At 46.3% G+C, this 233,231-nt stretch overlaps 6 protein-coding genes and 1 non-coding gene across 18 annotated transcripts; 5 read left to right on the forward strand and 2 right to left on the reverse strand.

Moving 5' to 3' along the window:
* Window positions 1-339: 339 nt before the first annotated feature.
* Window positions 340-17,737, reverse strand: LOC144125156 (uncharacterized). 3 transcript variants are annotated; one of them, XM_077658282.1, is made up of 9 exons: window positions 17,416-17,737; window positions 17,220-17,326; window positions 17,032-17,138; window positions 16,348-16,557; window positions 15,321-15,391; window positions 12,172-12,390; window positions 6,040-6,308; window positions 1,556-1,802; window positions 340-1,001 (listed from the first exon to the last, which is right to left on the reverse strand). In XM_077658282.1, the coding sequence occupies exons 1-9, from the start codon at window positions 17,515-17,517 to the stop codon at window positions 840-842; spliced, it is 1,494 nt and encodes a 497-aa protein (XP_077514408.1). In that variant the 5' UTR covers window positions 17,518-17,737; the 3' UTR covers window positions 340-839. The 3 variants fall into 3 exon arrangements, with proteins under 3 accessions (XP_077514408.1, XP_077514409.1, XP_077514407.1); XM_077658283.1 differs by having other exon boundaries at window positions 702-1,001; window positions 12,172-12,398; window positions 15,320-15,391; window positions 17,416-17,680; XM_077658281.1 differs by having other exon boundaries at window positions 702-1,001; window positions 1,556-1,799; window positions 12,172-12,398; window positions 15,320-15,391; window positions 17,416-17,640.
* A 91-nt stretch (window positions 17,738-17,828) lies between these two features.
* Rab6 (RAS oncogene family member Rab6) lies at window positions 17,829-45,171 on the forward strand. 2 transcript variants are annotated; one of them, XM_077658289.1, is made up of 8 exons: window positions 17,829-18,043; window positions 20,125-20,183; window positions 25,301-25,354; window positions 26,460-26,565; window positions 28,151-28,262; window positions 30,069-30,162; window positions 33,009-33,072; window positions 43,255-45,171. In XM_077658289.1, the coding sequence occupies exons 1-8, from the start codon at window positions 17,974-17,976 to the stop codon at window positions 43,320-43,322; spliced, it is 627 nt and encodes a 208-aa protein (XP_077514415.1). In that variant the 5' UTR covers window positions 17,829-17,973; the 3' UTR covers window positions 43,323-45,171. The 2 variants fall into 2 exon arrangements, with proteins under 2 accessions (XP_077514415.1, XP_077514414.1); XM_077658288.1 differs by lacking the exon at window positions 43,255-45,171 and adding an exon at window positions 39,821-40,676.
* Window positions 45,172-49,900: 4,729 nt separating this feature from the next.
* Mpi (mannose phosphate isomerase) lies at window positions 49,901-69,250 on the reverse strand. Its single transcript, XM_077658284.1, has 8 exons — window positions 69,096-69,250; window positions 65,139-65,272; window positions 62,107-62,298; window positions 61,059-61,200; window positions 58,987-59,142; window positions 55,291-55,461; window positions 50,986-51,188; window positions 49,901-50,493 (listed from the first exon to the last, which is right to left on the reverse strand). The coding sequence occupies exons 1-8, from the start codon at window positions 69,103-69,105 to the stop codon at window positions 50,302-50,304; spliced, it is 1,200 nt and encodes a 399-aa protein (XP_077514410.1). The 5' UTR covers window positions 69,106-69,250; the 3' UTR covers window positions 49,901-50,301.
* TRNAC-ACA (transfer RNA cysteine (anticodon ACA)) lies at window positions 67,336-67,407 on the forward strand. The gene has a single exon. It is a non-coding gene; the product is annotated as a tRNA-Cys (tRNA).
* Window positions 69,251-69,432: 182 nt separating the features above from the next.
* On the forward strand, window positions 69,433-105,301 carry LOC144125158 (P2R1A-PPP2R2A-interacting phosphatase regulator 1). 6 transcript variants are annotated; one of them, XR_013313341.1, is made up of 11 exons: window positions 69,433-69,580; window positions 72,129-72,285; window positions 73,824-73,905; window positions 74,869-74,957; window positions 75,665-75,716; window positions 76,946-77,062; window positions 77,334-77,425; window positions 79,882-79,937; window positions 90,006-90,111; window positions 92,929-94,665; window positions 97,579-103,678. XR_013313341.1 is itself a non-coding variant. In XM_077658286.1 (10 exons), the coding sequence occupies exons 2-10, from the start codon at window positions 72,185-72,187 to the stop codon at window positions 93,131-93,133; spliced, it is 900 nt and encodes a 299-aa protein (XP_077514412.1). In that variant the 5' UTR covers window positions 69,746-69,766; window positions 72,129-72,184; the 3' UTR covers window positions 93,134-93,268. The 6 variants fall into 6 exon arrangements, 3 of the variants coding, with proteins under 3 accessions (XP_077514412.1, XP_077514411.1, XP_077514413.1); XR_013313343.1 differs by having other exon boundaries at window positions 69,450-69,580; window positions 79,885-79,937; XR_013313342.1 differs by lacking the exon at window positions 69,433-69,580 and adding an exon at window positions 69,851-69,966 and having other exon boundaries at window positions 97,579-105,301.
* A 2,102-nt stretch (window positions 105,302-107,403) lies between these two features.
* LOC144125160 (uncharacterized) lies at window positions 107,404-200,731 on the forward strand. 3 transcript variants are annotated; one of them, XM_077658290.1, is made up of 14 exons: window positions 107,404-107,690; window positions 171,198-171,428; window positions 172,951-173,144; window positions 178,344-178,485; window positions 180,185-180,278; window positions 181,272-181,391; window positions 182,618-182,674; window positions 183,694-183,828; window positions 185,484-186,954; window positions 190,978-191,209; window positions 192,302-192,685; window positions 194,538-194,814; window positions 196,647-196,850; window positions 197,932-200,731. In XM_077658290.1, the coding sequence occupies exons 2-14, from the start codon at window positions 171,298-171,300 to the stop codon at window positions 198,217-198,219; spliced, it is 3,729 nt and encodes a 1,242-aa protein (XP_077514416.1). In that variant the 5' UTR covers window positions 107,404-107,690; window positions 171,198-171,297; the 3' UTR covers window positions 198,220-200,731. The 3 variants fall into 3 exon arrangements, with proteins under 3 accessions (XP_077514416.1, XP_077514418.1, XP_077514417.1); XM_077658291.1 differs by lacking the exon at window positions 107,404-107,690 and adding an exon at window positions 160,710-160,845; XM_077658292.1 differs by lacking the exon at window positions 192,302-192,685 and having other exon boundaries at window positions 107,554-107,690.
* A 4,808-nt stretch (window positions 200,732-205,539) lies between these two features.
* Window positions 205,540-223,425, forward strand: LOC144125174 (uncharacterized). Of its 2 annotated transcripts, XR_013313344.1 has the most exons (6): window positions 205,616-205,877; window positions 207,608-207,675; window positions 213,665-213,780; window positions 216,278-216,364; window positions 220,752-220,844; window positions 223,263-223,397. XR_013313344.1 is itself a non-coding variant. In XM_077658328.1 (5 exons), the coding sequence occupies exons 1-5, from the start codon at window positions 205,694-205,696 to the stop codon at window positions 223,290-223,292; spliced, it is 462 nt and encodes a 153-aa protein (XP_077514454.1). In that variant the 5' UTR covers window positions 205,540-205,693; the 3' UTR covers window positions 223,293-223,425. The 2 variants fall into 2 exon arrangements, 1 of the variants encoding a protein (XP_077514454.1); XM_077658328.1 differs by lacking the exon at window positions 213,665-213,780 and having other exon boundaries at window positions 205,540-205,877; window positions 223,263-223,425.
* The last annotated feature ends 9,806 nt before the right edge of the window (window positions 223,426-233,231 follow it).

The following is a 233,231-nucleotide window of genomic DNA, read 5'->3' on the forward strand; positions in this document are numbered from 1 at the left end:
CGAAGGCAAGACCGTCACAGGCAGTCATGCACCACATTGCAGGGAGTGTCAGCTGCGCTATTGAAAGTGCAAACTGACTTTGGCAGCAGTTTTTGGTGAAAACCTAATGAGCATACAGGCATATGTGGATACAAAAAAAAAAACTGCTGCTTACTCGGGAAAAATTCATTGAAGTGAAACCTCGCTCTGAAAATTGTTTGTTGTAGGAGGGAAAAATTGCACTGCCTTGTATGGTTTGCTGACGGGAAATCGGAAACACTTCCATGTGGAGGGAATTTCACTCTAGCAGCATTCATTGTTACGGGGTTTGACTGTACCTTAAATGAAGGCACAAAGTTGTCAACATAATAAACAGTATCTCATCTTTTTATTTCTGTTCAGAGCAAAGTAAGCAAATGAAAGTGAGCAGTGAATGATGTAAAATTTCAGAGCAGTCTAAAAGCTTACTCATTCTGCATATATGTCTACAAAAACAAACTAGCATTTCTATGTCCCTGCAGCATTTCTGTATCATACACCATCACTACACTGAGCATTCATAGGCAGGCCATGTTCCCTTTCATTCAATGGCTGCCGCGCAAGCCAACTTGTCACTCCAAAAACCACAATCTAACCTATCATCTTTTTTTTTTGCTTTTTTGCATGATCTCATTTGTGCATCAGCTCCACTGAATATGTCGCTTCCAAGCACACGCACAGCAAACTGGCCAAAACACATCACCCGATCCACATTTATTTACAAGAGACAAGAAGAGTGGGTCATGCGTGGACAAAATGCAGGGGTTCCTCTCCCTTATCTTCATAGAAACATGCTGGTGGCGGTGAAAAGTATGTGTGCGTTAATTGCTGTCCTGACCAGCACTGGCTGTTGTCCGAGAGGAAGGCTTGGTGCTGGTTTTCAAAGATTTCGTGCTGGCCACCGATGTGTCCTCCTGAGCTGATGCGGGCTTCTGTGATAACCTACGCATTCCAGGCCGATAGATCTCAATAGAGGGCCGGTCCTGAAAATTAAAAATAAGGTTATGTACACACTGAATGCTTACAGCTTAGCGAATACAATGCAGCAGAGCACATTTCTCCTAGAGAAAATGGCAACTCTACAATCTAAAAAGGAGAATGCTGCTTTGGCATTACATCAACACATCTATCCTCCACACAGGGCAATCATAGCAATGGTACTCTTACGTCAGCACCTTGTGTCAATTGGGTTGCGCTGCTAACTTCCCCAGACCCTGACAAGAAAGAAATCTCCATACAGTGCAGCTCATATTGGGCCTCGTCACTGGTTAAGTGAGTATGTGAAGTTCTTTCTTGCCATTGCATTTTGTTCATTTCATTTATTTTATCATTACGAAGAGCAATGCCACGCAGACATCATGCCTTCCCAAAATTTGACTCCCCCAACTCCTCCTCCTCCATGCCACCCAACTATTAATGTCCTGGTGCCATCCTCGTTGCACAACAATTTCAAAAACCGGTCTCCACCCGGCTCCTTTCCAGCACACTACCTCAAAGTTGAAATACAGGACGAAAACAGAAGAGGGAAAGGACTTGCCTTATTACGTATCCTCCTTTCTGCTCGAGGGTCCTTCTGTCGGGACTGCGAGGACTCCTCAGGTGCGGGTGGTCGCTCGCGGTCCTTCTCAGAAATGGTGCCTTTTCCCTCGGCAGGAGTGCTCGTGGATGCAGCGCCTCGAGTGCTCTCGACAGCTGGCCGCTCATCATCTGCTGCAGGGGCCGTAGACGCCTTGGAGGCGCTTGTCTCCTGGCCACCTCTTCCATCAGAACTCGATGAGCCTCTTCTAGGCAAAAGGCATGGCACACGCAGCTCTCAGTTACAGCACATGCAAGGAACACTCAATCTGTTCCACAAGGCACCTTCAAAATGCACTCCTGGGCAGCACTACAATTCATGCTTTAAATGTACATGAATTGGATAAGTAATCAGATGGAGCAACAGTAACAGGGCAGCACTGGAGCCTGTATAGAATGAAATACAGTCAACTCTTGACCATTCAAACAGGAACAAATATTTGTTCAAATTACATAGAGCTAGACTTAAGCGCAGCATTTTTAATGCACTTGATATTGTTTGAACCAGAGTGTCAGTGCAAATAAACCAGTGAATTAAATGTTTGGTTCTGGCTTGTTGATTACTGTACGCACGCATGCACGCACGCACGCACGCGCGCGCGCACACACAGAACCAGAGTGTCAGTGCAAATAAACCAGTGAATTAAATGTTTGGTTCTGGCTTGTTGATTACTGTACGCGCGCGCGCGCACACACACACACACACGCATGCACGCACACACACACACACACAAAGGAAGCCAACACTCACTGAAACCAAGGTGCATAGAGGAATGTTTCTTTTTTTATTTATTTGTAGTGCTGATTAGTTAAAGAATAATACTACGATTAATCTGTCGCTTAAGGAAAACTACTTACAAAGCAGCAGAAAAAACAACCATGCCGCTGGTGAGATCCGAACCCACGACCTCCGAATATCGCGTCCCGTACTCTACCAACTGAGCTACGGCGACGGCTGTCCAATCTGCTGCTTGGTTTCGGTTGCTGCTATGCACCTTGGTTTCGGTGATTGTTGGCTTCCTTCATACATTTGTCAAATGAGCCCCTCATTTCCCTTACGTTGTCTGCTAATATATATATTATATGAGTTGAAGTTTTCAATGCAGGGTTTAACTGGCTGACTTCTTACCTGGCTCCTTAGCTTGCTTATCTTTGTTTCCAGCCCTTCGTATTTAAGTTGTATTATGTATTTTCTTTGATGAGTCCCCCCTATGTAATGCCCGCATGGGTCCTTAGGGTATTGAAATAAATAAATAAATAAATAAATAAATAAATAAATAAATAAATAAATAAATAAATAAATGCACTCGTAGGTGAATGCGTTCGGTACACTGGGAGGATGACACTTTGCATCCTTCGCATTTTCTTCTTTTTTGTCCTTTTCTTGATTTTGTTTCCACCTGTCACATGGAGTGGACACTGTAGCATATGTGTGACTCTCTTCTCGAAGTAAACTGTTGATAGTTTCGATACATTTGAAATCAAAATGACATTACAGCTTTAGTCATATGGCAATTAATCATGTGACAAATTTTTCCGCTTGACAGGGGGCTATTGCAGTTGCTTAGAGTTCAGTGGGTACTGCAGCTCACTTTAGTGCCTTATTCGCCAACTCCCCTCTTCTGCAGATTTCTTCAATTCTGAGGGATTGATCATCAACTGTGCGCATAGCTGCTCATATGACGCACCATGTTAAGCACTATTTTCTCATACGCTACATCATTTAGCGCAAGAGATCACATATCGCTGTTTGAGTAAAAACGGTCACAAACAGGAAAAGGACGTTTCTGGACATGTTAATTAAAATGGCAAGGCAAAATGTCATGGGGAACAGCTGGCACAGCTACCCCTCAACATTATAATTTCGATTACGAGTCTATTCAGAGAGAGTGGGGGAAGAGACGATCACTGTATGCCGAAGGCAGTAGCACATTATCAAGCCGTTGACGCATGTGTACGATCCATATGGCGCTGTCAAAAAAGCAGCAGGCGCCGCCAAGAAATGGAGTAGGCACCGCATCTCACATCAAGCTGTGCCTCCCTCCCCATGACTTCTCGAGAGGGCTTGAACCATCTCGAACCATAGGTCCGCACGTGCCTCTTTGCCAAGGTCGCGTGGAGGGGAACTGGGCCACAAGCTGAGACACGCTAGTGGAAGCCCGAGCTTTCAATTGTGTTCCAGAACAATCTCTTCCCCCCCCCCCCTTTTTTGCTGTTGGTTGCCACCGCGTGACCTGCCTTCATGCTGCCGCTTTCCTCTTCACACTCTCTTTGCTACCGCCATCTTTCGTCCTCCTTTGTGCTCTACGTTTGCTGTCTTTTATCCTCTAATGCGCTCCTTTGCTCAGTTACACTGAGGCCGGCGCTGAGGTGTGCCGCTCAACGCAGGAACAGGTGCCTAAGGGCTGCGCGCTAAGAGCACACGACGGGTTTCAATGAAATGGCACCAATGAGGCCTTTCAAAGTTAAATTACCTGGAGGTTAAAGCGCCCATGAAACAATATTTACTGAGGTTAAGAAAAGCGTAAGACTGATAGTCATAGGTATTCAGTTACTTGTCACTCCACCGCAATAATTCCTGTGCAAGCTTCATTAAAGCCCAAGCTATAGACAATTAAAAATGACACTCCTCTTTTCCCTCTCTATTCACACACTGGAATGCCAAAAAAAGAAAACAGCTTGGGACTGCACCTCACACATGAATCTGTCACACACTGATGCTCGGTTTGCCTACTTCTGGTGGGCCTCCAACGATGGCAGTGTGATACGCTCTAGGCAGCTCACCCACATACATCTCTAGGAATAACATTCCCAAGTTTGACCCTTCACTAGACGGTGGCTTTGCACACAGCCAACAACACAGCGTTCATCTCAAGGAACTGCAAAAGGCATAGCGAAAGGCTCCGAAACGACCTACAGAAAGATGTGGCAGCGGAAAATCGGAGAACCATGTGTATGAATGAACTAAACTCGCACGTGCCCAAGTCACTTGCGGGGCTTGCGCAGCTACATGAGCAGACGACTTTTGTGGCTACTGGAAGTGTGCCCCTATCGCATCCTGGCTATTAAGGCTGCAGCGAATGGCAGGGTGTGGTGGTCTGTCGCTCACCATGACATCATCGGTACTCATGAAAATACTCTACTTTAGAAAACAGTTCCAAAAACCATCACTACCCGGTGACAATTCAGCCCGTCAATTCTAAAAATCATGTTTTTAAAACTGACAATAAACTGCCAGCTCCATTCTAAGCACTCATACTTAGTGTGAATGCCGAAATCATTTCTTCTAGCACTTAATACATTTACCAGCAATCTTCAAAACCATATCATAATCCCTTTAAACAATCAGCACTCTGCAAAGAGGGAAGAAACAGAACATGAGACAGGCAGGTTAGTTAGATGCAGGAGACCAATGTCGCAATGGACATAAAAAGAATGAGTGTGCAATCCTATACACTGTTGAAGAAGACCCTAATACAGATGTACAGCTCCTTGAGACAATGATTTGTGCGTGTGTGTGTGTGTGTGGGGTGGCATGATGAATTTATCACCTCACTCCGCAGCACTGAGAAAACGACAGCCACAATAACAACAGTGGCAAATGTTCCATCCAATGAGCAATGCAAAAAAAACGGCGTCGGGATATTTCATCAAAGAATTTAAAATGAAGGAAAAATGTGTCATTGAATGCACTTGAGCATTTTGCTAGTATTTACGCGGCCCAAGGTATAAAGACAAGCTGCCAAATTTCAAATTTTTCTCTTTCTTGCCACAAAAACACTGCACACTAACACACATGGTGGTGTGCTAATTCAGAGTATACTATATGTCTGCTGATGCTAGCTAATGCAGCCAGCTCAGCTCATATTTTGACCACTAATCATAACAGGAGCTGACCTTAAGAGTACCACACAATTCAGAAAGGAGGTATGTACCAGGGCGGCTAATTCTTCTTTATGCCAGCAGAAAAATGGTAAAAACTGCACATCTGCAGACAAATTTTAACATGGAAAAAACAGGCTGAAACACGCATCGATGGGGCCAGACTCTAAAGTGGAAGAGTGCGGCTGCAGCACTAATACACGATGAAGCTTCTGACAGTGTTGCAACACATGGTGATTGCACCGCCTTCCTGATCAGGACTAGTGCTACACTATGTCGCCAATTGCTCTGCTGGTGTATAAAGGTGAAGCACCTCCTACCACTTTCAGAGAAGCTTAAGGCATCACTGTTCAATCGCAGGAAGTGGAATGTGCCATTAAGCAACACAGTCCACATTGTGCTCCCCAAGGATCCACGGTCTAAGAGGCACGTGGTACTTTTGTAAAGCTACTTTTGAAATTTGGAGAGAACACCAGCCTTCCCTCTTCCGCTGGTGGCGCTATGGTCTGTAACGCTCTGCCAGTGGCTCAAACACTGGAACATGCATTCAGATTGGCAACCCACCTGTGGGTGGTGGGTGCAGGCTGCTCGCTCTTGTGCTTGCTGTACTCTTTGGTCGTCGGCTGGTAATCCTTGGGAGACCTCTGCTGTGCCTTGGGACGATCCCAGTCCTTACGTGCACTGCTGCCACCCCCGCCACCCACAGAACTGCGCACCGGGGTTTTGGAATGACTCGCAGTGCTGTTCGACTTGGAGACGACGCCTCCTCCACCGACGTCCTTTGGGGCTGGTGCAGAAGGGGGGTCATGCTCTCGAACGGGGTTCCTCAGTACCTGAATGGTGTCATGCAAATGGCACACATACATTACAAAACCTTTCAACAAGTATTGCAAAAAAAAAGCATCTGCACCTGCCTTTCCATTCTTCACGAACTGAATAGTTTTTGTTTCTAGTACTGGGAATTCACCCAACATCACAAAAAAGGCCTTGCTTCTGAGGTTTCATACAATGGCTGATCTACTAATGTAAAGTCTCCTGTAGACAAGACAACTGAAATGAAACCCCCCACTCCAAGTATAGCAGAAAAATTCATGATCACACTAACAGACGTAATCGAATGTGCAAATGACAGCCTGTAGGACAGAAGAGATGAGTAAAAGTGAAGGAAAAAGATTTTTAAAACTATGCCTTGAGCCACACAATCAAGGCTGATAATCAGATGAAGCAAGATTCTAACAGACAAGTAAAGATCCCGCTGCACTTCCCCAAGTTGCATTGCGTTACGCAACAAAATGGCAAGAGCTTAAGGAAGTTCATTCATGAGCCAGGAGAGCAGCTGCAGCTTAAGGAGACAGGACAGTACACTGGGCAATAAGGGCACCCACTCAGTCCATCGAAATAAGTGAGCAGGCCACAGTGAGTGTGCATCCGCATAAGCAGTGTTCCAGGAATACATAAAAATATAGCAGCATGTTAAGCATCTACAATTTACACTTTGGCTCTCACTGGAAGCAGCGAAAGGCCCCGAATAAGCTTAACTATTCAGGACCAATAAACAAAGACCGATATGTCATTACAAAAGCATCCTTAAAGATGCCCCAAACGCCTTTTTATCCAGGGGTGCGAGATGAACGGGGGGGAAAAAAAAGCAGAGGCTCAAGGTGGGGGGGCTACAATAGCTATATATACCGCACGTTTAATTTCTCCATCCTTGTTCAGTACATAGCAGAAATTCTTTTTGAGACGATATCACTCATATTGAGCACTACCTATTTGAAAGCTTTAACTTTTCCCATGTCTGAAAAAGGGGTGTTTCAGGACGCCTTAAATTAAATAACATATCTTTTGTTTCACAAGGTCCCCATAAATGTCTGTACCTGTAATGGACACAACCAAATGAAGTGTTTTCTTTTATGAGACACAAAGGACATACAGAGCTACAAATATAAGACTCTGCCTTGCAAAGAACTGCTTCAGTTAAAAATCATGATTGCACACACACACATCAGACAAACAAAATATCCCTGATTCCCACACGGAAGTGGTGGAAACATTCCAACAAAAATATTTAGAGAGTCAATGTACTCCTCCACTAGGAAAGCCCTGACGCACCAAGGTTCAGCTGTATGGCTGCTTAGGAACGTTTAGGCTCGCCTCAGAACTGTTAAAAGATATGTGTTATGGTGTTCATTGCAAACCACAAACTCAATAAACAGAGCACCAGAAAAATTAGAGACGCTGAACAGTATGCTTTGATGTGTACCAGCATTTCAGAGGTGTAATGCAGAACTAAGCCAAAGAAAGTTCCTAGCTGTTTATTCTGTATAAGTTGCTATGAGTGTCTAATATACAATAATAACAAGGTTTGGTTCAAAAAGAACATAAAATCACCAAAACCCGGCTCATGCCACGCGGTACAACATTTATGCTCGACATCCTACTACACATCCTGTTTGGTTTCCAGCAAACATAAAGAACCACTTTGGGCCTTTTCTAGAGTTCGTGAAGAACTTCTTCGGGCAACAGTACAAGCATAAAGAGTGAACACGGCTGAATATGAAAAGCACTGCAGCGCTCTAAAGAGGGAGGCTCCTTAGCTGCCAACGGGCAGCTCCGACTGTCGGTCCCAAACTCACCGCACGCTTCTTCTCAGGATGCTGTTTCTTTGGCATTTGATTCCCTCGGGTAGCTCTGCCCACCACTCCGAGGGCAGCCAGAGCACGTTCGCTCTTTGAGGAGCGCATCGCTCCTCGAACTTTTGAGGGACTCACTGCACTTCGCCGAGGTTTCTGCTCAAGCCGCTTGCAGACGAAAAGAGATGTGCTCATGCTGAGAAAGACGGCCAGTGTTTCTGTGACACGTTACATGCTCCGGTTGGACGTTACGAAACACTTCGTGTTTTCAAAAACTCCGCTGCGGCTGCTCCTGTCCTTCTGTAACCTAACCAAGTACTGCAATGTGGTTCGTTCCATTTTTTTTTCTGAAATATTAGACAGTGGCTGACACAAAGGATATTCTTGCTTTGACATGCGAGACCTACACTGAGCCTGAAACTAAGCATGAATGCTCCTCGTTTGCTACAAGCCCTTTTTTTGCAAATATGTGTCATGAGTCATGCACGATAGCGTTGGTGCCAGTTCAGCGTCACACTGTACAACATGCTTAAATCATGCAGTGAATCCACTGAGTACATGCGGCAGGTCAAGGAGTATCATGAAAAGTAAACTTTGAAATATGCATCCAGTACTCTTTTCGCTCAGGCCAAGTAGCAACCGAACAATCCAAGTAGCGGGCAAAGCATCACAAGCTGAATAAAAATCATATTCCAAACATTCCCTCAGCAGCTCACCTTTGTGACAGTGATATGGTATGCATGCATGCAAGCAATAATGTAATCCTCTGCGATCATGCAACTATAATAATGGCATGCAAAACGTTTCTTGCATGCGACTTCTGGCTACAAATAGCAGCCTGCGTAAGATTCTTACTTTAAGTCAGCTTTAAAAAGAGTAAAAATGGACGGCTTCACAGTAGCTCAACTGGAATAACCAAGAGCAGCTTTTTAAAAGAATCTCTAAGCTATAAAATATTTGAACTACTTGAAGTGTTTAGCTAGTGCAGGAAGAATTTTGCAAACAAAAACCAAAAATCAAGAATTGTTATTATTATTACTTACATAAATGAGCCACACCAATCTTAACTGAACAAAAATAAATAGCAATAGCTGAACTTGAATTGAAGCTATGAACTAGAAATTTCTTCCACATGCAAGTGCAAAAGGTGCTCACTCCTCCCGCTCTGTAGGTAGCAGCTGTCTGCTACCAACCAATGTACAGCAAAAAGCAATACAGCCACAGCAGAGGTAATAAGCTGCCGGCATTCGTTAAGTGCCACTTGCATGACACTCGACAAGCGCCGTGACATTTGGAGGCACCCTGGAGAGAGGCTACTGTGGAAAATGAGCTCCCGTGCCAGCACTACCGAGCTTCTAAGCTTCTGTCCTGTCAGCAAAGCCATTTTCAGAGCCATTCAGTGCCAAAGCCCATTCATCACTGGCCTTGTGCTTCTGCAACCTTCACCATGCTTTACAAGAAGAGATGCGATCACATGATAGACTGCAACCATACATCACAAAAGCAGTGCAAACAAAACTTCAGAGATTGCCGCTGACAGTTTGTACCGTTATGCAACACTGTTCCTTGAGCTAACAAAACATTTTCAGGGAACCACTCCGCCTTCTAGCGACACGCATGCGACAAGCAATAGCAGACATATAATGCGTTGAGAACAAACTTTTCCTTGTTTGTGCACAAATGAACAGCTCCATAGCTGTCGTTTGCAAATGAACTCCAAGACTTCACACCCTCCTACAGGAGCAAGAAGTGACTGCCATCATAACTCCCCACTTTCACTCCTGAAGAGTGTTTGAACCCGCGTACATCACATAAACACATGGGGTGCATTCTCAAGAGTGTTCACTCCTTAGCCAACCTCAACAGCCTTCCTGCCGATCAGCACGTGACTGCAGGAGTTTTGTGGTATGATACCCATCTGCCCCGACGGAGCCACCTGTGAAACTGTCTCTGCAAAACTGCACCAAGAGGGTGAGGAGAACTCTAAATTTTCCAACTAAACAAAAAGCCTCTCAGGAACACTGCTTCTTCACTTTTAAAAGCAGTCAGTAACAAGAGATGACAGCCAGTAAGCTAAAAATTTGTTGACCGTCAGTTGAAAATTGTCTTGATGAACACCTCAACCCTGCAGTGAGGGAAGAAATGAAGGGCAGAGTGAAAGAAGGAAGACATCAAAAGGAATAGTGGAGGGCACCAGAATAATTCTCGACCACCTGGAGCCCTTTAGCATGCCCTGACATCACATAGCACATGGCTGTCTTTCGCATTTCGCCTCCTTTGAAATGCGGAAGCTGTGGCCCTCATTTCCCACCATGTGAAGACGTCAAGCAGCCCCACTGAGCCGCTGTGGGTAGTTGCCACAGAAGCAGGCAGTGCTGACTGGCTTAGACAAAAGAGAGTGTAGTAGACGAGAATCCATTTACCACAGCTGATGATGTTAAGATCTGGTGTACGTGCAGTGGCAGCGTACAGATCAGATACTAGATAACATCTGTGCTGCAATGATTTTTCACACTTCTTTGGCTTCTGGTGCTTGGTGAGTCAGACCTGGTGGGTGACGATGGTCATCACCTGCCAAATGCTAGTCAGCAGTTGTGAAAAGGCTGAATAAATGCTGCTTTCCAAGACACCGCAGCTGCATGTCTGTATTGTTTTCCTCTGTATGAATGCAACATGTGGCGATGATGTCTACAAATTTAAAACAATAGTACAAAAGCATAAAGTTGGTGAAAGAAGCCCCTGTGAAAGGAGATGCTGACTGATGACTCCTTGAATCATGGCTGTACAACATGACAGAACTTATCCGCAACATTTTCTCCTATGTGCTGCAGGCCTTTACATTACTGAAAAATTTCTGCAGATGTTACATATCCCACTCACTAAATATGCACAAGAATGATGCCTACCTGTGCATGGTGTCCGAATATGCATGAGCTGTGTTTACACCCAATTAAGAAGAAAACACAAAACAGCGCTGTGATGCTAGCCACTGAGCGCAGAAAAAAAATGCCCATGTGGCATGCATGCAACCACTCAGTGTAGTCGTTCTGACCTTGAAAGTTGCCCCACGCAAGCCAAACAGCATGCGTATCGGGCTGTCTACTTCTCTTGGCAAAAGAAGGTCTACATGGAGAATCACATAAAGAATGCACTGCGCAGAGCAGCAGCAGCCTTCCTCTTAGTGCAGAAGATAGGACTGTCAGCTTCGTCTTAGAAGCTGATTCCAGATCCATGTAAATTTTCAGTACAGTCTTTGAACCTTTTCTCTCCCCACACAGTGAGGCGTCCACTGATAATGCAACAGTCACCGCGCCTTCCCTTTCTTCAGAGCCCATTCCCCTTTCTCTTGCATTACATTGGGAACGAAATAGCAGAATGGGGATAGCCGAACAAGAGGTGAAGCCTGCCCAGTATCTTCAAGTTCCTCAATTACACGCAAGAAGCTGGTAAGAAAACTTCTCACAAGTTTAATGGAGAATCAAGTTGGCATAAGCAGAGCAACACAAGAAGCAGGACAGAAAGCAGAATCTGCACTGAATAGCACTTGACTTCCCAACAGTGAACAGGCTTCCCAGCCACAGGCTAGAATGGAGGAGAAAAGGGAATTCCCAGCCTGGGACAGCAAGAAGTCCATAAAGACACACAAGCCAGGACGCCAACGTGCGTCACGCTGCTGGAGATGGCATATTTTCATTGGTCCACGTTCTCTGTAAACAGACCGTGGACATAAATGGTAACATGGATTACCAACAAAGAGTCCACAATCTGGGTTATGCTCATCATATCAGGCCACAAGCTCTGTGAAGTTTCCCACACAGTTGTTGCTCTAAAATGAGGATGACTCAGTCAATATAGCAGGCACTTGCCCCGTGATGGGCCCAGAGCAAAAAAGATGCAGTAGTCTCTGCAAGCTGCTCTGAGAGGCCCTTTCTCCATGTCTCGAGTTTTCAGATCTAACATCTTAATGTTTCAATGTTTTGTCAAGGTGTTCTAATCCACAGCTGTGTATGAATCGCCAACAGCTCGCTGCCCCGTGACAATCAAATTCAGTCAACTTCCTCACCTTGACCACCTGCTGTTGCCTAGTGGCTGCCGGCTCCACCTCGTCAGACTGGAGAAGGTCATCCTCGTAGCGGCCCGAGGATCCTATCTCACGGTGCACGCTCGGCTCCTTAGAAGCACGGTCGCGATCCACCTTGCGCCGCCTTTTTTCCTCATCTCGCAGGCGCTTCTTCTCCACCTCCCGTCGCTTGCGCTCCTCCCTCCGCTCCTCACGCAGTTTCTGCGCCGCCGTCAGGGACACAAGGCCACAACGCAGGTGCAGTTGAAAGCAACCATCCTTCACTCGCATCCAGACTCTGTTTAATCGGCATCACCCATCCCTTCTTTCTCTTTAAGGTAAAGCTTTCCCATGAGACGTCACCACATAGGTTGCTGGGCAACCAGCCGTACAGAGAAGCTGCAGTATGACACATCACCCCCTATTCTCTTCCATTCCTTGGACTGATTGGTGCATTCCTCCTTAATTAAGCTATCTATTGTTTAGTTATATTGAATTTATTGGCTCATTAGCAACTACACCTACTGTGTGCCAAACGCATGGCTGAATGAGAACCTTTTTTGTTTTAAAAGCTACAACTTGGTCAGCGTTTTAGAAATGGTGTAGCCTATTTAAAACACTCGCATCTCTCAAGAACAAGGAAATGAGAAATGCTTTCAAAAGTGCTTCTTAGAACAAAGCTGGGGTGAAAAAGAATGTTTTCACCATAAACACTTTTTCCAATGTAGTTCAAGTTTTCTCGTGAAGATAAGCATAAGCTATTTGGACAGGCATCTTCCCCCTCACTGCTTTGAAAGAGGTCTGATATTGTGATTCCAAGGGATATCCCTTTAATGACACAGTGTACTGAAGAGTGCCTTACTTCAGCAAATAGGCATGCGCTGAAATCAACCCATTTCTGCACATATTCCATTGAATAAGGGGGTCCTGTGCATTTCAACAAGCGTGATGAATTTTGACTGCAAGCTTGAAAAGTAACACAGCAATGCTTTCCACGGCTTTTCAAATGAGCCGCGTTAGCAAGGGGTTCATCATATTCTCAACAAAAGCTCAGGAACGCTCATATTTTTTTAACTTGGAAATAGTGAATTGTTCAACTCTTTCGAAAAGAAGCTCGCACATGAATGCTGCATGTTTTGTCAAAGCAGACAACATCTACACCATGCAAAATACCAATATCTGCATGCACCACCGACTGGCAAAATTTCTTCCTTGGCATCGAGGGCCCTTTGCTTGAGATTTAATGGTGCATTGTATAATTCGCATAAAGAATTGGCTGTACATATCTATCCTGAACTGCAAGCAAAGATGGTGATGCATGTCTTTTCACTGACAGAACATTCCATAAGCTTTAGACTGCACAAAAAGGATGCACAGCAGACTTTCCAGATGTCTTTCTTCTTTTGTTCAATGTATGAGTACACCTCAAGCAAAACAGCTGCAAATATGACATTTACAAACAAAGAACATCGCCAGAAGATGCTGATTGGATGTACAAATGTGTAACAATATTGCACAGACAAATAATATATGCTAAAATTACAGACAGGGGAGTCTAATGTACATGAAATGGCTTAGGAAAATAGAAAAGGCACAATTTCTTCAACAAGAAGGCAACATGCACAAGAGTCACCATTTGTTCCCTCTTAACGTCAGCGACCGGTATATAGAGTTCCACACTTGCAGTTCGCCATGCCATTGCAGCAGTGAGGACGAGATTGAATGATTAGTTGGTGCCAAAAGTAATTCTAGAAAGTGAAATTCGTGGCGCTCACTGTACTTGAAATATGTCATGTGGCCACAATCACTATTCTCAATATCATAACATTTTATTTTTCTGAAAATTTTGGAATCAGAACTGCATTATGAGTTTGATCAAAACTTGGTTTTGGCTAGATGGTCCTTAACAAGATACAGATGAAACCAGCGGAACAATACAAAGGCAGGTGCTGACTACAGACTCCTTATTATTCTGTAAACCAGCACAATACACTATAATAGCAACAATACTGGACCATGTGATCATCAGACGGCCAAAAGACACAGTCTAAGGAAAACACTTCAGTTGCTCGTAGACGAAAACTAAACAATAAAAAAATATTCAGGAAAATGACACTGCAGCATGTGCAAATAGACTGGCCATCAAGACAAGGCAAAAGCTGAATTTACTACATTCACAACTGGATTGTGAACTCGATAGAAATTTAATGAAACAAAAGCAAAGCAGTGGGTCAGAAAGATTGATATCTGGCCTGCTAATCTCCACTGGGAAAGGGGGGGAGGAGAAGAGGGTGGCGATGTGGTGAGAAGAGAGATGAGAGTACGCGCATGCACATTTGTAGGCATCACAACCGCGACTCGAGGCCCGTGTCACTAAAAAAAAATGTGAAAACACCATTACTGCCTGGGCTGCTTGCCAACTCTGAGGCCAAGGACCTAGCAGTAAGCCCTCCAATAGTGGCCTGTTTAGACGTCTAAACGCTTCAAGGAAGCAGCCAACATTAGTCTTTGGTGCGTATATACTGGACAAACCACTAGTACATGCTTGAACTCAAGACCCGAAGGAAACCACAGTGAACACAAAGAAAGTAACAAGGTGATTAGTCTTTCATGTCACTTTTCTTTGTATTTTCTGTGGTTACAATTGGGTTTTGAGTTCTAGACACAGTTGTAAATTAAGCACATTTAGCTTTTGTCTTGTCTTGATAGCAAGTCTGTTTGTATATGCTGCAATGTCCATTTCCTGAATTTTATTTTATTGTTGGATTTTTAGCCTAGTAGCAACTGAAGTTTTAAAAGAACCTGCATTTGGGCTAGCTGGTGCATAGTGGTTGAGACAGGAAACAACAGCACCAACAAAGATGAACAAAACAGAAGAATGTCCTGCATCATTCTTCTGTTGTGTTTGTCTTTGCTGGCACTATTGTTTCCTGTCTCAAGCAACTCAAGTGTTTTCTTAACACTGTGTCAATTGGCTGCCCCATAATCACGTGGTCCAGTGTTGTTCATATATATTGTGCTGGTTTGCAGAATAAAATGTTGGTAGCCAATGACAGGCCCATCTTGCATGTGCTTTTCATGTCCTCGTTTTCTTGTGCTGGTCTTGTATGACATGCGCCAAGAAGGGCACAGATCTCAAGGTTGAGACCTACCAGCTTTTCCAGCTTCCTCTGCTGCAGGTATTCGATGAGTGGAGTCACCACTTTGAGGCAGCCATTGTTTGCTACAAGAAAAGAAATCAAGCACATTACCTACATTTATCGCATTGAATTTGACTGCCAAGCAAAACTTCCTCACTAACTACACAGTGAAATTAAGAGCCAGTGCAAAGCCCAGTAGCGATCTTGTCTGACATACCTCCTGCACTCATTTTTTGTCATTTCAGCTTAACAAAAATTTATGTTCATTTCATTCACCTATGCCAGAAGCTATGCTGCAGCCTCCAAGATTCAGGATAAATTATAGATGATGCCTCTCCAGGCAGCAGAAGGCAAGAACATTGCCGGCACAGGCTACCTGGACGATTCACATCAGTCTCTCTTTTAGTTTATGAGGGCTTCAGGATTTGAAGAAGCACCAAGGACAACTCCAGCAAATTTTAGTTTTTAGAGAAATTCAATTCTATGGCTACTATTATGCCTTTTGACATTCACTTAGTAGCAAGAATGTATTCATTTCTGCAAAATTTGGAGCCGAAAATGAAATTTTTCCAACCACTCGATTCAAATTCGCGGCAAAGATCATGGCGTCGAGAGTGTGAGGAACTACGTGGCTGCTGGCTGGAAGCGGATAGCACTGTGGTCTAGCCTGAAAGTTATGCAAGAAAATAAGTACTAACATCATTGCAGTTCGGTTGTGAAAACGGCTTCTAGCAGTAATACCTGCATTCATATATCTGGCCTTTTTGAGCTCATAAAGCTCTGTTTTCAGTGAAAGTGGCCTCCTTGTCAGTAGAATGCAGCAATCAATCCACAGAGGCTAACTTGTCCACAGTGTCCCTTTCAAAGTCACACATAGAACTCATAGCTGTTTTCTGGGTACTAGAAGGCATGCTATGTTCACTAATCCATGGATGAATCGCAGGTAATGAACGTATTCAGTTTCAGTTTCCAAGCCATGCATTTGCAACCAAAAGGATGCGTGATGAGGCCACCCCATTATGACCTCCAATGTCAATACCTTTCATTTCCTTTTCCCTGGCTTCAATTTCCTCAATGTAGGTGTCGATTGAAGGCAGCGTCACTTCCTCTGGCTGCTCTAGGCTTTCCAAGAATTTTAAATATTCTGGGTCTTGCTCTATTGTGCCACATTTTGGATCTTTCTTGCGAGTCCTCCGTTTTGGTATCTTTTGAAAGGGTGCATATTCCACGATGGCCGAGTATTCATTTCCTGGTCAAGACAAATATACAGAGGAATCAAACACAAAGTCAACACATCAGACAGACGAAACATCCCGGCATTACAAGTTTTCCGAATAAATTGTATCCGTTGCACAACGTAAGCTGCTCAGTGCACCAAGTTGGAACAAGAAGAAAAGTCTTCCTGAAGAGCTCCGTTCTACACTGGGGTAATTCCCCCGCCGCGCACATATGGAGCGCATTAATTGCGCTAGGTGCAGGCAATAAAAATTGAATTAGCACACGCGCGCTCCGTATACGGGCACTTTAGGGCCGCAATCACCATTCGCCTCACGTTCAGCACAAGTGATTACGGCGTGTTTACAAACACGGAAGCCTGACTCGAGCGCCAGACACGCTGGGGTCACGTACTCGTCACGGTCGCTTCGTCATATGCGCGCTTGTCTGCAACTCGCAAACGTGTAAACACAGATCGACACAACGATTTAATTGCGATAGGTCTTGCCTTTCTCGTCGATGAAAACGTAATCGTCGAACTTTTCCTTGAAGATGAAAATCTCGTCCTGGTTGACGAAGTTGATGTAGGCCCTTGAGAATGCATGTGGCCCGCGGCTTGAAGAGAGATACCGGTGTTAGATTAGCTCGTGCGACGCCCAGGGGTGTTCTGGTCGTAACAAATCATTTAACACTCACCTCTTGTCTCCTTTGACGAAGTACATGTAATCGCTCTCAGGGACAGGCGATATTTGCTCTAAAAACTGTTCTTCAGTCATCGTCGGCGGCAGCCTTCGGATCACGACCTGGAAAGACGGCGGGTGACAGCAAAGCAATGGCAGTTAGGTCTTCAGCCAACGCGGCACAGATCAGAACACTAAAAGGCTCACTTCACCTTGGTCAGAAAAGATTTATCCTTCTTCTCCTTGGACTTGGACGCCTCGCTTGAGCTGCGACTTCGAGGCGAGCAGTCATCTTTTGCCTTCTCCTGCGTCATTTGGGTTGCCGGGCTCTCCTCGTAGCAAACACGGACACTTTCTCGGCGTACGCAGTACTGACGTTTCGTCCCTTGAGACTCATTCAAATTCGCTAGCCTCTGCACAGATTGTGGCAGTCGCGCGTTGCGAACGGTGCACACGCGTCGCGTTTGGGCGTTTGGGATTCAGCAGCCTGCCGTACGCGGGCGTCGCGTTTCACGATACTGTTGGTGCAGCCGCCTCAGTTTCTCTACAGATGGCGGCACCAGTCGCATTGATCTGCGTGCGAGGGTAGGTGTTGAGAAAACCTCGATCGCAGACACCCTGCAAAGAAGAGGCAAAAAAGTTGCGCAGCGTCTGCCACAGAATCTGGTATTCGACGTGCTAAAATATCGGTGCGGGGGGGGGCTCGTGTCCCCAGGATACTTTCTGCGTGCGTCGCCGGTGTGTTTTTTTGTTGAAACAAAGGAGTCGTCATGTCCAGTTCGGGTGATTTCGGGAACCCTCTCCGGAAGTTCAAGCTTGTGTTCCTCGGAGAACAGAGCGGTGAGTCGGACTTGTCTCTGCCCCTTCCACGTAGGCCGGTCTGTCGTGGTGCGGGCGTGCCGCGCGGCTCAGTACAATCATCGTTTAATTGCGCATTCCGCAGGCGCCGGGTCTGATCTCACTTTTTTTTAAGACGGCGATGCTAGCCCTTTCTGCGAGCTTACTAGCCGAAGTGGCGAATGATACTTGGCCTGAGCTGCGCGGTTTCGTTCCTTGGCGAAGGACAGGGTCCCGAAGCTGCAGGTGCTAGGCCTACTGTCAGTTTGCGGCCTCTCCTCGCTAGTGCTCCCAAAGTTTTCTCATTTTGGCCTCGGCTCATGAAATTGGCATTTCCATAGATCCTTTCACATAGTACCACATACGAAGTGTGCGCTGAGAGCGCGGGCAAGGCGTCACGAATGCCGTACGTGTGTTCGGCGAGAATGGTACGCATTGTCCACGCCTCCGCGCGCCCCTGGTTCCCGAGGTTTTTACCGATCGGTCGTCTAACTTGCATGGGAAATTCGATGAACTGTATGACGCCGCTTTTCGCGTGAACTAACTCGTCTGTTAGGGACGCTGTCGCGTGTCCGGAATGCGGTCAGTATGAACATTTTCGATCGCGCTTTTGTTTTGTTTTCTCCCCGAAAGCGGCGCCTGCCGAACAGGTGCGACCGGACTTCATCGAACGTTATCGTAAAAAACTGTTGCTTTGCGCCCAGCCTTACTTATAAAACAACAGTTCGCGTTTTTTGGGGTATACTGAAAGGGTGTAAAAGCGAGTGGGTGCGGTGCAGCGGTTGTAATAGTAACGTGTTGTGAAACAGGCGACGATAGATTTTACTTTCGTCCTGTCTGTAGACGGCACAGTCGGCCGCGGCGCAGCCGGTTGGCCGCCGGAAAAAAAAAAAAAAACGCGTGGGGGTAAGTGACCTCGACAGCGGACTGAGCTAAATAAGAATAAAACTCGCATGCGAGAAAGGTACGGACGAAAACGACTAACCCAGTTTTTTTTTTTCTATCGTGTTCGTGAATGAATGGAGCAACGAGGTCCGTTATGCGCTGCTGTGCGTCGAGCCGGTTTAGAAGCCCGGTTAATGCGCTGTCAGCTGGTTACATTGCCAATAGAAGTGGCCGCCGCTAACGCGGAAGTTGTTGGCTTGGCGGACGTTGCGCTCGTCACCTTAAACATAAGGTTTCACTTTCAGTGTTCCGGTTAGCGGCGTACCTACACTGCACTCCGGGAGGAGGTCTCAGCTTGTTTTTTTTTTTTCCCCTGGTAGGTTTCAGAACACGGAAAATGAGTCTGGCTGCGCATTTTTTGTTACCCCTACCTCTCGATAAATTCATCGATGGGCTTCTTGACGGCAGCTATCTTGAGCTGCCATGAGACCTTGTAGGCGTGTCACCTGTGTGCGTCTGCACGTTTCATCTTGGTTTCATCTTAAGAGCGTAAAATGGCATAACTAACGCTGAATGAAGTATTTCGCTTATTTTTACTGTATTGAGAAGCTACTCTGCTTTTTAACGGATTCTTAAATATTTTTACCAAGATTTTACTGCACGGTTTTAGTCTTACAGTGCTTTATCATGCTTCTGTGCCATATTCAGCCGGGTAAAGTGAAGGCAATTCAATGTTGTCCATGAAAGGACAAAAAACATGCCTGAGCTCATCAGTAATGCTTAGCTTACCCGTGACCTAATGGAAAGTCATCTTGGCATGTCCTTTTTTTTCTCTCCTGTTATATGCCCGAACCTTTTCATGATGCTTATAGGTCAAGGTTATCTGTTTTATGGCACTTATCTCAATGAATGGCCTGCAGAAGGCTGCAATAGCACTGATATCATATAAGAAGCCAGAAAAGTGGAGCTGTGGCACACATGTGCTCATGCATAAATTTTTATCTACAGTGCTTCAGTTTATCAGCACATTGTAGAAACATTAAAGAGTTCTTGGGGTTGGGGGGAAGTAACAAGCAAAAACGTTTATGGCAAGTTGTCACACAGAACTTGTGTGTCGTGCTGGTGTGCGGGCTTCTAAACTATTTCTGGTGCCGTAAATCCCCTTGTAGTCATTTGTAGAGGTCTTGTCTTTGTTTCAGTTGGGAAAACTTCACTCATCACACGTTTCATGTATGACAGCTTTGATAACACATACCAGGTATGTGCCTTCTTGTTCTCATTGTTTTTCGTTGTGTGTGCATATGTCTCATGCGTCCTCAACACACCTGTAGTGCCAATTTACATTCCATGCAACAGTCGCATCTAATGGGAACTGCACCCACTTGGTGCCTCTTATAGCCCATGTGCAGGCTTGGGATGTCAAACCCCACACACCAGACCTGTGATGTCGGTGGTTTTTGTTGTTGCTCTCATGGACAAATATCACAGACTCACACACCTGGGTGAGGCTGAAGCTGAGCTCCACCCAAAGTAAAATCTTGGCAACCTTTTATGAATGGCAGCTTCTAACAGCTCTTAATCCTACTCAACCCAATGTAGACGCCTAGGTCAGTTTGCATTTCCTGAAAATGTTTGTCTATCCCACTTTTTGCAACCACTCCAAGCGTCTCTCGTGGGCGAAAGGGGCTATTAGAAATTGCAGCGTGTGCCCTGTAAGGTACACCTGCAGTAGAAAGTTAATGGAGTACAATATTAGAGGAAAAAAACTTAATTTCATCATCATGTTTGCACACAACCAGGATTATATATATGCAGCCTAAGTCTGAAAGTGCGAACTACTGTGCGCCATTAAATCTCAAGTACTATTGCACTCAATAGAAGCTACAACACAGCAACTGTGGCTGCAGGTCATTTCTTGAAACATCGCCAGTCCAGTGTTGCTGTAAATTTCTGCATACCCTTAGATGTAAAGACAATGTACACTCAGTGTTTGTGCAACTTGGGTGCTCTGTAAAAGGGCACATTATTTTACAAAAAATTCGAATCCTCAGCAGGTTCACTTCGTACGTGTTGCTAGTCATACTGAGCTCGATAATACCTTCCTTGGAAAGCCTTGGATTCAAAGAAATTGAATTTCTTCGCTGAACTCTGTTGCCATAAGCTTTTGATAGCGGCTGTACATGGTGGGGCTTTGTAATTGTCGTAAAGGGCCAAGATTTAGCAACTGCAGCATGCTCACATTTAGCTCCTTAAGGGCTCATTGAAAAAAAAAAAAAAGGTACCAAAATGGTTTATTGTTTTTATGACGTGGAATGCTTCAATTACATGTTTAAAACACAAAAGTATCTATGAAAACATTTTACGTTTTCTTAGCCGTTATGTATTGTCCACTCTTGGAATTTCAAAAAGAAAAACTTGCTTTCGAATAGCAATGCACAAAATGCACTATTCGTCCATTGATTCACTCCAAAATACTGGAGAACACCAACGGTGTGATAGTACTCAAAACACTGCACTCCTCACAAGGCCATCTCGCACAATCTACACCATACCCTCATTCCCTTGCTGATTTTCTCTATGTTGCTGTCTCCATTCAAATCTCGTTACTATAGTCTTGACTTCAAGAATAAAACTTGGAAGTCGACATCCTCATCACTTGTGCTATCATCATCGGACAGATAACGCTCGTGGGAAAATCTCGTGCTCACAGAATGAACCTCAACACACAAAGAACGTCTTCTGCCATCTACTGTCAAAACTCTGATTCAATAAAAGCGTGGATGAAAAAACGGGTGCTGCCATCTATGCTTTAAAATGCCATTTGACGAGCACAGCTCATTAGAAGCCATTTAGGGAGCAGCGAAACATCGATCACAAAGTGCGCACGTCTACTGTGAAAAAGTGGCGATCTCTTGTGGCAAGCTAAGTTCATCATGAACCCTTAAGGGGTTAGAGAGAATATTAGGGCCTGGAGTCTTTTCTTAATTTTGAGAAACAGTTGTATTCACGCGCTTTCCATTTATTAAACGAATAGCAGTATGCACAAAGTGCATTGTTGAAATTCCATTCATGTAAAAATATTTTGAGCTTGAGGTGCTCATATAAATGCTGGCACATAGGGCTGTCACCGAAGCTTGTTCACTCATTGACCATTTTTCGCATGTACAATAAACCTTGAGAGGCTTTCGACATGCAGATCTCCCTTCTAACTCATGCATATTTGGTTAATTACACAGCTGCAGCGATAGTTTTTTTTTCTCCAAGGGAACAGTATGTGTAGTCTAGATTGAATAAAAGTGCTGCATATTGTTCATTCGAACAGATGCTGGAAAAAACTATGAAGCACAGTGGTGGGGCATGGCAACGAAAGTAGCTGGCTGCAGACTGCTGCTCGCAGTGACAGGCGGCAGCACATTGATAGGGTGACAAGCAGGCTCAGTCGACATCGCTTGTAGGCGTTGATGTGCCGTCTATTCTGCTATGTTAATTTATTGATATAGTCTTGTCTCATTGTAAGCAGATGGATGAGGAAGGGCTTCCAACCTTGCTCGAGGCAGCAGAGAGCGACACTCTGTTGTAGCCACCGCTTAAGAACCCTCAAAATCTTTTTTTTGTTTATGTAGTTCAAAACTCTTTCCACGCTTAGAAACCTACCTTTGCCGCTTTGTACAGTTTATTGAAAGTATCTTATGCATTGATTTGAAATGAATGTAAGGTATATTGGATAGATTACTTTGCACTCTTTCTGTTTATTGAACATACAGATGTGTGGAAGCTGAGCATGTCATTCCCATGAGCTCGAGCATATTTCGTATGTAGTGTCGGTGTCTCAAAATGCACTATTCTGTCATCAGTGAGTGGCTTCTGCAGCAAAATTTTATAGTGAGATGCACGGATCTAGGTCACTGAAAAAGCACTTCACAACTCCATTCCTATCCACCTGCTCATAATTATGTGACCTACTGGCAGTTTTATTGGCTGGTCTTATTGGTTCTTAAGTTTTTCAGGGTACAGTTAAACTGAGCATGCAAAGCGCAGGCACCTTGCAGGTGTAACACTGGTACTGACCTGAGCAACCCTGTTAGCAGCACGGGCGTTTCTTTGGGTGTGGTAGCCCCATCCAAGTCGGGCATCACCACCAACTCATACCCATTGTTGAATGTAATTTCCCAAGTTTTTCTTCTCCGCTCATCACAGTCCAGAACCAAAAAGACATCCACTTTGCATTGCATTTGTAGGTTTTTCTTTTAGAGTTTGGAGCCAGAGCCAGTGAATGAAAGAGAGTACTTGTGATAGCCTTGCGAGATGCTACACCAGTTGGTTTGCAGAACAGTTGCTGGCATCCAACAATAGCTTTCACGCTAGGGAAGGTGTGAGTAGGTAGCTCATTAGCAGGTGTAAAGATAAACCCGGTTCAGTTGACATTCTAAGTGCTATACAGCCAGATCTATTTGAGCCACTTTTCTTCAGGCATCTCATCAGTCGTACTGTTGCTTGAAAATTAGATACTTATTGGTTGCGATCAAAACCTACTGAAATATCAAGGACATGCTACCAATATCTAAACTGCCCAAGGCAAAGAACTGAAGTGTCTTTCACCTTGCTGCTTCCTTCGCTATGCTGGATAACGCAGCAACAGCCCTGGTATTTTGCTTTCTTGAACTTGAGTCTGCATGGTGGTCACAACTAACTCTGCTGATTTTTGAGTTTTCATCACTATGGTTACAGAGCTACACCTTTAGGCTGAAGGATACGTGTTGCATTGCACTTTTTTACTGATCTCTGGCATTATATACCTTTTACATGCACTTATTCTTCTCTTAGCAGTGAATTTTCTGGGAATTCATTAACTCTTGGGAAAGTGGGACTTCATTTGAACCGTAAACTCAACCATGTTTGCATTTAGAGCTTTAGTACTTTGGGATTGCGCCGATAGAAACATCTATTCAGGCCTTCTGGTCCAGAAAAGGCTGTCCAGATAATTACCGATGCACACTTCATTGCCATAATGTGCTTTCAAGCATTGCGTACAACTCACCTTCTGTGGCCATTCTCACTGATCTCCCCGTGAAAGCACTACTGCAAATATTGCCTCCCACTAGCCTGTGGTGAAGGCACCTAGTGAACGAAAGACGCTTGTAATTGTAGCATCTTTGCCATCATCAATTGTGCTGGATAAGCCAAATGAAGGCTACAAAAAGACCTATTGGCCTTTCACTTCAGGTTGTGCAGCATGTTGCTGTCCCAGAAACGTTTGCACCAATGGCCACCAAAGTGTAATTTAGCAAAAGGAATTACCCCCGCATTGTTGCAGAGCGAGATATATCCTAAAATCTTGGTTAGCTTGTTTGGAAACCAAAAGTGGCTGGTTTATCTTTGACTTGAAAGTGCTATTAAACTGCTCAACTGCTTTGCAGAAGTAGTCATGAAATTGTGCCTGCTTTCTTTTTTTGCGTTGCGTGTAGCAATGTACAGTTTTGGTCAAAAAGTTTTAAGGCCAAAGGCTTTCGCTTCAGCCGCATGGACCATGAGGGTATCTGAAATAAATAAATAAACAGTGCCATTACGGCACTATTAAAGACTGAATGACCTTGAAATGCTAGCAGAAGGTTTCTTGCGGTAGAGAAGCTTCCTGCTTGACCTGTGTTTTGAATGATCCGCTACAAGGAGCATTCTAGGAACGTTCATTTCGCTGCAGCTGAACTCTGTGGCCTTAAGACTTTTCACCAAGACTGTACTTGATTATGGCTGTTCAAATGCTGTTCAAGCACTTGTTTTTTGCAGACATCGTTTAGGTCTACTCGCACGCTGCAAATACCAAATATGTATTATCATGAACCTTTATCATGTTGATCTTCAGTTTTTGGCTTAATAATTGCCAATGCTTTCTGTAATTTTCACTGTTTATATATTGCAGAGTTTTGGTCTAGTACGGTTATTTTCCTGTATTATTAAGGTATAGTAAACATAACAGGGAGTGGTTTTGCTACAACACTTTCTGCAAGCTATTCCAGTTGAACTATGCAGGACATAAAAGGCAATGCTTTTGCACACGAAAAACAAACATGATTCTGTTAAACGTCGGGAGCTTTTCATTGTTACATTGTTTTCAACGAATGTTGCATCACTCAGCTTATTATGCGATAGCTTTTAGAGCACAATATTCCTTGTCATTACATTTGTAATAAGGCAATTGTGACAAAATGCAATTGTATTCTGATCCTGTCATGTCAGAAATTTCTTGACTAGTTTTGAATCTCCAGTCACTATCAGCAGTATCTTTAAAGATCAGTGCCTTTTAATCATTGCATTTCATTTTGTTTTTATTTTCTTGGTGTCTAAATGTTCACTCTACTCTTCTCTTTATTACAACAGGCCACGATAGGCATAGACTTCTTGTCAAAGACGATGTACCTAGAAGACCGCACTGTAAGTGAAACATTATTGTGTGCCAACTTTTTTTTCTTTTTTGTGAAAGAATTTTCACTTTCTTACATGAAGAAATTTCATCTAAATGCCTTGCTGAATTCTTAATTTGCCTGTTCATGAGTGTCATGACAATGTGGCATGTTTAAGTCATTTGGTTTTTATTTGTTGCATTGGCTGATGCTGACAAATCTAACATTTATTGAATGTTTTGATATTGCCTGTATGTATTATATTTTTTTCTAGTTCATTTACTTGCGTGGCTTGCTTGTGGAAGATGAATACATAGGAGTTATTACAGACCTGTATAAAATCCTCTCCTCCTACACACTTAAAGACTATCCATAATGATATTACCGTTGTATTAATTAATTGTTCTTGGAAACGTTTTGCTTTATGAACGATGTATTTGTCGTCTCACAACACAAAAATATATGATTTTGCTGAGTCCCAACTCTTGGGACAAGCGGCAATGAGAGCGCCAACGTCTATGCTGTGCAAACTCGGAAGAAGGAAATAAGTACTACACAGGTTGCATGAAGTTAATGCATTGTAGGCTGAGAGATGAATGAAATAATAAAGTAAATAATAAGCTACACCTGGTAAAGCCCATCACGGGAGAACAGATGTCATGTGCACACCAGGAATGTTTCATTGAAGTTATTTATCTCGCCTTCGCATTGGATACACCCTACATGTAGTTTTATTCTCACAAATCCAGAGAAATCTGCAGGTGAGCTGGGTAGTGAAGCAGTCACCATAAACCGCATTTTAGTCACACACAAAAGTCAAGAAACGAAGGGAAAAAATTTTTTGTATGATTTTGTTACGAACACATTCTTTTCCACCCAAACTTGCTCCAAGGAGGTAATTCACTAGTCAGTTTCCTGTTTTCAGTTTTCTAAAAGAAGCAGAGATCTTAAGCAAGTTATTATAACGACTTTTCTTTCTTACTCACCAGGCAAATACATTAAACCTTGCATTTGGCACATTATGGCCTTCGTTACTCATATGACATAAAACGCAACACATACTGAGCAGTTTTGATGTGAATCGTGGCCCAACCCATCCCCTAACAAACTTTTTCAACCCTTTCTCCATCTTGCAGGTTCGTCTACAGCTGTGGGACACAGCAGGTCAAGAACGATTTAGGAGCCTCATTCCAAGTTACATCAGGGATTCTACAGTCGCTGTAGTGGTTTATGACATAACCAGTGAGTTTTCCTGATGCTTTGCTCATGCAGTTCATTCATCGGGCATTCTTTTCAGCTGAGAGCCCCTTTAATATATGACCTGTGTGTGTTTTGATAACAGAAAAAAAGAACGAACGAGGGTCGGGGATGGGGGAGCTTCAATCTACTATCCAACATTTTTGACAAAGGACTTGTCTTCATCATTGTCAATGACAGATTGTTGAAACTTGGGCTAGTGGACAAGGGCTCCCCCCGATCCTCGTTTATGTCGTTCTGTGCTGTCAAGAGTCCCATCTTCCTGCTTAGCACTATACTTTACGTGTAGCCAGCTAATCACCGGCCGTTGGAGCAATATTCGCTTTAAATATGCATCAATCGATGACGCCGCATGCTTGGCTGCTGGTTTGGTTGTAGCTTTCACTCCAGATAACACATGTTGCCCACTAGTTCTGAAAAATATATGCCGGGGAAAAATAAAATTCTTTTTTCGCCACTTCTTTTGAATACAGCTGTGGCGTCTTGGGAAAGTTGAAGTTTCACAGGCACCGAAATTCATGCACTGCTTTTTGGAAGGGAGGAGGCTGTGGACTGTAAGGACACTAAACTATTAGATGACGTTGAAATGGACTGAAAGATGCTATACTTTTAGCCGACATTAAAAGCAGGGAGCGTGACTTGATTCACAAGGTGAGGATTAGGACTTGGGCTCAGAGCGTGGCACATGAGACACAGCTTGAGCGCCGGTTTGGAAACTTGAAGCTCGCAAGGAAATATTCTTCAATATTATGTATATGGCTGTTTTCTGCAGCTACATACTGCACCAGAAAGAGTCTGAAAAAGAGCGTGCACGCCAACACGGAAGTTTATCTCGTCGAGAAGATTGTTGATGAGGCTATGTTCCCCACTTGAAGAGAATGGAAGACCAGCTGTAGCTCCATCCCAAGTGTGTCTGAAAACATGTTAATGGCACCATTTTGCTCTCCTAATACCTTAGTATGAAGGCATATGAGAAACCATTAAAACCTGGGGCAAAATCAATGAAAGCAGAGAGGAGTGCGACCAATGCTACTTCACATTTCACACCTGACTTATCAGGAACAAGAAAATTTGTATTTTCTCTAGACTTGAGATCGCCTTACGGGCCAATTAAAATAAAAGTTACTCGCGTTCAGCATTTTCAGCACGAGTTATTGCTGATTCTTTTCAGCAACCCGTGTCATGCTGTGCCCTCGAGGAGAAATTGGTGGAGATGAATGGGTTAATTTGCTGAGAAGAAATTAAGATTCTTTGCTATTTACTTGTCTCTTGTGTTGCAACCAGGATCCAAGGTTTGATGAGCAAGAAATTCACAGTGTTTTCGAAACGTGTTATGTAGTCGGCTATGCTGCAATACATTCATACAAAATGCATGCTCTAAATGTGGCCATGCTGTACTGGTGGCCATACTGTACCTGACAGAGAATTGATGTGCAGCTTCAGGTCAGTCTTGTTAGTCAATAATGAAAAATACTTTTATATGCTGTGTGGCGGCAGCAGATATCACCCACTTGCGGCCTGTTAGAAGAAACTTGTGTATTGACATTTGATTTTGTCTGCGGCATTTCAGATGCAAACTCATTCCATCAAACATCCAAGTGGATAGATGATGTACGGACGGAGCGGGGAAATGATGTCATTATCATGCTTGTTGGAAACAAGACTGACCTCTCTGACAAGAGGTGTGTATGTTTGGATCATCTCCTTGCACGCATTTGGAGGGGAAAGCGAACAGATATAAAAGGAGGGTTGAAGCAAATTTTTAACGATGCACATAAACCTTGCCAGTATTTAAGTCTTGTGTTTACGGGCCACAGAAAGTCATTCGCATGTAATAGGGAACCCACAGTTTTGCTCCAGAATCGTTTGTCATTTCCTGTGCTTGTTTTAAATCTCTGCCCTCCTTTACAGTTCATGATGAGAAAATGGTAGTGATTAGTTGGAGTGTTCATGTTTCGCAAATAGCGTGGCCAGTGGGAACATTGCAGCAGAAAAAGCAAACAAGATGAGTCTCATGCTTCAACAGGCTGTGGTTGGTTTATGCTCACCGGCAGAAAAAAAAAAAGGAAGGAAAGTGCATAGCACAAGTTTCTGGGTGGAGTACCACAAACATAATTTGGAGCTGGTGTGGACGTGTAGTTTGTAGTGGATTCATAACAGGCGAGGAAAAGACTTGGAGTCGTTGAAAAGCCATTTTGTTCTGTTGGTATCTCGGCTTATGCAAATTGCCGTCTAAATTTGGCCGCCATGGTGGCTCAGTGGTTACGGCGTTCAGCTGCTGACCCGAAAAACACGGGTTCAGTCCTGGCTGCGGTGGTCGAATTTCAATGGAAGCGAAATTCTAGAGGCCTGTGTAGTATGCAATGTCAGTGCACATTAAAGAACCCCAAGTGGGCAAAATTTTCTGAGCCCTTCACTGCAGTATCCCTCACAGCCTGAGTTGCTTTGGGAAGTTAAACCCCCATAAGCCAAACCAAACCTTCTAAATTTCTTGCAGCTGGAGATTGCATTAGTAGTGTCCCTTCATAGCCAGCTTTGCAGCTTTGAGAAAAGTCTCCTTGGGATTCCCATAAACTTGAGTTAGCATAACCTAAGAGAATGAAGCCTGAGTTAATAAAGGATGTCTCAAGATACTTTGATGGGGGCAATTTACAGCAATGCCTAAAACGAGAGCTGTTGTTGGTTGCGTTAAACGCTGTTGTTTTTAAGTAAAGATTGGTGGGTGTGTGTGTGCCGAGTTGATGATGGGTGTGTGTGTGCCGAGTTGACACAATTGATTCTGTTTCAGTCACAAGCTTTTTATGTTCTTTTCATTTTTCATTGGCCTCGGTGCTCAAGTGATGCCGCCGCTTATGTTTGCACTTAGCTGGCTTAAGCAATGCCATGCCCCTACTATCATTGGGTGCATGGCACAACACCAGTTATGTGATGGATTGAAAAATTTTAAAAATACAAGATTTTAAGAAAGTTGTTCTATTATCCCAGCATTTCTTGTGCTGTGTTCTCTGCAGTACTGGTCCTGCTTGAGATCAGAATGCATAGCTTTTATTCAAATGATGCTAACATTTACTAGTACTTGTGTATTATTGTAATAAGCCTGTTTTACAAGACCCATATGCTTTTCTGCTTGTATTATTGCCGCTAATGGGAAAGATGCCCATTTCTAAGGTTTCTCACATACTTGCCTTGTCATAATCCCTTCAGGTTTCTTGGCACCATTCTGTGGAGTTTGAGGTGTCAAAAGCAAGATGCAGGCTGTTGCAGCGGCCAGCAAAGAACATTATTTGTGTGCTGGCTAGAAATGTTTTAACAAATTCACAATTACTAACCGGATTAGTCTTTTCCCTTTTTTTTTATATTGAATGTAATCTCAATTCACCTGCTATTTAGCAAGCGTAGATGTTTCTTTTAGACGATAGACATGCATGAATGCCCTTTGTGTTGTAGCTGTTCTGTGGATTGATTGGACCAATGCTCTGTGCTTGCAGGCAAGTGACAACAGAGGAGGGTGAGCGGAAGGCAAAAGAGCTCAATGTTATGTTTATAGAGACCAGTGCAAAGTCCGGCTACAATGTCAAACAGGTGGGCTTGTTTTATGTGTAATCAGTGCTTAGCTGTTCAGATTTTATGTGGTGGGGAGGCCATCGCATATCATTTCACAGTCACAGTAATGTGGTAACAGCCCTTTATTTTTTTCAATATTTGTTGCAATAACTCTGATAACCTCGTGTTGGTCATTGTATATTATTGCTCATAATATGTCTACAATTACTGTGTTGTTACCATGTCTTTCTTTTTTAGCTCCGTATGACTAATACCCCTGTCACACTAGTGCCTTAAAGACATTTTTTTTTTTTGGTTAAGAGATGCATTATGCGGAGCTGCATAATGTGTTTAGCACCTTCTTAGTGTTTATTTTGTGGTTATGGTGTTCGGCTGCTGACCCAAAAGATGGAGGCAGGTCCTATCCTGGCTGCAACAGTCGCATGTCACTGGAGGTGAAACGTTGGAGGCGCATGTACTGTGCGATGTTTAGTGCAGGTTAGGGAACTCCAGTTGGTCGAAATTATCCGGAGCCCTCTGCTACAGCATCCCCGATAACCTCAGCTGCTTTGGAATGTTAAACCCTATAAAACTAAGCACCTTTTTAGCCAAGGGCCTGGGAAGGGAAGGTAGCTGATCTCTGAAGCCTAAAAGAGAGAAGCCTTCAAGAAGCTACAATCATAGTACCATTTAGCTTGAAAAACTAAAAGTAAGCAACATAAAATCTAAGCAGCTGACAATGTTTATGAATATTTCATTGTAAAAGCTCATTAATTCAAAAATTTGGGGAATTCTAACTGCCAGTGCAGTTACGGCCAACGTTCATGTAAGTTCATGGTGTGAGATGCTGATTAATTAGAGTGCTACTGTGGATCTCACACTGTTTAATTCGAATGTGCTCCCGAAGTGAGGCTGTTACCAAGTTTGACTGGCACAGCAAGTGATCCTCAAAATAACGGTACTCAAGCTTGAATGCATTCTGTAGTCACCGATGCACCTGTGTGATGCGAGTGCAACGGCAGGCGTGGCAATGAAGGGATGGCTCCGTCTCTGAGAAATAGTGTGACTGCTTAGTTTCGCTTTCGCTTTTCTGAGCTTCGTGTCAGACCGCAGCGATGGCGGCGATTGGCCACACATCAGAAAACTGGCTGATCCCAGCCTGACTGCCGTTTCGAATGCTGATTGACACGTCGCTGGTGGTTTCTTCCTTTTTTTTCTCTTTTGCTGTTCTGCGTTTCTCTTGCTTCCATCTGTGTGGCTCTACCATTCTTCTATTGCGGTGGAACTGTGTGCTCGTGGGCTCGTTAGGTACTGTTCGCTGTTTATGTGGTGAAGCCTTCTCAGGCACGACGCTGGCTCCAGCGCTATCGAGTTGCACTGTGAAAGATGCCATGAGGGTCCCTACCATTTTTTAGTAAATTTGCTTTAAGACTTCCGGCAGTGTGCTCGCAATAAAGCATTGGCAGAACTGTGAAAAATAGTCATTTTCGCACAGTTCTAACCTCAAATTCAGGCGACCATTCAGTCATTCACCAAATAAATGTACTGTGATGCTAGCAGTTGCTGCGAGTTTTTTCAGCTTGATTTAATAATTGTAACTTTATTTGGTGAAAGACTGGGCAATGGCCGCCTCGGGAACAGCATGGCAGTGACTATTTCTCATGTATCCATCAATGTTTTATTGCGTGCATACTGTCAGGACCATTGAACCAGAACTGCTCCAAGCTCGTAAGGGTCTCCCGCAACCTTCACAGTGCAATGCGGTGGAGCTTCACCGCTACCGTATCACACCCATCATAAGCGGCACCGTCGCATGCGAAGAGGCTCCACTGCGCAAACAGCTAACAGCACGTGATGAGTGCGCAGTTTCACCTAACCAGAAGAACGGAACCATTCAGATGGTGCAAAGCTCAGAAAGGCAAAAGCCGAAACTAAGCAGTTGGACTGTTCTCCGAGACGGGAGGCCATCCGTTCGGCATCATGCCTGCGGAAGTACACGTGCACCTCAGAGGTGCATGAACGACTCTGCAGCATGAAATTTGGGTTTTCAGTAGCGCTGGTTCGACAATCTCTTGCCGGACCGATCACACCTGTACGCAGCCTCCTTTCGAGAGCCCGTTCGAATTAATGGTGCGAGACTCGTAGTGTCCGAATTAGCGACCGGTTTTGTTTTTTTGATTCAGTGAAGGTCTTTGCTGAAAAGGCCTATAAGAAGTGCTGTGTGACAGGTGCATTGTGTTTTAAAGTTGGCTCCATATTGCAGTGCAAATTTTGCACTAGGAAGTTGTTTTTCAGCTTTGTTTTGAACACTGTGGAGCAAGTCCAATGACAGTGCTTTCTTGGCTGGGAATTTTACCGCAGTTATTTATCAGAACTGCTTGGGACTTGCTCACTTTGTGTTGCTATCTCACTCTGTTTTGTAATTCTTTGTGACTAGTTGGGGTACTGCGCACTAAAGCTTGACTGCATTAGATTCAATTTTGCAGTGCTAAACTTGTTCACCTTAGTTCACAGCAGACTTTGTCAAGCTTTTTGGCAGGCTTTTCCCTTCAGTAAAGCTGTGACTTTCATTTGCCCTTCCTTTTTAATTACCGCTCCTCCAACCTGGTGTGACCTCGAGGTCAGTTGCTTTGCACTTGCTAGCTCACATTCGTGTCTGTGGCAGGCAAAAAGCAGTTCACCACAATGTCATGACAATAGTGATGCTATTGTTTGGAGGGTCTGTTTTGAGGACCATTTGTTGCTTCATTCTTAAGTTGGGTCTGACTCTACAAATGTGGCATTGCTGTGATTTTCTGTGATTAGCACAGTTCACTGTGTAACAAAATACACTGGGTGCCGTGGTCTCTAAATTAGTCTGGTTGTGTCCCACGTATGTCACACAGCTCTTCAGACGTGTGGCTGCTGCTCTACCTGGAATGGAAAACACGGAACGAACGAAAGAAGACAGTATCCTTTTGAAGTGTTCTTTCTTTCCTATCTTTCCTTTTTCTTTCATCTTTGTTTTCGATGGGTGCCGTGCACTGGTGCTTGTAGTGCACTTTTCATTTCTCCCTCTGCTGTGTGACCCTTCTTGGCCTCCTGTTTACTACAGGGTAGGAGAACACTGGGGAAGAATTTCATTGTTTCTGCTGCTTTGTTTGCAGTTCGAACCTCTCCCGGGATGCTTGCCGATGTTTTGGTTTATCAAAAGCTTGTCATCGTGCCTGCATTTTTCTTTTTGCATCTTTTTTTTTTTTTTGTAGTGATAGCTACATTACGGTAGCATTTCGAGCCTTCAGCGTGGTTGGTCACGTGATGCGGAGCAGCTGCCGGCGGCGCTGCGCTGTGGCTGATCACGTGGTTGGTCACATGACCAAGTTTCACTCAGCCAGCTGTGGCCATCGCGTCACTGCAGGTTTAACCAGAGCTAAACCACCGCCAATTTTTTTCTTTTAAGCTTGCCTTTTGGTCCACGTATTGTTAAGCATAGTATTTCTTTTGGTGACGCTGGCGACCTCTGTGTGTTACTTATTGTCAGGGGGTGCCGCTGTTGTTAAGTGGGTGGCCACATTTCAAAGCCACAGTGCGGCCAGCATAGTGTCACATTTCCACTTGTGACAGCTCTTCAGCATTGAGAAGCAGCATGGTGTTTTGACAGTTCCGAGCTCAGTGTCATACGTGGTAAAGAAAGTTCAGCGTGCAACTGTTTTGGCTAATACTAAGTCCTGAAATAGTGTGTTCAAAGGCTCACCATGGTTCATTGTGTGTTGGTTGGCAAGCTTTGCATCCCTTATTTCGTGTGACTACAAGTTAAATTCCTTGTTCTGATTCTACAGTCATTTCCTATGTCTTGGTGAGGCTATTTCTGCAGCGTCTTGATTAGGCCGCAACCATGGTAGATAAAAGGAGCATTGTTGGTGAGTAGAGTTGTTTGATGCCTACTGATGTTCTTCAGGGACTGCTTGCAAAGAAAAGGGCACAGGTGATAGTAGATGGCGTTTATTGTTTCTGTGGCTCCAACGACAGCATTATTCGCTCCCGCATTTTTCAGTGTTGCATTTTTGTGACAAACGAAAACAGGTCCCCCATAGTGTTCATTTACATGACTGAGAAGTCCGTATTATATGACACACACAATACACATCCCACCTTCAGGAAGTCACCAGCAACCAGCTACAGACATGGAAAGTTACATGTAAGATGCTGCCACGTTATGGGGCTTCCCTCGTCATCTTTTACGTGATCTGTTTTAAAAATGTTCAGGGACATGGGTTTCATGAGGGGGAGTGTGGGTGGGTGGGGGGGGTTATCAACTGGTGAGCTCTTGCTAAAGTGGCTTCGCAAGAGTGGGGCTCAGTGTAGCAGACGCGGCAGGTCACTTAGTTCTCCTTTCGTTCAAGTGTTTTGATACTGCAGAGGCAGGTACATGCATGAGCCACACACTCTCCTTTTCAACGTCGGCAGGCTTGCAGACCTCTGGGAAGAGTACATAGCTAAACTGCCTGCCCACATCTGCTTTGCGAAATTTAGGGCTCGCAAAATATTTTCAAACTGCGACTTCAGCCAAATTTGCGAAATATTGAGCTTGCGAAAAGTACTAACCACTTATATACTATCCTTGTGTGTCGTCTTGTGGCATAGGTGGGCATGGTACAGTTATTACAATCGATGTCTTCTCTTGTGGGGCTCATTGTATACATATTCACTGCACTACTGTGAGCTCTAATACTTCTCAGTTATGTCTGGCTTGTGAGATTTGTTTCAGATTTTGCTTACAAGTTACACACAACAGCCTTTCTCATTTTTTTTTTTCATTAGGACAAAATAAAGCAATAGAAATTTTCATCTTGTGCTTTTAGCCATATGCATGCCCTTTGTTCAGTTATTATCATAACGGAAATATGGCATCCTTCCAATGAGTGCTGACTTGCATAATGTCAAGCGGAGTGCACATTTATTTCCGTTCGCATTGAAGTGGCATTGGGTGTTGTAAGTCTGATGTGTTTGTGGTCTTGTGCTTTATTTGTCATTCTGCATTTTTTATAAACGGGATATCTTGGGTGGGTATCGAGCTCAATATGAAAACAAACTTTTCTTATGGGTACAGTAAAACCTCAATAATTCACCATAATCGGATAATTTGTAGAATTTTTATGGTCAGGTAACCACACAGCCAAGCTGGCAGCTCACATCAGCTCACCTAAATCGAAGGTCTAAGGTGCTCTGCAGTAACGCCCGGGTTTCCGCGAAACTGGAAACGCTCCGAATTCGACTGATGACACAGAATCACTCCACTTATAATCAGTGTGCGAGCCTGCATTGATCAGAGCACATAGTTCACGCAAACAGTGGAAACACTTCACATAGCACACGGCACGGTGACATCACGGCAGCCAAAGTGGCCTCCTGCAGTTCACAGGTGCGAAATGCCAACATCTTCGGCAGTGTCAAGCAAAGTCTGTCTGCGCTGGTGCCGACATAGTGCTCAATCCCCGTTTCATGCATACTGCACTAAACTCTTCAAGTGTACTATGCCTGCCCAGATTGATTTGATATATTGCACACTCTCACCCACAAAAGCCCACCTTACGTGGGCTGACTGGCTTCGAATGAAAGGTACTACTGTATTTGAATGGTAAAAATAATTGAAAATGTCGATATTCGCACACCCCTACTCAACAAGTACACAGCTTTACATGTAACATTAGGGAAAAAATAAAACGATGGAAAGACTAAGTTGCTAATGTGGCCACCACTTCAGTTTGCTTCACTTGGTTGCAGAACAAAACAAAGTTTAAAAACATGGATATTAGAAGCATAAGAGTCTGCTTTTTTAATGCTGTTTTATTCTGCACTAAAAATACATTAGCTAGTCCAACTGCAAAGTTTGAATCGGCTGGTTGTCTTACTCCCTAAGAAATCAAAAGAACTAGAAAGCAAGTTAGTAAAGGATTGTTTGATTGTGTGGATTGTGTGCCATGCAGAGCTATACTCGGTTTCATACATAGCAGGCAACGCTGTGGAGGCTGCAAAAGTAGTCCATCCGCACAACCATATTACTCAGTCACGTATCATTCGTTCTTCTTAAAACTCCAGTGAGTGTTTGGACGAAAACATAGAATAGTATAAAACGATGTGGTAGCATTGAAGGCACGGTCGAAGCTGTGAGGCGCTCAGTGTTTGGACTCTCTTGGTATAATTTTCACTTAGTGTGAACTACTTTTTGGGCGCGGATTGAATAGGAGCGATTACCCCTAGCAACTGCATATCGTACAGCCACATGTTATTCTTGCTTCGCGAAGTCTTGATAAGTCGCAGGGCGAAAATGTGTCGGGAGGTAAAACAAAGTTCATGAGGTGCCAGTCACGACACTTCAGTTTTGTCGCTACGAAATATACTTGTGTTCGCTTTGGTTATATTGGGAACTATTTTTCGGGTGCGGACTTAGCCTGTGCGAACAGCACACTAGCTTTGGCAGCGTTGCCTGCTATGTATGAAATGGGGTATAGTGGTTATTTTGTATTGCAAGCAGCAGGATGTAGTCATAATAATAATAATGGTAATATGGCTAGCAGCAAGTGTATAGTTTTTGTGACCCCACATGATTGTGTAATGTTTTTGCAGCAAAGGCATCATGTTTAGGGCATGTACTTAGGGTGTCTCCATACGGTGTATTCTCTGCACATGATCATTTTTCATTGTAATTGCTGGAGGCCAAACTCTACTGCAGCCTTTTGACTTTTTATCATACACACGCGTTTGTCTAGAAGCTTGGTGCTCTTTCCTGGAAATATTGCAGTGATGGTGTATGATGTATGCACTGAATGCCTGCCAGGCGTTCAGTTTACCTTCGTTTTTCGCCCTGAATGGCAATTGAGCATTGTCGAATGGCAGCACCAGCTGTCGTCGAGCCCCCAATAGCAGTTCACTTTGACAGTGATTTGCAGTCATAGCTGAGTGAATCAGCCGGTAAAATGGCAGTGCATTGATCAGTGCAAAATTCAGTGCATTGATCTTATTTACTGTAGAGCTACCCTTAGCAACAGTTAATGTCCTGTCTTTCACTTGCATGAAACAGTATACTGAGGGAAAAAAATACCTCACAAGTTTAAAGGAGATATTGCAGAAAAACAAGAAAAGGAAATGGGGTAGACAAGAAAATGGACAGTACAAACACTTACCAACACAACTGGGGTTTAATTGTAATGCAATACAATTACCTGAATTGGTGAAATGAGGTAATTATTATTTGCGGTAGCTAGGTTTCAGTACCCTATTGTGTTTCTCCGTGAAAGCAGACTCACTTATACGTTCTGTTGTGTGGTTTAATCTGAAATTTAGCTTCATTCACGGCCTCTTCATTTGTAATAAACATCGGTCAAATGCAAGCTTCTGTTTGTTTTTCGTTTTTGTTGTTGTTGATGCCTGGTTGGTGGTTATTGCCTGAAGGAAAAGCTGTAGATGCTAAGGCATGCCTTGAGATGAGCACATCGTGCCTCTCAGAATAAATAAGAGATATGGGTGCTGGGAAACACATCCTTCCGAATCCGTGGCATGAGTAAACATGCGTCATTTAGCTTCCTATCTTGGTGCTGTATTAACAGTGCTTTGCTATATAGTAATTGAGCTTATCCACCTTTTGTGTAATGTAAAAGGCTAACCCCAGTGATCTTGATATGGCCCAAGCCTTCTTAAAGGGGTCCTAAGCCACTGTTCATGGAAAAGTTTCGTCCTATGTCGGTGTTCTAAGGCAGTCTTCAAAGAACATATTGAGAGAAACTTTATGATAACAATTTTGAGCAGCTTGGCTTGGCATGCAGTGCACTGTGCCACATTCCTCTCAATGCTTGCTCTAACTGTGCTGCACCTAGCCTCTCTGCAGGTCCTTGGGGGTGCTCGAGCCCAAGTGCAAGTTCTGTGTCACGACAGCATTTCCTTCTTTTGTTGCCACCACCAACTTTCCACTCCAAACTGTGACAGTTTCGTGTGCTTCTGTGTCTGCCAGCATTCAGTCTTCCATGAAATATGCCGTGCAACCAATGCAGTATGGTCGCTCACTGCTTATTTTATTGTGTTCTTAATGATAGCATCATCAGCAGTTGAGTAAATGTATGGTGCTGCCAGAGAGGAGGGTACATGCAGTCTTGCTTTGGAATCGTTTGGGCTTCTCTGCAACACGCGAAGCGATAGTACCATTTGCCCGAGGTGGCCACAACCAGTGTGCTCTCAGCACTGCATTTTGTCGTTTAAAGGGGCACTTTATAGATTACTGCTTTCACTGAAAATGGAGCTTAGCTAGAAAAGGGGAAAAATGGAATAAAAGTATCGCTGCCACCGTTGGCAGTTTTCACAATGGTAATTGTTTTTTAGTGCACTGATCTCTGAGACTGGATTATGTCGCCATTCACTCGCACTGGTAATCATGGAGTCCTTTTCAGTATTGACATCTCAAAGTTTGAATGTGGTGGGCGGGGGTAAAATGTTCCAGTTTTAAATCCAATTTTTTCTGCTGTTTTTGCTGCCAAACACATCAGGTAGCCGCAAAGAGCCGAATGATTTTCGCTGAGAACAAAAATTGGATGGAGCTGACCTCAGCGCGACGTTAATTTATAATGATGCCTTTACTTGAGTAGTAGTTTAGATTTTTTTTTTTTGCCTTTGTCTTTTGCGTTGTTGTGGTGTCGGAATGTAAGCTAGGACAGAGCAGTGTATTGCACGGTGTGCATGTTTCGTCATTGTCTCAGTGTTGCACTAGCGTGCCCCTAGCTCAGTAACACCCATCCTCATCTCGAAATGCGGGCACTTTTCCCTGCACGTGCACAGGGCCTAGGGAATGGTAGGCCGCAGTAAGTTACGAATGCAAACTTCCTTGCAGCATAGGCATGTGCAGCCCATAATTTAATGGCGCATTTGGCAGTCATTTGTTTTATGAGCACATTGCGCATCTCAATTCCAGGTTGCAAGAAAAAAACAAACTAAATGTTGTTTCTGTCACTGCTTCTGAGTTTTTTTCAGTTGACGCTGCTTACACACATAGAGGCAGGTTGTAGGCACTGATGAATTTCATCACCAACCTAGCACTTTGCAATTTTCGCTGCTTATTCAAGGTCTGTCAGTGTGAAGTTATCTGGCTGTCTTCTGGTACTGTGGCACATTTTTTTGTGGCTACCTGGTAGATGGCTCAGTGTTCTTCTATGCTGTCCTTTTCTTTCTTTTTTCCTTCCTTCTTGCACAGAGTGTCTGAATGCTGTGTAGCATGCATGCCTTTTCCTTGTTTTTCCTTTATGGCCTGTTCTCATGTCTGCCCTTTCCTGGTTTTTGCCTCTGCGACTACTTCTAGGGGTGTGCGATAGTTAGCCATGTAGCTATGCTATCCAACTTTCACTGAATGACTGTGCTATGCATAGCTACCAGTAGCTCATTACACTGCTACCTGCCGCTTATGCAGGCAGGTCAGCTTGCAGTAAATCCAGTTGCACTGAAGCAACAATTATCAATTGGCAAATTGAGTCGCGGCATAAACATTGGCGTCATTCCTGAATCGCACATCCCTGGATGTAATGGCAACCCTGTCTGCATGCAGCATGATATGCATCTTTCTGTGTTTTTTTGCTCTTTTTTATTCTTTATTTGCTTATTTTGGTTGTCAAGTTTGTTTTCGTTGGTCTCCTTGACTCAAAGCCCCTCTCCCTTGCGTCCCCTTCACCACTGCCAGTTGTGGACGTCGATCTCAAAGACGGCCCCACGGAAACGCCACGACCTGAAGGCGGTTGCGCCTGCTAGGGCTGTGCAGCAATGGAGAGAAAGAAAGAGGAAAAAGAGAGAAAAAGGAAAAAAGCGAAGGCGGCCACATCACCACACCTGCTGCTCTGCTGCGCCGCACCTACCTACCCGTCCACCGTCAGCACCACAGCTTAACACGTGCATTTGTACATGCGTACACAACACATACATGACACACACACAGTTTATCTCAGGCGCACACACACACAAGGCCAGAGGCACATGCGTACAATCGACGTCCGACCTATGGGATTGTTACGTGATGCCACGCTCACGGAACGAAGGGACAACAGAAACGCCAGAAACAAAAAGCAGGGCATACAAGTGCCACGGCCACTGCCACTGCATCGAATCGCATTGTGCGTTCTTTCTTCTTTTTCTCGCCCCTGCCGTGTCGGCAAGTTGACTGTAACTTGTGCTCTCGGATGTTTGTGGTGATCCACTGTAAGTCTAAAGTGTTGAGCGCTGTCCGCAAACTAGAAAGGCCAGCATTTGTTGTAGAAAGGTGGGCTGCTGCGAGGCGGGGGCTGCTTTGTAATTGTTAGCTGGTTGGGCGTGCTTCTTTTTCTAAAATCTGTTGACTCCTTTATTTAATAAGCCTTTCTTGGCTTTGCTGAAGCAAGAGCAGCCGTCCTTCTTTGTATCTGATTTTTTTTTTTCATTCTAACAGACATTTGCGCCCTTGGGATGCATTGGTCTCTGCAAGTTTGTCTTCATTGATCTGCGTTGTCTTGTCATTCTGTGTTCTTCTTTGTTCTTCTTTTGTAGAATATAAACCTTTTTTTGTACTTTTTGTGGCACTGTTGTTTGTGCAGTCCTTCTCTCACTTGAATTGTTTTGTGAAACTTGGCCATTCCTTTTACTTTCTTTTTTATATATATGGAAAGTCTAGTAAGTTTTTGATACAGAATTCAGAACATAATGTTTTTTTTGTAACTTGTAGGCTTTAAACAATGTTGATAACATGATTTGGGGCACCTAGGACATATTCAGGTCTGAATACATTAAAGGAGTATAGACACCTAATTTTGTTTGCATGTTCTCTTCTCTATAATGATGCGGAACACACTACTACGCATGAATCACCATGTGATATTCGCCTGCAACCGCTAAATAATTTATAATCGAATTTTTTCTGTTGTGCTGTTTCGGTTTCAACAGCCGAACGGTGGCTGTGACGTCAAAGAGTACTTCTGTGTCACGTGAGGCATAGAAAAACGTCCATATAATCGCTGCTTCATCTATATAATTTAGTGCAGTGTTGAAGCCAGCCTTCCTCAAGAGCTGAAATCACAATGAATGAGGAAGCAGCGATTATATTGCAGTTTTTTCATGTCTCGCGTGACCTGTAAGTACACATTGACGTCACAGTCCTCATTCGGCTGTTGAAACCGAAACAGCACGAGAAAGAAATGCGATTATAAATTATTTAGCGATCCTAGAAGAGTACCAGGTGGAATTCCATTTATAATAATGCCTTACGCATCATTACAAACAAAAAAACTCACCTAAATTTAGGTGTCTATACTCTTTTAAGCAAAGTAAGGCATATTTGTCTGTAGTATAGCACCTGAGGCTGACGATATCACATCAAGCTAATGGTGTGTATCTTTCCACGTTTATGGACCACTTGTCACACATCACGCCTTTTTCTGTTTGCTAGTCGTTTTAACAGTTTAATGCTGAAGAAATAACTCCACTAAAAGAAGATAAGGCAACTATAGGTAACGTTCACAAGAGCATGCCATTTCGCTCAACCAGGAGCATCTCGGATGCTCTCTTTAAAGCTCATTCCGCACTGGTTCCTGGCTTCTCCTCGTGGAAATTTTTTCTCTGCCTTTTCTAGTGCATGTAATTTTTTGCCATTCTGCAGCATGTTGAAGCGAGGCAAAGATTGAATTTTTTCTTGGTTTCATTTTAATAAAATCTGTAGCTTTGCAAAGTCAAGTTTGGCTTGCTTGCTGCATGGCTGCGTGAACATTGTAGGAGTAGGCAAGTTATCTTTTTTCTTTCTTTAGGACTGGCATGGCAGGACCAACGTGCATACTGCTTGCCACTGCATCTACTGAATACTTCTAAAACTACTTGCATGGCTTTATGTCTGGCAGTTGAGAGAACTTTGAGGTCAAAGTTAGAGAGAGTATCGACACCAAATTTTTTTTGCGTGCCCGTTTTCTTTTTACAAATGATGCATTACACATTAATATACATGGGTCACCTCATGGTATTCCCCTCTGAATGCTTATTTATAATTGAATTTCTTCTTTGTGCCGTTTCGATTTCGACAACCGAACAATTGCTGTGATGTGTAAGGTGTGTTTAGGCTGTGTGAAGCATGAAAAAAAATTGCAATATAATCACTGATACTAGTAATTCACTACAAACTTAAGACAGCATGCTTCAAAAGCTAGAACGACAACAAAAGATGTATCGGTAGTTATATTGCACGCTTCCTTCATGCCTCGCATGACTTATACACGCTTTATGTGTGAGACATCATTCGGTTGGTGAAACCAAAACAGCACGAGAGGAAATTCGATAATAAATTATGTACCAATCATAGGCAAATACCACTTGGGAATTCATGTATTCTGATGTCCTATACGTCATTACAGAGAAGAAAACATGCAACTAAAATCTATTGCTAATAGTCCTTTAAAGGCTGTCACAGGGTGCTCAAATGGCCAGTCTGTAGAAGCACTTTACTTGCTTCAAGGCAATATAGTGAGGGCTAGTCGTACATAGTGTGCGCATTTAGTGTGCATTTAAATCTGCTCCAGTCTTGACTGGAGTGAACAGGAAAGCAGTTGCTTCTCTTAGTGGTATGTTGCAACCTTGTGCTACCAGACGGCACATTGCAGGAGAACTAGCGGAAGCACTGTCACCTTATTAAGGACTGTACACAGTGGCCTGATCTTCCTGCCTGGTGCTCGGTATTGGAACATGGTTTGGCAGGTACACTTTTAAGTATGTGACAGGTTTTTGCATTGTGCCTTAATTTGTTGGGCAAGGCAGGTATATTTAAAAGCAAACCTGCTGGTCTCTGTCAAAAGCTAGCTGAGGGCATTTGCTTGCACATTGATGGTTAATTATGCGATGTTTACAAGGAGGCCACACTACCTCATTCCAAGGCTCTTGTTGCCTCGCACATGTGCTTGGTACTGCACTGTGTTTTAGTTTGGCAATTGAAGTAAGCAGGGGAGCATTGTTACAGTGTGGTCGACCAGTGTTAATCGGAAGAACAATGCTGACAGCATACTCTTGCCACTTCCCTTTCGCATGCAGAAAAATGCAGGGAGTGCATGCATGTGGTATGTGTGCGTGTGTGATAGTAGCCTTGACTCGCCATCCCTTCACCACCACCAGCTGTTCCACTGAAGCCCCAGGAACCACCAAAGGTGATGAAGGATGAAGAAGGCAGCTGCATCTGCTAGAGAAACTAGGCGCCAACTCAAGCTGCTGCGACTGTTGCTTTTTCACGCCCCCGTCGCTCCCACTGCTGCAGTTGCTGCTGCTGGCGTTGCCGCTTTTGCTGCACACGCGGACAGCTTTATTCCTTAGAAAACCAAGACTGCAGCAGACTGCACGACATGAGAGAAAAGAGCTGTTAAGAGAAGTGGAATGGGTGCTGAGCTGCTGTTGGCTTGTGAAGTTTGCAGACCAAGCAGTTGAAGATGGGGTGCGAGCTTGTGCTCCTGTCAGTGAAAGGCTTTCTTTTTTTTTTTTACCTTGTTAAACAAAGTGCTGAGCAGTGTTAGCCACTGTCTTCGTGGTTCATGTGTGTTTGGCAGTGTCTTCATGCTTCAGCTATTCACCTATTTTGCAGCACCATTGTAAAGGTAGTCCAAGGAGAGCATCCTTACATTTAGACCTGCACAAGTCTACATTGTTCGTACATCAGTGTGTGTGCGGAAAAGAGTCGCATTATATAAGCTGCAAATCATTGTGGGAAACCAAAGCAAATTGCAGATCGTGCAGCAAGGCATAAAGTGAGATGAAAATGGGGGAAAAAGTATGGAAGAAGCATCTGGCCAGAATAGGTTACATTCTTGGAGGTCAAATGGTTTGTGCGTTTACCACCTCAGCCGTTGAAGCTTAATGTGCACAGTGGCAGCGGCGGTTGAACCACTTGGACATACTTCTCGTCTTTCAACCATTGCTTTTGTCTGTTTGTAATTTGGAGGAGGAGGCTTGTTTCTGAGTGCATTTAACGGTCCTGCCCACAGGTGTGGTTCCATGGATGACTAACTCACTTCACGGGTGTCTGTCTTGCAACACTACACTTCGGTACTCCTAGGCGAACACCAGCTTGTGGCTGGTTTTTTACATTGTCTGTGAAATCCTGCCACCCTGTGTACATTCCTCGCAATAAGTTTTTCTCCCTTCCCTTTTTGAACGGATACGATAGGTAACTGTGGTGCGCATCTGCTATCTTCAAAAGGCTGCAGCGGTTATGCCCAGCCTCTATTGTGAACAATGCAAGCCCTAGCTCTGCGCAGGACTGGGACTCCTTTCTAGTCTGAGGTTTTTATCGAGTCTGAAAGATTGCATGTTTATAAACACGATGTGAGAGTGTACGAGAGATGGTCAACAATCAGTGTGATGCAGCCAGTGCTGCTGCTACAGGCAGAGCTTTTTTTTTTTCTAGAGAATTCCGTTGCTTATTCACTTCTTTGTAGCTGTCCTTATTGGAAGCAACCACAGCTTGTAGTGCTTTTGATCACATTACAAGGGAGCAACTGCAACGTGGGACACTACCATTGCTGTTCGCATGTCCGAAGACGACACCAGCTAGGGAATTTCAAGCTTTTGGTAGGATCCATGAACCCAAAGACAGTTCGAGCAGCAAGTCGCGTTTGAAGACATGAATTTGTACAAGGCAACAGCTGTTTGCTGGGACAGCCTTTATTTCATGAAACAGATTTAGCCCCAGTTTCGTAGATGGTGCTGCTTCTAACAAAGGTTTTCTTTATACTCAGTGGCCAGTGCAGGGGCCCGTTTTAGTCGCCCATATGTTTGCTTTCTGCAAGGGTTTATTTGTAGAGCATAATATTTATTCAAATATTCTCTTTATTGCTATTTTTTGTTCTGTGCATACTACTTGGAATGCTAAGCACGTCCGAGAACAAAACTCATTTCACTGTGAGGTGATGCAGCTTTGCGCACATGCAAAAAAAAAAGGGCTGCAAATGGTGCGAGGCTACTTACAGTGGTTCTGGTGAACCCTGCCCGACAAGAAAAGTTTTTTCCAATAAAGTTGGCCACAGAGGCTTTGCAGAGCAACTTGTTCAGATTTCAATGAACAGAACACTATTGCATCTCCAAGCATACCTGAGGCACTAAGGTGAGTTCACACCTAGCTAAATGGCTTTCTCCAGTGGTCAACAAGAGCGTGTCATCATGTACATCGAATGCTTGATCAGTGCAGGTAAAAGATATTTGTGCCACCATGCCTTAGTGGCACCGCACTTGTTGAAGTACTTTGAACACTGCAGTTCGAATTGATAGTAAACAGGCAAGACTCCAACCTGAGCCCTCATTGACAGTCGCCTGTGCCAGCATCCAACACACAACTCACCCCATTTCCTGCATGTGTACTAACAGGCTTGTGTCGATCTTTGACCTGTTCAAACCGTCATGGGTAAGTTTGCCCAGTACAACGCTGAAACATCATGCATACTACTTGGAATGCTAAGCACGTCCGAGAACAAAATTCTCTTCACTGTGAGGTGATGCAGATTTGTGCACATTCAAAAAAAGAGGCTGCAAATGGTGCGAGGCTACTTGCAACGGTTCTGTAAGTAGCCTGTTCAAGCTTTCATGGGTAAGTCTGCCCAGTACAACATTGAAATCGCATGCGAACCTTAATACAGTAAAAGGTCGTTAATCCGATCTCCGTAAATTGCAAATTGCCAGCTCAGTCGCGATCAACTCTGACCAGCGCAGCACGAAGTCTTCGAAATTTCCTCACTGAAAACGCGAGTTCCATGCTGCAGAGTTGCTCGCGCACCTCCCGACTCTCGCGACGGCAGGCGTGACACGTGAATATATGGACGGGCGACCCAGTCTCCAAGGGCAGTCAAACCACATAGTTTCGGTTTCGCTTTACTGAGCTTCGCACTTGGGACCATAACCTAGCTGAGCAGCATTTCAGACGCTGATTAGCGCGTCGCTAGTGTTTACAACCCCATCCCCCACTTTATTTTCCTTCTGTTGCCATTTTCCAGTGCGCCGAAACTGCGCGCTCATCGTGTGCCGTTGCACAGAGGAAGGAAAACTCTACTCGGAAGAGGCCCTCGGTATCCGAGCTGCACGCCAAGAAGTGTGCCTGAATTCACGTGCTTTTCCAAGGGCTGCTGGGAGTCCTTGGCCGCCGGCACAGCCAATTAATGCTAGGCGCAGCGTCGTTTGCATGCTGCATCGTCTGCTGCACATGCGCCAGCGCGCTGAGACGGTGGCCAAGTAGGGGAGGCAGGGCTTCATAAAATGTGATGTAAGCGCCTCTCCTTGGTTCTTTCCCTCCTCCATGCGCGGTTGTTTGTGCGGTGAAGCTTCCTCACACGCGACATTGCCGCTCATGATGGATGGGGTGTGACGCCCTCGGTGGAATTCCACCTCGTTGCACCCGTTAAAATTGAGGGAGGCCCTTGCGATATTGGAGCATGCAGTTCTGCTTCGATGGTCCCGTAGTAGGCACACAAATAATGCATTCATATAAATGTGAAAAACGGACTCAAAATCAGGCAGCCATTTATCGCCCAGTCTTTCATGAAATATATTTACCCGATTCAAGCAGCTCGAGTTTTAATGCGGAAGCATCTCTTGACTCATGAGTGGCGTTACCGAAAGCTGTGGACAGGCACTCTGGACGGAAGTTGTGGACAGAGCGTGTCCGCGCGAACTGAATAAAAATAATGGTCTAGTGAACGCACAGATGTCTCAGAAACGTATCTTCGAGATATGTACTGAGGCGTACATGAGTAATTATGAGCATCTAAATTACAGATGTAGGTATACTGTAAATTTCCACCGTGCTTGGAGTGCAGTCGTAGAGCCATCATGCAGCACCCACTGAAACCTCCCCTCGCAAGCAGACAATGCACGCCTGTAATTTTTTGGGGGGCCATATTCGACAGTCCAAGCTTTTGGATAATTCAAATATTTTTTCTGGTCTCTTGAAGTTCGAATTAAGAGACATTTACTGTACTAAATGTTGGCATCAGCTATAAGTTTTGCAGACAAATTTTTGAAGTGTACAACTAAATAAAACCCACTCCATTTGCTAATAGCTTAGTTGGCAATGTGTGCGTGGTGAATTTGGATGCATCCTCACAACCTGGCTTGTTATAGAAAGGTGACCAAAAGAAGTAGGCAGCAGTTGCAAAAGAAAATGGTGCTTGTAGAAGTTCACATTGATCCTGGGAATGCAGACAGACACCAAATCTGATCATTCTTGACTTGCTGTACTTGAGAGCCTAATTTAGAAAGTGCTGTTCTGCTATTATGTTCAGGTGCACACAAATATGTTAGCCACGCTCGGTGTAAGGATATTGGATTTGCATACTTCCAGTGCAGGTCATTTTAATGGCCTTTTATTATTTTCATTCCATATAATGAAAGGCTATTCCCCATTTAAGAACAACTTGTTCATGCCAGAGTATGTGGTCAAGCCGAAGCTCGCCAAATTCTGATCCATATAGCTGTGTTAAATGTAGCAAGCTTCCTAGCACATATCCATGTGCTACTCTGAGAATGTAGCTACTCGCTCTGTATGGTTTGATAGAGCGTGCATGACAGGTTGGCTCACCTGCGCATTAAACTTTATTTACCTAGCATGGTACCTGCACTTGTCCCTTTAAAAAGCAGCCCACGCCACGTAAGTTTAAAAGTGTTCAGCACTTCTGGCTGCAAGAGATAGCTTCCAGCAGATATTAGTCGCGTCTGAAAATATATCCCAATGAGAGCTGGTGCTCAACGAGTAGCGACTGTGGCACAAAAATCTGCGCAAAGGATGGGGCAGAGACGACAAAACGAATCGTTCAAAGCCTCGTGATGAATTAAGTCCTCTGAAGGCAAATTCTCTGCCTTTCACTGTGCACAAATTCGTCTTTGTTTCTGCTCCGTCTTTTGTCCTGCTTTGGGGGTGCAGTTGTTACATGTCATGTCGTGCCAATTCACTCGATTCACCGCATTAGCTAGGTACAGTTTAGGGTCAGCTGCTTCTAATGTGCAGGAGAAGCCTTGGACAAAATCTTAACAGTTTATTGCATTTCCAAAAGCGACAAACGGGCACAAAAGGGAGCATAGGGGCAAGTGCGCCAAAATAGTCTCCAGTTGCAGTACCAGTTTGCAAGTTTTCAGTTATGCATATGCTTTCCCAGTTGCTTTGGGCAGTGATCTGTCAAAAGCCTCATCTCATCAGAGTCATGCACTTCTCACGTGGCTTGCATGCTTACCTCACCATTGAATTTCAGTTCAAGGAATGCATAGTGATAAAACTGTCAAACTGTCTATTTGGGCAGCTACCGGACATGAATTATATTTCACTGCTAAAGAGAGCACAAGGTCAAACATGAAAACCAGAGTTAACATCATGGGCAGCTTTGCATTCAAAGCTGACTTTAGGCATGCATAAATAGCAGGCACAGTGGTGCTTAACACCAATATAATGTCTGACAAAATAGGCTCAAGAAAACTGTTAAGAGACTGCCTGAAAGGTCACAAAGCTGACACGTGGCTTGGCTAAGTTTACCATAGGCAAAAACTACATTTGGAAGGTAAAGCATCGGAAAGCGGTTTCCAAGCTCATCAGTATGAAAAGCTATTCGGATCAACTGTCGTAAGTCCGAAGTTGAGCATGATGAAGTTTTGAGCTACATCAAGCATTAGCTGTGTATCACACCCAGTGATTTCCCTACACAACCCCTCGTTTTCATTAAGGCATCCCTTTAATTCGTAACAATTTTTTTTACACATGATGAAGAATTTTTGTCATCTTTGTCATGAATGTTAGAATCACAAACACTGCTAGTCATACGTGACACATCAACAACACAGATAAAAAATTCAAAATGACTAGAAGTTCTCTACCCACAACAGGTCCCCCCACCCCCCCTGAAATTGAGGCCCACCCCCTAATTCGAATTCATGGGGAAATCCCTGATCACACCTTTACACCCTGGAACCAACAGCATCACACAATGTATGAAGTAACACAACAGAAGCTATTTTGTGTTTCAAAACAACCAAGTCTATTACATAAACTTGTTTACTGCTTAGTAAGAAAAAAATATTTTAGAACAGTCAGTAATCACTTACAATGACACTGATTCCAATCCACACAAATTCCACCTATGATATTTAATTAAGCGTAGCATTCAACTTGCCAAACATCTACAAATATGCAAACATTCAAACCTACAGAGTATAGTAGTATGTTCACATCTGATTGCATCGTACTCAGCTAAGGGATGCCAATGACTGCCAAGGCAAGGTCAGTATGAGAGGGCAGACAAAAAAATGCTATTCAAACAAAAAATGATAATAAAAAGGGCATCAGTGAAGAGATGTAAGAAGTGAAAAAAAAAACTCACAGGATGGTTATGACTAAGTAACGCAAGATTCAGCGATAGCTGTTTAGGCGTTTCGTCACGTGACTATTGCACCAGTGGTCACGTGATGCGCCCCTGCACTGGCAGGTGGCTGTTCCAAACAGAGCGACCCGTAGGCTAATGCAACCTAGGCTGACTGGCGCAACCAGTGTGCACCGGTTATGCCGACAGCGACGACGGCGGCCACGAGAAAGCCAGGGACGGGCGCCTGGCAGCTATCACTGTAAAATGGGTGGAAAGGGGGGGCATGGAATAGCTGAAGATAAGTTGCCGGTGAGCAATGTGCTGAAATAAATAGGCCAATGGATACCTTCAAGCTAAATGGCATGCAAGAGCCTGCAACAGCATTTTGCGAAAATGGGGCATCTAAAGAGACACAGTGATGTCCTTTTAGAGGCACATAAGATCAAGACTGCTTTTATTGAGAATTGAAAAAACCTGTCTCAGTAGACAGCATCTAAAGTGAGCATCAAAAAATATCTTGTAACAGTACCGCATGATGTAATTTCAGTTTGAAGGAAGCTGTCAAGCCAAAAGGCCCACACCTGCCTGAAGCTCCCCAGCATGAGTTGGCAGTGCCATTCAACCAATCCTCATTGGCTGCAAACCCTCCACAATATGTCTTACATGATTTGCAAGTTGCTGACACTAGATCCCCACATTCTGTTCAGACTACCACTGCTTTACAGTACATTTAAGTAATTACCATAAAAAAGTTTATGCTCCTTGAAGCAGGATTCGCTGTTCATGAAGACACGAAAGGAAGCCTTCAAAAATTCTTCATTAGTAGTCGATTGCGAGGTCAGACGGGGCTGAATGCCTGGTAGATACACATTGTGCTGGTTGCAGAAATGTTGTGGCCCCTTTCTGCAGCCAGGAACAGGATGCTGCCCTTGTGCACTGGGAGACTGCCGATCTTGCCCTCGCCTTCTATCACCAACAGAATGCTTGCTGAGCCAATGCTCTTGAGCGAGAAGCTGCTGTTGCGCAGGACCTGTGAAGCATGAACAATAGACGCAATACCTTTTGTTTTGCTTGAATTTCCAAAGCAATGATGTATTTCAATGCAAAAGTAGTGAATGGGAACAGCAAAGAACATGGCTATCATTACAAGAGTGAAGAATTCTTGATGCCAGTCATTCAAAGCATACTGCCTGCAAACTGCAATTCCAAATGAACACTACGAATTTCTTTGAATGCAGCCTACTTTCCAAGGCTTTCAATGATTCTTTTCTTTCGTCATAGCACCTCTCTGCACTAACTACAACAGAGAACTTAAGTTATAAAACACTTCCGAGTTCTTCAGAAGGAATCCAGATGTCGAAATGCAATTGCCTCGAAATTTTATCTCCCCTGCTTTAGAAAGGTGCCTTGCGGTTCCAAACTAGGCACAAGCTAAACCAGTGGAACTGAGCTGAACAGACACTTCAACTACATACGTAGGACCAAAAATGCAGTGCTTTATGCACAAAACTGATCCACTTGCCTTGATCATTTTGACGGCAAAGTCCGAGATGGGAGGCGAGAAGCAGCAAGTTTCCAGGTCGGTAGACACAGCAGGGAACCGCACCTCGCTCAAAGGCACCGAGATGTAGCTCAGCATGGAGCACAACGTCCCGACGTCTTTGTGCTTAGGCGTGAGGCCCGCCCGCACCACATTGTCCGAGCACGCCATGCATTCCACACAGTCTGCATATGTGACAAGGAGTGATGGAAGGCCTGAGACAAACTCATTAAATATGCCCTGAAGCACTTATCAAACGAAGTGTGCACCAGTACTCACCCACTCCTCCTCGCTGCCAATCCTTAGATAATGAGCTAATGAACACCTGAGCCAGATACATTTGGTGCTTGATAACTTGAACTCAAAAGAAGCCGAAAATTTGCTCAAGTTATGCAGAGTTCAATAAATCAAAGGGAGCTTTTAATGCACCTGATGCTGATGGAACCAAAGCGTCAGTTTGATTAAACTGATTGTATCAAGTTGTAACCAAGAGGACTCCACAGTATAAATTCCCTAGGCACAGAAACATGGCACCATCCGTGCGGCGTTATAGTGCGGAAGAGTGTTATTCGTTGGATGATGACAGTGCAAGTGAACAGGATGTCGACTTCAAGTTTCATTCTTCAAGTGAAGAAGATAGTGACGAGACTTGGAGAAAGACAGCAAGGCAAGAAATTCCTCAAGAAAATAAGGATCTGGTCTAGGTGGCGTGAGAAGGCCTTTTGCGCAGTGCCGTGTTCTGAGCACTACCACGCCATTGGTACAGTCCAAAACAGTCAAGAAAAAAGCGGCTATTCCCCATCAAAGGACCCCCTTCTAGTGGTGTCGGCTGATTCTCATGAACCTGCTAGCATGACTAGGCAAGGAGTGGCAGATGAAAGGGGATGATCCCCTCCCTGTACCGTCACAGCATTTCTTGCATTGTCAAGCTACTCTGGCTACCAGGTTTATGAGAATCGGCTGACGACATTAGCTGGAAGAGGGTCGTTTGGCAGAGAATAGCCACTTTTCTTCACTTGTATCCACCTATAGTCTCCGGTACTTTGGAGGGAATTAATAGACAAATAGCGCATTTTGTGTATTGCTATTCAAAGTAAACCCTTTGTTCCTGAAGTTCCAAGTGTGGACAATGGACAATACATAACAGCTAATAAAAGTTATTCTCTGCCATAAAATGTTCTCACAGATATTTTAGTGCTTTAAGCATGTTATTGAAACATTTCACATCATGAAAAAAAAAGCCATTTTGGTACCCTTCTTTTTTTTTTTTAATGAGCCCTTAGGGGCTAGTGATGCATTCATATAGGAGGACCGGATTAATTGGAGAGGTATTGGAGAGACCTTTGCCCTGCAGTGGGCAAACCGATAATCTATCGACTCGAAGGCCAGTTGAACGTTGCTATGTAAGCAGCTCTGATGGCCATCAAGTCAAGAGTCTATTGAGTCAACCGAGCAGCGTGGAACCCTATGAAGATTTCAAGAGCCTTTGAACAGTTGCTGCATGCACTCTTTGACGCAGAGCGCTCGTAGCAACACGCTGGGAAATGCAATAAGAGCAGTATTATCTCTTAAAAATATTGAACTTCAAAATATACAACTTGTTTTGCAGAAAAAAACAGAGGGCGGGTGACAAAACACTGCAGCACACTAATTATACCAATGTTGCCAGTGATACAAAAACAACCAGCACCAATGTCCTCAAAAGTGCATGAATGCTACCACAGCTTGTCCAAGACAACAAAGTTCATTTCAAGAGTGATTAATATTACTGTAACGAAGAGACATTTCAATGCAATAGCATTAAGGGTCCAGTGTTGCAGAAATGCAAAAGCCGATGTCGTCATTGGCCGTTGGCAAAAAATCCATGAAAAATCCGCAGAGAAGCAACCTAGGTGGCAAGTGGGCCACCAAGGCCACGTGACCTTGTGACGTCATCACAACCTGCCTACTGGATTGTGAGCAAACTGCCCACTGTGACAGGTGGCAGTTAAATTAATGACTGGTCACGAGAGGTTGCTCAGCGATAGCAACCTGGGTCTCACAAGTCCCACCAGTGGCAGCACCTGGCATCACAGGGCTGCGGCGCATCATTTAACCACTGAATCACTGCACCAGGAGTAGTATGAGGACTTCCACAGATCAACGAGTGTAAAGTAAATGACCAATTCCACATAGCTATATGGGCATTAATCCATTAATGCTACCCTGTCATACCCTCAAGGTGGAGCTTAAGTGTCTCCTCCAGTCTTTTGTTTTTAACCTTTTCAGGCCAAGCAATTGTTGGTTGATTGCCAGCGTGCCTGAGAAATTATTGGTGGCGATGGTGCCGTGACAACACCTTGGTGCTGTATGATGGAATCTCTCAATGGCAGCTCCATTTGCTGTGCAGCCACGGAACAAACTCCTTTGAGTTTGCCAAAGATTGAGAACCTTGAACACACTAAACTCAATAGCCTTGAAAGTGCCCATGCGACAGGCGTATGAAGCATGGGTGCTGACATCCATAGGATCTCCCAATATATACCAACACTAGAGAAAAATCTTATGTATGATTTGGTAACTTGGTTGAGGTGCTCAAAGCAACAAACTCTACTTGCTGAACAAATTAATTTGTCATGCTCAAAGGGCGATGTAGAGTCTCTTTCAGGCGTCACATATAACCATTCCATGCACTTCTAATACTTCGATTGTTTGTTGACACGGCAAGTCATAGGCTGCACTTAAAAATGTGGCCACAAGTCACCACAATACTGCCTCGGCAAGTGCAACACCTAACTGCGCAATTAAGTCATCAGAAGGGTGCTCATCATGTTCTCAAAGCACAAGTTCTCTTTTCTAAGTACTTTACTCTTAACAATCAAACATGTCAGATTCTGTTGGCACCAGTGATAAATCAGAATGTGGGAGCAGTTGCAAAAGCCCGCCAGTAATCCACGTTTTCCCAAGCAGCCAACCAAGTAAAGTGTGTCACTCTTAACTACCAATAAAAGCAAACAGCAACTAAAGCACCGTTCAATTTGCCAGAGTTGTCATCAGTCTAGTACTTGAAGCTTTTCTAGCACCACTGCAGATAACTGCATGTATTTTGCATGTGTCATTAAGTTTCAACAAATATCTTTCTCGAAAAAAACAAAGAAGGCTATGGTACCACAACAAAAATATTAACATTGTCAATTTGTTTTTTCGAAAAATTAAAAAACACTGCAGGTGCAGATACCAACTGAAATATCGGTGCATAACAAAGATCAAACAGTTATCAAATCAAACATCAGTTATCCTCCAGTACCGGTAATCGTTATGCTTTAGCTTACTTTGTGAACTCTTCACTGTGACACCAGCACAATGAGCTACTCCACTAAAGATTCATATGCATATTGTCGCGTGCAACAAACATGCCACATTTCTCAATTATTTTTTGCCATATAGACTAATGAAAATGAATAAAATGTCCTCCCATCACCAGTGCCTAATTTCAATTAAATCAAACTATGTCAAGTGTGTTGCAATTAACCAAATAATGCACACTGCAAGGCTGTTTATTGTACAAGCTATCTTGATGCTAAAGGGCAACTGAAGCGGTTTTAGAATTCGATGAGTTTAAAAGGGCTGAATGTGTGAAAAATGCTGAAACAAGCCTGCGAAATTGTTTTAAGCTAGCATTTGAGATGGCGGCGTAACCGCCGAATAAAGCGGCATCAGCGTTCAGGCTTCTCTGCAGTGCACAGCAACAGGCACTGGCCCTGATATGACATCAAATATGACAGCGCTATGCTTTCAGCAAGGAAACGGTTGTTTCATGGAAGAAAACCAACACCATCCAAGATGAACCTCACGAAGCATAGTTTGGTGGCATCAGACGACGCACAGCAGCATGCAGGTGAGAGCAGCGGGCATCTGAAATTTCGGGGACAGTGACGTCACTGCGAGTTTCCCCACATTTTCCAACAGAATGAAGAGAAGCCTGAACATCGTCGTGGTTTTAATCCAAGATTACATCGCTATTTTAAATGCTAGTGCAAAAGCACTTTGCTTGCTTTACCTAGAAGCTTCCCAAATTCGAATTCTTCAGTAACCTCGAATTCTCAAAAAACCATTTCACCTTCCTTTTAATGCTAGCCAGTTTTTACTGGCGTAATGACAAGTTTGGCCTATATCATTGCTGCATTTTTGTCTTTCGAACTATACACTTCAATATTCACTCTGAATTTTCGTAACGTGCCCTGCAAAGTGCACATGTTCTGAAAGTATGAGTGCATAAAAAAAGGGGGAGGGGGAACAATGTCTCACCACCAAAGATGTAGGCATGAGGCTCATTTGCAGCTAAGAAGAGGGCTTCTCCAGGCTGTAGCTTGACGTAGTTGAGAAAGAAGATGACAAAGCAGCCAATGTCATCAGGGTATGTTGCGTACACCCGCAGAAACACATTGACCAGCTCACACGGAAGCCCTGCCGCCTCCACTGCGAATGCAACAGATGCAGAGTAAGGGACAGGTGTGTACAGTGCAAACAGGCACACCTGGACTGCAAAGCGGTTGTTAACGCGAGATATTTTCGATAGCTCATGGTTCGCAGCAACTATAGCTGGCAGAAAATGCGAACATGTGAAAACTGCCCTATTCCTTTCCAGGATGAGAAAAACCACAGCAGGTACCACAACAGGCTATCACAATGGGATACGACAACAGGCTACACCAACAGGCTACAATGACAGGCTATGATAATAGGCTACATTAACAGGCTACAGCAATAGGCTACATTAATAGGCTACAATAATATGTAGCGACAACAGGTTACAATAACATGCTGCTACAACATGCTCCATATGGTTATGCTGCATGCACTGGGAGCAGAAAAAGTGGTCCTTCTAAACGTTCTTCAAGGCCTTTGGTGCTTTCTGCAAGAGCTACAGAAATGGAATTTCTAACCTTCATGTTTTTTTTTGTGCTAACAAGCATCCAGTGATCAAGCTATTGTGGCTCGAAAACAACCTCTATGTGCCAGTGCTTGAGATAAGCCTTTAGGAGCAGGCCAGTCTCAGCTGTCAGGAGCGAACGGAAAACACCACGGAAACTTGCAGAAGCAACCAAACCCCTTTTCACCAGGTTGGCAACCATTTGTGAATCGCTCCACTGCTATGTTAGTTGACAACACTGTCTCTATGACCAAACTAACATGTTCTAAGCTATCCCAAGTGGAAATTTCACAAGTGGGACCACTTGAACTGGTTCTGTCCAATAACTCACTTGGCAAGTGGGACCACTTGCAACGTGCAAGAGGGACCACTTGCAAGTTGTCCTGCTCGGCAAGAGTGACCACTTGTCATGCGACTACACTGTCTCTCAGGGACAGTTTGTAGTGTTGAGTAAAAGTGAAACAGAGTTCAAAACTTTCATTTATAGTTTATCTGATACTGTCCATTATTCTGAGTATGACGGAATAAACAATGGTACCCAGCTGCTCTGTATTGCCTTATTGGCGATTCAGGTACTGAATAAAATAAAACACCTGACTGTAGTAAAGTGGGCTACAACACAGTTACACAGCTATGAGACAACAAAGTAGCTGTGAATTACAGCTACTTTGTTGTCTTATATAAGCAGTGACATATGTCACTGCTCATATTTCAAACGAGGTGTGTGTACAGAGAAACTTTACTACAAAACTAATACAAACTTCAAAATTTCATGGAAATAAATCGTTGCATAAAAAACAGCGCCTTGTGTCTTGCCACTTGTTAACAAAGCATTCTCACCAGCCTACCATTTTAAAATTGAATTTGGCATTGATTAGAAAACAGTGCTATTTTAAAACATAGCACACACTGTCCATTGCTTGGGTCAAAACTAGAGTAAAGGCTAGCGGTTCATTCATAGAGGTTGTACTTTTTGTTTTAAACCGAAAAAAAAGCCTATAAAAGTATGCTGAATTAAATTTTCAAAATTAGGTTTTGATTGAAAAAGGTCGGCATCTTTGACATGCATGCTGTCGCCAGCGAGCTGTTGAGTAGGAGTCACACTCAGTCAAAGCAGAAAATAAACAAACTATGGAACTCCTGCTTTCAAATTATGAAACTATGGAACCCAGAGCATCGTGAGACAGTGGTACCACTGGATTAGCGCAGTTGTGCATTTGGAAGCATTTGTCTGCTCCCTTACACGCTTCTCCAGACTAGGAGACATCCTCACTGTCTGCTAATGAGGCACTGTTTGCTCACTGTCATCACATGCTTGGTTAGGTAGGTTTCTACTGCTTGTATGGACACTGACACGAAACCATGCATAAGTGTCACGAAAAAGTGTCACGTTCTCGCTGCCCCAACAATTCGGCGCCAGTTCCATCACTGGCATCAGCACTAGATAATGTGATGCCTTGCTCTCTTGCTCAGCCTTGCAGGACATTTTAATGACCTTATACGACAGCCCAGCTCCTTGAAATAAACCTCCACTAGCAGTTTTGTCTGGAAGCTCCATCATTTAGCTTCGGATACTTTTCTTAATGGCAATGGTACACTTGTCTACAAGCACAGCTCTGAGTACGACCATCCGTGCATCAATTACAGAAAAACAGACTGTTTGTACTAGAAAAAACACCAAGATAAAATCTAAGAGACCTTTCACATCATAAGAATACCGCATCATATCACTGAAAAAAAAAAAAACAGTGATTCAATCGTCGAAAACAATACTCGCCAAAAAAAGACCCGAAAAGTGCGGTTTGAAATAAACATTAAAAAAAAAGCAAACCGAATTTCGAAAACTCCAACCTTTATTCATGCACAATATTCCAGAAAGCAGTGCACAAGGGATGAGACACAAGTACTGAAGACAAACAGGTGCTGAGTGGTTTTGTTTGCCTGTTTTGCTACATAGTTCTTTTGTCTCTCGTTCCTCAAGCTGCTTTTAAGAACATAGTATTATACTGGAACATGGACTAGCCCTAACCTCACTTTTATCAAAATTATTTCTTGTAAATTGGGCACTGTTTGTGTTGTCTTTGGCGCATTTCTGTCTCTTGTTCCTGGCATTTCCAGGGTGTCCTTGGATGCTTTCTGTGTTGCCTAATAATGTACAATTAGTAACAAAGTTCTCTCCTAAGGCACTCCTCATTTAAGGTGGCAGGTTGTTAAGCCTGAGGGTGCAAAGCTCAACTGGAAAAATCTTCCCAGCACACTAAGTACCAGAGAGCAAGACACAAAGAAAACTATAGGAACACTTAATTACATTACGTGTGGGGAATGAAATAGCATTAGAATCAGTGAATTTTATGACAGACCACACTGCCCCGGGTTTTTTCCATGATGAGGCTTCTGTTTACGGCAATTGAGGTTGAGAGGTATGGGGGGGGAGGGGGGGGGGGGGGGGGGGCTGTTGTGGCAGGTGGCATGTCGCATGACCTGATGATGTTATAACTGGCTCAACCAATCAATGAATTTTATGACCACAATGGCAGGTATTTTTTCAGTGATGAGGCTTTTAATGCTGTCGCGTTAATAGAAAGAAGGAACAGCATTCTACTTGCTATGCCGTGGCAAGGACAAAATGGACGAAAAGAAAACAGAGGAAGTGGGAGAGACATGGACACATGTATATGCATAAAGAATAACGATACACAGTTAAAGGTACCTTCAAACATGCAGGTACTGTGGGGGAGGCACTATATGTCTCTGAACTGTGATAGTGGGCACTGGCATAAGACATGGAAGATGTTATACAGAGCATTAACCTAATGAAACTCTCAGCAGCTGCATTACAACTACCATTCGCACTTCTCGGTGTTGCTTGGGGCTTGCTGCTTCTCAACCTCGGAGAAAAATTGACCTGTCAGGACCTCATTTTACAGAAGCAATCCGAGCCATCAGAAGCTCTGAAGACATGCCCTGAGGCATGTCAATTTCAAGCATGGATGTTAGGCTACAAACAATTAACCTACTTGAATGCTCAAACCCGAAGTGCTCGGTCCTGAATGTGAGTGAATGTTTCTTACCATTCTTCCCGAGTCTCTCAGCCAGTTTCTTAAGTTGCGGGAGAAAAACATCAGGTGGGGCAGTGATAACAGCCCGAAACCAGGCCTGCAGATCCTCCTTGGATGTCAGCGGCTGGTCCACCAGCTTCCCAAGCAACACTCGCAGCTCAGGCAGTCCTGAATTTTGTGAGAATTTCAGAAGATGGAAACTCAAGAAAACCTACACAACCAAGATGACTGCCCACACAACCGGTTATTATATTAGCAAAAGGAAATCCATTTACATTTAAAGGGGCTCTGAAACGCCTTCCGAGGAGAGCACATTAACTCACTTAATCACTGCACTGTGCTGCCATGAAAACCAGAGCCAAATAATACTCTTTCACACACAGCAGACGACCCATAATCACGCGTCAAAGTTAGCGAGCCCTTCCCGGCGACTTTTTCATGCTCGCACACTCCTCCGTCCCCCGCATCTGCGTAGACAAGGTGAGAAGGGGCCATTGGTTAGATTCTTTCAGACGTCAGGCAGCTATCGTGACCGCGGCCAATAAGCCGCTTAGCCCCGGCGGGTCGGGAAGCTTCGCTCCCAGAGGGGGATCGGTGAATGAGTGCCTACCTTCCAGCGTGCGAAAAGTGACGAGAGGAGAGGGAAAGGTGCGAAGACGCTGAAATTCAAATTCTAACTACAGATAACTCGGCTTCTATAAAGCACATATAAAAAATCCTTGCTGGACACTATTCGTGAAGCGGCGTGCTTCAAAATCCCAGGCATGCCGCAACTTTATTAGAGCCCCCTACACAGCCCCTTTAATGTCACTTGGCCACATTTAACTGATTCACAACTTTTCATAACTTAAAGCGTATTGAACTCCTCTGTTGATGAATGAGAATTTTGCCAAGGTGGTCTTTAACATTTGTGTATTTCAATGAAACTGTCATTGTGAAGTTTCCTTCACATGCGGATCATTTTCGCCAAGCTCGGTGACTGTGTGACGTTTCATTTCTTTGCAAGTCAATTTCAAAGCTTGCCATTTTCATGATCTCAGTTCTAACAATTTCTGCACGCAGCACTGCATTCGTGATGTTGCAAACATTACCTGCATGTTGCTAACAGTTCCTCGCATGAACAAAAATTATCAGACCTGCATTTGGTCACTTCAGACATATCAAGAACAAAGTTGTTGCCTGCAGTCATTATTTCAGCCATTCAAAGTGTGTACTATAATTTTTTCAATATCATCTGTGGTGTCATTGCTGTGTCGCACAAAGCACTGCCTCTGGCCAAGCACCTGAGTTTTGGTTTTTGTTTGCTGTTTTTGCAGATTTAAAACATTCCTGCTATTTTCAAGAACCACTTGTAACAAAGAGAGAGGACTCTAAATATTATCTGATCATCAAATCGAAATGTTCATAAACTTCCATATTGCCCTTCAAAGATATATGGGCCAGGGAATATGAGCTTTTTACAATGTACCACGTAAACTTCATTGCAAGGTCTAGGTGGTTCTGTAGGTGGGCTCACTTACAGGGGAGATAGTGACATCAGTCATAGTTGTCATGCTAACTCCAATGTTCCACGAAAAGGCAAAAAGCCAAGTTTCTGCTGTGACTTTGCAACTGAGTTGCTGCTTGCAATATTACACGGCTTACAGACCAATGTCTAAAAAACATGACAGCTGTCCTGCATGATCAACGTGAGCACTGACATGGCCACACAAGTTGTAGAAATCTGCAGTAGAGGTTTCATGAGCTTCGAGTGAAAAAAATGTTACCCCATTAAACTGAGCAATGACAACCCAGTGAAGTATAGTCTTCAAGCACAACAGAGAACAACAAAGATAGGTGGGCTAGTTGGTTACTGGCATCAAAAGACATTTTTGCAGCACTAAATTGACGACAAAATAGAAGGGCAGAGACAACTTCCATAGACATCAACTCCACCATGTTGATGTCAAGCGTAGTCTGTTCTGCCAGTTTAGTGCTTGAAAAATGTCTCTTTGTGTCAGGCTACGTCACAGAGAATGTTAAAAAAAACGAAAAAAACACTGGGTCAAGAGAGCTTATACTGCAGCCAGGGCTGACGTGATTACCTTTCAAAAGGTGCAAGATCTCTTGCAGAGGACGGAAGTTGCAAAAGGCTTCAAACTCTGTGAGGGCAATAGCAATCTCTGGCTTGTGGTTCGAGTCCGGGTACAAGTTAGGGTGGGCCTCGTGCAGTTTCTTGGCCAATACCTATTGCACAAAAAAGTATGCGCAGTCACGATAATGGCATATCATTAGGCTTGGTCAGTTGAGGTCAAAAGCTAAGGCAATATCCATGCTCAACGTAAATTTTGAGGAAGAGGAGTATACCGATTGGCAACCTGGGCTTTTCAGCGTATTACGTGCCCAATTAAGTCCATTCCTTCTTCATATGCCATTACCTTGAGTTTGTTCCCTAGTCATGCCGCTCTCTCTGTGTTGCAAATGGTGAGGAATGGGGCTAAGTGGGGAACAACGGAAGAGACATATTTGTACTTCAGAGGATGTAATATTTGTTGGTGATGATGCCAGCTATATTGAATGTACAAGCAAATTGAACAGATAGTGATAAAAATTCTGAGACTCACTGTTAAATAAGGTGGGCAGGCAATAGTGACTAGTACCTTGCTATTACCAGTTGAGTCAATTAGTGTACCCATGCCATATAACATCAAGCTCACAAAGGCTCCAAATACAAACAATGCACCAACAAGCGAATCTGAAAAACACCAACAACTAGAACGAGAAATGATAACTTTCTTTTCCAATGTTTTTTTTTTTTTTTTCAGATTGTGAAAAATACATTGTTTCATTTCTGCTTCATGTAATATAAACGGTTTGTTCAGTTTTCAGTCCCAAATATGATTGTGCAGTTCAAGTGTGGCCAAACAGCTTGCAACACGCTATTAGCTACAGTTAAAATTAAATATTAACTTATTTTGTAATAAATGTGTTAAGCAAACCAACTAAATTTCTACATTCACATAAAAATACAGAACCTAAATTAAAGAATGCCTTTTATTATTTAGCAAGCGAAATTCAAGTACATAAGATGCTGCATCCAATGCTTCACTTAATGTCAACAAGAAACTGGGACAAATGTAAAGGGAGATGAACCTTGGTTGGGTGTGCCTGTATGGATAGCGGAGCACCAACTGAGAGCACCTTGAAGAGGAATGGTAGCTGCGAGCCAAAGATGGCTCGAACGCTGTCCCCAAGACACTCGGGGTGCTCTGTAATGTGCGAGGCCAGCGTCTTGTCTGTACCCCGAATCTTGCTCGGACATGAAGGATGTGTGCCCATCCACAGCTGCAGAGCATAAAAATTTTAGGTCAACTAGACATAGATATCTACACGGATTCAGAAAAAAATACCATTGGCATGCTCAAGTGAAGTATACCACTTTGAGCTTCATTTATATTGAGCTGCCACGCATTTTCAGGCAATGCACACTATTGAGACATGTGAGCAGGCAGTCATTTTTATCGAGAGGCATGTCAGCCAACATGAACACCAAAAGGCATGACAAAATCAGTGAGCACTGCAACGGCACAGGTACACACCATTTCCGATAATATATTTATTTATTTATTTATCTATTTATCTATTTATTTATTTATTTAATTTATTATGGTACTACAAATCACCCGTAGGCATTGTTGTAGGGGGGATGTCACAGAAAGGAGAAACGCGAACAGTGGTTAAATGAGCAAAGGATCATTGCAGCTAAAGCATAAAAACACAACAATAACAAGATTTATACAATAAAACAAACAGTAAAGAATCAGGTTTCAAGACAAGCAAAGAAATTTGTTACACAGGGAAAAATCAAAATAAGAAAATGTAGAATGCATTGTAATGTCACAGTATATTGCTATGCACTATCACAAATATATTGCCTTAATGCATCCCCAAATTGCTCATCATTTCTAGACACCACGGCCTGAGGCAGTTTTTTCCATTCGTTAATGCTGCAAGGAAAGAAAGACGACTGGTATACTTTTGCTCGGGAGGAGATTTCGCATATTTTTCTGTTATGGTCGTGTCTTTGTGATATGAAACTAGGTGCTTTTAAGAAAACGTAGAGGTTGATGGTGATATGATTCCGGTCAATTTGATTTAATAAGGAAAATCTAACTACGGTGCAAAAAATTGCAAGTGTGTCCCAGTTAAGCATGTTCTTCAAGGTGATAACGCTAGTGTTAACCTGATACGAGTTCATTACAAATCTTGCTGCACTATTCTGAATTGCTTCCAACCAATTGGCAAAGGTTACAGATTCAGAGTCCCAGACTGCGGCTGCATATTCCAAGATAAGGCGCACATTGGAGAAGTATAACACCTCTTTGACTTCTCGCGATGCTCTCCTGAAGTTTCTTCTAATGAAATTGTGTACACCACTAGCTTTTAGTGTTACGTAATCTACATGGCTATTCCAGGTTAAATATGATGAAAATATAACTCCCAGGTATTTTGCTTCCGCAGTTATTCCTATTCTCTGACCATCTAAAGAGTAGTCGATTCCTATAGACTCGCGTTTCCTGCTGAACTGTACGCGATGACACTTTGAAATATGTAGTGCCATATGCCATTTTTTACACCATGAAACTATGTGGTCCAGGTCTGCTTGCAAGGCAGCGGTGTCTTCATGATTGTTAATATCTCTATAAATCACGCAATCACCGGCATATAATATAATTCTAGACGTTATGTCTAAGCCTATATCATTAATATATACCAAAAACAAAAGTGGTCCCAGTACGGACCTCTGCGGGACGCCTGATGAGACCGGGACTGATTCCAATTCTGATCCGTTAATCACTACTTTTGGGTGCGAGTTGTCAGGTAATCTTTAAGCCATTCAAGAGCACAATGTGGCAAACCAAGGTAGCAAAGTTTAAGAAGGAGTAAATAATGCGGAACTGTATCAAAAGCCTTTCGGAAATCTAACATGATGCAGTCGATCTGTGTGCTGGAATCATATGAAGAGAAAATATCGTGAGAAAATTCAATCAGTTGTGTCAAGCAGGAGTGGCTGGCCCTGAAGCCGAGCTGATAAAGACTGAAGAAGAGTTTTTCTGCTAAGTGATGATAAATACTGGAATATTTATATGTTCCATTGTCTTGCAGCTTATGGTAGTTAGTGAAATGGGCCTGTAATTAGAAAGCAGACTCCGAAGGCCATTCTTATGTATCGAGACAACATTGGATGTTTTCCAGTCTAAAGGTAGTTTCTTCGACATTAGCGACAGTTGGAAAATAACAAGAAATTGTGCAACAGAAGGTGTGCATGATTTTAACAGAAGGCATCACCACCAAAAGTGAAAGCAATGTGTAGTTTGGCATCAAGCGGTGCTACACAAGGAAACTCAGGTCTGCGGTATCTACTGTCAATACTAAAGCCTTATTAGCATTCCCAACAACTGCATTTTTCAAGGGCAAACTTCCTGGTGCGCTGAGATGACGCTTCGTATGCTGTTGGTTCAATGCCAGGACTTGATGCCACATTCTACCATCTACAGCCTTAAACACCCTGGAAACACAGTGATTTCAAGTTATTCAAGGTAATTCACTTTGGTGTCATATTAGATGAAACCAAAAGTGAATTATAAAAGCAAAAATGAAACCAAGGTAAATGGTACTGCAGGCTAGCCTGAAAGATCTGTTTAAAAAAAAAATAAAAACTATCCTGACATCATTGTAGTTTGTTTTCAAAAATGAACAGTGGAAATGATACCTGAGTTTCATTTTTTGGCTTTTTCTACTTAGGACAAATTTAAGTTGGCCTGTATTGATAGACAAAGGCATCCTAGTTACAAAGAGGACACTCTCACCAAAAATAGTGTTTATAAGCTAGAAAATACCAAAAAATGAAATACAGGTGGCGCCATCGCTGGCTGATTTCGCAAGTAAACTGCTTGCATCGACACCCAATTTTTGCAGCCAGTCTCTCTCTCGGTGTGGACGTCACGAGTTTGAAATGAGTGATGGGGAAATTTTAAATTAAATTTCCTCAGCCATAAATGGTTTTTTTGCTGCCAGATGAATGTTAACATACCCAGAAAAAGCCTGTGAATAGATTTTCACTAAGAGCAATAACTGGATGTAGTCGTACCCAGTGACCCATTAAACAGTTCTGCCCCATTCACCTCAGCATACGTGGTAGATTCCTCGATGGATTCAAGGAGGTTCCCCTTGAGGGCCAGCTGTGCGACCAGGCTGGAGGGGCCCCTTTTGCCCCAGTGGTACTTCTGCACAGTGCAGACCAGCTCCAACAGCCCAGCTGCAGCACAGTTACATTTACACTGCAGCCAGAGGAAACAGCACAGCGCTGACAAAGCTAAAACAACAAGGACATTACTGAGTTTGTCTAGGCCAGGTGAACAGTAAAGTGCATAGCAAAAAAATAAAAGCAATGCCTGACCATGACCGTTGCCGTTCAAAGACAATCCTAGACACACTAGTGCAGGCACTCAGGCACACATGCTAATGAAATGCCAGCAGTCCCCCTTGAACACAGCAGCTGCTGTGGGATTTCACTTTCTTTTCGCTACAATTAATGCACTGCTCATACACTCTAGACAAATGCGACTGGATCTGTGCAGCGATTTCAATCAACATAGATCCCAGCTTTGCAGTTTATTAAGTCAAAAGGAGCAACAATACAATCCATTTGACCGATAAACTAAATAGGCTCGTCTGCATGGTATAGCTGGAGAGACCAAGGTTGTGGGTTCGATACCCTGCCATTGATGATTGCATTTGGAGGCAGTGAAATGCAAGGACACCTGTGGAATGATATTTCAATGTGTGGCAAAGAAAAGGTGGTCAACTCAAATCCATAGCCCCGCTCAACAGTGAACCCCTTGGCCCAGATGTGTTTCGGCATGTAAAAATGTCATCTTGCAGCATTAATTTATGGCTTTAATTAATGTTCCAGGATTGTTTCCTGAATGCTGTCTAAATGCAGATTAATTTACTATACAAAGTTGACTTAAAAATCTGATAAATTAGTGCAGCCAAAGAGTTGAATCAGAATGTTTTTCGTTCAAGTTCAGAGAAAGCTGTACAGTTATGGTTAAACTCCGCACTGAAAAGCTAAACAGTACATTCAGGTTCATACCAGTGTGAAGTGATCCAAGTGATCCAAAGATATTAGGAAAGTGGACATTTGCAGATAAAGAACCCCAGTACCAAAGGCCCAAGTTACACTCAGGCTAGTTTCAGTTTGGGCTTGTTGGTTTATTTACACTGTTTATGAAGGCAGCCTCGCAAACAGGAGGGCAAACATAAAAGGCAGACAGAGTTGACACTGAAAGAGCCCAGTGTAGAAAAAATTAGATTAACTAGAGTACCAGTTTTTTTTTTTTTTAGTCTTTCAGTGCCAATCCTGTGTGCTTTATATGCCAATAAATTCACACCTTCCACTCTGCTTGGAAAAAAAACTTGGCACTGCAATTTTAATTTTCATAAATCTTGCAAACGCAGATGCCCCACTGCCTTTTTCCCTTCAACCCCAGACCATGACAGCCAGCTGTTGATATTGCTTAAAAAAGATCCGCTAGTTTATACAAGTGTCATCACCAGTTCACATTAATACAGTTGACCAACACAGTGCTGGCAGCAGGAGTCAAGGCTTGGGCTACTTGGGCTACTTGGTGGTTTGTACGTGATCAACAGCAAAATGGTATAAACAGAAACACAAATAACAGAATGATGGCACACTCGTACTAATGTCACATGATGTTGTGCGCTGTCTTTCTGTTGCTAATATCTCCTTTTGCACTGTTTTGGGCTTCAGCTAACTTTCAACCTGCTCTTGTAGCTCTTTGTCTGGGGCCCTTCCCTGTAATGCACTGGGAAAATAAACATTTGTTCCTTTAGTCAATCATTCGAAAAACAGTGAGAGTTGTATGCTGCGTTCCTGTTCGTGTCCCTTTTTGCAATGTTTTTTCTTGACCATCATCAGCAGAATAAGATGTAGCAATTTTTAGAGAAACATTTCAGAGTTTAAAGAGAATGTCAGATTATATATCCTTGAACTGCTTGTAAAATACAAAAATGCACTAAACTTAAGGCTGCACTTCAGGACATAAGAATCGGAACGTGTTAATACACCTGAGAACCAGTAGGTCATCTAGAAAGAAGGAATATACAAGGAGCACTTCAATGGACAGGCAACTTGTTTTAATTTCCACAGTGGACAAATAATAGGTGATTCATTGTAGTGGCTGGCTTGCCTTCCCTTTTACCTCACTACAGCAAAACACCAGTGTTTCTAGGAGTCAGCTGCCTCGCAACACATAAGCTACACTCAAAACACATCTTTTGAAGGCTATGTGCCCCGCCGCGGTGGCTCAGTGGTTAGGGCGCTCGACTACAGATCTGGAGTTCCCGGGTTCGAACCCGACCGCGGCGGCTGCGTTTTTATGGAGGAAAAACGCTAAGGCGCCCGTGTGCTGTGTGATGTCAGTGCACGTTAAAGATCCCCAGGTGGTCGAAATTATTCTGGAGCCCTCCACTACGGCACCTCCTTCTTCCTTTCTTCTTTCACTCCCTTCCTTGGTTCAGGTGTCAAACCGTGTCCAATACTGCGCCATTTCCTTTCCCCCCAAAAAAAAACAATTATTATTGAAGGCTATGTGTTAAAAGCCACACGTGCATAGTAATGGCATCAAAAGTTGTGTGGTTGAATGTGTGTGTATGTAACGACAGCCTATTTGTCGAAGCTGTTGCCTCATGCTCATAGCTGCTACTACATACAGGAACAGCCAATGGAATCACACAAGGGATAAAACAAGAAATTCGTGTGTGCCGCTGCCGGGACACTGCAGCATTACAACAAAGGACTCAGCACAAGCCCTGATAAGGCACATTCTGTGTTCATCTCACAGCTGCTATGAACTATGCTCCAGCATTTGTTCTTTCACCATGCAGATGTTGCAAGATGATGCCGTCAAATACTATGCTAAATCAAAATTGCAGCCAAAAGGGATCACCTCCAAGTATTCACATCCTCCTAAGCTGCCACATGTAGGCTTTTGCAATCCTAAACTTACACCCCATAAAATGCTTCTCTCGGTTAAACCGCTCCCTTATTTATGCTGGAATTCGACGCAGAGATGACATACGATATTCTTGCTTTTTCGATACCAAGTTTGGACGATGTACTTTCCTGATTCGATAAAAATTAATTATATTTTCGTGTCATCTGCAGCATTGGTAACTTCCATAAAAAGCAGCTTTTGCAATAGTGTGCATTTAGCGTTGTAATAGTCAGTACATATCCCAGCTGTCAACAATGCATTTAGTATACAAGGTTTGCACAGGGCATGAGGCAAGTTTCATGCCAAGGGGCCTGCCTCCAAACAAGCTATGGTAGAAAACATAAAAATGATACTGCTACCACAGATGATGGCAGGGTGCACAGATAATTTACTGTCAGCGAGTTGTATTCTGGATGGAGCCGTATGGCTCAATTTACGGTTCCTGCCCACATGTGCAAGGCAAGCAGTTATGAGATATTTATTGAGCATCACACTATAAATGTAGCACAACTGCACCATTTGTATTTTGATCCCTTAAGGTTTTTGTATGAAGCAGAAAAGTACACCAACTGCTGCTTGTCCAGGTTGTCAGTAAACCTGTCAGCCACGTTACTTATCGATTACTTTTTGTTCCTTTGCGAATTGCGACAACCAAAAAACAAAGGCTTTCTTTCGCACATAGCATATTTTAGCACATATAGATTGCTGTTTTTTTTTGCGTATGATTTTGTGCTCTGTTTCCTCAACATATGACATGAAAGTTCAAAGTGCGAGCTTGCAGAAGCGTCAACAGATCACTGCAAAGCTCCACGGTAAAATAAGAAAGCGAAAAGCAAGGAGTGCGTGCCGCGTATCGCTCAATGAGAGGTCAAACACAAAAGCCGCAGCCCCAGATGTGTGCGACCGCCACCTGCGGGAACAGAGTTGCTTGTTGACTTCAAGTAATCGCATTTCGTGGAAACCTAAACAGGTCCGAAATGCACTTCAGATTTGTGCGATTACACGCGCTTCACACGATAAGCGCTGGACGTCACACGGAGCTGTATACATGTGGCATACCTTCAGCCATGATCCCGTGCAAAGGAAAGATTACACGTCCACACGAACCGCGCTACTCTTCAAACACCACGTCGCTAAACTTTCGCATCGCTTGGGCAGGTGTGTAATCACGTCAAGGGCGCCTCTAGCCCAGTCAGCTGTTACCGACTACAAACTATGTGGATCTACGATCAAAGGCCATTTGCGCGGAAAATGTTTTTATTTTAGACTAACTTTTAAATTCCGTGAGTAATCGCATTCTAATTAGTGCCAAAATACTTCCATCGTTAGTCAGTCCACAGAACAAAAACACAACTACTTTCAATCCTGACGCGTCAGACACAAAAAGCGAAGTGAAGGGCAAATTTGGGAGGGTACGGAGAGGCATCTGTAGGGCGAAACCTCAGCCACGTGATTCGAGCTCCTATTTTTTTTGTTGACCATTTCTACCACTCGTAGCTTTCACTGAAGATCAGCAAGGTTCCTGTGGAAGACCGCTTAGAACGGTAAATCTTGAATTTTTTTGTTTTGTTTAACGGCTATCAGCTGTCAGGAACGATACGCGCATATAACTACGGGTTCAAAGCGCTGCATAAAACCCTGCTTCCTGGAAGCGAACGAGGCTGTTCGTTTTGCGCTCTCAGTAACTGAACAATTTGATCGCCCCAGTGAGGAAGCGTGTGGCTATAGAGGTTCGTTTCTCGATATAATGGACAGTTCTTTGATAATGTTGTTACAGCGATGATCATTGGCCCTCAGCAGCGCTGGAGACGGTCGTAGCCAATGAGCACTTTTGTTATATGTCCGGCCCGGTTGCTGCAGTTTTTTTTTCATTTGCTTTTTGCTTGTGCCGTAATAAAGTAAAAAGGGCCTGTTACGAGGGTCGGTGGCTGTGAGTACAACCTCAGTCTACTTCATGTTCCGGGCTTTATTAACCTCTTCCTACCCGTCTTTTTTTTTTTTTGCGCGAGAGCTTCGTTTGGCGCGCCGCAGCAGCTCCCATCGCGCTCCCGGTCCGGGGTATTCTTCCTCCGAACCAAAACTTGAAACTCGATACAAGACCTCAAAGTGTCGTTGAGATTTGAGACCTGAGGTAGCGAAATACTAGTCATAAACTCTCGCCGCTTATGTTTTATGGTCACTGGCTCTTCCACGTTGAAGCATATTGTTTGATGATCGAGAAACGCCGGAGGACGAGGAAACAACAGATGGTGTTCCGTTGATCGGAGGGGGTTTGTCTATTCGCCGCTGTCCACTCGCGCAGCCTTTCGCCTCCGGGGCGCCTTGGTTTGGTGAACTGGTGACAGCAAATTATTTAGCTAGGCGCCCTATACTGCCATCATTCGCGGCTTTGTTCTTCCTGTTTTTATCTGCTGCGAAGCCGAATCGTTAAACTTGTTCAAGTGGTGCAGGTGCTCAACTGTTAAGTGTTCACGCATTCGGCATTCGGCGGCCCTTGAAAAGGTGGTGTGCTCGGCGCGATTCTGTAGGCTGTGTTCCGTCCTTTGCAGCCTTTTCTCTTTTTTTTTGTTCATTAACAGTTAGCTTTTTCGTATTTTTATGTTCTAAATAGCTATATTACACCATGCATGTAGCAAGCAGCGCGTAACCGCTGACCTCACGGGCAGAAAGGCGCGTTTATAATAGCCTTTTTAGCTTGGTCAACGACAGCAGCATCAATATGGCGAAGCATTGTTCGCAATCACCATTATTTACTTTTTTTGCCTTTCTGTCATCGACCATGTGACAATCCCGTGCGCGAACCCAAGTGGTTAACGCGCCCCTTCGCCCTAGTGATCTTCGTAGACTACGATCCGCGCACAACGTCCAACATCGCCCTGTTATGATAAATTGTATCTGGTCAAAATCTACGTCCTTCGTGCAGTGATATGCTGTCAGAGCGGGCATTCCAGATTTTCTACGCGTCACTGGGGCTCGTATTTTTCGCCACACTCATTTCAGTACATATGCCACTGTTCGAACAGCCAAACTTGTTGCTGATCCGGCGCCCGCTGCAAGTCGTGTGAAACTAACTTCGAAACAATATTTTCTAAATTTCTTCTTCCCTACTTTCATCCTTGTCCTTTTAATAATTCTGTGAATTTTGTGAGTCATTAATGTGCTAGCTTGTAAACATCAATTCCTGCAGTAAACTGCAGCATTCGCGGGTTTGTGTTTCATGAGGGCATGTAATGTGCACTTGATAACTTTTTCTCCCCCCCGTTTCAGCTTTTGTGAATTAAGTCAGTACAGTCAGTGTGATGTTCAATTCAATGGCATTGTGTGTACTTAACGCTTTTTATGTGACAGCCATTGCGGCCACAAAAAATAAAAGAATTCAAGTAAGCTCTCATTAGAAATTAGTTAGTGCTTGCGAATATATGATTACAGCGAGACTGACAGAAAGAGAAGTTGAAGCCGAGCAAAATTTACTAAACCTTGTGATGGGAAGTTCGTTAGCATGTGTCTTCAAAGGTGACGTTGCCACCTTAATTTTCCGCCATAATAAATGTGCTTCGCATTGAGATTACTTTTGAAATTGCTCACAAATGTTCTGAGGCAGAGTGAAATGCTGGCCTTGCAGATTAGTTAGCAGGTTTGATGCTAGTACCGTTCCTGTGTTTGTCATCATTGATTATTTATTCTTGAATGCATACGTTCAGCCGCGTTCATGGGCTCCAATGTGCCGTTTGTTAACAATAAGGAAACTACATAGTGGCACACCAGTGGCCAGTGGTGTACCAGTGATACAGTGTACTGCGTACAAGAAAAACTCTTGCGTTTTTATACACCTCTGCAAAGTACAGTAAACATTTATTGATTTGAACTAACCTTTTGGTCCCGTCAACAGCAAGTGTATTTTTAAAACGTCTACACTTAATAAAAGGCCCCGTAAGATTATTTTCTGCAGTAAAGATTCCAAAAATACGCTCACATTTTCTATAGGTGTCTGGCTTTTTTTTTGCAGTGCATTAATCACTTTTCGTGGAAAGGTAGCTAGGGTACTGCATGGAGTCATCCATCTCTTTTTTTATTTTCTTTCTTGTGTTGTAGGCAAGTGGGCTGAAGTGCAAAGTATGTCTGCCGCGTAACTGCACACCTGCAGCAGAATGGATGTGGACCCACCACCGCCCATGGGCACGGGCTCTAACCTGAAACGCTCCTCGAGCGCACCCATGATCAATGTCTTGGGAAACACGCCAACCTTCAGGTGAGCTCAAGGAGCGAAGGAGTGCTTGCGTCATATTCGGCAAGCATTTGTGTCTTGAAGCAGTGGCTTTGCCATTGGTAGTGTGCATGGTTTGCAGTGGACTTGCTTTTTTTTTTTTTAAGCAACGCTAGCAGTTCCAGTTTCGGATTGCCAACGTCAACATTATCGTGATCCCGTCCACGTGCCCCATTATGTGGCAGAAAGAAGTATATGTGCCCTTGACTACTGCTGTTCTGTTGTGTAGTAACTCGGAGTGCTTGATATATAACAGCGTTTAGGTGGTTGGTGTTTTTTCTTTTTTTTCCAAATAAGCACATTCTTCTTGGAGGGCTGGACTGTCACGTACCAATATGTAATGCTACAGGAAAATATTATAGCTTCTTTGCTATTAGTTGCAGAACATTTTATTTCTACCTGAACACTCTATATCCTGCACAGCAATAAATATTTGCCCCACTTTTTTTTTTTGGTGATAATATTCCTATAGCACTCTTTACGTAAAACTTTCCTGTAGCCATCTGAGCTGTCTCGAATGTCATCTGTCTTGACGCTGTGTGACAACGTAGCAGGAAAACTTGCCTTTACGTCACTTTAGGAAAGGTCCTTAGGCAGTGTCTGTAGATGCTCCTTACTGACTGCAGGCAGCACTTTCACTTGCGTTTTCTGTGTAGCATTGCTTCTGTGGCGAAATATGAAACGTGATTATATCAAGTGAGTTGATTATGATCTCTCTCTCTCCTGCAAACCCTATTTTAAATGGAAGGGAAGTGATGGCTAATATGGACATTATTTAGACATGTAATATGCTTTGATGACTCATTTTCTGCTATGTTGCTTTGTTGTATGATTTTTTTCAAGCATTATGGCCTAGTTTTTCAGAAAAATTATACATAAAGTGACTGCCTTCCTGTTTGGTGGACATTTATGAGCATTTTCTTTTTTTTCTGGTGCTTACAAGCATTTATGCCACACCTTGTTCAAGAAATTTGACCCACATAATTCTGTCTTGAACAGTAGTGTAGATGGTAAAGTCCGCAAGTGAAATCTTTATTGTTAAATTTTTGTTTCACCGTGAATTTTAACGTTGGAAGTACCTGCATAGTGATCACTATGCAGTGAAAGATGGATTACTGCTTCTTTAGACTGGCCTTTCTTTACTTTTTGATCGATGATGACGAATCGCAGCATACTTTGCATTAAAGAGAGGCTGGAGACAAAAAGCTACTCTTACATCTGCACTGACTGATCAGACCTACTGATTAATGGTAAAATAGTTTTGTGTTTGCTACTTTGTTACTGGATGCCAGCTTTTGCTGTATATGCTATGACAAAAGAAAAAGTGTGAAAAATGTGAATTACCTGTAACAGAGACCGAACATCACTGAGCAGTGGTTACACATACAAGGTATAAAGCGTTCTGATGCCATGTGGATGCTTTGTTAGGGGGAAAAAATTTTGTTTTGACCATGGCCTTCTTGAACACGTTGAGGTTTTGTGTGATAAGGGAATGTACCTGGAACTTTTTTTGCTTAATGTAGGGAGGCACTTTCCCCACTGGTGCTGAGCATCCCCAGGACACGGCGCTTCAGTGCCAGCTTCAGCCCCAACCATTCGCCCTCGGTAAGTCCTGCCTGCCCGACATGTGAGTATGTGAGTCTTGTAGCATGAATTGGGAACCCTCCTTCGTGAACTGTGCAACAGTTCCTTTCATCCGCTTTCCTAGCACCGTTCTTTTGTTGACTACTCATTATTTGTTTATTTATTTTTGAACCTTACTGAGAGAATTTTCTCTCGGAGAGAATTTTGTAGGGGAGGTTGCAGTACCAAAGTGAATGTGATTAAATAAGGGTCAGAACGCTAGGCAGTGCATAATTTCAAAAACTTAAAAGAATCCCTAAGAATTAACAGAACTATACTTAATCACTATGGAATATGGTTGGACCTCGTTATAACAAAACGGTTTGTAATGAAGTAACGAAATAACAAAGGAATGACAGTTCCCCTTCGAAGCTCGATCAACATGAGCTATAACGAAGCTACCGCTATAACGAATTAATGCAGCTAGGGCCCCTTCGACTTCATTATAACGAGGATCAACTGTAGAATATATGCAGATGCATACAAACATAAAAGAAAATAAACGAAAAAAGGAAGACTACCATGGTAACAATATAATAAAGACAAATTATTCTAGCAGTATAAGGTAAACATGTGCTCATGGAATGAAGAACTGTTAGTTAATGTTTGAAACCTAGGATGAAAATGGTCGTTGTGTGGTACACCTGTATGGTGGCATAAGTGGAGAGAGTGGAAACCTTTGATTAGAGATAAGTTGCTGGTACAGTTCTTTTTCTTTTAAAACAGTGCAGCTTTCCATGAACTGCATATCATTTTGTCTGTGTCATGCAGGGAATCTTTCTTGTTTGTTTAAAAAAATTTTTCTCGCCTGGGCGAAATGTTTAATGTTATCAGGGAAACAGGCGCTGTTGGGGTTAGGGCATTAGAAGGACTTGTTGTGTTGCGGTTTTGTTTGCCACCAGTGGAGAAAATAGTCAGTTAATCAACTGTTATTCCACCTTGCAGTCACCACTTGCTGCTGTGCCATCCCGGGTGAGCCAGATCAAACATGAGGAGGGCATGGATGTCATGATCAGGGAGACTGCCCATGAAAAGTATGACTCTTGTGCTGCGTTTAAGCATTCACACATTACACATTATTTACTGCACCTTCATGTAAACACTGCGGCAACTAAAGGGGCTTTAGGATAATAATGTGTGCTGATAGGTATCCGTTGGCTGCTTCTGAAGAAGTGAAATTTGAGGCATGATAGATTATTTCTCTGCCTTGAGTACTCTGTGTTGACTCAATTTAGAGCATAAATTTTCAAGCTTCTTACAATCTGATATTCATATTTTCTGTGTCTGTTCCCGTTGCAAGCCGGCCCTATTCCATACTTAAGCGTAAAAAATGAGGTCACATGCAGCATGCAAACTCATTCAAAATTCTCTGAGAATAGATAAAAATTAAGGGTATGCAAATATTTCATTCATAATTTAATTCATATCGTTTAGTTTTTGATTTGAATCAACTCAACATCACTTGAATAAATTTATTTGACTAGTAAAGGTTGCCTGATATTGCACACTTTTCACTAAGTGCAATTTCTATTATAGTGTGCCCCTGTGATGACAGTGTAGTAAAAAATGGATACATGGCACTACTGTTGTCTTATGATCACATATGCAGTCTTATCTACTGGTAGGGCTGAATACATTTTGTGAAGTGAATCCTTGGAAGGAGGGGATTTCACTTTTGAATTGTCTGCTTGTGGTGGCATTCTTAATTTTCCTTTCGCCTCCTTACTTATGCTGCATTCAGGGAGGTGCAGTCTAAACTACAAATATCACAGTCCTGGGATGACCTGTCTTTGGTAAGTGATTGTGTGCTTTTTTGTTATTATAATTTTCTTTTCTCTTGGTAGCTGAAGCGACCTTGCAGTGTGTTAGCTGTGTGTGGGAGGTGTGAAAAAAGTGAGCTCCCGCTGATGATTATACTATTACAGGTGCAACTTGCTGGTGCTAGCAAAGTGTCTCCCACTTCCTGACAATCTTAGCTTTTTTTTTTCTTTCCTCACGTTTTACTACACTGTGTGCATGTAAACAGCAGCTTACCAGTAAAATAGCAGCTGAGCAGTATCCCTCAAGAGCAAACTATGTACTGCTGTATCTCGCCGGTAATCGCTCGTGAGGCAAATGCTGGCAGAAAAGGCTTGAAATTAAATTTAGAACAGTGCAGTGAGCTATGGGGAGGAAAATAATGGGCCTAATGTCAAGAGATCAAGAAAAAGAAATGGGCATTGGCAGGATGTGCATGCTAGGGGAAGACAACCGATGATCCCTTGGGGTGACGCAATTGATTCCAAGGGAAGGTAGGCATAGCAGCGGTGAGAGAGAGTCAGTTGGACGGACGAGGTTAGGAAGTTTGTAGGGAATGAGGTGGTCGCAGGTGGCGCAGGACAGGGTTAATTGTAGGTCAACGAGACAGGCCTTTATCCTGCAGTGGCCAAAGTTGAGCCAATGATTATGTACATGCTGCATAAGAAATGAAGTGGAACATAGTACCGTTGCCTGATTTTGCCGACGCTCAGACTGTTGGATGTTCCTGGACACCCTACGTCCAGTAAATTTCTTGGGATTGTGTGTCTGGTGTTTTTTAGGGCTCAAAATCGCATTAATCTTTTCAGCTTACTTTCGAAGTAACTTGTTCAAATTGTATTGGTATTCAGATTAGTGATAAGCAAGAAGCTTATGCCTTTTGACAAACATGATAACTGCAGTGAACTGCTTCTTGGAACGTTATGTCCACAAGATGCTAACAAAAGTGGTTGACAAAAGCATCAGCAAGTGCATACATTTACGACAGTTGCCATGAATGTTCATATTCGTCATTTCTTATGTCCTCTTTCCATAATACAATGTGAATGACAGGAACTTTTATTTTTTAATATCACTCTTAAACTGAGAAGCCAAAAGCTCAAGTTCTTGAAGGCTAAATTAAAGTCGAGAAAAAAAACTTTTTTTTCCATTTTGAATTTATAGTTCTTTTTTGTAAGGGGTGAATTCATAGGACTGTCTGTAAAAGCAATTACGCTGTGCACAGGCTGATGGCTGCCTCGGAGAGACAAGCAAACGGCCCCGGTCACTCACCGACCCCTTGCACATATTCACACCGCCACCGGGCATCTGCAATTCACCCTCGCCAACACGAGCTGGCAAGGTGTGTAAGCCTTCCTTCTCACCCCTTCATTCATTTCCTATTTTGGTCGGGGGCGGGTTAATGGGTTTCTTCATGACAAAGCTGTACTGGGTTCAGAGACTTTTTAAGAGGAATATAAAATTTAGAAGGCAGTATGTTTCTTTTTTTTTATTTTCCTTGAGATCCTGTCCTTCCTTGCACTTTAGTGTGATAATACTGTCTGCGTTGTCAGTGTATGAGTGGTAGTGTCAGTGCTAAAAAGAAAATAACTCATTTTTTTTTCACTTTTCAGCAATGTTTTTCACCATCGATGTGTGCATCTAACAAGCAAGCATTTTCTCCTAGTCCAAGTCCCAGTCCTACAAGGAAAGCATTTGCCACAAGGTTAGTGCCGCTACACTAGTGGCTACAATAGTGTCAGCAGGGAAACTCGAATGCTAGATTCTTCATGTTCTGAGAGTAAGAAGCTTGATAAAATTTGCGGGGCCATTTTCAGTTGCACCTGCTATGTGAACGCTTCCGTTAAGCTGTTTCTTCAAGTTTTTTTTTCTAGCTAGGTAAATTTTTTTGTTTATTTTTCTGAAAGCTAGCTCATGTTTGCTACCAACTTCTGTCTACAATCTTCAGTCAGGTCAGCAAATAGAGATTTAAAGGTTTTGTATCTTCAAAGTCGACCCGCCGTGGTGGCTCAGTGGTTAGGGCGCTCAGCTACTGATCTGGAGTTCCCGGGTTCGAACCCGACCACGGCGGCCGCGTTTCGATGGAGGCGAAACACAAAGGCGCCCATGTGCTGTGCGATGTCAGTGCACGATGTGTATGTCAGTACATGTTAAAGATCCCCAGGTGGTCGAAATTATTCCAGAGGACCTCTTTCTTCTTTTCTTCTTTCACTCCCTCATTTATCCCTTCCCTTACTGGCTGCTGTTCAGGTGTGGGCCAATATGTAGACAGATACTCTGCCATTTCCTTTCCCCAAAAACGAATTTTCATTTTCATCTTCAAAGTCATATGTATCAGTAGCTATTGGGTGTGCTTTATGGCAGCCTTGCCCAGTGATCAATATGGGAGCTTATAGGACTATAGACACCAAATTATTGCTTTCACCTTTTCTTATTTCAGATGATGCCTTAGACATTAATATTCATGGATCACCCCATGATATTGGCCTGCGATCGCTAAATAATTTATAATTTAATTTCTTCTTGACGTTTCAGTTCCGGTTTTATCAACCGATTGATGGCGGTGATGTGTAGTTAACGTTCAGGCCATGTGAGGCATGAAAAAAACTACAATATAGTCGAACCCACTTCTAATGAATCTGACGGTCACGCGGATTGTGTTCGTTATATTCGATGTTTGTAGTAATGTGGACTTCCTATGTTAGAGCAAAAAGTGCAGAGTCATACCGTGTAAGTCTGTTATGCGTATCTATTTATTCAAACTAGACCTTACAGGGTCCATTGCTAAAGTAATGTGCATTTTCTGGGAAAAATAGATTTATTGACTGCACCTGTACAAATCGTTAAATTTCTTCAAAATACTCTCCCCCTGCCTCAATACACTTGCAGAAACATATCTGCCTTGATGGGAATGTCTCTCAGGAACGCTGTAACATGCTTTTGGATGTTTTCCACGGTCTCCCAGTGCTTTCCTTTCTGCGCTCTCTTCAGTTGGGGAGACGAAAAAAAAAAAAAAGTCGCACGGAGCCAGGTCGGGACTTAACTCATCATTTGAAAGAAGAAAACATGCATTGTATAGTAGTCCTTTATGAAATGAGAGTGCAGCAGGTGACTGGGGGGGGTCATGTTCGTTACGAATCCCAAGAGTGGACCAGTGAGGTGTCACAGGTGTCCCAGATCTAAACACGGGTGCAGAGGAGCATGAATTGAAATGCAAAATGTGTGCTTTTGTGAATGTGTACTTCCTTGACATTTTCAATATGAATCTTGTGCTGCTTGCAGTGCATTAAGCGATGCTAAAACCTTGCTCGAGTGAGACTTGACCAAATCATGTTAATGGGTTTAACAAAAATATTTCCTAATTTTCGCTCAGCATTCTATTGCTATCAGCATGTGTAGCTTTTTAAAAATGTAATGATCATTGCAGTGAAAGAACTGGTGTTTTGGGATTGGGAGAACAGGAAACAATTTCTCCCCTGTCCTTAAACCTGCATTCATGCTTCTCGCTCAGACCTCATCTGTTTTACGTCCAGCTGGCACAGCCATGGACTTGATTATGTCTGGCACCTCTTGTACAGTCATGGACAAAGTTTTGCGGGATGTGGATTCATGGAAAAAAAAAAATTGTCCGTTGACTCGCTAGCCAATCTGATGGTATAATTCTATCAGATGGAGCACGCATGTCTTGTCACTCTTCTATGCATTTCATTCACCTGCTGTGCCTAGCAGCGCCGCTATAAATTTTTTTCCGTGAATACGCATCCCGCAGACTTTTGTCCATGACTGTACATATATTTGATTCTGTTTTACTGAGGAGTACTTCTGCCAACAGTCGGCTCACTTGGAAGGAATGATCATCCAGGTAGCTGTGCAGTACTGATGGCAATGTGCAGGGTGGTCAGACTGATCCCATAATTAGTACTCAAGTTAAAATGACATTCACATTTCAGCTGTTTGTTGTTGGAAGAGTGGCAGACAAATTTTGCTGCATCTTTAATGGTTAGATGCTAATGAAACCATTCTGAGCATTGACAGCACTCTAGCTACTTGGTTCACATTTTGCAATTTTTGCTGCTCCGAGTGATAGTTCTGTTTTGCTTTGAGGTTCCTCTCTGAAATGCTCACACTTTTCCTGCCTCTTTCTCTTCCCTATTGCCCTAGAAGAAGTCAAAGCCCCATCACGCTTAGGCCAAGCCAGTTCCCTGTAAAGCGAAAATGTGAGTATTACCGTGTCATATAGCGCGGTGGCGAGTATTTTGTTGTGCAGTGAATGTCAAGTGCTTTCCAGTGTTGTTTGGGTTATACATAAAGGGCAGCATTTGAAGCAGTCTACAAAAGACTGTTTGTATATTGATATATGAGACCTAAGTGGTGTTCCAAGCATCCTGTTGCTTTAATGTTGCATTGATTAACATACAATAACCTGGCTGTAAAGATCAGCATCACTACCCGAGTTGATTCCATTGCTTTGCTTTTCTTTTCTGATGCGCAACAATCATTGCTGACGCAAAAAGGCTCGAGATGCTCACGAACATGACTTTACTTGGCCAAAGTGGTTTTACCGGTCATGGCATTCTGCTGTACGGCGTCGGTTCCTTGATAACATTGGATTCTTTTTCTTCTAGTGCAAGAAAAACCTGTTGGTGATCTTACTTCTGACATGGCCATTAGATGCTTACATCACATTCTTCCTTAGATGTTACAGATGATAGCAATTTTCGATGGTGCCGCACTGTTGGCATGCTTGCGGCTGAACTGCGTCGTCTCTGTCAAGCAAATCTGTCCTGCTGCCCTGGTTTTTTGGAGTGATGCTTCATCGTTGGACCTTGCAGGCTACTTGTGCTCAACCACTTCATCAATTAGCAACCCTTGAGCCCTAGGCACAAGAGTGACCGACATAAGCAGCTGCTGCAGCTAGCCACTCCAGGATCTGGCGCTGACATGGCCGCTAGACACTTATGTCACATTCTTCTCTAGGTGCTGCAACTATGGTGATTTTTGACACTGCTGCAGTGCCGACATGTCTGCCACTGAACGGTATCGTCTCTATTGAGCAAGTCTGCTCTACTGTCATGGCTTTTTGGAGCGGCACTTTGCCGTTCAATCTTTCAGTGCTACCGGCACGCAACTGCTTCATGACTGGCAACCCTGGATCCTTTGGCGTGACAGTGACCTACATAAGCACCTGCTGCATCCACATTAGGATCTGATGCCAACGGGGCCTCTAGACACTTACGTCATATTCTGCCTTAGGTTTGTTGCTCTTCATCATCATCATCATCAGCCTGACTACACCCACTGCAGGGCAATTGCCTCTCCCATGTCTCTCCAATTATCCCTGTCCTGTGCCAGCTGCGCCCATCATATGCCCGGAAACTAGGGGTGTGCGAATATTAGAAATTTCGAATACGAATTGAATATGTTTGATATTCGATTCGTATTCATATTTGAGGAATTGATATTCGAATACGAATTGAATATGTTTGATATTCGATTCGTATTCATATTTGAGGAATTGATATTCGAGATTCCTGAATATTCGAAAATTCCCGAACAGTCGCCAGCGATCGTACACTGCGCAAACTTTCATAAATTCGACCGTGGCAAAACCACAATATCTGGGAAAATTAGCCAATGATCGAGTTAAAAATTCCAGGAAAACAATACAGGGGTTCTGTTCTCTTTCTTCTCCGTCGTTTATCACGCGGACCAGTCTCATTCCGACGCCGCTAGGCATGACCTTGTGCGAAATTCCGCAAGTTGCCTTTTCCACATATCACACGTGCTGCGAACAAGATAGCCAAGGGCCTGCTTCGAACAATCGCAACGCGAAATCGCACTTTTTTTTATCCTTCCGTAATACGTTACATATTTAATGCACACATCCAAGGAAAGCATCCTGTGCTGTTGCCTTCATAACTCTCTGAGCGTGACCACCGCCATCCCGTTTTGTAAACCGCTATGCGGGAAAGCCTATTTGCGGAATTTCGCGTGAGCCTCCTAAAGGGGCACGTAAAGTTGTCAGAATAGGGCAAGCGATCCTGTAAAAATCCCACCTATTGCATGGTGCATTGTAACCCACACACCTCTTTAGTGGGCGTAACGGCAGGCGTGACAATGATCGGAAGGCCCCTGTTGCTAGGTTAAAAAAATGGCCTGGCCGCGTAGTTTCAGTTCCTGAGCTTCGCCGCTGCCACGGGCAACTGCAACTGTCTGCCCGCACATTCGCCGGTAGTCCAATCCCAGCTTCGCATGGCTTTTGGACGCCGACTGGCACATCACAGCTGGTTTCTTTTTCCTTTTTAGTAGCCGTCTCGCCGTTCCGACGCCAGTGTATGTGTGTTCCCCGGCCTCTTGCTTGCATTTTTGTTCTTCCAGCACTCCAAAACGGGTGGCTCGTCACGGGTTTACAGGTGTTAGTGCGATGTAGCCGCCTCATAAGGCCTTACTTACTGCATCTTCGCATTTTCGTCAGTTTTTTTTTTTTTTTTTTTTTCGAGGGAGTGGGGAGTCATCATGGTATTTTAAGCTCCCAGTCTTGCAGTTTAATGGATTTTGTTTTGCTTGGCCTCATTACAGTTTGGATGCTGTTACGCTGTCTAATCAAGTAGTATACATTTCTGTGCACATCATGCTTTTTATACGGTACTGAGGCAGTCTGGTTTTGTTTATTATAGTTGCAAAGACCATACACTGTCTTGAAAAAAATAAGGGCAACAACTTTTGCTCATTTATCATTTTCTGAATTTTTTTTGTACTTAACAGATATTCGATATTTGAAGCCATTTTTTCTTTATATTCGTATTCAATTCATATTTGAAAATTTCAATATTTGCACACCCCTACCGGAAACTTATTAATCTCATCCGCCCACCTAACCTTCTGCCGCCCCCTGCTACGCATGCCTTCTCTTGGAATCCACTCTGTTACCCTTAATAACGAGCAGTTATCTTGCCTTCACATTACATGCCCTGCCCTGGCCCATTTCTTCCTCTTGATTTCGACTAGGATGTCATTAACCCGAATTTTTTCCCTCACCCACTCTTCCCGCTTTTGGACTCTTAACGTTACACCTATCATTTTTCTTTCCATAGCTCACTGCATTGTTGTTAACTTGAGCTGAACTCTTTTTGTTAGCCTCCACGTTTCTGCCCCTTTCTGTTAATAGCAGACCGTTTAGAAGTCGGCGCAATATCCCAACTCGTCTCTGTGCACATTTTTACATCTTCTGTACAATGTGAGTGTAACCTTTTGAGGATACGTCTCTGTGTGCCGAGCAGGAAAAGCAAATATTCTATACTATCATGGCGATATCTTTGATACGACAGCAACAGTCCAAGATGCTGGACTTCATTATGGCCTGAAGAAAAATTAACAAAACTTGTAGAAAATGTTAAACTTGGCAAAGGTAATGTGACATTAGTACTCCCGTCAAAGGCTGATATAGGGAAACTTGCTGAATTCGGAAAAGCTTGCATCCACGTGCATGGTACTGCAGGAATCTGACGGTGACTTAGAAGAATGGATCTGTAAGAAGCAGTCAAACTGTTTACAGCATTTCAGGCAAAGAAAATTATTCATGGGTACAGTGTGAGTCTGATGCTAACTCTTATTGCTCTTCGAAGGTAAATGTTTCTATTGGTGCTGTGGCTCCTGAAAGAGCGCAGAGTCTAGGTTTTTGGTTTTATGCAGCAAACTAGACGTGACCCTTGATTTTGAAGCCATGTCCTTTCCCGGGCCGCAAAGCTAAAAGAGACCGAGCCTGTGATTAGTGTGGACTGTTCGACTAAGGTTTGTCAGCTAAGAAAAAAGGTGATTCATTCTGCTAGGAAGTGCAGAGGAAACTCGAACTGCGGTTTGATAAGCTAAGACTGGGTAATCACTTCCATATACAACAATGAAGCAAATGCTATCTTTTGTGTAGACCGAAAGCCATTACCGAGCCCTGCAGCTAAACCAAGAAATGAACTTGTTTGCATATTCGTGAAATCCGAAGCCGCCGTGATGGCTCAGTGGTTATGGCGCTCGGCTGCTGACCCTAAAGACGCGGGTTCGATCCCGGCCGCGGCGGTCGAACTCCGATGGAGGCGAAATTCTAGAGGCCCGTGTACTGTGCGATGTCAGTGCACGTTAAAGAATTCCAGGTGGTCGAAATTTCCGGAGCCCTTCACTACGGCGTCCCTCATAGCCTGAGTCGCTTTGGGACGTTAAACCCAGTAAACCAAACCAATCATGAACTCTGAACCTAAAAAGCAAAGCTGGTTAGCTTCTTTCACTTTTAGAAATGACGAATGCACATGTGGTTATTGGAACAGAGTCATGGCTGAACAGCATCATAAGTGAGAGCCGCCATGGTGGCTCAGTGGTTATGGCGCTTGGCTGCTGGCCGGACAGACACGGGCTTGATCCTGGCCACGGCAGTCGCCTTTCTCTAGAAACCCATCCATATACTGTGTGATGTCAGTGCATGTTAAAGGGACTCTGAAAGGGGCTCTAATAAAGTTGCACTATGGCTGGGATGTTAAAGCACACCTCTTCACGAGTACTGTCCAGCAAGAAATTTTCTAATGCGCTGTCAGAATTTGAATTTCAGCGTGTTCGCGCTTTTCCCTCTCCTCTCGTCACTTTTTGCACACTGGAAGGTCGGCGCTCCTCCGCCGGTCCCACCTCCTGGGCCGAAGGCCATAGCTTCCTGACCCGCCGGAGCTATGCAGCTAATTGGCTGTGGCCTCGGTAGCTGCCTGACGTCTGAAAGAATCTAACCAGTAGCCACCTCTCAACATGTATACTTAGATGCGAGCGACAGAGGAGGGTGCGAGCATGAAAAAGTCTCCTGGAAGGGCTCGTCAACTTTTGCGCGTGATTGTGGGTCATCTGCTGCGTGTAGAAGTGTATTATTTGGCTCAGGTTTTCATGGCAACACAATGCAGTGATTAAGCGAGTTGATGTGCTTTCCTCGGAAGGTGTTTCAGAGCCCCTTTAAAGAACCCCAGGTGGTCGAAATTTCCGGAGCCCTTCACTACGGCGTCCCTCGTAGCCTGAGTCGCTTTGGGACATTAAACCCCCATAAAACTTAACTAAGCAACATAAGGGACCGCGGACTATTTCTTGCATCGTATACCATATTTAAGAAGGATCACAATGTACACAGTGGTGGTGTGTTCATCTTTGTTGTCGAAGGTTTGAAAAGCATCTCTGTTAACGGAGACAGCACTTCGTGTCAAACTGTTCTGTGCAGGGCATTGCTTGGTGATGGCACACCATTAGTTATTGGTTCTTTTTATATGCCTCTCAGTTCCACGAGTGCACTACCATTTTGTCAACTAAGCACCCTATTATCGACCCTACAGGCAGCTTATATTATCCTTGCCGGGCATTTTAATATGCCTAGCGTAAAATGGCCTTGTTTTCAACCAGTACTTCGTACTGCATTCCTCCTATGTATTGCTTTCTGTAAAGTGATTAATGCTGACTCATAATTCCAACTTGTTTAAGCCCTTGGCAGACTCGAAATTGCCAGTGCTAATGTGCTAGACTTGGTCTTTTGCAATCATCCCAGCCTAGTGTAGTTGGTGCAGTAGTCATGAAGAAAACAAATATGCAGGTTTATTGGCCTGCCTCGTTGCAGGAAAACTTAGCTGCAGAAAAAACTGCAGCGTGGAAGGAATGGAGAACTCAGAAAGTTATGCTGGTTTGGTGGCAAGGTTCGAACGGCACTGTCACGCTCTGACCGGATGAACAGATGAAGGAACAGCGCAACTGGGACAGGACAGAGGGAGTAGACAGTCTCAGTTGTGCTGTTCCTTCACCTGTTCTGCATGTGCCGAATAGCTCAGCAAAGTACCCTTTCCTGACCCTCTGTGTGCTTAACTGAGGGAGGGGTGGGGCGGTTGGGGAGGGAGGTGGCTGTGTTAACCGCAAAATGTTGTCCAGATATTCCTGGTCGTGTTGGAGGGAGGTGTGGTAGGCACATACAGTAGGGTGCCTTGGGGCTCGAAGCGCCAGTGCAGCTTGCGTGCATACTTTTGGGAGGGGGGGCAGAAACCTTGTGTCGACAACACTATTTGTCTTTGTCGTAACGGTGCCAGGCATAAGTAACCATAATGTAGTTCTTGCTAAAGTATCTCGTTATGCTTTGAAGTACCAACACGCACAACTACTAAGGTTTTTTTTTTTTTTTTTATGGCAAAGGGGGTTATGTTTTGCTGTCACAGGTAGTGGATATGTTTATTTCCTGAGTTTCGACTGCATAGGCTGTCTCTGAATGTGGATTCTTTCGGTAACTTGTTTAGAGCTGAAATCTTATCACTAATACACAGTTTCATCCGGTCACGCCTCATTTCAGCCAAGTGTAGTGATGATAAGCATTGGTTGAATAGACTGTTTCAAGCTATGATCAACCTAAGGAAACCCATTTCGTAGATATGGCGATATGCCCACACTTACTTCGTATTCTGAACTTAAAAAACAAATGAACTTACCCAAAGAAATACACGATAAAAAGCATACCTCAGCACTCTGGGACAAGGCGGAAAATCTTCAAGCGTTGACCGATCGTTAAAAAAGATGACGTTTCGGCCCCGGCTTACGGGGGCCTTGTTCACAATGAAAGAAAGACAGGAGTGAAAGTAAGTTATATAGGTTTCATGGTATGACGCAAGCAGCGGGAGTATATCGGGGGTAGATTGCCTTCGTTGCGATTAAGTGTGTTTGCCGTCGTCTGAATATAAAAAGATTCTAGGTAAAGCCTTGTCGTCTTGCTCTTTTCTTTTCCGATTATCTTCGTGCTGTCCTGCCTTGACTCTGGGACAAAGTCTGAAGTCAAACCCAAAGGAAGTCTGGAAATAAGTTAAAAGTAAAACACTGGTGCCACTGTACCTGATACACTAAATGGCTTTGATTTTGACAAGGATTCAAGGAGCAAAGCGAACTGTTTCGATATTTAATTTATTTAAAATCGGCATTTTTGAAATTTTTTCAGTAGAAATAAATTTTCATTATAAGGAGGAAGAGTTATGAAATCTTCACAGAACATGTATTTTTGCATGCTGATTCCAAATATGTAATTTAATTTTCTGTACAACAAGTCCTTATGCACTTAGGCATTATGTTATGTACTTTTTCCGAGAGTTTGAAAAAAATTCTCCCACAGAGAACTTGTTAAATTGCATGCCATTGGTTTCTCTTGACATCAAGCTATGCAATAAGGGTAAAATTATCATCCTGCCTTTTATAGAAGATGAGTTATAGGATTTTGAAATCATCCATGAATCATCCCGTTTGTGAAGTGGCAAATTCAAAACCCCATAACTCAACTTCTATGATAGGCAGGATAATAATTTTGAGCTTATTGCATAGCTTGATGTCAAGGCCAGCCATTGGCGTGTGTTCTAGCAAGGGTCCTGCAGCAAAATTTATTGAAACCTCTCGGCAAAAAGTTACATAATATACCCTACAAGTGTACAAGGACTTGTTTTGCATACAATTAAATTACATATTTGGAATCAGCACGCAAAAATACATCTCTCTTGAAGATTTCGTTATCGTGACTGTTTTAACAAAAAATTTTTTTCTAAGGCCAGCTTCCCTTTTTAAGGAGACTAAAATGAATGACATAGAGATCTTTGAATGGGGGATCACGCTGTTGTCTCAAGAAATTTGTTAAACCTGCTCCAGTGCCTGATATCTTCAATTATATTTTAAAAAATGGTGCTCTTTCAGTTACCTGCTGTTTAGTGGCATTATTTAAGAAATCATTTGAAAGTTATGCATTATCTCTTGGCTGGAAAAGTGCCAGTGTCGTTCCCATTTGCAAGAGTGGTAATTAAACTGAAATGTGCAACCATAGGCACATACCCTCTGACGAGTGTGCCTTACAAGGCACTGAAGCATTTTATTTTATACTCAGTTAATTAGTCATCCACAAAGCAACAATTTTTTCTGTTCGACGCAGCATTGGTTTAGGTAAGGTTTCTTATGTGAAACATAGCCCACAAAAAATTCACTCATGACATTTCTGTTTCCTTAAACTCTGTTAGCCAGATAATTGCTTTTCTAGATTTTTGGAAACCTTTTGGGTTTAGTCGCTTACAATCTGTTATTGCAGAAACATACTTTTAACCATTCCTATTACAATCCTAGCTTGGATTACTGAGCATCTTGTGGGAAGAATGCAGTGCTTACTTTATGATGGTACTAGTTAACAGAGAGAGTGTGTGTGTGAGAGAGAGAGGTCTTAGGTGCTTCAAAGTGGTTGGCTTTTAGGCCCTCTTTCTTTCCCTGATATTTATAAATGATTTTTCCAGCAATATAACAGTGGATACCACATGTGGTATCCAAAGTATAATGCACGTGTTCATGCACACGTGAGCTAGTACACATGTCACACAGAGCCTTAGGACATATAACAGGGACTTATGTCCAATTAAGACATAAGGCACACATTGTCTCAGATCTGTCGTATGCATGCAACACAAGGTTGCCCTAGGGAGCGTTCTGTGCAGTGCTCACGTGTTTCAAATCACAGTGAACATGAGTGTAGTACTTGAGCATAGCATCCATAGCTGGAAGAAGACCAGAAACCATATACGTTAATATGGGATACTGTACAAAGAAATTGAGTTGTTATGTTATACACGCTGTCCTTGTCACCTGCCTGCATTCCTTTTGTCTAGCAAATGCTACACTTACAGAACGAACTGTCCATTAAAAGCACCAGCTGTGTTACATCCTTTTAGTAAACCTGCAGTGACTTGACTTTAATAACTAAATGATGTGACTTCAGGTGGTGGTTTGTATTTGGGGGGATTTTCCATTCACTGGAACTGATCATTAAGCTTCTTTGTAAGCTTTGCGTATTACAAAGCAGTGTGAGGAAAAAAGAAGAGAGACGAAATGCCCAAATTTCTAAATGCCCAATGGCTAGTCTGGTCTCTGTGTAAACGTGATGCGTTGCACATGGACATTGCCAGCCTGCCCACTTTAAAGCTCTCCCTTAGTCTCAGTATGAAGCTCTTAAGCTTTCTTCTAAGAAAGCATGAGGCTTCGAAGCCTCATGCTCGGTTATTGTGTATATATTCTTCTTAGCATCAGCAGTAGCCTAAGACATACTTTAGCCCTTTCAGGTGCCGCTTAATTGCCATTTCTCTTCGAAAAAACTTTTTCTGTCTAAACAGTCTAAATGCAGGCCTCAAGGAAGCTGGTTAGGTTTGCAATGCAAAATCCCAGCAGTTTCTTTAGAAGCATCTAGAAAAATTGCACAAAGCATTTACACCGATTGGAATATGTGATATCAAAACACTGGGATTTCTTGGATAAGTGCTTGAAGAATTGGGTATTTTCATTTTTCTTTGTTGCCTGTATAATCTAACTTCATCTGTAGTACATACGACACTAGAAACTCTGAATGAAATGATTTCATTATGGGTGACAAGATCTGCCTGAACAAATAGTACCTATGTTGAAGGACACTGTCAGGGTCATTGTTTTGACAAATATTAATTATTTAATTTGGCAGCTAATAAAAAAATCACCTCAGTTGTGATAAGGAAAGTGTTAAAGTTGTTCGAAACAAAGAGACCAATGCTCATTTTAGAATGTACTCAAAAAAAGCCAAGCGCTTGTGACATACACATTTTTGTGCGTAGCACCTGATTGGATTAATTTAATTTCAAAGGCTGTGCTGCTGAGAAAAATATATACAGCGTCACTTTTACTCTGCACAGAACTCTATGAAATAAAATGACATTGTGTCGGCTGATGTGACTGAGGCTCAGGTGACAGACTGCACAAGAGCTGTCAGACGCCAGTGCAGTGGTGGTAGTGCCCTGTCGGCCTAGAGGTACTGACATGATTGCCAGCCCTGTGAATGGGCCATTGTGATGTTGCATTGAATGCGGTTCATCCAGCTGTGGCAAAATTGTTGTGGAATTGATCATTTTCGGTGTTTTTTTTTTTTGCTGTTTACTGTTGTTATTGTGAGCCTGCATGGTTTTGAATGGTCACCAATTGCAAAAGTTTGAACATTCCTTTTTATAAACTAGATCTTTTGACAAGTGCAAATTACCCAGCTCTCTCATTGAATTTCCACCTGTTGTGCTCATGTTGTAGTACCCTAAGTGCCGTAGTGCCAGATGCCCAAAGACTGCGCATTATTTATGAGTACATGCTGGATACTCACGAGTACATGCTGGCAGCATTCGTGTCTTTTGCAATGTATCTGTAGCTATAAAGTCATGTATCTTTTTCTATTTTATTCTAATTGTAACCAACTGTGCTTGGTGCAGTTGACATGGACATGGACCAGGGAGACTCGTTGCCCATGCCTTCGAAGCGGCTCAACCTATCAGTTGTGCCGCAAGACATGGCAGTGTCGCACATGCTGCACCACAGGTGAGGGAGGATCATTGTTTTGGTTGTGCATTATCACTTGGACTAGTGCTGAAAGCTGCTGAACTGCGATTGTTTGCACAAGAGGTTTTAAATAGGCACTCGGGAAACTGACAAATTCAAGTTGGCACAGGTGTTGGCCATTCCGTTTGCCAAGCGTAGGCAAGTTGCAGAAATCTGGAAGTCGTCTACCCCACAGAGCAAAAACATTTGAATCACCATGGCGGCACGGCTCGTCCTGGGGGTCGAAGTTGAGAGTAGCGCCAGAGACTTCTGTTGAAAGCCTTGAGCACTGCATGCACGCGGTTAGCAGCAGCTTGGCGCAGGTGTTCTTCATCCTCAGTCCAGACTGGAATGGGTGACAGTTGGGTTCCTTACATCACGACACACGGCAGGATTGTGAAGGCAAGACACGACATTTCTCTAACTCCAGAAGTCTTCAGCGCTGCATCTGATTTTTGCCCCCTAGACTGATCGAAGATTGATTTCTGCAACCTGTTGGTTCATAATTATGAGGAGCAATCTTGAAAACGAAAATTTAAAAAATTGCTCATTTAATGCAAAGGGTGAAGATGAAACTCTGTTTGTTGTGCTACTTCAAGAAAATTTAAGAAAAATTAACCCAGCTAGATAGATCGCTCACTTGTCTGCACTCGAATTTCACGCAGAGGTGGCATTTAGCAGTAATTTGTTTCATACTACGTTTGGGCCGGGTACTTGTCTGAATCTGTTAGATTTAAATGAAAGTCTGCATCGTATGTGACGATGCCGTACCAAAAAAGTTGGTTTCGCAAAAGCTGTACTAGCAGCGCCAGCTCTTGTCGGCGGAAGAATGACAAAAGCAGACGAAGGTGAGATGCGAAACGAAGAGCCCTCCTCAACTTTTCGGGGCGAGAGATAGCGCTGCAGTACAGCTGTTGTGAAACCATTTATTTTTGTCCGGCATTGCTGCATACGACGCGGACTTTCGATAATTTCTCCCAGATTAAGGCAAGTACTTGATCCAAATGGTGTACAAAACAAATTGCCGCTAATTGCCTGCTCTGTGCGAAATTAAAGCGTGAAACAGTAAGCGGTTTAGATGTAATAATTTTTCATTGATTTTCTCTGAGCGATGTAGCACTCAATATGTGTTGATTGTTGTGGCAGTGAAAGTGAAAATACGACTGTGGTTATCAGTTTTATCTTTTTGGCATACAATGTGAAAAACACAGATGATAAGAGAACCATGTTTTTTTTTTGTTTTTTTTTTTTGAGGGGGCTCATTTCCCTTGCTTAAGTATGTACAACCGACTCGCCCAACAACGTGCACTCTTAAGAAAGGTGAAAAGAGGTGTTGACACGGCAGGTTGACTTCTTCACTGTTGTATTGGTCTGGGCAGGATAATTGTAGCAATATCTGTGGAACAGTGTCCTTTTTTAAACATGGGCTTATCATGTTTCACTGCTTTATCATGGCTATTTTTGTTGCTCTCATGTATAGTTATAGTGGTAGCTTTATGTTATACCTTTGTCACACGGGCAAATTTAGTGTCATTGTCAGCGAGTGACACTCGCGTTTTAGTGTCATTCATGCCGTGCCACCTGATAAACTTTAGTGACTTTCGCTTTAGAACGCACTCGGCGTGAAGTGAGTTTAGCGAACACACTACACTTTCCTGGCAGACAAAGTGTGTAGCCTCAGTAGCAGCATTAAAAATAGAACAAAATGTAAGTGGAAAGAGTAGCTTTCTATAAAATGAAGTCATTTTTTTACCCCTTTGTCGCATCTAAACTTATTTTACGCCAGCCGTGATATATATATATATATATATATATATATATATATATATATATATATATATATATATATATATATATATATATATATATATATATATATATATATATATATATATATATATATATGTGTGTGTGTGTATATATATAGTGCAAAAACTACAATAAATAATCTTGTTATCGCCCACAATGTTTGTCGAGGCAATGGTATAGCAACAGTAGTTGCATTGTAGTAGTAGTAGTAGTTTCAACAGTGTGTCCGTTCAATCCAGGCAGTATGTGACACTTTTAGGCAGTGTGTCTGGGCACTGCATCTTCAAAGCACCTTTAAATTCTTTCGCGACCCTTCCGCTCTGTCTGTGTCATGGATGAACTGCCAGCGGTGACAGCGGCGAGCAGGAGGCATTCGTCTCCAGTTATTGCTCGAGGTCCCTCATTGAGCTCGCTTGCTCGTCGGTGGCTAACTGCAGCTCCCTTTCTTGAGAATGACGCTTTGCTCGAATACATATAAATGTTATCATAGTTTCCCATTTTCGTTCCCTAAGCTGCTCAGAAACATGTTGATGGGCAGGTTGCGTAGTTTAAAATCACATAAAACTGTATAATAAAGCGTTTAAGCACGAAGGCTAATATTTTCTCGGCCTTACTTGAAAAACCCTTGTCACCACCATCACTTCATAATGACACTTTATTTCATTGTGTAGCAGCGTGCACCATTGCAGCGTGCAAGGTTAAGTGTACTCTCTGAAAGTGTCGCTAAATTTGCTCGTCTGACAGGAGTACTATTACTTACACACCTATGCAAACAAGGTTCTTGCTTTATATTTCGTTTTGCTTCTAAAATGGGAACGTAAGAATGGGTTAGTGGTATTCCGGGAATCTCGGGACACATTGCTAGCATTTTATTTTGCTTTTGCTTTTCTTGTTGTTGACACCTATTGGTCTTGTTTCTTTTTATATCCCCATAAAGGGTCCCCCTCATTTTTCAAATTCTCTCCCTCTGAATGTGAGAGGTACACCTTTCTGGATTTTCTCTTCCAGCCTCTCGCAGAGCAGCCTAGAGGCGATGAGCAGCCCAGAACAGACAGTGCCGCAGGACATGGGTGACTCCCTGTCAAGCAGCAGCGGCTCTCCCGGATGCCCTTCTGTCTTCCACCACCACCACCCGTCGTCTTCCTCCGGCGTCCGTTCGCCCCTCGCACCTGTTGTCTCCATCGACAGCCCTTGCAACATGGAAGACTCCTAACCCAATTATTTCCTCCTGTTACTCTACCTCCCCCTCCATCTCCCGTTATTCTTGTTTTCCCTTTCCACCTTATTGGCCTTTCCGACTTTTTTTCCCATTTGTTGCGCTCCCTTCTAGATTACCTCTTTCCCTCAAGATACCTCATATGTACACCTCTGCCTAGGCACTTTCAGACTATGGCCATCAATGTGCTCTCCTAAGCAGAGCAAGTGCTTTTTTTATTGTTTCTCACCGAAGTCTTCAGTTTTACGTTATGGCTACACAATGGGGACTTGCTCTGAAGCTGCATCATGACCAGCATGTCACAGATTGAGACTGATTTCAATACAAGTGCAGCTTCTTACCTCAAACACCGCACCCACTATAGAAAGTTAAGATTAACCAAGGTCAGCGGCTAGGAGCAATCTGTAAAAGAAACTTACACAGAACACTGTCCGGTGCCTTTGTTTGATTGTTGGAGAAAAAAAATTGGCGGTGGTTTAGCCAGGAGTGACGTGATAGCTACAGCTGGCCGTGTGGAACTTGATCACGTGAGCAACCACGTGAGCAGCCACGGCGCCATGCCGCCGGCAGCTGCTCCGCACCGCGTGGCCAACCACGTGACAGCGTGGCAGCGCAGCCAGAGGGTGGCAGCGTCTCCACAGGGTTGCGCGTCTCCACAGGGTGGCACGTTTCCACAGGGTGGCCCGTCTCCACAGGGTGGTGCGCCGCCACAGGGTTGCGCACCGCCACGCTGAAGGCTCGAAATGCTACTGTAATGTAGCTGTCGCTACAAAAAGGAAACAAGTAAGCTCGATGCAGCGCCCACCACTGCTTTCACCTTACACATTTCACGCCTCCGAAAAAATGGGCCAATAGAGAAACATTCAGATAGAAAAGGTTAGAATTGCTGATTGGTATGCTGCATGATTTGTGTGAGGACTGCTGTTGTTCAACACACTGACTGGATGAAGAAGAGATGCCAGAGTCCTTGCGATGTACTCTCTCTTCCCTGATTGCGTTGCGCTGAAGGGCTTTCTGTGTAGATCCCATATTCAGCCAGACCTCTCCTGTTTCATTAAAGTCTCTCTCCTCCTCCAATATTCAGCTACAGTCCTGGACAGCAGTGAGCTCGGTGCGTGGTCACGATATTGATCAGAGGGAGCATACAAAAGGGAGAAAGATAGGTGGGCTTCTGCTGCCAGGTGGGGCACGGCATCAAGGGTGCTGCAGAACAAAGGAGGGGTTAAAAACACAAATGACAGCAGACAGTATGCCGAGTTGGGAAGGGCACTCTTGTATCAAAGCCCTCCCTAACCTAAGGTCATCTCGGCATTCTGCAACACTTCTTTCGCGCGCAAAATGCTCACATCAGAGTCACTAGGGATAGTTTGGAACACAAGCTTCCCCAGGCTTGGCCATAACCTGAAGGAGTGCTAAATGGTGCATTGGAAAGCCCGCTGTCTTCACCCTCTTACTCTCTCTCTCTGCTAGCTTGTTAATGGTGGTGATGTGGGGCTGCAAGTGCTTACCAAGCAACCGTAGATTATATGGTGAGTGATGACTGATGTCACCCTGTGTTTCTTATGGTCAGTGCTTAGATAGTGACATGTCTGCCACTACTTCATTAGGACGAAGTGCAGTTGCAACCATGTGTATTGATGCCTGTCGTGATTCAGCAAGTTTGCTGAGCTACATTTTGCATACTGCTATCCTTGATTGATAGAATTCTTGTTTAGGCAATTTGGTGACCATTAATGTTTCGTGCTGTGAAGTCGACATGTCCTTGCTGGGCTTAGCACACTTTGCAGGAATAATTGTTGCCAGGTGGCATGGAGTGTTCAACAAGCAAATGCAAAACTACGTGAGGGGTAAATTCTTATTCTGGCCTGCGCCCTACTCGGTTACTTTGCCATCTTCATTTATCATGGCATGGCGCAAAGCTGCTGTGTCCTAACCTGTTTGAGTGGACACCAAGGTCAAGACGAAGTTCGCAGATATTGATAGATTGCCGCTTTATGATGACTGAGAGCTTACGTTCAATGACAATGAAGCTTTCATAAGCTAGAAAGGGCCAAAAGAATTTCATTTCATTTTATTACTCTCAAGGCCGGTCAGGCGTTACAGAGAGGAGTAGGCAAGAAAAAAAAAATAAATACAAAGAAACAAACAAATAAACAGTTTACAATTCATAAGCATTAACAGTATCCTCGAATTTCTGAGAATCATTGATGACGACGGCGGTGGAGGGCAGGTGATTCCAGTCCGAGGCTGTTCTGGGGACGAAGGAATTTAGATATTGGACAGTCCTGCACTGTGGAATGTGCACCTTTAGTTGATGATCTCTGCGGGACGATATGTGCACCGGAGGATTAAACAAGGACTGCTTTAAGGTTTCGTTGCCGTAATATATTTTATGAAATGTGCAGAGGCGCGAAATGTGGCGCCGTATGGCAAGATCCGGAAGATTAAGCGTTCTTTTCATTTCTGAAACACTTTCATGGCGGGAGTAATTTGACATTATGAAGCTTGCAGAGCGATTTTGGATGGATTCAAGCAGCCCAATGAGAGAGTTAGTGTATGGGTCCCACACTGGAGCAGCGTATTCAATTTTTGAACGGACGAGTGTTTTGTAGAGCAGTAGTTTCACAGGGATACGGGCAAGGGAAAAGTTACGACGGATGAAGCCAAGCATGCGGTTGGCCTCGTTAGTAATATATTCAATGTGAGCCTTCCAGGACAGATCAACTGTTATTTGAACTCCAAGGTACTTATAGTTGGTAACTTGGGTCAGTGGGGTGTCGTCGAGAGAGTATGAGCACGGAATGTTGTGATTAGTCGTGCGCGTAATTCTCATTAATTTACATTTGTTAACGTTTAGTTTCATAAGCCAGGTATTACACCAAGTTCCAATTATATTCAGATCATTTTGAAGAGCACATGCATCATCTTGGTTAGTAACTTCTCTGGCCATCTTCACAAGCGAATTACAATGACGTCACTACATTTATTTTTTTTGACCCACTGCGATGGCTTGGTGGTGATGGCATTTGGCTGCCCGAGCCCGAGGACATGGGATCAAATTCCGACCACGGTGACTGCATTGTGGTCCAGGCAAAATGCGAAAATGCCTATGTGCTGTGCAATGTTGGGGCAATTTCGGAACCATAGGTGATCTAAAGTAATCCTAGTGGCCCTTCACAATGGTGCCCCTCTCATGCAGCTTTAGGGCATGAAGCATCACATACATTTGTACTTTTTTTTTAGGTTGCTGATGTCTGACGCTAGGCTACCTTTCCATTTCCTCCCAGATGGGGATCACAGTCTCCTTTTCATCGTTGATATCATGAGTTTGATCCGTGCATTGGGGAGAAATGAATTTTAAATTTTTAGGTACAGCTTTCTCAGCAGTAAATGCATCTTTTGCTGCCAAACAATCCAAACAAGTGACATTTACGAACAAAAATTAGATGTAGTTCTGCCTTGGTTTCCTCGGTGTCCCTTGGAAGACCAGGAAGGAAAGAGCTTCTTATCTTCAGATTGGCTCTCTGCAGGTTTTCTATTAGTGCTAGTGAATTGATTGCTGGGTCGTTCCGATTACACATTTACTCAGTGAAAAAACAAGGAAGGTAAAGCGGCTGATGTCTTGTGTCGTTGTGATGATGAGCAGACAGGGAAAGTCTGGCAACATTGGAGGGTAACATTGCCTATTGAGTAATTGCAGCTAAGTCGTGGGACCGTGGAACCACAGCCACTATCACAAATTTCTTCTCCAAGTGTGGATAAGTATGGGTTTGTAACTGTGTGCAGTGTGCTTGTTGCATGTGTGCTTAAGAGGACATTGAAAATTGTTAATGAAGTAAAATAATGGATAATGACAGTGAAGGTGGAGGCAAGAGAGACGAGAAACTGAGCCATTGATAGAATATGTGCTGCTGTATGCTCTAAACAGTTTGTGGAATGCTGCAAGGTTTGAGAATGCTAATGGTGATGCGAGTACGCACTTTGTAAGCATTTTAAAATTGTCTGATTGGGCCCAGTGAAAGAGGAGAAATTGGGAAAAGCAGGGCAGTCTGCTTTACCAGCAAAAGTGTGCATAGAACCCTCATTATCTCAACGTTGTGAAAAAAAAAAATTTTGAGACAGTAGAGTTTAGTGAAACACTAATATTTTCAGTGTAGTGATTGTGCATTGTGAAAATTTAAGCCTTCTTTTTAGCTATAGTTCGTCTTGTCCAGAAAAAGAAATCAGCTTTTCAGTCTGCATCTCCCCTCAGTAGTAAGCAAGCAGCCAGGCTTCTGTGCATTGGCTCTCTATCATAATGTGAAAATGCTGTCCAGCTTCATTGCCGTGCTTGGCAGGTGGCTCACAATGGCATCAAGCATGGCACCTTTCATGGTCGCTCTCATATCTGCTAATGTTTACTAAAATTTTTTTCTTTCTCTCTCTCTTTTCTTTTTTTGCAGGTTGCCATCCTTTTGAACGAAGCTGCCTCTTGCGATCAGAATGGAGCCCCCCCCCCCCCCCCCCCCCCCTCCCATCGTTCCTCCCTTTACGATGAGCATGAGCCGTGAAACTGCCTCACTCATTGATCCCGCACGCCTCATCTTGCAATCAACGGCATCATCGCACTATTTGCACAAGTGGAAAGCACCGCTGTTAGGTGGGCGTCTTGGGAAACGTGTACTCCTGTCCTCTTCTTTTTTTCTATTTAACTCTTCATTTTGAGGTTATTTATTATCCAAAGGAATTCTATTGTTAGAGCCTGATCTGTGGTCTGCAATTTTGTTATACTAACGCTGTATTCTTTATTTTTACCTTCTGGATTCTTGTAGGGGTGCTCGTCTAAGGAATGGCCGTTTTCTAAAAAACTCTGAGACATCGCATACAACGAAAACTGTTGCTCTTATGCACGTTTGTTCTAAGAGTCCCATTTTTTGTCCCCTTGCTTGTTATGCACAAAACACTTGTTCCTGAAGTCAGCGAAGTGTGTATGTGCCGCGGTTTCTTGAAAACTTTGTGGTCAATAGTCAGGAGTGCATTTCCCGTGGTGTGGATTTTTTTTGAGCGGGGTAAAATGTCATTCATCAGACAAAGGGCACAGTTCTTGCCCCAGCCTTGCATCCTTGTTGTCATGACTGCTTTCTCAGTCCAACCATGTGTCTGGTAGCTTTGAAGCAAGTGTTGTACCACCTTTGCCAACAGTATTGGACTGCATGGTTTACTTTGCAGCTGTATAGTGGAGTGCTTTTGCCACCCTTAAAGATCTAAATCTCTCTAAGGTAAGGAGAACCCTTGTCCTCACCTTTTCTGACTTTTTGATCTTTAGGGAAGCCGTTGAGGACTCTGCAATGTGAGTTAGAAGCGAACCATGCAGTCTGGTTACTTTTGGCAGAGATGTATGTTAAAGGAGCCCTGAACCACCTGTAGAGCATGTTAAATTAACAGATTTAACTGGTATAGTACGTTGCCCTGAATATCTCAAACAACTCGCAAAGCCCTGTGTTGTGTGTTGCACTCAGAAACTGTGTGAAAAGACGGGGTCTGCATCTTTGTTCTTACACATACTGCATTGTCGCCATTAGCCATCATAGAGATGTCAATATGGGGAATTTACGCCAATATTCGGCTTTGCCACAGCCATACCGCCATGCTGCAGGTTTGAAGGAAAACAAATTGAGGGAGTAAATTTACTTTGCAATCTCACAAATTTAACAGTGCGCAGATTTAATTCAGCAGTCAGTCATTGTGCTCCTGACTGGATAATTCACTGGCATTGGTTGCAGTCGCCAAGAGTTCTGACACGGGCGAACACCATGATGCTTGCCTTGTAATCACATGCAGCCTTCAGGTTGGCAGCCGCAACTAACATTTGTTTTTTCAGTTTGCTCGCTTGCATGCCTAGCGGATTTGCTGCTTCAGGGGCTGCTGGCTTTGCTGATTCATTGGGCTCCAGCTTTCTGCCTAAAAAGCGCAATATTATGAAAGGGTTGATGAGACGTGCGTGTTTGCACTGCAGAAAATGCAATGGTATGGATCTTTAACTCTGTGCCCTTTAAGCCTGGTTACAGGCTTAGCGCAATCACTTGACGTTGTTCTTAAGGCATCCTGCAGATGTTTCTCATGGTCTACAAACGGCACTTTGGGGCCCCTTTAAACATGCTTCAGTTGTCTGCCAACTTTTATTTAAAGATGCTATACTTGTCACAGTTTTTTTTTCTTTTGAAATTGCTGTGGCTACTGTAGCACGCTACACTTCGGGCTTCTGCGCAGTGGTGGATATTGGAACCTCCCCACTGTCTGCAACTTTTCAAAACTACTGAAAAGTACTGACACAGCCCCGAGTTGCTGCTTGAGAAACCTTCTTTCTCATTTGTTTCTTTTGATGATGACGAGAGAAGAATAGAAAAGATATATGCACTTGATTTCGTGGTGCTAAGTCTATGACCAGTCCTTCTTGGCCTCTGTGAAACGGAATGTCACATTTGTCCTCATTTGTTTTTCCTAGCATGTATAAACAATGGTAGCATGTGTGTGTGTTTGCTCATGTACATACATGTGTGTATATATATTCATGTGTAACCAATAACAGTGTGACCCTGTTTCTTTGAGAACTTATTGTATGTCGCCCTTGTGCATGTGGCAGGCTGATACATTCGAGCAATGGGGGGTGACCTGCTAAGGACATTTTATGCACCTTGTTCTCGCTGAGTTGCGTTGTTTCCTGCGGTCCTCCTCTTGTGTGTCCTCCCATTGGACAAGTGCATTAGTTGTCTGGCACAGCTATTTTTCTTTTTGACCATGAGAGGGTTTTTATTGTATAGCTGTTTGTACAGAAAAAGACACTGTGTCTGATGCCAGATTTTTGCTTTATTATTATTCTTTCCTTTTTTTTTCATTTTTACTGTTGCGCATTTACTGCCGACTGGAAAAGTAGATGGGCCATGCAAGTGTCCTTGAGGTTAGGACAGCTTAAAACACTCGGTTGGAAAATGTCGAACGCGATAAGCGTGGTTTGGCATGCTCAGCATCTACCAACTCAGTTCAACTTCACTGTTCTGCCAGGTTTCTAGACAAAATTTTAAACCCACGTCCACAAATCCACTTTGGCCTGTCAACTTCTCCTGCCGTTAGTACCATGTTATCTTCAGTTAATTGCACAGGGCTTGTTCTTTGGAGTTGATACCAGCTTCTGCATTCAGTTGATGATCGTGCAGTTGTTTTCTTTCCTCACATTTATGATGGCTTGTGCGATTCAGACAGCCTGACGGCACTACCAGATGACTACAACACCAAGCAGAGCATGTTAGCATGTTGCGACGGTAGAAACAAGTGCCGAAAGGCATGTAATGTAGCCTTGTCTCCTTTTTTCCAAGTATAGCAGAACGCAGATGTCCGCATACTGCCTTAGCAGACACCCGCCTGTACATTTGTGCCAAAAACATGTGGCCATTAATGAAAAAAAAAGTGCTGAGAAATGCATAGTAAGACTGCTGTTAAAGCGCCTGCACCTTTGCTTTGTTGGCATTGATAGTTGGGAGGGAAAAAGGAAACTGTAGGGCTCCCCAGCCGATTTTGCATGGCATTAGAAGATGCTGCATTTCACCACAAGAAACACTGTTGTGTTTAGTTTTAAGTAGTCCTCTTTGCTTCTCTGTTCAGCACAAAGGTACTGCTTTTTAGAACTGCCTAGTGATTAATTGCCCTTTAGGTCAACGGTATTTCTGTTTGTCATATTTATGTATGGGCGGTTGTTAGTCTTCACTGAGCGTTGATCTTGCTATTGTGAGAATTGGCTGTGTTTGAAGGGTTTTGTCTCATTGGCTTTGTGTCAGGTTAATTGTGCCAGTCGCTGTTGACTGTGAAAAAACATTTAAAACCTGGTATTTAATATTAAGAGCTCTGATTTTGTAACACCTCGTAGTGGTCAGCAATTGTCATCTTTCGTATTTGACCTTGTGAACTACTGCAGCACTGAGTGATATATTTGATGATGACCTACATTGGACCATTAATAATTGATTGCTAAATGGGATGTTTTTTTGTTTTTTTCAGACTTGAGATCACGACTTGTCACAAACCAGTGCCCAGCAATTTTGACATGAATATTATGTTTAATTTATTAGGGCTCCTCTGTTGTATTCAAACAGTAAGTTATTTATCACCTATTCTCTAGCCAAACCTTGATGACCCTCTTAGGGCCAGTTTTTTTTTTTTTAACACTATGCAAGTGTCCAGTGAGAGAAATTAGCTTCTGTAAGCATGCCTCTTCTGCCATGCACAAAGTATGACAGGGCAGAGCTGATGTAGTCGTAACATTTTTCTTTTCGTTTGGCTATTCATAACATCCTTCATAGAACTGCAAGGTTGTTAACACACTAGTTTGGGTGCAGAAAAGAATATATGTAAGGCGTTTAACACTTAAACAGAACCATTTAAAAGAAAAGGTACATGAGTTTGAAATGAATCAATTTAGCTTTGGAGCAAAAAGCCCCTAATAAACTAGTATAATCGATAAGGTTCCAAAATTTGTAAAAATCTGCCGACTCTGACTTGATAGAGAAATTCTTGCGGCATGGTTCTTGACTGCACATGCTTACTCGGTCCCAGTCCTCTGGGGCGTGGGTTCTCGACTTGGTGGTCTCTCTCTTTTTTTATTCAGCACAGAGTTTTTGTGTATTTACTGGTTTATTTTGTCACTGAGCACCAATGCTGAAGTTTTTTTGGGCATTCTTATTTATTGCCGCGGTCGCAACCAAAGTGGCACATCTTGAGCCGGCAGCAAAAGTTGACAGATTGTGTGTGCTCAGTGACAAATTTATTGTAGTGTTGTCTTGTGACCCAGTCATGTGGTATTGATATTAGTGGATAGAGCATGTATGTCCCTTGACTTGTGTAACTATTTTTCTTCTCGTAAACTTTTGCTGCCAACTTGAAACGTAAGTCACACCACACCTGCTGTTTTTTTTGCATGAGTTGGTAAGGCAGAGCTGCTGAATTGTGATGTGTGCTTTTGACTTCTTTTTTGCATGAATTGCAGATTTTGCATATAGTAGCCCACTTTCTTTTTCCCCATTCTTTCCTTTCCTTTGCTTGACAATTGCTGTGGTTCTTGTAACCAAAAATTATTTCGCAGAGATGTAAAGTATTACGGGCCAGCTGTAAGTCAATTTCTAACGAGCAATAACTCACATACATGACAACAGAGTCATTGCGTGTCATCGGCACTTTGCATTTGCTGCTTGTGACCAAAAATGCAGTCTCATTTATTTTTCTCAACACCTGTTTTTGAGCAGCTTCTTGTTGAACCTTTTTGTGGTGCTGAAATGTTGAACCTATGCTTGTTTGCTGCAGACTTTACTGCCATTTCGTAAGCTTTTGACGAGTGTTGGTTGCACTTAATGTTGTTCTGATTGGTGAGAGGCACAGATATTTTGGTGTGTTCTGTCATTGCATGTCTGTTCACACCAGCGTTGACATTAATTTTAGAGTTTGGGGCTGATTTTTTGTTCTCACCCATTTTACCCAAGATGCACACTGAGTGATGTACCATGGGAGGCAGGTACCAGTGTAGCACGAGATCCATTATGGGTTATACGTGAAAGGCACATGACCAAAGCATGCAAGAGCTCTTGCCAGGAACTGAACTCAAGCAGGCTCAAAGCCTGCAGTTTCGTGCTAATTATAACCTGTTGCAGTGCATTAAAAAAAAAAGTTTATCCTCTTGCATTGTAAAATGTTTAGCATGCTCACATTAGGTTAGGCTTTGTTCAGTGGAGCATGTGCGCATACTTTATGAAAAATTTTCTAAATTGTGGGCCCATAGAATAAATATAGGCGCAGTGATTAGGCATACTTCGTGGCATAAAGTTAACTTTGCCACTTGCATGCTAAGGCTGATAGTAAGGGTAGCACTAGGTATTTAAGTAACCGTGTATTAAAGGATTAGGACGCCAAATATTCGGTTGGTGTGCATTTTTTTTTTGAATGGGGCAGGAGCCTAAAGTTACATAGATCACCGCATGAAAAATCACCTTGACCCACTCAAGTTATAATTAAGCCTGTTCTGTTATGTTGTTTTGGCTTCACTTCACCATCTTTTAAGGTGGCTGTTTAATCAGACAACTTAAACAACACTGATCCATGTGAGGCATACAAAAACTGTGACATAATCCTTGCCTCATTGTTCTAATTTGCTTTTACTTTTTTGCAAGCCTGCCCCAAGAGTACGCTTGCACTGCTCTTAGGACATCCGCTGTTTGGCTGTTGAGACTGAAACTGAAACAACATGCGCAAAAAAATTTATTTGTAAATTATTTGCAGGGCTTAGGCAGAAGTTCACATAAAACTGAGGTCTTGTGCATCATTAAAAAAAAAAACAATCAAAATTTGGTGTCCCTTTTTCGTTCAGGACGTGTATATATGTATATATATTGCACCTGCTTATAGAATGGGATGAATGAGACTGAAAAACCATTTCTGGGGTAAGCCTTCACTTGTTGCCTGTACATAAAAAAAAGTGAGAATATGCATGATTCAAGCACACCAATTGTGTCTTTGTTCAATGCAGTTTTTGTGCCACACTTTATTTTTTCATGTCGTCGTAGCTTATTGGCTGAATACAGAAAATTTCATTTGGAACATCGTTGGTGCTTAATGGAACTATAAACTGCTGCTTTGTCATTGTTTAATTTTTTTAAGTTTCGTTAGTGAGCTTGTTAACCTACAGTAAACAATACTTACAAGCCATGGAAACAATAGCCTCATGTAGCCATGTTTTGTGACAGATTTGTGTTACTAGTAGTGAAGCCCGTAACAGGAAGACCATATCTGTCCTCGGGGACTCTCACTCGAATTGTATTTGTGTTACTAGTGTCCCAAGACTGGGTGAAAAAAAAAAATGCTTCATCTGCTGTACGTGCCCACAAAGAAATCCCAAGGTGGTGCCCACGTGTGCATGTCGTCCACAGAAATGGTGTTGTGGTGATAAGTGTTCCAGACATTGTAAGACGTCTTCAGTGTTAGCGATAGGCATTTCCTGACAGAGCCAAGTGTGAACACGTGAATTTTGTGAACACTCGTACAATGGAATTTTGAAGGGAAGGGGCAAGAGCTGGTCAGTAGCCTGCAGCAAAGGATCATTGAGAAAGCGGCTGTTATCTGGCCGTAAGGTGTGCTGCTATGTTAGCCATTTGTGGTAACATCCAGCAAATGAGGAAAAGGGCTGGTTTTCATTCTTGTCACTGTTCAACTGAGAAGTCTCTTGCTACTCTGCCCATAACACTTTTAGTATATATATATTTTTCATTTTATATTTATGACTACATTGCTTTGTTGGAAGTGAATTTTCTGACTGATTTCTTGTTGCCAACGAACACCCCTGCTTGTCACTTGCTTCTTGGCACTCCATGGCCACTTGGTCCATGGGGACATACACATACCACAATACTGTTGTTTTTGTCTGGCTCAAGCTTTTCTTTCTCACACTAGAACAAACTATTTATGTTTGCATGAAACATGCAGTCGTCTTAGTAACGTTTTGCTATGGCACGAGTTAAAGCTTGTCAGTAAACATGTTCATTTGTTTAATGAGATCTTCAGCATATACTGCAAAGTTTTCTGGTCGGCACTTTTTCTATGACTGAATTTATTGGTGTGTATATTGTCAGGCCAAACAAGCCTGTCATGCTTGTTGTGGAATTGTATGGCTATAAATTTAATCAATTCCGTGCATTATCTGAAGATTCCATCTTCGTAATGTAAATTAAGTGTTTGCAGACACAGACGAGCTTTCAGTGTTGTTAAATATATGGAGTTTAGCCTATGTGCATGGTGATGTAGCGCTGTTGGTTGCAACTTACCAACATGATTTTGTTTATGTGTGTTGATGCCTCATACGATCTTCCTGTTTTTGATGAAAGCTTTGTCGAGGCTTGAAGTCTGGCTGCCAAAGCAGGCGCAGTTGATATATATATATATATATAAATATATATACTGCACACACAGAATGACTGCTGTTTATTTGTATAATATGTAAACATATCAAATGGCTTGCTCGTTCTGTAGCGTGCAGCCAGTGTTGATTCACACTGATGCGCAGTTGTTTTCACTGTGGTCTCAAGTTGTAGTGTGTGTGCATCTGTGCATCAGCACAGAGATGAAATAATGCCTATTAAATTTTATCTATTGACAAGCTTGTCATGTGACATTTCTTTCTCTTATTTTCCTTTGCCTTTTCTGAACTGCTTATTGTTCCTGCTCTATGCTGCAGCATGGTGCTATCATAGCACCATGCTACAGTTCTTCCTCATATTTAGGCATGCAGAACATATAAAAAGAGTCAGTTATGAATTGTCTGCTTGACTGCTCATAACTTATATAGCCGATTTCCCCCAAAAGTGAGTGTAAAGTAAATAATTATTCTGTTTGGATATTCCCCAAATAGATCTGAACAATCTGTAATTCAGACTACAGACAGGAAAATTTCACTTTGGTCTCGAGAAAAAAGGGTTTGAAATGGGGCTCGAAGCGGCACATATAAGAGTGCAGTGATATGCAAACAGTGCCGTTTGCTTGACGACGAGAACATTATGCAAACATTGAAATCAAATGAAACGAAATCAGAAGTGAAATTGAAAGCATAATATACATTGGGGAAGCCGAAACCGATTTTCATTGCACTTCTTTTTCCCCTTACGCGTCAGTACTGCAGCACCTTTTTGGTATCTTTAAGGTAGCAAAAAGGTGCTGCAGTACTGACGCGTAAGGCAAAAAAAAAAAAACAAAAAAACTGGGCAACTCTGAGAGTTTTCTGAACATTCCTAAGATTCTGAGTTGGTAGTCGCGTCACACACCATGGAGTCCCCTCACTCCGCCCTGATACAGTGAACTAGAATATTGTGCCATGACAATTTTTTTTTTTTTCAAAATACCGAGTGGAATCATTTCAAAACTGCAAGACCTAAAGGTTTCGCCCCACTGACCGAAACTCGGTCCGTGGCCTGGAGCGATGCTTCGCGTGACGCAGCTATAACCGCACAAACTCTACTAAAGGAGCATCGACACCAGATTTTTGGGTACGTGTTTTCTTTTTTTGTAATGTCGCGTAAGGCATTGGTATACATCGATTATCACGCGGTGTTAGCCTTTTGGTTTTGGTTTCAACAGCCGAAAGGTCGCGCGAGGCATAAAAACTGCAATACATGGTGAATTCCAATCGCAGGCCCGGAGCCGTCTGCACGCTCTGTGACAGAGCGCCTGAATCCGGCGCAGAGCGCGCGACCTGAAATTGCGATTGGAGTACACTTGCTCTGGCCAGAGCATGCAGGGCGCCGCTAAATAAGTACGTCACGCAAACTTCCGGTCGGATCCGCCGATTTCGGCGGAGCAGTCCCGACTGCTCCACGGAGCAATCTCGGCTCGGCAACCGCTCCCTGTCTACGATTGGAAGACGCGATCCGTGCCTCAGATCTGCGTTTGGAATACAGTTGCTCCGAAAAGAGCAGAAAACGTTGCTCCCGAAGTGCTCCAAATCTGCGATTGGAAGTTACCAATAGTCTCCTTTTCGTCGTTTTAATTCACTGCAACGCTACAGCCAGCCTGGCTCTACAGTGACAATGACAACAAATGAAAAGCAGCGAGTTTTTTCATCATTCAACTTTTGAAACCGAAACCGACACAGCATGAGCCGAAAATTCGCTTATCGATTATTTAGTGGTCGCAGACGAATACCTCATGGAGGCAGGAATACCACATGAAGATTCACACTCAGGAGAGGCCCTCACTATCTGAAATGCACGCGAAAAAAATGTGCATAAAGTTACGCGTTTTGCAAGGACTCCTGGGAATTTATGGGCGAAGGCAACTCTGAACGCAGTGCCGTCGTCTGCTGCATTGTCTGCTGCGCATGCGCAAGGGTGCTGAGGCGGCGGCCAACTAGGGTGGGAGCTTGTTCTCACGTCCGGCTTCAAAAAAATGCTATCTAACGGTACAGTGAACTAGATTATTCTAGTTCACTGTACTAACGACCTCTCTAGAAGTTTTTTCTTCCGCCATGAGGGACGCCGAAGTGATGACGACGGTTTCGGTTTCGTTTCATAGAAAAGACGCTTTAGGGGGCGTCAAAGTAGTTCCGGTTTCAAGCGCTTCCTTTATGCTTCCTTGTTGTTCCGTCGGAAGTAACGTTGGTCGGAAAATAATCGGAAGTAGTAGAGGAGGGAGGGAGAAAAGGACCCGCTTTCCACCGACCGAGCCATCGGGCGTCGGTCCTGCACGCGCCGTCGTGTCGACGCATCTAACGGGATGCTCTCTCCGCAGCGCAGCGGCGGCAGTGCGGCGCGCTCGTGAGTAGCGCGGCGATTTGCGTGTTCGGTGCTCGTGGTGCGGCGTTCACACGTCGCCTGGAGAGCTGGAAGAAAGCCGTGCCTGCGCGTTTCCGTCTACGAAGAGCGAAGAAGCGGCTCCTAGACACCGTTTCGTGCCGTGAAACTGGCTTCCCGTGGTTTAGTTGGTCCCGGCACAGGCGCGCGATGCAGACGCCCAGCTCAAGTTGGAACGCCTAGGAGCTGCAACCCCGAAGGTGAGTCCGCGCGCGACCTTGCCGGAGTCCTCGTCGCACGGTGACTTGGTTGGGTCAACGTTTCGCCGCTGCCGTGCCGTTGTTGCGGCGCGACCGTCTCGGCGCACATGCCCAGCGCAGTCCCGTCTCACACTTCCGAGACCGCGTGTGTGTGCCGCCGCGGTGGAGGGGACGGTTTACTATTTGCGGACGCCGCTCCAGATAGATTGCGTTAATGTTGCTCGCTCGAAAAATAGCGCGATGCGACGAGTGGGTGACTACACGTTTGCCGCCGCCACGCTGTTTTCATTTTTCTTGGTGTGTGTCAGTGTGCAGCAAACACTAAAAAATGCCTTGTGCTGTTTGTTTTTCGCTTGTTTCTACTTGCGGGTTGGGATACCGTCAGCTATAACTGGATCGTCTAATCGCTTTTGAAGCTCCCCATGTATGTAAGCAGCCGATGAAAATGTGCTGAAACAGCGCGCGCGCAATTCGCACGCGCGTGGTAGTGGCCCTTTCCCTATTATCCCGTTCATGCCATGTCACATTTTTTGTGAGACAGTGTCGTCGAAAACAAGCGCTGTCATTTTTTGCGTGTAACGTCAGAGAGATATATGATACGCGAATGTGCTGACGTTTTTCCCAAACATTCAGCGACCCGAGTTGTTGGAAGTGTCATTCGTGTGCTAGCGTTAGAGGCGTCCTCAGCCTAATTCGGCTCAAAGATCCGAGAAACTTTGTTTAATCGAAGATTGCATAGTCAGACTGCGCGCAAGCGTATGCACATTTGTCAGGATATACTGGATTATCCGTTTTCCCGGGTAATCCAGGCCGTGTCTGCGCAAAAAAACAGGTACGGGCAATCCGCACATGCTACTACACCGCTAATTGGCAGCTCCCGCGGTGATCACTTAATGAAGCGCACTCGCCTCAATGGCTCGAACTCTGAATGCATGGATCACAAATTTGTTCGATTTATGCGGAGTTCAAACTAAAGGGAGATAGCTTTTTAATACACTTGGCATTGGCCGCACCAAGCTATTTCGAATAAACCGGAAGTTCAAATAAACCGAAATTTCGAATTAATGAATTATCGCAATGGATATCCACTGTTGTCGTGGAAACCCGTGTCTGTTCATACTGTGCACCTTTCTGTGAAGTGTTCAAGTTTTTTAGCGGTCAAGGCGTTATGCCTTACTTTGAGGAACAAAAAATTAATCGCTGTCTTTAAAAAGGACGGCTCTTGAGGCCCATTTAAGAGTATTCTTGGGAGCGCACTGACTCTGGAATGAGTTGGAACAGTAAACCTTGGGTGTTGCGTCGACAGTTTAGGCGGTATCTTTTTAGTGTCTACAGATTTTTCTGTTAAACGTCGTGATAGAGGCGGCGGTGCAGTCTTTACAGATGCATTTGAAGGTGCGTAATAACCTTGACAGAGTGCAAATGAAATATTAATTATTTATTAAATATCAATTAAGGTTTAGTAACTTATTTTCAATTTTGGTTATTTTTAAATTTTTAGCCTGCACGCAAAACCATATTGTGAATCTCAAAGCCATCAACGTCGAAAGGGAGCCGTGGTTTAAATTTTCTGAAGGGACATCATGTTTCGAGATTGGTTGGTTTGGTTGTTTTTTTTTTGGGGGGGGGGGGGGAGAAGGAAATGGCGCAGTATCTTTCTCATATATCATTGGACACCTGAACCGCGCCATAAGGGAAGGGGAAATGAGGGAGTGAAAGAAGAATTCCGAATCTAATATAGACACTGTTGAAAATTGTTTAAATTGATTTTCCCACACTGTGCGTCGAACTAATGGCATCGCTCCAGTTTTTATTGCAAAGACACATACGCAGTTCGTGTGTTTTATGACGTAGGATACGTATATATGTTGACGTGGTTCCCATGACGGCACCATGCGCAGCTTCCAATCGCTAGTAAGCACGGTCAGAGTTTCGTTGGCCGACTATTGGCCAGCGACTCAATCTCAGTATTTAGGACGCTTGCAACTGAAACAAAAGGGAAAGAGTGTAAGCATCGTTGGTTATGGGTCGGTTGCACTGAAGGAATGTTCCAGGGATGGTATGTCCTTTTTAATATTAGCACATATGGTGGTTTTAAAGCGAAAGCTTTAATGGCCGTGAACTTGCGATTTCGCCGTGGTGGTGCTCCGAGGAGGCACATGACGTCACAACGCGCGTCTCGCCGCGGATATTTCTCTCTCTCTCTCTCGCTCCCTAGTCACGACTGCGCATGCGCCACTAGTAGCACCGAGCCACAGGTGTTCCGCCGCTGCGCAGCGCCGCGCCTTTCCTCAAAATCCAATTTTCAATTTTCAGTTTTCTCTTTCTTCTTTGGCTCAGTGGTTAGGGCGCTCAACTACTGATCCGGAGTTCCCGGGTTCGAACCCGACCGCGGCGGCTGCGTTTTTATGGAGGAAAAACGCTAAGGCGCCCGTGTGCTGTGCGATGTCAGTGCACGTTAAAGATGCCCAGGTGGTCGAAATTATTCCGGAGCCCTCCACTACGGACCTATTTGTTCCTCTCTTCTTTCACTCCCTCCTTTATCCCTTTCCTTACGGCGCGGTTCAGGTGTCCAACGATATATGAGACAGATACTGCGCCATTTCCTTTCCACCAAAAACCAATTATTATTATTATTCTTTGCCTCCTCCTTTATCCCTTCCTTTACGGCGCGGTTCGGGTGTCCACCGAGATATGTGAGACGGTTACTGTGCCATTTCCTTTCCTCAAAGACCAAACACAACAAGTGAGCCGACGGCGGTCATAGAGTTCATTGGCGTTGACAACTTTGCAAAGGCCGTTCATTTTCACAAAAGGAAAGACGCACAACCGGCTCCGTGAGCCAGTGGAGACCTCAGTCTCGCTTACGCGGCGTTGGTGTCCAACTGGAGAACCCTGCTTTGATTGTGTTCCGCACACTGGATAGGCAGAGCGCCCTCCCTGCCAGCCTGGGAGGTGGCATGCAGGTAATGGTTGATCGCGAGAGATTGATCACCAAATGAACGCTTCGGCCTAGCTATTGCTGCAGTGCCGCATGTCAGCCACAATGCTGTCAGCGCTAATGCATTCAGGCCACATCTCTTTCTCACCACAGTCACATGTATCAAAGCACGAATGAGGCGTCCGCACATCCAGGGAGCCAGTTATGCGCTCTTCCCTTCCTCAAAGCCATCGCTGTCTAGAACATTGTCAACGCCAACGTCAATGAGCACAGTGAATGCTGGCATCTTTCGCTTTGTATATCCTGAATTAGCTGAGCTAATCCACATTAATTTTTTCTTTATTTTCTCATTACCCCTAAGCTATAAGGACGCACATGTAAGAGATAAGACGTGATTTTCATTCCCGGCTTTCAGCCTGTAGCCGGATAAAACTCAAGGACGAACCAGCAAATGCCCTCCGAAGGAGGCCCTCCAGACAATGGCGTCCGTCGATTTTCATGACGCCGCTGGCAATTAGTGGTTCATCTCCTTGCACTTGCCTATCTCTTGCTGTGTCACGCCACCATGTGGAAGTTAACCGCGACGTCATGACAACCGGTCGACTCCATTGGCTGGTCGGCCTCCTTTCAAGGGCATTTGCCGCTTCGTTATTGAGTTGTGTCTGACCACAGCAGAGCCTAGATGGCATTCTGCAAGAGGCCAGCAAGTTCAACAACACATGGCGATGCTGCACATGCGGAATGCGCATATGTGCTTCCAGAAAAAAAAAGGATGTGGTTCAACCCGGCTGAGGCTCAGTGGTCAGGGCGCTCGACTACTGATCCGGAGTTCCCGGGTTCGAACGCGACCGCGGTGGCTGCGTTTTTATGGAGGCAAAACGCTGAGGCGCCCGTGTGCTGTGCGATGTCAGTGCACGTTAAAGATCCCCAGGTGGTCGAAATTATTCCGGAGCCCTCCACTACGGCACCTCCTTCTTCCCTTCTTCTTTCACTCCCTCCCTTGTCCCTTCCCTTACGGCGCGGTTCAGGTGTCCAACGATATATGCGACAGATACTGCGCCATTTTCTTTCCCCAAAAACCAATTATTATTATTATTCAACCCGGCTGAACCTATAGTAAGTCCAGCGAAAAGCTCGCCTACGCCTGGTTAAGCAAAGTTAGACTTTTCTCCAGCCTTTGCTCTCGTTCTTCATCCGGCTCTCTATCGTACGCCCCACGTTTTCGCTGCTTGTCTCCGAGCTGCATCAGCCGGATGATCCGACTCTGCTTGCCTTCGATTGCAAATCGTCTGCCCCGAGGACCCGGCACGCTGTTCAGCCATGATGTCGTCTAGCGAGGCTTTGCCAGGAAGCCGCTCTTTATTTTGTCCCTCTCCACTCTGAGCACGTGATTCGGCGAGCGGTGGCATGACGCAGGTGTTACTCAAGGCGAAGGAGGCAGCGGCCAGGAGCGAACGCAGCTGCGGCACGGTAGCGAGCGAGGCACGTGATCTGACGTCGCAGTCACACTTCCGCCTCTCCTCCTGGTTGAAGGTCATTGACAAGCGGTTTTGACCTTGAGCTTTGCGTGCGGAGAGCAGAGCTTTTCGCTCTAAAACAAATTAATGTACAGGCTCTTTCACACTTGGAGGGAAAATTTTCCCTGAGTGGAGTATTTCGAAATTTAGATAGTGATGTTCACCGATGTTTCCTGTCACGCTTAACTATGCCAGGGGTTTCAGGGAAGCCCGCTACTAATTTTAAAAAATACGTTTCTTGAGGTAAACATAAGATTTCTGTCGAATAGTATAATACCAGTGCGGCGGACATGCGAGAACAGACGTATCATGTTAACAAAGTGATTAAATAATCCTAATAGTTAACTTTTTAACTATCACAGATAAGCGCCTGGATGAAAAAATTGAAAACTGGTTTTTGAGGAAAGGAAATTGCGCAGTAACTGTCTCGCATGTCTTGGTGGAATTTTCCCTGAGCGGAGTACCCGCCGCAGTGGCTCAGTGGTTAGAGCGCTCGGCTACTGATCCGGGGTTCCCGTGCTCGAACCCTACCGCGGCGGCTGCGTTTCCATGGAGGCGAAACGCTAAGGCGCCCGTGTGCTGTGCGATGCCAGTGCACGTTAAAGGTCCCCAGGTGGTCGAAACTATTCCGGAGCCTTCCACTACGGCACCTCTTTCAATCCCTCCTTTATCCGTTCCCCTTCCGGCGCGCTTCAGGTGTCAGTCGATATGGGAGACAGACACTGTGCCATTTCCTTTCCCCAAAAACCAATTTTCATTTTTTCCCTGAGTGGAGTCATTGTGATCGTGGCGTTAGTTGGATGCAAAGAATTCGAGCATATTTTCCGAACGAGTGGAGCTTTTTGTTGGATGTGATTCAAACCCGTGGCTCAGTTGCTGATTAACCACGTTGTACCGAGTATACAAGCCGACTGTGTGGCCATCTACGCGAAGTGTTTAAGGTTCATTGCACGACAGCAACAAGTGGCGATCAGAGCACTGTCTTCTATTTCAAACTTGGTTTGCACGATTGCGCCTCTTATATAATTTGATTGGAGCTGCAGAATTGGAAGCTTTTTTCGCTTTGTTGTTTCCATAGTAATGGGAGCCGATCCGACGCACTAGACGTGCTATTGTGCACGCCAACATGCTTCGCTCTGGGTGGTGGTGGTGAAAAACATTTATAAGCAATAAATTTTTTACAGAAAGGTGATTGGGGTAGTTATAAGCAATAAATTTTTTACAGAAAGGTGATTGGGGTAGGACCCTATTGGCCCTTTCCCCTCACAGTACTAGGTGGAGCCCCTATTCCGGGGCCCCATTGGCAAGCAACGCCGCCCGCGTCCGTTGAACCAAGGCCTTTTGGCTCTTCAGGTCTTGACAGCCGAGCAGGGCCGCCTCCCAGTCCTCTCTGGTGGGGTTGGGGTTGGGGGGGATAGATGGGTTAGATTGACACGCCCAAACCATGTGGAAGGTGTCAGACACCTCCCCACAGAACTGGCACGTGCCATCAAAGGATGTATTGAAGTGTTTAAGCACCGCCGGGCACAGTACAGTGTTAGTGAGAATTTTGATGAGGAGGCGCTCGTCAGCGCGATCCAGACCCTTACAAGGGGCCGGGTAGCGCCGGTGCTCCTCCTTGTAGTAATCGGTGATTTGTTTGAATGTAATGGCCAGATTGTCTGATTGGGAGTACCCTTCCAAGGACAGGGAGATAGCCCGGGGAGAGAGTGCGCGGGCGGCCTGATCGGCCTGTTCGTTTCCCTGGAGGCCCTGGTGACCGGGAGCCCAAATCAGGTTGCGTGGAGTTGGATCTTCACTGGGCGCACTCAAGCAGCAATCGGTGTGGTCGACGAAGAGGTGCGGCTTCGTGTTCCGAATTTCGCGCGCTTCTGTCGTATTTATCTCCACATTACTCTGGTGCTGGAGGCGACTCCCTTAAAGCAAGTGGTTCTTGAGACACACACAACCGTTCCGAACGATCCTCTCTAGTTTGCCTCGATTGAAGGTATTCCTGATTCTTAATACCAGGCATAGGGCTGGGTTAAATGCATTTAGCTTTTCTGTGTTGTTCCTCGTGCGACTCCCGTTTCAGGCCTGTCGCCTGCGCCTGAATACGTTTGTCAGAGCTTCTTCAAGGCGTCCTTTTGATACAAGTTTTTGTCGCACGCTGTAGTTGGTACAGCATGGCACTGACGCACGCCGACACTTAGAATCACAGGGCAGGTTAAAGGTTAAGTACGAACGAAGAAAGTCGCTGCGTATTGTCCAACCGCTGAACAAAGTGCGCGATCGCGTTGACCGTTTCTTTCGCATTTAACCTATTACGGTCCTTGCGCATCTCTGTCGATGTCAAGCGCGTCAGTACGACTTCTTCTCCAAAGCAGGCAGCTTGAGCAAGACTTGCGTGTGTCGTCATACGTGACGTACGTGGACAGCCATGCCGTACCTTTCGATGAGAAACGTCTCTTCTGGTGGAAACTAAAGTTGTTCTCTCTCTCTCTCGCAGCACCTCTGGGATGCCTCCTTCCCTCCTCTCCGCAACGCGACGACGAAAATTGAAAATTGTTTTTTTTTGTGTGTGTGGAAAGAAAATGGAAAATTGGTTTTTGGGGAAAGTAAATGGCGCAGTATCTGTCTCACATATCGGCGGACACCTGAACCGCGCCGTAATAATAATAATAATTGGTTTTTTGGGGAAAGGAAAATGGCGCAGTATCTGTCTCATATATCTTTGGACACCTGAACCGCGCCGTAAGGGAAGGGATATAGGAGGGAGTGAAAGAACAAAGGAAGAATAGGTGCCGTAGTGGAGGGCTCCGGAATAATTTCGACCACCTGGGGATCTTTAACGTGCACTGACATCGCACAGCACACGGGCGCCTTAGCGTTTTTCCTCCATAAAAACGCAGCCGCCGCGGTCGGGTTCGAACCCGGGAACTCCGGATCAGTAGTCGAGCGCCCTAACCACTGAGCCACCGCGGCGGGGCCCGCGCCGTAAGGGAAGAGATAAAGGAGGGATCGAGAGAAGAAAGAAAGAGGTGCCGTAGTGGAGGCACTTTAGAGAGACCGTAAATGAAAATGAAAATTGGTTTTGGGGGAAAGGAAATGGCGCAGTATCCATCTCACATATCAGCGGACACCTCAACCACGCCGTAAAAGAAATTATAAAGGAGGGACTGAGGAGAAAGGATAAAGGAGGGACTGAGAGAAGAAAGGAAGAGGTGGCGTAGTGGAGGGCTCCGGAATAATTTCGACCACTCTAACGTGCACTGACATCGCACAGCACGAGGGCGCCTTAGCGTTTCGCCTCTATCGAAACGGGACCGCCGCGTACCAAAGCTATTTCTACGCAAAGACCGGTTGTCTACATTAATAAAACTAATTTCAAAGTTGTAAACTATTTTTGCCGAGAAGTCATTGTTCAATAGTTATTCATTACATTACCAGATTACTAGAACGGAAAAGTGTTAGTCGTATTAAATTACACAGAGTAAACAAATTACTGTAATTGTAGTGCCGTAATGTATTTCCTGCCATGCCTGGCACATGGCCGAACACCGACAGTAGTAGGGGTCCAGGGTGGTGCCAGCGCTGGGGTGTATAGTATAATATAAAGTGTTCATTTTGGTCTTATGCCGTTTAAATCTTCTTTTCCTTTCTCTCTTTGTGTCTCAAATGATACTACGCCCTGCGTCCTACCTGCCCCATCGGCTCAAGCCCATCGATAGATGTATGTTGCCGCTTGACTAATCGACAAGGAAAGGAAAGAAAAGAAAAAAATTGAATGCAATCAAAACTGAATCATCATATTATACCGATCGTGGCTAACTCAAGCGCGGCTGGCTAGTGTCCTGGTGCGTGCGGAAATGTGGAGGCGGTAGAGCGAGCCACTTCGGGAGGTTCGCTTAGCGCTACTACACGCTACGCACCAGTGCACTCTGCTGCCGAAGAAGGGACGTCGTCGAACACGGCGGCTCCGCGTGACGGGTATTTCACGCGGCTGTTCCAGAGACTGAGCAAGCCTATTAACGTGATAAGGTCACATGCCGTGCCACTGCGAGGTTTTCTATAGTGGAATCAAGCGCATGGAGTAGTGTTGAATTCACTGCTTTTCTTTAGTGTTGATTCTACCCCGAAATAAGGCAGCATGCGGCATGAGATGAAGCAGGGGTCAGTAACTCCAGACAAGCGATACTCCGCAGTCCTGGCACAAGCGCCACGAAGTTTTTTCGGTGGCCGCAGCGGACGTAGGACAGGGTAATATAAGGCCAGTAAGAGTTGTCTCGGTCCTGCAATGGATGTAGTTAGGAGCAGCCGACGTGGGCATTAACCGCCTCAATATCGATGGACACCTGCACCACGTTAAATTCCCCTTTCTCTTGCTATCACCCTACTTCCTTCCCACATGGCGTAGTTGAGGTGTCCACCAAGCTACTGGCACACACGACTGAGAAATGAAAATGGTTTTTTTTTGGGGGGGGGGGAGGAAATGGCGCAGTATCTGTCTCTATATCGTTGGACACCTGAACCGCGCCGTAAGGGAAGGGATAAAGGAGGGAGTGAAAGAAGAAAGGAAGAAAGAGGTGCCGTGGTGGAGGGCTCCGGAACAATTTCGACCACCTGGGGATCTTTAACGTGCACTGACATTGCACAGCACACGGGCGCCTTAGCGTTTTTCCTCCATAAAAACGCAGCCGCCGCGGTCGGGTTCGAACCCGGGAACTCCGGATCAGTAGTCGAGCACTCTAACCACTGAGCCACCGCGGCGGGTAAATGAAAATGAAAATTGGTTTTCAGGATTGGAAAGGGCGCAGTAACTGTCTCACTTCTCGATGGACACCTAAACCGCCCCGTGGCAGGAGGGTTGAAGGCGGGTGTGAACGAAGAAAGAGGTGCCGTAGCGGAGGGTTCAGGAATATGATTTCGACCATCCGGGGGTATTTAACGTGCGCTGAAATCGCACAGCACACGGACGCCTCTTTTGCGTTTCGCCCGTGTTGAAACGGGGCCGCCGCGTCCTCTGGCTCTGCACCCGGGCGAAATAACTTCCGCGGCGGGGCATACGCTTCGAGAGAAATAGTGAGCCACGGTTCGAAAGGAAGAGATAAACAGATGCCATGATGGAGGGCCCGGGTTAGTGTCGTCCACCTGAGGCTCTTAACCAGAAAAGCACGGAGCACGCTTTGGCGGCCGAACTCTGCTCTGATCTACACGAACTGCACTGGACCTTAGGCCAACCTGAAGCTCTGTTGAGTGCACGGTGGCCACTCAGTCGCCTCTTCCTCCCTTGTCCACCCACCTGACCAGCTTGGTTAGTCTCGGAGTACCGGGACGACCAGCGAGTCCTCGTCCGCCACATTGCGCATAAATCTGCGGCCGAAGGAAGGGAGGAATGGAAGGAAGAAAACTTTGGTGGTGGAGAAAACATTTATTGGTTATTCAATTAAAGGACAGGAGGTATGTTTGGATCAGCCCGTAAGGAACCGGTCCTTACAAACATAGGTGGAGGTCTCTAGTTTAGGAAAGAAGTGCAGTATTGGAGGACTCCAGAACTATTTCTACCACTAGAGGAACTTTAACGTGCCCTGACATCGTACAGCACAAAGGCAGCTTTTGCGTTTCGTCTCCGTTGAAACGTGGCCACCGTGGCCGGTGTTGAACCCGGGTCCTCCGGCTTAGTAGCCCAGCGTAGTCACTGGATAGCCCAACACCTTACCACAGAGCCACCGTGGTGGGCAGATACTTTTGACCGTGCAGGCTCTTAAGGGCTTTCTTCCTTTCTTCTTTCAGTCCCTCCTTTATCCCTTCCCTTGTGGCGCGGCTCAGGTGTCCCCCGATATGTGAGACAAATACTGCTCCATTTCCTTTCCGCAACAGCCATTTCATTTCAAGAGAGGAAATGGCGCAGTAACTGTCTCTCTTCTCAATGGACACATCAACCGCGCCGTTAGGGAGAGAGAAAATTGGTTTTTGGGGAAAGGAAGTGGCGCAGTCTCTCTCACATCTCGGCGGACACCTGAACCGCGCCGTAAGGGTAGGGATAAAGGAGGGAGTGCCTTTACGTTTCGCCTCCATCAAACGCTGCCGCCGCGGCCGTTAATTAAAGATAGCGGTGGCGCAAATAATAATAATTGATTTTGGGGGGTTAAGGAAATTGCGCAGTATCCGTCTCATATCGTTGGACACCTGAACCGCGCCGTAAGGGAAGGGATAAAGGAGGAGTGAAAGAAGAAAGGAATAGAGGTGTGCCGTAGTGGAGGGCTCCGGAATAATTTCGACCACCTGGGGATCTGACATCGACTACTGACCGGAGTTCCCGGGTTCGAACCCGACCGCGGCGGCTGCGTTTTTATGGAGGAAAAATGCTAAGGCGCCCGTGTGCTGTGCGATGTCGGTGCACGTTAACGATCCCCAGGTGGTCGAAATTATTCCGGAGCCCTCCACTACGGCACCTATTCTTCCTTTCTTCTTTCACTCCCTCCTTTATCCCTTCCCTTACGGCGCGGTTCAGGTGTCCAACGATATATGAGACAGATACTGCGCCATTTCCTTTCCCCAAAAACCAATTATTATTATTATTATTATTATTATTATTATTATTATTATTATTATTATTATTATTATTATTATTATTATTATTATCTGACATCGCAAAGCACACGGGTGCCTTAGCGTTTGGCCTCCATAAAAATGCAGCCGCCGCGATCGGGTTCTTCGCGTTCATTTTCGTGCGCGCTCAAGTAGACGGCTTCAACCTGAGGAATGAGTCTCGGTTGCTCATATTTATTTATTTATTTATTTATTTATTTGGGAATGCTGCAGACTCCTTCTGGAGTCCAAGCAGGAGTGGGGAACACACATGAACGATACCACAAATACAAAACAAAGGCAAAAAAAAGACATTCATACCTTTCAAAGCGGCAATAAATTCCACTTCATACGCACAATCAACAACATTCTGAGGCAGCCTATTCCAGTCGAACACAGTCTTAGGGAAATATGAATATTTAAATGAATCGGTACAATCCCGATATTCCTGTAAAATTTTCCCCTGGTTAAAGCGTGTCTTATTAGCTCGATATACAGGGTTAAGGTATCAAGAGTGTTGTTTATCTGCGTCTTATTATTGTACAGCTGGTATAGGTATGTATTCTGTGCGGCTAGATTGGAGGGTCTGAAGGTCCAAGAGATTAACCATCAGTGTTACGCTATCTGTTAGTCTGCAGTGGTTGCAGATAAAACGGACGGCCATTCTCTGTACCTTTTCCAACTTGCCTATATTTGTTTTGGTGTAGGGGTCCCATATGCATGACGCATACTCCAAAATCGGTCTAACCAGGGATTTGTACGCAGTGAGCTTCACCTGTGTGTTGGAGCGCAGAGGTGGCGTAACGATCCTCAACCTCACCGACCCAAACAATGCAAGACGCAAAGGCTCGACATCGCAGCAGGAAAAGAAACGGACAAAAGGCGCTCTCTGTCAGTCCGGAGGAATGTGCGAGATAATAGCACGCCGAAACGAATGCCGGCAAATGCTTCTTCGGACTATACGACCTTTCGAGCTGTCACCGCGGCAAATGGTCTTCTCACGCATACGCTCCGAGGCTGTGCGCCCTGTTCGGTACAGAGCATAGCTGTCGCGTGACAGAACGAAATGTGACAGGCGGCCCGGACGACAACCTCGGATTGCGAACGGGACAGCCGGATACGCGGGCACACGCGTCACGCACGCCCTGGCGTCTTGATTAAAACTGTGAGTGTGGGCCGAGATAGACCCAAATTTCGTGCGGAGCTGTACTTTGATGTCGGCATCACTAAACCCTCATCCTGGGTGTTCTCTCCCCCCCCACTTGCTTCTATCGTTTTTATTTTGCAGATATATAATGCCGTCTTGTTTTGTTTTTTTCACACCACACTTTGTGAGCGCGCGTGGGCTCGGTTTTCTGCCGTTTAATATCACCAATCTTTATAGAAACTCTCTCCGTAGCCTTGAATTCCTCACCGCTTGAAAACTCTTCGTTGGCTTGCTGATTTTTTTTTAATTTTTCACTGGGCCTTTTGCGGTGATATTTGCGAATGTGCCATCTACAGATATATTTATGTCTGGTATGGAAGGGCTGGTGCGATTTTTCTTTGTTTCTGACGAGTGTTCGTCGCAATATTTGTCGCTCACCGCACGTTATATAAGATATGAGGCCTTGACATTTCGTGCGCTAAGCTCGTTCTTATAAAGCAGGTGCAAACAGTGTGAAAGAATGGGCAATGATGATCTCGAAAGCGTCCTCAACTTGCTTGTTTACCTCGGAATCCTTTTTTTAACGATTTAATAATAGTAGTGGTTTTATTCAAAATGATAAAAAGGAAGGAAAGATTTTTGCTAGCCCCAGTATCTGCTGTCGCTACTGGAAGCTCCTAAGCTGGGGCAGCGGAAATAAAGGGTTAGCAGGCAAACGAGATATGGAATGTAAGAGGTGAGGGGGTAGCCAGAGAGGATAGAGGGGAGAGAGGTCAGGAGCTTTATACAAGTGTTCTATTTACAAATTCAACCATTTAATGCCCAAATTATGAATCAAAGAAAGAATATACCTCCACATTTTGCTACCTAATGTCCTTGCTCCATCATCGACAAAAAGTGTTAGCGCCTCAAAATTTAAGAAATCGATGTTGCCGCTTAGTAATAGTTAGCATGTGATCTATTCTGTGCAGCTAGGTCGAGTTGCGTGAAGGACCAGATCGAAGGCCCAGGGATAGTAGAAAATTATCCAGCAAGTATCGTCCGATCTATCCCGCAAAAGCTGGCAGAGAATCACAGACGAGGAATTGTCGCACGTTCACTCCGCATATTTGTACACACAGCTTCCTGCACTGACGCCAAACGCTTTGATCGGAAATCGCTGGCTTCTGATAACATATTGATAACAAAAGGCGCGTATTGCCATGTTCACTTGCTGTGAACTTGAAAATGTGCAACATAACGTAAATCCGGCAACATTTTGCTTGCAGGAAATGCCTGCCATCAGCCTGTACTATCTGGTATAGTACAAGTGCGGACAAAAGTAAACGGCGCACGCTATTGCCTTCTATAATATTTAACGCGTTGTCTAATTGATGTCAAATATGTGCATGCTGGTAGGGGACGCCAGTGTGTTTTTTGGTGGACAAACGGTGTTTCTTTATTTCCGATAGGGAAGGTGTGATTGCAGCTTTTACCATTCACGCCCTGACGCCATGTATATCGTGGTGGTCAAATAAACTTATCATTGTTATGGATACTGTACTAGGAAATAAAACAGTAATGCATGCGATGCATGCATCTATGCAGTGTACTGGGAAACGGATTCACGCTATTCGGCTTCTGTTCTTCGCTCTTAAAAGAACGCGATGAATTGCTGGGCAAAATCCAAGTAGTTTTCACGTATACAACTCCTCTATTGAGTCATCTTATGACCTATTGCGGCTGCTAAAGCTTCCTTCTTTTGATTCGCTATTTCCAAACAGTGGTCATGAGTCATTTTCTAAACTCTGAGCTTACCCGCGCTGCTCCCCGCGTTTTGAGGAGCCAGCGAAGATTTGAGGTCCCGGACGAGCAAGACGCTGTGCTTTTATTCTTGAATTGTTTTACAAACTCCTGATAGTGTTCACTGCTACTTCGTTGCTTGGATTAAAGCAGCTTTAGAAAACTCCTTGTTATCCACTGAGGGTTTGTTACCATTTGCCTGATAATATCCAATAGGATTACATATTTTGTTGTTTACTCTATTCAGGTTCTGAAACTGTTTTGTGTACCGTTGTGATTTAGTTAAAAAATTTGCAGCAACTCCTTCTGTCGCATATTTGAATCACATAGCCAACGTACCAGCAAGTTTCTGGCGTTGCGTGGCTCACTCACGCAAGCCCTTGTAGGCTTGGCTGGCCCGCAGTACCCTGTATTTCAATTTTCTATTCGAAATAATCGTCATCTTCATCATCCTTATTATTGTCTGTTAATCTGGGAGATTGAGCGGTGGGAGGAAATGCTCTCGAGCTCAGACCCGAAAGTTCAGCAGGAGCTGACCGAAATGGGAGGTTAGAGCGGCTGCAAAGTCCAATAGACTCCCGGAATAGGGGGACCATAGACCAGCAATTTTAGCTGCAGTTAAAATGTTTTCATCATCATCATGTGGGTGGGTCCTCGCGATTGGACGAGGAAGGCACCTGTACAACTCCCTCTCCCATCCCACCTCCTCTCCCTGGCGGACAGTTAGGGCCGTGGGACTTTCGCTGATTTTCTTGTTCACGATTCCCTTTAAACAGCAGTGCCTCCCACAATGGTGCTCTCCAATAGCCATCCGGTTGGTGTTTAGCCGGAGGAGGCGGAGTCTCCGCCTCCCGCAGGACGTACCTCCTCTTCATCTCCCTGCTCCTGGAGTTACGAGGAGGAAACTGAATATCGTAGCTTGGTAACCTACCTGGCAATCTACCCCAGATCAGGTTTGGCGCAAACACTCGCGCTAAAGTTGCCCGCACACGCAGGCACAAATAAAAACGATTGTTCACAGGGAACACGTATGATCTGCCACTAAGGGATCTTGCAAGGGCTTTTTGTTGGGGCGAGATGCCACAGATTATGTGCTGGGTGCCACCTTTTGCTGGCCCCGGGTGCGTCGCGGCTAGCCGCCGCATGGTGCAAGCAGTTGCAGCCGCGGCGCACCACAGCTGCATGCATGTGGCGGTGTGGGCGCTGTGGCGAACCCGTGCGGCGAGAGCACGCAGAGGAAGCGGGTGTTGCGCTCCCGACCGAGACTCCGACGGCAGGAAGCCCCGAGCTCTGCGTGGAGAGAGGCAGGCAGGTCCTCTCTTCTGTCCCGAGGCGGAGAGCCGGCGGCTCCGGGAGTCGCAATCCTGCAGTCCTGCGCTGCCACCGGCGCCGCTAAAAACGGTGGGGGTCCCGTCGGTGCAGCTAGCGATGTGGCGAGAAAGAAAATGCGCGCCCTGCGGGACGCGCATCGCGGCTATTTTGGAGCGACACTACTCGCTCCAATCTCTCTCTCTCTCTTTCACTCTCTCCATCCACTCTCCTTCCTTTCCCCCTTTGAGTTGAGCATGCATGCATGCTTCTGCTGCTTGCGTGCGGCGTTGTTGGTGGGAGGATGTCTGAGGATGAGCCGGCAGGCTTTGAGGACTGCCTCGCGGCAGGGGCGAGCGGGCGCAAATTGTTCGCGAGCCTGATGTAAAGACGGGCGAGACTGTGTAGAACATCGCGGTGGTGAACGAACCATCAGAGCAAAAAGGAGCGCTTTTCATTTACCTTGAATTGGCTTTATCTCCGGCAAAGCGTTGCTGGTCCGGGCTCCCCCTCTCTTTCTGTTATGTTGTTTTCTCTTTAAATGTTTTCCTGGGAGGACCACTATAAGGGTGTTATGGCGCTCGTATTTTTTGGCGCTTGCAGCCCGGCTCCGCTGGCGCCATGATAAACGAAGTAAAGAATAACATATCTGTCATCGGGGTAATGCAACAAGTCGGCAGAACCCAGCGCCGGTATGCAACTTGTAAATGCGCGCGCAGCAATCTTTGTGGTTGGTATTGGATTTGAGCTTGCGCGCGCGCGCACTTGCAACACAAAGCACAGGCTTCTCGCACGCACTCGTGCTCGCAGCGCTGTTAAAAACCACGTCGGGAAAAAAAAAATCATGACCGACGATGCATTTTGGCCGCATGGGGCTTCTATGCTATTGCGCTAAAAGAGTGGAAAAACAACCGCTCCGCCGTCCTTCGAAATTCGTTGCTTTGTTTTTTTTTTATTAATGCCTTCAACGAGCATGTTTTATTTCCTTCTTCCCGATGCCCATGATGAGAGTATAGTCTGTGAGAAGTGTGCAGCCCTAACACTAGAAGCATGGTAGCCGGTGGCGGGCCCATTTAATCGGTTTCCTTAGCACTACACTCTTCGGAGCGCTGTATAACACTGAGGGCAGTTAATTCTCGCGGTCCTCAGAGCTTCGGCACGTTATAGGGGTGTCGTATATAGGCTCCACGTGGAAGACAGCCAGACACCGGAAATAAGGCGTCGCTTTGTTCGTCTATTTCTGTCCGTCCCGTTGTCCTCAGGCATTTTTTTCAAAACCACGCACACTCAGATCGCGTCTCGGACGATGCACACGTAATCCGGCGGCCCCTCCTCTGCGCACGCGTCTCTGTGGAACCGTAGGGGGGATGAAAACAGCAGTGTCGCACCCACGACCACGCAACAGCGAGCGTCTCTATCCGGCGCAGTCCTTGTGTAGATACAGCGCCGACGTAAATCTCGTACATAAGCCTTTAGTCCGGGAGCGCGCGCTCGCTCGTAACGTCTTTTGTTGCTTATTGTTTACGCGTGTCTTAAGCAGAGGGGGGCGTATCCATGGTTACCCCTCTTTCAGACCTCGCGGCTCCTCGGGTTTGGCGTGCTTGCGTGCGCGCGCCAGTGCGAAGAAGCCCTCGCTGTCGGTCGGCGCAAACAGAACAGCGCACGACCCCCCCCCCCCCCCCCCTTCCGCCCCCTCCTTTTTTTTTGGGAAGCTTTTTAATTGTCCTGTTTTTTTCTTGTCACCACCTTATTTTTTTCCCCGTAGCGTGGGGGCTCGCTTTGTTCGAGAAAGCGTTTCCTATTGATCAACAATATAAGGTCGCGCGCGGAATTATTTAGGATTTCGGTTTATTATTTTAGTCTGGCTATTCGTCGCCACGTGGGGCACTTTGTGGAAGCTCGCTCGAGTGGGCGCCTTTCTTTAAAGCCTGCGATCGAATCTGCGTCGACGGCGCGTTTCATTCGGCGCGCGCCGCATGCGCGCTTGATTGAAAACGAAATTTATTCTCCGCTTCGAATCGCGCTCGCGTTTGTACCGGAGATGAGATGTTGCCTTTGGCCGGAACTGAGCGCGGAAAAAAGAAAAAGGGACATCATGGTTTAAACGCAGGCGCCGAAACGAGAGAGGTGTAGAAAAAAAAGAAAAACGCGGGCGGCGTGGGAGACCTGTGGCAGAAGGCAGGGACGGCGTTGCGCTTGCACTGTAGCGCTGGCACTTGTACGTTTTCTGAGCGAACGGCATTCTGTTTATAAGCTGTCGGGGGCACTGTTGCTCTGTGGTGTGCTGAATGTGAAACGAAACGCGGAATAAAATAATAATTGGTTTTTGGAGAAAGGAAATGGCGCAGCATCTGTCTCATATATCGTTGGACACCTGAACCGCGCCGTAAGGGAAGGGGTAAGGGAGGGAGTGAAAGAAGAAAGGAAGAAAGAGGTGCCGTAATGGAGGGCTCCGGAATAATTTCGACCACCTGGGGATCTTTAACGTGCACTGACATCGCACAGCACACGGGCGTCTTAGCGTTTTTTCCTCCATAAAAACGCAGCCGCCGCGGTCGGGTTCGAACCCGGGAACTCCGGATCAGTAGCCGAGCGCGCTAACCACTGAGCCACCGCGGCGGGTAAACGCAGAAACGCATGCAGGCATTTTATGAAGTACAGGATATATGCAGGAAACTGCGGTGAAGTTTCCCGTGTCAAGCGCAACGCGCCGCAGCTCATTTATATCGTGCTGTGAGCGGAAGCATGCTTTGAGCAGACGCACAACGCTTTTGAGGCACCGTCTGTCATATTTGGAGACACCTAGGAGCGTGCGTGCTATGTACAAGACAACTGCACAGCGCCTCAGCACAGCTGGCCGCACTCCGATGTGGAACACTACGTGCTTCTCTCGTCAAATTCGACCGCGGCGGTCCAGTTTCGATGGAGGCGAAATTCTAGAGGCCCGTGTACTGTGCGATGTCAGTGCACGTTAAAGAACCCCAGGTGGTCGAAGTTTCCGGACCCCTTCACAAAGGCGTCTCTGGTAGCCTGAGTCGCTTTGGGACGTTAAATAATAATAATAATAATAATTGGTTTTGGGGGAAAGGAAATGGCGCAGTATCTGTCTCATATATCGTTGTACACCTGAACCGCGCCGTAAGGGAAGGGATAAAGGAGGGACTGATAGAAGAAAGGAAGAAATAGGTGCCGTAGTGGAGGGCTCCGGAATAATTTCGACCACCTGGGGATCTTTAACGTGCACTGACATCGTACAGCATACGGGCGCCTTAGCGTTTTTCCTCCATAAAAACGCAGCCGCCGCGGTCGGGTTCGACCCGCAGAAACCAAACTAAACCATCTTTCGCTCTCGCCTTTCTCCATTTCCTCACGACGCGGTTGAGGTGTGCACTCAGAAGTGAGATAGTTGCTGCGTCTTTCATTTCCTCAAGAATCGATATATATATCCGATGGTCGCTTACGGTAATGATTCCAAGCTACGGCAAACATTTACCAGCGGGCCGCAGAGTGTGGTGGCGAGATGAAGATAAGGCAGTTTCCTAGGACAACGCGGCGCCTGAGCTGGCGCAGTGGAGAGATATTGGGAGAGGCATTTGTCCTGCCTCCGAGGTAGCTGATCTGATGGTGATGATGATGATGATGATGTAGAAGGACCTGGCTACCGACACGTTAAGTGGATGCGGCAGCAGGAGGTTTTCGTGTCCAGTTTTCTGCAAGTGTTACGATCGCCGAATGCAGCGAACTTGCTCCGTGTTTTCCGCACATACTTTTGTGATGTGCACCACCTGTACGTCATTCATGGTTACTTGCAATGCAAGACAGTGCTTCATTTCGTTGTTCTTTTTCGATCAGCGTTGTCCTGCGCCTGTCGCAGCCATCCGACGCTGTTGCGAACGTACCCTCAGCATGACAGTCGACCCCTAACACGCCGAGGTGGTTAATGCGCTCGGGTACTGATCCGGAGTTCCCGTGCTCGAACCCGACCGCGGCGGCCGTTTTTCGATGGAGGCGAAACGCAAAGAGGCGCCCGTGTGCTGTGCGATGTCAGTGCACGTTACAGATCCCCAGGCGGTCAGAATTATTCCGGAGCCATCCACCACGGCACCTCTATCATTGTTCTTTCACTCTCATCTTCCTCCCTTTCCTTACGGCGCGGTTAGGGTGTCCACCGAGATGAGACAATTACTGCGCCATTTCCTTCCCTCAAAAAGCAATTTTCAATTTTCCTGTCCCGACCGCGGCGGCTGCGTTTTTATGGAGGAAAAACGCTAAGGCGCCCGTGTGCTGTGCGATGTCAGTGCACGTTAAAGATCACCAGGTGGTCGAAATTATTCCGGAGCCCTCCACTACGGCACCTCTCTCTTTATTTCTTCTTTCACTCCCTTCTTTACCCTTCCCTTACGGCGCGGTTCAGGTGTCCAACGATATATGAGACAAATACTGCGCCATTTCCTTTCCCCCAAAAACCAATTTAAAAAAATTTTCCTGTCGGCCCCGGTTGGGTTTTCTTTCCCTTGGTGTCCACCGCCGAACCCGACCGCGGCGGCTGCGTTTTTCCTCGGCTGCGTTTTTATGGAGGAAAAACGCTAAGGCGCCCGTGTGCTGTGCGATGTCAGTGCACATTAAAGATCCCCAGGTGGTCCAAATTATTCCGGAGCTCTCCACTAAGGCACCTCTTTTATCCTTTCTTCTTTCACTCCCTCCTTTATTCCCTTACGGCGTGGTTCAGCTGTCCGAGGATATATGAGACCCCGCCGCGGTGGCTCAGTGGTTAGGGCGCTCGACTACTGATCCGGAGTTCCCGGGTTCGAACCCGACCGCGACGGCTGCGTTTTTATGGAGGAAAAACGCTAAGGCGCCCGTGTGCTGTGCGATGTCAGTGCACGTTAAAGATCACCAGGTGGTCGAAATTATTCCGGAGCCCTCCACTACGGCACCTCTCTCTTCATTTCTTCTTTCACTCCCTTCTTTACCCTTCCCTTACGGCGCGGTTCAGGTGTCCAACGATATATGAGACAAATACTGCGCCATTTCCTTTCCCCCAAAAACCAATTTAAAAAAATATATGAGACAGATACTGCGCCATTTCCTTTCTCCAAAAACCAATTATTATTATTATTAATATGTCCACCCTGTGGCCGTAACGGACCACTTTGTGGTCCTATCCCCGCAATAAAGCGTCTGTTCTCCGTACATGCATTGCGCACAAAATGCTTCCACTCATCAACACAGGTGGCGTGCTCCGCACTAGAACCGTTGTGATGTAACATCTCTCTTCGACTCCGGTTCTTATTACCCGTCGCGTCGAGTGGCACACTCTTGTGGTAGTAGTAGCGCAGCGCGGCGATTGAAAAATGAAAATGTAAATTGTTTTTTGGTGGAAAGGAAATGGCGCAGTATCTGTCTCACATTCGGGGGACACCTGAACCGCGCCGTATGGGAAGGAATAAAGGAGGGACTGAGAGATGAAAGGAAGAAAGAGGTGCCACCTGCCCACTGTAGCAGGTGGGCCACCTTCCAGAAGCAGGCTTGAGACGAACAAACAGATAACGGTTTGTGGGTGGAGTGGAAGCCTTGTGTAGTGCTAACGCACTAAAAAAACTTCCTTTGATAAGCCTCCCACAAATTTCACAATCAGTGTCATTGCAATGATGTCCTCATAAATGATTCACGAGCTGTGCTATATACACAAATACTTGCCAGCCACAGCCGGTTCGGTCGGTCGGTAGTCCGTTGGTTTGGTCAGCCGTAACTTGTTCGATCGGTGGTTTAGTCGGTTGCTCGTTCGCACGTACGGATGGTTCGTAGGTCGGTCGCTGCTTTTGATATACTCGATTAGTCAGGTTATCCTAGCATGTCGCGCTAGGATAACTTGGCTAGGATAGTATAACGTGGGTTATAACTTACCAAATTATAAAAAACTCGCATATCATAATGCCATATTGCTTATTGAATGAACGCATGCATCTCAGCATCCTTTAAAAATTCAAGCGGCACCAAGTGCGGAATTTCTAGTTTTCGGCAGCAAGAGACAACATCGGGAAGCGCGCACAATCTGCCACGTTCATGCGATGAGTTCGAACAGCGAGGCAGCGCACTGCTTACGAATGCTCTCAGCGTTTTTTCTTTTCTTTTCAATATTGCACTGCCGAATATCGACATGATTTGCTGCAGACCTCTGAGAGCGCATAGCGTTAGATACGAATGAACAGTAATGCAAAAATGAGGCGATATCGTGACAAAAATAAAAAAAAAATGAAGCACTGTTTCGAGTTCCTCTGTGGACAGCTTTCTAAAGGAATCATCGTCTCCGAGTTCAAGTAGCGAGCAAAGAAATGTTTGAACGGAGCGATGATACTCACGCATGTTCAGAGAAAAGAAAATTGAATGCCGGAGCTGCAGCGCCAGTCTTCTCGTTTCCTTTCGCGCCTAGCGGGCCATTCACACGTTTGCTGAATGGCCATAAAGTGTTGCAGAGAAATTCAGTTCCATTCTTAACGGCCCATAGAGACGAACTTTTCGGTTAAGTTCCTCGATGCCACTTGCAGTTTCTCTTCTCCGCGACGTTTTGTAACAAGAAAATGCTTTCGCTCGTGGCCAGCGTTTCCCTTTTTCGCCGGACCTCGCTCGTTTCCTTGACCCGGTTTTATCGTTGCCTCTAAATTTAAGCGCACTTCCTATAGTTTCACGCGGAGTTGAGGCTCGTACACGTCGACGCTATACGAAGTATAAACTTTGTCTGAAAACACAGTGGAGGTGGTTGTGTGTGCGCGATGCGCTGTTTTCGAAGTCTTCCTTTCGACCACAAAGACTGCCGGCGATGCCTTCTTCTCCGGCGTTCAGTGAAAATAAACACGGCCCTCTCTCTGCACATGCTTGCGCTGCCGCGGGTCTCCTTCTCTGACCGGAGCTCGATCGATGCGGACGGCCTTGCGCTGTTATCAGTTGCGACGGTTGTTTTCGAATTACTGCTCTAAAGAGGTGCGCGAACGCATCTGTGGTTCCCGCAGTTAATTGGGCGCTAATACACGGAGACCTTGAAAGTTGTTCGCTGGATGTTGACGTATCTTTTTTCGTGCCGTCGCATGCGCACCTCAATATACCGCTGAAGGCAGAAAAGAGGGACAATTTCTTGCACGCGAGCTTTCGGGAGGAGATAACGAAAACATTGGCAGGGAGATGTGCGGGGGGAAATGCACAGCACAATGGATGGGCTTCGCGCCGAGCCGGAGTGGTAATTAAGGGCGCCCGGTTCTTGAGGCGCGCGTTGCGTGACGGCCGTGAGCTCTAAGAATATACTCTGTTATTGGTCTTGCTTTTTTGTTTGTTCTGTTATGCAGGGTTAATTACGCTGCGTTTCCAAGAGCTCGGGCCGCAGTTTTGAGGCGACTCATCTATTGTTTCCTATCTTATTTCTCGTTTGGTGGCAGTCAACTAAGGAGCGTTATCAACGGAGACCAGGTGTAGTAAGCTGCCTAAAATCTCACCAGCCGTGGTGGTTGAGTGTTAGTTAAGGTATGTTGTTGCTGAGCATGAGGCCGCGAGATGGAATCTTGGCTTCGGCTGGCATACTTCGATGAGAGCGAAAGTCGAGAGCATTCCCATTGTACCGTCAGCATAGAATGAAACGCTAACAGGAAAACTGAAACGCGGACGCAAGAATACAGAATTATTAGCGTCTTAAGGCAGGACACAGGCGCAGTCCATTAATACTTCCATGCGGAGGTCATCGTGTCATCGATGAAACTCAACTGTGGTAGTGTTTAGACTGCAGTCTCAACTGTTATGTCCTCATTTGTTCAATTTGTTGCTCACAGTACGCCAAATAACCGAAGTGGTCGAAATTGTTGTGGAGCACTCCTCTCTCATGCGCAGCTTCGGGACGTTTCACATGCCATACAATGTACGGTGTACCGTACCATACGACACCATGTCATGTCATGCCATACAGTGCCATACAGAGGTGGGCAACCTCATGAGGTTTCGACCTCATGAGGTCGACCTCAACCTCAAAATGACCTCAACCTAATGTCGTGAGGTGAGGTTGAGGTGAGGTCGTCATTCAGTGTGGTCGAGACTTTTTGCAGTTGCCACGTCTTACTCCGACGAGTGCCGCTTCCGAAGCGGAGTTCCAGCGATCACCGCAGTGTTCATTCTATGACGCTTGATGTTCGGTTTCCCCTGTTTGGACAACCGGATGCCACAGTTCTCTCTTATCTTCCGGTGCTGCGCCGTAATGTCCGTTCAGCCCTAGTCTACAGAAAGACGCACCCCTCTGGTCTTCCCGGAAGGAGTGTGTCACAGCACGCCACTCTCCCTCCCCTTGCCCCGCTGTCACAGCACGCCACTCTCCCTCCCCTTGCCCCGCTGGAGTTGCAGCCGTAGCTGCCTACCGGTCGGCTGAAACTCCCGGTAGCGCGCAAAGCATGTAACTCACGTTGACCAGCGGTAGCTTTGTTTGATGCCGCAAACAAATAAGTGCAGTCCAACAAGCACGCAATAAATTCGTCGCAGTGCGGATGGCCCCAAGCAAGACTGCTTCGTGTTCATGCTCGTTGCCGGCGCTGACGTCATGGCTCTTGCCTTGCAGCCGAGTAAAGGGGATCCTGCTGTACATTACAAGCCGACTCAACAGAAACTGGAGCTGTCGGCACAGGCGAGAGAATGTGATTCAAGCGGTTCCTCACAAGGACACCTGCTGATTTGATTAAAAAAGCACGAATCACCTGTATAACACCGTCGAAGCTTTTGGTCGGTGACTTTCCCTTTCGAAACTCACACTAATTCTGTGTATTCCCGTTCCGTAATGCAAGCAGATACAGATATAATTTCACTTTTATATCCTTCCGAATAACATCTCTTTGGTCTCCGGTTCCTTGTTCCTTCTCGGAAATTCACTTATTATACCGAAACACCGCAACACGAGGCGAACGTGCCAGCATAGCGGTGTTACAGCGGCGAAAAAATGCAAAAATATAATGAATGTATGGTGGTGTGGTAGCTGATTCCTTTTCCTCTTTTTTTTTTAATTAACGTCAGTAAATATAACTGATTACGTGCTGGTGCTGTGCTGCTGAGTCGCTGTTTCAAACCTTTTAATATGACTTTTAATGGGGCACAGTGTTGTTCGATTCTGTTTTTAGTGTGCGAATTTTTTTGCATGTTTCTAATCATTCTCTGTTTTTTTTTTCCTTTTCTCGTATGGGATCAGTTAGGTTGGCGGCTTGCCTTGCAGGCGACGAGGCACTACACGTTATCTTTCCTTTAACTATTTTGCAGAGAGCCATCGTTCATTTTAAACGGCTTCGCAAAATGCTCGCGCGGTGCTCGCGGGTAAAAAACGTCGAGGATGCTGGCGTACCGTTGATTAGTTCAGTTTTGAAGGAAAACAAGTGATTGATTTAAAGCAGCTTGTCTCAGACTGGTTGACGAAATGGTACCCAGAATTCTGTGGAGGTGTATGAGTACTTAGGCGGTCCCCCCCCCCCCCCCCCCCGTGTTTGGGGGTGGGTCGTGAAGGGGGGTGGGGGGGCTCGGAAAAAGATTTCGCTGCGGGGAAATTTGAGCGGAGAGCCATGGTGCTCTTGACAGAGAGAGCGGTTCACGCTGCCCACTCTAGGCCAGTTGTTTTGACCCGTGTGATTTTAATAGTTGGCACAGTGTTCGAAGACGTAATCTAGCCCTTTCTTTCAAAATTCCGCGGGTTTTAACGAGTCACCGGAGAATTGCCAGGATTTCGAAACCATTACCATCGCCACCTGGAGGGAAGTGGCAGAAACGTGGGAGGGTCTCGACCTCCCAGGAACATCAACATCATCATCCTTAATTATTAGCTGCAGGTATTCCTATTTTCCCGCACAATAATTGTGTTCAGTTGCTGGGTAAGTACAATGTCTAATCAATATTCTGGCAACTTTTAATTTGGTAGCGGCATATCAGACTTCCCCGGGCTCATAAGGATACACTGTTAGCATCATCACCACCGCCATCATCTCGAGAGTCAAAGGCATGTGCCGTTGCACGATCTTTGCAGTATGTCATATATGAGAACTGGCCCGTTTACCTGCTGGACAATCCGAATGTCATTAATGTGGACCGGGTTGTGGGCACTCTTTGTAATGCGCCATGCGCGCATGTGTAGTAATGTGAATCCATATGGATCTTTAAAGGGGGGTGGATGGGGGGGCCTGGTATGACGAGAAATTGCATCGTTGTCACGTCATTAAGTGTGATGTTATATTACAGCGTCGTCACGTGACTTGGTTTGATGGCACATTAATTCGCTGTCACGTGACCTGGTATGACGTCACACTCACATGATGTCATCACTATGTGATGCAGATTGCTGGTCACTGGCCAAAGTAAAAAGATGAAAAGACGTTTCGGGAGCACTACGGCTCCCTTGTTCACTATCCTTGTACTAATTGTACTAATTAGTCTTAGCGTTACTTGGTTATATTATTTAGCGTTAATTAATTATGCGACGTCATCTTCGTCGCGTGACTCATCGGATCGTGACGTCGCATGGCGCCGTTTCTTGCGGGCACTTTTTTGCGGATATGACCTTGAATGTGAGCCATGTAATGCTTTCGCATTAATAAAAGAAGCCGCTCGCTTCTACACAGACATAAATACAACGCGCCTCTGTTGGTGTACTTCAGTCGCAGCTTCTTAAGTGTTTTCGAAGGCAACATACAGAGGAGTGAAAAGAGCATTCTCGCTATGCCGGATAGAGCTAGAAAATCGAAATATACCGATATGCGTCTGCATAACCGTCGCATTTGAAAGTACATAGACGACCAATTTATTTATATTCGGTAACTATTCTCAAGCCTAAAAAGAGTATCGTGAATACCCCCCCCCCCCCCTTCCTCCCAATTTCTGGTAGAGGGTGCAGAAGGGCTGTGTTTGTCATTTGCCGGTTCGTGCGTGAATGAGCGAGAGGCTTCCAATACGCACAAGTATACACGAAGCAGGTTGCCGAATATTGACACATATAAAGTACTCACCGACGTACTGGTGGTAACCGCGTATGGGACACCCCTGCCCGCAGGTCATATACTCTCTGAGGTTTATCCCAGATTATAAGCTTCTCCTATTGCGTGCACATCAGTAGTGTCTGTACGCACCTAACTAAATAATACCATCATCATTTTGGCTTTGCTGCCGCACAGGATTCTCAGAATTGTTTTTAACTGAAAAACTTCTCATTTGCTTTATTTTGTTTTCCATTTGTTTTCTGAGGTCGAGCAGCCGACCTAAACCTCACAATTTGAGGTTAAGGTTGAGATGAAGAGTGAGGTCAGCAGTGGCCTCAGGAAAAGTGAGGTGAGGGCGTCTAAGGAGACCTCAACTGATGAGGTTGAGGTTGAGTGAGGTCGGCAAATTCTTTTTGAGTTTGGGGTGAGGTCCACATTTTTGAAGTCAAATGTCCACCACTGGTGCCATACTGCTGCTGCTGTTGCCGATAGGAAGAAAGGAAAAAGAAAGAGCACGGGCCTGCCTACTGGCTCAAGCCGAGCCACGCTCGCTGTCGCGTGCTGAAAGTAGGAGAGTTAAATGATAGGAGAGCGAAGATACAAAGAAAAGGCGCGCGCTAATATGCCCCGGGCCGACCCGTGCCAGAGAGCTTCAAGCCGAGCAGTCCGACATATTCCAAAAATAAGTTTAATATCTTGGGTCCAAGGACCCGCAGCAGATATTAAATCAGGTATCAAAGCCATGCCATACCTAATATAAAGTGCCGTTGCCCCTGCTTTTCACTGGAACGCTCGATATTCACAGCTGCATACTTGGCAATTTAGGTTGCCTAGCTAACGCCTTCGTTCGTCAGTGCGAGTTCTTATGGTATACAGTTGCACCTAACGCAACCCCAATGGCACAGTGATGTTGTAGTACTTGCGTGTTAAAAAAATTAATGTAGATTAGCTCAGCTAATCCAGGATATACAAAGCGAAAGATGCCGGCGTCCACTGTGTTCATTGGCGTTGGCGTTAACAATGTTCTAGACGGCGATGACTTTAAGGAAAGGAAAGGCGCATAACTAACTGGCTCCCTGGATATGCGGACTCCTCATCCGTGTTTTGGTACATGTGGCATTGGTGAGAGAGCGAGATGTGGCCAGAATGCATTAGCGCTGCATGCCACCTCCCAAGGTCGTAGGGTGGGCGCGCTGCCTATCCAGTGTGCGGAGCGCAATCAAAGCAGGCTTTTGCAGTTGGACACCAACGACACGTACATGAAAGCGAGATTGAGGTCTACACTGACCCACGGAGCAGGTTGTGTGCCTTTTCTTTCGTGAAAATGAACGGCCTTTGCAAAGTTGTCAATGCCAGTGAACTCTATGAACGCCGTCGGCTCACTTGTTTTTTTTTTGTTTTTGAGGAAAGGAAATGACACAGTAACCGTCTCACATATCTCGGTGGACACCCGAACCGCGCCGTAAAGGAAGGGATAAAGGAGGGAGGAAAAGAACAAAGAGAGCGGGAAACCCATGTGGCTCAGTGCTACTAGTGGCGCATGCGCAGTTGTGACTAGAGAGCGAGAGAGCGAGATAGAGTCGGTGGCAGCCACCTGCGCCGTGCGTGACGTCACTCGTGCTCCGACGTACACCGGCTCGCGCGAAGCGCGGTGTTGACTAGAGTAGTGAAGCTTTTCGCTTCAAAGGAGACTTGATGCACGAAGCTTACATCGATTAGTCGTGGAGATGAACAGAACGCTCTTGTGCTTTCTTCGCATATTCACGAGGCATCGCTCACACCGTCCTTACAAACATAAACGAGCACGCAATTCTGTGTCATGCATGTGTATTCCCTTGCTCGGCACTCGTAATAACTGTTCGCGCTCTCATATTCTGCCGTTTACGACATGATTCATAGTGCGACGAAAACAGCTCATTCACGAGGCGTAGCCCGAGGCGCGTGCAAATTACTTTTGTTTTCCCGCCAGTGTTTGGAGGCACGTAAGCTCGCACTCTTTTTATAGTCAATGGAATGAGTGCATTTCAGCTCGCGTGCAGTCTTTCTACGGACTGCACGTACTTGTGCCATCTCCTCGAGGAATGCATATCATGTCGGGCTGTTCTGTGTGTTTCCTTTGAGTGTGCTGACACTGCGACGTTTTAGCGAAGGAAGAATCCGAGCGCATGTGACCGTCGCTGTGACCGCGCTTCCGTCACTTGAAAAGCGGACGGGCGTATAGTGATACTGTCGAAACTCGTTCTAACAAAACGGTTTATAACGAAATGATGGATGTAACGAAGTAATCACGATTCTACTTGGAAGCTATGTCACCACGTGCTATAACGATGTAATCGCCGTTACCCTTGAACTTCGTTAGAACGAGGTTCAACTGTGTAGTACTTTTCACAAGGGTTGTACATGACCTTGTCTCGGCGGGCTCGCAGAATTCAGATAAGGAAGACTTCATAAGCTCTCGCAGCGAATAAGGTGCTACGTGTCAAAGTGTGTTCATCATGCTCTAGTGTCATCATCTTCACATCATAGTCATCACATGTCGTTCTACTGTGATGCATGTCTTGTCTTGCGGCAGCGTCTTGTCTTGGTACTGTGGCTTTCTCTTGCTGCTGTGCATTTACTTGCGGCTGTGCTTTTAGAGCGAAAAGCTTTACTCATCCCATGCCCAGCCTGAAGGTCATCTGGCTCTTAGATTTCACCCCTAACGGGAGGCGCGCTGCATGTGCAAAATCGGGCGTGGCAGGTGCCTCGATCTTCGTCTTCACCTTAGTCGCCACAGCTGCGCGCTCGACAGTCACGTCCGCCGCTCTGGACGCTCGCTCCTGCACTTGTGGCACGTGATGCATCACGTGATTTGCTCTCGCTGAGGTCTTGAAACAATAACGATGAACCAAAGCTAAACCGTGTCTACCCATGCTTAACAGAGCGTTCGCTCTGTATATCCTGGTGCAGCTGAGTCGAGCCACAGCCACTTTTTGAGTAGCGGCTGTGCCTTTGTCGTGCGGCTGGGCATTGACAGAGCTACACTTCCATCTGAATAGCTCTTCATTGTCGAACAATACGTGAGCCTTGTTCTGGAGGGCCTTCGCGGGGCTCTATCCCCCGTCGTGACGGGATCCAGCGTGGCAGCGGCGCCATGCAGCGAGAGGGCCCGCAGTGTTTTCTCTCCCGCTGTCAGTCTCGCCGCATGTACTACAGCAGTAAGGCGGCGCCACTCCGCGCAGCCTTCTCGATCCAAGGCGAACGCATACACGTCTCATACACAGCATTCGCATTGTGCTCGTGGTCGCCTCGAAGGCGGCATTCTGGGTCATGGCTTCCCCAGCGGCGGCTTGAGAAAGTTGTCTGCTTGATCGTTGTTGTGCTATTGCTCGGGTTGAATTTCTGGCTCTTCGTGCTCTGTAATGGGCAGAAAGAACACGGTTATCAAGAAATGTTGCAAATTGCGCCGTCGTATTCAGCTAGCTGGGCACATTTTGATGAAAACTGCGCGAGTGGTTGGCCTCCTCGCGAGCCTTGCGTGCTGCATCAGGTGACAAAAGAAGTGAGTCAGACAAAGCACGCGCGGGAAACAGTCATGGAGGAGCGCTTTCGAGGCTGTTTACTTCAGTGCTTTGCTATAGCGGGGTCACATGGCTACAAGGAAAGGCTGTTTGTCAGTGACTGTGTTTGCTACGGCCGTCGGCTGCTGAGCACAAGGCTGAGAGAGCTGAGCCTGATCGCGGCGGCCGCGTTTTGATGGAGGTGAGACAGAGGGTATATAGATTGGGCTAAAGAAAAACAAATGCCAGACAGAGAGAATAAACATTTATAATTGTTGAAGAGGGTTGGTGCTTTATCTTCAAGGGTGCCCTCGCTTCAGTGTCCCAGTGGCGGTCGCCACCAAGCCCGCCCGTGAGATCCCTCGAGAGATGTTCTTTGGTCAAAGCGGTATTCACAGGGGGACATCGGCGTGGATGGATGCGGTTAGGAGGTGCGCGACGTCACCAATCCGCCGAAGTCCGCCCCTGCTCTTGGACTCACGATTCACATCGGCAGCAGGGAGCTGCCGAAAGGGACGAGAAAAGCTGCTGGGCTGCGGAGGCAGGGGAGGAAGGGTCGAAAAGGAAGGAAGAAGCCAAAACAATACCCCCTTGCTGGGTTTTGCAGGCGGCGCGTTTACGCACCGCCGGATCCCTCCCTATACCTTAACCCAGGCCTCCCACTGGCGCTGACTCCAGACCCGAACTGCTCCTTACCCTATTCTCCTTCATGCCCGCTACCCCGATCAATTCATCTCTTCCTGTAAGCTCTGCGGGAAACCGGGAGATTTTCTTCACGTCCTCCTCACATGTCCTGCCTTCCCACACCCTCCATCCCCAACCACAGCGGAGTCATACTGGGAGACTCTCTTAGCCTGCTGTCCAGCGCCGGATAATTACCGGCGCCCTGAAGCGGATAGCCCTCCGAGGGCTGTCCTTTGCCCTGTAAGGGCAGCCCCCTAAGGGTTGCCTCGTGCCATGTTGGAGGGGTTTTTTTTTTGTGTTGCTTGGCAATAAATGTTTTCACCACCACCATCATCACCACCACCACCGGCGGACACCTGAACCACGCCGTAAGGGAAGGGATAAAGGAGGGAGTGAAAGAAGTGAAGAAAGAGGTGCTGTAGTGATCTCCGGGATAATTTCTACCACCTGGGGATCTTTAGCGTGCACTGACATCGCACAGCACACGGGCGCCTTTTGCGTTTCGCCTCCATCGAAACGCGGCCGCCACGGTTGGGTTCGAACACAGGTACTCCAGCTCAGTAGTTCATGAAGGACTGATCGTCTACGGAAGAGGAAAAAATATCTCTGCGAGTAGTGAATGTTGTCGCATCCTTTTGTCTTTGAAGCAACACGTCTGTTTATGCGAGCTGTGGTCCTGTGTTTTTGCGGCCGAACATGACGCATGCAGTCAAACCTGGCATGCATTGTTTAAAGGGATAAGGAAGCCAGCGTGGCGACTGTGTGAAAGGCGATCGATAAACCTTTCCGGCGCGTAGTATAGTCGCACACGTCGCAGTGTTCTGACTTCTCAAAGAAGAAAAAAAAAATACATGCGCTCGCGGGACATAAAGGTTTGTCGCCGTCGCAGATTTTCGCACAGGAGAGTTGTGGCGTAAGTCCTTGGTCTGTCGGGCTTGTTTGCGGTGGCACAAATTATTAATGACCAGCCTTCGGTGCCTGGCGGCGACTGTCTTCTTTCAGCGATCGATTGTGCGCAGCTTGCTAATTGATGGGCGCTGAATGTATGCGCTTACGCTGCATGCTGCTTCGAGCAATCTCACGAAGGCATAAACGCACGCATGCGGACGCGCTCACGCAAACGCATAACACGCTACAGAGATATATGCGAATGAGATAGATAAAAAAATCGAAAATGCAGCGAACGTGCTCGTTTGACGATGCCAGTGCCGGTGCATATGGGCACTGGGGAGTTTGTTTTTATCTCAGCGTCCCGGTTGCGGCTGCCGGCCACGGTGACTCCGGAATGGGGCCTCCTGTTTAAAGAATGAAGGTTATATGCATCCCTTTCCCTGCGCCCAGGTCGGTTTGGCAGCAGTGCAAAAGCTGAGCGTCGTGTGGAGAAGACAGCGACAGAGAAGACAAGCCGCAAATGAATGAAACCCTCAGCAAACACACACCAAAGAAATCTGGTGTCCAAGCCTCTGCAGCATGTACAGTCGAACCTCGTTATAACGAAACGGTTTATAACGAAATAATGAATATAACGAATCTTTCTGGAAGCTGGGCCCCTTCAACGTTGAAGCCGCCTCGGTAGCTCAGTTGTTATGGCGCTCGGCTGTTGACCCGAAAGCCGCGGGTTCGAGCCCGGCCGCGGCGGTCGAATTTCTATGGAGGTGAATTTCTATAGGCCTGTGTGCTGTGCTATATCAGGGCACGTTAAAGAAATGCAGGTGGTCAACATTTCCAGAACCCTTCTTCCCGGCGTCCCTCATAGCCTTAGTCGCTTTGGGACGTTACACCCCCCTAAACCATAAAACTTCAACGTCATTATAACAAGGTTCAGCTGTAGTAACTCTGTTGCTCTTGTTAGCAACTTGTTTGCGCAGTTGTCACGTCTTTGTGTAAAGCTGCGTGTTGGAGAGTCCAGCAGGGTGGTTGAAGCAGAGTAATGTACGCCGGCCATTGGAATTTTGTTTTCTGCTTGCGTCGTGCAGCCCGTCTTCTGTGCGATGCCAGGTGGTCGAAATTATTAACCGGGAGCTCTCCATTACGGCTACTCTTTATCTATCTCCCTCCTTTCAGCCCTTACTTGATCCGTTATTTCACGACGAAGTTGGGGTGTCTACCGGGAACGTGACAGTAGCCTCGCCGATCTGTTCGTCTAAGTTACTCCGCGCCTTACTCAAACGGAAACGTATATGGGCTTTTCTGTGAGCGGGAGTTAGGCTTTATTCCGGAGCTCTCCACTATGACCCCTCTTTCTCATTTTCTCCTTTCACTCCCTCCTTTCTCCCTTTCCTCATGGGGTGGAGTTGAGGTGTCCACCGTGAAGTGAAGCAGTTCATACACTATTTCTTTTTCTTAGAACCAATTTTCGATACCAAAGAACAAGAGGTATACTATGGAGAAAACTCCAAAATAAAACTGTCCCTAACCCCGCCGTTCTAAGCCATGCGTACCCGGATAGATTTAAACCGGAGTGCAGCAAACGCGGCGGCAAAGCCACCGTGGACCACATCTTCTGGGACTGTGTGACAAATCGCCCACCAATATCGCTTCATAGGCTCGCGCACGCGGGCCCGTGGGAGCCATTGTTGCTCAGCTCCGACCTGGAAACCCAAGTACAGGTCGCGACAACAGCCCAAGAGGTCGCCGCCAGTCTCCACTGACATGCCACCTGTAGCAAGGTCAACTAATCCACTTGATACTCAAGCCGGTAGAAAAAGTTTTCCAATCCATATACACGACTTGCAGTAGAACGGTTCGCAGTAGAACGGTCCGAGGAGCGTAGTGAGTGATGAAAAAATTACCCCTTTATTTATTGATTGAATCAATCTACAATATGCAATCTGACTGATTCATTAACCTATTGATTGATTGATTGATTGATTGATTGATTGATTGATTGATTGACTGATTGTCTGATTGGCGATTTGGTTGACTGACTGATATATTGTCTGATTGACTATCTGATTGATTAATTAGACAATTAATGGACTGATTAATTCATTGGATTTCCGTGCAGCGATGATGGCTCGATGGAGCACGCCGTTTGTCTGTATACGTATAATCTGCGAAAGTGCAAGGAGAGGTTTAGGGGGTGGGGAGGGGCCGGTTCGTTCGTGTTCACGAGCCGATCGGCGTAACTGCGGGCGTAGGAGTAAAGGGGACTTCCGTCCCGTTGCACTGCGCTCATTTCCTCGGGTCGGCTGAACGCCAGACCCTGTATAAGGCTTCGTCCGCGGTGTCGCCACCAGAGCGACGATAGGCAGAATGAGAACTGACACGCAGTGGTGCGCGGGCGACGACGGCCGACAAGTCGGTTTTTGCTTTTCTCTCGCGCTGAGATCAGCGAGAGCTTAGCCGCTCCGCGGATCAGGGCTGTCGCAATAACCTGCTGAAGATCGGCCGAGGACTTTGACCTTTCGGCGGCTGCGTATACGGTACGTATACGCAAGGCGTTGGTCATAAACGTATCCAGTGGCGCCGCGACGAAATAGTTACAGCGATTTATTTTGGCAGTCGTTCGCGCGTTTCGATATGCAAGGCTGCGCGCGAATGGGGGTCCAGCATTCGGGGAATGACTGTAGTGACGTAGAGCCTCGGGTCGAAAGTATTTAGGCCGCAAGGCTGCTTTTTAGTTGTTGGTATCTGGACACTTGGGGTACACCTGAAGTAGCAAACCTTGTGAGTGGGTGGATACCTTTTGTTCTCACTCCTCCTGAGGACCTTTACAGAGCTTCGGTGGCATGCAATGTGTGCACCCTATACTATACGGCTCAGAAGCAGTCTCTATGGCCTGAAGGCTTTTGATAAAACCTGCTGTCATAGTCGTAGAGACTGTCACGAAGCTGTATACGCTTGACAATGTCCAAGCCCGTAGAAAACTGATTTAGAAATAAAGTGGGGAAAATGCGGTGGTTTAGCTTTGGTTAAACCTGGAGTGACGCGATAGCTACAGCTGGCAGAGTGGAACTTGGTCACGTGACCAACCACGTGATCAGCCACGGCGCTGCGCCGCCGGCAGCTGCCCCGCACCACGTGACGAACCACGTGACAGCGTGGCGGCGCCGCCACGCTGAAGGCTCGAAATGCTACAGTAATGTAGCTATCGCTACAAAACTCTGTCAAACGCAGCTTTCATATTGTTTGAGCAAGGTGGGTGGGCTGTCGAGCACACTTACGCCATATATAGTGCTTGTCATGCGCGGCAGCCTCTGTCGCAAGTACAGGACCCAAACAGCTTGCTTCTGGGCTGTGTTGTGCGTTGCCAGCGTTGCAGACCTCCTGAAGTGGCGGGGAAGTCTCGTCCTCGCCCCTCTGAAGATTAGGGCTTCCGCGAATGCCTCAAGAGCTCCACTGCACGGCTTAGGAGCGGACACTTTACTTTTGACAAAGGCGTTATAATCACTTAATTTTTCATTGTTAATTGACACTTTCTATCTTTAATGCGATGGAATTGAAGATTCTCTGATTGGTCGAGACGGTCGCGACGTCATCAGCACCCCCATATTTGAAAATCTCATGAGTAGATTGTTGGAGTATCTTCCATATTGGATTACTATATGGGGATTATACTAACCCGACCAACTTTTTTCACCTTAATAAATCCACTTATTCACCTTAATCCGCCAGGAATCCGCAATAATTCACCTCAATCCGCCCCACAATCTATCGAAATCTATTTTCTGTGGTGAGCATATACTTTTAAAGTTCACGGAGGGCCCTTTGGAATATTTGTGGGTGGGCCTACTTCCATGTGCTATCGTATTTTCTTCGTTAAGAATGTCATTAAGAAGGCCCCAAGTATTTACAAACAATTTTTCAAACCTTTGGTTTTTTTTTCAGACAACTAGTTGATTGAGATAGGCGGACGACACGCAGAGAAACAGGCGAACTAAAAATTATTAAAAAAAAACTTCAACAGTGATGCATAAACACGTGCGCACAAAAGTAAGACACTTTACTTTCAGCTATCAAAGCTGACTCAACACTTCATTCTCAGTTAGCTAAGCTGCTTTCAAGGGGAATATTTCTTTTTCTCCGGCTGGTGTGCCGAAAACACCCTGCGTCAACCAAAGCGCCCTTAAATCCAGTGGCAGGAACAATGACACTTCCCCGCGCAGCATGTACCTTCTTGTTAGCTCATTCATTAATTCATTTTATTTGTCCTTCGCAACACGACGTACACATTGTGAAAGGGGCCAAGAAGAAAAGCTGTTCGATTAAGGCTTGAAAAAATCTTGGTCCCCTTGGCATTGACGGCACCGAAGCGACACAGTTTAGAAAGTTTAGAAACACTTTGGCCAATGACTTTGAAGAGAAATGCTCACGATACAATTTAATAAACAAGTTGTACACTTGAAGACTTCTCTTAAGTAGCAGAATGTCCCGGCAGGGTGTGCTATTTGTGAAGCGTTTCCTGTACGTAGGAACATAAGGAGTTAATTAAACAACGCCTTCAGGGCACGGAAATTCATTTCTAAAACCGCTATTCCTGCTTTCACGTGTTCACTTAGCAGTCGAGGCAGGCTATTCCTAACCATTTGAAAGCCGTAATTGGTACGGCATTCTGAAACTTCCCAGCGGTCAGATTTTCTAGTATTATAGGCGGCATTGCCTAATAACTGTAGCTGCGATATGCCCCGAAATAGCCTATTTTCTTCCTTAATACTGAGCAGGTATTCGCGCTAGAGTTTCTGTTGGTACATATTATTCACTGGAATGACCTTGAGCTTTAGTCGCGATAGCTACATTACGGTAGCATTTCGAGCCTTCAGCGTGGCGACGCCGTGCCGGTGCCGCCACGCCGTGACTGCGCCGTCACGCTGGCACGTGGTTGGTCACGTGGTGCGGAGCAGCTGCCGGCGCCGCGGCTGATCACGTGGTTCGTCACGTGGTTGGTCACGTGACCGAGTTCCACTCGGCCAGCTGTAGCTATCGCATCGCTCCAGGTTTAACCAATGCTAAACCACTGCCAATTTTTTTGAAAATTTGCGCACTGGAATCAAAAGTTGCTACATCAGTATACGGACTCGTAAAATATTGTTGCTTTTTACATTCTTAAAGGGCAAGGAACGTTTCTTTTTTTTTCTCCCCAAGTATCAATCATTTGGTGTCCACTTTCGCAGGGGATGACCCTGTACACGCGATATAAGTATTTTTTGTTCGGAAACAGCCTGTGTTACGCGATCGAGGAAAGACGGTGGGCAGGTGACGGCAGCCATATCTCGGGGAAGGCCAGCCGGCCTTTCTCGGGCAATTCAACGGAAGAATGACGTAGGGAAAGGGAACTGTGCGGGCTCGGAGTCGTAATACTTGCTACTCTTCGTGGAGTGAGAGATGATAAGCGAGACGAGGAGACGGTGCACGAATTGAAGGTTCCTGTCGCGGTTCATAGTTTTAAAAAATGCACACACTGTTAATGCGGCGATGACGCACATTGTATGGTATGTTTCACTGTGATTTTAAAGATGTGCTGACATTGAGGGTACAAAAAATCTTTGGATCTAGCTCCTCTGTTTTGTATTGCTTCAAGCGTGTTAGCGAGGTATGCTTCATTCATACCAATATCCCTCAAGAGAAAAGTGTACAACAGCTGTATCTTACCGGCACTCACCTACGGGGCAGAAACGTGGAGGCTAACGAAAACGGTTCAACTTCAATGGAGGGCATCGCAGCGAGCCATGGAAAGAAAAATGATAGGTGTAACGTTAAGAGACCGGAAGAGGGCAGAGCGGGTTAATTACCTTTGGTCCTGGCTATTGAAGAGTGGAATTCGCTTCCGTCTAGCATTGCGAATATCACTGGAACATCATCATTTCAAACAGCTCTTTGGTCATACTTAGAAAATTCCAATGTAGAATGATGTGCGTTTTTTTTTTCACTGTGTGGTTCATTTTTTTTTTTCGTTTGCTTCAGTGTGTGCGTGTCGGCCCAAACGTTCCTCGAAATGTTAGATGCCATCCTTTGTAACTCCTGAAGGCGTAATTTTTGTTATTTTGATTTGTAGGATTTGTTACATGTGCATTTTTCCAAGCACCTGTTCATAGCCACTTTTTCCTATTAACTTGTACCCTACTTCTTAACTTGTTTATTTCTGTGTTCAGCCGTTTATGTTTTGTGTTGTATATTTAAGTTTTCCTTGATGAATCCCCCCCTATGTAATGCCCGCATTGGGCCTTTAGGGTATTGAAATAAATAAAAAAATAAATTCTAGTCGAAATCAAGAGGAAGAAATGGGCTTGGGCAGGGCATGTAAAGCGAAGGAAAGATAACCGATGGTCCTTAAGGGAAACGGAGTGCATTCTGAGAGGGGGCAAGCGTAACAGGGGGCGGCAGAAGGTTAGGTGGGCGGATGAGCTTAAGAAGTTTTCGGGGATAGGGTGGCCGCAGCTGGCACAGGACAGGGTTAATTGGAGAGATATGGGAGAGGCCTTTGCCCTGTAGTGGACGTAGTCAGGTTGATGATGATGATGCTTCATGCGGGATCAGACGGGTGATACTCATTGCAGTTCAGATATAGCCGACGACTGTACGCCAGTAGCTCTACATATTAAGGGGCACAGTGATGAGAAGACATGAAGAAGCCAGCATGTTATTGGCGCGTAAAGTGATGTCGGCAGTATGCATATTCCAACGGAGGTCATTAGAGAAAACACCGGTATATGATATGATTCAACGATGTCAGTAGGATTGCAATTACCGCAAACGCTCAAAACTCAATGCTCAAAAGAATTGAGCTCAAATGCTCAATGTTTTTGAGGCTCAAAACCGCCGGCGCGCGGCTTTGTTTGTTCCGAAAGATGTAATGAGATTGTATGTAGAATGTTTCTATCTGCGCGAAATTGGTTCTACGCTGTTCGAGATTGTCGCAGGTCGTTTATGGGACTTGTCTCAAAAGTTCTCCGTCAATTATAATTGACCGCGGCCGAGAGCGGCGATAACTCTGTTCTTCGACGACCGCCGAGCGCGCTTGTTGCTATCGCCGCCGCCGAGTTGTTCAGTTCTTTGTGGGCGCAAGTCAGCCCAGTGAGGGATTTCTGCTGGAAGCCTTTCACTGTCTTCCTGACTGCTGAACTTCCAGCACCACCACGGGACAGTATATATATTCTATAGTGAAATAGGAGGGGATTACGGCGACTGTTTAAATGTGTACTATAATTGTATCTGCTTGCATTCGGTGTCATTAACCAATCGCTGCACCAACTGTGTAAGTGATGGAGGTAATTAATCTTTTAAGGGTTGTTAGGTACATATCTTAATGTCTAGCACATAGCACAGCCATCGGCAAACAGCCAAGTATTGAATCTAATTTGTAGAGTAGATCGTTAACGCAAATGTTTTACGTTAGACATAAAGTGACGTACTTGTGCGTGCGACAACAGATGAGCATGGCCGCAAACTTCAAGGAAAGCCAGCACTTTTCTGAGGATGTGCGCGGGTGAGCGTGCAGGTGCGCAGCGCACTTGGGCACAGAGAAAGAACTCTGATACCTGCTGTCTCTGTTTTGTTTTCACTCTCTGTTTTCTTCCCTGTGATTGCTCGGGTCTTCTCCGGATGTAGGCAAAAATTGCAACAAAAATGCATCGCTTTGAAATGAAATAGCAGCGTTCGCATTTGCGGCACCTCTGTAGCTAAAACTGTGGCAACTATACAGGGTTAGCTGCACAGAGGAGGAGAGGCATATCCCAAGTTAGGTTTCGGTACGTTTGCACTCCGTCGTCCACATCGGGCAGTGCATGCAATCTTGAGGCCGAGACACGAGCAGCCGATCTCTCTCTCTACGGCCGGTGAGAGCAAGGCTGCTGCATTTTTTGCTGCATTCCTAAGGGAAGACGCCTGCAATATATTCCCCCGAGCATTCCTTTCGGACCTCCCGACAGCGACGCCGCGCTCTCGGAAAAGCAGCGTCGTCATGCATGCAGCCTCCGGTCGGCGTTCGCTTGGCGTGCCGCCCGGTCGTGCATCATGCGGACCCTAGGGTCATTTGTTCACTCACGGAGGTCCGGCCGCCGATGTGCCCTGGGGACTCCGCCGCCAGAATATGCACTACGCGTGTCTATTTGAGAACGCGCGTGCGCGAATGCCACTGACAGTTTAGTGCATAAAAAGATTTCTGAATAACCGCGCCCTTTCTATCCGCGCCATGCTTTCAAATATTCTTTTATTTGCCTTATCTTTGGCATTTGCCTTCTTAACAAACTTTATAATGCGTTTTTTTTGTATTACCGTTTGATATGACAGGTGCCCAGAAAGTTTGCAATAAGAAAGTTGCGTAATTTCTCCTTTTCAGAAATAACTGAAATTGGCATGTGTTACGGGACAGAGGGTGAGCGACACCGAAGTTGTTACGCTTTGTGTTGTGTCGCTTATCGGAACCATAGTGATGCCATCTGTTGTATACGTATGCCGAGTTCTGAGCCAACACGTTTTGCCAATACCTGAAATATAGTACAGGATCACTGCGGCAATTCTCCGGCTGCGCCTGAGGCTAGTGCTTTCAATACGATTTGCTGCACTGACTGCAACAGAGTAAATTCATCAGCAAAACTTCGTATTGGCCGCCGCGGTGGCTCAGTGGTTGTGGTATTCGGCTCTTGACCCGAAAGTCCCGGTTTCGGTCCCGGCCATAGCGGTCACTTATCGGCGGAGGCGAAAAGTTAGAGGCCCTCATAGCCTGAATCGCTTTGGGACGTTAAACCCCACAAAACAAAATCAAAAGTTCGTTTCGTGTTTAGAGCGGTCCCATACTATTTAGGCCTGCCATTGCGATAGATCGTCCATGATATCAGTATCATTGGTTCGCGAACATGATAAAACAAACAGCCTTTTCTTGCTTGTTCATTGTAAAGTGTGTAAATACGAGTATACCCGACCAAAAGCGCTGCGCTTACAATAGGCAGTACTTTTTAACACTGCTTTCTCACGTGGCTCATTGATCAGCAAAATACACTAACTGTGTATGTGTTTGCTGCATGGAAAATGAACTTTTCCGCCGTTACTTGGTCATGCTATAGGCTATCCCCAAGTGCACCCCGCATATCCTGCCGGCGATTGAAGCCTGTCACTTGACTCTTCGCATGGCTCGTTAACACACTTGTCGCCGCTTTTTTCACTCTTCGGTGGAAGCACGTGTCGCTTCCCTTCGTGCGATTAGAGCATCCCGTCGCGCAACCATGGAGAAAAAAAAATGGTCGTTTTTTTTTTGATAGCGAGATTTATTGCCTCAGGGCATCAATGATGGGCGAAGGTGTAATGAAAAATGTAGTAGTGATTAAAGTAATGGCAAAAGGCTAGCTGATTTGATGAAGCCCAGTAGAGAGCGATGGTACGGTCCCTGCGTCCAGGCAATATATGAAGCAGGGTTGCGTGGTGAAAGACCCGCTGCCTTCAGGTGCCGGATCCTTGTAGGCTTGAGGAGTGGGCAGTCCCACAGTAAGTGATGAATGTCGGCTTCAGTGGTAGGGTTTTAACGTAATTAAACCGAGTAGACGAGCGAAAGCATGTGTTCAGCCTGGTTGACTCATGGTTTTGGTTTGCTTGGTCGTCGGCACGTCTGGCGACGATATTAGTTCGATAGTAGAATTAGTAAAAGACAACGATGTGCGAGAGTGTGTTTATTAGTTGAGTAGTATAGTATTAGTTGGTGAATAATGCAGTGGCCAGCGAATCTGATCTGTTCACGCCGCTGCCGGTTCTAATCCCAGTAGCGGCAGAGTTAATTTATTTATGGTTTGGCCAAGGTCAACCTCAAGGTCAAGCTTCACACAAACTTGGTGAGCTGGTTAGACCTCGTGACGTAGTGCTTTCGCACTTAAACACGGCTAATTGTCGCTGTGCGAGACTTGGCACACTGCAACTATAGTGATTGGGAGAGGAAGGCTCGGAAAGAAACCGACAATTTGGGGAAACAACTACTTTTTGTTTTTATTTTTCATGGGATGTAAAACAGAAAAAAAATAAGCGGACAAGGTAAAGCCCGTATATGAGGTATACTTAACAATGATTCCAGCCGACATTCAAACTGTGACGAACGGCTGTGTAAAACGAAACTAAGAGACCCAACATAAGTGCGCTTCATTTAATAGTCTGTTTCATTTCCCAGGTATTTCGGTGATGAGCCATTACATCATGTTTACCTTTCAGATGGCAAGAAAGGACTAAACGACAAATATTGCGCGTTTCTGTTCTACCTTAGGATGAGGCTACATGTGGTGAATCTTTTTTTTTAGAAACTGGATTTTTATAATCAGCTGCTCTTTCTTTGCTATCACATATATGGGCCTAAACAAGTTGCTTCTGTAAAAATAAAAATAGACTTTGTAGTTTTTCTTGGTCTTGACAGCATTACAGCACTTATTATTTCTCATTTCAGAAAAAAAAATTCGTATTCCCAAATTTAAACGGTGATAGAGAAACAAAGTGCGATAAGATGAGAATACTTTCCTGCGTTGCAACGTGTGCAGACATCACGCGAGAGTTCTTTATATTTTTTAACATTTTTTCTACTGCTTGCCTCATGACCTTATCGTATGCTACCCCCGAGAGTCGCCCGCTTATTAGCGGGTCCAGTTGACGGCAGCTCGAACGGAAGCCTTGGAAGCTCGAAGTCTTCCAACCAGTGTCGGCTCTTAGGAACAAGCTGTCCCACACAGGGGTGATGTTTGTGTCAGCACCTCATCAAGCATCTTCTGGCACTCTTGTGCAATTCGCTTAACAGACATTTATAAAAGGTACACTGATTGGCTTATCTGCCGGCTTCCCCCCCCCCCCCCCCTTTTTTTTTTCTGGCGCTTTCAACAACGCACTCCCGGATTTCACAACTTCTCTAGATTGGCTTGTGGCGAGACTGCAACCAGACGGCAGCATCGTCGTGTAGATCTCGAGGCTGAAAATAAATGACTATTCGGTGGCTACTTCTTGCACCATTTTCGCCTCCGACTATGGCTCTGAATGCAGACAAATGTAGCCACCACTGATAACGCATGCCAGCTAGTGGCAGACCTTGGAAAGCCAAAGTACCAGCCAACAGTGCATTTATGCGAACAAGAATCCATGAAAAGTCTTTTCGATGTCAAAGTTCGGGCGTGTACGTAGAAATAAATGATGCTAATGTTCTGGTCTTTAGCATGTTTCCAATCTTTCCAGTACTTTCGGAAACGTTTTTTTCCTAGTTTTTTTTTTCAGCATCAAAAAATTTCCGAAAATTTTGCAATACGCTGTCGGCAGCCGAATGTTCGACCAAGCACAAGCCGGGACATGCCCTTCCCGAGTGCGCCGGTACCGCGTCCCTGCCATAGGGCGGGAGAAGGCTGTCAGGGCGCAGCTGCAGTTTTAAAACGGGAATGGACGCGGCTGTATCTATTCCAAGCATGTTTTTAACCTGGCTAACTGTCAGAGCACACTTGTCCAGACCGGCCCTCCCCTATTGCTGTGAATAAATTGCCTTTATTTTCCGTTGTGCGCTGTCGCCTGGACGGTGCAACGTCGCCGCATATCCACTTTCCGCGTTCCTCGAGGTGTCTTTTCAAAGACAGCCAGGCGTCAGTTACTTGGAGCCTTCGCCGTCTCGACAGGGCTCGCAGGCAGGGGGGGGTGACGCTCTTTGCCTTCTGACTCACTCGACTATTAGCGTCGCGCCGCAGCGAAGTCGCGTCGCGTCAAGATGCAAATGAAGGCCTCAAACTGAGCAGCCGCGACATAAGCACCACTTAACAAGACGCTGCTGACTTTGGCGTCTCACGGCTAATTACACTGCCGCGGCGCGTGCGAGCGTTGCAGCCTTGACAGCAAGTGCCTCGTGGTGCATTCAAATGGTGTCCACTCCTTGGGTGTTGGTTCAAAAGAGAAATACACCTTTTGGGCACCTGCTGCGCATCCACTTGACGACAGAGTTTATGTACGAAGGGAATAAGGTAGAGGAAGACCGTAGGGAGAAGGAAGGAGGAGGAAAGGGTTGGTGAAGGGGGACGAGCGTATTATATAGCTAGATACCACTCAAGAACGAAGCGGCAAATATCCCTCAACGGAGGCCCTCCAAACAGAGACGTCGACCTCGCGTCGCGGTCAGTGACCTTGCACTTGCCATGGCTACTAGTATATGCACGGTAGCGGGTGCAAGCAGGTTGACCGCGTAGCCATGACTATGGGTAGACGCCGTTGGTTGGACGGCCTCCAATGAGGGGCTCTGGCAGCAGCGTTCTCAAGCTGTGTACAGCTATAAAGGCAGCCCGCCTGTTGTTTCTTCATGGATGAACCAGAGGAGAAAGTCCAGCATGTACTTTCGCTGTGGCGCATCCGTCTAATGTTCTCCAACTTCGGATGGCGTGACAAAGCTCACTGTCCCGACTGTCCAAAGATCGGGGCAGACACAGAACACATTCTCTACTGCCATTGCCTCTCCTTGTTTCCCTTACCCTCCCCCTTCTTCGTGGAGTGCTTGGCTTCACTCGGGCTCAGCAGATTATCAGCGGGCCTTGGCGGAGCAAGCGCTTTTCTTCACGGGGCCCTTAGTTCTGGCCTCAAATAAAGTTTTTTTCCTCCTCTTCCTTGGTCCTCTGGGCGGAGTCAATAACTATCATGTTGGCCTTGAAATGTCCCGTTGCTGGTCAGAAAAGAAAAAAAAAACGCTGTCCTTGTGGAGGACGTGGCCTGAAATGGCAAATAATTTCGACCACCTGGGGACGTTAAAGATCCCCAGGTGGTCGAAATTATTCGGGAGCCCTCCACTACGGCACCCCTTCTTCCTTTCTTCTTTCACTCCCTCCTTTATCCCTTCCCTTACGGCGCGGTTCAGGTGTCCAACGATATGAGACAGATACTGCGCCATTTCCTTTCCTCAAAAACAAATTATTATTATTATTATTATTATTATTATTATTATTATTATTATTATTATTATTATTATTGCCACAGGTCTCAGCTAGCTCTTCCGTGTACTAACCTAGGCAGGTAGCAAGTGGATGACACCGCCTGCTTTTCGTCCCAGTGAGGCTCCTATGCTGCCGCATAATATGAACGTCTGTGCTCATAACAATAACAACAGGTGACACTGTAAATATTATTTTTCACTTCTGTGCCTGACCTGATGAATTTTCGTTCGTGACTGCACCTTCTTGCCAAGTACCCTATAACACGTCTTCTGTCAGTGACCTTCTATCGAGATGCGCCAGTCTTTTGCTTGGGCACAGTGATGCGCGAAAGCTTGTATCCAGGACAGTTATGTGGCAGTGTCTGCGCAAGCCGCAACGTTCAGCATTTGCTTCTTATTCTACGGATTTCTTAAACAGGCAGCTGATAATAATTGGTTTTTTGGCAAAGGAAATGGCGCAGTATCTGTCTCATATATCGTTGGACACCTGAACCGCGCCGTAAGGGAAGGGATATGGGAGGGAGTGAAAGAAGAAAGGAAGAAGGAGGTGCCGTACTGGAGGGCTCCGGAATAATTTCGACCACCTGGGGATCTTCAACGTGCACTGACATCGCACAGCACACGGGCGCCTTGGCGTTCTGCCTCCATAAAAACGCAGCCGCCGCGGTCGGGTTTGAACCCGGGAACTCCGGATCAGTTGCCGAGCACGCTAACCACTGAGCCACCGCGGCGGGTAAACAGGCAGCTGCAATGTTAGAAATGCGGACGGCACGGACGAAAAGTATATGTACTGTTTTGTATCCGTTTTCGAAGTTTACAGAAGAGGAATGATTGCGCGTAGTTCCTTGAACGCTGCAGCGGCTCTGTAAAGCGTCTATTAACAGCTCGTCGTAAAAGCACCTCTCTCAGCTACGCTTTCTTGTACCATGCGCCTCCAAAAATGTAATGTCTGTTCCCAGGTGAAGCGCTGAAACATTTAAAATGCAAAGAAACGTTCGGGGGAAGCGTCCTCTTCAATCCTTACTAGTGCACGTTTCGAAAAGCAGGAAGAACGTGCCACATTGATTCCCAGTAGCAAACAAGTCCTGAAACTGTGGAATGCGCTAGTCGGGGCGTAAGTTTTCAAGCGTGCATGTATAACGTAATATTGACTGTCCTGAATATTTCGTGCGCATTATGATGTATATGTTTTAAGCGCTTGTGGCGAAAAAGAACCGCACGTGATAGTTACGTAAATATTAGCTAATTGTAATAATCGATTGCGTGTATAAAATGAGTGCTTTGTGTGTGCCAAAAAATCATAACATGTGCAAGGACGTGGCAGGTGTAGTCAATGGGCTCGGACAGGGCATATAGAGCGAAGGCAAGATAACCGATGGTCGTGGAGGGTAGACATAATCCCAAGAGAAGGCAAGCGTAGCAGGGTGTGGCAGAAAGTTAGGTGAGTGGATGTGAATGAGAAGTTTGCGAGGATAGGGTGGCCGCGGGTGGCAACAAAACAGGGTTAAGGAGAGAGAGATGGGAGAGGCCTTTGCCCTGCAGGTGGGGCGAAGTCAAGCTTTATGATGATATGTTATGTCCACAATGTTCTTGTTATGGGAGGATAAGTCTATGCAGATATTGCACATGTCGAGATGGCATTTTTCATAGTGAAATCCAACGCTGTATAGGTTCCTCTCTAGAAAGTAGCTGCTCACAGCCTGACGAACAGGTTGTGATCACGTCAGAAGGTCACGTGACCTCTATAGACTAATCGTTAATTTAACTGCCACGTGCCCACAGTGGAATGTTGCTCACGATCGCGGTGGTCAGGTTTGCATCAGCCACGGTGGGCAGGTTGGGGACGACGTCAAAACGTCACGTGACCTCTCTCCACCAATCGCGACATCGACGACAGATTCTGCTCCTGACGTGAACTGGAGCCTTCCCATTAAAGCCACAGTCGGGTGCAAATTAAAGGCCGGAAGAGCTGCAGTAAGATTTTTTTTCATACCGTGGGCCTGAATCTCGTGGAGAGAAAGAAACAAGTTATTTCACCCCGCAAGCGGCGCGTCGTTCGCTGATTGCGCTACTTGCAATAGCGTATTCACTGCTGCTTTTCATGCTGTCACGATTACTGCATCGAACCAGTGACACCAGAAAGAAGCGTCCATCTGCCGCTTACCGCTGTCTCAGTGCGGAATGCAAGTTTAAATTATGCACGCGGGCAAAACCGAGGAACACAGAAAGCCACTTGAAGTGTTTTGCATCGAGAATCCGCCACAACCGGGCTACTGCGTGAGTGACACGTCTACAGACCGCTCAGAACAAAAGTTTCGATTTTTGGAGCAACGGCGTGGTGAGGCATGTTAAACGACGAAATGGCGAGCACATACGCGCTTTCGCGCGCTCGCCAGAAATTTTCGCAATATATATATATATATATATATATACTATATATATATATATATATAATATATATATATATATATATATATATATATATATATATATATATATATATATATATATATATGGTTGGTTTATGGGGGTTTAACGTCCCAACTGGGATTCTTTAACGTGCACTGACATCGCACAGCACACGGCCTCTAGAATTTCACTATATATATATATATATATATATATATATATATATATATATATATATATATATATATATATATATATATATATATATATATATATATATATATATATAACGTGATTTTCTGCAGCTGGTTTGGTCAATATAATATAAAATCACCAAAAATTGAAGAAACATAACAGGATGTTATGTTTCTTCAATTTTTGGTGATATTATATATATATATATATATATATATATATATTATATATGAGCCGCCGCGGTGGCTGAGTGGAGCGTTCTCCGGTTCCTGCATGGAGAACAAAACGTTACATGATTTCCTGCAGTACACAGAGAACACAAATTATGCCTTTAAATATATATATATATATATATATATATATATATATATATATATCTATATAATATATATATAATATATATATATATATATATATATATATATATATATATATAATTTCTTTATTTATTTACAACACTTGCCATAACGGCATAATTTGTGTTCGCTGTGCACTGTAGGAAATCATGTAAAGTGTTCTCATGCAGGAACCGGAGAAGGCTCCTGCTGTTATTGTTGTCGGTTCCCCCACTCGGGAGAAATCATCCTCCCTTGTCGTCGTATAGTCCCACTTCCTTAAAATTCGTGTCCTTGAAGCCCGCACTGATACTAATAAGCACTAACGCTCATACGTACTAACGCTCATTCGCACTACTGCTCATACGCACATGTGCTGATATGCTCGTGTGCACATAGCACATACGTACAATTGTGAGTCGGCAGTGCAGGCCTTTCAGCGGCAGTCTGACTTCGTCGCTAAGCGTCGCACTTTTTCTATTGATTTAGCGTAGGTTAACTCGGGGTGGCGTGTCAAAGCACGGCGCACTTGCAGGGTACAACAAACGTGAACGGTAATACACCAGGAGACAATGACGAAAAGAAAAAAAAAGTGTTTGCATTTACAATTTCTTTTAATTCTTCGTGCTTACACGTGCGGCCGGCCGGCGAAAGCAGCGGATCGCTTTCATCGAGGCATTGATCTTGGGGCACCGCAGTCACGCTATACTCTCCATGCCTCCGTGCACTTGTTGATCGCGAACGTCGCCCTGTGTGCGTGCAGTGGAGTTTGAAAAAAAAGCAAGAAAAGTTACTTAGCGAAACACCGGAACTTCTCCAACATGATCCGCCTCCTCATCAGGCTTGAACGGGTATGCTTGCTTCCAAATTGTGCTCTCTAGCGAAGCGCCGTACCTTAAAAAAAAAAAGAGAAAATCAGTGGAGATGATGGAGGGTACGCCTCGGGTTTCAGGCATATTGAAGTATAGTTTCGGACTCGTTTATAACTCGCGGTTATTGCAAGAACTATATAAGAGAGCATTTTTAATGCAGGAGAGAAGTAAACAGCCCGACGTTAGCGATTTCCCGGGAAAAGTTTGCGTTTATAATACCTCTCCGTTTTAGTTTGGGTATTGAAGGACAAATTGTTGCGAACTTTGAGCTTCATCGCCGTTAGTCCTGCACACGCTGTGTGGCCTGTAGCACTGTGTGGCCTGTACCTGCAGTAGGCAACGGCGTAATAAGGCGTAAGCCTTTCTTGGTTCATGAATGTATAGAAAATAAAATAAAATGTAAAAGTTGATTAAGCAACAGTTCGTAAGCAACATATATGAGATAAAAAACAAAATGGAAATAAAAAGATAAAAATGGAAATAATTAAGAATAAGAAAATGGGTGCAACATAAAAATGAAAAATAAAAAATGAAAACTGAAGGGAGAAACAGAGGACAGCCAAAGGCTCTCGCATTGCCGCTCTTAAGCAGACTTGAGTGAAATCCTTTAATTTTAACCAGTTCGTCGCACGATGTTCGTCGCACGATGAACGTGTCTAAGAAGGATACCCATACGAAGATGCTGGTGAAAACATTGTTATCCTCCTTTGTTTGTTTTTTCTTTCTTCTCTTCTGGTCTCATTGCTTTTTTCCTTTTGCTAAAGCTACAGTGTTTTGTATCGAATACTCTCATGTCGTCTTTTGTTCTGAGGAAATGGATGATTACACTGATGAAAAAAAAATATTACTTGCCTGTTAAGCAGAGAGATCACGAGCGTTAACGTGCGCAGTTAACGCTTTCCCTGCTCACAGTGCACTGGCGGACGCATTGCAGAGAAAAAACAGAAAAAAACAATAAAAAACACTGTTTGGCTCGCGCAACTTCCAAATGTGACTGAACAACTGGCGCGCATTTCTGTGGTCGTGTAATGTGCACTTTATCCTTTGAGTGACTCGACCGGCCCTTCATACGACCTCTGTGTTGCTTTTCGCTAGTAATGAGCTGAAATAGAATTTCCATGCGTATACAGTTCCTTCGTGGCGATCTTGCGGCTGTTTGCGGGCGCGTCTGCAAGGCTTTCTACGCCGCACTGTACAGCTCCGAACTAAAGGTATGTGACAGTAAAGGTTTTACGCAATCAACGCTGCACATTGCACTTGGACGAACGCTTAGTGCGACAGGCCCGTCGGCCCTGGTAAGTATAGACCCACAAACACCTCGGTCTTCTTCAGATTAATTAGTGATGGGGCTTATTTTGTGAGAGCAAGCATCCTTTATCCACCATGCATGACGTGCGAGAGACTCGCAGCCTCTGCAATGACTAGGGAACACAAAGCGCTCCGCATCACACGAAAGGTCATAAGTTCACAACCGATATATCGTCGACCGTATAAGTGCGTCTACGTGTTGTGCCAGCCTTGCCGCGCACGTGTAGGTAATGGGCAAGCAGTCTCTCTTGCAGGAGTTTCCTAATAGAAGTGCTGTAGTTTTCGTTCGCGTATGCGTTTTTTCTATCTTTTGCCAAGACGAATGCGTAGCAGTTATCCCAACCTTCCTTCTTCAGGAAAGTTTAGGTCGTTCGCCCTGTGAAAGAATCAGAGTATCGAGGCCTTGAGAGGACTTATCGCAAGGAATAAAAATATACGAAACGAACTTGCAACCAAATTGAATCCTGCTGAATCTGTCTGCTGCAGATGGTGGTATGATGATGATGATGATGATGATGATGATGATGATGATGATGATGATGATGATGATGATGGTTGAGATGATTGTGATGGTCATTGTGTAATTGGGTTCTTAACGCGCGTTTTTAAAATTATCTCGTCCAAGTAACGCAGGTGCGATTGGCCCATTGTTGGATAGTGATAAGCTTGAACTGTACAGAGATGCCACTACGAACCCCCCCCTCCCCCCTCGCTTCCTAGGTACATTTCTTTTATCTGAGGGCTCCAAGTGCGAACACTTTTTTTAAATATGCTCAAGAACGGAGGGCCATAAACATCGTGGAACAGCTTAAATGCATTTCTGAAGAATAATCGGATTTGGGGGGGGGGGGGGGGGGGACAGGTATCATGGTGAAATGATTACACGTGCATTCCTTCTTGCGTGCGTGCGCGCGGATTGCGCTTTGGTACCCGCGCGGCGTTTAAGCATCGACTATGCCCTGTGTGTATGCCTGCATACCAGGTTTGTTAATTCTGCCTCACCCCGCCGCGGTGGCTCAGTGGTTAGGGCGCTCGACTACTGATCCGGAGTTCCCTGGTTCGAACCCGACCGCGGCGGCTGCGTTTTTATGGAGGAAAAACGCTAAGGCGCCCGTGTGCTGTGCGATGTCAGTGCACGTTAAAGATCCCCAGGTGGTCGAAATTATTCCGGAGCCCTCCACTACGGCACCCCTTTCTTCTTTCACTCCCTCCCTTATCCCTTCCCTTACGGCGCGGTTCAGGTTTCCAACGATATATGAGACAGATACTGCGCCATTTCCTTTCCCCAAAAGCCAATTATTATTATTAATTCTGCCTCCGATCACCGAATGACGTCAGGAGCCTCCAGAGCATCTGAGCGGTCCTTCCTGAGGCCTACAACAGTCTTGCTATAAATGAATGAACTAAGGAAAGGAGGCCCCATGGCCCCTGGTTGGGAAAGTGGGACAGGAAATGGCAATCAGTGGCATCGTCTTGCGAGCAGCCCTTCATTCCCTTTGACTTCTATAGTTAACGGCTCCCTGTCTCTAATCGAGAAACTTCGTTACCGTAAGCGCTCTCTTCCGATCGGGAAGCGGGTTTACGCAATGGATTAGAAGGATAAGGCGGGATTCCTCTCCTCTTCCACCCCCGACAGGACCCCGCTTATAACTGGTGCGCGGGGGAATTTAATCGTCGAGCCGCCTTCTTCTCCTCGAAGAATGTCGAATGTTCCGAAAAAAATATACGAAGCAAAAAGGAGGGCTGCCTGAACTGAACGAATGAAAGAATCGGGGATTGATTAACTAACTCCCACACAAAAGTGCCACATACAAAAATGTGAGGCTCCCCTTATTTTGTGTTTTACACAGTCCGCGGACTCTGCGCACCGTTTAAACGCGGCCGTTTCTGCCGCAATGAATAATATATGAACCGCCACAGAGGGCGTCATTTTTTTTTTTTTTTGCGTGCTCGGGGACTTTTACTTGGCGTAATTCCACTATGCTGGCAGGCCTTTTAATCCGCTTTGGTATACATGTTTGTCGAGATTCTCAGGACGATTTTATTTTGTTTTTGTTTAATATTTTCCTACCTTTTTACTAGTGCAATCCCCGTTGTATTCTTTTGGTACATTTGGCAAGTACTCACTGCGACACCGCTGTTTTCCAAGCTGCGCATTATTCCTCACGGGTTTCTTATTTTCATATAGATGGTGCAACAATGTACATATTTTTTTGTTTTGCGTTGTAATTTTTTTGCGACGTTTTCTACGTGGAAAGAACGTCGGGTTAAGTGCCACTTGCGGGAATACGAACGGCACGTAGTGCGCATTTATCTATACGTTGCCCTCTTAAAGCTACAAAAAGCCACCCCAAGACGTTTTCTTCTCCTAGAGAGAAGGAACGGTGGTAGCTTCATTCCTCTTCCCCCTCCCTCCGTCCGTTTCCCTTTCTGTCATTTAGTCCCGGGCTTTCCGGAACCTGCTATCGGTCACGTTAATTATTTCAGACTTTATGTTATCATTGGCCACTGAGCTGCACCATTCTCATCGGCTAGATGATCACGTGATCTGTGTGGTGACGTCATCAAGTTTTTCATTACGACAAGCACGTTACTACAACTTGCCGAAGGGCATCTAGTGAGCGCAGATCCAGACCATGAGGGTGAAATAGCTAGAAGAATAAGAACGGGGTGGAGTGCGTTTGACGGAAGAAGGCGCTCTTTAGCGATCACTAGAGATGTTAGCCTGGTAACCTACTTGCCAGGCTATATGCAAATTATCCTGTTCGGTAGGGTTTGGCAGGCACATCAAGGTCATGTACAGACACTTAGCAGTATCCGTAAGTTACGGCTACTAGCATAGTTTTATCTTGCCAGTACTCGCTTGCGGGGCACGAACTTGGGGGCTAACGAAAACGCTTTAAGTTAGATTGCGGGCAACGCAGTGAACTATGAAACGGAAGATTATACAGTCAACGTTACAAGTCAGGACGAGAGCCTCGGTACTAGTGCTGCAGCGTGACGTTTGACAGATTGGGAACCTCCGTGGAAGAGCTGTCACCGCTCAGAAAAGACGCGTGTTATACGCTACGCGCAGTTTCCATTTTCGTCAAACTCGCGCGTGCGCCTCGCGGCGCGTCCTCAAACGGCGCTTCACGCGTCACGACGCTCATCGCACGCACCGACCACGGCACTCGCTCTCGCGGCGTCAACGTCCTCGCCTTGCGACGTCATTGGAGAACGGGAGGGAGAGGCCGCGGGCGCAGCGTGCTTGACTGCGTTCGTTCGCTCCTGTTCGTCACCGAGTGTACACACACATCAACGGCCCCGTCCACTCTTCGCTAGTGGCGTTCTCGCGTGTATGGCAAGCAGCTCCTCTCAAGCTTGTGCATTTTGTGCATTTGTTTTCAGCATCCCCCCCCCACCCTCTCTCTCTCTCTCTCTCTCTGTTTTTTCGTCCTTCCTGCGGTCGTGCGTACGCACGCCGACTCAGCTGTCGTCTGCTCCGTTCGACGAGTCCGGCTGCTCCGGTTGTTTATTGGCTTCCGCACACGCACTGGGGGGAGCGCGGCGCGGCCGTATCCGCGGGATTCACTTTACTACCGGCTGACAGCGTGTGCAGGGAGAACGTAAGCTGCTAGCTAGCTGCGTCTCGGTATACGCCATTGCACCTCTACGCTGCATTACTGTCCAATAGCGTAAAAAGGCGTCTGAGAGAAGAGCGTTCCGGCGAACGTGAGTATATTCCGTCTGCGTTAACAGGCCGTTTCTATCACAGCTTTCTCGATATATATATATATATATATATATATATATATATATATATATATATATATATATATATATATATATATATATATATATATATATATATATATATATATATATATATATATATATATATATATATACTAGACGTAAAATGACGCCGTTGCATTATCGAAATCGCGGTTAACGTCTGCTGCTGTAAAAGCGTCGTCCGATTACACCATGCCTCGTTTTATGGCGCGTGTTTCGACACGATGGAGCCGGGAGGTGCATATGGGCACAAGCGCACGCTGACGGCGCGTTAACTACGGGGCTGAATGGCGGTGAGCGGAGTGCCCCCGCCTGTTTCGATGCCATAAAACCAGAGGTCTCTGCCGCTTGGCCCATCTGCCGCGAGCCTCCTTTCTGGCGGTGTAATTGGGCCTGGTCGTATTTACGTAATGGTGGGGACATTTTTTTAGCGGGCCTTCTGCGCTGTTCAGAGCCCTTACGCGCGCTAAGATCGTTTGAATGAACCGTGGGGACGGTGCGAGGGAGTTGGCAATAAACTTCACGTTCTTATCTCCCTTGCCCTTTCTCGTTTTAAGAGAGGAGGTTTTTAAAGAGCAACTCGCCGATATGCGGGCGACACTCTTATGTAAACTATTAAGTGGCGACGCGGCCTTTTGCGTACAGAAATGGAGTGCCATCGGTCGTATAACTCATTTTTTTCTTTGTTTCTATTATTTCCTGGCGACTTCTGTACTGAAAAATACCTACCCTTCACCGGAGTTCTTTGACCTTATCAGACGCGAAGCTCCGAATCCAAATTCGGGCGCGATCACCACCCAGATTATGGATGTTAGCAGAGATGCACCACATGTATCAGTCTGATGCAGGCAGACTTAGTCGGTGTCGCTGCTGTCGGCAGACCTTTGGAGTGCATGTAAATGACGCAAGCGGCGCCACAGTCGTCTAACCGTCCAAATTTTAGACCTGTCAGGGCGCCGCATTTTGGTAATTATCAGATATCAGGGACCCGTTCGGGAAGTTCCACAAATGGTATAGTCAGGGAGAGCGCTGATAATTTCCTAAACGAGCCTCGCATAGCAGAACAACACGACCGACAGAAGCAATCCAAGCAGGCAGGGCACAGCTTCAGCTATTCCTTCACTGTCCATCTGGTCAGGCCACGTCAGCGAAATAAAGGCCGACGTGGCCTTAGTGACGTGGCCTTAGTGACGTGGCCGCGCTGCTAATAAATGTGACGAGCAAAAGCCATTTCTCTGAATCCGACATTCTGGCGCTCATGCGGGAACGAACTACCGTCCGCGTTAACATATGCTGGTGCCGCTATAAACTTCTAGCCGGAAACAAGCGTCGTGCTTTGCGGTGACAGCTCGGATCCTGCAGCTTTCGGTCACCGCGTTGCCAGTCCCGCGAGATTAAAAAGCGGCCTGTACAAGAGCGCATGACGTTTGTGGTGCACTTCCGCTTCACGTGCTGTGACAGACGTTTTTACAGAGCAACTGTACTCTTCTCATAGTTGGAATTTTTGGTTGTTGTGTGCAGTACAGTGTTAATCAGCGCTGTCGAGAAGGTGTCTCGGGATGGCAAGCAATTCGTCGAAACTAGTTGGGCGCATAGCCAGGTGCTAAAACATGCGCATGCCGAAACGCGTGCGTGGCCAACGTGGTGCCTGCCAAGAGGAGGTGTGGCGGTCAGCGCTACATATATCTGTGCACACCCTGCATACAGTGCCGAAAAAGAATGGCTGTGCTGTGCATTGGGCTGTCTTGACCCTCGACCGCTGACCGGGATGAAGTATACCTCGGACTGTGGCCGCAGCTACCGTCGGCTCTAAAGGCAAGAGCCATGCACTATTCCGTTTCCTGGTGGGGTCGTGCATGCGCGACAGGCTATTACTTCGCCCTACACGCACGCCATTACACTCTAAACTGAAATGAGTAAAAAAAGAGTAGAAGCTGACCTCTGTAGCCCTGGTGTAGATTTCCGTCACCGAAAATAAGGAATGCTTACGGTTGGCAACGGAAACAAGCTCCCTCTTCGAAACATGCGAGCTTCTAGCAGTTACGAAGATTTTACCCAAGTTTGAGCCTCTTCTATTTGCTAACCCCACGAGCTCTGGTGCCACGTCTAAAAGCCTCCTCCCATTGGTAACTGCATCAGGTTACTATATATGCTTTGCGGGGGAATATGCCTCCTCAGCCAAAAAGTAAGCATTCGTATTTTTAGTGATCGAAATCTACCCCAGAACAAGGGGCAGCACACCCTGCCCTTAAAAGGATGTGAGCTAGAGGACAGCTTACACCCTTTTTACTCCCTTATAGGCTCATTCGTCTTTAGAGTGTAGTTAGTATTCTTCATTCTTCACTTTGATGTGCTTTATTCTTCCTATTTGTATTTATTTACTTATTTACGTGAACGTGTAAGGAGAGGCTGGTGCCGGCAGCAGCGCCGCATAGTTTCTACCGCATAGGAGAGTAAATCACACTGGTGCTGACGGCATAATACACAACACGGCATACACACGATGCGCAATTCAAAACATAGAAAACACACTGTACACGCAAGAAATGCGAACTGTAATTGTATATTAAACACAATAAATGGACGGTGCAAGGTCATAACAATGGGCCATAATCACAGACACATGAAAGTAATGCACAAAAACGGCTGCAAGATAACCGTTGCAGCCATGAACTATATAGTAAAACAAGCACAGAAAAGCAAAAACTCGAGAGCACATGTGGAATCGGTCAGGTAGTGAATCTAACACCCAGCAATTCCCGACGTGGTTCTTCCTCCGCCTAACGACCCTGCTCTTCCTTCTTCACCCGCTGTCGCTTCTAATATTCAGCAAAGCGAGAAACGGCAACGCCATTGAGGTGGGGCTTAACGGAACTAGAATTCAGGAAGTCCCGCCTGAAAAAATTCTTGGGCTGGCTATTGGAAAACAACAGCAATAATCAAGAGGTAATAAGACGCCTAACAGAGACTACAGAACAAGCAGCAATCAACCTTGCAGTTAGTACGGGATTTCGTAATCTGTAGGATTGCGTACGTCGCGCCATACGTTCGATAGAAAAAAGCAGACGAGAAGGCCAACGCCCTGATAAGGAAGGCATCGGTTCCTGCTCGGGCCAAGCAGTGGCCTGCAGTATTCTGAAATAAATAAATATAAGAGATCCTTCGGCATTCTAATCAGCGCGTCAACAGAAAAGCTTCTGCGGCTGTGTATCCACAACAGGCTGGTCGAAAAAAAAAATTGGACGGGACACTTAAGCTCTTCCTTAAGAGTATGACGCGTTAGCGTCGATGAGTTAATTCCCATATATGCGGAATTTGTCATTCTCAACTTTGCTTTCGTATGTCCCTGGGAGTCCTCATACCACTCCTGGCGGAGTGGTGCAGCGGTTAAGGGATGTGTCAATGCCCTGCGTTGGCAGGTGCTGCCTCTGGTGGGTCTTGTGCGACCCAAGTTGCTCTTCACGAGCAACCTCTTGCGATCAACCATTAATTTAACTGCCACCTGTCAGGGTGGTGAGTTTGCTCACAATTCGGTGGGCACTTCGTGATGACGCCACAAGGTCTCGGTGGTCCACCTAGGTTGCTGCTTCGGTAGTTGGCCACCAGGGCCACCCTACGCCATGGAATTTATCGCTGGCAACGACGACGCTGACGACGCTGGATTTTCTGCACAACGGCAGCCTTAACGTTGTCGCGCTAATAATTGAAGCCAACCTAACACAGCAGAAATGCCACCTAGCCAACAGTGGGACAGGCAGAGTAGTGGTATAGTGAGACACAAACTGCACAACGCTAGACTGACATGAAACCCCCGAGGAGCTGAACAACATCTTACAAGTAAAGCCAAGCAGCATATGCAACCAGCAGACCACGCAGGAAGAAGACAGTCCAGAGCTTAAACAATGGAAGAACAACAGAAACATAGTATACACAGACGCGGCACGGCCGGTTGGAGGAATAATGGCGTTAATGGTCACAGACCCGGATGGCAACCTCAGAATTACGCGTAAATCAGGTACAGAGATCCAACCCAAGCGGAAGAGGCAGCCATTGCGTTCGCATTAACTTAATAATAATAATAATAATAATAATAATAATAATAATAATAATAATAATAATAATAATAATAATAATAATAATAATAGTTTTTTGGGGGAAGGAAATGGCGCAGTATCTGTCTCATATATCGTTGGACACCTGAACCGCGCCGTAAGGGAAGGGATAAAGGAGGGAGTGAAAGAAGAAAGGAAGAAGAGGTGCCGTAGTGGAGGGCTCCGGAATAATTTCGACCACCTGGGGATCTTTAACGTGCACTGACATCGCACAGCACACGGGCGCCTTAGCGTTTTTCCTCCATAAAAACGCAGCCGCCGCGGTCGGGTTCGAACCCGGGAACTCCGGATCAGTAGTCGAGCGCCCTAACCACTGAGCCACCGCGGCGGGGCTCGCAAGAAAAAAAAACACCGATTCGCAAGAAACATGCCATAACTATACCAGGGGCAGGTTAGGGGAGGCAGCTATTAGAATCTTGAAGGGCAAAAAGCATAGAGTTTCTTACTATTAACTAGAGGGAAAGCTGGCGGCGCTGCACCTGAACCTCCATGGGCGCTCAATGCATCATGGGGCGGTGACCTACTTGGTGCGGGACAGTCGGTTTTTTTCAGGAACACAGAGTGGCGTAACTGAGAGGTCCCGTTCCGTCCACACGCCGCCGCGGTGGCTCAGTGGTTATGGCGCTCGGCTGCTGACCCGAAACACGCGGGTTCGATCCTGGCCGTGGTGGTCGAATTTCGATGGAGGCGCAATTCTTGAGGTTCGTGTACTGTGCGATGTCAGTGCACGTTAAAGAACTCCAGTTGGCTGAAATTTCCGGAGCCCTTCACTACGGCGTCCCTCATAGCCTGAGTCGCTTTGGGACTGTGAACCCCCCCAAGCCAAGCCAAGCCAAACTATTCCGTCCACGGCGCGCCCCGCGCGCAGACGACTTTGGCGCGAACGTAGTGCGCGAAAGCCATAGTAGCGAAAACGCAACAGCACATGACGCCAATAAAAGGTTTCTGTTTTCCGAAATGCCATTGAAAAAACCTCTTAAAGTGCTTAAGCAACAACGTTTTTTTTTTTTTGAAAACGTGTATTTTTTAAAAGTGCGCCTGTTAAGCTCGAAATATTGGATTTTGTGGGGGTACAATGTTTGGCCAATAGGAGAGCAAGCCATCGCTTACTTTGGGCAAGCTTAACATTTGCATGCTTTTTCTGCTCGTTTTTTTTTTGCAATTTATAGACAGGATATTGAATGTTAGGGCATTCTTGATTATCGAACAACGTTTGTTTTTTATTATTTTTTGGCTAAATGTTGTGATTGTGCAGTCGGTAGCTCTCCGCCCCATGATGCCTAGAGCGCCCGTGGTGGCTGAGGCGGTCTCGAGGAAGCTCCATGCAAACTCCCATAGGCGGGGCGCCAGCTTTCCCTCTAGGTAATAGTAAGAAACTCTGTGGCATAAAGGAAGCCCAGAAACAAGCAAAGCTCATATGGACACAAGGGTATCAGTTCGTAGAAGGGAAAGAAGGCGCACACGCCTCAGCCCGAGCAATCTTAATTACCCCGGGCACCCCACACACTGACGAACACTACTCAAACATGCTGGCCACATACTCGGAAATCCTGCAACACTATAGGCTAGGCAGGAAGGAATACGCGCCATCGGATGAAGAACTAGACAAGTAACAGGAAATAAATAACACAGAGAAAAATGCAAACAAACGCATACTCAAGCCCAAAGAGACTTCACGACTATGCCACACGGTATGGGCCTGCGAAAGCAACACAGAGATAGAAAGGATAAAGGAACTGACGATTGAGTGGTGGGAGGAAATGCTGTCCAGCTCAGACCCGAAAGTTCATCACGAGCTGACCGAAATGGGTAGTTAGGGCGGCTGCTAAGTCCAATAGACTCCCGGAGTAGGGGGACCGACTCCCAATTTTAGTTCCAATTAAACTGTTTCCAGCATCATCATCGGTGCGGACTCGCGGTGGCTGTTGCTCAACTTCTCAGAGAAAGAGCAGCAGAGACTAGGGAAGAAGGAAATGAGAAATAGAGAGGAAGAAAGGAAGTAGCAAGTAAAGGCGAAAAAAAATGGAGACGAGGAAAGGAGAGGGAACGGAGAAAAAGAAGAAAAAGAAAAGATTGATGGAAAGAGAACACTGGAAACAAAAAGTGAGGAATGCAATATAAGAGGAAACGAAGAGGATGAAAGCGAAAGAAAGAAGAGAAAAGGAAGGAAGGAAAGAAGGAAAAAGTGCTTTCGTATACGTGGAAGAGGACCTCCTCCCACACAGAAGGCTCACCACCTTTCTTCACGAAAGCCGACGAAGCGGGATCGCGGAAGGATGATTGGGGACAAAGCAGGGAAGACGGGGAAGGAGGGGAGGGGGTATAAGGAGAGGAACTGCGCAGGTCTCCGTTGCATTCCGGCCACGACTGCCATCAATCCCCCGCTGGTCCACGAAAGACTTCCCTACGACGTCCATCGGCGCTCACTCAGGAGGAAGTCCTGCAGGCGCTCATTCTGCTGTCGCCCCCGCACCGTATAGATCTCTCTCCGTCGATTGCTGCGCGTGCACCTATCATTCGTCTTCTCGGCAAACATGGCGGACGCGTGGGCAGCTCTGTGCACGGCTCACCAAGCGCGCTCATCCCCCTCCGCTTTTCCCCTCTAGCCGCCGCCGGTTCGCTAATGAAGCCGCTCGGAGCTCGCGCGCGTGTCCTTGCTAATTAGGCTGCGCTCATTATCTCTGCGCAGACGCTGCACACTTCGTCTTCTTTCCCCCTGTCGCACAGCTAGCTTAGCTGCCGAGCGAAGCAGAAGCCCGTGCGCACATTGTGGGTTGCTGGTATTTAAGCGTTGGCACTGACCGTCAACTATTGGCGACATGTACGCGGTGTGGCGCGAAAATAGAGCTGTGCGAGTTGTGTGCAGTACAGACGTCACGCAGCGCAGGTGAAGATATGATGGCTCAAGCAGGGCAGTGCGAGGCAGCGTATAGACGGCGCTAGAGCGGATTAGAGAGTGTCGGCAAGGGCGGGAAAGCACGTAATCCCCAGTCGCGGAGCGCCGGACCGGCGCTGCTAATCCCGTCGGGCTCCCTGGGTGCAGGGACGTGGATTTCTGGGAAAGCACGTGGTGCAGTTCGTCGCTGCGTGGCGTCCTCGGTTGGTGATGTGTGGGAGCTGAGTACGAAAAGAAAGCGCGTAAAGTCTGTCTCTGTTCCTGAGCGAGTAAGCTTGGCGCATCGTCAAAGCTTTCCACACTGCGCGGAACTTCGCGGAAGTAAAACATTGTCGACTCGAGACAAACGGTACATGCTGAGGAAGAAACGTCAGTGATAACTGATAAGATTGAACTTGTTTTATACTGTTCCTTCTTTTCCCGCTACCTTATACCTTCCTTACCCCCGTCAGGATTCGAACCAACCTCTCTCCAGTAAATTTACTCCTCCTCCTTCTCCTCCTCCTCTCTCCTGTGCATGAACTCGCTGAGATGGCTGCCTCTGCTCAGTAATGCGATTAGCCACGGGTGAAATGCTCGGTTATGTTATGTCACGCTAGGCTGCGTTTATGCAGTTTGAAATGGTTGAGCAGTGTGGTCCTGCCTAACGCAGATAGCTGCGGAGAAACCTACAGTGTGTTATGTCATTTTATGTTGCGTAATATAATACAGATGCTGCGTGATAAAGTAAGATTTTTGTTATCAGGCTTAAAAGAACGGTTTAGTGATATTCGCTGTCCAGCGTTGTCCATTTGTCCGTGAAACACACCTCTTCCCGTCGTCTGTAGTGGCTTTCGTTCTCGCAAGTTGACCGCGAATTCAGCGACGTTCTGGTGGAAAAAACAAACAAACAAACAAACAAACAAACGGAGGGGGTGGGAATGGTTTCCTTGAAACTTATCTGCATGTTCGAATGACGGACCCTTGTCTGCCGTGGCTATAATAATAATAATAATAATAATAATAATAATAATAATAATAATAATAATAATAATAATAATAATAATAATAATAATAATAATAATAATAATAATAATAATTGTTTTTTTAGGAAAGGAAATGGCGCAGTATTTGTCTCGTATATCTTTGGACACCTGAACCACGCCCTAAGGGAAGGGATAAAGGAGGGAGTGAAAGAAGAAAGGAAGAAATAGGTGCCGTAGTGGAGGGCTCCGGAATAATTTCGACCACCTGGGGATCTTTAACGTGCACTGACATCGCACAGCACACGGGCGCCTTAGCGTTTCGCCTCCATAAAAACGCAGCCGCCGCGGTCGGGTTCGAACCCGGGAACTCCGGATCAGTAGTCGAGCGCCCTAACCACTGAGCCACCGCGGCGGGTGTGGCTCCGAACCAGTTTTATAAATGGCCGGAGCTGGTCTGAGAGTCAAGGGAGAACCGAGGCGCGGTGGTGCTCTAGGACGATATATCATAACACTGAGGTGACAGCTTTGGTCACGCTTGCCGCGCTCGCAAGTGCACCGACGCGTCGCTCGATAGCGTGTCGCGCGTATGCAAATGAGATTCGCGCCGTGAAGCGACGAAGCGCGTCCGCCAATGGCGTCTAGTCGAGGCCAGTGTGCGAATGTGCATTGCTGACATGAGACAGCAGGCAGCTTGGCTACGCCAGCCGAGCAACATATATAACCGGGAATGCAGCGTGCGATCTCTTGACTGAGCCTTGACACTGCCATATGTAAACTCAGTTTCGCTTGGATATTGTTGGCTATATGTACAAGCATACTGCGGACGACGCAACGAACTGTGGAAAGGAAAATGACAGAGGCAACGCAAAGTGTCGGGAAGACAGCAGAGTGGCTAGCAAACAGGAGTTAATGATGTCCTAGCTGAAATTAGGAAGAGGAAATGGGCTTGGACGGGGCGTGTAATGCGCAAGATAACCAATGGTCGCTAATGGTCGGACTGGATTTCAAGAGAAGGCAAGCGTAGCAAGGGGCGGCAGAGGGTCATAACAACAGATGAAATCAGGAAGTCTGTAGGGACTGGGTAACTGCAACGGGAGTAGGGCAGGGTTAATTGGGAATCACAGGAGGAAGCATTTGTATTGCAGTTGTATTGTAGTTAGGAAGAAGATGATGATGATAATGATGTATCAACGAGACTCAATGACCTGAGTGGGAGAGGGGGTGCTGTTATTATGTGTCCATCGCTCTACTTTTGCACTACTTTCACAGTAAAATCTGTACAGATTAAACGAAATCACCTGGTATAAACAAATAAATCATTTTTTTAAAGTTTCTTGTCCAACTTTTCTCAGCTCTTAACCTGCCGCAGTGGCTGAATTGCTGTGTCGTTCACCTGCTCAGAGCTTAAGGTAGCCAGTTCGATACTGGCCATGGCGGCAGCATTTGGATAGAGCCGAAACGCGAAAATATCCCTGTATTGATCTTTCGGCCCACTTAGAAAAAAAAAAAGAACGCGGTGACAGAAATCACCTCGGAACGCTCCGTGAATGGGTGTCTTACAGCTCGCATTGTTGCTGTGTTGCGTGAAATTCACTGATATTAATAATAAAAAATAATTGACTACGAGGAAAGAAAAGACGAAGTAACTTCCCCACTCAGGGTGGACCATGCGGAAAGAGGTGAAGGAAACGATAAAAGAAGGGAGAGAGAGGCTAAACTTTATAAGAGTGGAATTTCTCCTTCCAGGGCGGATTTGTTTCAGAACCAGAGCGCTGGCCGCTATCTCCAGCGCGCGGCGGACCAGCAGAAGCTATTGGCCGGGGAAGGGGAGGGATAGCCACTGTCCCCACGACACACTTGTAGGGTGGACGGATGGACGGCTGAAGCGTCTTCACGCATTCCCAGACCATGCGGTATAGGGTCAGGTGGCAAGCGCAAAAGCTACAAGTGAGTGATGCATCAGTGGGGTGACGACTCGCATGTCTGCTTAGGGGCGAGGTAAGGTGTCACCGTAGTGGAGAGCTTCCGATTAATTTCTACCACCCGGCGCTCTTTACCGTGAACTGACACAGCACGCAGTACCGACTGAATAAAGGGATGGATGGAATTTGATGGTCGGTCGATCTGGTCGGGTTAGTCGAAGTGCTTGCGGGCGCCAAGGACATGCAGGCCACCCTCTCTGTAAACAATGACCATCTTGCCTTAACAGAGTGACAGATCAACTCCGCGGCGATCAAACGTTTCGGTCACCTCGAGTGACATATTCCACGCTCTCAGTGTACCACACCGGCGTCGCTGACAGCATCCGTGTTGCAGGTGGCGCACTGGAGGGGGCCGTGACTCGGTCCGCCCATGTGGCCGCCGCTGCGCTCTGACGTCTTCGCCGCTGGTGCTGGGCGGCGGTTGCTGCTGACCAATGGCGCACGTCCTGCTGCCCTGCGACGTGCCCACGTGGCAGGAGGTGGAGCGCCACCTGAGCCAGCTGCGGTTCGCCCACTCGCCCGAGCAGCTGGTCGCCGACATGCAGCGCATCTACGACCTCTGCTGGTGCGCAGGAGAGATCGCCTCCTCTCGAGATCATAGCCTGACACTATAAACACGAGTAAGCCTGTATGGGAGTAAAAAGGGAGTGAGCAGTCCTCTAGCTCGAGCGGGGTAGGCTGCCCAAGTTCCGGAGCAGATTTCGACCACTAAATATACGGAATGCTTACCCTTGGCAACGGAGGTATATTCCGACTGCAAAGGATAGTAGCATGATGTAGGGAAGAGGCTTGTAAACGTGGCACCGGAGGTCCTAAGGTTATCAAATAGAGGAGGTTGAAACTTCGTTTGAAATCTGCGTAACTGCTATTGAGTTTCATGTTTTAAATGGGAATTTGTTTCCGTTGCCAACCGTAAGTATTCCGTATTTTAAGTGATGGAAACCTACCCAAGGTTTGGCCAGCATACCCTGCCCCTTAAAGGGAGTGCTGTAGAAGACAGCTTACCCCTTTTTTTACTCCTTTCGTGTTTAGAGTGTGCTGCTCCGCCAGCCGCAGTGGTCGTCACTCGAAGGATAGTTTGTACATTTTATAGTTTATAGACTATAGCGCTATATGTGTGGCGGCAGCCTATTTGGTGCCTGTTTGTTAGGGTGGTAACGTAAGCATATCGGCAGACCATCCTCAGAGTTGCGTTGCACTTCAGCTTAACGCCCTTTCTTGTGAATGAGTTGCGCTCACGTCTTCTATCAAGCGGGGAATGGTAGCAAACATGCAAATTGCTAGTTGGTAGCATCACTCAGCCTTTCTTCGCGTTCAGGATTTAGGGAACAAAATGAGAAAACATCTTGTTGACACGGGGCATAATAATGGGCAACACGAAAATTAGCGTGTTAGAAGCCATGACGTGTTGCAGAAATACAGTGCAGTTCACCATACAGTGTCCTGATCGGGATCGAGTATAAACACTATTGTGGCAAATCAGGCTGTTAGTAAATTTCGTAGCATGTTAGAGAGGCCAGAATAACGGCGACACCGTACTTATACATTTGGCACCTCTATACCCTGACCACGCGACCCTATACCCATATCGCCCCTGTACTTATAATATCGCCCCTGTACCCATAATGTCGCCCCTTTACCGTTGTCGCCCCTGTACCCACATCGCCCCTGTACCCATACCTCCCCTGCACCCTTGCGCCCCAGTACCCTCAGCGCCCCAGTACCCTTAACACATAGCGATCGCTTTGAGGTGGAAGATAAAGGACGAGAAACACGTGGATGTGCAAACTAACCTCATGTACAACAGTCTCGGACAAAAATTTTGAAAATTGGAAAATTGTGAGACACTGTTGTGGAAAAATGCCAGGTAATGGCAGATTCTTCTCATATGTAGAAAACTTTTTCTTTTAAAGTGTTCCGTCGATCGCATCAATTAAGACTGCTATAGAAAACCAGTGGGCAACGCTCTTGGCGATAGCAAAAAGCTTAATAGAGAAAAAAATACAAGACTGCCATCGGGCGATCTGCGGATATATGGATTGTTATAGTGAAGTCTTGCATTACCCGTTGTTCTGTGCCCCGTGCAGCGTCGGCCTGGATCCGGAGGACCCTCCGCGGGAGGAGATCCGGCTGGACCTACTCAAGCGCTTCCTCAAGTCGTTGTCGGCGGACGAGAGCCGGCGCTTCTTCGAGTCCACGCTACCCTCGCTCATTGGCTCTGCGCTGAAGCTGCGCGAGCTGCGGCCGTCCGGGGGATTCCTCTACTCCCTGCAGCAGCAGGGTGGGCCATTATATACGACTCCCCATCTTCCTCTAGAAAGGGTGAAGAATAGAGAGAGAGCAGCGCAGAGAACGCAGTAAAATTTTAACTTGGCGTCTGCGTTTTTATGGAGGAAAAACGCGATGTCAGTGCACGTTAAAGATCCCCAGGTGGTAGAAATTATTCCGGAACCCTCCACTACGGCACCTCCTTCTTCCTTTCTTCTTTCACTCCCTCCCTTATCCCTTCCCCTACGGCGCGGTTCAGGTGTCCAACGATATATGAGACAGATACTGCGCCATTTTCCTTTCCACAAAAAACCAATTATTATTATTATTCTTGGGGAAAGGAAATGGCGCAGTATCTGTCCCACACCTCGGCGGACACCTTAACCGCGCAGGGAAGGGATGAAGGAGGGAGTGAAAGAAGAAAGGAAGAAAAAGGTACCGTAGTGGAGGGCTCCAGAATAATTTCGGTAACCTGGAGATCTTTAACGTGCACTAACATCGTACAGCACATGGGCGCCATTGCGTTTCGCCTTCATCGAAATGCAGCCGCCGCGGTCAGGTTCGAACCCGGGAACTCCGGATCAGTAGCCGAGCGCCCTAACCACTGAGCCACCGCGGCGGGTACGTGTCGCAGTGCGCGCTTGTTCTTTCACTTCTTGTCCCGTCGCTGCATGCGCTGTTTTTCGCACACTTGAGCACGCACCCGCCGTGGTAGCTCAGTGGCTATGGCGCTTTCCTGCAGAGTGTAAGGGCGCGGGTTTGATTTTGAAGCAAATTTTAAGCTGTAATCAACAAGAAGGTGCCATGAAAGAAATATTGCAGCTTTAAACGCTTACACCGACACGCTCACGTGCGGTTTCTTTTTTTTTTCGGATATAAAAGCCTGGAACTCTCATGCTGGCTGTACTCGCGTTTTGCCTTTACATCTTTGTAGATCTGTACATTTGTACATTTACAGTTGTAGTTACAGCTAATTGCAGCCGACGTGTTTTTACTTAGCGCTTTCTCTTGTTTTAAAGATATTTTGTATGCTGCTGACTGTGAGTGATAGCTTTGTAGATTTTTTTCCAGGCCTAATTCTTGTAAGGCGCCGTTACTATGGTGAGGGAGGCAAGTGTAGGAGGCGATTCAAGAACGCGGAGGAAAGCGTAGCCTGCCTGCACACACAAATTGCTGTTTGGTCGCCGCGAGCTGGGCCATTTTGAAAAATGCCAGTATTGCTACGCTACTGGCTGTGCTGGCAAATTGACATTCTCACACAGACTGTACAGTTAGTTACACACGGGAACTATTTACAGATGGGCCGTGATGCTTAAAGCTGCAGAAATTGCGCTGTGGGCTTTCCTGCACCGTTTTGGATGACTGTCTCATTTGGCTGCTCTCAATCGTGTATATGCATTGGCTGAACAAAGCATCACTTCCCAAGCCTGTTGCGAGTAGGCAAAGCACTATAAGTGCCAAATCTGTGCAAGGCATTGCTGATCAATCCTGCACAATAGGCAATACCATTTGCTTGTTACTTTCAGAGCATTGTCTTTCAGGACCTGTGTCCCCTTGTACACGTGTTGACTGAGAAAGTCAAGAGCGAAATTTCGATGCAAAGCCGTGCAAGTTCTTGATCACGTTCTATACGTCTCGACATGGCATCGTGTACGAGTCACCTGCTCGCAGCCAATAAGTTATAGTTCGCTGCAAGGAGTCACAGAATGACACATAGCCTGAGGTGATTCTAATGTCACCGATCGCTTTCAACTGCTGGAAGTCATCTGATATCAAGAAATTGAAATATTATGAAGCCTGTTCTTTTTTTACGGACGACACGAAGAAAATGCCTATCATACTTTTGCTGTGCACGCAATGAGAGACGGGCATAATTTATCGAGCCAGCAGTTTGTATTGAGCATGCAATAACAAAGCATCTGCACCGCGACAGTTCGTGCGATTTACTGGAGACTAATAAACAAGCAGCATTGTCTCAACATAAATGACATCGGCTGAGTTTTACGTTTCCTACGTATCGCTAACGGCTACACTGTAAGAAGACTGTATGTACAGGGTGCATCAAAAGTTCCCAGGCCACAGGGTCTGCTTTTCAGCCGTGTAGTGGGGCACTGACGGCAGCTCCAAACTTAAAAGTTTCGGCAGGGAGTAGAAGGGTCACTCTGCTCTGAGAGCCTTGGTGGAGTTATAAGAATTTTAAGTGCCAACATATACAGTTGAACCTCTTTATAACGAAGTTAGAGGCCCGGCGATTACTTCGTTACAGCCGTAGCTTCATTATAGCCCGTGTTGACCGAGCTTCCAAGGGGAATCGTCACTCATTCGTTGTATCCACTATTTCGTTATAACGAGATTCTACTGTACTGCTGTAAAAAAGACCTTGTGTCCTAAGAACTTTTGACGAACCCTGTACGTGCAATCCCATCCGGTAGTGCTATCGTGCGCGTCGCACGTGTCACTTTCATATCGTAGAGGGTGCAAAAAAGAGGAGTATGTACGTGCGACACTTGAACTGCGACCAGCAGGCCCAGGCTAGTCATTTTCGCGGGAGTACTTAACAGGCTGTATAATTTAACTGTGTACCCCCGGGGTTAGGAGTAAGCCAAGTTGGTTTTACTCCACCGCTACTGCTGGCGCCTTCCCCTCGAACAAGCTGCACAAAGACACGCTCCTCGCTCCGCCTGAACTTGAACCGACCGGTGCGACGCACTCGTCGCTGGTGCCTCGATGGGTCAGTGATCGGCCGATGAGCGCAGAAACACGAAAGGTCTCTGCCCCGCCGGTTGGGTGACGCAGCATTCGGGGTGTGCATAAAATGCACGAGGTCCGGCCGAGATGCGCGTGCTTGTGTTCTTTGGGCCGCCGCCAGGGTCATCCAAGGCGTCCATTTAGACGCCGTTCACGAAGCTCCGATTTGTTTGCGTTCGCCGAAGGAAGTCAGCGACGCGCGCATGATGTGCTGGCGCCGTACACGCATCTCCCGCTGCCTGCGCTGTGTTTTGGCTCTGTGTCGTCGTACAGCCTGAGTAAATGCATAAACAGATTGGCCTTCGGAGCTGCTGTGTTACTGGCGATATAACCCTGCGCGGCTCGCGTTCGTGGCGTCGTGTTTATTGCGCTGACGTTTCCTCACGACAGTTTGTTCTCGTCGGGCGGGAACGTCTGAATATGTACTATATACGTACGAAATGAGAGGCGCGTGAACAGGTCCCGCTGGCTAGCCGGACTTGAAACGTAGTGTCTCTGTTCGTGTTTGCTTTCTTGCTTTCTCTGTCTTACGAGCTTCTGGTTTTTGTCTGGGAGGGACGAAGGAAAAGCAAAATCGAATGCCTGTTTAAGCAAACACCGAACGCGAACTTGCGGTGCTCTCGTGTAAACATTTCGTGAACAGCTTTACAGAACAGACAAAACGCCGAAGGCGTCAGTGAGGCAGCCGCGCGTTTCAGTGCGGAAGACAATGGAAAGACTCTTGTGCACGCTTGACTGATATTTACGCTTGAGTGTGAATTCCGAATTTGGACCTTTGGCCTGTACAGCGGCCAGGTATCCTTCTTTCACGAGTGTTACGGTTCGATGTTTCAGTGTGCGAAGTGCATTATTTTGAGTATGGTACGCACAGTTCGCATCAAACGTGTAAATCTAGTATATGTACATCAGTGGGAGTAAATCGCCGGAGTGCTTACACTCTCAACAGAAAGGAGTGAATAGGGAGTAATCTGTTCTCTATAGCGCACTCCCTTTATAAAAGTGAGTGTGACACTTACAGTGAGTACCTACACCATGGGTGTAAATCGTACTCTGCATCATATTTCCGGACGGAACCAACAGAAGGTACGATTATGAGTTCCAGCTTCGTTCAGACAGCTACCAAGATTCAAGGACGACCGTTATGTTTGTCAGAGAGAGTGCATACGTGCCCAGGGCGTCTTTCAAAGCTGTCTGTTACAAGCGTAGACATGGCTACAAAGGAGGGCGCAAAACACGCTTAAGGATGGTTGGATTGGATTGTAAAGCATTTAATGCGTCGAGAGCAGGTTGCAGCAGACACATACTAGATGGCCGCTAGCCCATGGCTGGCGGCGACCTCATTGGCCCGCTCGAATGCCCGTACTTGAATCTCAGGGTCCGAGATTACCAGCACGGCCTCCCACCTCTCGGGAGAAGGGAGCTGTATCAACTCCGCCGGAGGCGGATCATTTGCGCAGTTCCACAGAATGTGGTCGTGTGTGGCCCTTTCACCACATTTATGGCAGTTTGGGTCGTACTGCAGGCCAGGGTACATGAGGGCAAGCACTGCCGGATTCATAAGGGAGCGCGTTTGCAGTGGGCGCCAGGTAACTTCCTGCGCTTTTGTTAATGATTTGTGGGGAGGGGGATATGTGCGCCTCTCCAGCCTAAAGTGGTGGGTGATGTCATGAAATGAGACCAACCCGTCCCTCGTGAAATACGGGTGGGAGGGCGCGCTCACTGCCTGGTGGACAAAGCCTCGGGCTTGCGCGTGAGCCGCCTCGTTCCCCGGATTAGACGAGTGGGCCGGGATTCAGATCAGTTCAACTTCTCCAATCGGAAGGGGGTGCTTTGAAGGATGCGGAGTAAAGTATAGATGTGATACGGCCCCTCGCGAAATTGCGAATGGCTGTTTTGGAGTCTCTGAATATAATATCAGCACGCGTGTTCGCTATAGATAAGGTTACGGCCGCTTCCTCCGCCGTATTGGAGGAGGTGGTTTGTATCGACGCGGCCGCCAACTGGACGCCGTTCCCGTTCACCGCGGCCAGTGCAAACGCTTTTCTCTGGGTTTGTCGGTATTCCGCTGCGTCCACGTACGCCACATTGTTGTGTCGGCCGTATTTGGTGTAGAGAACTAGCGTGTATTCTGTCCTCCTTATATTTGTGTTTTTCCCTAGTTAGGACGCCTTCAATGTCCGTTACACTCTAAACAGAATGGAGTAAAAGGGTGGTAAGCTGTCGTCTAGCGCGCCCTCTTTTATAAGGAAGTGCGCTGGAGGACACCTTACTCCCTTATTACCCCCCCATATAGGTGTTTTCGTCTTTTGAAGTGTACGCTTTCGCATGCGAGCGGAGCCGCCGGCAGAGGCCGCCAGGCGTGTGAGCTACTGTCTTCGACGATGCTGAAATTGTCCGAGCGGTCGCCGCGATTCCCTCATCTTGACGGCCTGGCGCTTTTCCTTGTGTACCGTGGCCTTTGCAGAGGGCATGTTCGCGCTGAGCAGGCCGTTCGTGGCGTCGCTGCTGGCCAACGCGTTCTTCTCGACGTTCCCCAAGCGCACACCCCGCACGCACCCGACGCTGCTGGACTTCAACTGCTCCGAGCTGTTCCCCTTCCTCGGAACGTGAGTGATGCTGGCGCTGCTTCCAGTGTCAAATCGGGCAGGGTCATACTTCGCAAGGAGCTGGGCTGTGGGAGCGTCAGTGTTGTGGCACGTGAGGTGCATGCTTGTCCACAACTCGGCATGCACACCGCCTTCGGCGTCAGTCCACTGACAGTTTTCTCGTACCTTTCTTCAGAAGGCTTCTATCTTGTTTCTCATAGTGAGTGTTTTTATTTGCCATCTGAATGCTGGCACAGAATTTGCGACGTTTGTTTAAAGCTTGGGGAGACAAGAGGCACATTATAGGAACGGAGATACAGGCCAGCAGAAGTCCTCCTTAAGTGTATTACTTGTGAAGCCTCTTGCGTTTACCTTAGAAATGCATACCCAGCAATTCTGGACCAAATCATTTTTGAGCGGGAAACAGTCTATGAGCGGAACTTTTTCATATAATGTAATATTTTACTATATCAGTCAATATATCCGCAGATAACACAACGGCAGTCTTGCATTTTTTTCTCTATTAACGTTTTGCTATTATCGTCAAAAGCGTTCCCAATTGGTTTTCTGCGGTAGTCTTAACAGTTCGATGAGATCAATTGAAACACTTTAAATGAAAGATTTTGCTACATATCCGAAGAATCAACCATTACCTTAAATAGTTCCAGAACAGTATTTACAATTTTCCAATTTTCAAAAATTTTCTCCGAGAATGCTGAGCATGACTACAACAGCGTCTTTTTTGCACGCTTCAACAGGTGACGTAATATATCGTTCCCTTGCTTCTGAATAGCAAATGTCCCGGGTACTAGACTCTTATCTGCACACAATGTCTGAATTAAAAAAATGAAAATTGATTTTTTTTTTTTCCCGCCGCGGTGGCTCAGTGGTTAGGGCGCTCGACTACTGATCCGGAGTTCCCGGGTTCGAACCCGACCGCGGCGGCTGCGTTTTTATGGAGGAAAAACGCTAAGGCGCCCGTGTGCTGTGCGATGTCAGTGCACGTTAAAGATACCCAGGTGGTCGAAATTATGCCGGAGCCCTCCACTACGGCACCTATTCTTCCTTTCTTCTTTCACTCCCTCCTTTATCCCTTCCCTTACGGCGCGGTTCAGGTGTCCAAAGATATATGAGACAGATACTGCGCCATTTCCTTTCCCCAAAAAAACCAATTATTATTAAATTGATTTTTTAAGGAACGGAAGTGGTGCAGTATCTGTCTCACATCTCGGCGGACACCTGTACCGCGCCGTAAGGAAAGGGATAAAGGAGGGACTGAAAGAAGAAAGGAAGGAAGAGGTGCCACCGTAAGGGAAGGGATAAAGGAGGGAGTGAAAGAAAGGGAGAGAGGTGCCGTAGTGGAGGGCTCGGGAATAATTTCGACCACCTGGGGATCTTTAACATGCACTGACATCGCACAGCACATGGGCGTCTTAGCGTTTCGCCTCTATCGAAACGCTGCCGCCGCGGTCGGGTTGGAACCTGGGAACTCCGGATCAGTAGCCGTCTGAATTGCGGTAGCTCAGGAATTTATTTATTTCTGCAGTGCCGCCACATTAAGCTTGAAGGATAGCATAGGGACGGCGATGACGCGGGCAGTGGTTTCGTGCGGAGCGCTCACGCGTGACAGTATACACTTTCTTTCAAACTTACGTACGAAGAAATCGTAGCCAAGTGCTGGTTCCAGCACGCAAGAAGCAATGTGCCTTCTCTTTTTCAGGCCCTGCCACTGCGAGAAGCTGCGGAGCCTGTTCGCCTACTTCGACTGCACCTTCCAGGATGAACCGGAAGGCACCGTGTACTTCTGCAGGCAGGTTCGAAATGATTGCTCGAGATACAGGGCGCAATTGGGCAAAGGCTGCTGTGGGAAAATGAAGCAACGTGCCCTTTAACCATGCATGGTCGCCGCACTGGTTTCTTGGAAAATGGCCTTTTTTCCGTGCGGCTAACATTCGTCATGTGGCTAATTTTGGTCGTGTGGCTAACTTTTGCCGCTTGGCTTTCGTTGTACACGTGGTTGAATCCTTCTACGTGGCGCTTCCTTTTTCTGACTAGTGCTTTCTCAAGTCTTTTAGCGCATCTAAGGAGCCAAAGAAGCTCGGCAACGTGTTTCAGTATGCAAATGAGTAATGTACAAAGTCAAACTAATAAAAGAACGCAGTGTATACTTGCAAGCGAGAGGTGAGCGGCAGATCTGAGTGTGTACAAGCCTCATGCGACCCTGGACGCCATATTTATTTAATTAATTATACTGCAGGCCAATGCTTTGGCCCTAGAAGGAGGAGAATTACAAAAAAAAAAGACTGAAAGCAAAGAGTATGTACTATCGGGGACAACAGTGGTATACTCTACGCAGCGGGAGCCACAGCAACGAAAAACTGCATCGTAACTAACGCCATCTACAGGCGGCATCTGGGACAGCGGTAGCCAATGGGAGCCCTTTATTATCTGCAGGCATGTCGCTTGGCTCATTTCAATGTTTTGTGCTTTAGATGGCGTTACGATGCAATTTTTCTTTGCTCCGGCTTCCGCTCCATGGAGTATACCACTTTTGCCCCAGATAGTACATCAGCTGGACAAGGCAGCTTTAAGGGAAACGGACACACTCAGAGCACCGAAATTGCTCCGTACTTGAACTTGCAAGTCATAAAAGGTGTTGTCATGCCGTTAGGTGCATCAGGTACCTTCTGCCGGACATATTAGGCCAATGTGGTGTGGTGCGGAACGGTGCATGGCGGTCTTCTGCTGATGAGCTTACTCTCGGCCACATTATTAACCTCTCCGTAATTTCGGGTGTCGGGCCACAGGTGACCGCGACCAAGAACCTGATGTCTCTGCCTGAGTGGATGTGCAGCGATTGTCCCCTCTGTCCGCTCATGGTTCGCACCAGGGGGCTTATTGAGGAGGCCGAGCCCATCTTGCTCAAGGTAGGCGCGCACTTAGCGATTCCAGAGCAGCAACAGTGTCGCTACTCTGGAGTCGCTACTCTTTCGCTGTCGATGCTGTTTCGCTGTCGATGCTCTTTCGCTGTCGCTGCTCTTTTGCTGTCGCTGCTCAGTCGGGGAGTATGGCTTACAATATTTGTGACGGAAGTTGCTCCTCCTGTGCCTCATACTAGAAAGGAAATGTATCGCCTACCATTGTTGCAGGAAGCAACCACATTATGCGCAATATTCAGTTCATTATGTCGTACACTGCTCTAAAAACCGGAGAAGTTGCTTTGCTGCCACGCAACGGACTATCAGTTTATGGGGGCTGATCAGCGCATTGCGAGCGACATTGGCCAGTGGCTCGTTCCACCTTTTCACGATGCGCCGAGTTGCTTCTTGCCGAGCCCCAAAACACGTGCACGCAAAGACAGTATGCTCTACATGCCCCAACAATGGCTCGATTCAAACACTGAGGTGACGCAGTGCTGCGGGTGTTGTGTAGTCATGCCGCTGAGCGCGTGGGGACGGTACACATGCGATAACAGATAGATTTATTTTGCGACAGACTCCGTGTATCACGAGGATGGGGCAGATGCACTTTCCTTGTGAGCAGCGACCACGTCAGCACTTTCTTGTGAATAGGAAAGTTTCTACTTCTTATACCTATCTCCCCATAAGCACTCAGCTTGCAAAGTCAGCACGCTTGAGTTAAGGCACGCGCCATCAATTGGAGTGTTTTCATGAGTTATTAATATTCGAGTTGTTTAACATCAAACACGCGTAAATAGCTTGTAGCATCGTTGAAGAAGGAGGACTTGTATCTGCAAGGGTACTGTAAAAACTAATGACTAGTTTGCGCGCATGGAAGTGTAACTAAATAGAATGCAGTGAACGTGATGTCAGCTGATAATGTGGCGTTTAAAGCCACCTCACCAGATGTCGCTTCTGAAGCGAATGCTTATTCAGAGCAGTTAGGGGCCATACTTAAATCGCGGGGGCATATACTTTCGAAACTTTAAGCGACGGCGCATCAGTTAGGAAAATTTGCGCAACTTTTTGACACGAAATGCGCATGTGACCTGTTTCCAATTTCCCTTGCTTAGACCTTTCCACCTTCTCGGATATGAAGTCTAGGAAAGCTGACACTTGATTAGTGTCGCGCCAAACTTGCTTTCACGATCCCGCGAAAACCAAAACATTTCCGTTGTCATTCACTCTTTCAGTGTTATCCCTCCGGTCCTAACGTCGGGAGTGAATTCCTCGGAGGCAACTGTACAGTGGTGAGTACATAAATTTTTCCACTATGCGCCGATGAGCTTACGACACCGCTGACGGGGATGCGAAACTGGAAACGTGTCTTTATTCTGATATTAAGGAAACAAAATTAGTTTATGAAATGCAGTCTGAAAACTCTGTAATCTATTTTTGATATTGAGATAGGCCTTCACATCTGTCCTCCGCTGTTACTTCATTTTAGTTCATGAAAACATATTTCATTGAAACGACTTCCTGCGGAGCTGATTGGCGTTTGTCTCAACGTCTCGGTCAAATGCGCGATTCAGACGCACGCTATACCCGGTGTTTCGCCTGAGATGTTCTGCGATTTTTAAAAATACGCTTCTTGAGTTAGAACAGCACTTTTTTCTGCATAGCATTTTCAGCGGTTTATCGCGTAAAAATACAGCTGAGACTTGCTAACTAGTAAGCTGGCAAAGTGATATTGAGTAGAAAATTTTTAACAATGATTTTGATCTTATTTATCAGAGCCGTGTAGCCCACCATAAGTAATATCGTTGTCAGTTTTTAGAATTTTCGATAACGCAGTTACTCTTGGCGCTCTGGCCCAACACATTTTAGTTTCAAAAGAAAACATTCTACATCGCGCCAAAATACATGTGATTTCTAGATAATTGCTTGCGAGCCAACCCCTGCAGTGCACGTACCGCGCCGATATAGTCAAAATTTCTTGGGCCTGCGTATTCGAAATTCTAAAAACTTATAAGGATGTGACTTACGGTGGGCTACACGCCTTTCTATAAATAAGGGGACTGTAGTTAAAAGTACACTACTCATTATTTGTTAACCAGCCTACTAGTTTGCGCATCTTAGCTGTATTCTGATGCGCTACACCGCTGGCAATGACATATGCCAGAAAAAGCGCTCTTCTAACTCAAAAAGCCCATTTTTATAAATTGCAGAACATCTTGGATGAAACACCCGGTATGCACTTACCTAATAGAAGCGGTGGTCTCCTCTGACTGCTGTGCCGGGCTGCTCAATTCCCTCCGCTCGCATGCAGGAGTGCTCGGTGTTCCTCAACTGCCCCGAGGTGCTGGCCGCGTTGCTCTTCGTCGAGCTGCTGGGCGACAACGAAGCTCTCACCGTGGACGGCCTGCTGCCGCTCGACCCGAGACCACAGGCGAGCGGAGAACCGGTGCGAATGAGCAGCGGCGCTTTCTTATAGGGAGTAGTATACACTCCGGTGCAGGAGCACACTGGGGAGTACACTATATGGCGTGTTTAAGACTTTTTTAAGCATTTACTACAGAGAGGAAAAAAAAAGTACGCTTGGAAATATAGTTCCTGGGACTGCTGTACGATACAGAGAGGAGTATGCGATATACATTGAGTTAGAGAACAGCGAGTACGCGGAGACACTGCAGGGCACACTGCCCTTTCTTCGTGCCGCAATACCTCACGCATACTTTGCGCTACCGCCGCGGTGGCTCAGTGGTTAGGGCGCTCGGCTACTGATCCAGAGCTCCCGGGTTCGAACCCGACCGCGGCGGCTGCGTTTCGACGGAGGCGAAACGCTAAGGCGCCCGTGTGCTGTGCGATGTCAGTGCACGCTAAGTATCCCCAGGTGGTCGAAATTATTCCGGAGCCCTCCACTACGGCACCTCTCTCTCTTCCTTTCTTCTTTCACTCCCTCCTTTATCTCTTCCCTTACGGCGCGGTTCAGGTGTCCGCCGGGATGCGACACAGATGCTGCGCCATTTCCTTTGCCCAAAAACCAATTATTATTATAGTTACAGGCGCGCGCGTTATAAAACGCAGTAAAACGTGTAATAGCCCCCAGAACAAACGAAGAAAGCTTCAGCCACATTAACTATTAAATATTTGAATTCAGCTACTTTTTTATTTATCTCAGAAACGAGCAAAATGAAAAAAGTGACTGCGAAAAGTTCTTGCGCACGCACTGCTGCACGGCTGCCTCCATTCCACTCAACAAAGTCGCGATCAACGGTACATTTTGAAGTGCTGCTACGCCGGCAGTTCAGGCGGGGTGGTGGGTGCGGTAGAGACCTGATCAAGTTTTGTCCCTGGCGGAGAATGAGGAGCCTGCGAATATTTTGCAGAATAGGACACTATAGGAAATGCACTGATAACGCCACAAGCTCAGCTGCTATAGAAAAAAAAGGGTTCTTTTCACCGGGTGCTTCTCGCCATACTCAGCGTATAGTTTCCCCCTGCTGTGTTTTTTTTTTACGTGAAATTCCCCGGACATCCGCTTTTCACGGTCATACAGACTGAGCGGTCCCCGCCGCGGTGGCTCAGTGGTTAGGGCGCTCGACTACTGATCCGGAGTTCCCGGGTTCGAACCCGACCGCGGCGGCTGCGTTTTTATGGAGGAAAAACGCTAAGGCGCCCGTGTGCTGTGCGATGTCAGCGCACGTTAAAGATCCCCAGGTGGTCGAAATTATTCCGGAGCCATCCACTACGGCACCTCTCTCTACCTTTCTTCTTTCACTCCCTCCTTTATCCCTTCCCTTACGGCGCGGTTCAGGTGTCCAACGATATATGAGACAGATACTGCGCCATTTCCTTTCCCCAAGAACCAATTATTATTATTATTATTACAGACTGAGCGGCACGCTTATGCGCAAATACATGTGATATAAATGAAAAGATAAGTTTGGAGTTGGATGACTTTGACGTATACGATTGACCTGAGCCGGTATGGCCACGTTCTCGTGTCTATATTGTTTTGTGTGAAGTACGTCATTCAGGCGAATCTGAATTTCTGGCACGTGTGCATTTTTTTGCGCACAGGTTTCCTCCGCTCCATCTTTCTCGTCACCTTCGCAGGTGTTCGGCCCATCCGAGTGCGCCGTATGCCTTCTGGACCTGAAGGACCATTCCTCTCACCCGGTGGCGCAGTTCGAGGACACGTCCCTGCTGCGCGAGCTCAACAAGTGCCTCGTGGCCTTTCGACAGGCCCTCAGCCAGCGCCGGCCCTCGCCCGTGGGCCAGAGCTCCAGCTCCAGCGCGGCGGGCCACGATCCCCCTTGCTTCCACTCGTTGCCTTCGTCTAAGACGTCTTCGTCGCGAAGCAGTATGCGCGCCACGGACTCCTCGCCCGACCAACGCCAGGGCGTCGGCGGCAAAGAGCACTTCGTGGACTGCAAGCCTCCTCCTCCCGCAGAGCGCACGAGGACGAAAACCGTTACCGATACGAGCGCCAAAGTCGACTTGCAGGGCCAGCTCGCGCGAAAGCAGCAGATCGAGAGTCAGGCCCCAACGATAGCCACTGTCCTCGGAGCGCTTCGAAAGAAGACCGCACAAGCCACCAAACCTGAGCTACGACTACCGCCGCAGCCAGCAAAACCCAGCACCCCTCGGAAGTTTTTTAAAGTACTAAGTTCACGGAGCCCAAGCCCGACAGGAAAGAAGGAAAGCAGTATTTGCCATTCGCAGAAAACTGAAACCAGTACCAAAGTCCCGGATGTCTTGACGTCTTTAGCGGGTCCTAACATCGCGAGGCCTTTGGCGACGAAGCCGCCGCCGCCCACCTCTAGGAGAAGTCTTAGGTCTCTGGGCGGCTCTAGTTCCAGGGGCTCCCTGGAGAAGAACCGAAGCCTGGAAAAGATCTTGAACAGCATCTCTTCCAGCCAGCTGTCCCCTTCTTCGTCATCATCGGCGCCGCTTCTTACGCAGGCCGTGCTGTGCGCCCAGAGGCACCCTTCTCCTAGGCCCGAGAGGCGAGGCAGCGGTTCCCAGGGGGCCATGGTGTTCCGCCCGGTCAACCTGTCCCCGCTGATGACGCGCAAGTCGGCCTTTCGGCCCGCCGCCGAGATTCTTCTGGACCAGAGAAGGCAGAGTGACGGTCACGTTCCACCGATAGCGCTGCCGCACTGCGAGTTCTCAGCTCTGAGTAGTAACACCTCCAGCAAAGAAGGCCGAGAGGGTGGCAAGGGCGCCCCGGTGAAGGTCCTCACGTCGCCCCCGGTCTCCTCGCCTCGGGTCCAGCTGTCGCTGGAGTCTGCGCCCGAGGACGCCGTGTGGCGGAGGCAGGAGAGCGTCGAGCTCGAGTCGCCTGGCATGGAGCGGCCACCGCTGGCGCGGGACGCGTCCAAGGAGACGGAGGAGTGGACGCTGGCGCAGCAGCAGCAGCCGTGGGCGGAGAGCGCGTCTCCAGGACGTGGACACCGGAGGACGGCGTCCGGGTCATCGACCACGCCGTACGGCTCCCCGGCGACGCACCTGCCGCTGCCGCGGCTGCCGTCGCAGAAATCGTGCGACGATGTCTATCACACGGCAGACGAGAGCCTCGAGGACAGTGAGTGACTAGTGCTTTGCAGGTAGCAGTTGCAGTGTGGGACATTTTAGTTCACACGCACACACAATAGGGAACCTGTCGTGAGCCTTAAGAAATGAGTGGATAGGAGAAATTGTCCACACTCCAAAAAAAGTGCATAGACTCGGCCAGAGAAAATAGCACAGAAAACGGAGCAAGAGAGAGAACAGACGCAAAAGACTGCTTCAGCTCTCGTGCACTTTTTTTCTTCCTCCTGACCCGTTTTATGCTGTTTTCTTTCACATTGCTCAGTCATTAACTCGTTCAGCAACATATATTAGTGCGTATATATATCAAGCCATCCCTTCAACCAGGCTGTTCTTCACGAAAAGCTGCGTTTTTACTAGAAGTAGTATTTAGATATGACTAAGAGTTTTACACTGTCTCTTTAGTCAAGCGTCGTCTGCGGCTCTCTTAAACCCGTTACGAAATATTAGAGTTCACAGGTATTGTTGCTCAGAATGTTTTAGACCAAAGGGGATTGCAGAGGGTATAGTGAGCCACATATATGATGCAGGAAATAGCATCCTGTTGTTAATGTATTGTGCGATTCCAGACAGATTTATTTGCATGGCACCTGGCAGGTTTGACTTACTTCTCTTGGGAAACCTCACGGATACATTTAAGAGTTTATAGCGTAAGTATTAAGAGTAGCCTTCACTTTTCGTGTTCGGTCTGATATTGGCGTTTTACCATGCCGGAGCATCCAAGCTGTGGGTAATATTTTTGGCTCTATCTATAACCATATTAGAAATGTCTGCTTTTATCCTGTTGTTATAGGAGCCATTTGAACAAAACACTCCCAAGCAAATGGTAAGATGTTCAAGTTGTGTTGTTTCTAACAAGTACACAATGACATAAAAAGAATCTTCAAACAGAGTATTTTTTTCCTGTACACCCGCATGTGACAATGTCAATCTTTCCTTCGTCTCAATGTGCACTATCATGTAAATGAAACAGCCGGGCTGTTTGGGAAGTAGTATGTAGGAAGAATATTTTGGCAGTAATATCGGTAATGTTTTGGAAGACAGCGTTATTTTTTCAGCTAAAAGTAAAAATTATGTATGGGAGATAATTGACTATTAAATTTGCATACTTCTTGGTCAGTGTACAAAGTATAACGAAAGGTTTCTTAGGCACTGCCTGTAACTGGGCTGCAGTCATCATCATTATCAACCTAGCTACACCCACTGCACGAGAAATGCCTATCCTCTGTCCCTACAATTAGCCATGTTCTGTGCTAGCTGCGGCCACCTTATCCCCGCAAACTTCCTAATCTCATCCGCCCCCTGCTACGCTTGCCATTCCCTCTCTTCGAATGCACTCCAGGGAGGAAACTTCTATATATACATTGTCCGGTCAATCCAGGCGTCAGCGCCCATTCCTCCCATTGCGGTCGAGGAAAGCTAACTGAAGCGTCGTATCGTTGTCATGGCAGCGGTATCCAGCGGAAAAAGAAAAAAAACATCCCCGAGCAAGAGTCCAACCATGGCCATCAATAACAGAGCAGTTTCGTTGGCAGGTGCCTCATACATTCCAGCCACCGCCGCAGTCTGTCGCGTTGCGTGTGTCCAGGATTTAGTCATTTTTTATACATCAGCTACCCTTTAGTCACCAAGTGCGCTGAAGTAGTTGAGACCAAAACTACCTGGAGTTTTCTACTCCTGGCCGCTCCGTTACCTTAAAGGGGCTGTGAAGGGGGCTCTAATAAAGTTGCGCCATGCCCGGGATATTGAAGCACGCCGCTTCACGAATAGTGCCCAGCAAGAATTTTTAAATGCGCTTTGTAGAAGCTGAGTTATCTGTAGTTAAAATCTTAATTTCAGCGTCTTCGCGCCATCCCTCTCCTCTCGTCACTTTTTGCACGCTGGAAGGTAGGTGCTCCTTCGCCGACCCCCTCTGGGAGCGGAGCTTCCCCACCCGCCGGAGTTAAGCGGCTTATTGGACGCGGCCACGGTAGCTGCCTGACGTCTGCAAGAATCTAACCAAAGGCCACCTCTCACCTTGTATACGCAGATGCGGGTCACGGAGGAGGGCGCGAGCATGAAAAAGTCGCCGGGAAAGGCTCGCCAACTTTGACGCGTGATTGTGGGTCGTCTGCTGCGCGTAGAAGAGTATTATTTGGCTCTGGTTTTAATGGCAACACAGTGCAGTGATAGAGTGAGTTAATGTTCTCTCCTCGGAAGGCGTTTCAGAGCTCCTTTAGGGACCATCGGTTCTCTTTCCCTCGCACTACATGCCCTGCCGATGCCCATTTCTTCTTGTTCTTTTCAGCTAGGACATCATTAACTCGCGTTTGTTCCCCACCCACTCTGCCCTCTTGCTGTCTCTCAACGTTACACCGACCATTTTCCTGCCCAAAGGTGGCTGCGCTGTCCTCAATTAAGCTAAGCCCTTTCCGACAGCCTCCACGTTACTGCCATACAGTAGCGGCTACAGTACTAGGCACTAACTTTTATGCGTTGCATATTGCAATCACTCAGTTCAGCCCTTGGGCGCGGCCGGGCAGCCACCAAACCACGTGACGTGACGTCACGACAGCCGGAGGAAAAGCTGGGCCCCAACTCGCGCGGTCGCGCGCGGCCGCAGCCACCACCTGATTCCCGCTCCTCCCGCTAGGGGCGCTGCGCCGGCGCGTGACGTCACGGAGGAAAAGCTGGGCCCCAACTGGCGCGGTCGCGCGCGGCCGCAGCCACCACCTGATTCCCGCTCCTCCCGCTAGGGGCGCTGCGCTATGATTGACGTCACGGCATAAGTATAAAAGAGCTGCGCTCCTTCGCCGGGACAGTCTTATACCCCTGTCACACGGGCATTTCGAGGGCCCTCGAACCAATAGTCTATCGACTCAAAGGCGACCGAGCGCTGCTACACGGGCAGTTTCAATGGCGATCGAGTCAATAGCCTATCGAGTCAACGGAGCAGCACGGAACTCCATCGAGATATGCAACGCATTCTTGGCTTAACCAAGCTAAGCCTGGCCATTTTTTGAGTAAGTGATTGGAATGAAAGAGATTGCAGTCATGCGCAGGTCTAAAATTGTCGTCTTCCCTAGGAACACGTCACTTTCGGGATTCACTTCCGGTGCTATATTCTGAATGTCGGCTCTTGACAACACCAATGGCGGTCTGCATTCTGGACCACTTAGTTAGGTCGCGTACCTTTCATAAGTTTTTATTTTATTTATTTATTTAGAACATACTGCAGGCCTACAGTAGGCCCAAGCAGGAGGGGCGAGTACATAATATATGCAAAAAAGAACAGGTTTAGCAAAATTGAAAAAATGTTAAATACAAGTTGTAACACAAAATACAGCAATAAATACAAGGCTCAGATGCAAAATACAAAAAGTGAACGCAGAAAACGGCTCTCAAATTAAATGCTGTGAAGAAAACTGAGTCAAAAGAATCAGCTCTGGTTAAGAGATCTGGCGAACACCTGTTCCACTCCTCAATGGTGCGTGGAAAAAATGAGTATTTAAAGGCGTTAATCCTAGCACTGTAAGGGGTTAATGATTGTGTATGATGATTTCGTGTTTGGCGCGTAGTGTTAGTTTTAAGGAAGGGGTCTGCATTCATAGACAGTTTATGGTTTTTTAGTAAGAAAAGTAGTTTCAGTCTTTGAATTTTCCGGCGCAGCTGTAATGTTTCAATACCGTGAGTTTGCATGCTTCGCTTATAGGAAAGCAGCCAGTATAGTTCAATGGCGCGGGCTGAAACTTGCGAGATGGGTAGGGCAAGGAAAGCATCGTGTAACTGCCGGTCTCACACTTCTACAGCGGCATGCTGAAACGTGGTAGGCCAGGGCTGATGTGCATCGCTGGTGGTGGAGCCTGTACGAAAGGTTATATGTGCTGCTGCGCAAGAGCACATTTCAAGCTTTCAATGTGGCATATATACGCCACTTAGGTGTTAGCCTTATGTGGAAACTGAAGTACTACTACATGATCCTGCTCGTTCTGCGCAGTGGGTTCATCATGCGCTTGACAGCCTTTGGCGCTCTTCACAGGTCCCGAAGGTCACGGCGGTGTGTCGAGCGATGCCCGGCCCCGCACCTTCAAGTCGCGTCGGGAGCGCTCGCAGCGCTCGCAGACTAGCGGCGGGGGCGGCGGATCGAGCGCCTTCTCGTCACTGTCCCAGCGCCTGAGCAGGGATGACTCTGCCAGTTCGGCCGGATTCGTGCTCGACTACCGGAGCGACGACGAGGACTACATCGCCTCCGCGCTCAGCAAGCACGAGAGGCGAGTGCACTACCACAGGGCTCTGAATTTTAGTTCCTCCAAGAGGGCCCGGGGGAAACTGTGGACCGAGTTGCGCTTAGTTCGGGACTCTTGCTGTACCAGTGAGGCTCTTTTTGTTATTTATTCTTCAAAAAGGTCATCATTGTCAGCATAGCTACGTCTTCTGCAGGACGAAGGCCTCTTCCATATCCCTCCGCTTGACCCTGTCCCGCGCCTGATGCGGCCGCGCACCTTTATTCTCGCAAACTTCTCAGTTTAATCCACACACCTATCTGCCGCCCCCTGCTCACTTGCCTTTTTTCTTTGGAATCCACTTCGTTAACCTAAGGGAGCTCTTGTTATCTGCTCTCTGCATTACAGGTCTTGCCCATATCAATTTCCATTTCTTGGTTTCTAATAGGTTATCATCAACTCGTGTTCGTTCCCCGACCCTTTCTGGTCTCTTTCTCTCTCTAAACGTAAACCGCTGTAATCTGACTTTTGAAGAGTGGATTTACTGATGGGTCACGGCGACCAACGCAGACAGCATTCAGTTCGCAGCAGGACAAGACAGCCAGCCGGAGGCAGCAGCTTCAGACCGAGACTCGCGCTCTAGCCACCAGCGATGACGACGAAGCGCCGCAGTGCTGAATCGTCCTCGTCCTCTTACGCTTTCCATAGTTCGCTGCGCTCTCCTCAATTTAATTTCAAGTCTTTAGCGAAACAGCGCATTCTGCACTAAAAGAAAAGAGCGGCAATATTAGGTCGCTGGGTTTCGTTGTCTGCGGAGATCACTTCGCACTCGCCGGAGGGTGAGACGCCGATCATATAAGTGCACAGGAAGGCGCCGCAGGTTTCAGTATCCGGCTCTTGTGCAAGAGGTTCCAGGTTCGAGCCCCAGTGCCTTTGGGTACCCGCTGTTGTACAGTAGGTACAAGCTTGCCCTTGACCAGATGCTCCGCCTATCTGAGGTGCTTGTGAAAATTTGGTGTTTGACCGCACCTCGTGGAGATCAAAACGTTTTAGTCATCGGGCCAAGCCTCCCTTGCGCCATCAAAATCAAATCATCAGCAGCAGCATAAAGAGAGGCATCGTCGCGGCCTGCGTTCGCAGGTACGAGGACTTCCGGCGCCGCATCCGGCGCCGAGGCCGGCGGCTGGCACGCCGGCTCAGCCGCAGCCTGCGCGCCAGCTACTCAAGCGGCAGCAGCGACATGGACGACATCGACGAGGACCCCGAGTTGGGATTCTCGCGCGCCCCGCTTCCCGTGGGCGCCGTGCGCGCCGCCAACTCGGAGCCCACGCTGCACATGCTGCTTCCCACCAGGGGCTCGGCGCGCGAGCTGCCACCGCTGTCCATCGCCTCCGAGCTGGTCATGACCTCCTCACCCGGGCGCCGGCAGACGTTAGTGATGACCACGGGCCGGGGTCGGCCCAAGGCCTACTCTTTCGACGGCGTGAACCCAAACCTGCCGGTCCCCTTCAAGGCCAGGTTCAGGTGCGCCACTGCTGGCCTCTCTGTCTCCGTCCCATGCCGCGTACGCACCGCCATTCGCACGATCATCATCTTGAGCCCATACCCAGTGCGAGACAAAAGCCTCTCCCATGGAGCTGCAATTAACCCTTATTTGCTTCTGCACATTGCTTTGTACTTACAAAAACGACGAAACAGGAAGCGACGACACACTCAAACGAAGCGAGAACTTACAGTTGTCTATTACAATCTTTGAAACACATTTATACATATTCATGACTTGTATCTGAAAAATGAAGAGGAGGGCGGGGGGGGGGGGGGAGAGATTTAAGATAGGAAGCGAAACCAGACTGCATGCCTTCCTCTGCTATTTTTACCTCTTCTCGGAATCCATACACATTACCTAAAGGAGTCCACCTGACTACCTACCTGCACCTGTTATGTTTGCCTCTTTGAATCTGCCCAGTAACCCTCTCATGCATATATCACGCTGGAAATCCTGTCAGGAACTTTACGCCGAAAGGTGCAAAATTTCATGGCCTGATTTTTAAAGTAAAGCCGTTGCAGATTGTTCTCCGAACTGCTTGGAAATGGATGTGAATGGCCATTGCACGAACACTCAGCTTCAGAAGTGTTAAAGCTTTCATCAACTCTTTATTTTGGTGCTTGACATCTGTCAGTCTGGCCGTACGATGCAAAGGAAATTCGGGTTCCACTGGTCGGCCCCAGAACATGCTTTATTTGCTCACTCGCAACTTGTTACGTACGAACAGCCAGGTACGACTAATCAGCTGTGCGAACGAACGGCGACCAACTTAACTTTTGTCGCGCTTGCAACCAGCAAGGTGACATCACGAATTTGCATGAACCAGCGCCAGCTCAGTGCTTCGCTCAAAGCACCAAAAAGGGTTACCTTTACCTCGCAAAACTCGCTTATGGTTGCGAAGGTATGGTATACCTGTCGGCAAACACAGCGATCGAAAACAAGTGGCCTTTCAGTAGAAGATGAAGCAGTATTGTTCTGAGACCAATTAGTCCGAATTTCCCTCTTATAAACGCTTTCCCAAATTTAGTAAGCGCTAAGCGGTAAAATGCCTGTGTATTTTTTTTGTTCCTGAAGATTCTGCGGTTACTGCTACATCATGCTGCTTCATCGCCTTGGCCTGCTGTGTTTGCTGGCCACTTCCTGCTTAGCTGACCATTTCGGCAGGAAACGTAACTGCGTGCAAAGCTGGAAAAAATATAAAATTGCGCAGCTGAGCGTCTTTATTTTTGCTTTATAGTTGTCGCTGTTCACCGCGTGACATATACTAGAGGCTAGATGGAGAGATGCAAGCAATATACAGACACATGTGCAGTTTTCTAGTGATTCCAGCTACATGTGATTTATAGCCACTGAGTCTTTTGCTGGGATTGCTTTGAATTCCGGACAAAGCCTTCGGAACTGGCGGTAGTGCGCCGCAGCCGCGAAACCGGAGCATGTTGAACATGAGGCCTTGCAGTGCTCTTTAGCAGGTTTGGCATTATCGGATAGACTCACATCTGACCCTTTCCTTCCCGTAGAAGGCCTCGATCTTTATTTCTCTTTCCGGTGTCGGTATTCAGGCCCGCGTAACTGAAGGTGCACGTAGGGGTTGTACACTTGAGTCTCGGCAAGGAAGATATGCCTGGGTTGGGAGGAAAGAGCGGGAACAATCGGGAGATGGCAAAAATTTAGTGAGCATGCAGTTATACAGTATAGTCCTCCAGGTGGAGGCGTTCTGTCTCGGGATAGCCGTAGCAATGTTTCGTACCAATTGTACGCCGTAGTTGTGTAGATGGGTGCCGCTTCTGAGCGCCCACCCTTAACCCTGATACGCCCGCGTTCCGCGGCCAGGTGCAAGAAGACCTCCGAAGAAGGGAGCCACGGAGACTCCTGCTCCCTGGGCCTGACCCGCCAGGACACGGATTTCATCAAGGCGCATTCGTTCCGGCCGGTGTCGCCCGACCTGTCTTCCTCGGGCGGTCGCACGTCGGAAGACGACGGCGTCGAGAGTGCGCCCGACGAAGAGCCGCACGGGGCGCCGGACTTCGACACGGCCAGCGGGGGTAGCGCCGAGAGGAAGCGCGAGAGCTTCGTCTCCGTCGAGGAGGAGCCTCCACAGCAAGATTCGGTAGGCGTCATTTGCCCGCCATCGCAGGCGTGGCTAAGTGGTAACTGTATACGAGCGAGCCACATCTTAGCTTCACAGTTCTCCGAAGTCTGACGCCCGACATTAGCCGCGCAGAGGTGGGCGAATCACGAGTGGCGCGGCTCCTGCCTGGCGAAGGCAGCAACTGGAGGCCGTCGGTCCGCTTCCGCTATTTAAGCCGCCCCTTCGGTATTGTCGCTTGCCACTTCCTATTGAACCCGATAACCGCAGGTAGAGTGAGACAAGCCCGAATAATTTCATGGGCAACAGACAGTAGGCCTGCTAAAAAGACCAGCACTCAGGAAATGAACTGCCTATAGAAAGCGTGCGTGTCGGCATGAAGGAGGGGGTAATGACTGAAAGAGTAGCATGGATAGGACCAATCTCTTTTGTTTTTGTTTTTGTGGCAAGACGTATGGTTTATTATTCTTTTTTTTTCTCATCGCTTTACCGGTGTTCTTCCGGTTCCCCACGCTTCTCAAAACAAGTAGGCGCCGCTGGTTGCTGTTTAATCCTGTTATCTTTTCATTCACATTATTTCCCAAAATTATCGCTCCTACAGAAGCGTCCGCACCAGAATAACTACGACATAAGTGGATCTTATTGGTATCTGTTTTCGTAAGTAGAAGTCATTGAAATGCTGAAAGAGTGCAGCGGCACTCGTGTGTGCTGTTTAAAGATTTTCTTCCATGAGCATATCTTTCGCTGTCTGCTGTGTACTGCATTTATAGTCACTGTGCAGTTTCAATGGTCCGTTCTCATTCTACCGTTCCTGCCCAATGCTTGCAACTTCGCATACCAAGAACTGTGCTTATGACACTCAAGTGATGCTATGCCGCTTTTATGGCGTGGGTTTGGGTGTCATAACATCGCCGGCTCTTACTGAGCAAGTGGAAAATAAATTGACAGGACGGTCATGAAGCCTGCTGCGAGAAAGCTGCGATAGCGGTTGGATTTGCCTCTGATGATTTCTTTAATGCTTTTTATTGTAATGGATGCGTGTATCTAAATCGGGGCTTCACACACACGACAGAATTATTCTGGAGGGTAAAGATGGGCGGAAGTGGGTCGGTGGGCAACCCCCTAGCTAGGGTGGCTGGAGGGCGGTGGTGGCGGTGAAAACCTTTTTAATGCTCAGAAAGAGAGTCTGGGGGTCGAAGACCCGCCTACATCCTTAGTCCGGTACACCGCACGACGAGGCCCCGTCTCGCGTCCGCTTTACCAGATCCCTTTGGGACTCAAGTGTGAGGAGGGCAGTCTTCAATGCCTCTCGGGAAGGGGTAGGGGAAGGGGTGAGGTGAGGATTCTGAGTACATGCCCACACCATGTGAAAGATATCGCGGATCTCTCCACAGTGCGGGCAACGCTCATCTATGTTGGGACCAAAGCCTCCGCATCAGGGTGAAGGCTTCACACAAACAACGCCGGCATTTTCGTCTAGCGTCACTGGTACTGCTGTCGCAGTGAAATGCTGCTGAGTGCTGAGTCACACCAGGCCTTGCTCTATTTGGATCCAGATTGACTTCACGCCACGAACCGAATCGCATGCGTGGGCAGCGACCGCGCGTCACGTCACTGCGCGGTGTCTGTGCGATGTCTGGTCTGCCAGCAACCCGATTAGATGTCTGCATGTGACGTGAAACGTACGTGTTCCACGGGCCAGACGTAGACTTGGCCGGTGTTTGGACGCAGATCGAGTCGGTCGAAACTGATCGCATGCGCGAAACTGCCACGTATATAGTCACTTTCACGGTTGGCACCACCAGCCCGGTTCTGGCCCGCTAGACGTATAGCCGTGTTGCTCGTTGGTGCAGGAGACCTCCCGTTCGACGTCCTCGTTCCCCATGAAAGCGTCGGCGTCCGGCGTGCGTCCCGTGGCCACGTGCCGATGGGCGCGTGACTGCCTCGATCCATCGGGTGACGCACAGCTCGAGGCGATCGTCCAGTGGATCGCGGCCAGCGTTGCCGGAGTGCCCGGCCTCGTGGTCTACACCGGCGGCCAGCCCAGCCTCGAACAGGTACACGAACCGCTGAGGTCATTGGTTGTATGCACAAGCAATCGACTGCTTCCTTCTCTGTTTGTGTCCTTGTAGTGCCGTTTGTCTCTGAGGATACTCGATTAGCCTTAATTATCTGTGGCCTTGGTGCCTGTGCTGGCTGACGCAACTATAGAGTGCAAAATTGAGAACGAATAGCCGTTCCCAATCTGGGCGTCGTCATTTATTGCTCGCTGGACTGCTGTGTGTGCCTGGCGGTACTCCTCCTCGGTGTCACCTTATTGTTTGCTTGTCTGCTGTTTGTATCTGGCATAAGCACGGTGAAAGAGGGAGCGCCAGATGTACAAGGCAGTTCAGTGAGCAATATGGCGACGCCCTTGGCAGTGCCCACGGTACAGAGGGTGTTCCGGAGAACATTCGCTATGCACATTTTGTCTGGAATGTTATAAGCACATCGGGAGAAGAGACAGATGTACGTGATATATAAGGGAAGAAAATGCAGGAACGTCGACCTGAGCAATGATGCTACTCTGCAGAGAGGAGAGCGAAAGGCGAGGGGCACTGTTTAATGGGCACTGGAGAAAACTTCGTAATATGCCTGGCAGGCTGCTCAATACTGATGAGGGTGATGGTCAAGCGAAACACTCACACAAACCTCTCGCGCACTTAAACGCAGAGGGACACTGGTCTCAAATCTCACCCTGTGATAACGCTAAGAGATTTCAAGAGGGCATTCGTTGCACATAACGCCGGAGCTGCCATCCAGTATAGGAAAAAGGGGAGGTGTGACGTGATGCTATGGACGGGTGACTCGTTTCGCGCAGATGAAAGAGTAAACAGTGAATGGCCTGGAGAGCCTTGTCAGGATGTGGCCAAGGGCCCAGTGTAGTGGCCTCCATCAATGGCCCACTGTCAGACTACGGCCAGGAAGCCGAATAACGCCACCGGTTTAGGAGCGCTCGGAGAACAAAATATTGGGAATGTCGGTAGACATACCCGACGGTACGGGTGAGGGCACAAAGAGGAACTCCGGAAATGTCGAGAATACGCTTCTAGCTTTACCACTTCGTGTCATCTCCACGCTCTCACCCGATGCTTGCAGCTCTCCCAGGTGAGCTTCAAGGTGGAGGAACGGCGCTGGACGGTGGGCGACTTGGCCTGCGAGACGCTCCGCTTCTGCCGGAATCGAGTGGCCCTGCACGAAGGTCGCAACAGGGCCACCGTGCACCCGGGAACCACGCTGTTCTCCCAGCTCTTGGGACAAGCTCCGTCTTCTGCAACTGCTTCGGCGACGAGTCCGGCGTCTGTGCGAAAGCACGGCGCCGCCGCTGCTGCCGCCGCCTGTGGCGCTGGCAGGGGCATGTTCCAGAGCCACGACTCGCTCGAGTGATCAATGAACGGATGAGCGAAAACCACAGATCAACGAGCACGATTCTATCTCATCATACGAGCCGGGATGCCGGTATTGCTCGTGACCTATAAAACGCTGGCAATGATTTTGGATGCCAGCTTAGGTTTACATGCCAGCTTGGCTAAGGACTCGCATTATTTTTTTGTTGGCAGGGCTAGAAGGCCGATTTTCTACACATGTCTCAAAGCAGCTTTTTTTTTCTTACAGCAAAGTATCTCAATGAAAGATCGTGATATTTCTTAGAAACGTTGTATTTTATTTCGTTTTCTTAAACTTGGGCTAAACACTTGGCATGCCGAGTTTATTTTTGGAGGTATACCCGAGGGCTGCTATGTGCTAGGATTGCTAACCTTGCAGATATGATTTTCTGAAATCAAAGAAACTCTTTGTGTGACGCAGTGCAGTTAACTGAATGCCATCAAATTTTGAGTGCAGTCTCATGTACAGTCTGGATATTCTCATATCGAAAGTATTGTGCTGGTGTTAAGGCAGTTTCTTTGTACTTTAAATATATACTATTAGTCTCATAAGTGCTATTAAAACATACCTTATGGTTCAGAAAAGTGGCGGATCGGGCTAGTTGGTGCACGTTTGTCATTTTTCGAAAGCGCTGAAACAACACGGACAAAGAAGGAACAGACATGGACAAGCGCTCGTCCATGTCTGTTCCCTTCTCTGTCCGTGTTCTTTTAGCGCTTTCGAAAAACGACATACCTTATGGTGCTTCATTTTAGCTACCATCGTGTCTTTCTCATGTCATTTGAAGCAAAATTTTTTGCTTGGGGACTACTAGTTTGGCATAGTACATTTTGACTGACCTGAGCAATTTTAGTCCGCTGCTAATCAAGCTGATGAAACATGGTCTTTGCACAGACAGTATATGTGTCTTCCGTGGAGAATGGTCCCCTCATAAAAATGAGATTTGGAAGCATTTGTACAGGCGCTCCAATTACACACAGGTAGATAGCTGCCACAGATAACCGCGTGCATCTTGACTGAATTATGATGTACTGCTATAGCATTCGTGATGTAGCTCCCATCTGTTACTTAGGACATTGCTAATGTAGCACATTCGCTCAAATACAAGCATAAGCACAACAGAAACTGCGGCATGCAAAATGCAGTTTTGCGAGTTGAAAGTATTTGAAAGTACCAAATAGCTAGAATATGACGTTTCGTTAAAGTTCAGAAAGAAATCTGAGTTTACTCACAGCTATGGATCCTGGAATAATTTTGATGTGCACTGTAAACACTGGCCAATGTCTTTGTCTTGGTTTTTGGCAGCCTAAAATAATGTAGTTGAAATGTATAAATTTGTGAACAGGCATAATATTTGAGGTAGTGTTAATGATTTCATATTTATCTGTACTTAAATAGCTATGGCCTTGTCAAGTATTATTGCGCTTGCTATCCGTTGGATGTTATCAACTCATAGAATCGCATGTCTAGTCGCATCTTCAGCCATACAGAGAAACTTAGCGGCCTTATACTTAGTCGACTTTTTGTATTAAATAATGCTGTTATATAAGGCGTTCAATAATTCCTCTTCTTATATAAGGCGTCTCACTAGAAGTATTTTTTTTTTCATTCATTTTAGTGTTCATTGCTGTGCTGCCAGTACAACTAAAGGAGGCAATGCTGAGTCAGATTTTCCTTTTTCATTTTTTTAAAATCGTGTACTGCTAAATCTTCATTACATGCATGTGCCAAATGTCATTAAACGTAGCCTAGATGTTCGTCATTCCATTTCGGTGAGCGTGTGATTCCACCAAGAGGGCAGCTCTGCTGAAGTCACCACGGGATGACTCCGCGTTTGGTATCATCCATCCTGAAGCATATCTAATCAGGTAGCGAAGAGGACATTGTTAACACACCTTAAAACATTCTGCAACCTAGCTCTATGAGGATGTGCACAAATTACTGCTCTCATGTGAGAAAGTTCACTCGTTACATGACTGGCGACACACATTTGTAATACGTGTAACAGGTTTGTCGTTCACAGTTTAGTTCTTTGATCGAATTGTTAGGCGAACGTGAGTCGTTGTTTCTGTGCACGGGAAAAGTGGTCTTGCCAGACGACCTTGTACACACACAAAAGAGATGTTTGAACCACAGCATAATTGATTCAGTCACCTCAATGTTCCAACACCCTCCCCAATAACAACAACAAAAAAGAAATCGGCTACCTCTCCTTCGTGCGCGAATAGGTGATTATCATAAGATTGTGTGTGGCCTTGGGCTGAGCGCTTTGGAAACGAATGAGTGCCTTATGCTTCACGGCCTGAGAAAACTGTACATAAAAATAGCGTGTAGCTGGGACGCGTCGTTACCAAGTAATGACCTTCGAATGGCTCATTCTGTGGCTTAACACGATATTTGCCTTTCTCCTATTTTTGTTTCGTGCAGCCGTTACGCTGTCGTTTATACCCCGCGAAAAGATCAAGTGTCATAATTTTCGTTCTGCATGACGAATAAAATTATATGAAAATGATCCTGGCATCCATGTTCTTTTGTATGGTTGTTGCCTTAATGAACCTCCACCGAGAGCTGGCTGGCCAACTCAGAGGCGGCACCACCAGCGCGGCCACGTAGAAGAGGCCACGGAAAATAGCCGGGTTTCGAAACGGAGTTTACCCGCCGTTAGAGGCGTGGCTTGAGGGGTGCGGACAAAAAAAATCTGGTTTTGAGGAAGTAAAAGGCGCAGTAACTGCCTAGCTTCTAGGTTGACACCTAACGGGAAGGGAGAAAGGAGGGGTCGGAAGAAGGAAGAGAGAAAGGGGCGCCGTAGTGGAGGGCTCCGGACAAATTTCTACCACATCTGGTTCGTTAACGTACACTAACATCGCGCGGAACACGGGTCTCTGTCATTTCCCTTCGATTAAAACGCCTGCCGCGATTGAGCCCGCGTCCTCGGGTTTAGCAGCCGAGCGTCCTAACCACTGAGCCACCGCGGCGGGGACACGGACAGCCACCGGGTGCAGAAGGAACAAGGGGTCCTGCGCACCCAAGGGAATTTGATTCCAGAGTGATAACCGAGGACACTTGGGAGAGATAGGGCGAATCACACACGTTGCGCCGCGCACCTCAGGTGGTATAGAGGACAATATATGACGACGGGCGGCGAGGCGTGCGGTGGCTGGTAAGTCCACATGACACCCGCAAGAGCAGAGGGGCCTCCAGGCCCCCACCCGGTGGTGAGTGCTGAGGTTGGCTGTCGACCCTACCTTCTGCTGCGACAGCAGCCCTCGGAGGCTATTATAGACTCGCTGCGGCAAATAAAGCACGATCCGCCACTATAGGATTACCGTCACCAGCTCCGCCCATGTATACAGCAGAGCGCGGAGGCACAATACCGGTGAGACGCTGCAACTGCAATTATTCCAGGGAAGGGGACGCGAGCGATGAGCCCCACGTAGAGGCGGCCACAGTTTCCTGGGGCCTGATGTCAGGACTGGGAAATGGAAATGGTCAGAGGCTCCCGGAATGGAAGCCGCACGGTGGAAACCCCGCCCGAGCAGGGAAAGATCGATGAAGAACCACTGCACAGCGATGGTGAGAAGAGGTGTTCGCGCTTGATGGTCGCTGCATGGCGGGTGGAAAGGTAGAACAGCGGCCGAGGTTCTGTCGGATACCACCGCACAGCGGTGGCGCTAAGGGAGAAACGCACGATATCCGCCATATAGCGAAGAAACCGCACCATACAGAAAAGCATGCAGTGTAATCTTGCTATTGTTTATGGACAGCGATGCGTATATACGGATGCAGACACGCGCGCGCGAAGAGCACCGCAAGACGAGCACCGGGCGACGATGGGAGGTCCGCAGGGCACCACCGTATAGCATGCAGTGGCGCCAAGACTGGGGCAAGCGCGCGTAAACAGCGCACGAAGGCGCAAGCAATGGCCCGCCGTGCAGCGGAGAAGCCGGGCGAACGACAAGGGATCCACTGCTGAAGCACTTCAGATTTGCGGTAAGGATTACGTGCGCACACGGGCGCCCCCAAAGTTAGCACCACGATGAGGAATCTGCACGTCATGCATAAATAAGGCTTCAAGCAGGAATTCTGAAGAGAGCGCGCGCCGTTCCAGGCGTGCACCGGGGAGATGGCTGAGCCGCCGCCGCCTGCCAGCGTGAGACGTGCAGCTAGCTAGCTGCGCACTGAGAAAAACGCCGAGCCGAAACAGCCCGCCTGAATTAGATGCCTTTCTGCAGAAACTTCTCTCGTCTGTAGCATCTCTTGAAGAAGGGTGTAACAGAACCCGTCTCCTACCCCGTACACCACAGGCCCGAAAAGTTCGCCAAAATTGGATGCTTTCCCGCCAAGACATGTACCGTCTGTAGTACATGTCTTAGAGAGGGCGGTGATAGGCCCCGTCTTCTAAAGTTATCTCTTAAGCGTATCGTTACAACATTCGAATTCAGTGGTAAAAGATCTCTTGAAAGCGTTTATTTTGGTCGAAAATCCCCTTTACCCGCTTTATATTTAAAACAGACGTTTTGACGACCTTGCGTGCTACCTGGCTAGACCGCGCCCGCTTCTCGCCGATAACGTATTCGCACTATCGGCTCTTGAGTTGCTGACGAAATTGCTGCTGCCCTCATAGCCTGAGTCGCTTTGGGACGGTAAACCCCACAAACCAAACTAGCCTCAATGTTCAGGTCGACGCTGGGCACTGTTAAGCTAGGGCGCTCATTTTCTCCGTTCCACGGTTGGCACGATGCCGTCTACTTCAAATTGTGTGGTGGTCGTCGATGCTGCCAGTCTCTCATAATGACAAGTCATCTCAAGTCGAATTTATCAAAATCCGAATTTTCAAAATATAAAAGCCGATAACTCCAACCACTACTTTCGCGTTAAACGGACACTGATGTCAAATTGAAGTTGGCCTGCATCAATACTTCACGGAATTCTAACGGCAAAGAGATCTTTATAACTGAAAAGTAAGCTTTTATAAGACCTGTATAAAGGCTTTCGTAAGCTTTCAAAAGCTCTTTTAAGGCTTTTTGAGATTTCATAAGTCCAGAAACAATGTGCTGGTGTCGCCATCATCGGCGGATTTTGCCGAATTTATGGCGTGGTACACAGAGCCTGTGTTATACCGTAATTCGCTTCAGGCCGGCGGCAACCACTTCGTCTCAGTGTAGACGTCACGAGTTTGAATAGAGCGGCGGGAAACTTTTTAAACTCAATTTTCTCAGCCATAAATGCATTTTAGGTGCCGGACAAGCGTCAACATACCCGAAAAGAGCTAGGGAATGAAACAAAGCTGGCGTCCGACTGTGCACTGCTTTCAGAACTGTAACCGCACGTGAGGTGGCTGTCATTTTATGTCATTCATGCTGACAGCTCGAGCTTGTGCGTGTCGGCAACAAACAGCAAAAGCAGGCGACCCAGCTGTTGTTGGTCGATGCAGCCGCTGCTCGTTAGGCACTCCGCGTTGCCCGTTCATTTCTTTTTTTCCCGCGGCCGTAGACGTTTAGGCTGTCAGGGTGAGTAAAATACTAGCGTATCATTCCATTCCGTTTTCTCCACAGGAAACGAAAAGCGACGTGCAGGCCAGGGTACGTGCGTCAGCCGTGCGCACTTGAAGTCGCCTGCCTCAGCAGGTGGGCTGGCGTAATGTTTCGCATTGCTCGATTTAAATCACGCACTGCTGTCAGGCTACTGCATAATGGTGCATAAAAGGAACGAGTAGATGCCACTTTCTCACTTTCTTTTTAGTTATTTTCCCTGCCCATTCTACTCTTTGTGCATATGGGTTCGGGCAGGGACACATGTTTCAATACCCTCCTCGTCCAGTGAATGTACAATAAAAATGTGCTACATTTTGAAAAAATGTTGTATAGAGCCACCTCAAGCCAGGGCATGCGAAATGAAAGCAGATAATTGCTTTTAATACAACCACTACTCCATTTTCGGCTACTTCTGGTACGGCTCTGACGGGTACGTGCTTTCCTCTTCTTATTTTGAAAGCATGAGGTTTTTTTTAAAATGACTAAAACGTACTGATTTCTTCACATATTTTCTTTTGACAGAAGTAAAGCAAAAGAAGAATAACTGGGACCCTGAAAGCAGTGTTGAGTCGCAATGTGGACATATGAGGGCCTGACAAAATTACATAGATAAATAATCATCTGCGAGCGCCGGATCTTATATGAACGCTTATTTGAGGCATATGAAAATTCGTTCCCCCGTACCCCCTTCTGTCACATTTGACACCTGAAGGGTATAATGCTCCCATTACTTAGCGACTGCCGAATCCATTAGAAAAACACCACTGAGCCGAAAATTGCTAACTGCCACCGCATTTATTACACTTGTCTTTTCTACACGGCACGGACAACAGCGTTTTAAAGTCATATCAATCTTCCTAGACGCCTTGTGTGCACACTCGAGCTTGTATCAACCACTGCGGCGCTTAGCGTGCCTCGGTTATTTTATTCAGTTGCTACACCCTGCTGTAGGATCCGAGAGAATTCTAAAAAAGGCTCAGCGCGGCGGCAGCTGGAGTGAGAAAATGCGCGCATTCGTGCTTGTTAGTCGTGTGTGCCAATGCATCAACGTCTATAGATGACACAAATAACGGATCATATTCATGTTGGCTTTAAATACTGAAGACAGATATGCGGGATCAACAGGAACGACTAGAGTGAAACGTATGCTCATTCGAGAGTTTGCGCGCAAGAGCATCTTATTACGCATTCATGGTTAGCAACGGGCGCAGTCCTGTCAACCGCGGTGCGTTCTGTTAAAACCATCCAGGAAAATAACAACGGGCGGATCAAAGCGCACGCTATGCTCGCTCGTATCCGGATGTTCAAACACACTTTCAAATAAACTTCCAAAGCAATGGAGGCGGTGACGACGGGAACAGCCGGCCCAATGGTCAACATCATGAGACGCTGCAGCCGACGTCGCCATTTATTCATTCTTTTTATCTCCCTTAGGGACAGCTCCGAACTGCTGAGCAAACCATGTTTGTGCCGAGCTTGCAGAAGGGGAGCCCTGAAGCCCCATCTCCCGGGGCGTTCGTGTACGAGCCTCTGTTCTGGCCTAGTGTGGCCGCTCTGCATGACGCACTGTAGGGGGAGCTTTTTCTTGTTTCTGCATATTCAAAGAACAAGAACAACGCACAACGGCGCCTTGACCTTGTTGAGGAACACGCCCACACAATCAGCTGTGGCTGAATAGGAGAAGAATCGTCCGAAGCTGCATCAACACTAAGACTTACATGGCCTCGTACGCGCAAAGCAGCCTACAGGTGGCGCAAGTTGTTTTTCCACGTGACTTGACTGAACCATTCCGGCGAGGCTTGGCGATACCAGGAGGGCCATCATTTGTCATGCATCAATTTGTGGCGACGACGCAAGTAATGGATGGTAGCGCATTAATCTTGTGTTAGAGGACTGACAGCAAAGCTGCGGCGTCAACAGAAACAGCCAGAGTAAAACGCATGGTCAGCCAAGGGCGCTTTTCATCGGTCCGAGTAGGCGGGCATACTGCGTGGAGTCATGGAACAAAGATGGCGGCTCGAACGCAGGCGGCTGCTTTGCGTACCCTGGTAGCTGCAGGACTGATGGTGCTGGTCTCGGCGGAAGAGCCTGACTTCATGAACCAAGTGATGCCCGTGATCTGCGGTAAGTCATCGATGTAGCAGTATACCATGGTGCGGTTTTCACACGTGTATACTCCTACGAAAGAGTGTCGACTAAGTCAGATTAAGTGCTGTCACACTTAAGCGCCGATCAGAAGCCATACCACATTTAGCTTGTGGTGTAGCGAACCGCTTCCATTTATATACAGTGAAAGAGGAGACGATTATGGAGGTGATAAAGTAATGATAAAAAGGACTCTTCAGTTCAGCTCGCGTCGATTCTGTTTCGTTTCGTGATAGGATAAGACCAATAAAAGCACGTCTTCAGCACAAGCAGACAAACAAACAAACAGAAACTAACTATTGAACTCATGTCTGAGAACACATGAGAGTGAAACGAAAAAATAGCGAGTGCACGTAAAATATTCTTTCCGTTCATGACATTTGCGAACGCTTTCGTGCCATAGGTATTTATCGCTACGACTAGGTAGAATTCCCCTGCGCCAGAGAAACGTTTAAAGGCGCTGTGCAACTGCATACAAGACGCGGGTAGCACCGCGGAATAATTATATGAAGCTGGCAATGTTCATTGTCATGTGGAACCGCATACGCTTCAGTCGTTTACACTGAATTTCCATGCCTTCGCTTCACAAGGCCTGCTTCGCTTCAATTTGCTGCATTACTTGTCCCACAGGCCCAGGAGGCGAAGCGCCTAAACATTTTTTTTCTCATCTTCTCAGTGGATATGTTTGCTGATGCTAGAGTGTTCTGCAAATTGCGGCAAGCTTAAAATAATGCGTTCTACAGAAGCCGCACGACAGAAGCGATTGCATTTTCTGCCTTTCTTGCTTCGGCCTATAGAAAAAAAACTTTTTTATATTTATGTCACAGCACTGCTATTTGTGCAGCTTTGCGATGCCCTACGCTGAGGTTGATTAAAAACCGCAGTTTCTTATGATGTGTTCTAGCCAATAAAGGGCGCTACCTCGTGCACGTTTGTGTTGCTCAGTGCGTTGGTCATATTCTTGAACAAAGATAAATATTGACAATTCCCTACGACATTTTTCGTGTGACCTTAACAATCACCTGGCTGTGCGGAGGGTCCTTTTTAATGAGGCGCTGAAAGTCTTCATATATGCTCGCGGCAGGTGTCCTACTGAAGATCCCAGCGGCCGCTCTGGTAACAAGCTAAACCGACTTGAGAACTTTTAAAGACCTCTGCACTTGTGGCTAATTCAGCTGCATACTCCGTCTCAAATACCGGGCAGCGACAAAGAGATACGAATAGACCCAAACTGACGTGTGGACAAAGCATTGCCATGTTTCCATGGTAGCACAGAGATTCCCACGCCTCTAGGTCTGCACACAGTTCCTAAATAGGCGTTAGTAAAAAAAAAAACGGCGGTGCTTTAATGAAATCTTGCATTTTTAGCAGATTTTAGACCTTTCCTTTTTTTAAGCTGCCGCGTTGGCTAAGTGGTTATGGCGCTCGACTACTGACCCGAAAAACACGGGTTTGATCCCAGCTGCGGCGGTCGAATTTTGATGGAGGCGAAATTCCAAAGGCCCGTGTACTGTGCGATGTCAGTGCACGGCCCCAGGTGGTCAAAATTTCCGGAGCCCTCCACTAGGATCTTCCTCATAGCCTGGGTAGCTTTGGGACGTTAAACCCCCATGAACCAAAACCAAACCAGCCTCTTCATTGGAAGATTTGCAGAAGTTTCAGAATAAACGCACTCTCCTCTTTCCTTTTTCACCCACTTGCGTCCTCAGCGGCAACCCAGAATCTGACAAGGCGGATCTGGTACCTGGCCTGTGTGGAGTATCTTATGGACTACGGGGTACGTATACTATTTTACAATTTTAAGCATGGATGACGCCGCCTTTTAGTTATGCTACTCCACTTATTCTTGAAGCGGCTGTGAGGTATTACCTATAGCACAGCTTCTCAGTGTTCTCTGTTAAAAAAAAAAAATAGGCACATGGTAGTGGCACAGCTCCTGATATAATTTGACAACGAATAGTTTCGTCTTTACAAGTATGTGTACACCTGCCACGGTGGCTCAATGACTTTGGCCTTCGACTACTGATCCTAAGATTGCGGGTTCGACCCCGTCCGCGGCGGTCGAATTTGTATGGAGGCGAAATGCAAAAACGCCCCTATGCTATGCAATGTCAGCACACGTTAAAGAACCTAGGTGGTATAAAACAATGCGAAGCCATCCACTAAGGCTTCCCTCATAACCCATATGTCGCTTCGGTACATTAAATCCAATAATTTATAATTTAATTTACAAGTACTAGCAGCTAGGCCTACCGGTTACCGATTTATTAGCAGTAAGTGGTTTTCATGTGGCCGATGTGGGGCGTGAGACCATCCGCACTGAACGCTATTGAGGTGGCCAGTCGAGAAAGCGCGTAGAATGTGAGTGACTCTTGGTGCTGTCGTTATTGTCCTCAAGGCTCATATAACAAGCGCTCATATAACAAGCGAAAGGCAAGTTTATCAGAAATTATGCATCAACAAGCCAAATAAGCAACGCTACCGAACTGTTAGTTTTGTCTCACTCTATATCCAGGCATCCAGAGTACCGACTCGCCCTTTGTATTCTGCCACGCACGGAAAGAAAACGTAGAAGACATATGTGCTGGCCTTACGTACAGTTTAGAACTTCTTGCGGGGCGAGTTGGTGCATGGGAATTGTTGAGATCGAGTTGCGCAGACACAAAGGACGAACGCAGGAAGTGCCCGTGTGCTGTGCGATGTCAGTGCACGTTAAAGATCCCCAGTCGGTCGAAATTATTCCGGAGCCCTCCACTACGGCACCTCTCTCTTCCTTTCTTCTTTCACTCCCTCCTTTATCCCTTCCCTTAGGGCGCGGTTCAGGTGTCCAACGATATATGAGAAGATACTGCGCCATTTCCTTTCCCCCCAAAAAAACAATTATTATCATTATTATTATTATGTAGACGGAATGAGCGCAAATACGTACAGTCTTTGTAAAAAAATATAGAGCTCAAGGGGTTTGCTTCCAAGCCGTGTAGCGCGGCGCTTGAGCCCATTCGACAGACCTAAACTTCGGAGGATTGAGGACTTAAGTTCCCCCCGCCGTCGTGAGATTAGAGTCCCTGAGTATGTAAGAGGAGCCGCACTGCATGCATGGCTCAAAAGCAGACCCCTTGGACTGTATACTTTTGACAAAGACTGAATGTACGGCTTTTCCGAGTAGCAGCGCCTTTGTGCGGCGCGCATTAGCAGCTTTGTTTCGTCCGACCAGGATTGTGGCCACGCCATGACATTTCCAGAGAATCGGCGGAAATCCGCAGGTCGTGCGGAGGGCAATCATTTCGGATTTTATCTAGCGCGTACAAACCGTTGCAGCCTTTACGCGCGCGTGTCGGGCCGTGCGCGCTTCTTCCGTTCCAGAATACGAAGGTTAATTATAGCACGTGAGAAAGCGCGAGCAGTTTTAGGGCTGAATTAAATTCGAGCATCGACAGAAACATGCGAGTCGTGTTCAAAATAAAGGTATGCCTCCTGGGTTGCAGCATGTGATAGAGATAAAACAGAAAGGTACCGCATTCAGATGAAAGCTTGAAATGTCGTCTTCCCAACGACCCCATCACTTATCCGCAGAGCCTCTACCACTGGCGACGTACAGTCTTTGTCAAAAGTATACAGTCCAAGGGGCCTGCTTCTGAGCCCTGCAGCGCGGCCCCTCTTGCATACTTAGGAACCCTAGTACCATGACAGCGGGAGGAACTTAAGACCTGAACCCTGCCAGGCTTAGGACTCTCGATTGCGCTTAAGAGCCCCGCTACACGGCTTGAAAGCAAAACCCTTGGGCTGTATATTTTTGACAGACTGTACTTCCGCAACCGGTGCACTATAGTGTGTGCAGGACGTCACAGATGAAGGAGAGAAGAAAAAAGGGAGGGGGAGAGGTTGAACATGAGCAAACCGGGTTTTCTACCCTGCACTATAGGGGGAAAGAAGTGGGTATTATTAAGGGGAAAAGAGGAGAGTGAGTGGAAAATGAAGCGCGTGTAGCAGGCACGACGACCTCAAGGAGCGAAACGGGGCCTCCAAGGTCTTCACAGCCAGCGATCGCTGATGCCACGGTCCGAGGGCCTTCATTTCTGTTCAGCGAGAAAGAGTAAAGACGGTCCAGTGCACAGGATAGCGATATACCAATGAGAAAAGAGTGCTGGTTCTAAAACGAAACGCCCAGCAACAGGCGACACAGCAAAGCTGCGTCACGTCGCGGTAGGCGTGGTGGAATTAGGAGCTGCAGGTCAGGGCACAGGGAAGATTGTAAACATGAACCACTCTATAAGGGAGTAAAAAAAAAAACGTAAACAGTCCTCTAGCCCACTCCCTTTTAGGAGCTGGATATGTCACCCGAGTAGAGGAGAAGATTTTGGTCACTAAATATACGAAATGCGTACTGTTGGCAACGGAGGCATATATAACCGGGCACAGTTAGCAACGGGAGGAGACTTTTAAACGCGGCATCAGAGGCCTTGAGGTTAGCAACTAGAGGAGACTGAAACCTCGGTTCAAATCTATCTTCGTGACTGCAAGAATTTTGCATGTTTTGAAGAAGGAATCTGTTTCTGTTGCCAACCGTAAGTATTCTGTATTGGATGAAAATCCACTAGCTTGGGCAACGTATTATGCTCCTATTAGGGAGTGCACTGAAGGATCGTTTACTCTATTTTTACTCCCTTATAGGGTAATTCGTGTTTAGAGCCGACGTAGTATTGCGAGTTCCGGTGCCGCAGTACCCTGGAATAATAATAAAAAAAATTACGGCCGCTATAGCGTGGTTAACCCAAATGCGAATTAGGTGCGCTAGCATATCAGTTTATGTTCTGGTTAGAGACACGGCTTTCAAGGCCAAGCAGGTTTCACACAAATATCGACGAAATCGGTGAGTTGGGCCCTTAGTACTAGCGCACTGAAACTGGAGAGAACACTTAAGCCCCGCCTTAAAGGTATGATTCGCTAGCATAATGAGTCAAAGCCCATGTATTCGGAATTGGTCCTTCTCTACTTTAGATCAATAGATTGCTGGGAATTCTCATACCTCTCCTTGCCTAGTGATGCAGTGGTTAAGCGATGAGCCACTGCCCCGCGATGGCAGGTGGGGCTTGTGAACCCAGGCTGCTCTTCCTTAGCAACCTCTCGCAAACAGTCATTAATTGAGCTGCAACCTGCCACGACGGGCGGTTTGCTCACAGTCCGGTGTGGTGGTTGTGATGACGTCCCAAAGTCACGTGACCTAGGTGGCCCACCTGTCACTTAGGAGGCCGGGTCACCAAGGAAGAGGCTTCGGAAAAAAAAACCCAGACGAAATCTGAGACTGGTGGTTTTAGTGCTAGGACACAAAATTGATAGAATATACCTTTTTTTTTTTACTGAGAGCACACTGAGGTATAGTTCTCAAATTTCCGTGACCAGTCCATAGCATCTGCTGCGAAGGGCAGCTTGTAGGCCTGGGAAGGACTCTTTTGAGTCAGACAAAATAGACCACTGCAGGGGGATTTCTTGAGTGATGTACTAAATGGTGGCAAAAAGACCATTTAGCTATGAGTGTCTGTGGCTACCACGCAGTTACTCTAAAGTGGTATTAACGCTGACGACGATAAATCTGCTTTCGTCCTGACGCCGGGTGCAGAAAACGCACGTGAGGTTCATGCAGACTCCACAATGGCACGGCGCTCTTGAGGCGTGTGCAAACTGTGATGGAAAAAAGGTGCGACACGCATATATGAGTCTGGCAAACGTTTACATCGCGTGGTAACATGGAGGCTGCCAAGATGGTGGCAGGGGATATGTGTGAGGTGGCGAATATGTCCTCCTCTGAGGGCGCCGACTGCAATTCAGGTAGTGATGGTATGCTGCTGGGCGACGAGAACGGTTGCCTAATATAATAATAATAATAATAATAATAATTGGTTTTTGGGGAAATGAAATGGCGCAGTATCTCTCATATATCGTTGGACACCTGAACCGCGCCGTATGGGAAGGGATAAGGGAGGGAGTGAAAGAAGAAAGGAAGAAGGAGGTGCCGTAGTGGAGGGCTCCGGAATAATTTCGACCACCTGAAGGCGGTTCAGGTGTCCAACGATATATGAGACAGATACTGCGCCATTTCCTTTCCCCCAAAAAACCAATTATTATTATTACTATTATTATTATCTTTAACGTGCACAGCACACGGCTGCCTTAGCGTTTTTTCCTCCATAAAAACGCAGCCGCCGCGGTCGGGTTCGAACCCGGGAACTCCGGCTCAGTAGTCGAGCGCCCTAACCACTGAGCCACCGCGGCGGGTCGGTTGCCTCCGTAGAAAAACATTTCGGCAGACCTAATCACGCCGCGAGAGCAGCGCTTGTGGACTTCGCGGCGACCGTATGTTTGGCTTTCTGACATTCCCAAGCACAGGAAGACTACCGCAGGAAGCCCAAGAAAAATGAGTTGTACAGTTGTAGCATCGGCCGCACCGACAGACCCGATACTTTTCCCTCATAAGCAGACGATGTCGTAACACACTCAGTCGATTTTCCATATGTGAGATATGGAAATTCCCCAAGAGATTTCGATCGATTGCAATCACTGAAGAGAGATGGCTTCATTGATAGGAGGCTGCTTTGTCATTTATGTAAATTGCGTAATGTGACATCCCTTTCAGTTTTAATGCGACACGAGAACCCTTATCTTTATACAGCTGCCGTGTTGGCTATATGGTGTTCGGTTCCTGTCCCGAAAGACGCGGGTTCGATCCCGTCCGCGGCGGTCGCGTTTTGAGGGAGGCGAAATGTTAGAAGCCCGTCTACTGTGCGATGTAAGTGCACGCTAAAGAACCTCAGCTGGTAGACATTTTCGGAACCTTCCACTTCGGCGTCACTCATAGCCTGGGACCATAACAAAACATTATCGGTGCAAATCTACAATCCTTCGTAGACAGATATAAGGTGAAATCATAGTTGCCGCTGTTCGGAGCCTCGCGCGAAGTAGTGGGGGCGCTGCACCTCATGCCCAGATACACATGTCATCCGCTTTGATGGAGAGCTGGAACGACTGTAGCATTAAGTCGACAAGGAAGAAAATTATTAAGACTGCCGCGCTGTAGAATAAGGACAACACGAAGGTGACACCACATGCGCTACATTTAAACTGAATGTTTATTCAGTGCATGTACATCTTTTTATACAGAGTGCGTGCGTGAGAAGAAGATAACCCGCAAGCCTATCACACTTCAATTCACTTGCGCCACACACGCTAACTATTCTTCGCGCCATCAAGAAAAAACTCCTTCTCTGATAGCAATAAAGAAGGCATGCCCACACATTTACTTTCTAGTCTTTTTATCTGTCTTGCCTCCATGATTTCTCTTGTTGTTTCCTGTTTCTGTTAACGAATTGACATATGGAGTAGTCAATCAAGAGTAGTCAAGTCTGGGGTACACACACCTGGCTCGCACTCTACACAGTGTTCAGAGAGTACCTTTACGGTTTTGTAGGTTCCTGTTGTGTTCACGTAGCCTGTTATTTAGACATCTTCCAGTCTGACCTACGCAAACTTTACTCCATGACAGTGGCAGGGAGTAAACAACCCCTTCTGTGCAGCCAACAAATTTCTTCCTGTGCTTCTTTGTGCAGGTTTTCCTTCTTTACAGAGAAATGATTTGTCATCTTACGTAGTTTTGCAAGCTTATTAGGGGCTGAAAACACAACTTGAACACCTGCTCGCTTGCCAATGCCAATTTCGCACTGTCCAAAGCGTTCAAAATGATTTACGGCGTCGTTTGCGTATTTCATGTCTAGGAACCAGGCAACGGTTACTCACTTCAGGTGTTTTTGACGCTGAAAGGGCGCTACGAAGTCAGCCCCATCGTCGTTAGACGAGCAGCTGATGGTGAAATCAACGGCCTACTGCAGTGGTGACTTCCTCCAACTTGGGAAACAGCCAGATGTCTGTTGGCGCAATATCCGGGATGTAATGTAGGCGAGGCCGCCGGCCGCGTTGTTTTACGCCGACATGCAGGCTATGTAGTGCACAAGTTGCGGGAGCGCACACTCACTTGCGAGAACTACACTGCAAAGTAATGCACTCGCATTACATACATTAATTTTAATGAAACGTCAATGTAGGTACCTGCACAGCCAGCTTCAAAGCGACCACTGTAGTAAAATGATGGATTTGTGGAGAAAGCTTATTAGATCTTTAAATCGGGTGCAGCAACATTTGATAGTTAAAAGAAAAAATTTACCAGAGAAGATTTCAACTTAGACAGCAATGTATAATAATCTACGTGATCATATATCAGGAGCATTCGACCGCCTCACTCTAGAAACACTGCTTATCGAGCTGCAACAGTGCGGAGCTCATGTGCTCAATTTGCTTCTCCTGAAGTTTCATCTTCAGCACAAACTTTTAGTGGGTTGCACGTAGTGTTACAAGATATCTTTTTTTTTCAAACACAGTAGCTACGGGTAATAATTGAAGAAATCATTTTGGGACAGCTTCATTTCAACCTATATTATTACACCACTGAGCGACGAAGCGACGGAACCCCGTATATCGAGGAAAATTCATAGCGATTCGACAAAATTCTTTAAAAAAGAAAAAAAAGAAGGAAAAGGAAAACAGATGACGTGCCTCGTTTTACGTCAATCGTTTTTCTTTTTCTTGCCATGTTTTTTAGTCGAATCAACAATTTAGCGATACATCATCATTAGCGATAAGCCTAACTATGTCATACGCGGCGACAATGCCAGCCTTTTCTTTTTTGCAGGCAGTAATTAAATGCCCTCACGTATAGCTTATGACTTTCTGGAAAAAATAAATGGAGAGAAGCTAACTCGCTACTTAGCATGGATTCCGCGAGCAGAAAAGCCGTTCTCTTCCACCCACGTCAGTGCTCGGCGTTAATAGAGCACGAAGTCTTGAAAACTTCTGTAAGGAGTTTGCTGACACAATGAAAATTCCAGGTGTTTTCATCAACCCTAACATATCATGTGAAGTGCACTTTGAGTATGTTCCAACCGAAATTGTTAAAATGTGTTGGAATGCGGAAAAAAATTTGTTCGCTTTTTCCTGGCTCTATAACGCTGATGGTGTACAACACGCGCTTTTTTATATCGTTTTAATTACTGCCTATTGGCAAGGGGAACCCTGAGAAGAAAAAAGTGACCACTTAGGTGTTTTGCAAAAAAAAAAAAGGCGATTTGCTATGTTGCGAAAATTAACTTTTACGCTCACATCCAAGAACTACTACAACGTTTTAACATTAAACTGGTACATAGTTTTTACGACTGGAACGATATACAAGAAGTCATTTTATATTACTGTGTTCTTGCTATTGGTTTGGTATTCTTTTTTGTTTTTTGGACAAGGAAGGAACAGCAACTATTTCACAAGACGTCGCAATGTCGCACATGGGCTATGAAGAAGTAGTGGATGACTCAAAATTCATTTCACAGCCCGGGGTTCTTCAGTGTCCACTGACATCGCACAGCACACGGGCGCATTTTTGCATTACGAAGTATTCGAAGCTATGTGCTGGCTAAGTCACCATGGAAGATTCTTCTAGGCTAACTTAAAGGTCGCTGTTCGCATTTATTCATTTCGAAAGCAAGAATTGTGATGCTTTCCGTGCTGTAGAGACTCAACACGGCTGCCAGATGTGTTATTCTGTGCTGTGGCTCTTAAACAGCTTAACTGCTAGCAATGTGTACACGTGGAGAAGTGCAGCTAGTGCTCCATCAAACGTCTATTCCTCAAAGCAGGAAGGAGATTCGATTGTTTTCAGTTGATTCTCCTTATATTGTTCCATGCAGGAAGCTACTGGTAGGCGGGAACGAACTAGAGCTCAGTGTCAAAAACAATTGGCTCCTGAGAGCAAAACTTTTCACCGCAACGTATTGTTCTGGTTTCTGCCTTTTACCTAGCACGTTGTTGCTGCCTTCCCGGGGCAATGAAGGAGGAGGAGGAACAACTTTATTTTAAGATAAGAACAAAAGGTCTCACATTCCTCTATATTTATGAGCCACTTGAGATAAACCTGGATGAGTTTTTTCCTGTTTGGATCTGCACCAAATCCTGGCCAATCCCCCACCGTGGCTATGTGCCATCGTTTTTGAGGCAACAACAACAACAAATGGTCCTCAATGACGTATTCGTTAGAAATAAAGCACATAACGGCGAAGGATGTTTCAAACCAAAGTCAAACTGACAAGGACGAGTTCATGAACATCAGCTTTCTTTGTGCATGTTTATCGTCTCCAAATTTCGAGGCTGCTGCCGTTTCACGCCAATGTTTCCTAAAGCAATAACGCACTTCTATGCATTCCCAGTAATTTTGGTGAGCCACGCAAGCTTCTGGCGCAATTTTTTTTTCACCCCTTTCCTTCTCTCTCTTCTTCTCCCCTGGGCAGCTGGAGACAGATGCCAACTACTGCTTCAGCGGCGTCAACACGCAGACCTGGGAAGAAGCGTTCGGATTCTTCTGCGGTGACAAAGAGGTATACGCAACTAGAGCGGTATTCCAAACGTGCAGTGTGACTTGTAGAGCGTCCTACACGATAGCGTTTTTTGTTTTTGTTTCTACGCGGCGCTAGCTATTAAGACGAAGGTTCCCGGCCTAAACTTAATAGCTTCCTCGACCATCGAGCGTCTGTGCACCCGACTGTACAGATTGAGCGTACGAACGGCGCTTTACAGTGCAACAGAAAGCTGTGAGGTTATGCTTAAGATTATCTGGCATTACCAATGACGCGTGATGCCAGAAGAAAGAAGTTACGCCCGCAGTCGATATGTTTATGCCACTCACTACTGGACACTTCTGGGTGGTCACTCTTAACTAGGGTCTTTAATTTCCGGGCAAAGCTCAATTGTTCTTGATTTCAGCGCCCCAAACAAGTTTCGCACAAATCGGGTTCAACTCTATTTCCAAATGAAAACTGTTTTTCCTAAATGCGTTCTTCTTCTGGGGCCGGAAGAACTGGGCAACTATGGAAACAAATCGCAGTCTTCGGTCAACATGAAAAAGGTATCTGCTGGCAACCCGCCGCGGTGGCTCAGTGGTTAGGGCGCTCGGCTACTGATCCGGAGTTCCCGGGTTCGCACCCGACCTCGGTGGTCGTGTTTCGATGGAGGCGAAACGCAAAGGCGGCCGTGTGCTGTGGGATATCAGTGCACGTTAAAGATCCCCAGGTGGTCAAAATTATTCCGGAGCCCTCCACTACGGCACCTCTTTCTTCTTTTCTTCTTTCACTCCCCCCTTTAGCGCTTCCCTTACGGCGCGGTTCAGTTGTCCTCCCACATGTGAGACAGATACTGCGCCATTTCCTTTCCCCAACGGCCAATTCAATTCACTCAACCATCGCCACCGTCGTGTACAACCATTTTTGCAAGAGACGCAGAAAGCAAGGTTTTACTTGCCTACGCAGTCAAGCAATGTCCGTCAAAAGGGGAGCCCACAATACACGTTGGCATCATTGTATTACGAGCTATACACGGGGTCAACACTGACAATGACCGTAGTTAAAAGAAAAAGTTATTTCGCAGTTAGAATAAATTAATGTTCCAGCAGGCCTAGAATGAGCGCATTAATGTTGCGAATGCAGCTCATAACAAAAAAAAACAGGTAAATTATAGCAAGAACAAATAAAAAGAGAGACGGATAACATGCCGCGTGGTGAACGCAACGTTAGTGCAACCTAGATTTCAGAGCTTTTCGTAACATTTTGTATCGTGGCACAAAACTGCTGCTCGTGGCTAATTTCCTCACTGTGAACATACCCTCCTCCATACAGAAAAATAAAGAGAGAAACAAACTGCGGGAGAATTGCAGCCTTGTTTCCGATTAAAGAACACCGCCCGATTTTACCCCTTCCTCTCATCCTCCCCCAACATCATTTCGAAAAACACAAAACACGACGACGGAAGGGCCGCGTACTTTCGAGGCAACCATCGCGACGAGCTGACGAAAGTTCAGGCATCCAGAACTCACTCCCTGCTGTAATACGTGGAACCGTAGCCAACGCGAAAGCGCTTCGTGCAGCCACGTATAGAGCGCGCCACAAGTGGCGTCGACTTCAGTGGCTGCGATAGAACAATGGACTGTCGAGGAATAAAAGCAGGCCGGCAAGGCTGTCGCTATGCCGAGAGAGTGCGCGAAGTTGCATTCTCTCTCCGTATATATTTACCGTGCCCCCATTTGTAACGAAACACAATGGCTACTTAGCGAGACGAAACACCTTCGTCCGGATCTGCGAGGCGACACAAAGCAGGGGGAGAAAAGAAGCTGTAAAGAGAGGGAGACAAGAAAACACGGTTGCACGATGAAAAAACGCCCGCACGGCATAACCAAAGCGCGGCAGCTGTAGCAACACCTGCTTCAGCGAACTACATCGTATATATTTGCCCCAGCGACAGGGGAACGCCGCAGTCTCGTCTTACCATGCTTTGTCTGGCTTTTTTTTCTGCGTTTATTGGCGCTACCCGTGTCTGACGTTTCGAAAGGACTGTATGCCCGCACATATCCCAGCCTCAGGGTTAAGTTGCATCAGCTTCTGAAGCGTGTAGAGTCAAAATAACACTTGGAAAAACACGTATATGTGCTTCGTTTCGTTAGGCGCTGACTACGTTAGCAACTGCAATTAGTCAAGTCAAGTCAAGCCAAGTTTATTTTTCTTTTCGTCGAAAAGAAAGAGGCCAGGACTAAAAGCTGTGAAAGACAGCTTGACAAGGCCCTGGCCCCCTACAATAATTGGCAGAGCAACAGCTAGGAGAAAGATCAGTTTGCATCATTTTATACATCGAAGAGTTTCATATTATTACTTTTGTCCGTATGAAAATAAGACACACAGTAAAGCACAAAAAAAAACAGAAAATTAGACACATCCTAAAAACACAGTCTTAAAATTAGAATACATCAAGATAACATTCTAAATACAAAGCAACACTAGGTTCACAACAGTTGTTCACGGCAAAAAAGACAAATTCGGTGATTAGACTCATATACTGGATCGAATCCAGTACGAAGGCACTGCTCAGAGAACGAGAGAGGGGCGTCTATTTATTTACAAAGAAGGGCAGAAAAAAGTCGGCCAGAATCCTGTTAGTCTCCTGCCTACTACTGTGCATTTTGTGAGGGGAAGAAATGGGGTTATGGTGAATGACGATTTGGACAGGAAAGGGGTCCAAATGTGTACAAACACATGACTAATGCGCTGATTGCAGCCGCTAGTCGACATGCGCGCTGCGTATGTAACGCAGAAACGATCGAAATGCCTGCAGAGCTTTCCAAATGCCGTGTATGAGGTTCTCTGACGAACGCCTGCTTGCAGAAGCGTACCGGCGAGCAAGTTGGTTGGGAATCTCCGAAATTAAACAAGAGCTCTGTATTAATTAAGCGATGTCGGTTTAGATTTCCTCCTCGTCTTGCAGCCATGAGATTTACCGTAAAAAAGGCTCGTTATTTCACTTATTTTCTGGACTGACGCAACGCGAGCGAGCCTAGGTGAGCATCTATTTCCATGCACAGCATGGAGGAAAACACAGATAAGTCAGCCGACACAGATCGACAAATAGGAAACACGCCTCTAATCCGCATCAGGTGCTCCTGCGGTGATGCTGTAGTTTAGGGGGTGAGGAAATCTGCCTTGAAGCGGAAGCAGGAGGCTCGGGGTCAGTCGCTTCCCTCCGTGTGAAAAAAAAAGGGGGGGAGAAGAAACGTCCTCCAGGCATGCCATTGTGAGATCTATATCACTTCCTAAACCTTGAATTGCGGTACTGCCAGGGAACAGAGGAAAATGACCAACTATCATTAGTTGTGGGTCTCATTAACACTCAAAAGTTCTCCTTAACGAGTTGATTTTTAAAAATGGAACTGTCACACCAACATAGTACTCAGGTGGGTTTACAATCGCACCACTGTAAAGGGTCACACATTCTTCTCAGATGTTCTCAGTTGAAGAACTCAACCTGTTCTTGTACTCTGACCTGGGACTATACCACTGGACGAAGGCAGTCGCTTTACCAATTGAGCTTGCATATTGCTCGCATACGACAGGGCAAGGGATTCTTCGGAATAGTAGCTCGATGCGGCAGCTGATGACGATTAAAACCTCGTTACAAATGCTCTACACGTTGAAGGATTCACCTGAACCCTTCTGATACAGCCTGCAACGATACTCCGTTGTATTCAGTCTGTCGTATAGCGCTTGATTTCTATTTTCTTTGACAGCGATAGCTGTTTGAGGGACGTCTTCGTGGCTTCTGTAGCTGTAACCTCCATGACGTCACTTATTCACATTACCCCATTCTGAGTTGCGACAAGGGGGCGCTATGACAAGCCTGTCGGCTGCAGGTGAAGCTACCCCGCAATGTGCATTCATAGTCTAGCCTACATGGCGAAAATAATACGGCTGCCATTGTCACTTTTTTCACTGTGAGGCGAAAAGTCGCATATTGAGGACAGTGCAGCGAGGTTTACAAAGAAAAATGACGGGACCAACGTTAAGAGACAGGAAGAGAGGAGATTGGGTTGGGGAACACACGCCAGTTAATGCTATCCTGGTTGAAATCAAGAGGAAACGGACATGCGCACGGCTCCTCTCCTAATGACCCCCAATTAACCGTGCCAGCTGCAGCCATCGTATTCCTGTAAACTTCATAATCTCATCCGGCCGCTCAATCGAAAACGTATAGTAGCGAGTGGCAGAGTATCAAGTGTCCGGATGTGATTAGGAAGTGTACAGGGACAGGGTGGCCGCAGCTGGCAGGGTTAATCGGGGGTCAATGGGAGAGGCGTATGCATGTCATGCAGAGAACGTACTCGGGCTGATGATGACGGCGAAACAAAACACACTGTACGCAGTATCTCACGGGGAACTGTGTGCGCAGGAGGACAAGCATCACTTCCTGATGCAATGTTTCTCAGACCGCATCAACGAGAACGTCATGTACGACGCCAGAGACGTGGACAAGATGCTGCAGGTATGATGTGAATTTCGCCAGAGTATTCTTCACGCAATGGTTTTGTCTGCACCTGTACATAAACTCTTTTTTATCCTTCTATGTTGCCTCTCCTTGTTTCGGTGCTTCCGCCAGAACTACAGTCCCTGTATATTCGATAGACGTTTGTCGTGACGCGCTTTTTAGCACTTTTGAATGCCTGCTACACGTGTTAGGGACGTACCGGTGACGTACCGACCATAGGTATTGCGTACTCCGTTTTCATGGATAAACTTTCCCATTTTTATCTACGGATTAAAAAAAAGGCGGCTCGCTTACAGGCGGCCTAGCTAGTGTCATGGCCGACTCTGTGTGTTTCTTTTCCCGCCCATCGAGGCCTCATCCATCTCCACTGCTCTAGGGCCCGCTTATCTCCTTTTGAGGGATGCCTCGGGTCGCTCTGTTCTTTTCCTCTTTTTACGTCCGGTTCTATCCATTCTTTCCCAGAATTTTTTTTATTCATCTTGGAAGGGGAGCGGTCCAGCCTAGACCCATTAGAGGCTTTTAGCATACCGGAGGCGTATTAGCGCAGCCGGCGCCCGATAAGCCTGTACACGTCTATAGGCTGTCTCCGGTGTGCTTGAAGCCTCTGTTGCTGAAAAGTGCCTCCGCCCACGGGGAAGAGAGCTAGTTTTGCAGCGATAGCTACATTACGGTAGCATTTCGAGCCTTCAGCGTGGCGGCGCCGCCACGCTGTCACGTGGTTGGTCACGTGGTGCGGAGCAGCTGCCGGCGGCGCGGCGCCGTGTCTGATCACGTGACGGAGTTCCACTTAGCCATCTGTAGCTATCGCGTCACTCCAGGTTTAACCAGAGCTGAACCACCGCCAATTTTTTACGCATGTGCTTGCGGTATACTACTTCCAAATCTGTTTCGTATCTTCCATTTTTCGTAGAATTTCACAAGTTCACTGGCCCTGTATACTTACGGCACCTCTTCGAAACGCGAAGTACGCAAGCCGGGTACCCGTTGAAAGGGTCGAAATGAAGCGTTGCTTTCGTTAAGTGCGTTCTGTTGCTCGAGCTTCTCAAACACCCGTGCGTCCTGGAAGGCTGTCATAAAGCACACCAACAGGCGCACACGCGCGCTCATGTGTAAGACCAGGGTTGCGAATGCGAAAAGGCAGCCCTGCAGCGCCCACGAAGCAAGCTGGGAATTACCCGGTGCTGACGACGTAAGCCAGCTCTGCATGATATTCTGCCCTTGTTTCAGCTCTTCTGTCTGTTCAACGACTAAGCTATGAAACATGCGAAACTAGAATAGTAATAAGGAAATATATGAAAGATATGGCCCCTTGCCGGGCGATGTTTCTTCGAATTCTCGACTAGACTTTCTCACTTCACTTGAGTGCGTTTGCCAGAAGAAATTGACCTTCATGTATCTACTGATTCTCTATTTATCACTACCCACTGTCTCCTTGGAGGTCTAGGGAGGTGGAGGCCGACTCCTTCTTTTATGATGCGTTTGCTGTGCACGCAAACGCACCATAGCATCTGCGCTATGGTACGCTAGGTAGCATCTGCGCTCTAAATATCTCATAAATTTACCACTTTAGAGGCGCATAAGCCGGTCGTTTCACCAGGCGACCGGGCGCATAAAGGAGTAGGTTCGACGATAACTTGAAGCGAACAGCCGAGTAAAGACGGAAGCTTAAACACCTAATTCGAAATAAGTTTCGACTCCGAGTCTCGACATAAACTCTGACAACAAAGACTGCGTGCTTAGTATGTCATCCTTTGTTCAGTACATTCACTGTAATCTGTTTCTTTCGAGGCTCAAGAAAAAAAATAGACATCCCTCCCTTCAGCGCTGTTTGAAAATTAGTTGCGGTTGGGCCGGGGCGTATTCATTTTTAATTGAGCAGTTTTATTTCGGAGGAAAACTCAGCACCTTGTAGACGAATAAATACTCCTCGCGATTCGGAGCGGGGCTAATTTTTCTTCAAATTCGAAGCGTATATATTTCGAAGAATTTGGTTTTCTTCGCGACGACAAAAGACTGGAGGGCAAATTTTACGAAAAATCATTTACTTCCTTGAAAAAAAAAAACGCTAATTTTTACGACAGAATTGAGGCACACGTATGAATACATTTAGGGGTACGCATGCCATCTTTGGTATGGAACGAAAGAACGCCCTTCAGTTGCATGACGTCCTCAGATTTCTGCCGGGTTATCAAGTGCACATGTGTCGTTGTGCTCAGCAGACAGATAATTTCTTCGCCAACGGGGAATAACAGTTGATGCTGCGATGACCTTTTAGTTGAGCGCAAATAATAGACGCTGTATCTGCACATTGTCAAAAAACTTTTTTCTTTCGCAGCACGCGGCGTACTTCGCTAGAAAATAGATTGCAGGCTCCGTCTTACTGTTTATCTATTTTTATCCCCTCGTATTTTTCAGAACTGCAAGTACAGGATTCCACCGGATTGAACTTTGACTTTCTGCTGAACAGCTGCTCCAACGGCGCCTATAACGAGCCTCGCACACTGATCAAGTTATATATTCGCTTTCTGACGCAGTTCATTCACTTCGCTTCTGTCGCTTGCATTTCATAGTAGCTATAGCAACAGCACTTTTATGGTATTTATAATAAGTTATTCGGCCTTCATGAATAAATTTCTAAATAATAAATCATTAATTTTATTGCCAACTCAGCATATGCTGACTACATATACGAAGCAAATAAAATAAAACAAGGCATATAAAGTACCCTGCTCTCGCTACTTTTTTCTTTGCGAGATCGAAGTTTTTGACACATCATCTGTCGTTTTGTGTGCCATTGTGTCCGTGACCATTTTTGCACTGTATTCAAGATGCGTTTCTGATTTGCTGGACGCTAATGGTTTTTCTGGCGTGTTTTCGGGCTTCACAGTGCGATTAATTGGGCTTGTCTGATATGCCGACATCCCTATTATTCGCATTCACCATGCAATTAGTGTTATGGATTAGTTGTCTTATTACACCACACGGCACTGGAGATATTCTGTGGACCAGATTTTTTTTACGGCTTTCAAGAACAAAAACGATTAGTAGGGGCCAGCTGTCCTGATAACTTGGTCCCCGGAGCACGTGAAACAACGATCATGTGGCCTGAATCTAAATGCCACACGATGATGAATGCCAGTGGTTGTCTAAGGCTGTAACGAAATTGATAAATCTTGTGCTTGCCCCGTACACACATATGCAGTGTCGCTAAATCTAAAAATTATGACTTGGCTTTCTGCTGTCAAGAAGTGTTCAGTATTTGTTGTTGTTGGCCTATAACAACAGTCGCCGCGGGCCGCAGCAGGTTTTTATTGCGCGCGACACACTGTCTAACCAAAAAGAAAAAGTATAGAAATGACAGGAGTGATTGCAGCATCAAACATTCGTCTTACTTCATGCCTTGAGATGTCACTGGAGTATACACATCAGCTTCCTATGGCACGCAGAAAAACAAACATTAGGCACACGGGATGTTCTGCCAATACCCACCAAAAAGAGCACGTGCAGATGTGTCAGTGCATTGCAGGAACTAGCCATGTTGCTGCGCCTGTCACGATGAGAAAAGATTAGCACAATGTCGTCACCGCACCGCGCGGCTGGCACAGCGCTTTGAGAACATGCCCCGCACTTTTGTCATCGGTGTGTTCGTAACCGCAGCACTGAGCGTTTCCATCTGCAGCTCCGTTGGCACGTCATCTTTAATCTGATAATCTTTTTTTTTTATGGCGACTGTACAGTATGGTACACTGTTAAAGGGAACATGCGGTCGCGTGAAGTTGACTTTCCGCGAGGCGCTGCTGCAGAAAGCCGGAAGGAATGCCGAGCTGATTATGGGCTGGAGTTTTTTTCGGCATTCTGTCCCCTTGCATGGATCTCATTTTTCACACCCACAACGCATCGATTACTTCTTCTCGCTGCTGAATTGGCTTTTTCCATTCTGTGGTCGCCTTTCGTGCAAAATAAGCAAAATTTTCTCTGGACTAGATTATCCACGTGTAAGTGCATGCCTTTGTTCATATGCCTCTCAACGTGTACTGTACGCGTTGAGTGGCATATGAACCAAGGCACTCACACGTGGATTCTAATTCGCGGAAAGTCAACTTTACGCGACCGCATGTTCCCTTTAACAGTGTACCACACTGTACATCTATAGAAATATCGTGTACTATAATCATGTTCCTAGATCGTTACATCAGATTGCTAGAGAATTTGACATTATTAAGACCGCCACATCATACCTCGGTTAGCCATCCATCGTACTGCGGGAGGACTGTTCCTTACACAGTAGCACGTGCTACCGACAGAGAACAGCATCCGTAATTCGAACTGGCCCTGCAGTCCCGTAAAATCCACGTCCACGACGGCGACAGAAAACCCCCGGTGATACGAACGAATGACAACAGGCAACGGTTTATTCGAGCAGGCCGACCTCTACCGGCCGGCGAAGCACGACAGCGCATCAGCTCGCTTCCTCTCCAGACGCGAGCGGCCTTGCGCCAGTAACCACGGTACATGCTCACGTGACCGTCACAGTTATCACGTTGCTGCTGATGCAGTGCACACGCGCGGCTTGATAGTTAACGCCTTATTGACGTATCTAGGACTACGCACGTGCTGTAGACTACGGCGATGGATGGATGTATGGATAAGGCTGAACCGTTTAAATCGGGCGGTGCCTCAAGCCGCTTAGCCACGACTCGTGAAATTTTACACTTGTCTTGATTCTAGCCACCAATCAGATAACCTTTGCTTGGTTACTTCTACCTGCTTATAATCTATTTTGCCTCCACTGTCCTTAAACACAAATGCTTTGAATGCGATTTTCATGAAATCGACGCCGTGATGCGGCGGCGCCACGAACTATAGTCTCAGAAGGATCGGCAGCGCGCGGAAGCATTTGTTAGCTCCTTTGCGAGTGCTTCGTCGGCTTATTGAGAAGGTGTTGTCATTGGTTTTGTATAAAAATACTGGCGATTTTGACGACATAGACGACACACACCGCGGCTGCGCTGCGATACCCTCTAAGGAGAGCCCGCCCTACAGATTCGCGCTGCTGGTGCTGCGTCGCAAGCATGCACTTTCGGATGTCATCCCCAGAACGTCGTAGCAAACAGAAAGGTACGCAGCAATGCTGCGTGCCTTTCTGTGCGTCAACGAGATGGAAAAGCCAGGAGACATGATCCCATTGCTTAACCACTGCTAGCAGCCGAAAGAAAGAGCCGCTTTGGGTGCAGAAACCGCGGATTGGGAGGCCACTCACAGCGTCGATGGTCTGCAGTTCGCGGCAGTTTCAGGGAGACGATTGATTTCTTGCAGGCCTGTGAGGACTCGGTTTAATTATACTAGCCTTCTTTGGATTTACGCACTCCTGCCTAAGGCCTTCTTGAAGGCTGGCAGTACTACTGAAATGTAGGGTGATGATTGTGCATGGTCGCTGTAATAGCAGTGCTGCCGCGGTGCAACCGTAATGCACGAAAAATTATACCTCGTTGTAACCCAAGGTGCACGGCCCACAAAATAAAACCTCAGAGCGAAAACACAAGCGCTGAGAGACAAGCGCATTTGAGAAGGTATGCGCCAGAGGGCAAGAAAAGAGAATTGAAGCAGGTTGAGGGAACTGGCTGGCAAGGGATAAGATTGCACGCTAGACCCGATCGATAAATTTCAGTTCATCCGCTTCACGCATCTGAATTAAGATTACCGGCAAATGAAAGCAGGAACAAGAGTCCGCGTCACACTACCCGCGCCGCGCCACGCCTCCGAGGGCACGCTCCGACCCGATAAAAATGTGGTCCATTGTTAAAACTTTTTTGTTACCTAAACAAGAAGCTAACCACCAGACTAAATTATAAGCTTAAGAATTTTGATGCTTCGATTCATGCCTTCGTGTGGGCTAGTCGGCCAGTGATCACGGAAATTGGCAGCGCAAAGGAAACGAGGACGATATCTAAGAAACAGAGCACAGGACATATGTCGTCTTCATTTCCTTAGCGCGGCCCGGCCATTTTGCGAGAATTTTGATGTCTCTGGCTTGTTTAACACAATCAAACATTAAAAATCTAATTCCATTCACTGTCGTGGTTGGCCAACAGAGTAATACAGGAAGCCGCGGACCATGACTCATTTGTAACCGACTGCAGTTTTTTTTACAGTAGGAGACGCGTAAAGTTGTGGTGGAAGACGGATTTTTTTAGCGGCCAAGTGGAGGAACTGAGAGGAACGGCGGACCGCGGCATCGACGTGGCACCGCGGCGCTCATCGGCCGGAGGCTGCTGCGGCTCGGTGCAAAGTAGCCGCATATACGCTCGAAAGGGTCGAGCGTATGCTGACGGGTTTCGAAGAAATAAACTGGGCGAGTTGGTGTTGTTCCATGACTTAAAAACAGCGCAAAAGACGAGGGACAAAACGAAAGAATACACGGAACCCCCACTGACTCAACCAGTTCATACGAGAAACGCCGAATACATAAAGGTGACAGAAAACACGACGAGATCGACATACTGGGTACGCGAGGTATTTGAGGATGTTCACTTAGGCTCAGAACCACATCTCTAGCAAAAATAAAAATCGACAATTTTTCCGTAAACATTGGGAACTGCTTCTGCTAATGTTTATTTCCAGAATTACTCAGTGAATTGGCCATTGAGTCAGCAATAACAAACTGACTTCCGCTTCAGAAACGGCTGCATGCTCGAATCAGGTGGTCCTTATATAGATGCTGTCGACCGAGTCAGCATGCAATGGCGGCCTTCAGCGAGTATTTCGTGTTTGGTGGCTGTTTGCCTCCCTCTCAACGGCACACCGGGCATAGTAGTCCAGCGGGTTTAAATCACAAGAAGGCCCCAAGTTGGGAGCGACATGCTCGCGGAATCTGGCGGCCAGCCACTCCTGGGTAACACAGGTGGTGCACGGGAGGAGAGGGGTGTGGGGGGAGCAGAATCTTCCTGAATGACATAAGGCCTTTTTTTTTTTGAAACAGTCTCTATCCAGGGCTTTACCAGGGTGTCAAGAACCTCAACAGCAACATTTACGCGGAGTCCTTGTGCAAGCAAATTGCGATGGCATGACGTCACCCTCATTCTGACGACGGCTAACACCATCACAGACGACGGAAATTTTAAGGTGAAAGCCTTACTTGCCTCGTGAGTCCGCCGGAAGTGTCCGCCTCACCTATTAATCAAATGACGGCATCAAAACTAAAATTAATAAAATAAAAAGAATAAAATGCATAAAACATTAAAAACGAATGAAAATAAAATGAAACAGCAAAAATACAAGGTAAACAAAATAAACAGAAAATAAAAATGAATTACAATTAAAACATCAAAATAACAGAAAAAATAAAAATACAACGCGTAATGCCGTCGTGGAAAACACCCGCGTTCTAGAAAGTTCCATATGTCATCGCATTCCTGCACGTAAGCAGACTAAAGTGCCCTTAGAATTTTTTTTTTTTTTTGCGTGCATCGCTATATATGCATCTCATAAGCGTTTGCGCAAAGCCGCCTGTAGTTGCGGCGGTTAGCTTTTCGGTCCTGGTCAAAGTTTTTCATCTGAAAATAACCACTGCATTTCACACTCCTCAGGCTTTTGCTTAGCTAGCGCTTGTACCGGGGCACACGATTCACCGCAGTTTTATCGGACATGAATTGCCCCCTCCTCATGACGTAAGAATGGCGTTACCTCGTGTCCTCGTGCACAGCGGGCCTGCAAGTCGACTCTGCGACTTGGAGGTCCTTTGAAATGGCCCTCATCGACATTTCCGGGTAATCACACACGATGACTTGCAGCCACTGGAGAAAACCACGTAACTGCAGCATCGTAACTGCAGCATCACCCCAATTGCAACAGGCTGGGGTTAGATAAACTTGGTGGGGGACAGTTATAAGCTCCACCTTTAACGACAGCGGTTCCTCTTGCCCGCGCAGACACGTACACTGTTTCCGCTTTCACAGTCACAATATATCATTAAGTGAAAGACCACACAACATACATATAAATCCCCGCTTTAACCAAGCCGTACGAACGTGCCTGCGTGGGGTTGCGCGTCGACTCGCAACCCGTGCGCCGCTGGTGTGGCTGGAGCCATCTAGGGAGCCTCTGTTGGAACCGCCACCTTTTCGACCATTTTCGACCAATCCGGATTTTTCCGTCAGGCCGACGCAGGCTTTTCTGCAACACGGGGCCCTTACGCTGTAACGTAAAGCGGGGACTAAAGGAAGATGAGGGAAAGGCCAGGAGATGAGGGATGCATGGAGCATCTCATAGCAGCGCAGCGTCGCTGACATTGAGGCACTCTATTTAAGGAGCCTAGTGTGCTTCAATGCTGAGCTTCTTGCGGTGCCTACATGCTAGCGGTTCCGGCGTGTCCGCTTACGGTAGTGACAACCATTGTTCAGCTGAGAAACGCTTTTTTTTTTTCCTAAGTATTGCGAAACCGGTAATTTTCCGCCTGAAGTGAGACTTCAATGACAAGCAGCTCTATTGGACGATCTCATGGTCCAGGCTGCCGAAAATGTGGCGTTTCTGAATTATATTCCGACGCAGGAGAATTCGGCGAGCAAAAATTTCCAGTGGTGCACGTAAGCCTGCTCAGGTCCAGTAATGCGAAACCATTTCTCTTCCTGCGCGTCCTACCTCCCTCATACGCGTCCGCCATCACGCCTACGCGCGCGCCATCTGCTGGACCAGCGCCGTACGTTGCGAGGGAGGTTTTAGTGGTTGACGCATGATGGCGCTACGACTGCGCTTTTATTAAACTTTTATTCAGTTCGTGCGGAAACGCTCTGTTCCGTCCACGGCTTCCGGTGACGCCACTCATGAGCCAAGAAATGCTTTCGCATTAAAAATGGTGCAGATGCCATCACATGAAGGCTACCTGTGTCGGGAATACGATAAGAAGCCCGTGTATGCACCGTCTTTGCTAAAAGTAACCGAGCAGCCGTGTCGGCGGCGCTGACCGCTGCTCCCTGGCTGCGAGTGTAAAGTGGCTGACGTAAGCCTGAACCTGCGCTCAGTAGACACCTTTAGCATACCGTGTTACCGGTACCGGAGTTCCGGGAGCCCACACGCCGTCTGTGCGCATGCGCAGATTGCCTTGAGGGCGTCACGTACCCGGCACCTGCACGTACGCCCACAGCATCGCGACCGATCAGCGCGTGCGCACTGGCGGTGGGCGGACTCCCGGTACTAACGGTAACACGGTATGCTAAAGGTGTCTAGTATGACAGCGCTCTGAAGGCGCGAAATAGCTTGTCGCAAATGCTACCCGCCCAAAAAACACAAAACCTCCTCAAAATTTTCCAAAAATAGCTCATCGGGACATTTGGAATCTCCCCAGGAGCTGCTAATTTTTTGCCGAACACATCCATAAAACGTCCCCAAAACTAGAAATTTCCAAAAAGTTGTGCGACCCAGGGAAAGCACCAAAAGGTTAATGCTCGATTTCTCGGCCCTGGTTCAATAAAATTATTTCTCCTTTTTCATGCAGCCCTCAGGCATCTAAGCGCACATATGTGCCATATTTAAGGCACATGCTTAAGTTACAGGTGGTGTAATACATCTGTCCACTCGTGTGAATGCATGCTGGCTCGGCCGTCCTGGACTTACCTGTTTAATGAAATGCGCTAGCATTTTACGCACAGAGAAAATATGAATTCAAAAGTCCCCGATCCCGCCCATATAACAGGAAATAGCAGCGCAATACAGATGCCATTTCAGTTTACTGGATGTGTTCTTTGCATTTAATTGAATACAAACAGCAGACGCATATGTATGCATCATTTAATACACAATGTACGTAGCACTACGGCACCATGCAGCATATAATAATGGCCACTTTTTCTCTAGCTCTGAGAAATCTGAAAAATAAGCAGGAAAAACATAATACAGGATGAAAGTTGATGCACCTTAAGCGAACATTCTAAGTGCTACAAAAGCATGTATGTAGTACACGCAAAAGCAAACGCATGTAAAGCGCCACTTGGGTGCCAAAAGAAAAGGCGAGATGGGCGTACGCTATACAGATACGCGGTTTCAGGTCATGGATTTCGTGCAGGTTGAAATCTCCCTCTCGGTTTGCCTCTAGCACGAGCCTCGGAGTAAACTTCAGCGACGTGTTATCAAAACAGGAAAAAAATAAGAAGTTTGGTTCTACTAGGCGAAAATAAAAAAAAATGAGCATAAACCAACATGCCTTGACGACATTGCCAACGGAAACCCAGGGACGAAATAAAAGGCTGCAACCATGAATTCAACGCAGCCTTCTGCCCTGCGCGCCTTCTCACAGCACAGCAAACGCTCAAACATACGCGTTACATCCTCGTAACACCCTGTTTTATATTATTGTGACAAAGTGTTGAGATAAGACTGCTTGGAGCCAGACGGAAAGGGGGGACGTCTTGAGGTAGGAGCCCTGGCGCGCCGCACTCATGGTACAGCAGACCGCGCGTGCGGCGAAAATACGGCGTGGGAGGCGAGATCAAGGCACAAGTAATCCAATGGGGGCGGGGGGTTACTAGCGACGCGAACACAACACAAACTATACCGCTGCGACAGGACGGCAATGTAGGTAGAGCAGGTTAATCCATGGGCACTCGCAGCAAAGTGTGGTGGGCCTCCGAAGGCCCCTCCCGCCTATGACCGCAGTGGACGGCCACGCTGCCCCCACCAACACGCCACAGTCGTCGGAGGCGCTGAGGGATGCAGAGTGCGTGCTAGGAGTCGCCCATTGCCTTGAACTCCGCCGCCGCGAACGCAGCCTGGAAGAGCGGCATCATGGGCTGCGTTCCAATACTCTAGACGTCTAACAAGACGTCTAGTGTGACGTCTAGGAAGCCGTCTACATGTCCATGTATTGGAACTTGTCTACTCACGCTCACGCCGCCTCGCGGCATAATAATGTAACTAAAGCTTATGAACAGTTGTACTACAATTTTTCTCAAACTGAGCAATAACGATCATTAAAAACGTGTTTTCAACAAGTTTGCACATTTTTTCTGCAATGGCTTTGCGCGGAAACCGGACTGGTGGATGTGCCTATCGGTCAGTCTACTTGTAGCAGACTGGGCCGCTCTCCGAAGACGACGCTAAAGAGATATGCGATTATTATTTTATTATTGACGCTAAACTGTACATGCTCTTCGAACGTGCTCGTCCAGACGGTCCTGTAAACATAAGAAAGAATACGAAAGACTGAAATGAATATGCGCGGAATGCGATACGGCTAATATACACTGCAAGAGGAAAACACATGCGTGCCATTAAACCTGCTGTCTGCTGTACGTGGTACTCGGAGACGGCGAGAAACCTAAAGACAGCAGCGAGCTTTAATCCTGCAAAGACTAAAATCAATTCGCAACATGCCGGTGTGTTTGTTCTGAGAGTGTAGAGATAAAAAATAGAGTTGATGCAACTAATACAGCAACAGAAGAACACATTTTTTAACCGTCACGCCAGCCGTCTTAACGCCCGTCGAGGAACCCAACGACAGCGACGAGTATTAATCTCTAAAATCAAGGTGCCAATTAAGATCACGTAAACAGACCAAGTAAACAGACCTACAGCGTCCGCTGCTGTAGCTCTCAACTGCACGATTTTTTCCTGCGTGATTCACAGCTAGGAATCGCACGTCCACGAAGATTAATTAGCCACTAGTTTGCGTACCAAATAAAATAATGGAATGACTCACATTTTTCCTTTCCTATACTCCGTGTACAGTCCGACGCCCGCAAGAGCACGACTCGCTCATCCGCGTACATCAGCTCCGCCATCTTTAGATAGCAAGTTAGCCTGCATCGATGTGGACTTCGGCGAAGCAGTCTTATTAGACTGCTTCGCCGGGAAATGGAACGCGTCCCAAGATGGCGGCTGTCCGGTTAGACGTCTAAGTAGCCGTTTACTTGGGAGTATTGGAACGCAGCCATGGTGTAGGGCCGTGAAGCTGCTCAAACGACTTTCGATGCGCCGCAGCTGCATCAATTCCAAGAGGAATTATGTGGGCACGCCGAGGTGTGCGGGGAAGCTGCCGTGAATCCTTAGGTACGGAGTCCACGACAAGAGAGCAAGAGTTGCGTCGCGCTGGGGCTTGAGCGCGAACGGCTAGGGGCTGCGCGAATAAATGTGCACAAGATGGCTTCCGTACAGCGAGGAAGCCGGGCGAGCGACGGGAGGCCATTACTGCGCCTCTGCTAGACAGCGACGCAACTATAGGACTGCTGGTATAGTTGGAGATACCTGCGACCGCCGCACCGTGTTTAAGTTGGAAACGCTATAGAAGACGGGCACGTTGGTGACCGCCGCTTCTGGCGGCGCGATGAAAAGGCAGACCGCCGTCGCCTGCCTGCAGTATTGGAGCCAACGGCCCACGTGCACGGGAAACGCATG

The sequence above is a fragment of the Amblyomma americanum genome, chromosome 3, assembly GCF_052857255.1.
Source record: "Amblyomma americanum isolate KBUSLIRL-KWMA chromosome 3, ASM5285725v1, whole genome shotgun sequence".
NCBI classification, from domain to species: Eukaryota; Metazoa; Arthropoda; class Arachnida; order Ixodida; family Ixodidae; genus Amblyomma; species Amblyomma americanum.

What these genes read in the sequence shown, in the direction of transcription:
- LOC144125156 (XM_077658283.1), bottom strand. Translation starts at nt 17,517, where the DNA reads ATGACGCAGGAGAAGGCAAAAGATGACTGCTCGCCTCGAAGTCGCAGC. An exon ending in CAGGGAAAAGGAAATGAAAG is followed by an intron (nt 15,392 to 16,347) that starts GTATTGACATTG and finishes CTTTTCTTGTAG; the next exon opens with CAAACAATGGCTGCCTCAAA. An exon ending in GGCAACAGCAGGTGGTCAAG is followed by an intron (nt 6,309 to 12,171) that starts GTGAGGAAGTTG and finishes GACACCATTCAG; the next exon opens with GTACTGAGGAACCCCGTTCG.
- Mpi (XM_077658284.1), bottom strand. An exon ending in AATCTACCACGTATGCTGAG is followed by an intron (nt 62,299 to 65,138) that starts GTGAATGGGGCA and finishes TATGCTCTGCAG; the next exon opens with CTGTGGATGGGCACACATCC. An exon ending in GATCTTGCACCTTTTGAAAG is followed by an intron (nt 59,143 to 61,058) that starts GTAATCACGTCA and finishes CACAAAATTCAG; the next exon opens with GACTGCCTGAGCTGCGAGTG.
- LOC144125160 (XM_077658290.1), top strand. Translation starts at nt 171,298, where the DNA reads ATGGCGCACGTCCTGCTGCCCTGCGACGTGCCCACGTGGCAGGAGGTG. An exon ending in CCGTGTACTTCTGCAGGCAG is followed by an intron (nt 180,279 to 181,271) that starts GTTCGAAATGAT and finishes GTCGGGCCACAG; the next exon opens with GTGACCGCGACCAAGAACCT. An exon ending in GCGCTCAGCAAGCACGAGAG is followed by an intron (nt 191,210 to 192,301) that starts GCGAGTGCACTA and finishes CTGCGTTCGCAG; the next exon opens with GTACGAGGACTTCCGGCGCC.
- Rab6 (XM_077658289.1), top strand. Translation starts at nt 17,974, where the DNA reads ATGTCCAGTTCGGGTGATTTCGGGAACCCTCTCCGGAAGTTCAAGCTT. An exon ending in TGTACCTAGAAGACCGCACT is followed by an intron (nt 25,355 to 26,459) that starts GTAAGTGAAACA and finishes TCCATCTTGCAG; the next exon opens with GTTCGTCTACAGCTGTGGGA. An exon ending in GGAACGAACGAAAGAAGACA is followed by an intron (nt 33,073 to 43,254) that starts GTATCCTTTTGA and finishes CACCACCACCAG; the next exon opens with CTGTTCCACTGAAGCCCCAG.
- LOC144125174 (XM_077658328.1), top strand. Translation starts at nt 205,694, where the DNA reads ATGGTCAGCCAAGGGCGCTTTTCATCGGTCCGAGTAGGCGGGCATACT. An exon ending in AGTGATGCCCGTGATCTGCG is followed by an intron (nt 205,878 to 207,607) that starts GTAAGTCATCGA and finishes TTGCGTCCTCAG; the next exon opens with CGGCAACCCAGAATCTGACA. An exon ending in TCTTCTGCGGTGACAAAGAG is followed by an intron (nt 216,365 to 220,751) that starts GTATACGCAACT and finishes CTGTGTGCGCAG; the next exon opens with GAGGACAAGCATCACTTCCT.
- LOC144125158 (XM_077658286.1), top strand. Translation starts at nt 72,185, where the DNA reads ATGGATGTGGACCCACCACCGCCCATGGGCACGGGCTCTAACCTGAAA. An exon ending in AGGGAGACTGCCCATGAAAA is followed by an intron (nt 74,958 to 75,664) that starts GTATGACTCTTG and finishes TGCTGCATTCAG; the next exon opens with GGAGGTGCAGTCTAAACTAC. An exon ending in CCTGGGATGACCTGTCTTTG is followed by an intron (nt 75,717 to 76,945) that starts GTAAGTGATTGT and finishes CGCTGTGCACAG; the next exon opens with GCTGATGGCTGCCTCGGAGA.